This window comes from Coffea arabica, chromosome 10e (assembly GCF_036785885.1).
Source record: "Coffea arabica cultivar ET-39 chromosome 10e, Coffea Arabica ET-39 HiFi, whole genome shotgun sequence".
Taxonomy (NCBI): domain Eukaryota; kingdom Viridiplantae; phylum Streptophyta; class Magnoliopsida; order Gentianales; family Rubiaceae; genus Coffea; species Coffea arabica.
Window position 1 is genome coordinate 26,064,849 of NC_092328.1, and position 288,358 is coordinate 26,353,206.

The 288,358-nt window shown below is 45.9% G+C and overlaps 1 pseudogene; it reads left to right on the forward strand.

Annotated features, from left to right (window-relative positions):
* Nucleotides 1-22,072: 22,072 nt before the first annotated feature.
* LOC140015182 (uncharacterized) lies at nucleotides 22,073-170,325 on the forward strand (annotated as a pseudogene).
* Nucleotides 170,326-288,358: the final 118,033 nt, after the last annotated feature.

Genomic DNA, 288,358 nt, shown 5'->3' on the forward strand with positions numbered 1-288,358 from the left:
CATTTCATCAGAAGACACCAACAACAAAATCCAAACCAATTCCAGTCAAAACAGACGATTACAATCACAGTTCGCACATTCTGATCACCCAGAACAGCAACAGTAAAAACGGCATAACTCACTCTACACTACGCCAAATGCCCTGAAATTTTGCAGGCACTTCATACTCATCAATACCTACAACGTTCATGTTTTGAGTAAAGTCCAATTCGGCCTCTATCTATGACCTAAAATTTCGGACAGATTAGGGGTTCATGAACCCTAACTTTTCACATTTCATTCCAAACCCAAAATTGATTGCATTTATCAACAATTCACACCCACTAGAGTCAAAGCCCCTTATTACCAACCATCAAAAACAACCACACCACCAAGATCATATGAAACCAGAAAATTCTTCAAAAAATAAAAAACTCAACCAAATCACTTCAAACCAAGAAATAAATCACACATACCATCACTCAAGCTACTTCTAAGCATAACATAAACATCATTAGGTGTAGTAGGGTGTTCAAGCATCACTTACCAAGAAATTAAGAGAGAGGAAGTAGTAGGACACCTTAGCTCTCCAAGAAAGCTTCACCAAATCACTCACTATCACTAACTAAAGGGATTTTATGGAGTAATTGCAAGATCAAATGGTTGGATGGTTCACCTTGAGCAAGATTGGAGCTAAAACTTGAAGAGTTTCTTGCTTCCTTTTGGAGAGAGAGAGCCGGCCATATGAGGAGAAGAAATGGTGATTTTTGAGCAATTTTTTTCAAGATATTTACTCAATTTGGTCAAAAGTCAAAAGTGTGAATAGTTGCCAACAAAGTCCAACCAATGGTTGTGTGACACTTGTCACTCCATTAATGCAATCTTATCACTTCTTTTTCTCTCTCACATCAATCATTTCACACACTCTACTTATCTCTTAACACCCGATAAATTTTACACGGTATCCGGAATTTAACCTAATTGGCCGAATTTTTCCGAACTTTTCGCACTAGTGGGTCCCACGTCCGATATACGTTCTTAATTTCTCAAAATCTATTCGATACTAGAAAAATCATCTAAAACTATAATTACTCATAAAATTCACCAGAAAAAAATTCCTAAGCCAGAAATGCAGAAAACAAGCCATTAAAGGGGATAAATCCTAGGAAAATTATTAAGAAGAATATACGGGTTCTCACACTCTCTCCCCCTTAAAAGAATGTCGTCCTCGACATTCTAACTCCTATATAAATCCGGTCAAGATATCGCTCAGAAACCAATCAAGCTGTAGAATTCCATCTACTCCAACTCGTATTCACCAGGTCCAATTTGTTATTCCCAAAGTCAGTCAAATACTAAGCAACATTCTAATCTTACGTATCACAATTCATGATCTTGTAAAGCACTTAGCTAAATATCACGCCAATCCAACTTATCAAATAGTCATGGTCCAGTGGTCCAGTAGGGAGTTAATCGCGTAACCAGATAAAACAGGCAAAAGGCTTGAAATCGGACATAATGTCCCAGATATTTGGAAGACATTCAGGGTATAGCGACACTTCAAATCAAAATTCATCCCTGGTGGTGCTGGACAACACAACAAGCAATGCCCCACCAGAGAGGTTCAGTTCAACCGCTACAGAAAAGTAGTAGCCGGTCTACAACCACATGAGTACGAATAAGTTCCAGAGTAGGGTCAAATATTACAAGTTCAGGGAGCATGAACACAAAGAAGAGTACAAGTTCAAGTTCAAGGATCATGAGTACAGGTAAGAGCACACTGGCCTAACCTCTGTCCAGCAATTCACATTCGTAAATAGTCATAAAATTCAAGTCCACCTACAGGTCACATACCATATATACAATCAGTCGAGTCAAGTACAGGCAAGTCAGAAACAAACATAGACGATCCCCCGAGGAATGGCCTTTCTAGTTCACCAAATCCTTTCTAACCTAGGCCCTCATATCCTTCGTATCCGGGCGCAAGAATCCCATCTAAGATAATTCACAACTCGAGCCGGCCGGTCCCAAGAGTAAACCATCCTTATTAAAGATTCCTACCCGACATACATACCCAGCTTCCTCGAGTCCCATGATAATGATTCGTACACTTATCACATGCCCGGTTCATAACTTACGCTCAAACGAGCACTTAGACATATTCATGAAATTAGGACCACAACACCACTTGGCCCAGTCTCACTCCGCGCAGAGACCACGCGAAGTGGCTCTGATACCACTTGTAACAGCCCCACTTTCCCCTAAGGCGAACCAAAGGGGTTAGCGGACTGCCTGCCCAGCTCTCGCCAGGACTACGGATCCGTTTACGTCAATCTAACACGTTCCGAAACTTACCAACGAGCGTAAGGAAGTCAAAATGGCAACATAACCCAAAATAAGAAAAATGAAATCCGGAGTCGGCCAAGATAGTAACCGACCCGTCAGAACCCAACCGAAAGAGCACGCAAACATTCACATCTGAACTTTAGCGATTACAATCCAAAATGACATACAAAAGTTTTCAAAAGTTAATACATATACACGGTTTGCCAAATCAAAAGAGAAAACGCCCCAAAAGTACACTTAGGGTTTTAATACATGAGCTATACAAAAAATATGTTCAACTAGCTCAATTTGGCGGCCATTTGTCAAATCCAGACCAAAAGGGTTTATTTTCCTGTAAGGAAAACAAAAGGGAACAGAAAGGGGTGAGCTTGCGCTCAATGAGGTACCAAACATATAGCAGAAAAATCATGGCATTTCACATTTAACAAATCAGATACACATTCCAGATGTAAACCAAAGGAACCAATGATTCAAATCAGAAGGATACGGGTGGCTCTCAGGAGCCAAATTTCCAGCGCAGTACTTGATCCAAACCGGTTGACTCTCCGTCAACGTATATAGAACCAAAACGTCCGTAGACCCCTCTTTACACCGAATTCCGTCCACCAAACACCCCTTTACCGGGCCCGCTCACCGTAATCGAACAGAAATGGTAATACTCGAGTATACCCGGAATCAAGGGTCTCAATACCCAAAGATCCCAAAACAGACTACCGTGGTTCGTTATCTAATCGTCCAGGCCCTTGCCGGCCCGACTCGAATAACTTAGCCACAGGATTTGAGCTCATAGGTCACAGAAAGGTCGTTGGACTCAAGCTTCCAAACGACGTCAGAACAGATACAGAACCAGATACAGATAACAGATACAGATACAGATACAGATAGCAGATTCAGATACGCGTTCAAAATTGGCTTATGAACAGACCAGAGAACGAGTGTGATAAAGTACACCCTCGCCTCCATTTTATCAAACAGTATTTGGCTTCAATAATCATAAATCAAGTATTCAGATAGTCAGATATTTCACATAACGGGTAGCAGGTAGTGGAACACTCACCGGCTCAACTTCAAAAGTTTTCACTTCAGATTGGCCTTAATCGCCAAGAAATCCTAAAATAATCAAAATAAACCAATTGAAGGTTTTACTTCCAGAATCGAGTAAACAGAATGCACATGTGAGGCTCGACTACTAGTCGTACGCCTCGCCAAATAGTTACTAATGCAAGGGTGCAAAACATGATGTTCTTAGAAACGAAAAGGTAACATGAAGACTTAGGCGCAAATAACCCAAAAGCCTTTCATTTCCACAAAAAGGCAAATCCAACTTAAAGGAACCAAACGGCCTATAAAATCGGGCAGCACCTCCCCTAAATTTCTTACTTTTCCAGCCATTAAGGCTTCATTATATCCTCAAATCAGTCCCAACAGTTCACACAAAAGTCATCTCATTTACCAAAAGCCGTTCACTAGGCTCAAAGCAGTACAAGTACAAAAGTTAGCTAGGAAATGACCGGAATAAGAATAAGTCTTAAAACATGTAAGCAAGTACAATGAGACTCGATAACGAGTCAAAAAGCCATGCCAATCATAACCCAATAGGGTTTCATATGCATAAACAAGCATAATAGCAAACCAGAAATTCAGCAATGCACCACTTGACCTTAACAAAAAAACAGTTTTCGTCCTCTTTTTGCGGTAATAGCACAAAATGCGCTACGCTTATCGGATGAGGGCGTAAGACCCACCATCTCGAAGCTAAAAGATAGGGCTACAACAATGTAGAAGGCCACTCAGTCCAAATCCTAGCACAACTAGGTCCAAAATGCAGAAAACCAAGCCAGAACCGTAATTGCAGGTTCCCAAATCACACAAAACTGTAATCAGTCCAAGTCAGTCTATACAGGTCCAAATGCATTGATTCCAAAGGAATATGAAAGCTAAGACATCCAGCTACATTTCATCAGAAGACACCAACAACAAAATCCAAACCAATTCCAGTCAAAACAGACGATTACAATCACAGTTCGCACATTCTGATCACCCAGAACAGCAACAGTAAAAACGGCATAACTCACTCTACACTACGCCAAATGCCCTGAAATTTTGCAGGCACTTCATACTCATCAATACCTACAACGTTCATGTTTTGAGTAAAGTCCAATTCGGCCTCTATCTATGACCTAAAATTTCGGACAGATTAGGGGTTCATGAACCCTAACTTTTCACATTTCATTCCAAACCCAAAATTGATTGCATTTATCAACAATTCACACCCACTAGAGTCAAAGCCCCTTATTACCAACCATCAAAAACAACCACACCACCAAGATCATATGAAACCAGAAAATTCTTCAAAAAATAAAAAACTCAACCAAATCACTTCAAACCAAGAAATAAATCACACATACCATCACTCAAGCTACTTCTAAGCATAACATAAACATCATTAGGTGTAGTAGGGTGTTCAAGCATCACTTACCAAGAAATTAAGAGAGAGGAAGTAGTAGGACACCTTAGCTCTCCAAGAAAGCTTCACCAAATCACTCACTATCACTAACTAAAGGGATTTTATGGAGTAATTGCAAGATCAAATGGTTGGATGGTTCACCTTGAGCAAGATTGGAGCTAAAACTTGAAGAGTTTCTTGCTTCCTTTTGGAGAGAGAGAGCCGGCCATATGAGGAGAAGAAATGGTGATTTTTGAGCAATTTTTTTCAAGATATTTACTCAATTTGGTCAAAAGTCAAAAGTGTGAATAGTTGCCAACAAAGTCCAACCAATGGTTGTGTGACACTTGTCACTCCATTAATGCAATCTTATCACTTCTTTTTCTCTCTCACATCAATCATTTCACACACTCTACTTATCTCTTAACACCCGATAAATTTTACACGGTATCCGGAATTTAACCTAATTGGCCGAATTTTTCCGAACTTTTCGCACTAGTGGGTCCCACGTCCGATATACGTTCTTAATTTCTCAAAATCTATTCGATACTAGAAAAATCATCTAAAACTATAATTACTCATAAAATTCACCAGAAAAAAATTCCTAAGCCAGAAATGCAGAAAACAAGCCATTAAAGGGGATAAATCCTAGGAAAATTATTAAGAAGAATATACGGGTTCTCACACTCTCTCCCCCTTAAAAGAATGTCGTCCTCGACATTCTAACTCCTATATAAATCCGGTCAAGATATCGCTCAGAAACCAATCAAGCTGTAGAATTCCATCTACTCCAACTCGTATTCACCAGGTCCAATTTGTTATTCCCAAAGTCAGTCAAATACTAAGCAACATTCTAATCTTACGTATCACAATTCATGATCTTGTAAAGCACTTAGCTAAATATCACGCCAATCCAACTTATCAAATAGTCATGGTCCAGTGGTCCAGTAGGGAGTTAATCGCGTAACCAGATAAAACAGGCAAAAGGCTTGAAATCGGACATAATGTCCCAGATATTTGGAAGACATTCAGGGTATAGCGACACTTCAAATCAAAATTCATCCCTGGTGGTGCTGGACAACACAACAAGCAATGCCCCACCAGAGAGGTTCAGTTCAACCGCTACAGAAAAGTAGTAGCCGGTCTACAACCACATGAGTACGAATAAGTTCCAGAGTAGGGTCAAATATTACAAGTTCAGGGAGCATGAACACAAAGAAGAGTACAAGTTCAAGTTCAAGGATCATGAGTACAGGTAAGAGCACACTGGCCTAACCTCTGTCCAGCAATTCACATTCGTAAATAGTCATAAAATTCAAGTCCACCTACAGGTCACATACCATATATACAATCAGTCGAGTCAAGTACAGGCAAGTCAGAAACAAACATAGACGATCCCCCGAGGAATGGCCTTTCTAGTTCACCAAATCCTTTCTAACCTAGGCCCTCATATCCTTCGTATCCGGGCGCAAGAATCCCATCTAAGATAATTCACAACTCGAGCCGGCCGGTCCCAAGAGTAAACCATCCTTATTAAAGATTCCTACCCGACATACATACCCAGCTTCCTCGAGTCCCATGATAATGATTCGTACACTTATCACATGCCCGGTTCATAACTTACGCTCAAACGAGCACTTAGACATATTCATGAAATTAGGACCACAACACCACTTGGCCCAGTCTCACTCCGCGCAGAGACCACGCGAAGTGGCTCTGATACCACTTGTAACAGCCCCACTTTCCCCTAAGGCGAACCAAAGGGGTTAGCGGACTGCCTGCCCAGCTCTCGCCAGGACTACGGATCCGTTTACGTCAATCTAACACGTTCCGAAACTTACCAACGAGCGTAAGGAAGTCAAAATGGCAACATAACCCAAAATAAGAAAAATGAAATCCGGAGTCGGCCAAGATAGTAACCGACCCGTCAGAACCCAACCGAAAGAGCACGCAAACATTCACATCTGAACTTTAGCGATTACAATCCAAAATGACATACAAAAGTTTTCAAAAGTTAATACATATACACGGTTTGCCAAATCAAAAGAGAAAACGCCCCAAAAGTACACTTAGGGTTTTAATACATGAGCTATACAAAAAATATGTTCAACTAGCTCAATTTGGCGGCCATTTGTCAAATCCAGACCAAAAGGGTTTATTTTCCTGTAAGGAAAACAAAAGGGAACAGAAAGGGGTGAGCTTGCGCTCAATGAGGTACCAAACATATAGCAGAAAAATCATGGCATTTCACATTTAACAAATCAGATACACATTCCAGATGTAAACCAAAGGAACCAATGATTCAAATCAGAAGGATACGGGTGGCTCTCAGGAGCCAAATTTCCAGCGCAGTACTTGATCCAAACCGGTTGACTCTCCGTCAACGTATATAGAACCAAAACGTCCGTAGACCCCTCTTTACACCGAATTCCGTCCACCAAACACCCCTTTACCGGGCCCGCTCACCGTAATCGAACAGAAATGGTAATACTCGAGTATACCCGGAATCAAGGGTCTCAATACCCAAAGATCCCAAAACAGACTACCGTGGTTCGTTATCTAATCGTCCAGGCCCTTGCCGGCCCGACTCGAATAACTTAGCCACAGGATTTGAGCTCATAGGTCACAGAAAGGTCGTTGGACTCAAGCTTCCAAACGACGTCAGAACAGATACAGAACCAGATACAGATAACAGATACAGATACAGATACAGATAGCAGATTCAGATACGCGTTCAAAATTGGCTTATGAACAGACCAGAGAACGAGTGTGATAAAGTACACCCTCGCCTCCATTTTATCAAACAGTATTTGGCTTCAATAATCATAAATCAAGTATTCAGATAGTCAGATATTTCACATAACGGGTAGCAGGTAGTGGAACACTCACCGGCTCAACTTCAAAAGTTTTCACTTCAGATTGGCCTTAATCGCCAAGAAATCCTAAAATAATCAAAATAAACCAATTGAAGGTTTTACTTCCAGAATCGAGTAAACAGAATGCACATGTGAGGCTCGACTACTAGTCGTACGCCTCGCCAAATAGTTACTAATGCAAGGGTGCAAAACATGATGTTCTTAGAAACGAAAAGGTAACATGAAGACTTAGGCGCAAATAACCCAAAAGCCTTTCATTTCCACAAAAAGGCAAATCCAACTTAAAGGAACCAAACGGCCTATAAAATCGGGCAGCACCTCCCCTAAATTTCTTACTTTTCCAGCCATTAAGGCTTCATTATATCCTCAAATCAGTCCCAACAGTTCACACAAAAGTCATCTCATTTACCAAAAGCCGTTCACTAGGCTCAAAGCAGTACAAGTACAAAAGTTAGCTAGGAAATGACCGGAATAAGAATAAGTCTTAAAACATGTAAGCAAGTACAATGAGACTCGATAACGAGTCAAAAAGCCATGCCAATCATAACCCAATAGGGTTTCATATGCATAAACAAGCATAATAGCAAACCAGAAATTCAGCAATGCACCACTTGACCTTAACAAAAAAACAGTTTTCGTCCTCTTTTTGCGGTAATAGCACAAAATGCGCTACGCTTATCGGATGAGGGCGTAAGACCCACCATCTCGAAGCTAAAAGATAGGGCTACAACAATGTAGAAGACCACTCAGTCCAAATCCTAGCACAACTAGGTCCAAAATGCAGAAAACCAAGCCAGAACCGTAATTGCAGGTTCCCAAATCACACAAAACTGTAATCAGTCCAAGTCAGTCTATACAGGTCCAAATGCATTGATTCCAAAGGAATATGAAAGCTAAGACATCCAGCTACATTTCATCAGAAGACACCAACAACAAAATCCAAACCAATTCCAGTCAAAACAGACGATTACAATCACAGTTCGCACATTCTGATCACCCAGAACAGCAACAGTAAAAACGGCATAACTCACTCTACACTACGCCAAATGCCCTGAAATTTTGCAGGCACTTCATACTCATCAATACCTACAACGTTCATGTTTTGAGTAAAGTCCAATTCGGCCTCTATCTATGACCTAAAATTTCGGACAGATTAGGGGTTCATGAACCCTAACTTTTCACATTTCATTCCAAACCCAAAATTGATTGCATTTATCAACAATTCACACCCACTAGAGTCAAAGCCCCTTATTACCAACCATCAAAAACAACCACACCACCAAGATCATATGAAACCAGATTGGACACTTTGTGAGTTTCCATGGAGTTTGTCTTCTAGGAACTAAATCTCTTTGGTATCAATTCATGGAACAACGTCCAATCAAATCTGTCCGCACCATTGGAGGATTCATTCGAGCTCATCTTAAAAGGGAAATTCCAGATTCTACTTCTTGTTCTTTACCTATGGGTCATTCATCACCGTTGCCTTATTTTGAGCATGTTACTAGCATTAACTCTTGTTGCTCTTACGTAGATCGTGATGAGGAAGGACTAGCACTGGACTCTCAAGTTGAATCAATTGGTGGAAGAAATATTGAAGTGTCAAAGGGAGTTCTCACATTTAAATCTTGCTCTAAACCTTCTTACTATTTAGTTAATAACGTTCCCTTATTTCTTTATCCAATTTCTGAATTGTTTCAAGTTGAAGGTTATTTTGTGTTTGTAGGTTGTAAAGCTGGCCAAAATTTCCCAACTATGATTAAAGAGTTGCAACCTGATTTCGTGCTTGTTCTAGATGCATGTGGCGCGAACGCATGTGATTTATATGAAGTGCGTCTCACTTCATTGTTGTCGCTTATGCTGGGTGATGCACACAAGTGTGTCAATCACAATCCGAATGCTACCCTTACCTCCCTGGGTCATGTTTATATGGGTGTACAACACGGGTGGTTCAGTGTCCTAACTCCAGCTTGGAAAGTTGAGCCGATTCAACAATGCCTAGGGCCGAACTGTACCATCTTGCACAACCAGATTCGGGGCTTCCCTAGTCCCAACGAACATCGTTATAAAGTGCACGTGAATGCCCATACTCGAAGACAAATTAGAGAGCTTTGTGTTGCAACCTGGAACGTTCACAAGCCTTACACCTTGGCGAATGTCCTTGTTCGAGAGGCCCTTGAAGCTGACTAAGAGACATGTGCACCGAATTATTTTAATCATAACATATGCAAGTGTTATTCAATCTAAGAGGGCCAATATGTGGAGATTTGAGGTGTCATACTGGCAACTCTTGTTAGTCTCATTCATTCCTATCCAGATTTGAGGACAAATCCTTCTCAAGAGGAGGGGACTGATGTGTGTATGGGCGTCAAAGCCCACGCAATGACTTACATGTTTCGAGTCCCATTGGGGCGAGGCTCGCATGCACGGGCCAAGCTATTCAAAGAATCATTCCAAGTTCTGGTTAGAGTTGTCCAAGACCAACATGGAGTTCACAAAGATATTGAGGGCTTGGAGAGAGATAATCGAGCCATTTACACCATGATCCAAGCCCACGAAGAGTCAAGCGGGCCACCAAGAGAATAAGGCCTTAGGCCCCATCAATTAGTTAGCAATTAGTTAATGATTAAGTGAGAGCATAGGCCGGCTTTTCCCTTTTCTAGTCCCTTTAGGGTTTTAGTAACTTTAGCCTATAAATAGGCTTGCTTTGTAAGGTTTCAAGTCAGAACTTTTATCAATAAAATTGTCTTATTTTCTTTCCTTCTTCTAAGAAGAGTGTTCGAGCCTTTTACTTGCTTTGGCAAGGGTTTCGAGCAATCTTGCATCTCGTCCTAGATTGTTCTACCGACCTATCCCGTGGAGTAGTCACCTTCATTAGAGTCGTCATACTACCGTCTTGAATCCAATCGTGTCGTCCGTTTGGTTCTAGATCTCGCAATTCCAAGCGTTGGACATCCTCGCTAGATCCTTGGGCAAACGTGCTACGTGTCTCGAAACAAGTTGATCGAGGAACGTATCATTGACTCGACAAGATTTTTCAGAAAACATAAACATCCTTCATCTGATGTTTATTGGGGATGTCAAAGAAAGCCGAGAAACCAAGCGAAAAGAATTTTTTCAGATGAAATGTTTATCTTATGATTGAAAAGACATAAATAAGCATTTCAAAAGAATGACTAAACTTTTTTATACTCTTGGTGCAGATATCAATCTCAAACAAGCATTTATTAGTTCTCTGCCAAAGTCACTTGTCGAAGGAGCTGGAATATACATCCATAATAAATATGGATCTATCCTTAATCTCACAACAGGACAAATGAGACAGGCAGTTTTATTAGCTCTTGATGATCTCTGTCACAACAGAAAGGTTATCCGAGAATATCTCAAAGGAGATGTTTGTCTTGATCAAGCTTGCAAGAAGCCCGAGCTTATTATCAAAGGAAAGTGCAAAGCTTGTGGACCTTTTAAGAGAAGGAAAAAGTTTAAAAGATTCAAGACATTCAGCAAAAGCTATAAACAATTTTCAAAAAGACCTTTCAGGAAAAGATGGAGATTTTTTAAGAGAAGAACTAAACAGTTCAGAGGAAATAAAGGATCCAAATGCTTTGTTTGTGGAAAGCCTGGACATTTTGCAAAAAATTGTCCTCAAAACCAAAAGGGAGTACATCTTATTTCAGAAATTCAGAATGAGTTTAATTTACAATTTTCTGATTTAGAATCTGAATTTTCTGAACAAGAAGAACAAACTGATTCTACTCTTTTGGCTTTACAGGTGCCAGAAATCCTCATGGCAAAACCAAAGGAACATGGAAAAAGGCTCATATATCCTCAAGCCCTTGTTCATCTTCTTATGGACAAGTATTCTACGCCTATTCCATTAATTGCCTTCTTCGATACATGAAAAAAGATAGTTTACCAGATTATTTTTGGATCTCCTATGAAAAAGAATTTACAGGAGCTGATGGGAAATCTTTTTATACAAATTTCATTACAAAATATCCCATTACTCTTAAAATCCTTCCAGATTGTATTGTCACTACCCAATTCCTAGGAGCTAATCTTGATTCTGGAAAAGATCTTTTACTTGGCTTTGGATGTTCACAGAGAAGACAAGTTCTTTATTACAGCCAGAGGGATCAGATCAAAAAAGTTTTTCAAATCTTTCATAGAAATCCCTAATCTTTATTTAATAGAGGATGAAACCTCTACTTCCTTAGAAGAAAGACTCAAGAATTTTCGTGAGAGAATTATCAAGGAGTCTTGTGCCTCTAACCATCAGGAGTTTCTACAAAAATGTGATCATCCATTGTGGGAAAATTCTGATTTTTACATCCATCTCCCTTTCAAAAAGAATGAGGATATAGATCCCACAAAAGCAAGTCATTCTGGAATGAATCCTGAGGATACTAAACTTGCTGATCAGGAATGCCAAGAACTCTTCAGATATGGTTTGATTGAAGTCTCTTATTCTCAGTGGGCATGTCAAGCTTTTTATGTCAATAAGAGATCAGAACAGGTAAGAGGGAAAATGAGGTTGGTAATCAATTATCAACCCCTTAACATTTTCCTACTTGATGATAAATTTCCTATTCCAAACAGATTTACACTTTTCTCTCAGATTGCGAAAGCAAAATGTTTTCAAAATTTGATTTGAAATCTGGATTTTGGCAACTAGGAATTTATCTTGAAGATAGGCATAAAACTAGCTTTTGTATTCCAAATCATCATTACCAATGGAAGGTGATGCCTTTTGGTCTCAAAACGGCACCATCACTTTTTCAAAAAGCCATGATAAAGATTTTCCAACCTGTCTTACACACTGCACTCATCTATATTGATGATATTCTTCTTTTCAGTCATTCTCTGGATGAACATATCAGATTGCTTAATCAATTTCATAGTCTTGTAAAGCAATATGGTATAATGATTTCTGAAAAGAAAATGATTTTGCCAACAAAAGAAATTTCATTTCTAGGAATGAGAATTTCAAATAGAACTTGTACACCTGAACAACATGTTGGACAATCTGTTAAAAATTTTCCAGAAGAAAATTTGTCAAAACAACAGGTACAACAATTCCTTGGTGTTGTCAACTATGTGAGGGAATTTATTCCCAAAGCATCAAAGCATATTAGTCCTTTGACTAAAATGCTCAAAAAAGATCCTCCTCCTTGGGGATTGTCTCAAACCAAAGCAGTTCAGAAATTGAAGGAAACCCTCTTGGGTCTTCCTACTCTGTTTATCCCCTCCACGGGGAAAAAGATTCTACAAACAGATGCCAGTGATAAATACTGGGGAGCCATTTTACTTGAACAAGACCTCAATGGACAAAGGCATTGTTGTGGTTTTGCTAGTGGAAGGTTCAAGGCTTCTGAACAACATTATCATTCCACTTTCAAGGAAATACTTGCGGTAAGGAATGGAATAAAGAAATTCTCTTTCTTCTTTATTTCTCAACATTTTTTGGTTGAAATGGATATGGGATCATTTTCTAAAATGCTGCATTTCAAACAAAAGACCATACCACATCCACAACTCCTCCGTTGGGCAGCATGGTTTTCCCAATATTCGTTTGATGTTAAACACATTAAGGGGAAAACTAATATTGTTGCTGATTTCTTCTCAAGAAAAGAACCTTTGCCTCAACAAGTCTTACCACTAGAGGCTTTACCTTGTTTCTTGTTTACCCCAGTCCAAGATCATCCACCAGACATCTATGAAATACCGTACCCATGGGGAAAAAAAATATTGAAAGAATTAGAAACCAATATGAGCTTGAACTTTTTCGCTCATATGGTGGATCAATCCTCAGTCCCTTTGGTACTAATCCTGAATATCCTTTTTGTCAGATCTTCATTGTCAATCCTACTGAATTCCCAAAAGAATTAGTATGGTATTTTTGGTGTTTGTGTCACCAATATCATATTTTGATGGAATTTCAGAGTCCATTTTTCAATAGACCATTGGTTCAGAATCTTAAATAATTTCTTCAATGGTTTAAGCCTTTATCTTATTGGAAAGATCTGTTTGCCACAAATCCAAGTCATCTACTCCTCCATTTTCATCGTCCTTGTCACCTCATAAATAACCAGGTTCAAGCCTTATCCAATGCAGTTATTTATAGGGAATTGTTTCATACTATTTTAGACCAAGAAGTTGAGTATGGAGAAACTCAGAGATATATATTCCAGCAAAACAGATGCATTCCTCCTGAAATCTGGCCAGGAGCTTATGGATCATGGAATTACCAAAATTCTCATCCCTATTGGACCCAGATTCGCAAGGCTAAAAAAGAGTAGACTGATAAAATGAACTCAACAGAATTTCAAGATTCCCAGATACCTGACAATTTCACTCAGAGCCCAGGATCTTCCAGTACACAAAGATCAATACACAAATACCGTCCAGAATGGAAGAGCATTGAAAACAAAAAGAAAAATAAAAGGAGCCATGAAGATTGGATTGAATAAATGAATATCACTGATCCAGATTCTACTCCTTCTGATACCCCTGATGAAGACTAGACAATTTGAAGGCACAAGGACCCACAACGTCCCACAACGTCCCATGTGTTTGCCACTACCCAGACATAGGCCTTATTCTTTATGAAAGGCCAAGTTACTATTCCAAGAGTCAATTAGCTGTTCAAATAATCAAGAGTCTTTTACCCTTTGGAGTCTTGTAAAAGGTTGTCCTTTAAAGCTTTCAAGAGTCAAGTTGTCTTTCCATGTTTCGAAAGGTTGTTTGTTTTTTCAAACATTCTAGAGTCACTTTGTAATCTATAAATAGATGAGCCTGATCAGTTGAAAGGATCATCTATGTTTGTATTGTGAAAACTATTGCTTTACAAGACTATGAAATTGATTAAGCAATCTGATATGTTCATCCAGAGAATGACTGAAAAGAAGAATGTCATCAATATAGATGAGTGCAGTGTGTAAGATAGGTTGGAAAATCTTTATCATGGCTTTTTGAAAAAGTGATGGTGCCGTTTTGAGACCAAAAGGCATCACCTTCCATTGGTAATGATGATTTGGAATACAAAAGCCAGTTTTATGCCTATCTTCAGGATAAATTCCTAGTTGCCAAAATCCAGATTTCAAATCAAATTTTGAAAACATTTTGCTTTCGCAATCTGAGAGAAAAGTGTAAATCTGTTTGGAATAGGAAATTTATCATCAAGTAGGAAAATGTTAAGGGGTTGATAATTGATTACCAACCTCATTTTCCCTCTTACCTGTTCCGATCTCTTATTGACATAAAAAGCTTGACATGCCCACTGAGAATAAGAGACTTCAATCAAACCATATCTCAAGAGTTCTTGGCATTCCTGATCAGCAAGTTTAGTATCCTCAGGATTCATTCCAGAATGACTTGCTTTTGTGGGATCTATATCCTCATTCTTTTTGAAAGGGAGATGGATATAAAAATCAGAATTTTCCCACAATGGATGATCACATTTTTGTAGAAACTCCTGATGGTTAGAGGGACAAGACTCCTTGATAATTCTCTCACGAAATTTCTTGAGTCTTTCTTCTAAGGAAGTAGAGGTTTCATCCTCTATTAAATAAAGATTAGGGATTTCTATGAAAGATTTGAAAAACTTTTTTGATCTGATCCCTCTGGCTGTAATAAAGAACTTGTCTTCTCTGTGAACATCCAAAGCCAAGTAAAAGATCTTTTCCAGAATCAAGATTAGCTCCTAGGAATTGGGTAGTGACAATACAATCTGGAAGGATTTTAAGAGTAATGGGATATTTTGTAATGAAATTTGTATAAAAAGATTTCCCATCAGCTCCTGTAAATTCTTTTTCATAGGAGATCCAAAAATAATCTGGTAAACTATCTTTTTTCATGTATCGAAGAAGGCAATTAATGGAATAGGCGTAGAATACTTGTCCATAAGAAGATGAACAAGGGCTTGAGGATATATGGGCCTTTTCCATGTTCCTTTGGTTTTGCCATGAGGATTTCTGGCACCTGTAAAGCCAAAAGAGTAGAATCAGTTTGTTCTTCTTGGTCAGAAAATTCAGATTCTAAATCAGAAAATTGTAAATTAAAATCATTCTGAATTTCTGAAATAAGATGTACTCTTTTTTGGTTTTGAGGACAATTTTTTGCAAAATGTCCAGACTTTCCACAAACAAAGCATTTGGATCCTTTCTTTCCTCTGAACTGTTTAGTTCTTCTCTTACAAAATCTCCATCTTTTCCTGAAAGGTCTTTTTGAAAATTGTTTATAGCTTTTGCTGAATGTCTTGAATCTTTTAAACTTTTTCCTACTCTTAAAAGGTCCGCAAGCTTTGCACTTTCCTTTGATAATAAGCTCGGGCTTCTTGCAAGCTTGATCAAGACAAACATCTCCTTTGAGATATTCTCGGATAACCTTTCTGTTGTGACAGAGATCATCAAGAGCTAATAAAACGGCCTGTCTCATTTGTCCTGTTGTGAGATTAAGGATAGATCCATATTTATTATGGATGTATATTCCAGCTCCTTCGGCAAGTGACTTTGGCAGAGAACTAATAAATGCTTGTTTGAGATTGATATCTGCACCAAGAGTATAAAAAAGTTTAGTCATTCTTTTGAAATGCTTACTTATGTCTTTTCGATCATAAGATAAACATTTCATCTGAAAAAATTCTTTTCGCTTGGTTTCTCGGCTTTCTTTGACATCCCCAATAAACATCAGATGAAGGATGTTTATGTTTTCTGAAAAATCTTGTCGAGTCAAGAAAGTCATTTTGTCAGCATCACCAAGGCTAGTCCACCAATCTTTTAAAATTCCTGAGAAATGAGCAGTAAAAGCGGATAAGATTTCAAAATGAGATTCTTCATGAAGATTTTAAGCAGTCATCCAAGCATGAAATTCTTGGAATTTTGCTTCCCATTTTCCAGCAGGAATATTATCAATTGAAAATAATTGTACTCCTTTTGCTTTGGAAAAATCTTGTCTTGGAGGAGGCCTGTTGGTTGATGTTTCTTCTTCTGCTTCAGATTCTGGTTCTTCAACAACTTCAGAATTCATAAGCATAAGAGGAACTCTACCTTATCTTCATCAGAGAATTCAATTGAATCTGGAGATTCATATTCTGATTCAGATTCAGAAAATTCTTCTGAAGAATTAATAGTACTTTGTTCCTCTGTGTCAGAAGGTTGAGATTCTGAATTGTCGTCAACTTTGGAGGTAGTAAGGCAGGGAATTGATTCTTGATGAAGATCCTCTAACATAGAAGATAAAGGATTTTTGAGACAAGCAGTTTTATTAGCTCTTGATGATCTCTATCACAACAGAAAGGTTATCCGAGAATATCTCAAAGGAGATGTTTGTCTTGATCAAGCTTCGGCAGTTTTTGCATGAGGCTGGGTTGTATGTCAATAAAACGCTTTCTTAAGCATAATTTTTGCAAGAATCTTGAACCAGAATCCTCCTAACATGTAAAATATCAGATTATAAAAGTTTGGGTAATTTTTGAAAAATGTTTCTTGAGTTTTCTCCAAGTTGGAAGAAGAAAAAAAACTAGTTTCCTAATCTGTCAGGTTTCTAAGCAGATTTGGAAACTTAAGCTCTGATACCACATGAGCTAAAAGCTTAAGCTGGTAGCCGAGGCCCAGCACCGTACTTATAGTGGATGGGAGCAGTCACATGATTTCACCCCTAAACCCGCCTTGGGCGAGGATCGACCCCCAGACCTTTAACACTCACCCCCACCACTTTCTGGCTCTGATACCACATGAGCTAAAAGCTTAAGCTGGTAGCCGAGGCCCAGCACCGTACTTATAGTGGATGGGAGCAGTCACATGATTTCACCCCTAAACCCGCCTTGGGCGAGGATCGACCCCCAGACCTTTAACACTCATAGATTTGAGGTATTACTTGTAAAAGAACATTCTAGATGTTGGGGATATAAAACCCAGTTCTTAAAGATCATTTTTGCAAGGGTTCAGTGGACGAGTTCGAATATGTCAAAAGAATCGGATTGTTAAATCTAATGGGTTATTGCTTTGGAACTTGGAAAGGGCACTAAAACTTTAACTTTTGGGAAAACTAATATCCTGTAAAGGCTAGTTTAAACATCACAAGTAATAAGGTAGAGATTTTAATTGTTTAACTTAAAGATTAGGACTTCTTCCAGGGATAGATTATGAACAGAAAATTTGTCAGGTGGAGTACTTGGAGATGATGAGGGAATTTTGACAAGGCAAATGAGTGAATCTAGGGAAGTAGTCTTACGAAAGTGGTAGGGTTTCGAGTCTAGTTTACGGAGGTGTCTTTAGTTACAATGCGTATACTTGAAGTTGGGACCAAGACACTAGCAACTGGTTGAATCTGGAATTTTTTCGTCAGATGAAGTAGAAGCTATAAGTATCGTGGAATGAGACGAATTCAGTCCACACAAATTAAGAGTGTTTATTTATGGATAGTTTGATGATATTTTTGTATATTATTAGGGTCACACATAAGGGCTAGCTCAAGGGGTGGAAGAGTAAAAGAAGTTAGTCCACACTATCCTTGTAGTTGTAACAACAAACATTTTATGAATTGGAATGTTATTTTACTATATAAAAATTCGGATCATATATGCTATTTTGAATGGAACTTTTATCATGATATGCTCATTATGAAATGTGTTATGAAATAAAATGTACTAATGTAATGGACCCACTTAATTATGATCATGACTACACTCGGCAGGACCAGGCCCAACTACTATGATTATGAATTCGAATTCGAACTATGACCCTTCCCTTGTGAGGGTTAAACGCTGTGTACACAGAGACCGATAAAGGCATGATCCTCTAATTAAGTTAGTATTTGGTGAGTGTTATGAATTCGAATTTGATGCATAACTGTGTTTGCAAATTTGAATACGACCCTATGGTTCTTTTGTAATAGTTGGAGCTATGAATATGAAGTATGAATTGTGTTGTGTGAGTGCTAAATTATATGTATATGTAACGTGTATGATCTAGCAGGGATAGTAGGTACTTGCTGAGCTTGCAAAAGCTCACCCCCCTTTCTCACCCCATTTTGCAGACAACGATGGAGAATACGAGTTAGTGTTCATGGAAAAAGAGGAAAAATAATAGATGGTCAATGGTTGGATGTTGATATAGTGGTCAAGCTTATAAGTTTAGAAGCGGGGATTTATTTATTTATTTATTTTCTAGTCATGTCTGAGGGATTTTAATACGTTGCATTAGTCCACAAGTGGACAAGTTTGGCTTTTGTTTTCATGATACATTTACTCCTTATGCTAGTTGATGTAGAGCGTGGTTCTATTGGATTTTTTTGAAAGCATCTATCCCAGGTGTTGTTTGCAAGGTTGAGCAGTAAAGTAAGATGCTTTGTGAGACTTCAGGGAAGGGTTTACTCCTTGAGTTTCACGACGTGTTGCATTCCAAATCAGGTGGTCGATTTGGGGCGCGACAAAAGGTATCTCAAGTGAAGGGGTGGTGCGCGCCAAAATGCCAACCACCAAGTTGAAAATTGGATGAATTCTTAGCCTAGAAGAGAGGAAGAAGCCACAGGCTCAACCTCACACCTAAGGCTGAGAACTACTACTCCAAAGCTAGTTCCAAAGATAGACACTAAATGATGAGGAGGTCGAGAGAGCTATCCAAGTGGAGCAAGTGAAGGTGCCATTGGGGCCTATGACACGAGCTTGCGCGAAGAGGTTGAATGAAACACTACAAACCTTGGTTCGTGCGGCCCGAGAGTCAAGTAGAGATCCAAAGGCCATTGAGGGCCTCAACGAAGCTAGAGATGTTATCCTACTTTTGGTCATCCATGAGGATTAGTTGTGTCAAATTCGGCCAGGGGCCCATAATCCATTACTAGTTTTAGTAGAGTGTAATAAAGAGGTCCAACTAGCTTGTGGTTTGGATCTTAGTCGTTGTTTAGTCCTTGGGCCAATGGTCTAGGTCATGTGGGCCACATTAGTGAGTAGCTTGGCCCATTAGTCTACATTACTAGTTCGTATTTAATTTAGAATTTCGGTTTGATGATTAATAAAATATACTTGAGAGTTCTCTCAAAGCTTCATTGAAGCACCTTGAATATCTTAGATTCAATTCTTTGGTATTCAATTGACTTATCAATCTAGGACCGCACTAGATTGTGGCGTCTTCTACCAATACCGAGGTTTGTTGACCACGTGATCAACGGGTTTAGGTGATTCTGCTGCGTTCATTTGTCATCAACGTGAGTCCTAACTTTCTAGATCCTAGCCTTTCTGTACGGGTTGCATCACAAGGTTGGTGCCGTTCGTATCAGCTGGTATTGGAGCTAGTTGAAGGTATCACGTATATCCCTTGTTCCTTGTTTCCTTGCGTCGTTTTCTTTGTCTTGTTTTGTGTCAATTCTATCCGTTGTTGTCTCAATCTGCCCACGTAAGTCCGCATCTATTTTGTAGTCAAGTGTTGTGTCGTCCATCATTCGTGTGTTGTTGCGTCGTAATTCTGTCCGTTGTTTGTCAAATCTGTCCAAGTCTTTCCGTGGCTGTTTACATTGTTCATGGGTCAAAAAAAATTCTGTTTGGTACTCGTTGTAGCGTCATTATTCTCACTTTTGTTTCTTGAGTTGTAGTTCTGCCCGTTTTGGTTTTCCATTGCTTGGTTGGTCGTCACGTCTTGCCAACTTGTCGTGCTTGTTGTGTCGCATCCTTGGGGGTTGTCGCACCTTGTGTTAAGCCGTGAGGGTCATTAGGGTTTCATTAGGGTTTCTTGAGTTAAAAAAAAAAAAGAGAAAAAGAAGGAAAAGAAGCGGCTGCCGTGTCTTCCTCTTGCTTGTCCGAATTAGGGTTCTCAATTCTTGAGAGAGACAAAGTGAGGGCTATCCGAACTTACCTTTGTTACCTTGTGCGACTTAGTGACTTGTTTGTTTGGGAGTTGTGCAACCATTTTGATAATCTTGGATTTTGGAAACAACCCAAAAGTGTTTTGAGTAGTTTGGCAAGTGCATGAAATCTGAGTTGGTTTCTTTTTTTTTCGGCCAAACACAAAGTTACTTGCGGCCATCTAGGTCAAACCTAGCAGCCGCACCTTGTGTCTCATTATTCAAAAAAAAAAAAAAAAACAGCAAGCAAAGCATTTGTTTCGGCCAAGCCAAGAAAATTCCAGAATTTTATTGCCAATCATTCGAAATACTACATAGTGTGGCCGAACTACAAAGCCAAAGCAAAAACAACAAAAACAAAATCAAAAGTTTTGGTCCACTACTTCTTGAAATTCTTGAACCCTTTGAGCCTTGGAAGCTTGTTTCACTCTCCTAGTGAAAAGCTTCTTGTATTCTCTTGTGGTGGTGAAGGGTTTCCTTAGTTTTGGAGTGTATTTCTTGGGGACATCTTGGGTAACCCGTTGGGGGGGAGCCTGAGGAGGGTTCTCACCATCTTGATTGTCCATAGCGAGTTGATCTTGTTTTAAGGGAGCCGAATTGCCAAGTTGTTGAGATCATATTTGTCGCACTTAATTATTGCATTGGGGGTAGAATGCCATGGCCATTAGGGTATTAATAACCTAAGGCCAGCCGTGATCCTTGATTGTCTGCCCAAAGCCCAATTGGTATCCTAATCTTGAAAGGTTTCCTAATCTTGCAAGCTTCCAAAATCAACCTACTAAATTTTCTCCCTACTCCTACATTTTAGCCGCCATTCTTACCTAGATTTTAGGGTTTCCTTAGCCATTCATCTTACACATTCCAAACCGCCACCTTGTTCCTAAATTTTTAGGGATTCTTTTCCTACACTTTAGCAACATTTTCTCCTACCTTTTAGCCTCCATTCCAGCCACCACCCTTACCTACTTTTTAGGGATTTCTTTCCCCTACATTTTTGGCACTACTTATTCCTACTTTTTAGGGGTTGCCTTAACCTTTTTCTTACCCTTTTCTATTCGGACACTCTTCCTATATTATACGGAGTTAATCGCCACCATTTCTTTCCATTAGTTGCACATTCGGACCTACTAAACAAGCAAGGCAGCTTGCGTTTCTAAAAAAAAAAAAGAGTAATTTTCCTTTTTTTGGTCGTGTCTTTCCTTCATTTCTATCCGTGCCTTAGTCTTCTTTGTTTCCTTTCATTTGAGTCGTGCCATTTCCATTGTCCCTTGAGTCAGTCATTCTATTATTCTCCATTCCATTGAGGATTGCCACCCTCTCGTGCTCTAAAATTGGAAGTTGATTATTTGCCTGGGAGGAGTTCTAATTTCTTCAAGGTAAGCTATCAGGAGGGCTTGAGAGCATTGGCGAGATTATTAGCGTTCTCTTTGAGTGACATACACGAGAGCTGAGTGTACACATGCGAGGGAGTGATTGAAGCATACATATCTATACTTGCTTTGCTACTAACTTTTTGCAGGTTACCTACATCATGTCGGACGGAAGTGAACCTTCCAAATTTGACCCCAAATTGAACAACCTAGCATTGATGGCGGAGTTTAAACGCATGCTTAGGGAGTCTATGGAGTCCCTACACCAAAGGATGGACCAATTGGAGCTTTCTCAAGCTCGGTCCAACACTGCCCATCGAGATGCTCCGCCTCGCAAGGAGTTGGCTTCTAATAGTGAGGAAGATGACTTCATCCGTCGGCCGAAGCAGGACTATCGGCGAACAAATGACAGATTAAAGGGGGTCAAGATCAAGATTCTCTCATTCCAAGGCAAGTCTAGTCCAGAGGCTTACCTAAAATGGGAACAGCGAATCGAGATGGTATTCGAGTGCCAGGACTACATCGATGAACAAAAAGTCAAACTGGCAACCCTCGAATTCACCGATTACGCTATTGTCTGGTGGTAGCAGGAGCGCACTAGCAGGCGCCGCAATAGAGAACGACCAATTAGTACATGGGAGGAGTTACGAACCACCATGAGAAAACGGTTCGTACCCAGCCATTACTACCGTGATCTATATCAGAGGCTCCAGACATTAGCTCAAGGAAGCCGCAGTGTGGAGGATTACTATAAGGAGATGGAGATCACCATGCTCCGAGCAGACATTGTGAAGGATAGAGAGGCTACCATGGCGAGATTTCTTAACGGTTTGAGACCTGAGATCGCCGAGTTGGTGGAGTTGCAAAACTACGTGGACATGCCTGAGTTAATTGATAAGACATCCAAGATCGAGAGGAGACTTAAGAGGAGGGGTAACCCTCGCAACCCTAGTTTCTCGGCCACGCCTCTTTGGAGGGGCAATTCGACCTTCGAGCGGGAACGGCCTAGTACAGAGGTGTCTAAGTTCACTCCTAAATCCGAGCCAGCAAAGCAGGCACCAAAGGTGACCACCAAGTCTCCATTCGACTCCTCCAAACCACGAAACCGCGACAAGTGCTTCAAATGCCAAGGATTTGGACACATTGTTTCTCAGTGTCCCAATAGGCGTACCATGATTGTCCTACCGAGCGGAGATGTCGTATCTGACGACGAGGATGAATTCGCCGAGATGCCTCCATTACTGGATGAGGGTGAAGATTCCGAGGTGGAGGTTGAGGCCACTAATGAGTAAAAAGTGGGTGTTGCTCTAGTAGCCCGTCGGGCTCTTGGAACCCAAGTTAAGAAAGTGGATGACGCCCAACGTGACAACATCTTCTACACACGATGTCATGTCAAGGGAAGGGTATGTAGTCTCATCATTGACGCGGGTAGTTGTACCAACGTGGCAAGTACTCTCATGGTGGATCATCTTTCTTTGCCCACGTTGAGGCACCCTAGCCCATACCGCTTCCAATGGCTCAATGAGAGTGGCGATATCAAAGTCACCAAGCAAGTGGTGGTGCCTTTCCAGATTGGGAAGTATGTGGATGAGGTCCTTTGCGACGTCGTTCCCATGCAAGCTTCTCACATTTTGTTGGGACGGCCATGGCAATATGACAAGAAGACTACACATGATGGTTTTACCAACAAATATTCCTTCTTGCACCATAACAAGAAGATGACACTTGTTCCTCTCACACCCCAGCAGGTACATGAGGACCAACTGCGATTTCAACAGGAGCATGAACGAGAGTTGGCCAAGAAGTCAATCGACCCTAAAGCAATCATTAAGGCACCGGCCGAGAGGACATCTGCCCCTGGAACATCTGGTCGAGTGGAGAAACGGCCTAGCTTGCTTGCCAAGAACAGGGAAGTTCGCAAATTACTTTCATCCAAGCAAGTTGTTTATGTCTTATATTGCAAAGAAGTGATTTTACTCTATCAAGAAGCACTTAGTGACTTACCTCCTGAAATCTCTTCTTTGTTGCAGGAATTTGAGGACGTTTTTCCAGATGAGATCCCAAGTGGCCTACCACCACTCAGGGGGATCGAGCACCAGATCGACATCCTTGCCAAACAGACCGGCCTACAAGATGGGCCCTGAGAAGACTAAGGAGATCCAACGGCAAGTAGATGAGCTCTTCGAGAGGGGTTGGGCTTGAGAGAGCATGAGCCCATGCGCAGTCCTAGTCATCCTCGTCCCAAAGAAAGAGGGCACCTGGAGGATGTGTGCAGACTGCCGCGCCGTCAACGCTATCACAGTTAAGTATCGTCACCCTATACCTCGTTTAGATGATATGCTTGACGAATTGTATGGTGCAGTCATTTTCACCAAGATTGATCTTAAAAGTAGCTACCATCAAATGCGAATGAAGGAAGAGGACGAGTGGAAGACGGCCTTCAAGACTAAGTATGGTCTGTATGAGTGGTTAGTTATACCTTTTGGGTTGACTAACGCTCCTAGTACATTTATGCGCCTTATGAATCATGTGCTACGCCCGTTCTTAGGTAAATTTGTTTTTGTTTATTTTGACGATATTCTGATATACAGTAAGAGTCCTGAGGAACATGTAGCACATGTACGAGCTGTTCTTGATATTTTGTACAGGGAGAGGTTATTCGCTAACCTTGGCAAATTTACTTTCTGCACTAATGAGCTTATTTTCCTTGGTTATAAGGTTAGTGCACATGGCATTAGAGTGGACGAGAGCAAAGTCCAGGCCATCAATGAGTGGCCCGTGCCCAAGACCATGAGTGAAGTTCGGAGTTTCCATGGCCTTGCGAGTTTCTATCGCCGATTCGTGAGGGATTTCAGTACTATTGATGCCCCTCTAACTGCCATTATCAAGAAGGATGTGAAGTTCGAGTAGGGGGAAGCTCAAGAGAAGGCGTTCCAACTCCTTAGACACAAGCTCACACACGCACCCTTATTGTCCTTACCTAGTTTTGATAAAACTTTTGAGGTTGAGTGTGATGCTTCTGGTGTAGGAATTGGAGCCATGTTGATCCAAGAGGGAAGGCCGATCGCGTACTTTAGCGAGAAGTTGAATGGTGCTGCCTTAAACTACTCCACCTACGATAAGGAGATCTATGTTTTGATTCGTGCACTGGAGACATGGCAACATTACCTGCGGCCTAAGGAATTCGTCATCCACACTGATCACGAGGCACTAAAGCATCTCAAGTCTCAACACAAGTTGAGTAAGAGACACGTACGGTGGGTCAATTTTGTGGAGTCCTTTCCCTATGTGATCAAGTACAAAGCTGGCAAGACCAATGTCATTGCCGATGCACTGTCCAGAAGGTATGCTGTGATTGCTTTACTTGATGCTAAACTCCTTAGATTTGACCTTATCAAAGAACTCTATGATACCGACTCTGATTTTTCTGATATCTACAAGTCTTGTGCTAAGTCGGATCAGGGTAAGTTCTTCATACATGATGGAATTCTGTATTGTAATGACAAATTATGCATTCCATCATGCTCTGTTCGTGAGTTACTAACCCGTGAGGCTCACGGAGGTGGTTTCATGGGACATGATGTGTGCACGAGTCTCGGCCCACGCAATAACCCAGTCCGAGTTCCATTGGGCCCAGTCACACGTGCACGGGCCAAGCTCTTCAAAGAATCACTCCAAGCCCTGGTTCGAGTCGTCCAAGACCAACATGGAGTTCACAAAGATATTGAGGGCTTAGAGAGAGACAATCAAGCCATTTGCACCATGATCCAAGCCCACGAAGACTCAAGTGGGCCTTCAAGAGGACCGGCCCTATAGGGCCTTAGCCTTAGTATTTGATAGATTGGATTAATTTGTCTTCATAGCTCATTGGGCCGGCCCATCTTGGACACCAAGATGGCCGAACTCTTTGCCATTGTTTCCTTAGGTTTTCTTAGTCACTTTGGCCTATAAATAGGCTTGCTTTGTAAGGTTTTAGGGTAGTCGTTTTATCAATAAAATTGGTTTAATTCGTTCCTTCTTCTAAGAAGAGAGTTCGAGCACTTTAACTTGCTTTGGCAAGGGTTATTGAGCAATCTTGCGTCCTGTCCTCGATTGTTCATCCGACCTATTCCCCTGGAGTATTCACCTTCATCGGAGTGTCGTCTACCACATAAATCAAATCGTGTCGTCCGTTTGATTCTAGGTCCCGCGATCCAAGCGTTGGACAACCTTGCTAGATCCTTGGGCAAACGTGCTACGTGTCTCGAAACAAGTTGATCGAGGAACGTATCAGGACACTTTGGTGTCACCAAGACCAAGGAGTTGTACGCTTTAGTGAGGGCTTTGGAGACTTGGCAACACTATCTTCGCCCTCGGGAGTTCGTGATACACACTGATCGCGAGTCATTGAAGTACCTCAAGGGACAACCCAAGTTAAGCAAGCGACATGCCAAATGGGTAAGCTTCATTGACACCTTTTCGTATGTCATTAAGTATAAGACTGGCAAAACCAATGTAGTGGCTGATGCATTATCACGTAGACATTCGTTGCTTGCCCTTCTGGATGCCAAGTTACTAGGGTTCGAAATGGTTAAGGAACTCTACACAAATGATCATGACTTTGGTGATATCTATGTTGCTTGTGTTAAGAACCCGCATGGAAAATACTTCTTGCATGATGGATTTCTATTCCATGTAGATAAACTGTGTGTACCTAATTCTTCCATTCGTGATCTTTTGATTCGAGAGGCACATAGTGGTGGTCTCATGGGCCACTTTGGCATCACCAAGACTCTGGCCATGTTGCAAGAGCACTTTTACTGGCCTCATATGCGTAGAGATGTTGAACGCATGGTTGGTAGATGTGCTACTTGTCACAAGGCAAAGTCTAAGACAAATCCATATGGCTTGTATACCCCATTACCTATCCCTCACCATCCTTGGGTTGATTTGTCTATGGACTTTGTATTAGGATTGCCTAGATCAACAAGGGGTAATGACTCCATCTTTGTTGTGGTTGATAGATTCTCTAAGATGGCTCATTTTATTCCTCGCCACAAAACTGACGATGCATCTCATATTGCTAATATGTTCTTCAAAGAAATTGTCCGTCTGCATGGCCTGCCTAAAACTATTGTCAGTGATAGAGATGTGAAATTCTTGAGTTACTTTTGGAAGACTTTGTGGTCCAAACTAGGCACTAGGTTATTATTCTCCACCACTAGTCATCCACAAAGCGATGGACAAACTGAAGTTGTCAATCGCACACTTGGCACTCTACTTCGGGCCTTGATTAACAAGAATCTTAAGACTTGGGAAGAGTGCCTCCCTCATGTTGAATTCGCCTACAATCGAACTGTGCATAGTGCCACACAATACTCCCCCTTTGAGATTGTTTATGGCTTCAACCCCGTCACCCCCTTGATTTGGTGCCCTTACCTTCCTCTGACCACACAAGCTTAGATGGGAAAAAGAAAGCTGAATCTGTGCGCAGGTTACATGAGGCCGTCCGAGCAAACATTGAGAAGCGTACGCAGCAATACATCCAGCAAGCCAACAAGCACCGTCGCAAGATGATTTTTGAGCCTGGAGATTGGGTTTGGCTACACTTGAGGAACGAGCGATTTCCCAAGCAACGCCAAAGTAAATTGTCCCCAAGAGGTGATGGACCATTTCGGGTACTCCAACGAGTCAATGACAACGCATACAAGTTGGAGCTACCTGGGGAGTACACTGTTAGTGCAACCTTCAACGTCGCGGACCTAAGCCCATTTCTTGACGAGGAGGATCCAGATTTGAGGGCAAATCCTTCTCAAGAGGAGAGGACTGATGTGTGCACGAGTCTCAGCCCACGCAATAACCCAGTCCGAGTTCCATTGGGCCCAGTCACACGTGCACGGGCCAAGCTCTTCAAAGAATCACTCCAAGCCCTGGTTCGAGTCGTCCAAGACCAACATGGAGTTCACAAAGATATTGAGGGCTTAGAGAGAGACAATCAAGCCATTTGCACCATGATCCAAGCCCACGAAGACTCAAGTGGGCCTTCAAGAGGACCGGCCCTATAGGGCCTTAGCCTTAGTATTTGATAGATTGGATTAATTTGTCTTCATAGCTCATTGGGCCGGCCCATCTTGGACACCAAGATGGCCGAACTCTTTGCCATTGTTTCCTTAGGTTTTCTTAGTCACTTTGGCCTATAAATAGGCTTGCTTTGTAAGGTTTTAGGGTAGTCGTTTTATCAATAAAATTGGTTTAATTCGTTCCTTCTTCTAAGAAGAGAGTTCGAGCACTTTAACTTGCTTTGGCAAGGGTTATTGAGCAATCTTGCGTCCTGTCCTCGATTGTTCATCCGACCTATTCCCCTGGAGTATTCACCTTCATCGGAGTGTCGTCTACCACATAAATCAAATCGTGTCGTCCGTTTGATTCTAGGTCCCGCGATCCAAGCGTTGGACAACCTTGCTAGATCCTTGGGCAAACGTGCTACGTGTCTCGAAACAAGTTGATCGAGGAACGTATCAGGACACTTTGGTGTCACCAAGACCTTGTGTGCTTTACAGGAACATTTCTGTTGGCCACGCATGAGGCGGGATGTAGAGCGAGTGGTGTCACGCTGCATCACCTGTCACCGTGCCAAGTCCAAGCTCCAACCTTTCAGTTTGTATACACCTCTACCTATCCCTTCAGCACCATGGGTACACACTTTTGCACGATGGCAAACGTAAGGTCCTTACACCTCTCACACCTGCACAAGTTTATGAGGACCAACTACTATTGCAAAGGGAGTGTGAACGAGACCGTCAAAGGAGGAAACTAAAGGCAGTCGACCCTGGTAAAGGATCCACGTCTACGAGTGAGCCATCAACCAAGGGTCAAGGGAGCACACCTAGGGGTATACATGACAAATCACCTACCGCACCTACCACTAGGAAGCACAACATGATTATTAAGGCTAAAGATGTTAGAAAAGTGGTGAACTCTAATCAGCCTATACTTCTCATGATTTGCAAGCATGTGCTCTTGGATGTTGCTGAGCTCGACAAGGCGTTGCCTGCGAGCATAGTTGCTCTTTTGCAAGAATTTGAGGATGTTTTCCCTGACGAGGTCCCTGATGGCTTACCACCCATTCGGGGAATTGAACACCAAATCGACCTCATTCCTGGAGCACCATTGCCCAACAAACCTGCTTACCGCATGGGCCCTGAGGAGACCAAGGAGCTTCAAAGGCAAGTTGATGGCCTCTTAGGTAAGGGTTGGGTAAAGGAAAGTCTAAGTCCTTGCGCTGTGCCTATGATACTTGTTCCCAAAAAGGACGGTACTTGGCGCATGTGCACTGACTGTCGGGCTGTGAACGCTATCACTGTCAAATATCGTCATCCCATTCCTAGACTTGATGATATGCTTGATGAACTCGATGGTGCCATTATTTTCACCAAAATAGACTTAAGGAGCGGCTATCATCAAATTCGGATGAAAGAGGGCGACGAGTTGAAAACAGCCTTCAAAACCAAACATGGTCTCTATGAGTGGCTAGTCATGCCTTTTGGCTTAACTAATGCCCCTAGCACCTTCATGCGACTAATGAACCATGTGTTGAGACACTTTATTGGCAAGTTTGTCATTGTTTACTTTGATGACATCCTGATCTATAGTCATAGTGAGCATGAGCACCTAGAGCATGTGAGATTAGTTCTTGAGACACTTCGACAGGCGCATCTTTACGCCAACCTCAAGAAGTGCACCTTTTGTACTAACGAGCTTGTGTTTTTAGGCTATGTGGTAAGTTCGCAGGGCATCAAGGTGGACAAATCCAAGATTGAGGCCATCGAGCAATGGCCAACTCCCACATCCGTCCCTGACGTGCGCAGCTTTCTTGGATTGGCGGGCTTTTACCGGCGCTTTGTCAAAGATTTTAGCACCATTGCCGCCCCGTTGACCGCCGTGACAAAGAAGAATGACAAGTTCCACTGGGGAGAATCACAAGAACAAGCATTTCTCGCCCTCAAGGACACACTCACACATGCACCTGTGTTAGCATTACCAAATTTTCACAAGACTTTTGAAATTGAATGTGATGCTTCTGGTGTAGGTATTGGAGCGGTCCTCATGCAAGACAAGAGGCCTTGTGCCTTCTTCAGTGAGAAACTGGGGGGAGCTGCATTAAACTACCCCACGTACGACAAGGAGTTGTACGCTTTAGTGAGGGCTTTGGAGACTTGGCAACACTATCTTCGCCCTCGGGAGTTCGTGATACACACTGATCGCGAGTCATTGAAGTACCTCAAGGGACAACCCAAGTTAAGCAAGCGACATGCCAAATGGGTAAGCTTCATTGACACCTTTTCGTATGTCATTAAGTATAAGACTGGCAAAACGAATGTAGTGGCTGATGCATTATCACGTAGACATTCGTTGCTTGCCCTTCTGGATGCCAAGTTACTAGGGTTCGAAATGGTTAAGGAACTCTACACAAATGATCATGACTTTGGTGATATCTATGTTGCTTGTGTTAAGAACCCGCATGGAAAATACTTCTTGCATGATGGATTTCTATTCCATGTAGATAAACTGTGTGTACCTAATTCTTCCATTCGTGATCTTTTGATTCGAGAGGCACATAGTGGTGGTCTCATGGGCCACTTTGGCATCACCAAGACTCTGGCCATGTTGCAAGAGCACTTTTACTGGCCTCATATGCGTAGAGATGTTGAACGCATGGTTGGTAGATGTGCTACTTGTCACAAGGCAAAGTCTAAGACAAATCCATATGGCTTGTATACCCCATTACCTATCCCTCACCATCCTTGGGTTGATTTGTCTATGGACTTTGTATTAGGATTGCCTAGATCAACAAGGGGTAATGACTCCATCTTTGTTGTGGTTGATAGATTCTCTAAGATGGCTCATTTTATTCCTCGCCACAAAACTGACGATGCATCTCATATTGCTAATATGTTCTTCAAAGAAATTGTCCGTCTACATGGCCTGCCTAAAACTATTGTCAGTGATAGAGATGTGAAATTCTTGAGTTACTTTTGGAAGACTTTGTGGTCCAAACTAGGCACTAGGTTATTATTCTCCACCACTAGTCATCCACAAAGCGATGGACAAACTGAAGTTGTCAATCGCACACTTGGCACTCTACTTCGGGCCTTGATTAACAAGAATCTTAAGACTTGGGAAGAGTGCCTCCCTCATGTTGAATTCGCCTACAATCGAACTGTGCATAGTGCCACACAATACTCCCCCTTTGAGATTGTTTATGGCTTCAACCCCGTCACCCCCCTTGATTTGGTGCCCTTACCTTCCTCTGACCACACAAGCTTAGATGGGAAAAAGAAAGCTGAATCTGTGCGCAGGTTACATGAGGCCGTCCGAGCAAACATTGAGAAGCGTACGCAGCAATACATCCAGCAAGCCAACAAGCACCGTCGCAAGATGATTTTTGAGCCTGGAGATTGGGTTTGGCTACACTTGAGGAACGAGCGATTTCCCAAGCAACGCCAAAGCAAATTGTCCCCAAGAGGTGATGGACCATTTCGGGTACTCCAACGAGTCAATGACAACGCATACAAGTTGGAGCTACCTGGGGAGTACACTGTTAGTGCAACCTTCAACGTCGCGGACCTAAGCCCATTTCTTGACGAGGAGGATCCAGATTTGAGGGCAAATCCTTCTCAAGAGGAGAGGACTGATGTGTGCACGAGTCTCAGCCCACGCAATAACCCAGTCCGAGTTCCATTGGGCCCAGTCACACGTGCACGGGCCAAGCTCTTCAAAGAATCACTCCAAGCCCTGGTTCGAGTCGTCCAAGACCAACATGGAGTTCACAAAGATATTGAGGGCTTAGAGAGAGACAATCAAGCCATTTGCACCATGATCCAAGCCCACGAAGACTCAAGTGGGCCTTCAAGAGGACCGGCCCTATAGGGCCTTAGCCTTAGTATTTGATAGATTGGATTAATTTGTCTTCATAGCTCATTGGGCCGGCCCATCTTGGACACCAAGATGGCCGAACTCTTTGCCATTGTTTCCTTAGGTTTTCTTAGTCACTTTGGCCTATAAATAGGCTTGCTTTGTAAGGTTTTAGGGTAGTCGTTTTATCAATAAAATTGGTTTAATTCGTTCCTTCTTCTAAGAAGAGAGTTCGAGCACTTTAACTTGCTTTGGCAAGGGTTATTGAGCAATCTTGCGTCCTGTCCTCGATTGTTCATCCGACCTATTCCCCTGGAGTATTCACCTTCATCGGAGTGTCGTCTACCACATAAATCAAATCGTGTCGTCCGTTTGATTCTAGGTCCCGCGATCCAAGCGTTGGACAACCTTGCTAGATCCTTGGGCAAACGTGCTACGTGTCTCGAAACAAGTTGATCGAGGAACGTATCAGGACACTTTGGTGTCACCAAGACCTTGTGTGCTTTACAGGAACATTTCTGTTGGCCACGCATGAGGCGGGATGTAGAGCGAGTGGTGTCACGCTGCATCACCTGTCACCGTGCCAAGTCCAAGCTCCAACCTTTCAGTTTGTATACACCTCTACCTATCCCTTCAGCACCATGGGTACACACTTTTGCACGATGGCAAACGTAAGGTCCTTACACCTCTCACACATGCACAAGTTTATGAGGACCAACTACTATTGCAAAGGGAGTGTGAACAAGACCGTCAAAGGAGGAAACTAAAGGCAGTCGACCCTGGTAAAGGATCCACGTCTACGAGTGAGCCATCAACCAAGGGTCAAGGGAGCACACCTAGGGGTATACATGACAAATCACCTACCGCACCTACCACTAGGAAGCACAACATGATTATTAAGGCTAAAGATGTTAGAAAAGTGGTGAACTCTAATCAGCCTATACTTCTCATGATTTGCAAGCATGTGCTCTTGGATGTTGCTGAGCTCGACAAGGCGTTGCCTGCGAGCATAGTTGCTCTTTTGCAAGAATTTGAGGATGTTTTCCCTGACGAGGTCCCTGATGGCTTACCACCCATTCGGGGAATTGAACACCAAATCGACCTCATTCCTGGAGCACCATTGCCCAACAAACCTGCTTACCGCATGGGCCCTGAGGAGACCAAGGAGCTTCAAAGGCAAGTTGATGGCCTCTTAGGTAAGGGTTGGGTAAAGGAAAGTCTAAGTCCTTGCGCTGTGCCTATGATACTTGTTCCCAAAAAGGACGGTACTTGGCGCATGTGCACTGACTGTCGGGCTGTGAACGCTATATCACTGTCAAATATCGTCATCCCATTCCTAGACTTGATGATATGCTTGATGAACTCGATGGTGCCATTATTTTCACCAAAATAGACTTAAGGAGCGGCTATCATCAAATTCGGATGAAAGAGGGCGACGAGTTGAAAACAGCCTTCAAAACCAAACATGGTCTCTATGAGTGGCTAGTCATGCCTTTTGGCTTAACTAATGCCCCTAGCACCTTCATGCGACTAATGAACCATGTGTTGAGACACTTTATTGGCAAGTTTGTCATTGTTTACTTTGATGACATCCTGATCTATAGTCATAGTGAGCATGAGCACCTAGAGCATGTGAGATTAGTTCTTGAGACACTTCGACAGGCGCATCTTTACGCCAACCTCAAGAAGTGCACCTTTTGTACTAACGAGCTTGTGTTTTTAGGCTATGTGGTAAGTTCGCAGGGCATCAAGGTGGACAAATCCAAGATTGAGGCCATCGAGCAATGGCCAACTCCCACATCCGTCCCTGACGTGCGCAGCTTTCTTGGATTGGCGGGCTTTTACCGGCGCTTTGTCAAAGATTTTAGCACCATTGCCGCCCCGTTGACCGCCGTGACAAAGAAGAATGACAAGTTCCACTGGGGAGAATCACAAGAACAAGCATTTCTCGCCCTCAAGGACACACTCACACATGCACCTGTGTTAGCATTACCAAATTTTCACAAGACTTTTGAAATTGAATGTGATGCTTCTGGTGTAGGTATTGGAGCGGTCCTCATGCAAGACAAGAGGCCTTGTGCCTTCTTCAGTGAGAAACTGGGGGGAGCTGCATTAAACTACCCCACGTACGACAAGGAGTTGTACGCTTTAGTGAGGGCTTTGGAGACTTGGCAACACTATCTTCGCCCTCGGGAGTTCGTGATACACACTGATCGCGAGTCATTGAAGTACCTCAAGGGACAACCCAAGTTAAGCAAGCGACATGCCAAATGGGTAAGCTTCATTGACACCTTTTCGTATGTCATTAAGTATAAGACTGGCAAAACGAATGTAGTGGCTGATGCATTATCACGTAGACATTCGTTGCTTGCCCTTCTGGATGCCAAGTTACTAGGGTTCGAAATGGTTAAGGAACTCTACACAAATGATCATGACTTTGGTGATATCTATGTTGCTTGTGTTAAGAACCCGCATGGAAAATACTTCTTGCATGATGGATTTCTATTCCATGTAGATAAACTGTGTGTACCTAATTCTTCCATTCGTGATCTTTTGATTCGAGAGGCACATAGTGGTGGTCTCATGGGCCACTTTGGCATCACCAAGACTCTGGCCATGTTGCAAGAGCACTTTTACTGGCCTCATATGCGTAGAGATGTTGAACGCATGGTTGGTAGATGTGCTACTTGTCACAAGGCAAAGTCTAAGACAAATCCATATGGCTTGTATACCCCATTACCTATCCCTCACCATCCTTGGGTTGATTTGTCTATGGACTTTGTATTAGGATTGCCTAGATCAACAAGGGGTAATGACTCCATCTTTGTTGTGGTTGATAGATTCTCTAAGATGGCTCATTTTATTCCTCGCCACAAAACTGACGATGCATCTCATATTGCTAATATGTTCTTCAAAGAAATTGTCCGTCTGCATGGCCTGCCTAAAACTATTGTCAGTGATAGAGATGTGAAATTCTTGAGTTACTTTTGGAAGACTTTGTGGTCCAAACTAGGCACTAGGTTATTATTCTCCACCACTAGTCATCCACAAAGCGATGGACAAACTGAAGTTGTCAATCGCACACTTGGCACTCTACTTCGGGCCTTGATTAACAAGAATCTTAAGACTTGGGAAGAGTGCCTCCCTCATGTTGAATTCGCCTACAATCGAACTGTGCATAGTGCCACACAATACTCCCCCTTTGAGATTGTTTATGGCTTCAACCCCGTCACCCCCCTTGATTTGGTGCCCTTACCTTCCTCTGACCACACAAGCTTAGATGGGAAAAAGAAAGCTGAATCTGTGCGCAGGTTACATGAGGCCGTCCGAGCAAACATTGAGAAGCGTACGCAGCAATACATCCAGCAAGCCAACAAGCACCGTCGCAAGATGATTTTTGAGCCTGGAGATTGGGTTTGGCTACACTTGAGGAACGAGCGATTTCCCAAGCAACGCCAAAGCAAATTGTCCCCAAGAGGTGATGGACCATTTCGGGTACTCCAACGAGTCAATGACAACGCATACAAGTTGGAGCTACCTGGGGAGTACACTGTTAGTGCAACCTTCAACGTCGCGGACCTAAGCCCATTTCTTGACGAGGAGGATCCAGATTTGAGGGCAAATCCTTCTCAAGAGGAGAGGACTGATGTGTGCACGAGTCTCAGCCCACGCAATAACCCAGTCCGAGTTCCATTGGGCCCAGTCACACGTGCACGGGCCAAGCTCTTCAAAGAATCACTCCAAGCCCTGGTTCGAGTCGTCCAAGACCAACATGGAGTTCACAAAGATATTGAGGGCTTAGAGAGAGACAATCAAGCCATTTGCACCATGATCCAAGCCCACGAAGACTCAAGTGGGCCTTCAAGAGGACCGGCCCTATAGGGCCTTAGCCTTAGTATTTGATAGATTGGATTAATTTGTCATCATAGCTCATTGGGCCGGCCCATCTTGGACACCAAGATGGCCGAACTATTTGCCATTGTTTCCTTAGGTTTTCTTAGTCACGTTGGCCTATAAATAGGCTTGCTTTGTAAGGTTTTAGGGTAGTCGTTTTATCAATAAAATTGGTTTAATTCGTTCCTTCTTCTAAGAAGAGAGTTCGAGCACTTTAACTTGCTTTGGCAAGGGTTATTGAGCAATCTTGCGTCCTGTCCTCGATTGTTCATCCGACCTATTCCCCTGGAGTATTCACCTTCATCGGAGTGTCGTCTACCACATAAATCAAATCGTGTCGTCCGTTTGATTCTAGGTCCCGCGATCCAAGCGTTGGACAACCTTGCTAGATCCTTGGGCAAACGTGCTACGTGTCTCGAAACAAGTTGATCGAGGAACGTATCAGGACACTTTGGTGTCACCAAGACCTTGTGTGCTTTACAGGAACATTTTTGTTGGCCACGCATGAGGCGGGATGTAGAGCGAGTGGTGTCACGCTGCATCACCTGTCACCGTGCCAAGTCCAAGCTCCAACCTTTCAGTTTGTATACACCTCTACCTATCCCTTCAGCACCATGGGTACACACTTTTGCACGATGGCAAACGTAAGGTCCTTACACCTCTCACACCTGCACAAGTTTATGAGGACCAACTACTATTGCAAAGGGAGTGTGTACAAGACCGTCAAAGGAGGAAACTAAAGGCAGTCGACCCTGGTAAAGGCTCCACGTCTACGAGTGAGCCATCAACCAAGGGTCAAGGGAGCACACCTAGGGGTATACATGACAAATCACCTACCGCACCTACCACTAGGAAGCACAACATGATTATTAAGGCTAAAGATGTTAGAAAAGTGGTGAACTCTAATCAGCCTATACTTCTCATGATTTGCAAGCATGTGCTCTTGGATGTTGCTGAGCTCGACAAGGCGTTGCCTGCGAGCATAGTTGCTCTTTTGCAAGAATTTGAGGATGTTTTCCCTGACGAGGTCCCTGATGGCTTACCACCCATTCGGGGAATTGAACACCAAATCGACCTCATTCCTGGAGCACCATTGCCCAACAAACCTGCTTACCGCATGGGCCCTGAGGAGACCAAGGAGCTTCAAAGGCAAGTTGATGGCCTCTTAGGTAAGGGTTGGGTAAAGGAAAGTCTAAGTCCTTGCGCTGTGCCTATGATACTTGTTCCCAAAAAGGACGGTACTTGGCGCATGTGCACTGACTGTCGGGCTGTGAACGCTATATCACTGTCAAATATCGTCATCCCATTCCTAGACTTGATGATATGCTTGATGAACTCGATGGTGCCATTATTTTCACCAAAATAGACTTAAGGAGCGGCTATCATCAAATTCGGATGAAAGAGGGCGACGAGTTGAAAACAGCCTTCAAAACCAAACATGGTCTCTATGAGTGGCTAGTCATGCCTTTTGGCTTAACTAATGCCCCTAGCACCTTCATGCGACTAATGAACCATGTGTTGAGACACTTTATTGGCAAGTTTGTCATTGTTTACTTTGATGACATCCTGATCTATAGTCATAGTGAGCATGAGCACCTAGAGCATGTGAGATTAGTTCTTGAGACACTTCGACAGGCGCATCTTTACGCCAACCTCAAGAAGTGCACCTTTTGTACTAACGAGCTTGTGTTTTTAGGCTATGTGGTAAGTTCGCAGGGCATCAAGGTGGACAAATCCAAGATTGAGGCCATCGAGCAATGGCCAACTCCCACATCCGTCCCTGACGTGCGCAGCTTTCTTGGATTGGCGGGCTTTTACCGGCGCTTTGTCAAAGATTTTAGCACCATTGCCGCCCCGTTGACCGCCGTGACAAAGAAGAATGACAAGTTCCACTGGGGAGAATCACAAGAACAAGCATTTCTCGCCCTCAAGGACACACTCACACATGCACCTGTGTTAACATTACCAAATTTTCACAAGACTTTTGAAATTGAATGTGATGCTTCTGGTGTAGGTATTGGAGCGGTCCTCATGCAAGACAAGAGGCCTTGTGCCTTCTTCAGTGAGAAACTGGGGGGAGCTGCATTAAACTACCCCACGTACGACAAGGAGTTGTACGCTTTAGTGAGGGCTTTGGAGACTTGGCAACACTATCTTCGCCCTCGGGAGTTCGTGATACACACTGATCGCGAGTCATTGAAGTACCTCAAGGGACAACCCAAGTTAAGCAAGCGACATGCCAAATGGGTAAGCTTCATTGACACCTTTTCGTATGTCATTAAGTATAAGACTGGCAAAACCAATGTAGTGGCTGATGCATTATCACGTAGACATTCGTTGCTTGCCCTTCTGGATGCCAAGTTACTAGGGTTCGAAATGGTTAAGGAACTCTACACAAATGATCATGACTTTGGTGATATCTATGTTGCTTGTGTTAAGAACCCGCATGGAAAATACTTCTTGCATGATGGATTTCTATTCCATGTAGATAAACTGTGTGTACCTAATTCTTCCATTCGTGATCTTTTGATTCGAGAGGCACATAGTGGTGGTCTCATGGGCCACTTTGGCATCACCAAGACTCTGGCCATGTTGCAAGAGCACTTTTACTGGCCTCATATGCGTAGAGATGTTGAACGCATGGTTGGTAGATGTGCTACTTGTCACAAGGCAAAGTCTAAGACAAATCCATATGGCTTGTATACCCCATTACCTATCCCTCACCATCCTTGGGTTGATTTGTCTATGGACTTTGTATTAGGATTGCCTAGATCAACAAGGGGTAATGACTCCATCTTTGTTGTGGTTGATAGATTCTCTAAGATGGCTCATTTTATTCCTCGCCACAAAACTGACGATGCATCTCATATTGCTAATATGTTCTTCAAAGAAATTGTCCGTCTGCATGGCCTGCCTAAAACTATTGTCAGTGATAGAGATGTGAAATTCTTGAGTTACTTTTGGAAGACTTTGTGGTCCAAACTAGGCACTAGGTTATTATTCTCCACCACTAGTCATCCACAAAGCGATGGACAAACTGAAGTTGTCAATCGCACACTTGGCACTCTACTTCGGGCCTTGATTAACAAGAATCTTAAGACTTGGGAAGAGTGCCTCCCTCATGTTGAATTCGCCTACAATCGAACTGTGCATAGTGCCACACAATACTCCCCCTTTGAGATTGTTTATGGCTTCAACCCCGTCACCCCCCTTGATTTGGTGCCCTTACCTTCCTCTGACCACACAAGCTTAGATGGGAAAAAGAAAGCTGAATCTGTGCGCAGGTTACATGAGGCCGTCCGAGCGCTTACCGCATGGGCCCTGAGGAGACCAAGGAGCTTCAAAGGCAAGTTGATGGCCTCTTAGGTAAGGGTTGGGTAAAGGAAAGTCTAAGTCCTTGCGCTGTGCCTATGATACTTGTTCCCAAAAAGGACGGTACTTGGCGCATGTGCACTGACTGTCGGGCTGTGAACGCTATATCACTGTCAAATATCGTCATCCCATTCCTAGACTTGATGATATGCTTGATGAACTCGATGGTGCCATTATTTTCACCAAAATAGACTTAAGGAGCGGCTATCATCAAATTCGGATGAAAGAGGGCGACGAGTTGAAAACAGCCTTCAAAACCAAACATGGTCTCTATGAGTGGCTAGTCATGCCTTTTGGCTTAACTAATGCCCCTAGCACCTTCATGCGACTAATGAACCATGTGTTGAGACACTTTATTGACAAGTTTGTCATTGTTTACTTTGATGACATCCTGATCTATAGTCATAGTGAGCATGAGCACCTAGAGCATGTGAGATTAGTTCTTGAGACACTTCGACAGGCGCATCTTTACGCCAACCTCAAGAAGTGCACCTTTTGTACTAACGAGCTTGTCTTTTTAGGCTATGTGGTAAGTTCGCAGGGAATCAAGGTGGACAAATCCAAGATTGAGGCCATCGAGCAATGGCCAACTCCCACATCCGTCCCTGACGTGCGCAGCTTTCTTGGATTGGCGGGCTTTTACCGGCGCTTTGTCAAAGATTTTAGCACCATTGCCGCCCCGTTGACCGCCGTGACAAAGAAGAATGACAAGTTCCACTGGGGAGAATCACAAGAACAAGCATTTCTCGCCCTCAAGGACACACTCACACATGCACCTGTGTTAGCATTACCAAATTTTCACAAGACTTTTGAAATTGAATGTGATGCTTCTGGTGTAGGTATTGGAGCGGTCCTCATGCAAGACAAGAGGCCTTGTGCCTTCTTCAGTGAGAAACTGGGGGGAGCTGCATTAAACTACCCCACGTACGACAAGGAGTTGTACGCTTTAGTGAGGGCTTTGGAGACTTGGCAACACTATCTTCGCCCTCGGGAGTTCGTGATACACACTGATCGCGAGTCATTGAAGTACCTCAAGGGACAACCCAAGTTAAGCAAGCGACATGCCAAATGGGTAAGCTTCATTGACACCTTTTCGTATGTCATTAAGTATAAGACTGGCAAAACCAATGTAGTGGCTGATGCATTATCACGTAGACATTCGTTGCTTGCCCTTCTGGATGCCAAGTTACTAGGGTTCGAAATGGTTAAGGAACTCTACACAAATGATCATGACTTTGGTGATATCTATGTTGCTTGTGTTAATGCAAGAGCACTTTTACTGGCCTCATATGCGTAGAGATGTTGAACGCATGGTTGGTAGATGTGCTACTTGTCACCAGGCAAAGTCTAAGACAAATCCATATGGCTTGTATACCCCGTTACCTGTCCCTCACCATCCTTGGGTTGATTTGTCTATGGACTTTGTATTAGGATTGCCTAGATCAACAAGGGGTAATGACTCCATCTTTGTTGTGGTTGATAGATTCTCTAAGATGGCTCATTTTATTCCTCGCCACAAAACTGACGATGCATCTCATATTGCTAATATGTTCTTCAAAGAAATTGTCCGTCTGCATGGCCTGCCTAAAACTATTGTCAGTGATAGAGATGTGAAATTCTTGAGTTACTTTTGGAAGACTTTGTGGTCCAAACTAGGCACTAGGTTATTATTCTCCACCACTAGTCATCCACAAAGCGATGGACAAACTGAAGTTGTCAATCGCACACTTGGCACTCTACTTCGGGCCTTGATTAACAAGAATCTTAAGACTTGGGAAGAGTGCCTCCCTCATGTTGAATTCGCCTACAATCGAACTGTGCATAGTGCCACACAATACTCCCCCTTTGAGATTGTTTATGGCTTCAACCCCGTCACCCCCCTTGATTTGGTGCCCTTACCTTCCTCTGACCACACAAGCTTAGATGGGAAAAAGAAAGCTGATTCTGTGCGCAGGTTACATGAGGCCGTCCGAGCAAACATTGAGAAGCGTACGCAGCAATACATCCAGCAAGCCAACAACCACCGTCGCAAGATGATTTTTGAGCCTGGAGATTGGGTTTGGCTACACTTGAGGAACGAGCGATTTCCCAAGCAACGCCAAAGCAAATTGTCCCCAAGAGGTGATGGACCATTTCGGGTACTCCAACGAGTCAATGACAACGCATACAAGTTGGAGCTACCAGGGGAGTACACTGTTAGTGCAACCTTCAACGTCGCGGACCTAAGCCCATTTCTTGACGAGGAGGATCCAGATTTGAGGGCAAATCCTTCTCAAGAGGAGAGGACTGATGTGTGCACGAGTCTCAGCCCACGCAATAACCCAGTCCGAGTTCCATTGGGCCCAGTCACACGTGCACGGGCCAAGCTCTTCAAAGAATCACTCCAAGCCCTGGTTCGAGTCGTCCAAGACCAACATGGAGTTCACAAAGATATTGAGGGCTTAGAGAGAGACAATCAAGCCATTTGCACCATGATCCAAGCCCACGAAGACTCAAGTGGGCCTTCAAGAGGACCGGCCCTATAGGGCCTTAGCCTTAGTATTTGATAGATTGGATTAATTTGTCTTCATAGCTCATTGGGCCGGCCCATCTTGGACACCAAGATGGCCGAACTATTTGCCATTGTTTCCTTAGGTTTTCTTAGTCACGTTGGCCTATAAATAGGCTTGCTTTGTAAGGTTTTAGGGTAGTCGTTTTATCAATAAAATTGGTTTAATTCGTTCCTTCTTCTAAGAAGAGAGTTCGAGCACTTTAACTTGCTTTGGCAAGGGTTATTGAGCAATCTTGCGTCCTGTCCTCGATTGTTCATCCGACCTATTCCCCTGGAGTATTCACCTTCATCGGAGTGTCGTCTACCACATAAATCAAATCGTGTCGTCCGTTTGATTCTAGGTCCCGCGATCCAAGCGTTGGACAACCTTGCTAGATCCTTGGGCAAACGTGCTACGTGTCTCGAAACAAGTTGATCGAGGAACGTATCAGGACACTTTGGTGTCACCAAGACCTTGTGTGCTTTACAGGAACATTTCTGTTGGCCACGCATGAGGCGGGATGTAGAGCGAGTGGTGTCACGCTGCATCACCTGTCACCGTGCCAAGTCCAAGCTCCAACCTTTCAGTTTGTATACACCTCTACCTATCCCTTCAGCACCATGGGTACACACTTTTGCACGATGGCAAACGTAAGGTCCTTACACCTCTCACACATGCACAAGTTTATGAGGACCAACTACTATTGCAAAGGGAGTGTGAACAAGACCGTCAAAGGAGGAAACTAAAGGCAGTCGACCCTGGTAAAGGATCCACGTCTACGAGTGAGCCATCAACCAAGGGTCAAGGGAGCACACCTAGGGGTATACATGACAAATCACCTACCGCACCTACCACTAGGAAGCACAACATGATTATTAAGGCTAAAGATGTTAGAAAAGTGGTGAACTCTAATCAGCCTATACTTCTCATGATTTGCAAGCATGTGCTCTTGGATGTTGCTGAGCTCGACAAGGCGTTGCCTGCGAGCATAGTTGCTCTTTTGCAAGAATTTGAGGATGTTTTCCCTGACGAGGTCCCTGATGGCTTACCACCCATTCGGGGAATTGAACACCAAATCGACCTCATTCCTGGAGCACCATTGCCCAACAAACCTGCTTACCGCATGGGCCCTGAGGAGACCAAGGAGCTTCAAAGGCAAGTTGATGGCCTCTTAGGTAAGGGTTGGGTAAAGGAAAGTCTAAGTCCTTGCGCTGTGCCTATGATACTTGTTCCCAAAAAGGACGGTACTTGGCGCATGTGCACTGACTGTCGGGCTGTGAACGCTATATCACTGTCAAATATCGTCATCCCATTCCTAGACTTGATGATATGCTTGATGAACTCGATGGTGCCATTATTTTCACCAAAATAGACTTAAGGAGCGGCTATCATCAAATTCGGATGAAAGAGGGCGACGAGTTGAAAACAGCCTTCAAAACCAAACATGGTCTCTATGAGTGGCTAGTCATGCCTTTTGGCTTAACTAATGCCCCTAGCACCTTCATGCGACTAATGAACCATGTGTTGAGACACTTTATTGGCAAGTTTGTCATTGTTTACTTTGATGACATCCTGATCTATAGTCATAGTGAGCATGAGCACCTAGAGCATGTGAGATTAGTTCTTGAGACACTTCGACAGGCGCATCTTTACGCCAACCTCAAGAAGTGCACCTTTTGTACTAACGAGCTTGTGTTTTTAGGCTATGTGGTAAGTTCGCAGGGCATCAAGGTGGACAAATCCAAGATTGAGGCCATCGAGCAATGGCCAACTCCCACATCCGTCCCTGACGTGCGCAGCTTTCTTGGATTGACGGGCTTTTACCGGCGCTTTGTCAAAGATTTTAGCACCATTGCCGCCCCGTTGACCGCCGTGACAAAGAAGAATGACAAGTTCCACTGGGGAGAATCACAAGAACAAGCATTTCTCGCCCTCAAGGACACACTCACACATGCACCTGTGTTAGCATTACCAAATTTTCACAAGACTTTTGAAATTGAATGTGATGCTTCTGGTGTAGGTATTGGAGCGGTCCTCATGCAAGACAAGAGGCCTTGTGCCTTCTTCAGTGAGAAACTGGGGGGAGCTGCATTAAACTACCCCACGTACGACAAGGAGTTGTACGCTTTAGTGAGGGCTTTGGAGACTTGGCAACACTATCTTCGCCCTCGGGAGTTCGTGATACACACTGATCGCGAGTCATTGAAGTACCTCAAGGGACAACCCAAGTTAAGCAAGCGACATGCCAAATGGGTAAGCTTCATTGACACCTTTTCGTATGTCATTAAGTATAAGACTGGCAAAACGAATGTAGTGGCTGATGCATTATCACGTAGACATTCGTTGCTTGCCCTTCTGGATGCCAAGTTACTAGGGTTCGAAATGGTTAAGGAACTCTACACAAATGATCATGACTTTGGTGATATCTATGTTGCTTGTGTTAAGAACCCGCATGGAAAATACTTCTTGCATGATGGATTTCTATTCCATGTAGATAAACTGTGTGTACCTAATTCTTCCATTCGTGATCTTTTGATTCGAGAGGCACATAGTGGTGGTCTCATGGGCCACTTTGGCATCACCAAGACTCTGGCCATGTTGCAAGAGCACTTTTACTGGCCTCATATGCGTAGAGATGTTGAACGCATGGTTGGTAGATGTGCTACTTGTCACCAGGCAAAGTCTAAGACAAATCCATATGGCTTGTATACCCCGTTACCTGTCCCTCACCATCCTTGGGTTGATTTGTCTATGGACTTTGTATTAGGATTGCCTAGATCAACAAGGGGTAATGACTCCATCTTTGTTGTGGTTGATAGATTCTCTAAGATGGCTCATTTTATTCCTCGCCACAAAACTGACGATGCATCTCATATTGCTAATATGTTCTTCAAAGAAATTGTCCGTCTGCATGGCCTGCCTAAAACTATTGTCAGTGATAGAGATGTGAAATTCTTGAGTTACTTTTGGAAGACTTTGTGGTCCAAACTAGGCACTAGGTTATTATTCTCCACCACTAGTCATCCACAAAGCGATGGACAAACTGAAGTTGTCAATCGCACACTTGGCACTCTACTTCGGGCCTTGATTAACAAGAATCTTAAGACTTGGGAAGAGTGCCTCCCTCATGTTGAATTCGCCTACAATCGAACTGTGCATAGTGCCACACAATACTCCCCCTTTGAGATTGTTTATGGCTTCAACCCCGTCACCCCCCTTGATTTGGTGCCCTTACCTTCCTCTGACCACACAAGCTTAGATGGGAAAAAGAAAGCTGATTCTGTGCGCAGGTTACATGAGGCCGTCCGAGCAAACATTGAGAAGCGTACGCAGCAATACATCCAGCAAGCCAACAACCACCGTCGCAAGATGATTTTTGAGCCTGGAGATTGGGTTTGGCTACACTTGAGGAACGAGCGATTTCCCAAGCAACGCCAAAGCAAATTGTCCCCAAGAGGTGATGGACCATTTCGGGTACTCCAACGAGTCAATGACAACGCATACAAGTTGGAGCTACCAGGGGAGTACACTGTTAGTGCAACCTTCAACGTCGCGGACCTAAGCCCATTTCTTGACGAGGAGGATCCAGATTTGAGGGCAAATCCTTCTCAAGAGGAGAGGACTGATGTGTGCACGAGTCTCAGCCCACGCAATAACCCAGTCCGAGTTCCATTGGGCCCAGTCACACGTGCACGGGCCAAGCTCTTCAAAGAATCACTCCAAGCCCTGGTTCGAGTCGTCCAAGACCAACATGGAGTTCACAAAGATATTGAGGGCTTAGAGAGAGACAATCAAGCCATTTGCACCATGATCCAAGCCCACGAAGACTCAAGTGGGCCTTCAAGAGGACCGGCCCTATAGGGCCTTAGCCTTAGTATTTGATAGATTGGATTAATTTGTCTTCATAGCTCATTGGGCCGGCCCATCTTGGACACCAAGATGGCCGAACTATTTGCCATTGTTTCCTTAGGTTTTCTTAGTCACGTTGGCCTATAAATAGGCTTGCTTTGTAAGGTTTTAGGGTAGTCGTTTTATCAATAAAATTGGTTTAATTCGTTCCTTCTTCTAAGAAGAGAGTTCGAGCACTTTAACTTGCTTTGGCAAGGGTTATTGAGCAATCTTGCGTCCTGTCCTCGATTGTTCATCCGACCTATTCCCCTGGAGTATTCACCTTCATCGGAGTGTCGTCTACCACATAAATCAAATCGTGTCGTCCGTTTGATTCTAGGTCCCGCGATCCAAGCGTTGGACAACCTTGCTAGATCCTTGGGCAAACGTGCTACGTGTCTCGAAACAAGTTGATCGAGGAACGTATCAGGACACTTTGGTGTCACCAAGACCTTGTGTGCTTTACAGGAACATTTCTGTTGGCCACGCATGAGGCGGGATGTAGAGCGAGTGGTGTCACGCTGCATCACCTGTCACCGTGCCAAGTCCAAGCTCCAACCTTTCAGTTTGTATACACCTCTACCTATCCCTTCAGCACCATGGGTACACACTTTTGCACGATGGCAAACGTAAGGTCCTTACACCTCTCACACATGCACAAGTTTATGAGGACCAACTACTATTGCAAAGGGAGTGTGAACAAGACCGTCAAAGGAGGAAACTAAAGGCAGTCGACCCTGGTAAAGGATCCACGTCTACGAGTGAGCCATCAACCAAGGGTCAAGGGAGCACACCTAGGGGTATACATGACAAATCACCTACCGCACCTACCACTAGGAAGCACAACATGATTATTAAGGCTAAAGATGTTAGAAAAGTGGTGAACTCTAATCAGCCTATACTTCTCATGATTTGCAAGCATGTGCTCTTGGATGTTGCTGAGCTCGACAAGGCGTTGCCTGCGAGCATAGTTGCTCTTTTGCAAGAATTTGAGGATGTTTTCCCTGACGAGGTCCCTGATGGCTTACCACCCATTCGGGGAATTGAACACCAAATCGACCTCATTCCTGGAGCACCATTGCCCAACAAACCTGCTTACCGCATGGGCCCTGAGGAGACCAAGGAGCTTCAAAGGCAAGTTGATGGCCTCTTAGGTAAGGGTTGGGTAAAGGAAAGTCTAAGTCCTTGCGCTGTGCCTATGATACTTGTTCCCAAAAAGGACGGTACTTGGCGCATGTGCACTGACTGTCGGGCTGTGAACGCTATATCACTGTCAAATATCGTCATCCCATTCCTAGACTTGATGATATGCTTGATGAACTCGATGGTGCCATTATTTTCACCAAAATAGACTTAAGGAGCGGCTATCATCAAATTCGGATGAAAGAGGGCGACGAGTTGAAAACAGCCTTCAAAACCAAACATGGTCTCTATGAGTGGCTAGTCATGCCTTTTGGCTTAACTAATGCCCCTAGCACCTTCATGCGACTAATGAACCATGTGTTGAGACACTTTATTGGCAAGTTTGTCATTGTTTACTTTGATGACATCCTGATCTATAGTCATAGTGAGCATGAGCACCTAGAGCATGTGAGATTAGTTCTTGAGACACTTCGACAGGCGCATCTTTACGCCAACCTCAAGAAGTGCACCTTTTGTACTAACGAGCTTGTGTTTTTAGGCTATGTGGTAAGTTCGCAGGGCATCAAGGTGGACAAATCCAAGATTGAGGCCATCGAGCAATGGCCAACTCCCACATCCGTCCCTGACGTGCGCAGCTTTCTTGGATTGACGGGCTTTTACCGGCGCTTTGTCAAAGATTTTAGCACCATTGCCGCCCCGTTGACCGCCGTGACAAAGAAGAATGACAAGTTCCACTGGGGAGAATCACAAGAACAAGCATTTCTCGCCCTCAAGGACACACTCACACATGCACCTGTGTTAGCATTACCAAATTTTCACAAGACTTTTGAAATTGAATGTGATGCTTCTGGTGTAGGTATTGGAGCGGTCCTCATGCAAGACAAGAGGCCTTGTGCCTTCTTCAGTGAGAAACTGGGGGGAGCTGCATTAAACTACCCCACGTACGACAAGGAGTTGTACGCTTTAGTGAGGGCTTTGGAGACTTGGCAACACTATCTTCGCCCTCGGGAGTTCGTGATACACACTGATCGCGAGTCATTGAAGTACCTCAAGGGACAACCCAAGTTAAGCAAGCGACATGCCAAATGGGTAAGCTTCATTGACACCTTTTCGTATGTCATTAAGTATAAGACTGGCAAAACGAATGTAGTGGCTGATGCATTATCACGTAGACATTCGTTGCTTGCCCTTCTGGATGCCAAGTTACTAGGGTTCGAAATGGTTAAGGAACTCTACACAAATGATCATGACTTTGGTGATATCTATGTTGCTTGTGTTAAGAACCCGCATGGAAAATACTTCTTGCATGATGGATTTCTATTCCATGTAGATAAACTGTGTGTACCTAATTCTTCCATTCGTGATCTTTTGATTCGAGAGGCACATAGTGGTGGTCTCATGGGCCACTTTGGCATCACCAAGACTCTGGCCATGTTGCAAGAGCACTTTTACTGGCCTCATATGCGTAGAGATGTTGAACGCATGGTTGGTAGATGTGCTACTTGTCACCAGGCAAAGTCTAAGACAAATCCATATGGCTTGTATACCCCGTTACCTGTCCCTCACCATCCTTGGGTTGATTTGTCTATGGACTTTGTATTAGGATTGCCTAGATCAACAAGGGGTAATGACTCCATCTTTGTTGTGGTTGATAGATTCTCTAAGATGGCTCATTTTATTCCTCGCCACAAAACTGACGATGCATCTCATATTGCTAATATGTTCTTCAAAGAAATTGTCCGTCTGCATGGCCTGCCTAAAACTATTGTCAGTGATAGAGATGTGAAATTCTTGAGTTACTTTTGGAAGACTTTGTGGTCCAAACTAGGCACTAGGTTATTATTCTCCACCACTAGTCATCCACAAAGCGATGGACAAACTGAAGTTGTCAATCGCACACTTGGCACTCTACTTCGGGCCTTGATTAACAAGAATCTTAAGACTTGGGAAGAGTGCCTCCCTCATGTTGAATTCGCCTACAATCGAACTGTGCATAGTGCCACACAATACTCCCCCTTTGAGATTGTTTATGGCTTCAACCCCGTCACCCCCCTTGATTTGGTGCCCTTACCTTCCTCTGACCACACAAGCTTAGATGGGAAAAAGAAAGCTGATTCTGTGCGCAGGTTACATGAGGCCGTCCGAGCAAACATTGAGAAGCGTACGCAGCAATACATCCAGCAAGCCAACAACCACCGTCGCAAGATGATTTTTGAGCCTGGAGATTGGGTTTGGCTACACTTGAGGAACGAGCGATTTCCCAAGCAACGCCAAAGCAAATTGTCCCCAAGAGGTGATGGACCATTTCGGGTACTCCAACGAGTCAATGACAACGCATACAAGTTGGAGCTACCAGGGGAGTACACTGTTAGTGCAACCTTCAACGTCGCGGACCTAAGCCCATTTCTTGACGAGGAGGATCCAGATTTGAGGGCAAATCCTTCTCAAGAGGAGAGGACTGATGTGTGCACGAGTCTCAGCCCACGCAATAACCCAGTCCGAGTTCCATTGGGCCCAGTCACACGTGCACGGGCCAAGCTCTTCAAAGAATCACTCCAAGCCCTGGTTCGAGTCGTCCAAGACCAACATGGAGTTCACAAAGATATTGAGGGCTTAGAGAGAGACAATCAAGCCATTTGCACCATGATCCAAGCCCACGAAGACTCAAGTGGGCCTTCAAGAGGACCGGCCCTATAGGGCCTTAGCCTTAGTATTTGATAGATTGGATTAATTTGTCATCATAGCTCATTGGGCCGGCCCATCTTGGACACCAAGATGGCCGAACTATTTGCCATTGTTTCCTTAGGTTTTCTTAGTCACGTTGGCCTATAAATAGGCTTGCTTTGTAAGGTTTTAGGGTAGTCGTTTTATCAATAAAATTGGTTTAATTCGTTCCTTCTTCTAAGAAGAGAGTTCGAGCACTTTAACTTGCTTTGGCAAGGGTTATTGAGCAATCTTGCGTCCTGTCCTCGATTGTTCATCCGACCTATTCCCCTGGAGTATTCACCTTCATCGGAGTGTCGTCTACCACATAAATCAAATCGTGTCGTCCGTTTGATTCTAGGTCCCGCGATCCAAGCGTTGGACAACCTTGCTAGATCCTTGGGCAAACGTGCTACGTGTCTCGAAACAAGTTGATCGAGGAACGTATCAGGACACTTTGGTGTCACCAAGACCTTGTGTGCTTTACAGGAACATTTCTGTTGGCCACGCATGAGGCGGGATGTAGAGCGAGTGGTGTCACGCTGCATCACCTGTCACCGTGCCAAGTCCAAGCTCCAACCTTTCAGTTTGTATACACCTCTACCTATCCCTTCAGCACCATGGGTACACACTTTTGCACGATGGCAAACGTAAGGTCCTTACACCTCTCACACATGCACAAGTTTATGAGGACCAACTACTATTGCAAAGGGAGTGTGAACAAGACCGTCAAAGGAGGAAACTAAAGGCAGTCGACCCTGGTAAAGGATCCACGTCTACGAGTGAGCCATCAACCAAGGGTCAAGGGAGCACACCTAGGGGTATACATGACAAATCACCTACCGCACCTACCACTAGGAAGCACAACATGATTATTAAGGCTAAAGATGTTAGAAAAGTGGTGAACTCTAATCAGCCTATACTTCTCATGATTTGCAAGCATGTGCTCTTGGATGTTGCTGAGCTCGACAAGGCGTTGCCTGCGAGCATAGTTGCTCTTTTGCAAGAATTTGAGGATGTTTTCCCTGACGAGGTCCCTGATGGCTTACCACCCATTCGGGGAATTGAACACCAAATCGACCTCATTCCTGGAGCACCATTGCCCAACAAACCTGCTTACCGCATGGGCCCTGAGGAGACCAAGGAGCTTCAAAGGCAAGTTGATGGCCTCTTAGGTAAGGGTTGGGTAAAGGAAAGTCTAAGTCCTTGCGCTGTGCCTATGATACTTGTTCCCAAAAAGGACGGTACTTGGCGCATGTGCACTGACTGTCGGGCTGTGAACGCTATATCACTGTCAAATATCGTCATCCCATTCCTAGACTTGATGATATGCTTGATGAACTCGATGGTGCCATTATTTTCACCAAAATAGACTTAAGGAGCGGCTATCATCAAATTCGGATGAAAGAGGGCGACGAGTTGAAAACAGCCTTCAAAACCAAACATGGTCTCTATGAGTGGCTAGTCATGCCTTTTGGCTTAACTAATGCCCCTAGCACCTTCATGCGACTAATGAACCATGTGTTGAGACACTTTATTGGCAAGTTTGTCATTGTTTACTTTGATGACATCCTGATCTATAGTCATAGTGAGCATGAGCACCTAGAGCATGTGAGATTAGTTCTTGAGACACTTCGACAGGCGCATCTTTACGCCAACCTCAAGAAGTGCACCTTTTGTACTAACGAGCTTGTGTTTTTAGGCTATGTGGTAAGTTCGCAGGGCATCAAGGTGGACAAATCCAAGATTGAGGCCATCGAGCAATGGCCAACTCCCACATCCGTCCCTGACGTGCGCAGCTTTCTTGGATTGACGGGCTTTTACCGGCGCTTTGTCAAAGATTTTAGCACCATTGCCGCCCCGTTGACCGCCGTGACAAAGAAGAATGACAAGTTCCACTGGGGAGAATCACAAGAACAAGCATTTCTCGCCCTCAAGGACACACTCACACATGCACCTGTGTTAGCATTACCAAATTTTCACAAGACTTTTGAAATTGAATGTGATGCTTCTGGTGTAGGTATTGGAGCGGTCCTCATGCAAGACAAGAGGCCTTGTGCCTTCTTCAGTGAGAAACTGGGGGGAGCTGCATTAAACTACCCCACGTACGACAAGGAGTTGTACGCTTTAGTGAGGGCTTTGGAGACTTGGCAACACTATCTTCGCCCTCGGGAGTTCGTGATACACACTGATCGCGAGTCATTGAAGTACCTCAAGGGACAACCCAAGTTAAGCAAGCGACATGCCAAATGGGTAAGCTTCATTGACACCTTTTCGTATGTCATTAAGTATAAGACTGGCAAAACGAATGTAGTGGCTGATGCATTATCACGTAGACATTCGTTGCTTGCCCTTCTGGATGCCAAGTTACTAGGGTTCGAAATGGTTAAGGAACTCTACACAAATGATCATGACTTTGGTGATATCTATGTTGCTTGTGTTAAGAACCCGCATGGAAAATACTTCTTGCATGATGGATTTCTATTCCATGTAGATAAACTGTGTGTACCTAATTCTTCCATTCGTGATCTTTTGATTCGAGAGGCACATAGTGGTGGTCTCATGGGCCACTTTGGCATCACCAAGACTCTGGCCATGTTGCAAGAGCACTTTTACTGGCCTCATATGCGTAGAGATGTTGAACGCATGGTTGGTAGATGTGCTACTTGTCACCAGGCAAAGTCTAAGACAAATCCATATGGCTTGTATACCCCGTTACCTGTCCCTCACCATCCTTGGGTTGATTTGTCTATGGACTTTGTATTAGGATTGCCTAGATCAACAAGGGGTAATGACTCCATCTTTGTTGTGGTTGATAGATTCTCTAAGATGGCTCATTTTATTCCTCGCCACAAAACTGACGATGCATCTCATATTGCTAATATGTTCTTCAAAGAAATTGTCCGTCTGCATGGCCTGCCTAAAACTATTGTCAGTGATAGAGATGTGAAATTCTTGAGTTACTTTTGGAAGACTTTGTGGTCCAAACTAGGCACTAGGTTATTATTCTCCACCACTAGTCATCCACAAAGCGATGGACAAACTGAAGTTGTCAATCGCACACTTGGCACTCTACTTCGGGCCTTGATTAACAAGAATCTTAAGACTTGGGAAGAGTGCCTCCCTCATGTTGAATTCGCCTACAATCGAACTGTGCATAGTGCCACACAATACTCCCCCTTTGAGATTGTTTATGGCTTCAACCCCGTCACCCCCCTTGATTTGGTGCCCTTACCTTCCTCTGACCACACAAGCTTAGATGGGAAAAAGAAAGCTGATTCTGTGCGCAGGTTACATGAGGCCGTCCGAGCAAACATTGAGAAGCGTACGCAGCAATACATCCAGCAAGCCAACAACCACCGTCGCAAGATGATTTTTGAGCCTGGAGATTGGGTTTGGCTACACTTGAGGAACGAGCGATTTCCCAAGCAACGCCAAAGCAAATTGTCCCCAAGAGGTGATGGACCATTTCGGGTACTCCAACGAGTCAATGACAACGCATACAAGTTGGAGCTACCTGGGGAGTACACTGTTAGTGCAACCTTCAACGTCGCGGACCTAAGCCCATTTCTTGACGAGGAGGATCCAGATTTGAGGGCAAATCCTTCTCAAGAGGAGAGGACTGATGTGTGCACGAGTCTCAGCCCACGCAATAACCCAGTCCGAGTTCCATTGGGCCCAGTCACACGTGCACGGGCCAAGCTCTTCAAAGAATCACTCCAAGCCCTGGTTCGAGTCGTCCAAGACCAACATGGAGTTCACAAAGATATTGAGGGCTTAGAGAGAGACAATCAAGCCATTTGCACCATGATCCAAGCCCACGAAGACTCAAGTGGGCCTTCAAGAGGACCGGCCCTATAGGGCCTTAGCCTTAGTATTTGATAGATTGGATTAATTTGTCATCATAGCTCATTGGGCCGGCCCATCTTGGACACCAAGATGGCCGAACTATTTGCCATTGTTTCCTTAGGTTTTCTTAGTCACGTTGGCCTATAAATAGGCTTGCTTTGTAAGGTTTTAGGGTAGTCGTTTTATCAATAAAATTGGTTTAATTCGTTCCTTCTTCTAAGAAGAGAGTTCGAGCACTTTAACTTGCTTTGGCAAGGGTTATTGAGCAATCTTGCGTCCTGTCCTCGATTGTTCATCCGACCTATTCCCCTGGAGTATTCACCTTCATCGGAGTGTCGTCTACCACATAAATCAAATCGTGTCGTCCGTTTGATTCTAGGTCCCGCGATCCAAGCGTTGGACAACCTTGCTAGATCCTTGGGCAAACGTGCTACGTGTCTCGAAACAAGTTGATCGAGGAACGTATCAGGACACTTTGGTGTCACCAAGACCTTGTGTGCTTTACAGGAACATTTCTGTTGGCCACGCATGAGGCGGGATGTAGAGCGAGTGGTGTCACGCTGCATCACCTGTCACCGTGCCAAGTCCAAGCTCCAACCTTTCAGTTTGTATACACCTCTACCTATCCCTTCAGCACCATGGGTACACACTTTTGCACGATGGCAAACGTAAGGTCCTTACACCTCTCACACATGCACAAGTTTATGAGGACCAACTACTATTGCAAAGGGAGTGTGAACAAGACCGTCAAAGGAGGAAACTAAAGGCAGTCGACCCTGGTAAAGGATCCACGTCTACGAGTGAGCCATCAACCAAGGGTCAAGGGAGCACACCTAGGGGTATACATGACAAATCACCTACCGCACCTACCACTAGGAAGCACAACATGATTATTAAGGCTAAAGATGTTAGAAAAGTGGTGAACTCTAATCAGCCTATACTTCTCATGATTTGCAAGCATGTGCTCTTGGATGTTGCTGAGCTCGACAAGGCGTTGCCTGCGAGCATAGTTGCTCTTTTGCAAGAATTTGAGGATGTTTTCCCTGACGAGGTCCCTGATGGCTTACCACCCATTCGGGGAATTGAACACCAAATCGACCTCATTCCTGGAGCACCATTGCCCAACAAACCTGCTTACCGCATGGGCCCTGAGGAGACCAAGGAGCTTCAAAGGCAAGTTGATGGCCTCTTAGGTAAGGGTTGGGTAAAGGAAAGTCTAAGTCCTTGCGCTGTGCCTATGATACTTGTTCCCAAAAAGGACGGTACTTGGCGCATGTGCACTGACTGTCGGGCTGTGAACGCTATATCACTGTCAAATATCGTCATCCCATTCCTAGACTTGATGATATGCTTGATGAACTCGATGGTGCCATTATTTTCACCAAAATAGACTTAAGGAGCGGCTATCATCAAATTCGGATGAAAGAGGGCGACGAGTTGAAAACAGCCTTCAAAACCAAACATGGTCTCTATGAGTGGCTAGTCATGCCTTTTGGCTTAACTAATGCCCCTAGCACCTTCATGCGACTAATGAACCATGTGTTGAGACACTTTATTGGCAAGTTTGTCATTGTTTACTTTGATGACATCCTGATCTATAGTCATAGTGAGCATGAGCACCTAGAGCATGTGAGATTAGTTCTTGAGACACTTCGACAGGCGCATCTTTACGCCAACCTCAAGAAGTGCACCTTTTGTACTAACGAGCTTGTGTTTTTAGGCTATGTGGTAAGTTCGCAGGGCATCAAGGTGGACAAATCCAAGATTGAGGCCATCGAGCAATGGCCAACTCCCACATCCGTCCCTGACGTGCGCAGCTTTCTTGGATTGACGGGCTTTTACCGGCGCTTTGTCAAAGATTTTAGCACCATTGCCGCCCCGTTGACCGCCGTGACAAAGAAGAATGACAAGTTCCACTGGGGAGAATCACAAGAACAAGCATTTCTCGCCCTCAAGGACACACTCACACATGCACCTGTGTTAGCATTACCAAATTTTCACAAGACTTTTGAAATTGAATGTGATGCTTCTGGTGTAGGTATTGGAGCGGTCCTCATGCAAGACAAGAGGCCTTGTGCCTTCTTCAGTGAGAAACTGGGGGGAGCTGCATTAAACTACCCCACGTACGACAAGGAGTTGTACGCTTTAGTGAGGGCTTTGGAGACTTGGCAACACTATCTTCGCCCTCGGGAGTTCGTGATACACACTGATCGCGAGTCATTGAAGTACCTCAAGGGACAACCCAAGTTAAGCAAGCGACATGCCAAATGGGTAAGCTTCATTGACACCTTTTCGTATGTCATTAAGTATAAGACTGGCAAAACGAATGTAGTGGCTGATGCATTATCACGTAGACATTCGTTGCTTGCCCTTCTGGATGCCAAGTTACTAGGGTTCGAAATGGTTAAGGAACTCTACACAAATGATCATGACTTTGGTGATATCTATGTTGCTTGTGTTAAGAACCCGCATGGAAAATACTTCTTGCATGATGGATTTCTATTCCATGTAGATAAACTGTGTGTACCTAATTCTTCCATTCGTGATCTTTTGATTCGAGAGGCACATAGTGGTGGTCTCATGGGCCACTTTGGCATCACCAAGACTCTGGCCATGTTGCAAGAGCACTTTTACTGGCCTCATATGCGTAGAGATGTTGAACGCATGGTTGGTAGATGTGCTACTTGTCACCAGGCAAAGTCTAAGACAAATCCATATGGCTTGTATACCCCGTTACCTGTCCCTCACCATCCTTGGGTTGATTTGTCTATGGACTTTGTATTAGGATTGCCTAGATCAACAAGGGGTAATGACTCCATCTTTGTTGTGGTTGATAGATTCTCTAAGATGGCTCATTTTATTCCTCGCCACAAAACTGACGATGCATCTCATATTGCTAATATGTTCTTCAAAGAAATTGTCCGTCTGCATGGCCTGCCTAAAACTATTGTCAGTGATAGAGATGTGAAATTCTTGAGTTACTTTTGGAAGACTTTGTGGTCCAAACTAGGCACTAGGTTATTATTCTCCACCACTAGTCATCCACAAAGCGATGGACAAACTGAAGTTGTCAATCGCACACTTGGCACTCTACTTCGGGCCTTGATTAACAAGAATCTTAAGACTTGGGAAGAGTGCCTCCCTCATGTTGAATTCGCCTACAATCGAACTGTGCATAGTGCCACACAATACTCCCCCTTTGAGATTGTTTATGGCTTCAACCCCGTCACCCCCCTTGATTTGGTGCCCTTACCTTCCTCTGACCACACAAGCTTAGATGGGAAAAAGAAAGCTGATTCTGTGCGCAGGTTACATGAGGCCGTCCGAGCAAACATTGAGAAGCGTACGCAGCAATACATCCAGCAAGCCAACAACCACCGTCGCAAGATGATTTTTGAGCCTGGAGATTGGGTTTGGCTACACTTGAGGAACGAGCGATTTCCCAAGCAACGCCAAAGCAAATTGTCCCCAAGAGGTGATGGACCATTTCGGGTACTCCAACGAGTCAATGACAACGCATACAAGTTGGAGCTACCAGGGGAGTACACTGTTAGTGCAACCTTCAACGTCGCGGACCTAAGCCCATTTCTTGACGAGGAGGATCCAGATTTGAGGGCAAATCCTTCTCAAGAGGAGAGGACTGATGTGTGCACGAGTCTCAGCCCACGCAATAACCCAGTCCGAGTTCCATTGGGCCCAGTCACACGTGCACGGGCCAAGCTCTTCAAAGAATCACTCCAAGCCCTGGTTCGAGTCGTCCAAGACCAACATGGAGTTCACAAAGATATTGAGGGCTTAGAGAGAGACAATCAAGCCATTTGCACCATGATCCAAGCCCACGAAGACTCAAGTGGGCCTTCAAGAGGACCGGCCCTATAGGGCCTTAGCCTTAGTATTTGATAGATTGGATTAATTTGTCTTCATAGCTCATTGGGCCGGCCCATCTTGGACACCAAGATGGCCGAACTATTTGCCATTGTTTCCTTAGGTTTTCTTAGTCACGTTGGCCTATAAATAGGCTTGCTTTGTAAGGTTTTAGGGTAGTCGTTTTATCAATAAAATTGGTTTAATTCGTTCCTTCTTCTAAGAAGAGAGTTCGAGCACTTTAACTTGCTTTGGCAAGGGTTATTGAGCAATCTTGCGTCCTGTCCTCGATTGTTCATCCGACCTATTCCCCTGGAGTATTCACCTTCATCGGAGTGTCGTCTACCACATAAATCAAATCGTGTCGTCCGTTTGATTCTAGGTCCCGCGATCCAAGCGTTGGACAACCTTGCTAGATCCTTGGGCAAACGTGCTACGTGTCTCGAAACAAGTTGATCGAGGAACGTATCAGGACACTTTGGTGTCACCAAGACCTTGTGTGCTTTACAGGAACATTTCTGTTGGCCACGCATGAGGCGGGATGTAGAGCGAGTGGTGTCACGCTGCATCACCTGTCACCGTGCCAAGTCCAAGCTCCAACCTTTCAGTTTGTATACACCTCTACCTATCCCTTCAGCACCATGGGTACACACTTTTGCACGATGGCAAACGTAAGGTCCTTACACCTCTCACACATGCACAAGTTTATGAGGACCAACTACTATTGCAAAGGGAGTGTGAACAAGACCGTCAAAGGAGGAAACTAAAGGCAGTCGACCCTGGTAAAGGATCCACGTCTACGAGTGAGCCATCAACCAAGGGTCAAGGGAGCACACCTAGGGGTATACATGACAAATCACCTACCGCACCTACCACTAGGAAGCACAACATGATTATTAAGGCTAAAGATGTTAGAAAAGTGGTGAACTCTAATCAGCCTATACTTCTCATGATTTGCAAGCATGTGCTCTTGGATGTTGCTGAGCTCGACAAGGCGTTGCCTGCGAGCATAGTTGCTCTTTTGCAAGAATTTGAGGATGTTTTCCCTGACGAGGTCCCTGATGGCTTACCACCCATTCGGGGAATTGAACACCAAATCGACCTCATTCCTGGAGCACCATTGCCCAACAAACCTGCTTACCGCATGGGCCCTGAGGAGACCAAGGAGCTTCAAAGGCAAGTTGATGGCCTCTTAGGTAAGGGTTGGGTAAAGGAAAGTCTAAGTCCTTGCGCTGTGCCTATGATACTTGTTCCCAAAAAGGACGGTACTTGGCGCATGTGCACTGACTGTCGGGCTGTGAACGCTATATCACTGTCAAATATCGTCATCCCATTCCTAGACTTGATGATATGCTTGATGAACTCGATGGTGCCATTATTTTCACCAAAATAGACTTAAGGAGCGGCTATCATCAAATTCGGATGAAAGAGGGCGACGAGTTGAAAACAGCCTTCAAAACCAAACATGGTCTCTATGAGTGGCTAGTCATGCCTTTTGGCTTAACTAATGCCCCTAGCACCTTCATGCGACTAATGAACCATGTGTTGAGACACTTTATTGGCAAGTTTGTCATTGTTTACTTTGATGACATCCTGATCTATAGTCATAGTGAGCATGAGCACCTAGAGCATGTGAGATTAGTTCTTGAGACACTTCGACAGGCGCATCTTTACGCCAACCTCAAGAAGTGCACCTTTTGTACTAACGAGCTTGTGTTTTTAGGCTATGTGGTAAGTTCGCAGGGCATCAAGGTGGACAAATCCAAGATTGAGGCCATCGAGCAATGGCCAACTCCCACATCCGTCCCTGACGTGCGCAGCTTTCTTGGATTGACGGGCTTTTACCGGCGCTTTGTCAAAGATTTTAGCACCATTGCCGCCCCGTTGACCGCCGTGACAAAGAAGAATGACAAGTTCCACTGGGGAGAATCACAAGAACAAGCATTTCTCGCCCTCAAGGACACACTCACACATGCACCTGTGTTAGCATTACCAAATTTTCACAAGACTTTTGAAATTGAATGTGATGCTTCTGGTGTAGGTATTGGAGCGGTCCTCATGCAAGACAAGAGGCCTTGTGCCTTCTTCAGTGAGAAACTGGGGGGAGCTGCATTAAACTACCCCACGTACGACAAGGAGTTGTACGCTTTAGTGAGGGCTTTGGAGACTTGGCAACACTATCTTCGCCCTCGGGAGTTCGTGATACACACTGATCGCGAGTCATTGAAGTACCTCAAGGGACAACCCAAGTTAAGCAAGCGACATGCCAAATGGGTAAGCTTCATTGACACCTTTTCGTATGTCATTAAGTATAAGACTGGCAAAACGAATGTAGTGGCTGATGCATTATCACGTAGACATTCGTTGCTTGCCCTTCTGGATGCCAAGTTACTAGGGTTCGAAATGGTTAAGGAACTCTACACAAATGATCATGACTTTGGTGATATCTATGTTGCTTGTGTTAAGAACCCGCATGGAAAATACTTCTTGCATGATGGATTTCTATTCCATGTAGATAAACTGTGTGTACCTAATTCTTCCATTCGTGATCTTTTGATTCGAGAGGCACATAGTGGTGGTCTCATGGGCCACTTTGGCATCACCAAGACTCTGGCCATGTTGCAAGAGCACTTTTACTGGCCTCATATGCGTAGAGATGTTGAACGCATGGTTGGTAGATGTGCTACTTGTCACCAGGCAAAGTCTAAGACAAATCCATATGGCTTGTATACCCCGTTACCTGTCCCTCACCATCCTTGGGTTGATTTGTCTATGGACTTTGTATTAGGATTGCCTAGATCAACAAGGGGTAATGACTCCATCTTTGTTGTGGTTGATAGATTCTCTAAGATGGCTCATTTTATTCCTCGCCACAAAACTGACGATGCATCTCATATTGCTAATATGTTCTTCAAAGAAATTGTCCGTCTGCATGGCCTGCCTAAAACTATTGTCAGTGATAGAGATGTGAAATTCTTGAGTTACTTTTGGAAGACTTTGTGGTCCAAACTAGGCACTAGGTTATTATTCTCCACCACTAGTCATCCACAAAGCGATGGACAAACTGAAGTTGTCAATCGCACACTTGGCACTCTACTTCGGGCCTTGATTAACAAGAATCTTAAGACTTGGGAAGAGTGCCTCCCTCATGTTGAATTCGCCTACAATCGAACTGTGCATAGTGCCACACAATACTCCCCCTTTGAGATTGTTTATGGCTTCAACCCCGTCACCCCCCTTGATTTGGTGCCCTTACCTTCCTCTGACCACACAAGCTTAGATGGGAAAAAGAAAGCTGATTCTGTGCGCAGGTTACATGAGGCCGTCCGAGCAAACATTGAGAAGCGTACGCAGCAATACATCCAGCAAGCCAACAACCACCGTCGCAAGATGATTTTTGAGCCTGGAGATTGGGTTTGGCTACACTTGAGGAACGAGCGATTTCCCAAGCAACGCCAAAGCAAATTGTCCCCAAGAGGTGATGGACCATTTCGGGTACTCCAACGAGTCAATGACAACGCATACAAGTTGGAGCTACCAGGGGAGTACACTGTTAGTGCAACCTTCAACGTCGCGGACCTAAGCCCATTTCTTGACGAGGAGGATCCAGATTTGAGGGCAAATCCTTCTCAAGAGGAGAGGACTGATGTGTGCACGAGTCTCAGCCCACGCAATAACCCAGTCCGAGTTCCATTGGGCCCAGTCACACGTGCACGGGCCAAGCTCTTCAAAGAATCACTCCAAGCCCTGGTTCGAGTCGTCCAAGACCAACATGGAGTTCACAAAGATATTGAGGGCTTAGAGAGAGACAATCAAGCCATTTGCACCATGATCCAAGCCCACGAAGACTCAAGTGGGCCTTCAAGAGGACCGGCCCTATAGGGCCTTAGCCTTAGTATTTGATAGATTGGATTAATTTGTCTTCATAGCTCATTGGGCCGGCCCATCTTGGACACCAAGATGGCCGAACTATTTGCCATTGTTTCCTTAGGTTTTCTTAGTCACGTTGGCCTATAAATAGGCTTGCTTTGTAAGGTTTTAGGGTAGTCGTTTTATCAATAAAATTGGTTTAATTCGTTCCTTCTTCTAAGAAGAGAGTTCGAGCACTTTAACTTGCTTTGGCAAGGGTTATTGAGCAATCTTGCGTCCTGTCCTCGATTGTTCATCCGACCTATTCCCCTGGAGTATTCACCTTCATCGGAGTGTCGTCTACCACATAAATCAAATCGTGTCGTCCGTTTGATTCTAGGTCCCGCGATCCAAGCGTTGGACAACCTTGCTAGATCCTTGGGCAAACGTGCTACGTGTCTCGAAACAAGTTGATCGAGGAACGTATCAGGACACTTTGGTGTCACCAAGACCTTGTGTGCTTTACAGGAACATTTCTGTTGGCCACGCATGAGGCGGGATGTAGAGCGAGTGGTGTCACGCTGCATCACCTGTCACCGTGCCAAGTCCAAGCTCCAACCTTTCAGTTTGTATACACCTCTACCTATCCCTTCAGCACCATGGGTACACACTTTTGCACGATGGCAAACGTAAGGTCCTTACACCTCTCACACATGCACAAGTTTATGAGGACCAACTACTATTGCAAAGGGAGTGTGAACAAGACCGTCAAAGGAGGAAACTAAAGGCAGTCGACCCTGGTAAAGGATCCACGTCTACGAGTGAGCCATCAACCAAGGGTCAAGGGAGCACACCTAGGGGTATACATGACAAATCACCTACCGCACCTACCACTAGGAAGCACAACATGATTATTAAGGCTAAAGATGTTAGAAAAGTGGTGAACTCTAATCAGCCTATACTTCTCATGATTTGCAAGCATGTGCTCTTGGATGTTGCTGAGCTCGACAAGGCGTTGCCTGCGAGCATAGTTGCTCTTTTGCAAGAATTTGAGGATGTTTTCCCTGACGAGGTCCCTGATGGCTTACCACCCATTCGGGGAATTGAACACCAAATCGACCTCATTCCTGGAGCACCATTGCCCAACAAACCTGCTTACCGCATGGGCCCTGAGGAGACCAAGGAGCTTCAAAGGCAAGTTGATGGCCTCTTAGGTAAGGGTTGGGTAAAGGAAAGTCTAAGTCCTTGCGCTGTGCCTATGATACTTGTTCCCAAAAAGGACGGTACTTGGCGCATGTGCACTGACTGTCGGGCTGTGAACGCTATATCACTGTCAAATATCGTCATCCCATTCCTAGACTTGATGATATGCTTGATGAACTCGATGGTGCCATTATTTTCACCAAAATAGACTTAAGGAGCGGCTATCATCAAATTCGGATGAAAGAGGGCGACGAGTTGAAAACAGCCTTCAAAACCAAACATGGTCTCTATGAGTGGCTAGTCATGCCTTTTGGCTTAACTAATGCCCCTAGCACCTTCATGCGACTAATGAACCATGTGTTGAGACACTTTATTGGCAAGTTTGTCATTGTTTACTTTGATGACATCCTGATCTATAGTCATAGTGAGCATGAGCACCTAGAGCATGTGAGATTAGTTCTTGAGACACTTCGACAGGCGCATCTTTACGCCAACCTCAAGAAGTGCACCTTTTGTACTAACGAGCTTGTGTTTTTAGGCTATGTGGTAAGTTCGCAGGGCATCAAGGTGGACAAATCCAAGATTGAGGCCATCGAGCAATGGCCAACTCCCACATCCGTCCCTGACGTGCGCAGCTTTCTTGGATTGACGGGCTTTTACCGGCGCTTTGTCAAAGATTTTAGCACCATTGCCGCCCCGTTGACCGCCGTGACAAAGAAGAATGACAAGTTCCACTGGGGAGAATCACAAGAACAAGCATTTCTCGCCCTCAAGGACACACTCACACATGCACCTGTGTTAGCATTACCAAATTTTCACAAGACTTTTGAAATTGAATGTGATGCTTCTGGTGTAGGTATTGGAGCGGTCCTCATGCAAGACAAGAGGCCTTGTGCCTTCTTCAGTGAGAAACTGGGGGGAGCTGCATTAAACTACCCCACGTACGACAAGGAGTTGTACGCTTTAGTGAGGGCTTTGGAGACTTGGCAACACTATCTTCGCCCTCGGGAGTTCGTGATACACACTGATCGCGAGTCATTGAAGTACCTCAAGGGACAACCCAAGTTAAGCAAGCGACATGCCAAATGGGTAAGCTTCATTGACACCTTTTCGTATGTCATTAAGTATAAGACTGGCAAAACGAATGTAGTGGCTGATGCATTATCACGTAGACATTCGTTGCTTGCCCTTCTGGATGCCAAGTTACTAGGGTTCGAAATGGTTAAGGAACTCTACACAAATGATCATGACTTTGGTGATATCTATGTTGCTTGTGTTAAGAACCCGCATGGAAAATACTTCTTGCATGATGGATTTCTATTCCATGTAGATAAACTGTGTGTACCTAATTCTTCCATTCGTGATCTTTTGATTCGAGAGGCACATAGTGGTGGTCTCATGGGCCACTTTGGCATCACCAAGACTCTGGCCATGTTGCAAGAGCACTTTTACTGGCCTCATATGCGTAGAGATGTTGAACGCATGGTTGGTAGATGTGCTACTTGTCACAAGGCAAAGTCTAAGACAAATCCATATGGCTTGTATACCCCATTACCTATCCCTCACCATCCTTGGGTTGATTTGTCTATGGACTTTGTATTAGGATTGCCTAGATCAACAAGGGGTAATGACTCCATCTTTGTTGTGGTTGATAGATTCTCTAAGATGGCTCATTTTATTCCTCGCCACAAAACTGACGATGCATCTCATATTGCTAATATGTTCTTCAAAGAAATTGTCCGTCTGCATGGCCTGCCTAAAACTATTGTCAGTGATAGAGATGTGAAATTCTTGAGTTACTTTTGGAAGACTTTGTGGTCCAAACTAGGCACTAGGTTATTATTCTCCACCACTAGTCATCCACAAAGCGATGGACAAACTGAAGTTGTCAATCGCACACTTGGCACTCTACTTCGGGCCTTGATTAACAAGAATCTTAAGACTTGGGAAGAGTGCCTCCCTCATGTTGAATTCGCCTACAATCGAACTGTGCATAGTGCCACACAATACTCCCCCTTTGAGATTGTTTATGGCTTCAACCCCGTCACCCCCCTTGATTTGGTGCCCTTACCTTCCTCTGACCACACAAGCTTAGATGGGAAAAAGAAAGCTGATTCTGTGCGCAGGTTACATGAGGCCGTCCGAGCAAACATTGAGAAGCGTACGCAGCAATACATCCAGCAAGCCAACAACCACCGTCGCAAGATGATTTTTGAGCCTGGAGATTGGGTTTGGCTACACTTGAGGAACGAGCGATTTCCCAAGCAACGCCAAAGCAAATTGTCCCCAAGAGGTGATGGACCATTTCGGGTACTCCAACGAGTCAATGACAACGCATACAAGTTGGAGCTACCAGGGGAGTACACTGTTAGTGCAACCTTCAACGTCGCGGACCTAAGCCCATTTCTTGACGAGGAGGATCCAGATTTGAGGGCAAATCCTTCTCAAGAGGAGAGGACTGATGTGTGCACGAGTCTCAGCCCACGCAATAACCCAGTCCGAGTTCCATTGGGCCCAGTCACACGTGCACGGGCCAAGCTCTTCAAAGAATCACTCCAAGCCCTGGTTCGAGTCGTCCAAGACCAACATGGAGTTCACAAAGATATTGAGGGCTTAGAGAGAGACAATCAAGCCATTTGCACCATGATCCAAGCCCACGAAGACTCAAGTGGGCCTTCAAGAGGACCGGCCCTATAGGGCCTTAGCCTTAGTATTTGATAGATTGGATTAATTTGTCTTCATAGCTCATTGGGCCGGCCCATCTTGGACACCAAGATGGCCGAACTATTTGCCATTGTTTCCTTAGGTTTTCTTAGTCACGTTGGCCTATAAATAGGCTTGCTTTGTAAGGTTTTAGGGTAGTCGTTTTATCAATAAAATTGGTTTAATTCGTTCCTTCTTCTAAGAAGAGAGTTCGAGCACTTTAACTTGCTTTGGCAAGGGTTATTGAGCAATCTTGCGTCCTGTCCTCGATTGTTCATCCGACCTATTCCCCTGGAGTATTCACCTTCATCGGAGTGTCGTCTACCACATAAATCAAATCGTGTCGTCCGTTTGATTCTAGGTCCCGCGATCCAAGCGTTGGACAACCTTGCTAGATCCTTGGGCAAACGTGCTACGTGTCTCGAAACAAGTTGATCGAGGAACGTATCAGGACACTTTGGTGTCACCAAGACCTTGTGTGCTTTACAGGAACATTTCTGTTGGCCACGCATGAGGCGGGATGTAGAGCGAGTGGTGTCACGCTGCATCACCTGTCACCGTGCCAAGTCCAAGCTCCAACCTTTCAGTTTGTATACACCTCTACCTATCCCTTCAGCACCATGGGTACACACTTTTGCACGATGGCAAACGTAAGGTCCTTACACCTCTCACACATGCACAAGTTTATGAGGACCAACTACTATTGCAAAGGGAGTGTGAACAAGACCGTCAAAGGAGGAAACTAAAGGCAGTCGACCCTGGTAAAGGATCCACGTCTACGAGTGAGCCATCAACCAAGGGTCAAGGGAGCACACCTAGGGGTATACATGACAAATCACCTACCGCACCTACCACTAGGAAGCACAACATGATTATTAAGGCTAAAGATGTTAGAAAAGTGGTGAACTCTAATCAGCCTATACTTCTCATGATTTGCAAGCATGTGCTCTTGGATGTTGCTGAGCTCGACAAGGCGTTGCCTGCGAGCATAGTTGCTCTTTTGCAAGAATTTGAGGATGTTTTCCCTGACGAGGTCCCTGATGGCTTACCACCCATTCGGGGAATTGAACACCAAATCGACCTCATTCCTGGAGCACCATTGCCCAACAAACCTGCTTACCGCATGGGCCCTGAGGAGACCAAGGAGCTTCAAAGGCAAGTTGATGGCCTCTTAGGTAAGGGTTGGGTAAAGGAAAGTCTAAGTCCTTGCGCTGTGCCTATGATACTTGTTCCCAAAAAGGACGGTACTTGGCGCATGTGCACTGACTGTCGGGCTGTGAACGCTATATCACTGTCAAATATCGTCATCCCATTCCTAGACTTGATGATATGCTTGATGAACTCGATGGTGCCATTATTTTCACCAAAATAGACTTAAGGAGCGGCTATCATCAAATTCGGATGAAAGAGGGCGACGAGTTGAAAACAGCCTTCAAAACCAAACATGGTCTCTATGAGTGGCTAGTCATGCCTTTTGGCTTAACTAATGCCCCTAGCACCTTCATGCGACTAATGAACCATGTGTTGAGACACTTTATTGGCAAGTTTGTCATTGTTTACTTTGATGACATCCTGATCTATAGTCATAGTGAGCATGAGCACCTAGAGCATGTGAGATTAGTTCTTGAGACACTTCGACAGGCGCATCTTTACGCCAACCTCAAGAAGTGCACCTTTTGTACTAACGAGCTTGTGTTTTTAGGCTATGTGGTAAGTTCGCAGGGCATCAAGGTGGACAAATCCAAGATTGAGGCCATCGAGCAATGGCCAACTCCCACATCCGTCCCTGACGTGCGCAGCTTTCTTGGATTGACGGGCTTTTACCGGCGCTTTGTCAAAGATTTTAGCACCATTGCCGCCCCGTTGACCGCCGTGACAAAGAAGAATGACAAGTTCCACTGGGGAGAATCACAAGAACAAGCATTTCTCGCCCTCAAGGACACACTCACACATGCACCTGTGTTAGCATTACCAAATTTTCACAAGACTTTTGAAATTGAATGTGATGCTTCTGGTGTAGGTATTGGAGCGGTCCTCATGCAAGACAAGAGGCCTTGTGCCTTCTTCAGTGAGAAACTGGGGGGAGCTGCATTAAACTACCCCACGTACGACAAGGAGTTGTACGCTTTAGTGAGGGCTTTGGAGACTTGGCAACACTATCTTCGCCCTCGGGAGTTCGTGATACACACTGATCGCGAGTCATTGAAGTACCTCAAGGGACAACCCAAGTTAAGCAAGCGACATGCCAAATGGGTAAGCTTCATTGACACCTTTTCGTATGTCATTAAGTATAAGACTGGCAAAACGAATGTAGTGGCTGATGCATTATCACGTAGACATTCGTTGCTTGCCCTTCTGGATGCCAAGTTACTAGGGTTCGAAATGGTTAAGGAACTCTACACAAATGATCATGACTTTGGTGATATCTATGTTGCTTGTGTTAAGAACCCGCATGGAAAATACTTCTTGCATGATGGATTTCTATTCCATGTAGATAAACTGTGTGTACCTAATTCTTCCATTCGTGATCTTTTGATTCGAGAGGCACATAGTGGTGGTCTCATGGGCCACTTTGGCATCACCAAGACTCTGGCCATGTTGCAAGAGCACTTTTACTGGCCTCATATGCGTAGAGATGTTGAACGCATGGTTGGTAGATGTGCTACTTGTCACCAGGCAAAGTCTAAGACAAATCCATATGGCTTGTATACCCCGTTACCTGTCCCTCACCATCCTTGGGTTGATTTGTCTATGGACTTTGTATTAGGATTGCCTAGATCAACAAGGGGTAATGACTCCATCTTTGTTGTGGTTGATAGATTCTCTAAGATGGCTCATTTTATTCCTCGCCACAAAACTGACGATGCATCTCATATTGCTAATATGTTCTTCAAAGAAATTGTCCGTCTGCATGGCCTGCCTAAAACTATTGTCAGTGATAGAGATGTGAAATTCTTGAGTTACTTTTGGAAGACTTTGTGGTCCAAACTAGGCACTAGGTTATTATTCTCCACCACTAGTCATCCACAAAGCGATGGACAAACTGAAGTTGTCAATCGCACACTTGGCACTCTACTTCGGGCCTTGATTAACAAGAATCTTAAGACTTGGGAAGAGTGCCTCCCTCATGTTGAATTCGCCTACAATCGAACTGTGCATAGTGCCACACAATACTCCCCCTTTGAGATTGTTTATGGCTTCAACCCCGTCACCCCCCTTGATTTGGTGCCCTTACCTTCCTCTGACCACACAAGCTTAGATGGGAAAAAGAAAGCTGATTCTGTGCGCAGGTTACATGAGGCCGTCCGAGCAAACATTGAGAAGCGTACGCAGCAATACATCCAGCAAGCCAACAACCACCGTCGCAAGATGATTTTTGAGCCTGGAGATTGGGTTTGGCTACACTTGAGGAACGAGCGATTTCCCAAGCAACGCCAAAGCAAATTGTCCCCAAGAGGTGATGGACCATTTCGGGTACTCCAACGAGTCAATGACAACGCATACAAGTTGGAGCTACCAGGGGAGTACACTGTTAGTGCAACCTTCAACGTCGCGGACCTAAGCCCATTTCTTGACGAGGAGGATCCAGATTTGAGGGCAAATCCTTCTCAAGAGGAGAGGACTGATGTGTGCACGAGTCTCAGCCCACGCAATAACCCAGTCCGAGTTCCATTGGGCCCAGTCACACGTGCACGGGCCAAGCTCTTCAAAGAATCACTCCAAGCCCTGGTTCGAGTCGTCCAAGACCAACATGGAGTTCACAAAGATATTGAGGGCTTAGAGAGAGACAATCAAGCCATTTGCACCATGATCCAAGCCCACGAAGACTCAAGTGGGCCTTCAAGAGGACCGGCCCTATAGGGCCTTAGCCTTAGTATTTGATAGATTGGATTAATTTGTCTTCATAGCTCATTGGGCCGGCCCATCTTGGACACCAAGATGGCCGAACTATTTGCCATTGTTTCCTTAGGTTTTCTTAGTCACGTTGGCCTATAAATAGGCTTGCTTTGTAAGGTTTTAGGGTAGTCGTTTTATCAATAAAATTGGTTTAATTCGTTCCTTCTTCTAAGAAGAGAGTTCGAGCACTTTAACTTGCTTTGGCAAGGGTTATTGAGCAATCTTGCGTCCTGTCCTCGATTGTTCATCCGACCTATTCCCCTGGAGTATTCACCTTCATCGGAGTGTCGTCTACCACATAAATCAAATCGTGTCGTCCGTTTGATTCTAGGTCCCGCGATCCAAGCGTTGGACAACCTTGCTAGATCCTTGGGCAAACGTGCTACGTGTCTCGAAACAAGTTGATCGAGGAACGTATCAGGACACTTTGGTGTCACCAAGACCTTGTGTGCTTTACAGGAACATTTCTGTTGGCCACGCATGAGGCGGGATGTAGAGCGAGTGGTGTCACGCTGCATCACCTGTCACCGTGCCAAGTCCAAGCTCCAACCTTTCAGTTTGTATACACCTCTACCTATCCCTTCAGCACCATGGGTACACACTTTTGCACGATGGCAAACGTAAGGTCCTTACACCTCTCACACATGCACAAGTTTATGAGGACCAACTACTATTGCAAAGGGAGTGTGAACAAGACCGTCAAAGGAGGAAACTAAAGGCAGTCGACCCTGGTAAAGGATCCACGTCTACGAGTGAGCCATCAACCAAGGGTCAAGGGAGCACACCTAGGGGTATACATGACAAATCACCTACCGCACCTACCACTAGGAAGCACAACATGATTATTAAGGCTAAAGATGTTAGAAAAGTGGTGAACTCTAATCAGCCTATACTTCTCATGATTTGCAAGCATGTGCTCTTGGATGTTGCTGAGCTCGACAAGGCGTTGCCTGCGAGCATAGTTGCTCTTTTGCAAGAATTTGAGGATGTTTTCCCTGACGAGGTCCCTGATGGCTTACCACCCATTCGGGGAATTGAACACCAAATCGACCTCATTCCTGGAGCACCATTGCCCAACAAACCTGCTTACCGCATGGGCCCTGAGGAGACCAAGGAGCTTCAAAGGCAAGTTGATGGCCTCTTAGGTAAGGGTTGGGTAAAGGAAAGTCTAAGTCCTTGCGCTGTGCCTATGATACTTGTTCCCAAAAAGGACGGTACTTGGCGCATGTGCACTGACTGTCGGGCTGTGAACGCTATATCACTGTCAAATATCGTCATCCCATTCCTAGACTTGATGATATGCTTGATGAACTCGATGGTGCCATTATTTTCACCAAAATAGACTTAAGGAGCGGCTATCATCAAATTCGGATGAAAGAGGGCGACGAGTTGAAAACAGCCTTCAAAACCAAACATGGTCTCTATGAGTGGCTAGTCATGCCTTTTGGCTTAACTAATGCCCCTAGCACCTTCATGCGACTAATGAACCATGTGTTGAGACACTTTATTGGCAAGTTTGTCATTGTTTACTTTGATGACATCCTGATCTATAGTCATAGTGAGCATGAGCACCTAGAGCATGTGAGATTAGTTCTTGAGACACTTCGACAGGCGCATCTTTACGCCAACCTCAAGAAGTGCACCTTTTGTACTAACGAGCTTGTGTTTTTAGGCTATGTGGTAAGTTCGCAGGGCATCAAGGTGGACAAATCCAAGATTGAGGCCATCGAGCAATGGCCAACTCCCACATCCGTCCCTGACGTGCGCAGCTTTCTTGGATTGACGGGCTTTTACCGGCGCTTTGTCAAAGATTTTAGCACCATTGCCGCCCCGTTGACCGCCGTGACAAAGAAGAATGACAAGTTCCACTGGGGAGAATCACAAGAACAAGCATTTCTCGCCCTCAAGGACACACTCACACATGCACCTGTGTTAGCATTACCAAATTTTCACAAGACTTTTGAAATTGAATGTGATGCTTCTGGTGTAGGTATTGGAGCGGTCCTCATGCAAGACAAGAGGCCTTGTGCCTTCTTCAGTGAGAAACTGGGGGGAGCTGCATTAAACTACCCCACGTACGACAAGGAGTTGTACGCTTTAGTGAGGGCTTTGGAGACTTGGCAACACTATCTTCGCCCTCGGGAGTTCGTGATACACACTGATCGCGAGTCATTGAAGTACCTCAAGGGACAACCCAAGTTAAGCAAGCGACATGCCAAATGGGTAAGCTTCATTGACACCTTTTCGTATGTCATTAAGTATAAGACTGGCAAAACGAATGTAGTGGCTGATGCATTATCACGTAGACATTCGTTGCTTGCCCTTCTGGATGCCAAGTTACTAGGGTTCGAAATGGTTAAGGAACTCTACACAAATGATCATGACTTTGGTGATATCTATGTTGCTTGTGTTAAGAACCCGCATGGAAAATACTTCTTGCATGATGGATTTCTATTCCATGTAGATAAACTGTGTGTACCTAATTCTTCCATTCGTGATCTTTTGATTCGAGAGGCACATAGTGGTGGTCTCATGGGCCACTTTGGCATCACCAAGACTCTGGCCATGTTGCAAGAGCACTTTTACTGGCCTCATATGCGTAGAGATGTTGAACGCATGGTTGGTAGATGTGCTACTTGTCACCAGGCAAAGTCTAAGACAAATCCATATGGCTTGTATACCCCGTTACCTGTCCCTCACCATCCTTGGGTTGATTTGTCTATGGACTTTGTATTAGGATTGCCTAGATCAACAAGGGGTAATGACTCCATCTTTGTTGTGGTTGATAGATTCTCTAAGATGGCTCATTTTATTCCTCGCCACAAAACTGACGATGCATCTCATATTGCTAATATGTTCTTCAAAGAAATTGTCCGTCTGCATGGCCTGCCTAAAACTATTGTCAGTGATAGAGATGTGAAATTCTTGAGTTACTTTTGGAAGACTTTGTGGTCCAAACTAGGCACTAGGTTATTATTCTCCACCACTAGTCATCCACAAAGCGATGGACAAACTGAAGTTGTCAATCGCACACTTGGCACTCTACTTCGGGCCTTGATTAACAAGAATCTTAAGACTTGGGAAGAGTGCCTCCCTCATGTTGAATTCGCCTACAATCGAACTGTGCATAGTGCCACACAATACTCCCCCTTTGAGATTGTTTATGGCTTCAACCCCGTCACCCCCCTTGATTTGGTGCCCTTACCTTCCTCTGACCACACAAGCTTAGATGGGAAAAAGAAAGCTGATTCTGTGCGCAGGTTACATGAGGCCGTCCGAGCAAACATTGAGAAGCGTACGCAGCAATACATCCAGCAAGCCAACAACCACCGTCGCAAGATGATTTTTGAGCCTGGAGATTGGGTTTGGCTACACTTGAGGAACGAGCGATTTCCCAAGCAACGCCAAAGCAAATTGTCCCCAAGAGGTGATGGACCATTTCGGGTACTCCAACGAGTCAATGACAACGCATACAAGTTGGAGCTACCAGGGGAGTACACTGTTAGTGCAACCTTCAACGTCGCGGACCTAAGCCCATTTCTTGACGAGGAGGATCCAGATTTGAGGGCAAATCCTTCTCAAGAGGAGAGGACTGATGTGTGCACGAGTCTCAGCCCACGCAATAACCCAGTCCGAGTTCCATTGGGCCCAGTCACACGTGCACGGGCCAAGCTCTTCAAAGAATCACTCCAAGCCCTGGTTCGAGTCGTCCAAGACCAACATGGAGTTCACAAAGATATTGAGGGCTTAGAGAGAGACAATCAAGCCATTTGCACCATGATCCAAGCCCACGAAGACTCAAGTGGGCCTTCAAGAGGACCGGCCCTATAGGGCCTTAGCCTTAGTATTTGATAGATTGGATTAATTTGTCTTCATAGCTCATTGGGCCGGCCCATCTTGGACACCAAGATGGCCGAACTATTTGCCATTGTTTCCTTAGGTTTTCTTAGTCACGTTGGCCTATAAATAGGCTTGCTTTGTAAGGTTTTAGGGTAGTCGTTTTATCAATAAAATTGGTTTAATTCGTTCCTTCTTCTAAGAAGAGAGTTCGAGCACTTTAACTTGCTTTGGCAAGGGTTATTGAGCAATCTTGCGTCCTGTCCTCGATTGTTCATCCGACCTATTCCCCTGGAGTATTCACCTTCATCGGAGTGTCGTCTACCACATAAATCAAATCGTGTCGTCCGTTTGATTCTAGGTCCCGCGATCCAAGCGTTGGACAACCTTGCTAGATCCTTGGGCAAACGTGCTACGTGTCTCGAAACAAGTTGATCGAGGAACGTATCAGGACACTTTGGTGTCACCAAGACCTTGTGTGCTTTACAGGAACATTTCTGTTGGCCACGCATGAGGCGGGATGTAGAGCGAGTGGTGTCACGCTGCATCACCTGTCACCGTGCCAAGTCCAAGCTCCAACCTTTCAGTTTGTATACACCTCTACCTATCCCTTCAGCACCATGGGTACACACTTTTGCACGATGGCAAACGTAAGGTCCTTACACCTCTCACACATGCACAAGTTTATGAGGACCAACTACTATTGCAAAGGGAGTGTGAACAAGACCGTCAAAGGAGGAAACTAAAGGCAGTCGACCCTGGTAAAGGATCCACGTCTACGAGTGAGCCATCAACCAAGGGTCAAGGGAGCACACCTAGGGGTATACATGACAAATCACCTACCGCACCTACCACTAGGAAGCACAACATGATTATTAAGGCTAAAGATGTTAGAAAAGTGGTGAACTCTAATCAGCCTATACTTCTCATGATTTGCAAGCATGTGCTCTTGGATGTTGCTGAGCTCGACAAGGCGTTGCCTGCGAGCATAGTTGCTCTTTTGCAAGAATTTGAGGATGTTTTCCCTGACGAGGTCCCTGATGGCTTACCACCCATTCGGGGAATTGAACACCAAATCGACCTCATTCCTGGAGCACCATTGCCCAACAAACCTGCTTACCGCATGGGCCCTGAGGAGACCAAGGAGCTTCAAAGGCAAGTTGATGGCCTCTTAGGTAAGGGTTGGGTAAAGGAAAGTCTAAGTCCTTGCGCTGTGCCTATGATACTTGTTCCCAAAAAGGACGGTACTTGGCGCATGTGCACTGACTGTCGGGCTGTGAACGCTATATCACTGTCAAATATCGTCATCCCATTCCTAGACTTGATGATATGCTTGATGAACTCGATGGTGCCATTATTTTCACCAAAATAGACTTAAGGAGCGGCTATCATCAAATTCGGATGAAAGAGGGCGACGAGTTGAAAACAGCCTTCAAAACCAAACATGGTCTCTATGAGTGGCTAGTCATGCCTTTTGGCTTAACTAATGCCCCTAGCACCTTCATGCGACTAATGAACCATGTGTTGAGACACTTTATTGGCAAGTTTGTCATTGTTTACTTTGATGACATCCTGATCTATAGTCATAGTGAGCATGAGCACCTAGAGCATGTGAGATTAGTTCTTGAGACACTTCGACAGGCGCATCTTTACGCCAACCTCAAGAAGTGCACCTTTTGTACTAACGAGCTTGTGTTTTTAGGCTATGTGGTAAGTTCGCAGGGCATCAAGGTGGACAAATCCAAGATTGAGGCCATCGAGCAATGGCCAACTCCCACATCCGTCCCTGACGTGCGCAGCTTTCTTGGATTGACGGGCTTTTACCGGCGCTTTGTCAAAGATTTTAGCACCATTGCCGCCCCGTTGACCGCCGTGACAAAGAAGAATGACAAGTTCCACTGGGGAGAATCACAAGAACAAGCATTTCTCGCCCTCAAGGACACACTCACACATGCACCTGTGTTAGCATTACCAAATTTTCACAAGACTTTTGAAATTGAATGTGATGCTTCTGGTGTAGGTATTGGAGCGGTCCTCATGCAAGACAAGAGGCCTTGTGCCTTCTTCAGTGAGAAACTGGGGGGAGCTGCATTAAACTACCCCACGTACGACAAGGAGTTGTACGCTTTAGTGAGGGCTTTGGAGACTTGGCAACACTATCTTCGCCCTCGGGAGTTCGTGATACACACTGATCGCGAGTCATTGAAGTACCTCAAGGGACAACCCAAGTTAAGCAAGCGACATGCCAAATGGGTAAGCTTCATTGACACCTTTTCGTATGTCATTAAGTATAAGACTGGCAAAACGAATGTAGTGGCTGATGCATTATCACGTAGACATTCGTTGCTTGCCCTTCTGGATGCCAAGTTACTAGGGTTCGAAATGGTTAAGGAACTCTACACAAATGATCATGACTTTGGTGATATCTATGTTGCTTGTGTTAAGAACCCGCATGGAAAATACTTCTTGCATGATGGATTTCTATTCCATGTAGATAAACTGTGTGTACCTAATTCTTCCATTCGTGATCTTTTGATTCGAGAGGCACATAGTGGTGGTCTCATGGGCCACTTTGGCATCACCAAGACTCTGGCCATGTTGCAAGAGCACTTTTACTGGCCTCATATGCGTAGAGATGTTGAACGCATGGTTGGTAGATGTGCTACTTGTCACAAGGCAAAGTCTAAGACAAATCCATATGGCTTGTATACCCCATTACCTATCCCTCACCATCCTTGGGTTGATTTGTCTATGGACTTTGTATTAGGATTGCCTAGATCAACAAGGGGTAATGACTCCATCTTTGTTGTGGTTGATAGATTCTCTAAGATGGCTCATTTTATTCCTCGCCACAAAACTGACGATGCATCTCATATTGCTAATATGTTCTTCAAAGAAATTGTCCGTCTGCATGGCCTGCCTAAAACTATTGTCAGTGATAGAGATGTGAAATTCTTGAGTTACTTTTGGAAGACTTTGTGGTCCAAACTAGGCACTAGGTTATTATTCTCCACCACTAGTCATCCACAAAGCGATGGACAAACTGAAGTTGTCAATCGCACACTTGGCACTCTACTTCGGGCCTTGATTAACAAGAATCTTAAGACTTGGGAAGAGTGCCTCCCTCATGTTGAATTCGCCTACAATCGAACTGTGCATAGTGCCACACAATACTCCCCCTTTGAGATTGTTTATGGCTTCAACCCCGTCACCCCCCTTGATTTGGTGCCCTTACCTTCCTCTGACCACACAAGCTTAGATGGGAAAAAGAAAGCTGATTCTGTGCGCAGGTTACATGAGGCCGTCCGAGCAAACATTGAGAAGCGTACGCAGCAATACATCCAGCAAGCCAACAAGCACCGTCGCAAGATGATTTTTGAGCCTGGAGATTGGGTTTGGCTACACTTGAGGAACGAGCGATTTCCCAAGCAACGCCAAAGCAAATTGTCCCCAAGAGGTGATGGACCATTTCGGGTACTCCAACGAGTCAATGACAACGCATACAAGTTGGAGCTACCAGGGGAGTACACTGTTAGTGCAACCTTCAACGTCGCGGACCTAAGCCCATTTCTTGACGAGGAGGATCCAGATTTGAGGGCAAATCCTTCTCAAGAGGAGAGGACTGATGTGTGCACGAGTCTCAGCCCACGCAATAACCCAGTCCGAGTTCCATTGGGCCCAGTCACACGTGCACGGGCCAAGCTCTTCAAAGAATCACTCCAAGCCCTGGTTCGAGTCGTCCAAGACCAACATGGAGTTCACAAAGATATTGAGGGCTTAGAGAGAGACAATCAAGCCATTTGCACCATGATCCAAGCCCACGAAGACTCAAGTGGGCCTTCAAGAGGACCGGCCCTATAGGGCCTTAGCCTTAGTATTTGATAGATTGGATTAATTTGTCTTCATAGCTCATTGGGCCGGCCCATCTTGGACACCAAGATGGCCGAACTATTTGCCATTGTTTCCTTAGGTTTTCTTAGTCACGTTGGCCTATAAATAGGCTTGCTTTGTAAGGTTTTAGGGTAGTCGTTTTATCAATAAAATTGGTTTAATTCGTTCCTTCTTCTAAGAAGAGAGTTCGAGCACTTTAACTTGCTTTGGCAAGGGTTATTGAGCAATCTTGCGTCCTGTCCTCGATTGTTCATCCGACCTATTCCCCTGGAGTATTCACCTTCATCGGAGTGTCGTCTACCACATAAATCAAATCGTGTCGTCCGTTTGATTCTAGGTCCCGCGATCCAAGCGTTGGACAACCTTGCTAGATCCTTGGGCAAACGTGCTACGTGTCTCGAAACAAGTTGATCGAGGAACGTATCAGGACACTTTGGTGTCACCAAGACCTTGTGTGCTTTACAGGAACATTTCTGTTGGCCACGCATGAGGCGGGATGTAGAGCGAGTGGTGTCACGCTGCATCACCTGTCACCGTGCCAAGTCCAAGCTCCAACCTTTCAGTTTGTATACACCTCTACCTATCCCTTCAGCACCATGGGTACACACTTTTGCACGATGGCAAACGTAAGGTCCTTACACCTCTCACACATGCACAAGTTTATGAGGACCAACTACTATTGCAAAGGGAGTGTGAACAAGACCGTCAAAGGAGGAAACTAAAGGCAGTCGACCCTGGTAAAGGATCCACGTCTACGAGTGAGCCATCAACCAAGGGTCAAGGGAGCACACCTAGGGGTATACATGACAAATCACCTACCGCACCTACCACTAGGAAGCACAACATGATTATTAAGGCTAAAGATGTTAGAAAAGTGGTGAACTCTAATCAGCCTATACTTCTCATGATTTGCAAGCATGTGCTCTTGGATGTTGCTGAGCTCGACAAGGCGTTGCCTGCGAGCATAGTTGCTCTTTTGCAAGAATTTGAGGATGTTTTCCCTGACGAGGTCCCTGATGGCTTACCACCCATTCGGGGAATTGAACACCAAATCGACCTCATTCCTGGAGCACCATTGCCCAACAAACCTGCTTACCGCATGGGCCCTGAGGAGACCAAGGAGCTTCAAAGGCAAGTTGATGGCCTCTTAGGTAAGGGTTGGGTAAAGGAAAGTCTAAGTCCTTGCGCTGTGCCTATGATACTTGTTCCCAAAAAGGACGGTACTTGGCGCATGTGCACTGACTGTCGGGCTGTGAACGCTATATCACTGTCAAATATCGTCATCCCATTCCTAGACTTGATGATATGCTTGATGAACTCGATGGTGCCATTATTTTCACCAAAATAGACTTAAGGAGCGGCTATCATCAAATTCGGATGAAAGAGGGCGACGAGTTGAAAACAGCCTTCAAAACCAAACATGGTCTCTATGAGTGGCTAGTCATGCCTTTTGGCTTAACTAATGCCCCTAGCACCTTCATGCGACTAATGAACCATGTGTTGAGACACTTTATTGGCAAGTTTGTCATTGTTTACTTTGATGACATCCTGATCTATAGTCATAGTGAGCATGAGCACCTAGAGCATGTGAGATTAGTTCTTGAGACACTTCGACAGGCGCATCTTTACGCCAACCTCAAGAAGTGCACCTTTTGTACTAACGAGCTTGTGTTTTTAGGCTATGTGGTAAGTTCGCAGGGCATCAAGGTGGACAAATCCAAGATTGAGGCCATCGAGCAATGGCCAACTCCCACATCCGTCCCTGACGTGCGCAGCTTTCTTGGATTGACGGGCTTTTACCGGCGCTTTGTCAAAGATTTTAGCACCATTGCCGCCCCGTTGACCGCCGTGACAAAGAAGAATGACAAGTTCCACTGGGGAGAATCACAAGAACAAGCATTTCTCGCCCTCAAGGACACACTCACACATGCACCTGTGTTAGCATTACCAAATTTTCACAAGACTTTTGAAATTGAATGTGATGCTTCTGGTGTAGGTATTGGAGCGGTCCTCATGCAAGACAAGAGGCCTTGTGCCTTCTTCAGTGAGAAACTGGGGGGAGCTGCATTAAACTACCCCACGTACGACAAGGAGTTGTACGCTTTAGTGAGGGCTTTGGAGACTTGGCAACACTATCTTCGCCCTCGGGAGTTCGTGATACACACTGATCGCGAGTCATTGAAGTACCTCAAGGGACAACCCAAGTTAAGCAAGCGACATGCCAAATGGGTAAGCTTCATTGACACCTTTTCGTATGTCATTAAGTATAAGACTGGCAAAACGAATGTAGTGGCTGATGCATTATCACGTAGACATTCGTTGCTTGCCCTTCTGGATGCCAAGTTACTAGGGTTCGAAATGGTTAAGGAACTCTACACAAATGATCATGACTTTGGTGATATCTATGTTGCTTGTGTTAAGAACCCGCATGGAAAATACTTCTTGCATGATGGATTTCTATTCCATGTAGATAAACTGTGTGTACCTAATTCTTCCATTCGTGATCTTTTGATTCGAGAGGCACATAGTGGTGGTCTCATGGGCCACTTTGGCATCACCAAGACTCTGGCCATGTTGCAAGAGCACTTTTACTGGCCTCATATGCGTAGAGATGTTGAACGCATGGTTGGTAGATGTGCTACTTGTCACAAGGCAAAGTCTAAGACAAATCCATATGGCTTGTATACCCCATTACCTATCCCTCACCATCCTTGGGTTGATTTGTCTATGGACTTTGTATTAGGATTGCCTAGATCAACAAGGGGTAATGACTCCATCTTTGTTGTGGTTGATAGATTCTCTAAGATGGCTCATTTTATTCCTCGCCACAAAACTGACGATGCATCTCATATTGCTAATATGTTCTTCAAAGAAATTGTCCGTCTGCATGGCCTGCCTAAAACTATTGTCAGTGATAGAGATGTGAAATTCTTGAGTTACTTTTGGAAGACTTTGTGGTCCAAACTAGGCACTAGGTTATTATTCTCCACCACTAGTCATCCACAAAGCGATGGACAAACTGAAGTTGTCAATCGCACACTTGGCACTCTACTTCGGGCCTTGATTAACAAGAATCTTAAGACTTGGGAAGAGTGCCTCCCTCATGTTGAATTCGCCTACAATCGAACTGTGCATAGTGCCACACAATACTCCCCCTTTGAGATTGTTTATGGCTTCAACCCCGTCACCCCCCTTGATTTGGTGCCCTTACCTTCCTCTGACCACACAAGCTTAGATGGGAAAAAGAAAGCTGATTCTGTGCGCAGGTTACATGAGGCCGTCCGAGCAAACATTGAGAAGCGTACGCAGCAATACATCCAGCAAGCCAACAAGCACCGTCGCAAGATGATTTTTGAGCCTGGAGATTGGGTTTGGCTACACTTGAGGAACGAGCGATTTCCCAAGCAACGCCAAAGCAAATTGTCCCCAAGAGGTGATGGACCATTTCGGGTACTCCAACGAGTCAATGACAACGCATACAAGTTGGAGCTACCAGGGGAGTACACTGTTAGTGCAACCTTCAACGTCGCGGACCTAAGCCCATTTCTTGACGAGGAGGATCCAGATTTGAGGGCAAATCCTTCTCAAGAGGAGAGGACTGATGTGTGCACGAGTCTCAGCCCACGCAATAACCCAGTCCGAGTTCCATTGGGCCCAGTCACACGTGCACGGGCCAAGCTCTTCAAAGAATCACTCCAAGCCCTGGTTCGAGTCGTCCAAGACCAACATGGAGTTCACAAAGATATTGAGGGCTTAGAGAGAGACAATCAAGCCATTTGCACCATGATCCAAGCCCACGAAGACTCAAGTGGGCCTTCAAGAGGACCGGCCCTATAGGGCCTTAGCCTTAGTATTTGATAGATTGGATTAATTTGTCTTCATAGCTCATTGGGCCGGCCCATCTTGGACACCAAGATGGCCGAACTATTTGCCATTGTTTCCTTAGGTTTTCTTAGTCACGTTGGCCTATAAATAGGCTTGCTTTGTAAGGTTTTAGGGTAGTCGTTTTATCAATAAAATTGGTTTAATTCGTTCCTTCTTCTAAGAAGAGAGTTCGAGCACTTTAACTTGCTTTGGCAAGGGTTATTGAGCAATCTTGCGTCCTGTCCTCGATTGTTCATCCGACCTATTCCCCTGGAGTATTCACCTTCATCGGAGTGTCGTCTACCACATAAATCAAATCGTGTCGTCCGTTTGATTCTAGGTCCCGCGATCCAAGCGTTGGACAACCTTGCTAGATCCTTGGGCAAACGTGCTACGTGTCTCGAAACAAGTTGATCGAGGAACGTATCAGGACACTTTGGTGTCACCAAGACCTTGTGTGCTTTACAGGAACATTTCTGTTGGCCACGCATGAGGCGGGATGTAGAGCGAGTGGTGTCACGCTGCATCACCTGTCACCGTGCCAAGTCCAAGCTCCAACCTTTCAGTTTGTATACACCTCTACCTATCCCTTCAGCACCATGGGTACACACTTTTGCACGATGGCAAACGTAAGGTCCTTACACCTCTCACACATGCACAAGTTTATGAGGACCAACTACTATTGCAAAGGGAGTGTGAACAAGACCGTCAAAGGAGGAAACTAAAGGCAGTCGACCCTGGTAAAGGATCCACGTCTACGAGTGAGCCATCAACCAAGGGTCAAGGGAGCACACCTAGGGGTATACATGACAAATCACCTACCGCACCTACCACTAGGAAGCACAACATGATTATTAAGGCTAAAGATGTTAGAAAAGTGGTGAACTCTAATCAGCCTATACTTCTCATGATTTGCAAGCATGTGCTCTTGGATGTTGCTGAGCTCGACAAGGCGTTGCCTGCGAGCATAGTTGCTCTTTTGCAAGAATTTGAGGATGTTTTCCCTGACGAGGTCCCTGATGGCTTACCACCCATTCGGGGAATTGAACACCAAATCGACCTCATTCCTGGAGCACCATTGCCCAACAAACCTGCTTACCGCATGGGCCCTGAGGAGACCAAGGAGCTTCAAAGGCAAGTTGATGGCCTCTTAGGTAAGGGTTGGGTAAAGGAAAGTCTAAGTCCTTGCGCTGTGCCTATGATACTTGTTCCCAAAAAGGACGGTACTTGGCGCATGTGCACTGACTGTCGGGCTGTGAACGCTATATCACTGTCAAATATCGTCATCCCATTCCTAGACTTGATGATATGCTTGATGAACTCGATGGTGCCATTATTTTCACCAAAATAGACTTAAGGAGCGGCTATCATCAAATTCGGATGAAAGAGGGCGACGAGTTGAAAACAGCCTTCAAAACCAAACATGGTCTCTATGAGTGGCTAGTCATGCCTTTTGGCTTAACTAATGCCCCTAGCACCTTCATGCGACTAATGAACCATGTGTTGAGACACTTTATTGGCAAGTTTGTCATTGTTTACTTTGATGACATCCTGATCTATAGTCATAGTGAGCATGAGCACCTAGAGCATGTGAGATTAGTTCTTGAGACACTTCGACAGGCGCATCTTTACGCCAACCTCAAGAAGTGCACCTTTTGTACTAACGAGCTTGTGTTTTTAGGCTATGTGGTAAGTTCGCAGGGCATCAAGGTGGACAAATCCAAGATTGAGGCCATCGAGCAATGGCCAACTCCCACATCCGTCCCTGACGTGCGCAGCTTTCTTGGATTGACGGGCTTTTACCGGCGCTTTGTCAAAGATTTTAGCACCATTGCCGCCCCGTTGACCGCCGTGACAAAGAAGAATGACAAGTTCCACTGGGGAGAATCACAAGAACAAGCATTTCTCGCCCTCAAGGACACACTCACACATGCACCTGTGTTAGCATTACCAAATTTTCACAAGACTTTTGAAATTGAATGTGATGCTTCTGGTGTAGGTATTGGAGCGGTCCTCATGCAAGACAAGAGGCCTTGTGCCTTCTTCAGTGAGAAACTGGGGGGAGCTGCATTAAACTACCCCACGTACGACAAGGAGTTGTACGCTTTAGTGAGGGCTTTGGAGACTTGGCAACACTATCTTCGCCCTCGGGAGTTCGTGATACACACTGATCGCGAGTCATTGAAGTACCTCAAGGGACAACCCAAGTTAAGCAAGCGACATGCCAAATGGGTAAGCTTCATTGACACCTTTTCGTATGTCATTAAGTATAAGACTGGCAAAACGAATGTAGTGGCTGATGCATTATCACGTAGACATTCGTTGCTTGCCCTTCTGGATGCCAAGTTACTAGGGTTCGAAATGGTTAAGGAACTCTACACAAATGATCATGACTTTGGTGATATCTATGTTGCTTGTGTTAAGAACCCGCATGGAAAATACTTCTTGCATGATGGATTTCTATTCCATGTAGATAAACTGTGTGTACCTAATTCTTCCATTCGTGATCTTTTGATTCGAGAGGCACATAGTGGTGGTCTCATGGGCCACTTTGGCATCACCAAGACTCTGGCCATGTTGCAAGAGCACTTTTACTGGCCTCATATGCGTAGAGATGTTGAACGCATGGTTGGTAGATGTGCTACTTGTCACAAGGCAAAGTCTAAGACAAATCCATATGGCTTGTATACCCCATTACCTATCCCTCACCATCCTTGGGTTGATTTGTCTATGGACTTTGTATTAGGATTGCCTAGATCAACAAGGGGTAATGACTCCATCTTTGTTGTGGTTGATAGATTCTCTAAGATGGCTCATTTTATTCCTCGCCACAAAACTGACGATGCATCTCATATTGCTAATATGTTCTTCAAAGAAATTGTCCGTCTGCATGGCCTGCCTAAAACTATTGTCAGTGATAGAGATGTGAAATTCTTGAGTTACTTTTGGAAGACTTTGTGGTCCAAACTAGGCACTAGGTTATTATTCTCCACCACTAGTCATCCACAAAGCGATGGACAAACTGAAGTTGTCAATCGCACACTTGGCACTCTACTTCGGGCCTTGATTAACAAGAATCTTAAGACTTGGGAAGAGTGCCTCCCTCATGTTGAATTCGCCTACAATCGAACTGTGCATAGTGCCACACAATACTCCCCCTTTGAGATTGTTTATGGCTTCAACCCCGTCACCCCCCTTGATTTGGTGCCCTTACCTTCCTCTGACCACACAAGCTTAGATGGGAAAAAGAAAGCTGATTCTGTGCGCAGGTTACATGAGGCCGTCCGAGCAAACATTGAGAAGCGTACGCAGCAATACATCCAGCAAGCCAACAACCACCGTCGCAAGATGATTTTTGAGCCTGGAGATTGGGTTTGGCTACACTTGAGGAACGAGCGATTTCCCAAGCAACGCCAAAGCAAATTGTCCCCAAGAGGTGATGGACCATTTCGGGTACTCCAACGAGTCAATGACAACGCATACAAGTTGGAGCTACCAGGGGAGTACACTGTTAGTGCAACCTTCAACGTCGCGGACCTAAGCCCATTTCTTGACGAGGAGGATCCAGATTTGAGGGCAAATCCTTCTCAAGAGGAGAGGACTGATGTGTGCACGAGTCTCAGCCCACGCAATAACCCAGTCCGAGTTCCATTGGGCCCAGTCACACGTGCACGGGCCAAGCTCTTCAAAGAATCACTCCAAGCCCTGGTTCGAGTCGTCCAAGACCAACATGGAGTTCACAAAGATATTGAGGGCTTAGAGAGAGACAATCAAGCCATTTGCACCATGATCCAAGCCCACGAAGACTCAAGTGGGCCTTCAAGAGGACCGGCCCTATAGGGCCTTAGCCTTAGTATTTGATAGATTGGATTAATTTGTCTTCATAGCTCATTGGGCCGGCCCATCTTGGACACCAAGATGGCCGAACTATTTGCCATTGTTTCCTTAGGTTTTCTTAGTCACGTTGGCCTATAAATAGGCTTGCTTTGTAAGGTTTTAGGGTAGTCGTTTTATCAATAAAATTGGTTTAATTCGTTCCTTCTTCTAAGAAGAGAGTTCGAGCACTTTAACTTGCTTTGGCAAGGGTTATTGAGCAATCTTGCGTCCTGTCCTCGATTGTTCATCCGACCTATTCCCCTGGAGTATTCACCTTCATCGGAGTGTCGTCTACCACATAAATCAAATCGTGTCGTCCGTTTGATTCTAGGTCCCGCGATCCAAGCGTTGGACAACCTTGCTAGATCCTTGGGCAAACGTGCTACGTGTCTCGAAACAAGTTGATCGAGGAACGTATCAGGACACTTTGGTGTCACCAAGACCTTGTGTGCTTTACAGGAACATTTCTGTTGGCCACGCATGAGGCGGGATGTAGAGCGAGTGGTGTCACGCTGCATCACCTGTCACCGTGCCAAGTCCAAGCTCCAACCTTTCAGTTTGTATACACCTCTACCTATCCCTTCAGCACCATGGGTACACACTTTTGCACGATGGCAAACGTAAGGTCCTTACACCTCTCACACATGCACAAGTTTATGAGGACCAACTACTATTGCAAAGGGAGTGTGAACAAGACCGTCAAAGGAGGAAACTAAAGGCAGTCGACCCTGGTAAAGGATCCACGTCTACGAGTGAGCCATCAACCAAGGGTCAAGGGAGCACACCTAGGGGTATACATGACAAATCACCTACCGCACCTACCACTAGGAAGCACAACATGATTATTAAGGCTAAAGATGTTAGAAAAGTGGTGAACTCTAATCAGCCTATACTTCTCATGATTTGCAAGCATGTGCTCTTGGATGTTGCTGAGCTCGACAAGGCGTTGCCTGCGAGCATAGTTGCTCTTTTGCAAGAATTTGAGGATGTTTTCCCTGACGAGGTCCCTGATGGCTTACCACCCATTCGGGGAATTGAACACCAAATCGACCTCATTCCTGGAGCACCATTGCCCAACAAACCTGCTTACCGCATGGGCCCTGAGGAGACCAAGGAGCTTCAAAGGCAAGTTGATGGCCTCTTAGGTAAGGGTTGGGTAAAGGAAAGTCTAAGTCCTTGCGCTGTGCCTATGATACTTGTTCCCAAAAAGGACGGTACTTGGCGCATGTGCACTGACTGTCGGGCTGTGAACGCTATATCACTGTCAAATATCGTCATCCCATTCCTAGACTTGATGATATGCTTGATGAACTCGATGGTGCCATTATTTTCACCAAAATAGACTTAAGGAGCGGCTATCATCAAATTCGGATGAAAGAGGGCGACGAGTTGAAAACAGCCTTCAAAACCAAACATGGTCTCTATGAGTGGCTAGTCATGCCTTTTGGCTTAACTAATGCCCCTAGCACCTTCATGCGACTAATGAACCATGTGTTGAGACACTTTATTGGCAAGTTTGTCATTGTTTACTTTGATGACATCCTGATCTATAGTCATAGTGAGCATGAGCACCTAGAGCATGTGAGATTAGTTCTTGAGACACTTCGACAGGCGCATCTTTACGCCAACCTCAAGAAGTGCACCTTTTGTACTAACGAGCTTGTGTTTTTAGGCTATGTGGTAAGTTCGCAGGGCATCAAGGTGGACAAATCCAAGATTGAGGCCATCGAGCAATGGCCAACTCCCACATCCGTCCCTGACGTGCGCAGCTTTCTTGGATTGACGGGCTTTTACCGGCGCTTTGTCAAAGATTTTAGCACCATTGCCGCCCCGTTGACCGCCGTGACAAAGAAGAATGACAAGTTCCACTGGGGAGAATCACAAGAACAAGCATTTCTCGCCCTCAAGGACACACTCACACATGCACCTGTGTTAGCATTACCAAATTTTCACAAGACTTTTGAAATTGAATGTGATGCTTCTGGTGTAGGTATTGGAGCGGTCCTCATGCAAGACAAGAGGCCTTGTGCCTTCTTCAGTGAGAAACTGGGGGGAGCTGCATTAAACTACCCCACGTACGACAAGGAGTTGTACGCTTTAGTGAGGGCTTTGGAGACTTGGCAACACTATCTTCGCCCTCGGGAGTTCGTGATACACACTGATCGCGAGTCATTGAAGTACCTCAAGGGACAACCCAAGTTAAGCAAGCGACATGCCAAATGGGTAAGCTTCATTGACACCTTTTCGTATGTCATTAAGTATAAGACTGGCAAAACGAATGTAGTGGCTGATGCATTATCACGTAGACATTCGTTGCTTGCCCTTCTGGATGCCAAGTTACTAGGGTTCGAAATGGTTAAGGAACTCTACACAAATGATCATGACTTTGGTGATATCTATGTTGCTTGTGTTAAGAACCCGCATGGAAAATACTTCTTGCATGATGGATTTCTATTCCATGTAGATAAACTGTGTGTACCTAATTCTTCCATTCGTGATCTTTTGATTCGAGAGGCACATAGTGGTGGTCTCATGGGCCACTTTGGCATCACCAAGACTCTGGCCATGTTGCAAGAGCACTTTTACTGGCCTCATATGCGTAGAGATGTTGAACGCATGGTTGGTAGATGTGCTACTTGTCACAAGGCAAAGTCTAAGACAAATCCATATGGCTTGTATACCCCATTACCTATCCCTCACCATCCTTGGGTTGATTTGTCTATGGACTTTGTATTAGGATTGCCTAGATCAACAAGGGGTAATGACTCCATCTTTGTTGTGGTTGATAGATTCTCTAAGATGGCTCATTTTATTCCTCGCCACAAAACTGACGATGCATCTCATATTGCTAATATGTTCTTCAAAGAAATTGTCCGTCTGCATGGCCTGCCTAAAACTATTGTCAGTGATAGAGATGTGAAATTCTTGAGTTACTTTTGGAAGACTTTGTGGTCCAAACTAGGCACTAGGTTATTATTCTCCACCACTAGTCATCCACAAAGCGATGGACAAACTGAAGTTGTCAATCGCACACTTGGCACTCTACTTCGGGCCTTGATTAACAAGAATCTTAAGACTTGGGAAGAGTGCCTCCCTCATGTTGAATTCGCCTACAATCGAACTGTGCATAGTGCCACACAATACTCCCCCTTTGAGATTGTTTATGGCTTCAACCCCGTCACCCCCCTTGATTTGGTGCCCTTACCTTCCTCTGACCACACAAGCTTAGATGGGAAAAAGAAAGCTGATTCTGTGCGCAGGTTACATGAGGCCGTCCGAGCAAACATTGAGAAGCGTACGCAGCAATACATCCAGCAAGCCAACAAGCACCGTCGCAAGATGATTTTTGAGCCTGGAGATTGGGTTTGGCTACACTTGAGGAACGAGCGATTTCCCAAGCAACGCCAAAGCAAATTGTCCCCAAGAGGTGATGGACCATTTCGGGTACTCCAACGAGTCAATGACAACGCATACAAGTTGGAGCTACCAGGGGAGTACACTGTTAGTGCAACCTTCAACGTCGCGGACCTAAGCCCATTTCTTGACGAGGAGGATCCAGATTTGAGGGCAAATCCTTCTCAAGAGGAGAGGACTGATGTGTGCACGAGTCTCAGCCCACGCAATAACCCAGTCCGAGTTCCATTGGGCCCAGTCACACGTGCACGGGCCAAGCTCTTCAAAGAATCACTCCAAGCCCTGGTTCGAGTCGTCCAAGACCAACATGGAGTTCACAAAGATATTGAGGGCTTAGAGAGAGACAATCAAGCCATTTGCACCATGATCCAAGCCCACGAAGACTCAAGTGGGCCTTCAAGAGGACCGGCCCTATAGGGCCTTAGCCTTAGTATTTGATAGATTGGATTAATTTGTCTTCATAGCTCATTGGGCCGGCCCATCTTGGACACCAAGATGGCCGAACTATTTGCCATTGTTTCCTTAGGTTTTCTTAGTCACGTTGGCCTATAAATAGGCTTGCTTTGTAAGGTTTTAGGGTAGTCGTTTTATCAATAAAATTGGTTTAATTCGTTCCTTCTTCTAAGAAGAGAGTTCGAGCACTTTAACTTGCTTTGGCAAGGGTTATTGAGCAATCTTGCGTCCTGTCCTCGATTGTTCATCCGACCTATTCCCCTGGAGTATTCACCTTCATCGGAGTGTCGTCTACCACATAAATCAAATCGTGTCGTCCGTTTGATTCTAGGTCCCGCGATCCAAGCGTTGGACAACCTTGCTAGATCCTTGGGCAAACGTGCTACGTGTCTCGAAACAAGTTGATCGAGGAACGTATCAGGACACTTTGGTGTCACCAAGACCTTGTGTGCTTTACAGGAACATTTCTGTTGGCCACGCATGAGGCGGGATGTAGAGCGAGTGGTGTCACGCTGCATCACCTGTCACCGTGCCAAGTCCAAGCTCCAACCTTTCAGTTTGTATACACCTCTACCTATCCCTTCAGCACCATGGGTACACACTTTTGCACGATGGCAAACGTAAGGTCCTTACACCTCTCACACATGCACAAGTTTATGAGGACCAACTACTATTGCAAAGGGAGTGTGAACAAGACCGTCAAAGGAGGAAACTAAAGGCAGTCGACCCTGGTAAAGGATCCACGTCTACGAGTGAGCCATCAACCAAGGGTCAAGGGAGCACACCTAGGGGTATACATGACAAATCACCTACCGCACCTACCACTAGGAAGCACAACATGATTATTAAGGCTAAAGATGTTAGAAAAGTGGTGAACTCTAATCAGCCTATACTTCTCATGATTTGCAAGCATGTGCTCTTGGATGTTGCTGAGCTCGACAAGGCGTTGCCTGCGAGCATAGTTGCTCTTTTGCAAGAATTTGAGGATGTTTTCCCTGACGAGGTCCCTGATGGCTTACCACCCATTCGGGGAATTGAACACCAAATCGACCTCATTCCTGGAGCACCATTGCCCAACAAACCTGCTTACCGCATGGGCCCTGAGGAGACCAAGGAGCTTCAAAGGCAAGTTGATGGCCTCTTAGGTAAGGGTTGGGTAAAGGAAAGTCTAAGTCCTTGCGCTGTGCCTATGATACTTGTTCCCAAAAAGGACGGTACTTGGCGCATGTGCACTGACTGTCGGGCTGTGAACGCTATATCACTGTCAAATATCGTCATCCCATTCCTAGACTTGATGATATGCTTGATGAACTCGATGGTGCCATTATTTTCACCAAAATAGACTTAAGGAGCGGCTATCATCAAATTCGGATGAAAGAGGGCGACGAGTTGAAAACAGCCTTCAAAACCAAACATGGTCTCTATGAGTGGCTAGTCATGCCTTTTGGCTTAACTAATGCCCCTAGCACCTTCATGCGACTAATGAACCATGTGTTGAGACACTTTATTGGCAAGTTTGTCATTGTTTACTTTGATGACATCCTGATCTATAGTCATAGTGAGCATGAGCACCTAGAGCATGTGAGATTAGTTCTTGAGACACTTCGACAGGCGCATCTTTACGCCAACCTCAAGAAGTGCACCTTTTGTACTAACGAGCTTGTGTTTTTAGGCTATGTGGTAAGTTCGCAGGGCATCAAGGTGGACAAATCCAAGATTGAGGCCATCGAGCAATGGCCAACTCCCACATCCGTCCCTGACGTGCGCAGCTTTCTTGGATTGACGGGCTTTTACCGGCGCTTTGTCAAAGATTTTAGCACCATTGCCGCCCCGTTGACCGCCGTGACAAAGAAGAATGACAAGTTCCACTGGGGAGAATCACAAGAACAAGCATTTCTCGCCCTCAAGGACACACTCACACATGCACCTGTGTTAGCATTACCAAATTTTCACAAGACTTTTGAAATTGAATGTGATGCTTCTGGTGTAGGTATTGGAGCGGTCCTCATGCAAGACAAGAGGCCTTGTGCCTTCTTCAGTGAGAAACTGGGGGGAGCTGCATTAAACTACCCCACGTACGACAAGGAGTTGTACGCTTTAGTGAGGGCTTTGGAGACTTGGCAACACTATCTTCGCCCTCGGGAGTTCGTGATACACACTGATCGCGAGTCATTGAAGTACCTCAAGGGACAACCCAAGTTAAGCAAGCGACATGCCAAATGGGTAAGCTTCATTGACACCTTTTCGTATGTCATTAAGTATAAGACTGGCAAAACGAATGTAGTGGCTGATGCATTATCACGTAGACATTCGTTGCTTGCCCTTCTGGATGCCAAGTTACTAGGGTTCGAAATGGTTAAGGAACTCTACACAAATGATCATGACTTTGGTGATATCTATGTTGCTTGTGTTAAGAACCCGCATGGAAAATACTTCTTGCATGATGGATTTCTATTCCATGTAGATAAACTGTGTGTACCTAATTCTTCCATTCGTGATCTTTTGATTCGAGAGGCACATAGTGGTGGTCTCATGGGCCACTTTGGCATCACCAAGACTCTGGCCATGTTGCAAGAGCACTTTTACTGGCCTCATATGCGTAGAGATGTTGAACGCATGGTTGGTAGATGTGCTACTTGTCACAAGGCAAAGTCTAAGACAAATCCATATGGCTTGTATACCCCATTACCTATCCCTCACCATCCTTGGGTTGATTTGTCTATGGACTTTGTATTAGGATTGCCTAGATCAACAAGGGGTAATGACTCCATCTTTGTTGTGGTTGATAGATTCTCTAAGATGGCTCATTTTATTCCTCGCCACAAAACTGACGATGCATCTCATATTGCTAATATGTTCTTCAAAGAAATTGTCCGTCTGCATGGCCTGCCTAAAACTATTGTCAGTGATAGAGATGTGAAATTCTTGAGTTACTTTTGGAAGACTTTGTGGTCCAAACTAGGCACTAGGTTATTATTCTCCACCACTAGTCATCCACAAAGCGATGGACAAACTGAAGTTGTCAATCGCACACTTGGCACTCTACTTCGGGCCTTGATTAACAAGAATCTTAAGACTTGGGAAGAGTGCCTCCCTCATGTTGAATTCGCCTACAATCGAACTGTGCATAGTGCCACACAATACTCCCCCTTTGAGATTGTTTATGGCTTCAACCCCGTCACCCCCCTTGATTTGGTGCCCTTACCTTCCTCTGACCACACAAGCTTAGATGGGAAAAAGAAAGCTGATTCTGTGCGCAGGTTACATGAGGCCGTCCGAGCAAACATTGAGAAGCGTACGCAGCAATACATCCAGCAAGCCAACAAGCACCGTCGCAAGATGATTTTTGAGCCTGGAGATTGGGTTTGGCTACACTTGAGGAACGAGCGATTTCCCAAGCAACGCCAAAGCAAATTGTCCCCAAGAGGTGATGGACCATTTCGGGTACTCCAACGAGTCAATGACAACGCATACAAGTTGGAGCTACCAGGGGAGTACACTGTTAGTGCAACCTTCAACGTCGCGGACCTAAGCCCATTTCTTGACGAGGAGGATCCAGATTTGAGGGCAAATCCTTCTCAAGAGGAGAGGACTGATGTGTGCACGAGTCTCAGCCCACGCAATAACCCAGTCCGAGTTCCATTGGGCCCAGTCACACGTGCACGGGCCAAGCTCTTCAAAGAATCACTCCAAGCCCTGGTTCGAGTCGTCCAAGACCAACATGGAGTTCACAAAGATATTGAGGGCTTAGAGAGAGACAATCAAGCCATTTGCACCATGATCCAAGCCCACGAAGACTCAAGTGGGCCTTCAAGAGGACCGGCCCTATAGGGCCTTAGCCTTAGTATTTGATAGATTGGATTAATTTGTCTTCATAGCTCATTGGGCCGGCCCATCTTGGACACCAAGATGGCCGAACTATTTGCCATTGTTTCCTTAGGTTTTCTTAGTCACGTTGGCCTATAAATAGGCTTGCTTTGTAAGGTTTTAGGGTAGTCGTTTTATCAATAAAATTGGTTTAATTCGTTCCTTCTTCTAAGAAGAGAGTTCGAGCACTTTAACTTGCTTTGGCAAGGGTTATTGAGCAATCTTGCGTCCTGTCCTCGATTGTTCATCCGACCTATTCCCCTGGAGTATTCACCTTCATCGGAGTGTCGTCTACCACATAAATCAAATCGTGTCGTCCGTTTGATTCTAGGTCCCGCGATCCAAGCGTTGGACAACCTTGCTAGATCCTTGGGCAAACGTGCTACGTGTCTCGAAACAAGTTGATCGAGGAACGTATCAGGACACTTTGGTGTCACCAAGACCTTGTGTGCTTTACAGGAACATTTCTGTTGGCCACGCATGAGGCGGGATGTAGAGCGAGTGGTGTCACGCTGCATCACCTGTCACCGTGCCAAGTCCAAGCTCCAACCTTTCAGTTTGTATACACCTCTACCTATCCCTTCAGCACCATGGGTACACACTTTTGCACGATGGCAAACGTAAGGTCCTTACACCTCTCACACATGCACAAGTTTATGAGGACCAACTACTATTGCAAAGGGAGTGTGAACAAGACCGTCAAAGGAGGAAACTAAAGGCAGTCGACCCTGGTAAAGGATCCACGTCTACGAGTGAGCCATCAACCAAGGGTCAAGGGAGCACACCTAGGGGTATACATGACAAATCACCTACCGCACCTACCACTAGGAAGCACAACATGATTATTAAGGCTAAAGATGTTAGAAAAGTGGTGAACTCTAATCAGCCTATACTTCTCATGATTTGCAAGCATGTGCTCTTGGATGTTGCTGAGCTCGACAAGGCGTTGCCTGCGAGCATAGTTGCTCTTTTGCAAGAATTTGAGGATGTTTTCCCTGACGAGGTCCCTGATGGCTTACCACCCATTCGGGGAATTGAACACCAAATCGACCTCATTCCTGGAGCACCATTGCCCAACAAACCTGCTTACCGCATGGGCCCTGAGGAGACCAAGGAGCTTCAAAGGCAAGTTGATGGCCTCTTAGGTAAGGGTTGGGTAAAGGAAAGTCTAAGTCCTTGCGCTGTGCCTATGATACTTGTTCCCAAAAAGGACGGTACTTGGCGCATGTGCACTGACTGTCGGGCTGTGAACGCTATATCACTGTCAAATATCGTCATCCCATTCCTAGACTTGATGATATGCTTGATGAACTCGATGGTGCCATTATTTTCACCAAAATAGACTTAAGGAGCGGCTATCATCAAATTCGGATGAAAGAGGGCGACGAGTTGAAAACAGCCTTCAAAACCAAACATGGTCTCTATGAGTGGCTAGTCATGCCTTTTGGCTTAACTAATGCCCCTAGCACCTTCATGCGACTAATGAACCATGTGTTGAGACACTTTATTGGCAAGTTTGTCATTGTTTACTTTGATGACATCCTGATCTATAGTCATAGTGAGCATGAGCACCTAGAGCATGTGAGATTAGTTCTTGAGACACTTCGACAGGCGCATCTTTACGCCAACCTCAAGAAGTGCACCTTTTGTACTAACGAGCTTGTGTTTTTAGGCTATGTGGTAAGTTCGCAGGGCATCAAGGTGGACAAATCCAAGATTGAGGCCATCGAGCAATGGCCAACTCCCACATCCGTCCCTGACGTGCGCAGCTTTCTTGGATTGACGGGCTTTTACCGGCGCTTTGTCAAAGATTTTAGCACCATTGCCGCCCCGTTGACCGCCGTGACAAAGAAGAATGACAAGTTCCACTGGGGAGAATCACAAGAACAAGCATTTCTCGCCCTCAAGGACACACTCACACATGCACCTGTGTTAGCATTACCAAATTTTCACAAGACTTTTGAAATTGAATGTGATGCTTCTGGTGTAGGTATTGGAGCGGTCCTCATGCAAGACAAGAGGCCTTGTGCCTTCTTCAGTGAGAAACTGGGGGGAGCTGCATTAAACTACCCCACGTACGACAAGGAGTTGTACGCTTTAGTGAGGGCTTTGGAGACTTGGCAACACTATCTTCGCCCTCGGGAGTTCGTGATACACACTGATCGCGAGTCATTGAAGTACCTCAAGGGACAACCCAAGTTAAGCAAGCGACATGCCAAATGGGTAAGCTTCATTGACACCTTTTCGTATGTCATTAAGTATAAGACTGGCAAAACGAATGTAGTGGCTGATGCATTATCACGTAGACATTCGTTGCTTGCCCTTCTGGATGCCAAGTTACTAGGGTTCGAAATGGTTAAGGAACTCTACACAAATGATCATGACTTTGGTGATATCTATGTTGCTTGTGTTAAGAACCCGCATGGAAAATACTTCTTGCATGATGGATTTCTATTCCATGTAGATAAACTGTGTGTACCTAATTCTTCCATTCGTGATCTTTTGATTCGAGAGGCACATAGTGGTGGTCTCATGGGCCACTTTGGCATCACCAAGACTCTGGCCATGTTGCAAGAGCACTTTTACTGGCCTCATATGCGTAGAGATGTTGAACGCATGGTTGGTAGATGTGCTACTTGTCACAAGGCAAAGTCTAAGACAAATCCATATGGCTTGTATACCCCATTACCTATCCCTCACCATCCTTGGGTTGATTTGTCTATGGACTTTGTATTAGGATTGCCTAGATCAACAAGGGGTAATGACTCCATCTTTGTTGTGGTTGATAGATTCTCTAAGATGGCTCATTTTATTCCTCGCCACAAAACTGACGATGCATCTCATATTGCTAATATGTTCTTCAAAGAAATTGTCCGTCTGCATGGCCTGCCTAAAACTATTGTCAGTGATAGAGATGTGAAATTCTTGAGTTACTTTTGGAAGACTTTGTGGTCCAAACTAGGCACTAGGTTATTATTCTCCACCACTAGTCATCCACAAAGCGATGGACAAACTGAAGTTGTCAATCGCACACTTGGCACTCTACTTCGGGCCTTGATTAACAAGAATCTTAAGACTTGGGAAGAGTGCCTCCCTCATGTTGAATTCGCCTACAATCGAACTGTGCATAGTGCCACACAATACTCCCCCTTTGAGATTGTTTATGGCTTCAACCCCGTCACCCCCCTTGATTTGGTGCCCTTACCTTCCTCTGACCACACAAGCTTAGATGGGAAAAAGAAAGCTGATTCTGTGCGCAGGTTACATGAGGCCGTCCGAGCAAACATTGAGAAGCGTACGCAGCAATACATCCAGCAAGCCAACAAGCACCGTCGCAAGATGATTTTTGAGCCTGGAGATTGGGTTTGGCTACACTTGAGGAACGAGCGATTTCCCAAGCAACGCCAAAGCAAATTGTCCCCAAGAGGTGATGGACCATTTCGGGTACTCCAACGAGTCAATGACAACGCATACAAGTTGGAGCTACCAGGGGAGTACACTGTTAGTGCAACCTTCAACGTCGCGGACCTAAGCCCATTTCTTGACGAGGAGGATCCAGATTTGAGGGCAAATCCTTCTCAAGAGGAGAGGACTGATGTGTGCACGAGTCTCAGCCCACGCAATAACCCAGTCCGAGTTCCATTGGGCCCAGTCACACGTGCACGGGCCAAGCTCTTCAAAGAATCACTCCAAGCCCTGGTTCGAGTCGTCCAAGACCAACATGGAGTTCACAAAGATATTGAGGGCTTAGAGAGAGACAATCAAGCCATTTGCACCATGATCCAAGCCCACGAAGACTCAAGTGGGCCTTCAAGAGGACCGGCCCTATAGGGCCTTAGCCTTAGTATTTGATAGATTGGATTAATTTGTCTTCATAGCTCATTGGGCCGGCCCATCTTGGACACCAAGATGGCCGAACTATTTGCCATTGTTTCCTTAGGTTTTCTTAGTCACGTTGGCCTATAAATAGGCTTGCTTTGTAAGGTTTTAGGGTAGTCGTTTTATCAATAAAATTGGTTTAATTCGTTCCTTCTTCTAAGAAGAGAGTTCGAGCACTTTAACTTGCTTTGGCAAGGGTTATTGAGCAATCTTGCGTCCTGTCCTCGATTGTTCATCCGACCTATTCCCCTGGAGTATTCACCTTCATCGGAGTGTCGTCTACCACATAAATCAAATCGTGTCGTCCGTTTGATTCTAGGTCCCGCGATCCAAGCGTTGGACAACCTTGCTAGATCCTTGGGCAAACGTGCTACGTGTCTCGAAACAAGTTGATCGAGGAACGTATCAGGACACTTTGGTGTCACCAAGACCTTGTGTGCTTTACAGGAACATTTCTGTTGGCCACGCATGAGGCGGGATGTAGAGCGAGTGGTGTCACGCTGCATCACCTGTCACCGTGCCAAGTCCAAGCTCCAACCTTTCAGTTTGTATACACCTCTACCTATCCCTTCAGCACCATGGGTACACACTTTTGCACGATGGCAAACGTAAGGTCCTTACACCTCTCACACATGCACAAGTTTATGAGGACCAACTACTATTGCAAAGGGAGTGTGAACAAGACCGTCAAAGGAGGAAACTAAAGGCAGTCGACCCTGGTAAAGGATCCACGTCTACGAGTGAGCCATCAACCAAGGGTCAAGGGAGCACACCTAGGGGTATACATGACAAATCACCTACCGCACCTACCACTAGGAAGCACAACATGATTATTAAGGCTAAAGATGTTAGAAAAGTGGTGAACTCTAATCAGCCTATACTTCTCATGATTTGCAAGCATGTGCTCTTGGATGTTGCTGAGCTCGACAAGGCGTTGCCTGCGAGCATAGTTGCTCTTTTGCAAGAATTTGAGGATGTTTTCCCTGACGAGGTCCCTGATGGCTTACCACCCATTCGGGGAATTGAACACCAAATCGACCTCATTCCTGGAGCACCATTGCCCAACAAACCTGCTTACCGCATGGGCCCTGAGGAGACCAAGGAGCTTCAAAGGCAAGTTGATGGCCTCTTAGGTAAGGGTTGGGTAAAGGAAAGTCTAAGTCCTTGCGCTGTGCCTATGATACTTGTTCCCAAAAAGGACGGTACTTGGCGCATGTGCACTGACTGTCGGGCTGTGAACGCTATATCACTGTCAAATATCGTCATCCCATTCCTAGACTTGATGATATGCTTGATGAACTCGATGGTGCCATTATTTTCACCAAAATAGACTTAAGGAGCGGCTATCATCAAATTCGGATGAAAGAGGGCGACGAGTTGAAAACAGCCTTCAAAACCAAACATGGTCTCTATGAGTGGCTAGTCATGCCTTTTGGCTTAACTAATGCCCCTAGCACCTTCATGCGACTAATGAACCATGTGTTGAGACACTTTATTGGCAAGTTTGTCATTGTTTACTTTGATGACATCCTGATCTATAGTCATAGTGAGCATGAGCACCTAGAGCATGTGAGATTAGTTCTTGAGACACTTCGACAGGCGCATCTTTACGCCAACCTCAAGAAGTGCACCTTTTGTACTAACGAGCTTGTGTTTTTAGGCTATGTGGTAAGTTCGCAGGGCATCAAGGTGGACAAATCCAAGATTGAGGCCATCGAGCAATGGCCAACTCCCACATCCGTCCCTGACGTGCGCAGCTTTCTTGGATTGACGGGCTTTTACCGGCGCTTTGTCAAAGATTTTAGCACCATTGCCGCCCCGTTGACCGCCGTGACAAAGAAGAATGACAAGTTCCACTGGGGAGAATCACAAGAACAAGCATTTCTCGCCCTCAAGGACACACTCACACATGCACCTGTGTTAGCATTACCAAATTTTCACAAGACTTTTGAAATTGAATGTGATGCTTCTGGTGTAGGTATTGGAGCGGTCCTCATGCAAGACAAGAGGCCTTGTGCCTTCTTCAGTGAGAAACTGGGGGGAGCTGCATTAAACTACCCCACGTACGACAAGGAGTTGTACGCTTTAGTGAGGGCTTTGGAGACTTGGCAACACTATCTTCGCCCTCGGGAGTTCGTGATACACACTGATCGCGAGTCATTGAAGTACCTCAAGGGACAACCCAAGTTAAGCAAGCGACATGCCAAATGGGTAAGCTTCATTGACACCTTTTCGTATGTCATTAAGTATAAGACTGGCAAAACGAATGTAGTGGCTGATGCATTATCACGTAGACATTCGTTGCTTGCCCTTCTGGATGCCAAGTTACTAGGGTTCGAAATGGTTAAGGAACTCTACACAAATGATCATGACTTTGGTGATATCTATGTTGCTTGTGTTAAGAACCCGCATGGAAAATACTTCTTGCATGATGGATTTCTATTCCATGTAGATAAACTGTGTGTACCTAATTCTTCCATTCGTGATCTTTTGATTCGAGAGGCACATAGTGGTGGTCTCATGGGCCACTTTGGCATCACCAAGACTCTGGCCATGTTGCAAGAGCACTTTTACTGGCCTCATATGCGTAGAGATGTTGAACGCATGGTTGGTAGATGTGCTACTTGTCACAAGGCAAAGTCTAAGACAAATCCATATGGCTTGTATACCCCATTACCTATCCCTCACCATCCTTGGGTTGATTTGTCTATGGACTTTGTATTAGGATTGCCTAGATCAACAAGGGGTAATGACTCCATCTTTGTTGTGGTTGATAGATTCTCTAAGATGGCTCATTTTATTCCTCGCCACAAAACTGACGATGCATCTCATATTGCTAATATGTTCTTCAAAGAAATTGTCCGTCTGCATGGCCTGCCTAAAACTATTGTCAGTGATAGAGATGTGAAATTCTTGAGTTACTTTTGGAAGACTTTGTGGTCCAAACTAGGCACTAGGTTATTATTCTCCACCACTAGTCATCCACAAAGCGATGGACAAACTGAAGTTGTCAATCGCACACTTGGCACTCTACTTCGGGCCTTGATTAACAAGAATCTTAAGACTTGGGAAGAGTGCCTCCCTCATGTTGAATTCGCCTACAATCGAACTGTGCATAGTGCCACACAATACTCCCCCTTTGAGATTGTTTATGGCTTCAACCCCGTCACCCCCCTTGATTTGGTGCCCTTACCTTCCTCTGACCACACAAGCTTAGATGGGAAAAAGAAAGCTGATTCTGTGCGCAGGTTACATGAGGCCGTCCGAGCAAACATTGAGAAGCGTACGCAGCAATACATCCAGCAAGCCAACAAGCACCGTCGCAAGATGATTTTTGAGCCTGGAGATTGGGTTTGGCTACACTTGAGGAACGAGCGATTTCCCAAGCAACGCCAAAGCAAATTGTCCCCAAGAGGTGATGGACCATTTCGGGTACTCCAACGAGTCAATGACAACGCATACAAGTTGGAGCTACCAGGGGAGTACACTGTTAGTGCAACCTTCAACGTCGCGGACCTAAGCCCATTTCTTGACGAGGAGGATCCAGATTTGAGGGCAAATCCTTCTCAAGAGGAGAGGACTGATGTGTGCACGAGTCTCAGCCCACGCAATAACCCAGTCCGAGTTCCATTGGGCCCAGTCACACGTGCACGGGCCAAGCTCTTCAAAGAATCACTCCAAGCCCTGGTTCGAGTCGTCCAAGACCAACATGGAGTTCACAAAGATATTGAGGGCTTAGAGAGAGACAATCAAGCCATTTGCACCATGATCCAAGCCCACGAAGACTCAAGTGGGCCTTCAAGAGGACCGGCCCTATAGGGCCTTAGCCTTAGTATTTGATAGATTGGATTAATTTGTCTTCATAGCTCATTGGGCCGGCCCATCTTGGACACCAAGATGGCCGAACTATTTGCCATTGTTTCCTTAGGTTTTCTTAGTCACGTTGGCCTATAAATAGGCTTGCTTTGTAAGGTTTTAGGGTAGTCGTTTTATCAATAAAATTGGTTTAATTCGTTCCTTCTTCTAAGAAGAGAGTTCGAGCACTTTAACTTGCTTTGGCAAGGGTTATTGAGCAATCTTGCGTCCTGTCCTCGATTGTTCATCCGACCTATTCCCCTGGAGTATTCACCTTCATCGGAGTGTCGTCTACCACATAAATCAAATCGTGTCGTCCGTTTGATTCTAGGTCCCGCGATCCAAGCGTTGGACAACCTTGCTAGATCCTTGGGCAAACGTGCTACGTGTCTCGAAACAAGTTGATCGAGGAACGTATCAGGACACTTTGGTGTCACCAAGACCTTGTGTGCTTTACAGGAACATTTCTGTTGGCCACGCATGAGGCGGGATGTAGAGCGAGTGGTGTCACGCTGCATCACCTGTCACCGTGCCAAGTCCAAGCTCCAACCTTTCAGTTTGTATACACCTCTACCTATCCCTTCAGCACCATGGGTACACACTTTTGCACGATGGCAAACGTAAGGTCCTTACACCTCTCACACATGCACAAGTTTATGAGGACCAACTACTATTGCAAAGGGAGTGTGAACAAGACCGTCAAAGGAGGAAACTAAAGGCAGTCGACCCTGGTAAAGGATCCACGTCTACGAGTGAGCCATCAACCAAGGGTCAAGGGAGCACACCTAGGGGTATACATGACAAATCACCTACCGCACCTACCACTAGGAAGCACAACATGATTATTAACGCTAAAGATGTTAGAAAAGTGGTGAACTCTAATCAGCCTATACTTCTCATGATTTGCAAGCATGTGCTCTTGGATGTTGCTGAGCTCGACAAGGCGTTGCCTGCGAGCATAGTTGCTCTTTTGCAAGAATTTGAGGATGTTTTCCCTGACGAGGTCCCTGATGGCTTACCACCCATTCGGGGAATTGAACACCAAATCGACCTCATTCCTGGAGCACCATTGCCCAACAAACCTGCTTACCGCATGGGCCCTGAGGAGACCAAGGAGCTTCAAAGGCAAGTTGATGGCCTCTTAGGTAAGGGTTGGGTAAAGGAAAGTCTAAGTCCTTGCGCTGTGCCTATGATACTTGTTCCCAAAAAGGACGGTACTTGGCGCATGTGCACTGACTGTCGGGCTGTGAACGCTATATCACTGTCAAATATCGTCATCCCATTCCTAGACTTGATGATATGCTTGATGAACTCGATGGTGCCATTATTTTCACCAAAATAGACTTAAGGAGCGGCTATCATCAAATTCGGATGAAAGAGGGCGACGAGTTGAAAACAGCCTTCAAAACCAAACATGGTCTCTATGAGTGGCTAGTCATGCCTTTTGGCTTAACTAATGCCCCTAGCACCTTCATGCGACTAATGAACCATGTGTTGAGACACTTTATTGGCAAGTTTGTCATTGTTTACTTTGATGACATCCTGATCTATAGTCATAGTGAGCATGAGCACCTAGAGCATGTGAGATTAGTTCTTGAGACACTTCGACAGGCGCATCTTTACGCCAACCTCAAGAAGTGCACCTTTTGTACTAACGAGCTTGTGTTTTTAGGCTATGTGGTAAGTTCGCAGGGCATCAAGGTGGACAAATCCAAGATTGAGGCCATCGAGCAATGGCCAACTCCCACATCCGTCCCTGACGTGCGCAGCTTTCTTGGATTGGCGGGCTTTTACCGGCGCTTTGTCAAAGATTTTAGCACCATTGCCGCCCCGTTGACCGCCGTGGCAAAGAAGAATGACAAGTTCCACTGGGGAGAATCACAAGAACAAGCATTTCTCGCCCTCAAGGACACACTCACACATGCACCTGTGTTAGCATTACCAAATTTTCACAAGACTTTTGAAATTGAATGTGATGCTTCTGGTGTAGGTATTGGAGCGGTCCTCATGCAAGACAAGAGGCCTTGTGCCTTCTTCAGTGAGAAACTGGGGGGAGCTGCATTAAACTACCCCACGTACGACAAGGAGTTGTACGCTTTAGTGAGGGCTTTGGAGACTTGGCAACACTATCTTCGCCCTCGGGAGTTCGTGATACACACTGATCGCGAGTCATTGAAGTACCTCAAGGGACAACCCAAGTTAAGCAAGCGACATGCCAAATGGGTAAGCTTCATTGACACCTTTTCGTATGTCATTAAGTATAAGACTGGCAAAACGAATGTAGTGGCTGATGCATTATCACGTAGACATTCGTTGCTTGCCCTTCTGGATGCCAAGTTACTAGGGTTCGAAATGGTTAAGGAACTCTACACAAATGATCATGACTTTGGTGATATCTATGTTGCTTGTGTTAAGAACCCGCATGGAAAATACTTCTTGCATGATGGATTTCTATTCCATGTAGATAAACTGTGTGTACCTAATTCTTCCATTCGTGATCTTTTGATTCGAGAGGCACATAGTGGTGGTCTCATGGGCCACTTTGGCATCACCAAGACTCTGGCCATGTTGCAAGAGCACTTTTACTGGCCTCATATGCGTAGAGATGTTGAACGCATGGTTGGTAGATGTGCTACTTGTCACAAGGCAAAGTCTAAGACAAATCCATATGGCTTGTATACCCCATTACCTATCCCTCACCATCCTTGGGTTGATTTGTCTATGGACTTTGTATTAGGATTGCCTAGATCAACAAGGGGTAATGACTCCATCTTTGTTGTGGTTGATAGATTCTCTAAGATGGCTCATTTTATTCCTCGCCACAAAACTGACGATGCATCTCATATTGCTAATATGTTCTTCAAAGAAATTGTCCGTCTGCATGGCCTGCCTAAAACTATTGTCAGTGATAGAGATGTGAAATTCTTGAGTTACTTTTGGAAGACTTTGTGGTCCAAACTAGGCACTAGGTTATTATTCTCCACCACTAGTCATCCACAAAGCGATGGACAAACTGAAGTTGTCAATCGCACACTTGGCACTCTACTTCGGGCCTTGATTAACAAGAATCTTAAGACTTGGGAAGAGTGCCTCCCTCATGTTGAATTCGCCTACAATCGAACTGTGCATAGTGCCACACAATACTCCCCCTTTGAGATTGTTTATGGCTTCAACCCCGTCACCCCCCTTGATTTGGTGCCCTTACCTTCCTCTGACCACACAAGCTTAGATGGGAAAAAGAAAGCTGATTCTGTGCGCAGGTTACATGAGGCCGTCCGAGCAAACATTGAGAAGCGTACGCAGCAATACATCCAGCAAGCCAACAACCACCGTCGCAAGATGATTTTTGAGCCTGGAGATTGGGTTTGGCTACACTTGAGGAACGAGCGATTTCCCAAGCAACGCCAAAGCAAATTGTCCCCAAGAGGTGATGGACCATTTCGGGTACTCCAACGAGTCAATGACAACGCATACAAGTTGGAGCTACCAGGGGAGTACACTGTTAGTGCAACCTTCAACGTCGCGGACCTAAGCCCATTTCTTGACGAGGAGGATCCAGATTTGAGGGCAAATCCTTCTCAAGAGGAGAGGACTGATGTGTGCACGAGTCTCAGCCCACGCAATAACCCAGTCCGAGTTCCATTGGGCCCAGTCACACGTGCACGGGCCAAGCTCTTCAAAGAATCACTCCAAGCCCTGGTTCGAGTCGTCCAAGACCAACATGGAGTTCACAAAGATATTGAGGGCTTAGAGAGAGACAATCAAGCCATTTGCACCATGATCCAAGCCCACGAAGACTCAAGTGGGCCTTCAAGAGGACCGGCCCTATAGGGCCTTAGCCTTAGTATTTGATAGATTGGATTAATTTGTCTTCATAGCTCATTGGGCCGGCCCATCTTGGACACCAAGATGGCCGAACTATTTGCCATTGTTTCCTTAGGTTTTCTTAGTCACGTTGGCCTATAAATAGGCTTGCTTTGTAAGGTTTTAGGGTAGTCGTTTTATCAATAAAATTGGTTTAATTCGTTCCTTCTTCTAAGAAGAGAGTTCGAGCACTTTAACTTGCTTTGGCAAGGGTTATTGAGCAATCTTGCGTCCTGTCCTCGATTGTTCATCCGACCTATTCCCCTGGAGTATTCACCTTCATCGGAGTGTCGTCTACCACATAAATCAAATCGTGTCGTCCGTTTGATTCTAGGTCCCGCGATCCAAGCGTTGGACAACCTTGCTAGATCCTTGGGCAAACGTGCTACGTGTCTCGAAACAAGTTGATCGAGGAACGTATCAGGACACTTTGGTGTCACCAAGACCTTGTGTGCTTTACAGGAACATTTCTGTTGGCCACGCATGAGGCGGGATGTAGAGCGAGTGGTGTCACGCTGCATCACCTGTCACCGTGCCAAGTCCAAGCTCCAACCTTTCAGTTTGTATACACCTCTACCTATCCCTTCAGCACCATGGGTACACACTTTTGCACGATGGCAAACGTAAGGTCCTTACACCTCTCACACATGCACAAGTTTATGAGGACCAACTACTATTGCAAAGGGAGTGTGAACAAGACCGTCAAAGGAGGAAACTAAAGGCAGTCGACCCTGGTAAAGGATCCACGTCTACGAGTGAGCCATCAACCAAGGGTCAAGGGAGCACACCTAGGGGTATACATGACAAATCACCTACCGCACCTACCACTAGGAAGCACAACATGATTATTAACGCTAAAGATGTTAGAAAAGTGGTGAACTCTAATCAGCCTATACTTCTCATGATTTGCAAGCATGTGCTCTTGGATGTTGCTGAGCTCGACAAGGCGTTGCCTGCGAGCATAGTTGCTCTTTTGCAAGAATTTGAGGATGTTTTCCCTGACGAGGTCCCTGATGGCTTACCACCCATTCGGGGAATTGAACACCAAATCGACCTCATTCCTGGAGCACCATTGCCCAACAAACCTGCTTACCGCATGGGCCCTGAGGAGACCAAGGAGCTTCAAAGGCAAGTTGATGGCCTCTTAGGTAAGGGTTGGGTAAAGGAAAGTCTAAGTCCTTGCGCTGTGCCTATGATACTTGTTCCCAAAAAGGACGGTACTTGGCGCATGTGCACTGACTGTCGGGCTGTGAACGCTATATCACTGTCAAATATCGTCATCCCATTCCTAGACTTGATGATATGCTTGATGAACTCGATGGTGCCATTATTTTCACCAAAATAGACTTAAGGAGCGGCTATCATCAAATTCGGATGAAAGAGGGCGACGAGTTGAAAACAGCCTTCAAAACCAAACATGGTCTCTATGAGTGGCTAGTCATGCCTTTTGGCTTAACTAATGCCCCTAGCACCTTCATGCGACTAATGAACCATGTGTTGAGACACTTTATTGGCAAGTTTGTCATTGTTTACTTTGATGACATCCTGATCTATAGTCATAGTGAGCATGAGCACCTAGAGCATGTGAGATTAGTTCTTGAGACACTTCGACAGGCGCATCTTTACGCCAACCTCAAGAAGTGCACCTTTTGTACTAACGAGCTTGTGTTTTTAGGCTATGTGGTAAGTTCGCAGGGCATCAAGGTGGACAAATCCAAGATTGAGGCCATCGAGCAATGGCCAACTCCCACATCCGTCCCTGACGTGCGCAGCTTTCTTGGATTGGCGGGCTTTTACCGGCGCTTTGTCAAAGATTTTAGCACCATTGCCGCCCCGTTGACCGCCGTGGCAAAGAAGAATGACAAGTTCCACTGGGGAGAATCACAAGAACAAGCATTTCTCGCCCTCAAGGACACACTCACACATGCACCTGTGTTAGCATTACCAAATTTTCACAAGACTTTTGAAATTGAATGTGATGCTTCTGGTGTAGGTATTGGAGCGGTCCTCATGCAAGACAAGAGGCCTTGTGCCTTCTTCAGTGAGAAACTGGGGGGAGCTGCATTAAACTACCCCACGTACGACAAGGAGTTGTACGCTTTAGTGAGGGCTTTGGAGACTTGGCAACACTATCTTCGCCCTCGGGAGTTCGTGATACACACTGATCGCGAGTCATTGAAGTACCTCAAGGGACAACCCAAGTTAAGCAAGCGACATGCCAAATGGGTAAGCTTCATTGACACCTTTTCGTATGTCATTAAGTATAAGACTGGCAAAACGAATGTAGTGGCTGATGCATTATCACGTAGACATTCGTTGCTTGCCCTTCTGGATGCCAAGTTACTAGGGTTCGAAATGGTTAAGGAACTCTACACAAATGATCATGACTTTGGTGATATCTATGTTGCTTGTGTTAAGAACCCGCATGGAAAATACTTCTTGCATGATGGATTTCTATTCCATGTAGATAAACTGTGTGTACCTAATTCTTCCATTCGTGATCTTTTGATTCGAGAGGCACATAGTGGTGGTCTCATGGGCCACTTTGGCATCACCAAGACTCTGGCCATGTTGCAAGAGCACTTTTACTGGCCTCATATGCGTAGAGATGTTGAACGCATGGTTGGTAGATGTGCTACTTGTCACAAGGCAAAGTCTAAGACAAATCCATATGGCTTGTATACCCCATTACCTATCCCTCACCATCCTTGGGTTGATTTGTCTATGGACTTTGTATTAGGATTGCCTAGATCAACAAGGGGTAATGACTCCATCTTTGTTGTGGTTGATAGATTCTCTAAGATGGCTCATTTTATTCCTCGCCACAAAACTGACGATGCATCTCATATTGCTAATATGTTCTTCAAAGAAATTGTCCGTCTGCATGGCCTGCCTAAAACTATTGTCAGTGATAGAGATGTGAAATTCTTGAGTTACTTTTGGAAGACTTTGTGGTCCAAACTAGGCACTAGGTTATTATTCTCCACCACTAGTCATCCACAAAGCGATGGACAAACTGAAGTTGTCAATCGCACACTTGGCACTCTACTTCGGGCCTTGATTAACAAGAATCTTAAGACTTGGGAAGAGTGCCTCCCTCATGTTGAATTCGCCTACAATCGAACTGTGCATAGTGCCACACAATACTCCCCCTTTGAGATTGTTTATGGCTTCAACCCCGTCACCCCCCTTGATTTGGTGCCCTTACCTTCCTCTGACCACACAAGCTTAGATGGGAAAAAGAAAGCTGATTCTGTGCGCAGGTTACATGAGGCCGTCCGAGCAAACATTGAGAAGCGTACGCAGCAATACATCCAGCAAGCCAACAACCACCGTCGCAAGATGATTTTTGAGCCTGGAGATTGGGTTTGGCTACACTTGAGGAACGAGCGATTTCCCAAGCAACGCCAAAGCAAATTGTCCCCAAGAGGTGATGGACCATTTCGGGTACTCCAACGAGTCAATGACAACGCATACAAGTTGGAGCTACCAGGGGAGTACACTGTTAGTGCAACCTTCAACGTCGCGGACCTAAGCCCATTTCTTGACGAGGAGGATCCAGATTTGAGGGCAAATCCTTCTCAAGAGGAGAGGACTGATGTGTGCACGAGTCTCAGCCCACGCAATAACCCAGTCCGAGTTCCATTGGGCCCAGTCACACGTGCACGGGCCAAGCTCTTCAAAGAATCACTCCAAGCCCTGGTTCGAGTCGTCCAAGACCAACATGGAGTTCACAAAGATATTGAGGGCTTAGAGAGAGACAATCAAGCCATTTGCACCATGATCCAAGCCCACGAAGACTCAAGTGGGCCTTCAAGAGGACCGGCCCTATAGGGCCTTAGCCTTAGTATTTGATAGATTGGATTAATTTGTCTTCATAGCTCATTGGGCCGGCCCATCTTGGACACCAAGATGGCCGAACTATTTGCCATTGTTTCCTTAGGTTTTCTTAGTCACGTTGGCCTATAAATAGGCTTGCTTTGTAAGGTTTTAGGGTAGTCGTTTTATCAATAAAATTGGTTTAATTCGTTCCTTCTTCTAAGAAGAGAGTTCGAGCACTTTAACTTGCTTTGGCAAGGGTTATTGAGCAATCTTGCGTCCTGTCCTCGATTGTTCATCCGACCTATTCCCCTGGAGTATTCACCTTCATCGGAGTGTCGTCTACCACATAAATCAAATCGTGTCGTCCGTTTGATTCTAGGTCCCGCGATCCAAGCGTTGGACAACCTTGCTAGATCCTTGGGCAAACGTGCTACGTGTCTCGAAACAAGTTGATCGAGGAACGTATCAGGACACTTTGGTGTCACCAAGACCTTGTGTGCTTTACAGGAACATTTCTGTTGGCCACGCATGAGGCGGGATGTAGAGCGAGTGGTGTCACGCTGCATCACCTGTCACCGTGCCAAGTCCAAGCTCCAACCTTTCAGTTTGTATACACCTCTACCTATCCCTTCAGCACCATGGGTACACACTTTTGCACGATGGCAAACGTAAGGTCCTTACACCTCTCACACATGCACAAGTTTATGAGGACCAACTACTATTGCAAAGGGAGTGTGAACAAGACCGTCAAAGGAGGAAACTAAAGGCAGTCGACCCTGGTAAAGGATCCACGTCTACGAGTGAGCCATCAACCAAGGGTCAAGGGAGCACACCTAGGGGTATACATGACAAATCACCTACCGCACCTACCACTAGGAAGCACAACATGATTATTAAGGCTAAAGATGTTAGAAAAGTGGTGAACTCTAATCAGCCTATACTTCTCATGATTTGCAAGCATGTGCTCTTGGATGTTGCTGAGCTCGACAAGGCGTTGCCTGCGAGCATAGTTGCTCTTTTGCAAGAATTTGAGGATGTTTTCCCTGACGAGGTCCCTGATGGCTTACCACCCATTCGGGGAATTGAACACCAAATCGACCTCATTCCTGGAGCACCATTGCCCAACAAACCTGCTTACCGCATGGGCCCTGAGGAGACCAAGGAGCTTCAAAGGCAAGTTGATGGCCTCTTAGGTAAGGGTTGGGTAAAGGAAAGTCTAAGTCCTTGCGCTGTGCCTATGATACTTGTTCCCAAAAAGGACGGTACTTGGCGCATGTGCACTGACTGTCGGGCTGTGAACGCTATATCACTGTCAAATATCGTCATCCCATTCCTAGACTTGATGATATGCTTGATGAACTCGATGGTGCCATTATTTTCACCAAAATAGACTTAAGGAGCGGCTATCATCAAATTCGGATGAAAGAGGGCGACGAGTTGAAAACAGCCTTCAAAACCAAACATGGTCTCTATGAGTGGCTAGTCATGCCTTTTGGCTTAACTAATGCCCCTAGCACCTTCATGCGACTAATGAACCATGTGTTGAGACACTTTATTGGCAAGTTTGTCATTGTTTACTTTGATGACATCCTGATCTATAGTCATAGTGAGCATGAGCACCTAGAGCATGTGAGATTAGTTCTTGAGACACTTCGACAGGCGCATCTTTACGCCAACCTCAAGAAGTGCACCTTTTGTACTAACGAGCTTGTGTTTTTAGGCTATGTGGTAAGTTCGCAGGGCATCAAGGTGGACAAATCCAAGATTGAGGCCATCGAGCAATGGCCAACTCCCACATCCGTCCCTGACGTGCGCAGCTTTCTTGGATTGACGGGCTTTTACCGGCGCTTTGTCAAAGATTTTAGCACCATTGCCGCCCCGTTGACCGCCGTGACAAAGAAGAATGACAAGTTCCACTGGGGAGAATCACAAGAACAAGCATTTCTCGCCCTCAAGGACACACTCACACATGCACCTGTGTTAGCATTACCAAATTTTCACAAGACTTTTGAAATTGAATGTGATGCTTCTGGTGTAGGTATTGGAGCGGTCCTCATGCAAGACAAGAGGCCTTGTGCCTTCTTCAGTGAGAAACTGGGGGGAGCTGCATTAAACTACCCCACGTACGACAAGGAGTTGTACGCTTTAGTGAGGGCTTTGGAGACTTGGCAACACTATCTTCGCCCTCGGGAGTTCGTGATACACACTGATCGCGAGTCATTGAAGTACCTCAAGGGACAACCCAAGTTAAGCAAGCGACATGCCAAATGGGTAAGCTTCATTGACACCTTTTCGTATGTCATTAAGTATAAGACTGGCAAAACGAATGTAGTGGCTGATGCATTATCACGTAGACATTCGTTGCTTGCCCTTCTGGATGCCAAGTTACTAGGGTTCGAAATGGTTAAGGAACTCTACACAAATGATCATGACTTTGGTGATATCTATGTTGCTTGTGTTAAGAACCCGCATGGAAAATACTTCTTGCATGATGGATTTCTATTCCATGTAGATAAACTGTGTGTACCTAATTCTTCCATTCGTGATCTTTTGATTCGAGAGGCACATAGTGGTGGTCTCATGGGCCACTTTGGCATCACCAAGACTCTGGCCATGTTGCAAGAGCACTTTTACTGGCCTCATATGCGTAGAGATGTTGAACGCATGGTTGGTAGATGTGCTACTTGTCACAAGGCAAAGTCTAAGACAAATCCATATGGCTTGTATACCCCATTACCTATCCCTCACCATCCTTGGGTTGATTTGTCTATGGACTTTGTATTAGGATTGCCTAGATCAACAAGGGGTAATGACTCCATCTTTGTTGTGGTTGATAGATTCTCTAAGATGGCTCATTTTATTCCTCGCCACAAAACTGACGATGCATCTCATATTGCTAATATGTTCTTCAAAGAAATTGTCCGTCTGCATGGCCTGCCTAAAACTATTGTCAGTGATAGAGATGTGAAATTCTTGAGTTACTTTTGGAAGACTTTGTGGTCCAAACTAGGCACTAGGTTATTATTCTCCACCACTAGTCATCCACAAAGCGATGGACAAACTGAAGTTGTCAATCGCACACTTGGCACTCTACTTCGGGCCTTGATTAACAAGAATCTTAAGACTTGGGAAGAGTGCCTCCCTCATGTTGAATTCGCCTACAATCGAACTGTGCATAGTGCCACACAATACTCCCCCTTTGAGATTGTTTATGGCTTCAACCCCGTCACCCCCCTTGATTTGGTGCCCTTACCTTCCTCTGACCACACAAGCTTAGATGGGAAAAAGAAAGCTGATTCTGTGCGCAGGTTACATGAGGCCGTCCGAGCAAACATTGAGAAGCGTACGCAGCAATACATCCAGCAAGCCAACAAGCACCGTCGCAAGATGATTTTTGAGCCTGGAGATTGGGTTTGGCTACACTTGAGGAACGAGCGATTTCCCAAGCAACGCCAAAGCAAATTGTCCCCAAGAGGTGATGGACCATTTCGGGTACTCCAACGAGTCAATGACAACGCATACAAGTTGGAGCTACCAGGGGAGTACACTGTTAGTGCAACCTTCAACGTCGCGGACCTAAGCCCATTTCTTGACGAGGAGGATCCAGATTTGAGGGCAAATCCTTCTCAAGAGGAGAGGACTGATGTGTGCACGAGTCTCAGCCCACGCAATAACCCAGTCCGAGTTCCATTGGGCCCAGTCACACGTGCACGGGCCAAGCTCTTCAAAGAATCACTCCAAGCCCTGGTTCGAGTCGTCCAAGACCAACATGGAGTTCACAAAGATATTGAGGGCTTAGAGAGAGACAATCAAGCCATTTGCACCATGATCCAAGCCCACGAAGACTCAAGTGGGCCTTCAAGAGGACCGGCCCTATAGGGCCTTAGCCTTAGTATTTGATAGATTGGATTAATTTGTCTTCATAGCTCATTGGGCCGGCCCATCTTGGACACCAAGATGGCCGAACTATTTGCCATTGTTTCCTTAGGTTTTCTTAGTCACGTTGGCCTATAAATAGGCTTGCTTTGTAAGGTTTTAGGGTAGTCGTTTTATCAATAAAATTGGTTTAATTCGTTCCTTCTTCTAAGAAGAGAGTTCGAGCACTTTAACTTGCTTTGGCAAGGGTTATTGAGCAATCTTGCGTCCTGTCCTCGATTGTTCATCCGACCTATTCCCCTGGAGTATTCACCTTCATCGGAGTGTCGTCTACCACATAAATCAAATCGTGTCGTCCGTTTGATTCTAGGTCCCGCGATCCAAGCGTTGGACAACCTTGCTAGATCCTTGGGCAAACGTGCTACGTGTCTCGAAACAAGTTGATCGAGGAACGTATCAGGACACTTTGGTGTCACCAAGACCTTGTGTGCTTTACAGGAACATTTCTGTTGGCCACGCATGAGGCGGGATGTAGAGCGAGTGGTGTCACGCTGCATCACCTGTCACCGTGCCAAGTCCAAGCTCCAACCTTTCAGTTTGTATACACCTCTACCTATCCCTTCAGCACCATGGGTACACACTTTTGCACGATGGCAAACGTAAGGTCCTTACACCTCTCACACATGCACAAGTTTATGAGGACCAACTACTATTGCAAAGGGAGTGTGAACAAGACCGTCAAAGGAGGAAACTAAAGGCAGTCGACCCTGGTAAAGGATCCACGTCTACGAGTGAGCCATCAACCAAGGGTCAAGGGAGCACACCTAGGGGTATACATGACAAATCACCTACCGCACCTACCACTAGGAAGCACAACATGATTATTAAGGCTAAAGATGTTAGAAAAGTGGTGAACTCTAATCAGCCTATACTTCTCATGATTTGCAAGCATGTGCTCTTGGATGTTGCTGAGCTCGACAAGGCGTTGCCTGCGAGCATAGTTGCTCTTTTGCAAGAATTTGAGGATGTTTTCCCTGACGAGGTCCCTGATGGCTTACCACCCATTCGGGGAATTGAACACCAAATCGACCTCATTCCTGGAGCACCATTGCCCAACAAACCTGCTTACCGCATGGGCCCTGAGGAGACCAAGGAGCTTCAAAGGCAAGTTGATGGCCTCTTAGGTAAGGGTTGGGTAAAGGAAAGTCTAAGTCCTTGCGCTGTGCCTATGATACTTGTTCCCAAAAAGGACGGTACTTGGCGCATGTGCACTGACTGTCGGGCTGTGAACGCTATATCACTGTCAAATATCGTCATCCCATTCCTAGACTTGATGATATGCTTGATGAACTCGATGGTGCCATTATTTTCACCAAAATAGACTTAAGGAGCGGCTATCATCAAATTCGGATGAAAGAGGGCGACGAGTTGAAAACAGCCTTCAAAACCAAACATGGTCTCTATGAGTGGCTAGTCATGCCTTTTGGCTTAACTAATGCCCCTAGCACCTTCATGCGACTAATGAACCATGTGTTGAGACACTTTATTGGCAAGTTTGTCATTGTTTACTTTGATGACATCCTGATCTATAGTCATAGTGAGCATGAGCACCTAGAGCATGTGAGATTAGTTCTTGAGACACTTCGACAGGCGCATCTTTACGCCAACCTCAAGAAGTGCACCTTTTGTACTAACGAGCTTGTGTTTTTAGGCTATGTGGTAAGTTCGCAGGGCATCAAGGTGGACAAATCCAAGATTGAGGCCATCGAGCAATGGCCAACTCCCACATCCGTCCCTGACGTGCGCAGCTTTCTTGGATTGACGGGCTTTTACCGGCGCTTTGTCAAAGATTTTAGCACCATTGCCGCCCCGTTGACCGCCGTGACAAAGAAGAATGACAAGTTCCACTGGGGAGAATCACAAGAACAAGCATTTCTCGCCCTCAAGGACACACTCACACATGCACCTGTGTTAGCATTACCAAATTTTCACAAGACTTTTGAAATTGAATGTGATGCTTCTGGTGTAGGTATTGGAGCGGTCCTCATGCAAGACAAGAGGCCTTGTGCCTTCTTCAGTGAGAAACTGGGGGGAGCTGCATTAAACTACCCCACGTACGACAAGGAGTTGTACGCTTTAGTGAGGGCTTTGGAGACTTGGCAACACTATCTTCGCCCTCGGGAGTTCGTGATACACACTGATCGCGAGTCATTGAAGTACCTCAAGGGACAACCCAAGTTAAGCAAGCGACATGCCAAATGGGTAAGCTTCATTGACACCTTTTCGTATGTCATTAAGTATAAGACTGGCAAAACGAATGTAGTGGCTGATGCATTATCACGTAGACATTCGTTGCTTGCCCTTCTGGATGCCAAGTTACTAGGGTTCGAAATGGTTAAGGAACTCTACACAAATGATCATGACTTTGGTGATATCTATGTTGCTTGTGTTAAGAACCCGCATGGAAAATACTTCTTGCATGATGGATTTCTATTCCATGTAGATAAACTGTGTGTACCTAATTCTTCCATTCGTGATCTTTTGATTCGAGAGGCACATAGTGGTGGTCTCATGGGCCACTTTGGCATCACCAAGACTCTGGCCATGTTGCAAGAGCACTTTTACTGGCCTCATATGCGTAGAGATGTTGAACGCATGGTTGGTAGATGTGCTACTTGTCACAAGGCAAAGTCTAAGACAAATCCATATGGCTTGTATACCCCATTACCTATCCCTCACCATCCTTGGGTTGATTTGTCTATGGACTTTGTATTAGGATTGCCTAGATCAACAAGGGGTAATGACTCCATCTTTGTTGTGGTTGATAGATTCTCTAAGATGGCTCATTTTATTCCTCGCCACAAAACTGACGATGCATCTCATATTGCTAATATGTTCTTCAAAGAAATTGTCCGTCTGCATGGCCTGCCTAAAACTATTGTCAGTGATAGAGATGTGAAATTCTTGAGTTACTTTTGGAAGACTTTGTGGTCCAAACTAGGCACTAGGTTATTATTCTCCACCACTAGTCATCCACAAAGCGATGGACAAACTGAAGTTGTCAATCGCACACTTGGCACTCTACTTCGGGCCTTGATTAACAAGAATCTTAAGACTTGGGAAGAGTGCCTCCCTCATGTTGAATTCGCCTACAATCGAACTGTGCATAGTGCCACACAATACTCCCCCTTTGAGATTGTTTATGGCTTCAACCCCGTCACCCCCCTTGATTTGGTGCCCTTACCTTCCTCTGACCACACAAGCTTAGATGGGAAAAAGAAAGCTGATTCTGTGCGCAGGTTACATGAGGCCGTCCGAGCAAACATTGAGAAGCGTACGCAGCAATACATCCAGCAAGCCAACAAGCACCGTCGCAAGATGATTTTTGAGCCTGGAGATTGGGTTTGGCTACACTTGAGGAACGAGCGATTTCCCAAGCAACGCCAAAGCAAATTGTCCCCAAGAGGTGATGGACCATTTCGGGTACTCCAACGAGTCAATGACAACGCATACAAGTTGGAGCTACCAGGGGAGTACACTGTTAGTGCAACCTTCAACGTCGCGGACCTAAGCCCATTTCTTGACGAGGAGGATCCAGATTTGAGGGCAAATCCTTCTCAAGAGGAGAGGACTGATGTGTGCACGAGTCTCAGCCCACGCAATAACCCAGTCCGAGTTCCATTGGGCCCAGTCACACGTGCACGGGCCAAGCTCTTCAAAGAATCACTCCAAGCCCTGGTTCGAGTCGTCCAAGACCAACATGGAGTTCACAAAGATATTGAGGGCTTAGAGAGAGACAATCAAGCCATTTGCACCATGATCCAAGCCCACGAAGACTCAAGTGGGCCTTCAAGAGGACCGGCCCTATAGGGCCTTAGCCTTAGTATTTGATAGATTGGATTAATTTGTCTTCATAGCTCATTGGGCCGGCCCATCTTGGACACCAAGATGGCCGAACTATTTGCCATTGTTTCCTTAGGTTTTCTTAGTCACGTTGGCCTATAAATAGGCTTGCTTTGTAAGGTTTTAGGGTAGTCGTTTTATCAATAAAATTGGTTTAATTCGTTCCTTCTTCTAAGAAGAGAGTTCGAGCACTTTAACTTGCTTTGGCAAGGGTTATTGAGCAATCTTGCGTCCTGTCCTCGATTGTTCATCCGACCTATTCCCCTGGAGTATTCACCTTCATCGGAGTGTCGTCTACCACATAAATCAAATCGTGTCGTCCGTTTGATTCTAGGTCCCGCGATCCAAGCGTTGGACAACCTTGCTAGATCCTTGGGCAAACGTGCTACGTGTCTCGAAACAAGTTGATCGAGGAACGTATCAGGACACTTTGGTGTCACCAAGACCTTGTGTGCTTTACAGGAACATTTCTGTTGGCCACGCATGAGGCGGGATGTAGAGCGAGTGGTGTCACGCTGCATCACCTGTCACCGTGCCAAGTCCAAGCTCCAACCTTTCAGTTTGTATACACCTCTACCTATCCCTTCAGCACCATGGGTACACACTTTTGCACGATGGCAAACGTAAGGTCCTTACACCTCTCACACATGCACAAGTTTATGAGGACCAACTACTATTGCAAAGGGAGTGTGAACAAGACCGTCAAAGGAGGAAACTAAAGGCAGTCGACCCTGGTAAAGGATCCACGTCTACGAGTGAGCCATCAACCAAGGGTCAAGGGAGCACACCTAGGGGTATACATGACAAATCACCTACCGCACCTACCACTAGGAAGCACAACATGATTATTAAGGCTAAAGATGTTAGAAAAGTGGTGAACTCTAATCAGCCTATACTTCTCATGATTTGCAAGCATGTGCTCTTGGATGTTGCTGAGCTCGACAAGGCGTTGCCTGCGAGCATAGTTGCTCTTTTGCAAGAATTTGAGGATGTTTTCCCTGACGAGGTCCCTGATGGCTTACCACCCATTCGGGGAATTGAACACCAAATCGACCTCATTCCTGGAGCACCATTGCCCAACAAACCTGCTTACCGCATGGGCCCTGAGGAGACCAAGGAGCTTCAAAGGCAAGTTGATGGCCTCTTAGGTAAGGGTTGGGTAAAGGAAAGTCTAAGTCCTTGCGCTGTGCCTATGATACTTGTTCCCAAAAAGGACGGTACTTGGCGCATGTGCACTGACTGTCGGGCTGTGAACGCTATATCACTGTCAAATATCGTCATCCCATTCCTAGACTTGATGATATGCTTGATGAACTCGATGGTGCCATTATTTTCACCAAAATAGACTTAAGGAGCGGCTATCATCAAATTCGGATGAAAGAGGGCGACGAGTTGAAAACAGCCTTCAAAACCAAACATGGTCTCTATGAGTGGCTAGTCATGCCTTTTGGCTTAACTAATGCCCCTAGCACCTTCATGCGACTAATGAACCATGTGTTGAGACACTTTATTGGCAAGTTTGTCATTGTTTACTTTGATGACATCCTGATCTATAGTCATAGTGAGCATGAGCACCTAGAGCATGTGAGATTAGTTCTTGAGACACTTCGACAGGCGCATCTTTACGCCAACCTCAAGAAGTGCACCTTTTGTACTAACGAGCTTGTGTTTTTAGGCTATGTGGTAAGTTCGCAGGGCATCAAGGTGGACAAATCCAAGATTGAGGCCATCGAGCAATGGCCAACTCCCACATCCGTCCCTGACGTGCGCAGCTTTCTTGGATTGACGGGCTTTTACCGGCGCTTTGTCAAAGATTTTAGCACCATTGCCGCCCCGTTGACCGCCGTGACAAAGAAGAATGACAAGTTCCACTGGGGAGAATCACAAGAACAAGCATTTCTCGCCCTCAAGGACACACTCACACATGCACCTGTGTTAGCATTACCAAATTTTCACAAGACTTTTGAAATTGAATGTGATGCTTCTGGTGTAGGTATTGGAGCGGTCCTCATGCAAGACAAGAGGCCTTGTGCCTTCTTCAGTGAGAAACTGGGGGGAGCTGCATTAAACTACCCCACGTACGACAAGGAGTTGTACGCTTTAGTGAGGGCTTTGGAGACTTGGCAACACTATCTTCGCCCTCGGGAGTTCGTGATACACACTGATCGCGAGTCATTGAAGTACCTCAAGGGACAACCCAAGTTAAGCAAGCGACATGCCAAATGGGTAAGCTTCATTGACACCTTTTCGTATGTCATTAAGTATAAGACTGGCAAAACGAATGTAGTGGCTGATGCATTATCACGTAGACATTCGTTGCTTGCCCTTCTGGATGCCAAGTTACTAGGGTTCGAAATGGTTAAGGAACTCTACACAAATGATCATGACTTTGGTGATATCTATGTTGCTTGTGTTAAGAACCCGCATGGAAAATACTTCTTGCATGATGGATTTCTATTCCATGTAGATAAACTGTGTGTACCTAATTCTTCCATTCGTGATCTTTTGATTCGAGAGGCACATAGTGGTGGTCTCATGGGCCACTTTGGCATCACCAAGACTCTGGCCATGTTGCAAGAGCACTTTTACTGGCCTCATATGCGTAGAGATGTTGAACGCATGGTTGGTAGATGTGCTACTTGTCACAAGGCAAAGTCTAAGACAAATCCATATGGCTTGTATACCCCATTACCTATCCCTCACCATCCTTGGGTTGATTTGTCTATGGACTTTGTATTAGGATTGCCTAGATCAACAAGGGGTAATGACTCCATCTTTGTTGTGGTTGATAGATTCTCTAAGATGGCTCATTTTATTCCTCGCCACAAAACTGACGATGCATCTCATATTGCTAATATGTTCTTCAAAGAAATTGTCCGTCTGCATGGCCTGCCTAAAACTATTGTCAGTGATAGAGATGTGAAATTCTTGAGTTACTTTTGGAAGACTTTGTGGTCCAAACTAGGCACTAGGTTATTATTCTCCACCACTAGTCATCCACAAAGCGATGGACAAACTGAAGTTGTCAATCGCACACTTGGCACTCTACTTCGGGCCTTGATTAACAAGAATCTTAAGACTTGGGAAGAGTGCCTCCCTCATGTTGAATTCGCCTACAATCGAACTGTGCATAGTGCCACACAATACTCCCCCTTTGAGATTGTTTATGGCTTCAACCCCGTCACCCCCCTTGATTTGGTGCCCTTACCTTCCTCTGACCACACAAGCTTAGATGGGAAAAAGAAAGCTGATTCTGTGCGCAGGTTACATGAGGCCGTCCGAGCAAACATTGAGAAGCGTACGCAGCAATACATCCAGCAAGCCAACAACCACCGTCGCAAGATGATTTTTGAGCCTGGAGATTGGGTTTGGCTACACTTGAGGAACGAGCGATTTCCCAAGCAACGCCAAAGCAAATTGTCCCCAAGAGGTGATGGACCATTTCGGGTACTCCAACGAGTCAATGACAACGCATACAAGTTGGAGCTACCAGGGGAGTACACTGTTAGTGCAACCTTCAACGTCGCGGACCTAAGCCCATTTCTTGACGAGGAGGATCCAGATTTGAGGGCAAATCCTTCTCAAGAGGAGAGGACTGATGTGTGCACGAGTCTCAGCCCACGCAATAACCCAGTCCGAGTTCCATTGGGCCCAGTCACACGTGCACGGGCCAAGCTCTTCAAAGAATCACTCCAAGCCCTGGTTCGAGTCGTCCAAGACCAACATGGAGTTCACAAAGATATTGAGGGCTTAGAGAGAGACAATCAAGCCATTTGCACCATGATCCAAGCCCACGAAGACTCAAGTGGGCCTTCAAGAGGACCGGCCCTATAGGGCCTTAGCCTTAGTATTTGATAGATTGGATTAATTTGTCTTCATAGCTCATTGGGCCGGCCCATCTTGGACACCAAGATGGCCGAACTATTTGCCATTGTTTCCTTAGGTTTTCTTAGTCACGTTGGCCTATAAATAGGCTTGCTTTGTAAGGTTTTAGGGTAGTCGTTTTATCAATAAAATTGGTTTAATTCGTTCCTTCTTCTAAGAAGAGAGTTCGAGCACTTTAACTTGCTTTGGCAAGGGTTATTGAGCAATCTTGCGTCCTGTCCTCGATTGTTCATCCGACCTATTCCCCTGGAGTATTCACCTTCATCGGAGTGTCGTCTACCACATAAATCAAATCGTGTCGTCCGTTTGATTCTAGGTCCCGCGATCCAAGCGTTGGACAACCTTGCTAGATCCTTGGGCAAACGTGCTACGTGTCTCGAAACAAGTTGATCGAGGAACGTATCAGGACACTTTGGTGTCACCAAGACCTTGTGTGCTTTACAGGAACATTTCTGTTGGCCACGCATGAGGCGGGATGTAGAGCGAGTGGTGTCACGCTGCATCACCTGTCACCGTGCCAAGTCCAAGCTCCAACCTTTCAGTTTGTATACACCTCTACCTATCCCTTCAGCACCATGGGTACACACTTTTGCACGATGGCAAACGTAAGGTCCTTACACCTCTCACACATGCACAAGTTTATGAGGACCAACTACTATTGCAAAGGGAGTGTGAACAAGACCGTCAAAGGAGGAAACTAAAGGCAGTCGACCCTGGTAAAGGATCCACGTCTACGAGTGAGCCATCAACCAAGGGTCAAGGGAGCACACCTAGGGGTATACATGACAAATCACCTACCGCACCTACCACTAGGAAGCACAACATGATTATTAAGGCTAAAGATGTTAGAAAAGTGGTGAACTCTAATCAGCCTATACTTCTCATGATTTGCAAGCATGTGCTCTTGGATGTTGCTGAGCTCGACAAGGCGTTGCCTGCGAGCATAGTTGCTCTTTTGCAAGAATTTGAGGATGTTTTCCCTGACGAGGTCCCTGATGGCTTACCACCCATTCGGGGAATTGAACACCAAATCGACCTCATTCCTGGAGCACCATTGCCCAACAAACCTGCTTACCGCATGGGCCCTGAGGAGACCAAGGAGCTTCAAAGGCAAGTTGATGGCCTCTTAGGTAAGGGTTGGGTAAAGGAAAGTCTAAGTCCTTGCGCTGTGCCTATGATACTTGTTCCCAAAAAGGACGGTACTTGGCGCATGTGCACTGACTGTCGGGCTGTGAACGCTATATCACTGTCAAATATCGTCATCCCATTCCTAGACTTGATGATATGCTTGATGAACTCGATGGTGCCATTATTTTCACCAAAATAGACTTAAGGAGCGGCTATCATCAAATTCGGATGAAAGAGGGCGACGAGTTGAAAACAGCCTTCAAAACCAAACATGGTCTCTATGAGTGGCTAGTCATGCCTTTTGGCTTAACTAATGCCCCTAGCACCTTCATGCGACTAATGAACCATGTGTTGAGACACTTTATTGGCAAGTTTGTCATTGTTTACTTTGATGACATCCTGATCTATAGTCATAGTGAGCATGAGCACCTAGAGCATGTGAGATTAGTTCTTGAGACACTTCGACAGGCGCATCTTTACGCCAACCTCAAGAAGTGCACCTTTTGTACTAACGAGCTTGTGTTTTTAGGCTATGTGGTAAGTTCGCAGGGCATCAAGGTGGACAAATCCAAGATTGAGGCCATCGAGCAATGGCCAACTCCCACATCCGTCCCTGACGTGCGCAGCTTTCTTGGATTGACGGGCTTTTACCGGCGCTTTGTCAAAGATTTTAGCACCATTGCCGCCCCGTTGACCGCCGTGACAAAGAAGAATGACAAGTTCCACTGGGGAGAATCACAAGAACAAGCATTTCTCGCCCTCAAGGACACACTCACACATGCACCTGTGTTAGCATTACCAAATTTTCACAAGACTTTTGAAATTGAATGTGATGCTTCTGGTGTAGGTATTGGAGCGGTCCTCATGCAAGACAAGAGGCCTTGTGCCTTCTTCAGTGAGAAACTGGGGGGAGCTGCATTAAACTACCCCACGTACGACAAGGAGTTGTACGCTTTAGTGAGGGCTTTGGAGACTTGGCAACACTATCTTCGCCCTCGGGAGTTCGTGATACACACTGATCGCGAGTCATTGAAGTACCTCAAGGGACAACCCAAGTTAAGCAAGCGACATGCCAAATGGGTAAGCTTCATTGACACCTTTTCGTATGTCATTAAGTATAAGACTGGCAAAACGAATGTAGTGGCTGATGCATTATCACGTAGACATTCGTTGCTTGCCCTTCTGGATGCCAAGTTACTAGGGTTCGAAATGGTTAAGGAACTCTACACAAATGATCATGACTTTGGTGATATCTATGTTGCTTGTGTTAAGAACCCGCATGGAAAATACTTCTTGCATGATGGATTTCTATTCCATGTAGATAAACTGTGTGTACCTAATTCTTCCATTCGTGATCTTTTGATTCGAGAGGCACATAGTGGTGGTCTCATGGGCCACTTTGGCATCACCAAGACTCTGGCCATGTTGCAAGAGCACTTTTACTGGCCTCATATGCGTAGAGATGTTGAACGCATGGTTGGTAGATGTGCTACTTGTCACAAGGCAAAGTCTAAGACAAATCCATATGGCTTGTATACCCCATTACCTATCCCTCACCATCCTTGGGTTGATTTGTCTATGGACTTTGTATTAGGATTGCCTAGATCAACAAGGGGTAATGACTCCATCTTTGTTGTGGTTGATAGATTCTCTAAGATGGCTCATTTTATTCCTCGCCACAAAACTGACGATGCATCTCATATTGCTAATATGTTCTTCAAAGAAATTGTCCGTCTGCATGGCCTGCCTAAAACTATTGTCAGTGATAGAGATGTGAAATTCTTGAGTTACTTTTGGAAGACTTTGTGGTCCAAACTAGGCACTAGGTTATTATTCTCCACCACTAGTCATCCACAAAGCGATGGACAAACTGAAGTTGTCAATCGCACACTTGGCACTCTACTTCGGGCCTTGATTAACAAGAATCTTAAGACTTGGGAAGAGTGCCTCCCTCATGTTGAATTCGCCTACAATCGAACTGTGCATAGTGCCACACAATACTCCCCCTTTGAGATTGTTTATGGCTTCAACCCCGTCACCCCCCTTGATTTGGTGCCCTTACCTTCCTCTGACCACACAAGCTTAGATGGGAAAAAGAAAGCTGATTCTGTGCGCAGGTTACATGAGGCCGTCCGAGCAAACATTGAGAAGCGTACGCAGCAATACATCCAGCAAGCCAACAAGCACCGTCGCAAGATGATTTTTGAGCCTGGAGATTGGGTTTGGCTACACTTGAGGAACGAGCGATTTCCCAAGCAACGCCAAAGCAAATTGTCCCCAAGAGGTGATGGACCATTTCGGGTACTCCAACGAGTCAATGACAACGCATACAAGTTGGAGCTACCAGGGGAGTACACTGTTAGTGCAACCTTCAACGTCGCGGACCTAAGCCCATTTCTTGACGAGGAGGATCCAGATTTGAGGGCAAATCCTTCTCAAGAGGAGAGGACTGATGTGTGCACGAGTCTCAGCCCACGCAATAACCCAGTCCGAGTTCCATTGGGCCCAGTCACACGTGCACGGGCCAAGCTCTTCAAAGAATCACTCCAAGCCCTGGTTCGAGTCGTCCAAGACCAACATGGAGTTCACAAAGATATTGAGGGCTTAGAGAGAGACAATCAAGCCATTTGCACCATGATCCAAGCCCACGAAGACTCAAGTGGGCCTTCAAGAGGACCGGCCCTATAGGGCCTTAGCCTTAGTATTTGATAGATTGGATTAATTTGTCTTCATAGCTCATTGGGCCGGCCCATCTTGGACACCAAGATGGCCGAACTATTTGCCATTGTTTCCTTAGGTTTTCTTAGTCACGTTGGCCTATAAATAGGCTTGCTTTGTAAGGTTTTAGGGTAGTCGTTTTATCAATAAAATTGGTTTAATTCGTTCCTTCTTCTAAGAAGAGAGTTCGAGCACTTTAACTTGCTTTGGCAAGGGTTATTGAGCAATCTTGCGTCCTGTCCTCGATTGTTCATCCGACCTATTCCCCTGGAGTATTCACCTTCATCGGAGTGTCGTCTACCACATAAATCAAATCGTGTCGTCCGTTTGATTCTAGGTCCCGCGATCCAAGCGTTGGACAACCTTGCTAGATCCTTGGGCAAACGTGCTACGTGTCTCGAAACAAGTTGATCGAGGAACGTATCAGGACACTTTGGTGTCACCAAGACCTTGTGTGCTTTACAGGAACATTTCTGTTGGCCACGCATGAGGCGGGATGTAGAGCGAGTGGTGTCACGCTGCATCACCTGTCACCGTGCCAAGTCCAAGCTCCAACCTTTCAGTTTGTATACACCTCTACCTATCCCTTCAGCACCATGGGTACACACTTTTGCACGATGGCAAACGTAAGGTCCTTACACCTCTCACACATGCACAAGTTTATGAGGACCAACTACTATTGCAAAGGGAGTGTGAACAAGACCGTCAAAGGAGGAAACTAAAGGCAGTCGACCCTGGTAAAGGATCCACGTCTACGAGTGAGCCATCAACCAAGGGTCAAGGGAGCACACCTAGGGGTATACATGACAAATCACCTACCGCACCTACCACTAGGAAGCACAACATGATTATTAAGGCTAAAGATGTTAGAAAAGTGGTGAACTCTAATCAGCCTATACTTCTCATGATTTGCAAGCATGTGCTCTTGGATGTTGCTGAGCTCGACAAGGCGTTGCCTGCGAGCATAGTTGCTCTTTTGCAAGAATTTGAGGATGTTTTCCCTGACGAGGTCCCTGATGGCTTACCACCCATTCGGGGAATTGAACACCAAATCGACCTCATTCCTGGAGCACCATTGCCCAACAAACCTGCTTACCGCATGGGCCCTGAGGAGACCAAGGAGCTTCAAAGGCAAGTTGATGGCCTCTTAGGTAAGGGTAGACTTAAGGAGCGGCTATCATCAAATTCGGATGAAAGAGGGCGACGAGTTGAAAACAGCCTTCAAAACCAAACATGGTCTCTATGAGTGGCTAGTCATGCCTTTTGGCTTAACTAATGCCCCTAGCACCTTCATGCGACTAATGAACCATGTGTTGAGACACTTTATTGGCAAGTTTGTCATTGTTTACTTTGATGACATCCTGATCTATAGTCATAGTGAGCATGAGCACCTAGAGCATGCGAGATTAGTTCTTGAGACACTTCGACAGGCGCATCTTTACGCCAACCTCAAGAAGTGCACCTTTTGTACTAACGAGCTTGTGTTTTTAGGCTATGTGGTAAGTTCGCAGGGCATCAAGGTGGACAAATCCAAGATTGAGGCCATCGAGCAATGGCCAACTCCCACATCCGTCCCTGACGTGCGCAGCTTTCTTGGATTGACGGGCTTTTACCGGCGCTTTGTCAAAGATTTTAGCACCATTGCCGCCCCGTTGACCGCCGTGACAAAGAAGAATGACAAGTTCCACTGGGGAGAATCACAAGAACAAGCATTTCTCGCCCTCAAGGACACACTCACACATGCACCTGTGTTAGCATTACCAAATTTTCACAAGACTTTTGAAATTGAATGTGATGCTTCTGGTGTAGGTATTGGAGCGGTCCTCATGCAAGACAAGAGGCCTTGTGCCTTCTTCAGTGAGAAACTGGGGGGAGCTGCATTAAACTACCCCACGTACGACAAGGAGTTGTACGCTTTAGTGAGGGCTTTGGAGACTTGGCAACACTATCTTCGCCCTCGGGAGTTCGTGATACACACTGATCGCGAGTCATTGAAGTACCTCAAGGGACAACCCAAGTTAAGCAAGCGACATGCCAAATGGGTAAGCTTCATTGACACCTTTTCGTATGTCATTAAGTATAAGACTGGCAAAACGAATGTAGTGGCTGATGCATTATCACGTAGACATTCGTTGCTTGCCCTTCTGGATGCCAAGTTACTAGGGTTCGAAATGGTTAAGGAACTCTACACAAATGATCATGACTTTGGTGATATCTATGTTGCTTGTGTTAAGAACCCGCATGGAAAATACTTCTTGCATGATGGATTTCTATTCCATGTAGATAAACTGTGTGTACCTAATTCTTCCATTCGTGATCTTTTGATTCGAGAGGCACATAGTGGTGGTCTCATGGGCCACTTTGGCATCACCAAGACTCTGGCCATGTTGCAAGAGCACTTTTACTGGCCTCATATGCGTAGAGATGTTGAACGCATGGTTGGTAGATGTGCTACTTGTCACAAGGCAAAGTCTAAGACAAATCCATATGGCTTGTATACCCCATTACCTATCCCTCACCATCCTTGGGTTGATTTGTCTATGGACTTTGTATTAGGATTGCCTAGATCAACAAGGGGTAATGACTCCATCTTTGTTGTGGTTGATAGATTCTCTAAGATGGCTCATTTTATTCCTCGCCACAAAACTGACGATGCATCTCATATTGCTAATATGTTCTTCAAAGAAATTGTCCGTCTGCATGGCCTGCCTAAAACTATTGTCAGTGATAGAGATGTGAAATTCTTGAGTTACTTTTGGAAGACTTTGTGGTCCAAACTAGGCACTAGGTTATTATTCTCCACCACTAGTCATCCACAAAGCGATGGACAAACTGAAGTTGTCAATCGCACACTTGGCACTCTACTTCGGGCCTTGATTAACAAGAATCTTAAGACTTGGGAAGAGTGCCTCCCTCATGTTGAATTCGCCTACAATCGAACTGTGCATAGTGCCACACAATACTCCCCCTTTGAGATTGTTTATGGCTTCAACCCCGTCACCCCCCTTGATTTGGTGCCCTTACCTTCCTCTGACCACACAAGCTTAGATGGGAAAAAGAAAGCTGATTCTGTGCGCAGGTTACATGAGGCCGTCCGAGCAAACATTGAGAAGCGTACGCAGCAATACATCCAGCAAGCCAACAAGCACCGTCGCAAGATGATTTTTGAGCCTGGAGATTGGGTTTGGCTACACTTGAGGAACGAGCGATTTCCCAAGCAACGCCAAAGCAAATTGTCCCCAAGAGGTGATGGACCATTTCGGGTACTCCAACGAGTCAATGACAACGCATACAGGTTGGAGCTACCATGGGAGTACACTGTTAGTGCAACCTTCAACGTCGCGGACCTAAGCCCATTTCTTGACGAGGAGGATCCAGATTTGAGGGCAAATCCTTCTCAAGAGGAGAGGACTGATGTGTGCACGAGTCTCAGCCCACGCAATAACCCAGTCCGAGTTCCATTGGGCCCAGTCACACGTGCACGGGCCAAGCTCTTCAAAGAATCACTCCAAGCCCTGGTTCGAGTCGTCCAAGACCAACATGGAGTTCACAAAGATATTGAGGGCTTAGAGAGAGACAATCAAGCCATTTGCACCATGATCCAAGCCCACGAAGACTCAAGTGGGCCTTCAAGAGGACCGGCCCTATAGGGCCTTAGCCTTAGTATTTGATAGATTGGATTAATTTGTCTTCATAGCTCATTGGGCCGGCCCATCTTGGACACCAAGATGGCCGAACTATTTGCCATTGTTTCCTTAGGTTTTCTTAGTCACGTTGGCCTATAAATAGGCTTGCTTTGTAAGGTTTTAGGGTAGTCGTTTTATCAATAAAATTGGTTTAATTCGTTCCTTCTTCTAAGAAGAGAGTTCGAGCACTTTAACTTGCTTTGGCAAGGGTTATTGAGCAATCTTGCGTCCTGTCCTCGATTGTTCATCCGACCTATTCCCCTGGAGTATTCACCTTCATCGGAGTGTCGTCTACCACATAAATCAAATCGTGTCGTCCGTTTGATTCTAGGTCCCGCGATCCAAGCGTTGGACAACCTTGCTAGATCCTTGGGCAAACGTGCTACGTGTCTCGAAACAAGTTGATCGAGGAACGTATCAGGACACTTTGGTGTCACCAAGACCTTGTGTGCTTTACAGGAACATTTCTGTTGGCCACGCATGAGGCGGGATGTAGAGCGAGTGGTGTCACGCTGCATCACCTGTCACCGTGCCAAGTCCAAGCTCCAACCTTTCAGTTTGTATACACCTCTACCTATCCCTTCAGCACCATGGGTACACACTTTTGCACGATGGCAAACGTAAGGTCCTTACACCTCTCACACATGCACAAGTTTATGAGGACCAACTACTATTGCAAAGGGAGTGTGAACAAGACCGTCAAAGGAGGAAACTAAAGGCAGTCGACCCTGGTAAAGGATCCACGTCTACGAGTGAGCCATCAACCAAGGGTCAAGGGAGCACACCTAGGGGTATACATGACAAATCACCTACCGCACCTACCACTAGGAAGCACAACATGATTATTAAGGCTAAAGATGTTAGAAAAGTGGTGAACTCTAATCAGCCTATACTTCTCATGATTTGCAAGCATGTGCTCTTGGATGTTGCTGAGCTCGACAAGGCGTTGCCTGCGAGCATAGTTGCTCTTTTGCAAGAATTTGAGGATGTTTTCCCTGACGAGGTCCCTGATGGCTTACCACCCATTCGGGGAATTGAACACCAAATCGACCTCATTCCTGGAGCACCATTGCCCAACAAACCTGCTTACCGCATGGGCCCTGAGGAGACCAAGGAGCTTCAAAGGCAAGTTGATGGCCTCTTAGGTAAGGGTTGGGTAAAGGAAAGTCTAAGTCCTTGCGCTGTGCCTATGATACTTGTTCCCAAAAAGGACGGTACTTGGCGCATGTGCACTGACTGTCGGGCTGTGAACGCTATATCACTGTCAAATATCGTCATCCCATTCCTAGACTTGATGATATGCTTGATGAACTCGATGGTGCCATTATTTTCACCAAAATAGACTTAAGGAGCGGCTATCATCAAATTCGGATGAAAGAGGGCGACGAGTTGAAAACAGCCTTCAAAACCAAACATGGTCTCTATGAGTGGCTAGTCATGCCTTTTGGCTTAACTAATGCCCCTAGCACCTTCATGCGACTAATGAACCATGTGTTGAGACACTTTATTGGCAAGTTTGTCATTGTTTACTTTGATGACATCCTGATCTATAGTCATAGTGAGCATGAGCACCTAGAGCATGTGAGATTAGTTCTTGAGACACTTCGACAGGCGCATCTTTACGCCAACCTCAAGAAGTGCACCTTTTGTACTAACGAGCTTGTGTTTTTAGGCTATGTGGTAAGTTCGCAGGGCATCAAGGTGGACAAATCCAAGATTGAGGCCATCGAGCAATGGCCAACTCCCACATCCGTCCCTGACGTGCGCAGCTTTCTTGGATTGACGGGCTTTTACCGGCGCTTTGTCAAAGATTTTAGCACCATTGCCGCCCCGTTGACCGCCGTGACAAAGAAGAATGACAAGTTCCACTGGGGAGAATCACAAGAACAAGCATTTCTCGCCCTCAAGGACACACTCACACATGCACCTGTGTTAGCATTACCAAATTTTCACAAGACTTTTGAAATTGAATGTGATGCTTCTGGTGTAGGTATTGGAGCGGTCCTCATGCAAGACAAGAGGCCTTGTGCCTTCTTCAGTGAGAAACTGGGGGGAGCTGCATTAAACTACCCCACGTACGACAAGGAGTTGTACGCTTTAGTGAGGGCTTTGGAGACTTGGCAACACTATCTTCGCCCTCGGGAGTTCGTGATACACACTGATCGCGAGTCATTGAAGTACCTCAAGGGACAACCCAAGTTAAGCAAGCGACATGCCAAATGGGTAAGCTTCATTGACACCTTTTCGTATGTCATTAAGTATAAGACTGGCAAAACGAATGTAGTGGCTGATGCATTATCACGTAGACATTCGTTGCTTGCCCTTCTGGATGCCAAGTTACTAGGGTTCGAAATGGTTAAGGAACTCTACACAAATGATCATGACTTTGGTGATATCTATGTTGCTTGTGTTAAGAACCCGCATGGAAAATACTTCTTGCATGATGGATTTCTATTCCATGTAGATAAACTGTGTGTACCTAATTCTTCCATTCGTGATCTTTTGATTCGAGAGGCACATAGTGGTGGTCTCATGGGCCACTTTGGCATCACCAAGACTCTGGCCATGTTGCAAGAGCACTTTTACTGGCCTCATATGCGTAGAGATGTTGAACGCATGGTTGGTAGATGTGCTACTTGTCACAAGGCAAAGTCTAAGACAAATCCATATGGCTTGTATACCCCATTACCTATCCCTCACCATCCTTGGGTTGATTTGTCTATGGACTTTGTATTAGGATTGCCTAGATCAACAAGGGGTAATGACTCCATCTTTGTTGTGGTTGATAGATTCTCTAAGATGGCTCATTTTATTTCTCGCCACAAAACTGACGATGCATCTCATATTGCTAATATGTTCTTCAAAGAAATTGTCCGTCTGCATGGCCTGCCTAAAACTATTGTCAGTGATAGAGATGTGAAATTCTTGAGTTACTTTTGGAAGACTTTGTGGTCCAAACTAGGCACTAGGTTATTATTCTCCACCACTAGTCATCCACAAAGCGATGGACAAACTGAAGTTGTCAATCGCACACTTGGCACTCTACTTCGGGCCTTGATTAACAAGAATCTTAAGACTTGGGAAGAGTGCCTCCCTCATGTTGAATTCGCCTACAATCGAACTGTGCATAGTGCCACACAATACTCCCCCTTTGAGATTGTTTATGGCTTCAACCCCGTCACCCCCCTTGATTTGGTGCCCTTACCTTCCTCTGACCACACAAGCTTAGATGGGAAAAAGAAAGCTGATTCTGTGCGCAGGTTACATGAGGCCGTCCGAGCAAACATTGAGAAGCGTACGCAGCAATACATCCAGCAAGCCAACAAGCACCGTCGCAAGATGATTTTTGAGCCTGGAGATTGGGTTTGGCTACACTTGAGGAACGAGCGATTTCCCAAGCAACGCCAAAGCAAATTGTCCCCAAGAGGTGATGGACCATTTCGGGTACTCCAACGAGTCAATGACAACGCATACAGGTTGGAGCTACCAGGGGAGTACACTGTTAGTGCAACCTTCAACGTCGCGGACCTAAGCCCATTTCTTGACGAGGAGGATCCAGATTTGAGGGCAAATCCTTCTCAAGAGGAGAGGACTGATGTGTGCACGAGTCTCAGCCCACGCAATAACCCAGTCCGAGTTCCATTGGGCCCAGTCACACGTGCACGGGCCAAGCTCTTCAAAGAATCACTCCAAGCCCTGGTTCGAGTCGTCCAAGACCAACATGGAGTTCACAAAGATATTGAGGGCTTAGAGAGAGACAATCAAGCCATTTGCACCATGATCCAAGCCCACGAAGACTCAAGTGGGCCTTCAAGAGGACCGGCCCTATAGGGCCTTAGCCTTAGTATTTGATAGATTGGATTAATTTGTCTTCATAGCTCATTGGGCCGGCCCATCTTGGACACCAAGATGGCCGAACTATTTGCCATTGTTTCCTTAGGTTTTCTTAGTCACGTTGGCCTATAAATAGGCTTGCTTTGTAAGGTTTTAGGGTAGTCGTTTTATCAATAAAATTGGTTTAATTCGTTCCTTCTTCTAAGAAGAGAGTTCGAGCACTTTAACTTGCTTTGGCAAGGGTTATTGAGCAATCTTGCGTCCTGTCCTCGATTGTTCATCCGACCTATTCCCCTGGAGTATTCACCTTCATCGGAGTGTCGTCTACCACATAAATCAAATCGTGTCGTCCGTTTGATTCTAGGTCCCGCGATCCAAGCGTTGGACAACCTTGCTAGATCCTTGGGCAAACGTGCTACGTGTCTCGAAACAAGTTGATCGAGGAACGTATCAGGACACTTTGGTGTCACCAAGACCTTGTGTGCTTTACAGGAACATTTCTGTTGGCCACGCATGAGGCGGGATGTAGAGCGAGTGGTGTCACGCTGCATCACCTGTCACCGTGCCAAGTCCAAGCTCCAACCTTTCAGTTTGTATACACCTCTACCTATCCCTTCAGCACCATGGGTACACACTTTTGCACGATGGCAAACGTAAGGTCCTTACACCTCTCACACATGCACAAGTTTATGAGGACCAACTACTATTGCAAAGGGAGTGTGAACAAGACCGTCAAAGGAGGAAACTAAAGGCAGTCGACCCTGGTAAAGGATCCACGTCTACGAGTGAGCCATCAACCAAGGGTCAAGGGAGCACACCTAGGGGTATACATGACAAATCACCTACCGCACCTACCACTAGGAAGCACAACATGATTATTAAGGCTAAAGATGTTAGAAAAGTGGTGAACTCTAATCAGCCTATACTTCTCATGATTTGCAAGCATGTGCTCTTGGATGTTGCTGAGCTCGACAAGGCGTTGCCTGCGAGCATAGTTGCTCTTTTGCAAGAATTTGAGGATGTTTTCCCTGACGAGGTCCCTGATGGCTTACCACCCATTCGGGGAATTGAACACCAAATCGACCTCATTCCTGGAGCACCATTGCCCAACAAACCTGCTTACCGCATGGGCCCTGAGGAGACCAAGGAGCTTCAAAGGCAAGTTGATGGCCTCTTAGGTAAGGGTTGGGTAAAGGAAAGTCTAAGTCCTTGCGCTGTGCCTATGATACTTGTTCCCAAAAAGGACGGTACTTGGCGCATGTGCACTGACTGTCGGGCTGTGAACGCTATATCACTGTCAAATATCGTCATCCCATTCCTAGACTTGATGATATGCTTGATGAACTCGATGGTGCCATTATTTTCACCAAAATAGACTTAAGGAGCGGCTATCATCAAATTCGGATGAAAGAGGGCGACGAGTTGAAAACAGCCTTCAAAACCAAACATGGTCTCTATGAGTGGCTAGTCATGCCTTTTGGCTTAACTAATGCCCCTAGCACCTTCATGCGACTAATGAACCATGTGTTGAGACACTTTATTGGCAAGTTTGTCATTGTTTACTTTGATGACATCCTGATCTATAGTCATAGTGAGCATGAGCACCTAGAGCATGTGAGATTAGTTCTTGAGACACTTCGACAGGCGCATCTTTACGCCAACCTCAAGAAGTGCACCTTTTGTACTAATGAGCTTGTGTTTTTAGGCTATGTGGTAAGTTCGCAGGGCATCAAGGTGGACAAATCCAAGATTGAGGCCATCGAGCAATGGCCAACTCCCACATCCGTCCCTGACGTGCGCAGCTTTCTTGGATTGACGGGCTTTTACCGGCGCTTTGTCAAAGATTTTAGCACCATTGCCGCCCCGTTGACCGCCGTGACAAAGAAGAATGACAAGTTCCACTGGGGAGAATCACAAGAACAAGCATTTCTCGCCCTCAAGGACACACTCACACATGCACCTGTGTTAGCATTACCAAATTTTCACAAGACTTTTGAAATTGAATGTGATGCTTCTGGTGTAGGTATTGGAGCGGTCCTCATGCAAGACAAGAGGCCTTGTGCCTTCTTCAGTGAGAAACTGGGGGGAGCTGCATTAAACTACCCCACGTACGACAAGGAGTTGTACGCTTTAGTGAGGGCTTTGGAGACTTGGCAACACTATCTTCGCCCTCGGGAGTTCGTGATACACACTGATCGCGAGTCATTGAAGTACCTCAAGGGACAACCCAAGTTAAGCAAGCGACATGCCAAATGGGTAAGCTTCATTGACACCTTTTCGTATGTCATTAAGTATAAGACTGGCAAAACGAATGTAGTGGCTGATGCATTATCACGTAGACATTCGTTGCTTGCCCTTCTGGATGCCAAGTTACTAGGGTTCGAAATGGTTAAGGAACTCTACACAAATGATCATGACTTTGGTGATATCTATGTTGCTTGTGTTAAGAACCCGCATGGAAAATACTTCTTGCATGATGGATTTCTATTCCATGTAGATAAACTGTGTGTACCTAATTCTTCCATTCGTGATCTTTTGATTCGAGAGGCACATAGTGGTGGTCTCATGGGCCACTTTGGCATCACCAAGACTCTGGCCATGTTGCAAGAGCACTTTTACTGGCCTCATATGCGTAGAGATGTTGAACGCATGGTTGGTAGATGTGCTACTTGTCACAAGGCAAAGTCTAAGACAAATCCATATGGCTTGTATACCCCATTACCTATCCCTCACCATCCTTGGGTTGATTTGTCTATGGACTTTGTATTAGGATTGCCTAGATCAACAAGGGGTAATGACTCCATCTTTGTTGTGGTTGATAGATTCTCTAAGATGGCTCATTTTATTCCTCGCCACAAAACTGACGATGCATCTCATATTGCTAATATGTTCTTCAAAGAAATTGTCCGTCTGCATGGCCTGCCTAAAACTATTGTCAGTGATAGAGATGTGAAATTCTTGAGTTACTTTTGGAAGACTTTGTGGTCCAAACTAGGCACTAGGTTATTATTCTCCACCACTAGTCATCCACAAAGCGATGGACAAACTGAAGTTGTCAATCGCACACTTGGCACTCTACTTCGGGCCTTGATTAACAAGAATCTTAAGACTTGGGAAGAGTGCCTCCCTCATGTTGAATTCGCCTACAATCGAACTGTGCATAGTGCCACACAATACTCCCCCTTTGAGATTGTTTATGGCTTCAACCCCGTCACCCCCCTTGATTTGGTGCCCTTACCTTCCTCTGACCACACAAGCTTAGATGGGAAAAAGAAAGCTGATTCTGTGCGCAGGTTACATGAGGCCGTCCGAGCAAACATTGAGAAGCGTACGCAGCAATACATCCAGCAAGCCAACAAGCACCGTTGCAAGATGATTTTTGAGCCTGGAGATTGGGTTTGGCTACACTTGAGGAACGAGCGATTTCCCAAGCAACGCCAAAGCAAATTGTCCCCAAGAGGTGATGGACCATTTCGGGTACTCCAACGAGTCAATGACAACGCATACAAGTTGGAGCTACCAGGGGAGTACACTGTTAGTGCAACCTTCAACGTCGCGGACCTAAGCCCATTTCTTGACGAGGAGGATCCAGATTTGAGGGCAAATCCTTCTCAAGAGGAGAGGACTGATGTGTGCACGAGTCTCAGCCCACGCAATAACCCAGTCCGAGTTCCATTGGGCCCAGTCACACGTGCACGGGCCAAGCTCTTCAAAGAATCACTCCAAGCCCTGGTTCGAGTCGTCCAAGACCAACATGGAGTTCACAAAGATATTGAGGGCTTAGAGAGAGACAATCAAGCCATTTGCACCATGATCCAAGCCCACGAAGACTCAAGTGGGCCTTCAAGAGGACCGGCCCTATAGGGCCTTAGCCTTAGTATTTGATAGATTGGATTAATTTGTCTTCATAGCTCATTGGGCCGGCCCATCTTGGACACCAAGATGGCCGAACTATTTGCCATTGTTTCCTTAGGTTTTCTTAGTCACGTTGGCCTATAAATAGGCTTGCTTTGTAAGGTTTTAGGGTAGTCGTTTTATCAATAAAATTGGTTTAATTCGTTCCTTCTTCTAAGAAGAGAGTTCGAGCACTTTAACTTGCTTTGGCAAGGGTTATTGAGCAATCTTGCGTCCTGTCCTCGATTGTTCATCCGACCTATTCCCCTGGAGTATTCACCTTCATCGGAGTGTCGTCTACCACATAAATCAAATCGTGTCGTCCGTTTGATTCTAGGTCCCGCGATCCAAGCGTTGGACAACCTTGCTAGATCCTTGGGCAAACGTGCTACGTGTCTCGAAACAAGTTGATCGAGGAACGTATCAGGACACTTTGGTGTCACCAAGACCTTGTGTGCTTTACAGGAACATTTCTGTTGGCCACGCATGAGGCGGGATGTAGAGCGAGTGGTGTCACGCTGCATCACCTGTCACCGTGCCAAGTCCAAGCTCCAACCTTTCAGTTTGTATACACCTCTACCTATCCCTTCAGCACCATGGGTACACACTTTTGCACGATGGCAAACGTAAGGTCCTTACACCTCTCACACATGCACAAGTTTATGAGGACCAACTACTATTGCAAAGGGAGTGTGAACAAGACCGTCAAAGGAGGAAACTAAAGGCAGTCGACCCTGGTAAAGGATCCACGTCTACGAGTGAGCCATCAACCAAGGGTCAAGGGAGCACACCTAGGGGTATACATGACAAATCACCTACCGCACCTACCACTAGGAAGCACAACATGATTATTAAGGCTAAAGATGTTAGAAAAGTGGTGAACTCTAATCAGCCTATACTTCTCATGATTTGCAAGCATGTGCTCTTGGATGTTGCTGAGCTCGACAAGGCGTTGCCTGCGAGCATAGTTGCTCTTTTGCAAGAATTTGAGGATGTTTTCCCTGACGAGGTCCCTGATGGCTTACCACCCATTCGGGGAATTGAACACCAAATCGACCTCATTCCTGGAGCACCATTGCCCAACAAACCTGCTTACCGCATGGGCCCTGAGGAGACCAAGGAGCTTCAAAGGCAAGTTGATGGCCTCTTAGGTAAGGGTTGGGTAAAGGAAAGTCTAAGTCCTTGCGCTGTGCCTATGATACTTGTTCCCAAAAAGGACGGTACTTGGCGCATGTGCACTGACTGTCGGGCTGTGAACGCTATATCACTGTCAAATATCGTCATCCCATTCCTAGACTTGATGATATGCTTGATGAACTCGATGGTGCCATTATTTTCACCAAAATAGACTTAAGGAGCGGCTATCATCAAATTCGGATGAAAGAGGGCGACGAGTTGAAAACAGCCTTCAAAACCAAACATGGTCTCTATGAGTGGCTAGTCATGCCTTTTGGCTTAACTAATGCCCCTAGCACCTTCATGCGACTAATGAACCATGTGTTGAGACACTTTATTGGCAAGTTTGTCATTGTTTACTTTGATGACATCCTGATCTATAGTCATAGTGAGCATGAGCACCTAGAGCATGTGAGATTAGTTCTTGAGACACTTCGACAGGCGCATCTTTACGCCAACCTCAAGAAGTGCACCTTTTGTACTAACGAGCTTGTGTTTTTAGGCTATGTGGTAAGTTCGCAGGGCATCAAGGTGGACAAATCCAAGATTGAGGCCATCGAGCAATGGCCAACTCCCACATCCGTCCCTGACGTGCGCAGCTTTCTTGGATTGACGGGCTTTTACCGGCGCTTTGTCAAAGATTTTAGCACCATTGCCGCCCCGTTGACCGCCGTGACAAAGAAGAATGACAAGTTCCACTGGGGAGAATCACAAGAACAAGCATTTCTCGCCCTCAAGGACACACTCACACATGCACCTGTGTTAGCATTACCAAATTTTCACAAGACTTTTGAAATTGAATGTGATGCTTCTGGTGTAGGTATTGGAGCGGTCCTCATGCAAGACAAGAGGCCTTGTGCCTTCTTCAGTGAGAAACTGGGGGGAGCTGCATTAAACTACCCCACGTACGACAAGGAGTTGTACGCTTTAGTGAGGGCTTTGGAGACTTGGCAACACTATCTTCGCCCTCGGGAGTTCGTGATACACACTGATCGCGAGTCATTGAAGTACCTCAAGGGACAACCCAAGTTAAGCAAGCGACATGCCAAATGGGTAAGCTTCATTGACACCTTTTCGTATGTCATTAAGTATAAGACTGGCAAAACGAATGTAGTGGCTGATGCATTATCACGTAGACATTCGTTGCTTGCCCTTCTGGATGCCAAGTTACTAGGGTTCGAAATGGTTAAGGAACTCTACACAAATGATCATGACTTTGGTGATATCTATGTTGCTTGTGTTAAGAACCCGCATGGAAAATACTTCTTGCATGATGGATTTCTATTCCATGTAGATAAACTGTGTGTACCTAATTCTTCCATTCGTGATCTTTTGATTCGAGAGGCACATAGTGGTGGTCTCATGGGCCACTTTGGCATCACCAAGACTCTGGCCATGTTGCAAGAGCACTTTTACTGGCCTCATATGCGTAGAGATGTTGAACGCATGGTTGGTAGATGTGCTACTTGTCACAAGGCAAAGTCTAAGACAAATCCATATGGCTTGTATACCCCATTACCTATCCCTCACCATCCTTGGGTTGATTTGTCTATGGACTTTGTATTAGGATTGCCTAGATCAACAAGGGGTAATGACTCCATCTTTGTTGTGGTTGATAGATTCTCTAAGATGGCTCATTTTATTTCTCGCCACAAAACTGACGATGCATCTCATATTGCTAATATGTTCTTCAAAGAAATTGTCCGTCTGCATGGCCTGCCTAAAACTATTGTCAGTGATAGAGATGTGAAATTCTTGAGTTACTTTTGGAAGACTTTGTGGTCCAAACTAGGCACTAGGTTATTATTCTCCACCACTAGTCATCCACAAAGCGATGGACAAACTGAAGTTGTCAATCGCACACTTGGCACTCTACTTCGGGCCTTGATTAACAAGAATCTTAAGACTTGGGAAGAGTGCCTCCCTCATGTTGAATTCGCCTACAATCGAACTGTGCATAGTGCCACACAATACTCCCCCTTTGAGATTGTTTATGGCTTCAACCCCGTCACCCCCCTTGATTTGGTGCCCTTACCTTCCTCTGACCACACAAGCTTAGATGGGAAAAAGAAAGCTGATTCTGTGCGCAGGTTACATGAGGCCGTCCGAGCAAACATTGAGAAGCGTACGCAGCAATACATCCAGCAAGCCAACAAGCACCGTCGCAAGATGATTTTTGAGCCTGGAGATTGGGTTTGGCTACACTTGAGGAACGAGCGATTTCCCAAGCAACGCCAAAGCAAATTGTCCCCAAGAGGTGATGGACCATTTCGGGTACTCCAACGAGTCAATGACAACGCATACAGGTTGGAGCTACCAGGGGAGTACACTGTTAGTGCAACCTTCAACGTCGCGGACCTAAGCCCATTTCTTGACGAGGAGGATCCAGATTTGAGGGCAAATCCTTCTCAAGAGGAGAGGACTGATGTGTGCACGAGTCTCAGCCCACGCAATAACCCAGTCCGAGTTCCATTGGGCCCAGTCACACGTGCACGGGCCAAGCTCTTCAAAGAATCACTCCAAGCCCTGGTTCGAGTCGTCCAAGACCAACATGGAGTTCACAAAGATATTGAGGGCTTAGAGAGAGACAATCAAGCCATTTGCACCATGATCCAAGCCCACGAAGACTCAAGTGGGCCTTCAAGAGGACCGGCCCTATAGGGCCTTAGCCTTAGTATTTGATAGATTGGATTAATTTGTCTTCATAGCTCATTGGGCCGGCCCATCTTGGACACCAAGATGGCCGAACTATTTGCCATTGTTTCCTTAGGTTTTCTTAGTCACGTTGGCCTATAAATAGGCTTGCTTTGTAAGGTTTTAGGGTAGTCGTTTTATCAATAAAATTGGTTTAATTCGTTCCTTCTTCTAAGAAGAGAGTTCGAGCACTTTAACTTGCTTTGGCAAGGGTTATTGAGCAATCTTGCGTCCTGTCCTCGATTGTTCATCCGACCTATTCCCCTGGAGTATTCACCTTCATCGGAGTGTCGTCTACCACATAAATCAAATCGTGTCGTCCGTTTGATTCTAGGTCCCGCGATCCAAGCGTTGGACAACCTTGCTAGATCCTTGGGCAAACGTGCTACGTGTCTCGAAACAAGTTGATCGAGGAACGTATCAGGACACTTTGGTGTCACCAAGACCTTGTGTGCTTTACAGGAACATTTCTGTTGGCCACGCATGAGGCGGGATGTAGAGCGAGTGGTGTCACGCTGCATCACCTGTCACCGTGCCAAGTCCAAGCTCCAACCTTTCAGTTTGTATACACCTCTACCTATCCCTTCAGCACCATGGGTACACACTTTTGCACGATGGCAAACGTAAGGTCCTTACACCTCTCACACATGCACAAGTTTATGAGGACCAACTACTATTGCAAAGGGAGTGTGAACAAGACCGTCAAAGGAGGAAACTAAAGGCAGTCGACCCTGGTAAAGGATCCACGTCTACGAGTGAGCCATCAACCAAGGGTCAAGGGAGCACACCTAGGGGTATACATGACAAATCACCTACCGCACCTACCACTAGGAAGCACAACATGATTATTAAGGCTAAAGATGTTAGAAAAGTGGTGAACTCTAATCAGCCTATACTTCTCATGATTTGCAAGCATGTGCTCTTGGATGTTGCTGAGCTCGACAAGGCGTTGCCTGCGAGCATAGTTGCTCTTTTGCAAGAATTTGAGGATGTTTTCCCTGACGAGGTCCCTGATGGCTTACCACCCATTCGGGGAATTGAACACCAAATCGACCTCATTCCTGGAGCACCATTGCCCAACAAACCTGCTTACCGCATGGGCCCTGAGGAGACCAAGGAGCTTCAAAGGCAAGTTGATGGCCTCTTAGGTAAGGGTTGGGTAAAGGAAAGTCTAAGTCCTTGCGCTGTGCCTATGATACTTGTTCCCAAAAAGGACGGTACTTGGCGCATGTGCACTGACTGTCGGGCTGTGAACGCTATATCACTGTCAAATATCGTCATCCCATTCCTAGACTTGATGATATGCTTGATGAACTCGATGGTGCCATTATTTTCACCAAAATAGACTTAAGGAGCGGCTATCATCAAATTCGGATGAAAGAGGGCGACGAGTTGAAAACAGCCTTCAAAACCAAACATGGTCTCTATGAGTGGCTAGTCATGCCTTTTGGCTTAACTAATGCCCCTAGCACCTTCATGCGACTAATGAACCATGTGTTGAGACACTTTATTGGCAAGTTTGTCATTGTTTACTTTGATGACATCCTGATCTATAGTCATAGTGAGCATGAGCACCTAGAGCATGTGAGATTAGTTCTTGAGACACTTCGACAGGCGCATCTTTACGCCAACCTCAAGAAGTGCACCTTTTGTACTAATGAGCTTGTGTTTTTAGGCTATGTGGTAAGTTCGCAGGGCATCAAGGTGGACAAATCCAAGATTGAGGCCATCGAGCAATGGCCAACTCCCACATCCGTCCCTGACGTGCGCAGCTTTCTTGGATTGACGGGCTTTTACCGGCGCTTTGTCAAAGATTTTAGCACCATTGCCGCCCCGTTGACCGCCGTGACAAAGAAGAATGACAAGTTCCACTGGGGAGAATCACAAGAACAAGCATTTCTCGCCCTCAAGGACACACTCACACATGCACCTGTGTTAGCATTACCAAATTTTCACAAGACTTTTGAAATTGAATGTGATGCTTCTGGTGTAGGTATTGGAGCGGTCCTCATGCAAGACAAGAGGCCTTGTGCCTTCTTCAGTGAGAAACTGGGGGGAGCTGCATTAAACTACCCCACGTACGACAAGGAGTTGTACGCTTTAGTGAGGGCTTTGGAGACTTGGCAACACTATCTTCGCCCTCGGGAGTTCGTGATACACACTGATCGCGAGTCATTGAAGTACCTCAAGGGACAACCCAAGTTAAGCAAGCGACATGCCAAATGGGTAAGCTTCATTGACACCTTTTCGTATGTCATTAAGTATAAGACTGGCAAAACGAATGTAGTGGCTGATGCATTATCACGTAGACATTCGTTGCTTGCCCTTCTGGATGCCAAGTTACTAGGGTTCGAAATGGTTAAGGAACTCTACACAAATGATCATGACTTTGGTGATATCTATGTTGCTTGTGTTAAGAACCCGCATGGAAAATACTTCTTGCATGATGGATTTCTATTCCATGTAGATAAACTGTGTGTACCTAATTCTTCCATTCGTGATCTTTTGATTCGAGAGGCACATAGTGGTGGTCTCATGGGCCACTTTGGCATCACCAAGACTCTGGCCATGTTGCAAGAGCACTTTTACTGGCCTCATATGCGTAGAGATGTTGAACGCATGGTTGGTAGATGTGCTACTTGTCACAAGGCAAAGTCTAAGACAAATCCATATGGCTTGTATACCCCATTACCTATCCCTCACCATCCTTGGGTTGATTTGTCTATGGACTTTGTATTAGGATTGCCTAGATCAACAAGGGGTAATGACTCCATCTTTGTTGTGGTTGATAGATTCTCTAAGATGGCTCATTTTATTCCTCGCCACAAAACTGACGATGCATCTCATATTGCTAATATGTTCTTCAAAGAAATTGTCCGTCTGCATGGCCTGCCTAAAACTATTGTCAGTGATAGAGATGTGAAATTCTTGAGTTACTTTTGGAAGACTTTGTGGTCCAAACTAGGCACTAGGTTATTATTCTCCACCACTAGTCATCCACAAAGCGATGGACAAACTGAAGTTGTCAATCGCACACTTGGCACTCTACTTCGGGCCTTGATTAACAAGAATCTTAAGACTTGGGAAGAGTGCCTCCCTCATGTTGAATTCGCCTACAATCGAACTGTGCATAGTGCCACACAATACTCCCCCTTTGAGATTGTTTATGGCTTCAACCCCGTCACCCCCCTTGATTTGGTGCCCTTACCTTCCTCTGACCACACAAGCTTAGATGGGAAAAAGAAAGCTGATTCTGTGCGCAGGTTACATGAGGCCGTCCGAGCAAACATTGAGAAGCGTACGCAGCAATACATCCAGCAAGCCAACAAGCACCGTTGCAAGATGATTTTTGAGCCTGGAGATTGGGTTTGGCTACACTTGAGGAACGAGCGATTTCCCAAGCAACGCCAAAGCAAATTGTCCCCAAGAGGTGATGGACCATTTCGGGTACTCCAACGAGTCAATGACAACGCATACAAGTTGGAGCTACCAGGGGAGTACACTGTTAGTGCAACCTTCAACGTCGCGGACCTAAGCCCATTTCTTGACGAGGAGGATCCAGATTTGAGGGCAAATCCTTCTCAAGAGGAGAGGACTGATGTGTGCACGAGTCTCAGCCCACGCAATAACCCAGTCCGAGTTCCATTGGGCCCAGTCACACGTGCACGGGCCAAGCTCTTCAAAGAATCACTCCAAGCCCTGGTTCGAGTCGTCCAAGACCAACATGGAGTTCACAAAGATATTGAGGGCTTAGAGAGAGACAATCAAGCCATTTGCACCATGATCCAAGCCCACGAAGACTCAAGTGGGCCTTCAAGAGGACCGGCCCTATAGGGCCTTAGCCTTAGTATTTGATAGATTGGATTAATTTGTCTTCATAGCTCATTGGGCCGGCCCATCTTGGACACCAAGATGGCCGAACTATTTGCCATTGTTTCCTTAGGTTTTCTTAGTCACGTTGGCCTATAAATAGGCTTGCTTTGTAAGGTTTTAGGGTAGTCGTTTTATCAATAAAATTGGTTTAATTCGTTCCTTCTTCTAAGAAGAGAGTTCGAGCACTTTAACTTGCTTTGGCAAGGGTTATTGAGCAATCTTGCGTCCTGTCCTCGATTGTTCATCCGACCTATTCCCCTGGAGTATTCACCTTCATCGGAGTGTCGTCTACCACATAAATCAAATCGTGTCGTCCGTTTGATTCTAGGTCCCGCGATCCAAGCGTTGGACAACCTTGCTAGATCCTTGGGCAAACGTGCTACGTGTCTCGAAACAAGTTGATCGAGGAACGTATCAGGACACTTTGGTGTCACCAAGACCTTGTGTGCTTTACAGGAACATTTCTGTTGGCCACGCATGAGGCGGGATGTAGAGCGAGTGGTGTCACGCTGCATCACCTGTCACCGTGCCAAGTCCAAGCTCCAACCTTTCAGTTTGTATACACCTCTACCTATCCCTTCAGCACCATGGGTACACACTTTTGCACGATGGCAAACGTAAGGTCCTTACACCTCTCACACATGCACAAGTTTATGAGGACCAACTACTATTGCAAAGGGAGTGTGAACAAGACCGTCAAAGGAGGAAACTAAAGGCAGTCGACCCTGGTAAAGGATCCACGTCTACGAGTGAGCCATCAACCAAGGGTCAAGGGAGCACACCTAGGGGTATACATGACAAATCACCTACCGCACCTACCACTAGGAAGCACAACATGATTATTAAGGCTAAAGATGTTAGAAAAGTGGTGAACTCTAATCAGCCTATACTTCTCATGATTTGCAAGCATGTGCTCTTGGATGTTGCTGAGCTCGACAAGGCGTTGCCTGCGAGCATAGTTGCTCTTTTGCAAGAATTTGAGGATGTTTTCCCTGACGAGGTCCCTGATGGCTTACCACCCATTCGGGGAATTGAACACCAAATCGACCTCATTCCTGGAGCACCATTGCCCAACAAACCTGCTTACCGCATGGGCCCTGAGGAGACCAAGGAGCTTCAAAGGCAAGTTGATGGCCTCTTAGGTAAGGGTTGGGTAAAGGGTAGTCTAAGTCCTTGCGCTGTGCCTATGATACTTGTTCCCAAAAAGGACGGTACTTGGCGCATGTGCACTGACTGTCGGGCTGTGAACGCTATATCACTGTCAAATATCGTCATCCCATTCCTAGACTTGATGATATGCTTGATGAACTCGATGGTGCCATTATTTTCACCAAAATAGACTTAAGGAGCGGCTATCATCAAATTCGGATGAAAGAGGGCGACGAGTTGAAAACAGCCTTCAAAACCAAACATGGTCTCTATGAGTGGCTAGTCATGCCTTTTGGCTTAACTAATGCCCCTAGCACCTTCATGCGACTAATGAACCATGTGTTGAGACACTTTATTGGCAAGTTTGTCATTGTTTACTTTGATGACATCCTGATCTATAGTCATAGTGAGCATGAGCACCTAGAGCATGTGAGATTAGTTCTTGAGACACTTCGACAGGCGCATCTTTACGCCAACCTCAAGAAGTGCACCTTTTGTACTAATGAGCTTGTGTTTTTAGGCTATGTGGTAAGTTCGCAGGGCATCAAGGTGGACAAATCCAAGATTGAGGCCATCGAGCAATGGCCAACTCCCACATCCGTCCCTGACGTGCGCAGCTTTCTTGGATTGACGGGCTTTTACCGGCGCTTTGTCAAAGATTTTAGCACCATTGCCGCCCCGTTGACCGCCGTGACAAAGAAGAATGACAAGTTCCACTGGGGAGAATCACAAGAACAAGCATTTCTCGCCCTCAAGGACACACTCACACATGCACCTGTGTTAGCATTACCAAATTTTCACAAGACTTTTGAAATTGAATGTGATGCTTCTGGTGTAGGTATTGGAGCGGTCCTCATGCAAGACAAGAGGCCTTGTGCCTTCTTCAGTGAGAAACTGGGGGGAGCTGCATTAAACTACCCCACGTACGACAAGGAGTTGTACGCTTTAGTGAGAGCTTTGGAGACTTGGCAACACTATCTTCGCCCTCGGGAGTTCGTGATACACACTGATCGCGAGTCATTGAAGTACCTCAAGGGACAACCCAAGTTAAGCAAGCGACATGCCAAATGGGTAAGCTTCATTGACACCTTTTCGTATGTCATTAAGTATAAGACTGGCAAAACGAATGTAGTGGCTGATGCATTATCACGTAGACATTCGTTGCTTGCCCTTCTGGATGCCAAGTTACTAGGGTTCGAAATGGTTAAGGAACTCTACACAAATGATCATGACTTTGGTGATATCTATGTTGCTTGTGTTAAGAACCCGCATGGAAAATACTTCTTGCATGATGGATTTCTATTCCATGTAGATAAACTGTGTGTACCTAATTCTTCCATTCGTGATCTTTTGATTCGAGAGGCACATAGTGGTGGTCTCATGGGCCACTTTGGCATCACCAAGACTCTGGCCATGTTGCAAGAGCACTTTTACTGGCCTCATATGCGTAGAGATGTTGAACGCATGGTTGGTAGATGTGCTACTTGTCACAAGGCAAAGTCTAAGACAAATCCATATGGCTTGTATACCCCATTACCTATCCCTCACCATCCTTGGGTTGATTTGTCTATGGACTTTGTATTAGGATTGCCTAGATCAACAAGGGGTAATGACTCCATCTTTGTTGTGGTTGATAGATTCTCTAAGATGGCTCATTTTATTCCTCGCCACAAAACTGACGATGCATCTCATATTGCTAATATGTTCTTCAAAGAAATTGTCCGTCTGCATGGCCTGCCTAAAACTATTGTCAGTGATAGAGATGTGAAATTCTTGAGTTACTTTTGGAAGACTTTGTGGTCCAAACTAGGCACTAGGTTATTATTCTCCACCACTAGTCATCCACAAAGCGATGGACAAACTGAAGTTGTCAATCGCACACTTGGCACTCTACTTCGGGCCTTGATTAACAAGAATCTTAAGACTTGGGAAGAGTGCCACCCTCATGTTGAATTCGCCTACAATCGAACTGTGCATAGTGCCACACAATACTCCCCCTTTGAGATTGTTTATGGCTTCAACCCCGTCACCCCCCTTGATTTGGTGCCCTTACCTTCCTCTGACCACACAAGCTTAGATGGGAAAAAGAAAGCTGATTCTGTGCGCAGGTTACATGAGGCCGTCCGAGCAAACATTGAGAAGCGTACGCAGCAATACATCCAGCAAGCCAACAAGCACCGTCGCAAGATGATTTTTGAGCCTGGAGATTGGGTTCGGCTACACTTGAGGAACGAGCGATTTCCCAAGCAACGCCAAAGCAAATTGTCCCCAAGAGGTGATGGACCATTTCGGGTACTCCAACGAGTCAATGACAACGCATACAAGTTGGAGCTACCAGGGGAGTACACTGTTAGTGCAACCTTCAACGTCGCGGACCTAAGCCCATTTCTTGACGAGGAGGATCCAGATTTGAGGGCAAATCCTTCTCAAGAGGAGAGGACTGATGTGTGCACGAGTCTCAGCCCACGCAATAACCCAGTCCGAGTTCCATTGGGCCCAGTCACACGTGCACGGGCCAAGCTCTTCAAAGAATCACTCCAAGCCCTGGTTCGAGTCGTCCAAGACCAACATGGAGTTCACAAAGATATTGAGGGCTTAGAGAGAGACAATCAAGCCATTTGCACCATGATCCAAGCCCACGAAGACTCAAGTGGGCCTTCAAGAGGACCGGCCCTATAGGGCCTTAGCCTTAGTATTTGATAGATTGGATTAATTTGTCTTCATAGCTCATTGGGCCGGCCCATCTTGGACACCAAGATGGCCGAACTATTTGCCATTGTTTCCTTAGGTTTTCTTAGTCACGTTGGCCTATAAATAGGCTTGCTTTGTAAGGTTTTAGGGTAGTCGTTTTATCAATAAAATTGGTTTAATTCGTTCCTTCTTCTAAGAAGAGAGTTCGAGCACTTTAACTTGCTTTGGCAAGGGTTATTGAGCAATCTTGCGTCCTGTCCTCGATTGTTCATCCGACCTATTCCCCTGGAGTATTCACCTTCATCGGAGTGTCGTCTACCACATAAATCAAATCGTGTCGTCCGTTTGATTCTAGGTCCCGCGATCCAAGCGTTGGACAACCTTGCTAGATCCTTGGGCAAACGTGCTACGTGTCTCGAAACAAGTTGATCGAGGAACGTATCAGGACACTTTGGTGTCACCAAGACCTTGTGTGCTTTACAGGAACATTTCTGTTGGCCACGCATGAGGCGGGATGTAGAGCGAGTGGTGTCACGCTGCATCACCTGTCACCGTGCCAAGTCCAAGCTCCAACCTTTCAGTTTGTATACACCTCTACCTATCCCTTCAGCACCATGGGTACACACTTTTGCACGATGGCAAACGTAAGGTCCTTACACCTCTCACACCTGCACAAGTTTATGAGGACCAACTACTATTGCAAAGGGAGTGTGAACAAGACCGTCAAAGGAGGAAACTAAATGATGCGGTTGAGCACGAGGCCCAAAGTGTACAAGTAGACCCTGTGAAGGTGCCCCAAGGCCCAGTGACACGAGCACGAGCTAAGAGATTCAAGGAGTCCCTCCAAGCCTTGGTACGTGCCATCCAAACCCAAGAGAAACCGGGCATTGAAGGAATTGAGTTGGAATATCCTTGCACGACTACTAAAATGCTGCTTACAATTGAAGATGCGAGTGTTCAAGCTCCAAACGGCGGGCTGAGCCACAGTTAAGTACCCTCGCTGAGCCGTACGGGGGTCTCGCTGTCCGGTTAGCGAGTCGGGGGTCCAAGGGGGCGACGCGCCCCTGGCTTGGGGGCCCGGGGGCACAGCGAAGACCCCGGTGGGGGTTCGGGAGCAATGCCCCCGATGCTTATGATCTATAGTTAGTTGGGCTAGCTTTCGGTCAAGTATAGGCCCAAGGGGCTGGCCGAACTTTCCTTGTTATTTTTCCAGTTTATTAGGTCTTAGTTACGGCTATTAATAGCCTCAAGCCGCATGTTACATTCAGTTTTTGAGAGTATTGAATAAAATTTCCAGAATTTCGTCCATTCCTTGTGGCAAATTCCCTTAGCTTGTGAAAGCTAAGTTGAACATCCTAGAGTCGATCCTAGGCTGTTCTTGACTTATCAATCAAGCACACATACTTGATTGTGGCGTCCTCTACCGTTAAATCTGTTCTTGAGTGGTCCAAGTTCGGGTTCAACTCCATCAAATCTTCATCGTGTTCCTCTAGATCCGAAGTAGCTTCCGCGTCTCGTATCAGCTGGCATCAGAGCTAGTTAGAGGTATCACGAATATCCTTTTTTATCGTTTTTAGATCTATTTTAGTCTGTCAAGTCCGAAATCTGTCTTTGTTGTTTCCTTGTCAGAAATCTGTCTTTGTTGTTTAGTTGTTGTCCGAAATTTTCTGTCCAGTTTTGTCTTGTGTTTATGTTCTGTTTAAATCCAGAAAAAAAAAAAAATCTCTTGTGTTGCATACCTTATTGTCATTCCCTTGAGTCGTTGATGGAATTAATTGCTGGGTTGCCGAATCTGTTTGCACTTGTTTCTTGAACCTTTGTGCTGTTGCTTTGCAAAACTCGAACATCAAAACCTTATTGGGGAAGTCTTGAGCTTCTTGGATCAAAGAGGTTAATCTTGGCAGTCTTGAAACCTGAAATAAACCTTCAACCGTGTTCTTGTTTTCATGGAACTTTGATCTTGAAACCAAATCTGTCCAAGTTGTTTACGTTAATTGCTGTGAAATTGTGGTCTAAGCTAGCTGGCTATTGTGTGAAAACACCCCAACAGAAGTCAAAAAAAAATTTCAAGAAAGACGGCTCTAGTTTCCAATTCTTGACCAGCCTTCAAGTTTTACCAAATCTGATTCAAACTTGGACTTTCAAATCTGAACAGCCCTAGTCTTGGTCAGCATTCAAGCCACCAAATCTGATTCAAACTTGGACTTCCAAATCTGAACAACATCCAATTCTTGACAGCCTACAAGTTTACCAAATTTTGTGCAAAATCTGACTTCCAAATCTGACCAGCCCCAAAATTTCGAATTTGGACCACTTGGGACTCCCAAATCTGACCAAACTCCACGGTTTCTAATCTTGGCAACCCCAAGTGTCCAAATCAGATCACGGACCAAAAAGACCACGGACCAGCAGCTCAACACATTCCAGAAATTTGGGTTTCGGGTAGAGTTTTCTAGGATTTTCAAAATTTCAGCATTCAAGTTAATTGTCTTACTTTCTTTTGAGTCGTTAGTTATTGTCCAGCTATATTCTGAGTCTTGAGTCGTGTCTAGGTCTTCAGTCATTCACCTCCATTTATTGCTACTAGCTTGTGTGTCACTTGTTGACTAGTCAAGAACGTACACTGCGATGACGCCTAGTTTGTTCAACTCGAGCAACTAGCAAGCCAAGGAATTGCTTGGTAAGATTATTAGATAGTGATACACTTGAGTGAAACACGAGTGTGAGTGACCTATACATCGTATTAAAAAAAAAAAAAAAAAGAGAGAGGAACTCGTTTTTGTTTATTTGTTTTGCAGGTGAACTAAATATGTCTAGTGGAGTGGGTAGCCAAACCATGGACATCAAACTACAGTTGGAAGCCATGATGGGGGAGTTCAAGCGATTGCTCAAGAATGAAATTGAGCCATTGCATGATCGAATTGATCAGTTGGAGAACTCGAGACCTCCACCTACCCCGAGTAAGGGCAAAGAATCGGCATACTCAAACGATGAAGAGGAAGCGTTTGAGGGAAGGTACCAAAATGATCAAAGGTTCCAACGTCGAGGAGACGACACCATTAAAGGTGTCAAACTCAAGATTCCCTCATTCCAAGGCAAGTCGGACCCCGAGGCGTACTTGGAATGGGAACGGAAAATTGAGTTAGTCTATGAATGCCACACCTATACGGAGGAGCAAAAGGTGAAACTAGCAGCCGTAGAATTCACTGACTACGCCTCCATTTGGTGGGACCAACTTAGACTAAGCCGAAGGAGAAATCGTGAGAGACCTTTCGAAACTTGGGAGGAAATGAGGAGTCTGATGAGAAAAAGGTTCGTTCCGAGCTACTATAGCCGAGATCTACACCGTCGGCTACAAGCTCTCAACCAAGGGTCCATGTCAGTTGAGGATTATTACAAGGAGATGGAAATGGCCATCATGAAGGCGGATTTGCGTGAAGATGGAGAGGCCACTATGGCTCGTTTTCTACATGGATTGAGGCCCGAGATTGCCGAAGTAGTGGAACTCCAACACTACCTCGACATGAATGAAATGCTCGAGAAGGCGGTTACAATTGAACGGCGCCTCAAGAGGAGGGGTACTGCGCGACAAAGCACTACTTATCAAGCTGGAAATTGGCGCACTTCTCAACCAAAAAGGGAGGAGAAAGCCGCAGCTCCTTCTTACCCTCCAAGGCCGAATGGCCTCCCTTCCAAGGCAACGCCCAAGCCTGACTTTGAGGCTAATAATGCAGCTACCAATCCACGTGGTCGAGACACCAAGTGTTTTAAGTGTCAAGGATTTGGCCATATCGCTTCTCAATGCCCCAGCCAAAGGACCATGCTGATGTTGCCAAATGGGGAAATTGTATCAGATGAGGAAGAGGAGTACGAGGGGATACCGCCTCTAGAAGAGGAAGAGAATGAATCGAGTGAGGAGATACCTACGCATGAGGAGATTGGATGCCTAGTGGTTCGAAAGGTCCTCACTACCCGCGCCAAAGAGGAGGAAATGGAGGTACAACGGGACAACCTTTTCTACACAAGGTGTCATATCAAGGATAAGGTGTGTAGTGTTGTTATTGATAGTGGGAGTTGTGCCAATGTCGCTAGTCTACTCATGGTAGAAATGCTAGGGCTCCAAGTTATCAAACATCCAAGACCTTATCGCCTTCAATGGTTGAACAATGAAGGGGAAGTCCGTGTGTTTAGACAAGTAAAAGTGCCATTCCGAATTGGCAAGTATGAAGACGAGGTTACTTGTGATGTCGTGCCAATGCAAGCAAGTCACCTCATTCTTGGACGGCCTTGGCAATATGATCGCGATGCCGAATTCAAGGGAAGAGCTAATAAATATGTCTTTACTCATTGCAATAGAACGGTGACACTTGTACCTCTCACCCCAAAACAAGTGTATGAAGATCAAATGAGGCTCCAAAAGGAGTATGAGCTAGAACTTGAGAGGAAAAAGCGAGAGAAAAGTGAGGAAGAAAAAGGAGAGAGTAGGGCCGAACCCCTAGGGAAGAAAAAGGCAACAAGTGGGTCGGCTATGAGAGAAGAAAATAAGGGGAAGCTAAGCTTGCTAGCAAAAGCCAAAGATGAATTTGAGGACATATTTCCTGAGGATGTACCTGATGGACTACCACCGCTAAGGGGAATCGAGCACCAAATCGATCTCATTCCTGGAGCACCATTGCCTAACAAACCAGCCTATGTCCAACAAGCTAATAAGCACAGGCGCAAGCTTGTCTTTGAACCAGGTGATTGGGTCTGGTTACATTTGCGCAAGGAGAGGTTTCCAAAACAACGGCAAAGCAAGCTGTCACCACGAGGAGATGGGCCTTTTCAAGTTATTGAGCGCATCAACGACAACGCATACCGCTTAGATCTGCCTGGTGAGTATACTGTTAGTGCTACATTCAATGTTGCTGATCTAAGTCCATTTATTGCAGGGGACGAGTACGATTTGAGGGCAAATCCTTTTCAAGAGGAGGGGAATGATGCGGTTGAGCACGAGGCCCAAAGTGTACAAGTAGACCCTGTGAAGGTGCCCCAAGGCCCAGTGACACGAGCACGAGCTAAGAGATTCAAGGAGTCCCTCCAAGCCTTGGTACGTGCCATCCAAACCCAAGAGAAACTGGGCATTGAAGGAATTGAGTTGGAATATCCTTGCACGACTACTAAAATGCTGCTTACAATTGAAGATGCGAGTGTTCAAGCTCCAAACGGCGGGCTGAGCCGCAGTTAAGTACCCTCGCTGAGCCGTACGGGGGTCTCGCTGTCCGGTTAGCGAGTCGGGGGTCCAAGGGGGCGACGCGCCCCTGGCTTGGGGGCCCGGGGGCGCAGCGAAGACCCCGGTGGGGGTTCGGGAGCAATGCCCCCGATGCTTATGATCTATAGTTAGTTGGGCTAGCTTTCGGTCAAGTATAGGCCCAAGGGGCTGGCCGAACTTTCCTTGTTATTTTTCCAGTTTATTAGGTCTTAGTTACGGCTATTAATAGCCTCAAGCCGCATGTTACATTCAGTTTTTGAGAGTATTGAATAAAATTTCCAGAATTTCGTCCATTCCTTGTGGCAAATTCCCTTAGCTTGTGAAAGCTAAGTTGAACATCCTAGAGTCGATCCTAGGCTGTTCTTGACTTATCAATCAAGCACACATACTTGATTGTGGCGTCCTCTACCGTTAAATCTGTTCTTGAGTGGTCCAAGTTCGGGTTCAACTCCATCAAATCTTCATCGTGTTCCTCTAGATCCGAAGTAGCTTCCGCGTCTCGTATCAGCTGGCATCAGAGCTAGTTAGAGGTATCACGAATATCCTTTTTTATCGTTTTTAGATCTATTTTAGTCTTCTAAATTCGTAGCTCAAGTGCTCGGGTTTGTCAAGTCCGAAATCTGTCTTTGTTGTTTCCTTGTCAGAAATCTGTCTTTGTTGTTTAGTTGTTGTCCGAAATTTTCTGTCCAGTTTTGTCTTGTGTTTATGTTCTGTTTAAATCCAGAAAAAAAAAAATCTCTTGTGTTGCATACCTTATTGTCATTCCCTTGAGTCGTTGATGGAATTAATTGCTGGGTTGCCGAATCTGTTTGCACTTGTTTCTTGAACCTTTGTGCTGTTGCTTTGCAAAACTCGAACATCAAAACCTTATTGGGGAAGTCTTGAGCTTCTTGGATCAAAGAGGTTAATCTTGGCAGTCTTGAAACCTGAAATAAACCTTCAACCGTGTTCTTGTTTTCATGGAACTTTGATCTTGAAACCAAATCTGTCCAAGTTGTTTACGTTAATTGCTGTGAAATTGTGGTCTAAGCTAGCTGGCTATTGTGTGAAAACACCCCAACAGAAGTCAAAAAAAATTTCAAGAAAGACGGCTCTAGTTTCCAATTCTTGACCAGCCTTCAAGTTTTACCAAATCTGATTCAAACTTGGACTTTCAAATCTGAACAGCCCTAGTCTTGGTCAGCATTCAAGCCACCAAATCTGATTCAAACTTGGACTTTCAAATCTGAACAGCCCTAGTCTTGGTCAGCATTCAAGCCACCAAATCTGATTCAAACTTGGACTTCCAAATCTGAACAACATCCAATTCTTGACAGCCTACAAGTTTACCAAATTTTGTGCAAAATCTGACTTCCAAATCTGACTAGCCCCAAAATTTCGAATTTGGACCACTTGGGACTCCCAAATCTGACCAAACTCCACGGTTTCTAATCTTGGCAACCCCAAGTGTCCAAATCAGATCACGGACCAAAAAGACCACGGACCAGCAGCTCAACACATTCCAGAAATTTGGGTTTCGGGTAGAGTTTTCTAGGATTTTCAAAATTTCAGCATTCAAGTTAATTGTCTTACTTTCTTTTGAGTCGTTAGTTATTGTCCAGCTATATTCTGAGTCTTGAGTCGTGTCTAGGTCTTCAGTCATTCACCTCCATTTATTGCTACTAGCTTGTGTGTCACTTGTTGACTAGTCAAGAACGTACACTGCGGTGACGCCTAGTTTGTTCAACTCGAGCAACTAGCAAGCCAAGGAATTGCTTGGTAAGATTATTAGAGAGTGATACACTTGAGTGAAACACGAGTGTGAGTGACCTATACATCGTATTAAAAAAAAAAAAAAAAAAGAGAGAGGAACTCGTTTTTGTTTATTTGTTTTGCAGGTGAACTAAATATGTCTAGTGGAGTGGGTAGCCAAACCATGGACATCAAACTACAGTTGGAAGCCATGATGGGGGAGTTCAAGCGATTGCTCAAGAATGAAATTGAGCCATTGCATGATCGAATTGATCAGTTGGAGAACTCGAGACCTCCACCTACCCCGAGTAAGGGCAAAGAATCGGCATACTCAAACGATGAAGAGGAAGCGTTTGAGGGAAGGTACCAAAATGATCAAAGGTTCCAACGTCGAGGAGACGACACCATTAAAGGTGTCAAACTCAAGATTCCCTCATTCCAAGGCAAGTCGGACCCCGAGGCGTACTTGGAATGGGAACGGAAAATTGAGTTAGTCTATGAATGCCACACCTATACGGAGGAGCAAAAGGTGAAACTAGCAGCCGTAGAATTCACTGACTACGCCTCCATTTGGTGGGACCAACTTAGACTAAGCCGAAGGAGAAATCGTGAGAGACCTTTCGAAACTTGGGAGGAAATGAGGAGTCTGATGAGAAAAAGGTTCGTTCCGAGCTACTATAGCCGAGATCTACACCGTCGGCTACAAGCTCTCAACCAAGGGTCCATGTCAGTTGAGGATTATTACAAGGAGATGGAAATGGCCATCATGAAGGCGGATTTGCGTGAAGATGGAGAGGCCACTATGGCTCGTTTTCTACATGGATTGAGGCCCGAGATTGCCGAAGTAGTGGAACTCCAACACTACCTCGACATGAATGAAATGCTCGAGAAGGCGGTTACAATTGAACGGCGCCTCAAGAGGAGGGGTACTGCGCGACAAAGCACTACTTATCAAGCTGGAAATTGGCGCACTTCTCAACCAAAAAGGGAGGAGAAAGCCGCAGCTCCTTCTTACCCTCCAAGGCCGAATGGCCTCCCTTCCAAGGCAACGCCCAAGCCTGACTTTGAGGCTAATAATGCAGCTACCAATCCACGTGGTCGAGACACCAAGTGTTTTAAGTGTCAAGGATTTGGCCATATCGCTTCTCAATGCCCCAGCCAAAGGACCATGCTGATGTTGCCAAATGGGGAAATTGTATCAGATGAGGAAGAGGAGTACGAGGGGATACCGCCTCTAGAAGAGGAAGAGAATGAATCGAGTGAGGAGATACCTACGCATGAGGAGATTGGATGCCTAGTGGTTCGAAAGGTCCTCACTACCCGCGCCAAAGAGGAGGAAATGGAGGTACAACGGGACAACCTTTTCTACACAAGGTGTCATATCAAGGATAAGGTGTGTAGTGTTGTTATTGATAGTGGGAGTTGTGCCAATGTCGCTAGTCTACTCATGGTAGAAATGCTAGGGCTCCAAGTTATCAAACATCCAAGACCTTATCGCCTTCAATGGTTGAACAATGAAGGGGAAGTCCGTGTGTTTAGACAAGTAAAAGTGCCATTCCGAATTGGCAAGTATGAAGACGAGGTTACTTGTGATGTCGTGCCAATGCAAGCAAGTCACCTCATTCTTGGACGGCCTTGGCAATATGATCGCGATGCCGAATTCAAGGGAAGAGCTAATAAATATGTCTTTACTCATTGCAATAGAACGGTGACACTTGTACCTCTCACCCCAAAACAAGTGTATGAAGATCAAATGAGGCTCCAAAAGGAGTATGAGCTAGAACTTGAGAGGAAAAAGCGAGAGAAAAGTGAGGAAGAAAAAGGAGAGAGTAGGGCCGAACCCCTAGGGAAGAAAAAGGCAACAAGTGGGTCGGCTATGAGAGAAGAAAATAAGGGGAAGCTAAGCTTGCTAGCAAAAGCCAAAGATGAATTTGAGGACATATTTCCTGAGGATGTACCTGATGGACTACCACCGCTAAGGGGAATCGAGCACCAAATCGATCTCATTCCTGGAGCACCATTGCCTAACAAACCAGCCTATGTCCAACAAGCTAATAAGCACAGGCGCAAGCTTGTCTTTGAACCAGGTGATTGGGTCTGGTTACATTTGCGCAAGGAGAGGTTTCCAAAACAACGGCAAAGCAAGCTGTCACCACGAGGAGATGGGCCTTTTCAAGTTATTGAGCGCATCAACGACAACGCATACCGCTTAGATCTGCCTGGTGAGTATACTGTTAGTGCTACATTCAATGTTGCTGATCTAAGTCCATTTATTGCAGGGGACGAGTACGATTTGAGGGCAAATCCTTTTCAAGAGGAGGGGAATGATGCGGTTGAGCACGAGGCCCAAAGTGTACAAGTAGACCCTGTGAAGGTGCCCCAAGGCCCAGTGACACGAGCACGAGCTAAGAGATTCAAGGAGTCCCTCCAAGCCTTGGTACGTGCCATCCAAACCCAAGAGAAACTGGGCATTGAAGGAATTGAGTTGGAATATCCTTGCACGACTACTAAAATGCTGCTTACAATTGAAGATGCGAGTGTTCAAGCTCCAAACGGCGGGCTGAGCCGCAGTTAAGTACCCTCGCTGAGCCGTACGGGGGTCTCGCTGTCCGGTTAGCGAGTCGGGGGTCCAAGGGGGCGACGCGCCCCTGGCTTGGGGGCCCGGGGGCGCAGCGAAGACCCCGGTGGGGGTTCGGGAGCAATGCCCCCGATGCTTATGATCTATAGTTAGTTGGGCTAGCTTTCGGTCAAGTATAGGCCCAAGGGGCTGGCCGAACTTTCCTTGTTATTTTTCCAGTTTATTAGGTCTTAGTTACGGCTATTAATAGCCTCAAGCCGCATGTTACATTCAGTTTTTGAGAGTATTGAATAAAATTTCCAGAATTTCGTCCATTCCTTGTGGCAAATTCCCTTAGCTTGTGAAAGCTAAGTTGAACATCCTAGAGTCGATCCTAGGCTGTTCTTGACTTATCAATCAAGCACACATACTTGATTGTGGCGTCCTCTACCGTTAAATCTGTTCTTGAGTGGTCCAAGTTCGGGTTCAACTCCATCAAATCTTCATCGTGTTCCTCTAGATCCGAAGTAGCTTCCGCGTCTCGTATCAGCTGGCATCAGAGCTAGTTAGAGGTATCACGAATATCCTTTTTTATCGTTTTTAGATCTATTTTAGTCTTCTAAATTCGTAGCTCAAGTGCTCGGGTTTGTCAAGTCCGAAATCTGTCTTTGTTGTTTCCTTGTCAGAAATCTGTCTTTGTTGTTTAGTTGTTGTCCGAAATTTTCTGTCCAGTTTTGTCTTGTGTTTATGTTCTGTTTAAATCCAGAAAAAAAAAAATCTCTTGTGTTGCATACCTTATTGTCATTCCCTTGAGTCGTTGATGGAATTAATTGCTGGGTTGCCGAATCTGTTTGCACTTGTTTCTTGAACCTTTGTGCTGTTGCTTTGCAAAACTCGAACATCAAAACCTTATTGGGGAAGTCTTGAGCTTCTTGGATCAAAGAGGTTAATCTTGGCAGTCTTGAAACCTGAAATAAACCTTCAACCGTGTTCTTGTTTTCATGGAACTTTGATCTTGAAACCAAATCTGTCCAAGTTGTTTACGTTAATTGCTGTGAAATTGTGGTCTAAGCTAGCTGGCTATTGTGTGAAAACACCCCAACAGAAGTCAAAAAAAATTTCAAGAAAGACGGCTCTAGTTTCCAATTCTTGACCAGCCTTCAAGTTTTACCAAATCTGATTCAAACTTGGACTTTCAAATCTGAACAGCCCTAGTCTTGGTCAGCATTCAAGCCACCAAATCTGATTCAAACTTGGACTTTCAAATCTGAACAGCCCTAGTCTTGGTCAGCATTCAAGCCACCAAATCTGATTCAAACTTGGACTTCCAAATCTGAACAACATCCAATTCTTGACAGCCTACAAGTTTACCAAATTTTGTGCAAAATCTGACTTCCAAATCTGACCAGCCCCAAAATTTCGAATTTGGACCACTTGGGACTCCCAAATCTGACCAAACTCCACGGTTTCTAATCTTGGCAACCCCAAGTGTCCAAATCAGATCACGGACCAAAAAGACCACGGACCAGCAGCTCAACACATTCCAGAAATTTGGGTTTCGGGTAGAGTTTTCTAGGATTTTCAAAATTTCAGCATTCAAGTTAATTGTCTTACTTTCTTTTGAGTCGTTAGTTATTGTCCAGCTATATTCTGAGTCTTGAGTCGTGTCTAGGTCTTCAGTCATTCACCTCCATTTATTGCTACTAGCTTGTGTGTCACTTGTTGACTAGTCAAGAACGTACACTGCGGTGACGCCTAGTTTGTTCAACTCGAGCAACTAGCAAGCCAAGGAATTGCTTGGTAAGATTATTAGAGAGTGATACACTTGAGTGAAACACGAGTGTGAGTGACCTATACATCGTATTAAAAAAAAAAAAAAAAAAAGAGAGAGGAACTCGTTTTTGTTTATTTGTTTTGCAGGTGAACTAAATATGTCTAGTGGAGTGGGTAGCCAAACCATGGACATCAAACTACAGTTGGAAGCCATGATGGGGGAGTTCAAGCGATTGCTCAAGAATGAAATTGAGCCATTGCATGATCGAATTGATCAGTTGGAGAACTCGAGACCTCCACCTACCCCGAGTAAGGGCAAAGAATCGGCATACTCAAACGATGAAGAGGAAGCGTTTGAGGGAAGGTACCAAAATGATCAAAGGTTCCAACGTCGAGGAGACGACACCATTAAAGGTGTCAAACTCAAGATTCCCTCATTCCAAGGCAAGTCGGACCCCGAGGCGTACTTGGAATGGGAACGGAAAATTGAGTTAGTCTATGAATGCCACACCTATACGGAGGAGCAAAAGGTGAAACTAGCAGCCGTAGAATTCACTGACTACGCCTCCATTTGGTGGGACCAACTTAGACTAAGCCGAAGGAGAAATCGTGAGAGACCTTTCGAAACTTGGGAGGAAATGAGGAGTCTGATGAGAAAAAGGTTCGTTCCGAGCTACTATAGCCGAGATCTACACCGTCGGCTACAAGCTCTCAACCAAGGGTCCATGTCAGTTGAGGATTATTACAAGGAGATGGAAATGGCCATCATGAAGGCGGATTTGCGTGAAGATGGAGAGGCCACTATGGCTCGTTTTCTACATGGATTGAGGCCCGAGATTGCCGAAGTAGTGGAACTCCAACACTACCTCGACATGAATGAAATGCTCGAGAAGGCGGTTACAATTGAACGGCGCCTCAAGAGGAGGGGTACTGCGCGACAAAGCACTACTTATCAAGCTGGAAATTGGCGCACTTCTCAACCAAAAAGGGAGGAGAAAGCCGCAGCTCCTTCTTACCCTCCAAGGCCGAATGGCCTCCCTTCCAAGGCAACGCCCAAGCCTGACTTTGAGGCTAATAATGCAGCTACCAATCCACGTGGTCGAGACACCAAGTGTTTTAAGTGTCAAGGATTTGGCCATATCGCTTCTCAATGCCCCAGCCAAAGGACCATGCTGATGTTGCCAAATGGGGAAATTGTATCAGATGAGGAAGAGGAGTACGAGGGGATACCGCCTCTAGAAGAGGAAGAGAATGAATCGAGTGAGGAGATACCTACGCATGAGGAGATTGGATGCCTAGTGGTTCGAAAGGTCCTCACTACCCGCGCCAAAGAGGAGGAAATGGAGGTACAACGGGACAACCTTTTCTACACAAGGTGTCATATCAAGGATAAGGTGTGTAGTGTTGTTATTGATAGTGGGAGTTGTGCCAATGTCGCTAGTCTACTCATGGTAGAAATGCTAGGGCTCCAAGTTATCAAACATCCAAGACCTTATCGCCTTCAATGGTTGAACAATGAAGGGGAAGTCCGTGTGTTTAGACAAGTAAAAGTGCCATTCCGAATTGGCAAGTATGAAGACGAGGTTACTTGTGATGTCGTGCCAATGCAAGCAAGTCACCTCATTCTTGGACGGCCTTGGCAATATGATCGCGATGCCGAATTCAAGGGAAGAGCTAATAAATATGTCTTTACTCATTGCAATAGAACGGTGACACTTGTACCTCTCACCCCAAAACAAGTGTATGAAGATCAAATGAGGCTCCAAAAGGAGTATGAGCTAGAACTTGAGAGGAAAAAGCGAGAGAAAAGTGAGGAAGAAAAAGGAGAGAGTAGGGCCGAACCCCTAGGGAAGAAAAAGGCAACAAGTGGGTCGGCTATGAGAGAAGAAAATAAGGGGAAGCTAAGCTTGCTAGCAAAAGCCAAAGATGAATTTGAGGACATATTTCCTGAGGATGTACCTGATGGACTACCACCGCTAAGGGGAATCGAGCACCAAATCGATCTCATTCCTGGAGCACCATTGCCTAACAAACCAGCCTATGTCCAACAAGCTAATAAGCACAGGCGCAAGCTTGTCTTTGAACCAGGTGATTGGGTCTGGTTACATTTGCGCAAGGAGAGGTTTCCAAAACAACGGCAAAGCAAGCTGTCACCACGAGGAGATGGGCCTTTTCAAGTTATTGAGCGCATCAACGACAACGCATACCGCTTAGATCTGCCTGGTGAGTATACTGTTAGTGCTACATTCAATGTTGCTGATCTAAGTCCATTTATTGCAGGGGACGAGTACGATTTGAGGGCAAATCCTTTTCAAGAGGAGGGGAATGATGCGGTTGAGCACGAGGCCCAAAGTGTACAAGTAGACCCTGTGAAGGTGCCCCAAGGCCCAGTGACACGAGCACGAGCTAAGAGATTCAAGGAGTCCCTCCAAGCCTTGGTACGTGCCATCCAAACCCAAGAGAAACTGGGCATTGAAGGAATTGAGTTGGAATATCCTTGCACGACTACTAAAATGCTGCTTACAATTGAAGATGCGAGTGTTCAAGCTCCAAACGGCGGGCTGAGCCGCAGTTAAGTACCCTCGCTGAGCCGTACGGGGGTCTCGCTGTCCGGTTAGCGAGTCGGGGGTCCAAGGGGGCGACGCGCCCCTGGCTTGGGGGCCCGGGGGCGCAGCGAAGACCCCGGTGGGGGTTCGGGAGCAATGCCCCCGATGCTTATGATCTATAGTTAGTTGGGCTAGCTTTCGGTCAAGTATAGGCCCAAGGGGCTGGCCGAACTTTCCTTGTTATTTTTCCAGTTTATTAGGTCTTAGTTACGGCTATTAATAGCCTCAAGCCGCATGTTACATTCAGTTTTTGAGAGTATTGAATAAAATTTCCAGAATTTCGTCCATTCCTTGTGGCAAATTCCCTTAGCTTGTGAAAGCTAAGTTGAACATCCTAGAGTCGATCCTAGGCTGTTCTTGACTTATCAATCAAGCACACATACTTGATTGTGGCGTCCTCTACCGTTAAATCTGTTCTTGAGTGGTCCAAGTTCGGGTTCAACTCCATCAAATCTTCATCGTGTTCCTCTAGATCCGAAGTAGCTTCCGCGTCTCGTATCAGCTGGCATCAGAGCTAGTTAGAGGTATCACGAATATCCTTTTTTATCGTTTTTAGATCTATTTTAGTCTTCTAAATTCGTAGCTCAAGTGCTCGGGTTTGTCAAGTCCGAAATCTGTCTTTGTTGTTTCCTTGTCAGAAATCTGTCTTTGTTGTTTAGTTGTTGTCCGAAATTTTCTGTCCAGTTTTGTCTTGTGTTTATGTTCTGTTTAAATCCAGAAAAAAAAAAATCTCTTGTGTTGCATACCTTATTGTCATTCCCTTGAGTCGTTGATGGAATTAATTGCTGGGTTGCCGAATCTGTTTGCACTTGTTTCTTGAACCTTTGTGCTGTTGCTTTGCAAAACTCGAACATCAAAACCTTATTGGGGAAGTCTTGAGCTTCTTGGATCAAAGAGGTTAATCTTGGCAGTCTTGAAACCTGAAATAAACCTTCAACCGTGTTCTTGTTTTCATGGAACTTTGATCTTGAAACCAAATCTGTCCAAGTTGTTTACGTTAATTGCTGTGAAATTGTGGTCTAAGCTAGCTGGCTATTGTGTGAAAACACCCCAACAGAAGTCAAAAAAAATTTCAAGAAAGACGGCTCTAGTTTCCAATTCTTGACCAGCCTTCAAGTTTTACCAAATCTGATTCAAACTTGGACTTTCAAATCTGAACAGCCCTAGTCTTGGTCAGCATTCAAGCCACCAAATCTGATTCAAACTTGGACTTTCAAATCTGAACAGCCCTAGTCTTGGTCAGCATTCAAGCCACCAAATCTGATTCAAACTTGGACTTCCAAATCTGAACAACATCCAATTCTTGACAGCCTACAAGTTTACCAAATTTTGTGCAAAATCTGACTTCCAAATCTGACCAGCCCCAAAATTTCGAATTTGGACCACTTGGGACTCCCAAATCTGACCAAACTCCACGGTTTCTAATCTTGGCAACCCCAAGTGTCCAAATCAGATCACGGACCAAAAAGACCACGGACCAGCAGCTCAACACATTCCAGAAATTTGGGTTTCGGGTAGAGTTTTCTAGGATTTTCAAAATTTCAGCATTCAAGTTAATTGTCTTACTTTCTTTTGAGTCGTTAGTTATTGTCCAGCTATATTCTGAGTCTTGAGTCGTGTCTAGGTCTTCAGTCATTCACCTCCATTTATTGCTACTAGCTTGTGTGTCACTTGTTGACTAGTCAAGAACGTACACTGCGGTGACGCCTAGTTTGTTCAACTCGAGCAACTAGCAAGCCAAGGAATTGCTTGGTAAGATTATTAGAGAGTGATACACTTGAGTGAAACACGAGTGTGAGTGACCTATACATCGTATTAAAAAAAAAAAAAAAAAAAGAGAGAGGAACTCGTTTTTGTTTATTTGTTTTGCAGGTGAACTAAATATGTCTAGTGGAGTGGGTAGCCAAACCATGGACATCAAACTACAGTTGGAAGCCATGATGGGGGAGTTCAAGCGATTGCTCAAGAATGAAATTGAGCCATTGCATGATCGAATTGATCAGTTGGAGAACTCGAGACCTCCACCTACCCCGAGTAAGGGCAAAGAATCGGCATACTCAAACGATGAAGAGGAAGCGTTTGAGGGAAGGTACCAAAATGATCAAAGGTTCCAACGTCGAGGAGACGACACCATTAAAGGTGTCAAACTCAAGATTCCCTCATTCCAAGGCAAGTCGGACCCCGAGGCGTACTTGGAATGGGAACGGAAAATTGAGTTAGTCTATGAATGCCACACCTATACGGAGGAGCAAAAGGTGAAACTAGCAGCCGTAGAATTCACTGACTACGCCTCCATTTGGTGGGACCAACTTAGACTAAGCCGAAGGAGAAATCGTGAGAGACCTTTCGAAACTTGGGAGGAAATGAGGAGTCTGATGAGAAAAAGGTTCGTTCCGAGCTACTATAGCCGAGATCTACACCGTCGGCTACAAGCTCTCAACCAAGGGTCCATGTCAGTTGAGGATTATTACAAGGAGATGGAAATGGCCATCATGAAGGCGGATTTGCGTGAAGATGGAGAGGCCACTATGGCTCGTTTTCTACATGGATTGAGGCCCGAGATTGCCGAAGTAGTGGAACTCCAACACTACCTCGACATGAATGAAATGCTCGAGAAGGCGGTTACAATTGAACGGCGCCTCAAGAGGAGGGGTACTGCGCGACAAAGCACTACTTATCAAGCTGGAAATTGGCGCACTTCTCAACCAAAAAGGGAGGAGAAAGCCGCAGCTCCTTCTTACCCTCCAAGGCCGAATGGCCTCCCTTCCAAGGCAACGCCCAAGCCTGACTTTGAGGCTAATAATGCAGCTACCAATCCACGTGGTCGAGACACCAAGTGTTTTAAGTGTCAAGGATTTGGCCATATCGCTTCTCAATGCCCCAGCCAAAGGACCATGCTGATGTTGCCAAATGGGGAAATTGTATCAGATGAGGAAGAGGAGTACGAGGGGATACCGCCTCTAGAAGAGGAAGAGAATGAATCGAGTGAGGAGATACCTACGCATGAGGAGATTGGATGCCTAGTGGTTCGAAAGGTCCTCACTACCCGCGCCAAAGAGGAGGAAATGGAGGTACAACGGGACAACCTTTTCTACACAAGGTGTCATATCAAGGATAAGGTGTGTAGTGTTGTTATTGATAGTGGGAGTTGTGCCAATGTCGCTAGTCTACTCATGGTAGAAATGCTAGGGCTCCAAGTTATCAAACATCCAAGACCTTATCGCCTTCAATGGTTGAACAATGAAGGGGAAGTCCGTGTGTTTAGACAAGTAAAAGTGCCATTCCGAATTGGCAAGTATGAAGACGAGGTTACTTGTGATGTCGTGCCAATGCAAGCAAGTCACCTCATTCTTGGACGGCCTTGGCAATATGATCGCGATGCCGAATTCAAGGGAAGAGCTAATAAATATGTCTTTACTCATTGCAATAGAACGGTGACACTTGTACCTCTCACCCCAAAACAAGTGTATGAAGATCAAATGAGGCTCCAAAAGGAGTATGAGCTAGAACTTGAGAGGAAAAAGCGAGAGAAAAGTGAGGAAGAAAAAGGAGAGAGTAGGGCCGAACCCCTAGGGAAGAAAAAGGCAACAAGTGGGTCGGCTATGAGAGAAGAAAATAAGGGGAAGCTAAGCTTGCTAGCAAAAGCCAAAGATGAATTTGAGGACATATTTCCTGAGGATGTACCTGATGGACTACCACCGCTAAGGGGAATCGAGCACCAAATCGATCTCATTCCTGGAGCACCATTGCCTAACAAACCAGCCTATGTCCAACAAGCTAATAAGCACAGGCGCAAGCTTGTCTTTGAACCAGGTGATTGGGTCTGGTTACATTTGCGCAAGGAGAGGTTTCCAAAACAACGGCAAAGCAAGCTGTCACCACGAGGAGATGGGCCTTTTCAAGTTATTGAGCGCATCAACGACAACGCATACCGCTTAGATCTGCCTGGTGAGTATACTGTTAGTGCTACATTCAATGTTGCTGATCTAAGTCCATTTATTGCAGGGGACGAGTACGATTTGAGGGCAAATCCTTTTCAAGAGGAGGGGAATGATGCGGTTGAGCACGAGGCCCAAAGTGTACAAGTAGACCCTGTGAAGGTGCCCCAAGGCCCAGTGACACGAGCACGAGCTAAGAGATTCAAGGAGTCCCTCCAAGCCTTGGTACGTGCCATCCAAACCCAAGAGAAACTGGGCATTGAAGGAATTGAGTTGGAATATCCTTGCACGACTACTAAAATGCTGCTTACAATTGAAGATGCGAGTGTTCAAGCTCCAAACGGCGGGCTGAGCCGCAGTTAAGTACCCTCGCTGAGCCGTACGGGGGTCTCGCTGTCCGGTTAGCGAGTCGGGGGTCCAAGGGGGCGACGCGCCCCTGGCTTGGGGGCCCGGGGGCGCAGCGAAGACCCCGGTGGGGGTTCGGGAGCAATGCCCCCGATGCTTATGATCTATAGTTAGTTGGGCTAGCTTTCGGTCAAGTATAGGCCCAAGGGGCTGGCCGAACTTTCCTTGTTATTTTTCCAGTTTATTAGGTCTTAGTTACGGCTATTAATAGCCTCAAGCCGCATGTTACATTCAGTTTTTGAGAGTATTGAATAAAATTTCCAGAATTTCGTCCATTCCTTGTGGCAAATTCCCTTAGCTTGTGAAAGCTAAGTTGAACATCCTAGAGTCGATCCTAGGCTGTTCTTGACTTATCAATCAAGCACACATACTTGATTGTGGCGTCCTCTACCGTTAAATCTGTTCTTGAGTGGTCCAAGTTCGGGTTCAACTCCATCAAATCTTCATCGTGTTCCTCTAGATCCGAAGTAGCTTCCGCGTCTCGTATCAGCTGGCATCAGAGCTAGTTAGAGGTATCACGAATATCCTTTTTTATCGTTTTTAGATCTATTTTAGTCTTCTAAATTCGTAGCTCAAGTGCTCGGGTTTGTCAAGTCCGAAATCTGTCTTTGTTGTTTCCTTGTCAGAAATCTGTCTTTGTTGTTTAGTTGTTGTCCGAAATTTTCTGTCCAGTTTTGTCTTGTGTTTATGTTCTGTTTAAATCCAGAAAAAAAAAAATCTCTTGTGTTGCATACCTTATTGTCATTCCCTTGAGTCGTTGATGGAATTAATTGCTGGGTTGCCGAATCTGTTTGCACTTGTTTCTTGAACCTTTGTGCTGTTGCTTTGCAAAACTCGAACATCAAAACCTTATTGGGGAAGTCTTGAGCTTCTTGGATCAAAGAGGTTAATCTTGGCAGTCTTGAAACCTGAAATAAACCTTCAACCGTGTTCTTGTTTTCATGGAACTTTGATCTTGAAACCAAATCTGTCCAAGTTGTTTACGTTAATTGCTGTGAAATTGTGGTCTAAGCTAGCTGGCTATTGTGTGAAAACACCCCAACAGAAGTCAAAAAAAATTTCAAGAAAGACGGCTCTAGTTTCCAATTCTTGACCAGCCTTCAAGTTTTACCAAATCTGATTCAAACTTGGACTTTCAAATCTGAACAGCCCTAGTCTTGGTCAGCATTCAAGCCACCAAATCTGATTCAAACTTGGACTTTCAAATCTGAACAGCCCTAGTCTTGGTCAGCATTCAAGCCACCAAATCTGATTCAAACTTGGACTTCCAAATCTGAACAACATCCAATTCTTGACAGCCTACAAGTTTACCAAATTTTGTGCAAAATCTGACTTCCAAATCTGACTAGCCCCAAAATTTCGAATTTGGACCACTTGGGACTCCCAAATCTGACCAAACTCCACGGTTTCTAATCTTGGCAACCCCAAGTGTCCAAATCAGATCACGGACCAAAAAGACCACGGACCAGCAGCTCAACACATTCCAGAAATTTGGGTTTCGGGTAGAGTTTTCTAGGATTTTCAAAATTTCAGCATTCAAGTTAATTGTCTTACTTTCTTTTGAGTCGTTAGTTATTGTCCAGCTATATTCTGAGTCTTGAGTCGTGTCTAGGTCTTCAGTCATTCACCTCCATTTATTGCTACTAGCTTGTGTGTCACTTGTTGACTAGTCAAGAACGTACACTGCGGTGACGCCTAGTTTGTTCAACTCGAGCAACTAGCAAGCCAAGGAATTGCTTGGTAAGATTATTAGAGAGTGATACACTTGAGTGAAACACGAGTGTGAGTGACCTATACATCGTATTAAAAAAAAAAAAAAAAAAAGAGAGAGGAACTCGTTTTTGTTTATTTGTTTTGCAGGTGAACTAAATATGTCTAGTGGAGTGGGTAGCCAAACCATGGACATCAAACTACAGTTGGAAGCCATGATGGGGGAGTTCAAGCGATTGCTCAAGAATGAAATTGAGCCATTGCATGATCGAATTGATCAGTTGGAGAACTCGAGACCTCCACCTACCCCGAGTAAGGGCAAAGAATCGGCATACTCAAACGATGAAGAGGAAGCGTTTGAGGGAAGGTACCAAAATGATCAAAGGTTCCAACGTCGAGGAGACGACACCATTAAAGGTGTCAAACTCAAGATTCCCTCATTCCAAGGCAAGTCGGACCCCGAGGCGTACTTGGAATGGGAACGGAAAATTGAGTTAGTCTATGAATGCCACACCTATACGGAGGAGCAAAAGGTGAAACTAGCAGCCGTAGAATTCACTGACTACGCCTCCATTTGGTGGGACCAACTTAGACTAAGCCGAAGGAGAAATCGTGAGAGACCTTTCGAAACTTGGGAGGAAATGAGGAGTCTGATGAGAAAAAGGTTCGTTCCGAGCTACTATAGCCGAGATCTACACCGTCGGCTACAAGCTCTCAACCAAGGGTCCATGTCAGTTGAGGATTATTACAAGGAGATGGAAATGGCCATCATGAAGGCGGATTTGCGTGAAGATGGAGAGGCCACTATGGCTCGTTTTCTACATGGATTGAGGCCCGAGATTGCCGAAGTAGTGGAACTCCAACACTACCTCGACATGAATGAAATGCTCGAGAAGGCGGTTACAATTGAACGGCGCCTCAAGAGGAGGGGTACTGCGCGACAAAGCACTACTTATCAAGCTGGAAATTGGCGCACTTCTCAACCAAAAAGGGAGGAGAAAGCCGCAGCTCCTTCTTACCCTCCAAGGCCGAATGGCCTCCCTTCCAAGGCAACGCCCAAGCCTGACTTTGAGGCTAATAATGCAGCTACCAATCCACGTGGTCGAGACACCAAGTGTTTTAAGTGTCAAGGATTTGGCCATATCGCTTCTCAATGCCCCAGCCAAAGGACCATGCTGATGTTGCCAAATGGGGAAATTGTATCAGATGAGGAAGAGGAGTACGAGGGGATACCGCCTCTAGAAGAGGAAGAGAATGAATCGAGTGAGGAGATACCTACGCATGAGGAGATTGGATGCCTAGTGGTTCGAAAGGTCCTCACTACCCGCGCCAAAGAGGAGGAAATGGAGGTACAACGGGACAACCTTTTCTACACAAGGTGTCATATCAAGGATAAGGTGTGTAGTGTTGTTATTGATAGTGGGAGTTGTGCCAATGTCGCTAGTCTACTCATGGTAGAAATGCTAGGGCTCCAAGTTATCAAACATCCAAGACCTTATCGCCTTCAATGGTTGAACAATGAAGGGGAAGTCCGTGTGTTTAGACAAGTAAAAGTGCCATTCCGAATTGGCAAGTATGAAGACGAGGTTACTTGTGATGTCGTGCCAATGCAAGCAAGTCACCTCATTCTTGGACGGCCTTGGCAATATGATCGCGATGCCGAATTCAAGGGAAGAGCTAATAAATATGTCTTTACTCATTGCAATAGAACGGTGACACTTGTACCTCTCACCCCAAAACAAGTGTATGAAGATCAAATGAGGCTCCAAAAGGAGTATGAGCTAGAACTTGAGAGGAAAAAGCGAGAGAAAAGTGAGGAAGAAAAAGGAGAGAGTAGGGCCGAACCCCTAGGGAAGAAAAAGGCAACAAGTGGGTCGGCTATGAGAGAAGAAAATAAGGGGAAGCTAAGCTTGCTAGCAAAAGCCAAAGATGAATTTGAGGACATATTTCCTGAGGATGTACCTGATGGACTACCACCGCTAAGGGGAATCGAGCACCAAATCGATCTCATTCCTGGAGCACCATTGCCTAACAAACCAGCCTATGTCCAACAAGCTAATAAGCACAGGCGCAAGCTTGTCTTTGAACCAGGTGATTGGGTCTGGTTACATTTGCGCAAGGAGAGGTTTCCAAAACAACGGCAAAGCAAGCTGTCACCACGAGGAGATGGGCCTTTTCAAGTTATTGAGCGCATCAACGACAACGCATACCGCTTAGATCTGCCTGGTGAGTATACTGTTAGTGCTACATTCAATGTTGCTGATCTAAGTCCATTTATTGCAGGGGACGAGTACGATTTGAGGGCAAATCCTTTTCAAGAGGAGGGGAATGATGCGGTTGAGCACGAGGCCCAAAGTGTACAAGTAGACCCTGTGAAGGTGCCCCAAGGCCCAGTGACACGAGCACGAGCTAAGAGATTCAAGGAGTCCCTCCAAGCCTTGGTACGTGCCATCCAAACCCAAGAGAAACTGGGCATTGAAGGAATTGAGTTGGAATATCCTTGCACGACTACTAAAATGCTGCTTACAATTGAAGATGCGAGTGTTCAAGCTCCAAACGGCGGGCTGAGCCGCAGTTAAGTACCCTCGCTGAGCCGTACGGGGGTCTCGCTGTCCGGTTAGCGAGTCGGGGGTCCAAGGGGGCGACGCGCCCCTGGCTTGGGGGCCCGGGGGCGCAGCGAAGACCCCGGTGGGGGTTCGGGAGCAATGCCCCCGATGCTTATGATCTATAGTTAGTTGGGCTAGCTTTCGGTCAAGTATAGGCCCAAGGGGCTGGCCGAACTTTCCTTGTTATTTTTCCAGTTTATTAGGTCTTAGTTACGGCTATTAATAGCCTCAAGCCGCATGTTACATTCAGTTTTTGAGAGTATTGAATAAAATTTCCAGAATTTCGTCCATTCCTTGTGGCAAATTCCCTTAGCTTGTGAAAGCTAAGTTGAACATCCTAGAGTCGATCCTAGGCTGTTCTTGACTTATCAATCAAGCACACATACTTGATTGTGGCGTCCTCTACCGTTAAATCTGTTCTTGAGTGGTCCAAGTTCGGGTTCAACTCCATCAAATCTTCATCGTGTTCCTCTAGATCCGAAGTAGCTTCCGCGTCTCGTATCAGCTGGCATCAGAGCTAGTTAGAGGTATCACGAATATCCTTTTTTATCGTTTTTAGATCTATTTTAGTCTTCTAAATTCGTAGCTCAAGTGCTCGGGTTTGTCAAGTCCGAAATCTGTCTTTGTTGTTTCCTTGTCAGAAATCTGTCTTTGTTGTTTAGTTGTTGTCCGAAATTTTCTGTCCAGTTTTGTCTTGTGTTTATGTTCTGTTTAAATCCAGAAAAAAAAAAATCTCTTGTGTTGCATACCTTATTGTCATTCCCTTGAGTCGTTGATGGAATTAATTGCTGGGTTGCCGAATCTGTTTGCACTTGTTTCTTGAACCTTTGTGCTGTTGCTTTGCAAAACTCGAACATCAAAACCTTATTGGGGAAGTCTTGAGCTTCTTGGATCAAAGAGGTTAATCTTGGCAGTCTTGAAACCTGAAATAAACCTTCAACCGTGTTCTTGTTTTCATGGAACTTTGATCTTGAAACCAAATCTGTCCAAGTTGTTTACGTTAATTGCTGTGAAATTGTGGTCTAAGCTAGCTGGCTATTGTGTGAAAACACCCCAACAGAAGTCAAAAAAAATTTCAAGAAAGACGGCTCTAGTTTCCAATTCTTGACCAGCCTTCAAGTTTTACCAAATCTGATTCAAACTTGGACTTTCAAATCTGAACAGCCCTAGTCTTGGTCAGCATTCAAGCCACCAAATCTGATTCAAACTTGGACTTTCAAATCTGAACAGCCCTAGTCTTGGTCAGCATTCAAGCCACCAAATCTGATTCAAACTTGGACTTCCAAATCTGAACAACATCCAATTCTTGACAGCCTACAAGTTTACCAAATTTTGTGCAAAATCTGACTTCCAAATCTGACTAGCCCCAAAATTTCGAATTTGGACCACTTGGGACTCCCAAATCTGACCAAACTCCACGGTTTCTAATCTTGGCAACCCCAAGTGTCCAAATCAGATCACGGACCAAAAAGACCACGGACCAGCAGCTCAACACATTCCAGAAATTTGGGTTTCGGGTAGAGTTTTCTAGGATTTTCAAAATTTCAGCATTCAAGTTAATTGTCTTACTTTCTTTTGAGTCGTTAGTTATTGTCCAGCTATATTCTGAGTCTTGAGTCGTGTCTAGGTCTTCAGTCATTCACCTCCATTTATTGCTACTAGCTTGTGTGTCACTTGTTGACTAGTCAAGAACGTACACTGCGGTGACGCCTAGTTTGTTCAACTCGAGCAACTAGCAAGCCAAGGAATTGCTTGGTAAGATTATTAGAGAGTGATACACTTGAGTGAAACACGAGTGTGAGTGACCTATACATCGTATTAAAAAAAAAAAAAAAAAAAGAGAGAGGAACTCGTTTTTGTTTATTTGTTTTGCAGGTGAACTAAATATGTCTAGTGGAGTGGGTAGCCAAACCATGGACATCAAACTACAGTTGGAAGCCATGATGGGGGAGTTCAAGCGATTGCTCAAGAATGAAATTGAGCCATTGCATGATCGAATTGATCAGTTGGAGAACTCGAGACCTCCACCTACCCCGAGTAAGGGCAAAGAATCGGCATACTCAAACGATGAAGAGGAAGCGTTTGAGGGAAGGTACCAAAATGATCAAAGGTTCCAACGTCGAGGAGACGACACCATTAAAGGTGTCAAACTCAAGATTCCCTCATTCCAAGGCAAGTCGGACCCCGAGGCGTACTTGGAATGGGAACGGAAAATTGAGTTAGTCTATGAATGCCACACCTATACGGAGGAGCAAAAGGTGAAACTAGCAGCCGTAGAATTCACTGACTACGCCTCCATTTGGTGGGACCAACTTAGACTAAGCCGAAGGAGAAATCGTGAGAGACCTTTCGAAACTTGGGAGGAAATGAGGAGTCTGATGAGAAAAAGGTTCGTTCCGAGCTACTATAGCCGAGATCTACACCGTCGGCTACAAGCTCTCAACCAAGGGTCCATGTCAGTTGAGGATTATTACAAGGAGATGGAAATGGCCATCATGAAGGCGGATTTGCGTGAAGATGGAGAGGCCACTATGGCTCGTTTTCTACATGGATTGAGGCCCGAGATTGCCGAAGTAGTGGAACTCCAACACTACCTCGACATGAATGAAATGCTCGAGAAGGCGGTTACAATTGAACGGCGCCTCAAGAGGAGGGGTACTGCGCGACAAAGCACTACTTATCAAGCTGGAAATTGGCGCACTTCTCAACCAAAAAGGGAGGAGAAAGCCGCAGCTCCTTCTTACCCTCCAAGGCCGAATGGCCTCCCTTCCAAGGCAACGCCCAAGCCTGACTTTGAGGCTAATAATGCAGCTACCAATCCACGTGGTCGAGACACCAAGTGTTTTAAGTGTCAAGGATTTGGCCATATCGCTTCTCAATGCCCCAGCCAAAGGACCATGCTGATGTTGCCAAATGGGGAAATTGTATCAGATGAGGAAGAGGAGTACGAGGGGATACCGCCTCTAGAAGAGGAAGAGAATGAATCGAGTGAGGAGATACCTACGCATGAGGAGATTGGATGCCTAGTGGTTCGAAAGGTCCTCACTACCCGCGCCAAAGAGGAGGAAATGGAGGTACAACGGGACAACCTTTTCTACACAAGGTGTCATATCAAGGATAAGGTGTGTAGTGTTGTTATTGATAGTGGGAGTTGTGCCAATGTCGCTAGTCTACTCATGGTAGAAATGCTAGGGCTCCAAGTTATCAAACATCCAAGACCTTATCGCCTTCAATGGTTGAACAATGAAGGGGAAGTCCGTGTGTTTAGACAAGTAAAAGTGCCATTCCGAATTGGCAAGTATGAAGACGAGGTTACTTGTGATGTCGTGCCAATGCAAGCAAGTCACCTCATTCTTGGACGGCCTTGGCAATATGATCGCGATGCCGAATTCAAGGGAAGAGCTAATAAATATGTCTTTACTCATTGCAATAGAACGGTGACACTTGTACCTCTCACCCCAAAACAAGTGTATGAAGATCAAATGAGGCTCCAAAAGGAGTATGAGCTAGAACTTGAGAGGAAAAAGCGAGAGAAAAGTGAGGAAGAAAAATGAGAGAGTAGGGCCGAACCCCTAGGGAAGAAAAAGGCAACAAGTGGGTCGGCTATGAGAGAAGAAAATAAGGGAAAGCTAAGCTTGCTAGCAAAAGCCAAAGATGAATTTGAGGACATATTTCCTGAGGATGTACCTGATGGACTACCACCGCTAAGGGGAATCGAGCACCAAATCGATCTCATTCCTGGAGCACCATTGCCTAACAAACCAGCCTATGTCCAACAAGCTAATAAGCACAGGCGCAAGCTTGTCTTTGAACCAGGTGATTGGGTCTGGTTACATTTGCGCAAGGAGAGGTTTCCAAAACAACGGCAAAGCAAGCTGTCACCACGAGGAGATGGGCCTTTTCAAGTTATTGAGCGCATCAACGACAACGCATACCGCTTAGATCTGCCTGGTGAGTATACTGTTAGTGCTACATTCAATGTTGCTGATCTAAGTCCATTTATTGCAGGGGACGAGTACGATTTGAGGGCAAATCCTTTTCAAGAGGAGGGGAATGATGCGGTTGAGCACGAGGCCCAAAGTGTACAAGTAGACCCTGTGAAGGTGCCCCAAGGCCCAGTGACACGAGCACGAGCTAAGAGATTCAAGGAGTCCCTCCAAGCCTTGGTACGTGCCATCCAAACCCAAGAGAAACTGGGCATTGAAGGAATTGAGTTGGAATATCCTTGCACGACTACTAAAATGCTGCTTACAATTGAAGATGCGAGTGTTCAAGCTCCAAACGGCGGGCTGAGCCGCAGTTAAGTACCCTCGCTGAGCCGTACGGGGGTCTCGCTGTCCGGTTAGCGAGTCGGGGGTCCAAGGGGGCGACGCGCCCCTGGCTTGGGGGCCCGGGGGCGCAGCGAAGACCCCGGTGGGGGTTCGGGAGCAATGCCCCCGATGCTTATGATCTATAGTTAGTTGGGCTAGCTTTCGGTCAAGTATAGGCCCAAGGGGCTGGCCGAACTTTCCTTGTTATTTTTCCAGTTTATTAGGTCTTAGTTACGGCTATTAATAGCCTCAAGCCGCATGTTACATTCAGTTTTTGAGAGTATTGAATAAAATTTCCAGAATTTCGTCCATTCCTTGTGGCAAATTCCCTTAGCTTGTGAAAGCTAAGTTGAACATCCTAGAGTCGATCCTAGGCTGTTCTTGACTTATCAATCAAGCACAAATACTTGATTGTGGCGTCCTCTACCGTTAAATCTGTTCTTGAGTGGTCCAAGTTCGGGTTCAACTCCATCAAATCTTCATCGTGTTCCTCTAGATCCGAAGTAGCTTCCGCGTCTCGTATCACATCCTTGGGTTGATTTGTCTATGGACTTTGTATTAGGATTGCCTAGATCAACAAGGGGTAATGACTCCATCTTTGTTGTGGTTGATAGATTCTCTAAGATGGCTCATTTTATTCCTCGCCACAAAACTGACGATGCATCTCATATTGCTAATATGTTCTTCAAAGAAATTGTCCGTCTGCATGGCCTGCCTAAAACTATTGTCAGTGATAGAGATGTGAAATTCTTGAGTTACTTTTGGAAGACTTTGTGGTCCAAACTAGGCACTAGGTTATTATTCTCCACCACTAGTCATCCACAAAGCGATGGACAAACTGAAGTTGTCAATCGCACACTTGGCACTCTACTTCGGGCCTTGATTAACAAGAATCTTAAGACTTGGGAAGAGTGCCTCCCTCATGTTGAATTCGCCTACAATCGAACTGTGCATAGTGCCACACAATACTCCCCCTTTGAGATTGTTTATGGCTTCAACCCCGTCACCCCCCTTGATTTGGTGCCCTTACCTTCCTCTGACCACACAAGCTTAGATGGGAAAAAGAAAGCTGATTCTGTGCGCAGGTTACATGAGGCCGTCCGAGCAAACATTGAGAAGCGTACGCAGCAATACATCCAGCAAGCCAACAAGCACCGTCGCAAGATGATTTTTGAGCCTGGAGATTGGGTTTGGCTACACTTGAGGAACGAGCGATTTCCCAAGCAACGCCAAAGCAAATTGTCCCCAAGAGGTGATGGACCATTTCGGGTACTCCAACGAGTCAATGACAACGCATACAAGTTGGAGCTACCTGGGGAGTACACTGTTAGTGCAACCTTCAACGTCGCGGACCTAAGCCCATTTCTTGACGAGGAGGATCCAGATTTGAGGGCAAATCCTTCTCAAGAGGAGAGGACTGATGTGTGCACGAGTCTCAGCCCACGCAATAACCCAGTTCGAGTTCCATTGGGCCCAGTCACACGTGCACGGGCCAAGCTCTTCAAAGAATCACTCCAAGCCCTGGTTCGAGTCGTCCAAGACCAACATGGAGTTCACAAAGATATTGAGGGCTTAGAGAGAGACAATCAAGCCATTTGCACCATGATCCAAGCCCACGAAGACTCAAGTGGGCCTTCAAGAGGACCGGCCCTATAGGGCCTTAGCCTTAGTATTTGATAGATTGGATTAATTTGTCTTCATAGCTCATTGGGCCGGCCCATCTTGGACACCAAGATGGCCGAACTCTTTGCCATTGTTTCCTTAGGTTTTCTTAGTCACGTTGGCCTATAAATAGGCTTGCTTTGTAAGGTTTTAGGGTAGTCGTTTTATCAATAAAATTGGTTTAATTCGTTCCTTCTTCTAAGAAGAGAGTTCGAGCACTTTAACTTGCTTTGGCAAGGGTTATTGAGCAATCTTGCGTCCTGTCCTCAATTGTTCATCCGACCTATTCCCCTGGAGTATTCACCTTCATCGGAGTGTCGTCTACCACATAAATCAAATCGTGTCGTCCGTTTGATTCTAGGTCCCGCGATCCAAGCGTTGGACAACCTTGCTAGATCCTTGGGCAAACGTGCTACGTGTCTCGAAACAAGTTGATCGAGGAACGTATCAGGACACTTTGGTGTCACCAAGACCTTGTGTGCTTTACAGGAACATTTCTGTTGGCCACGCATGAGGCGGGATGTAGAGCGAGTGGTGTCACGCTGCATCACCTGTCACCGTGCCAAGTCCAAGCTCCAACCTTTCAGTTTGTATACACCTCTACCTATCGCTTCAGCACCATGGGTACACACTTTTGCACGATGGCAAACGTAAGGTCCTTACACCTCTCACACCTGCACAAGTTTATGAGGACCAACTACTATTGCAAAGGGAGTGTGAACAAGACCGTCAAAGGAGGAAACTAAAGGCAGTCGACCCTGGTAAAGGATCCACGTCTACGAGTGAGCCATCAACCAAGGGTCAAGGGAGCACACCTAGGGGTATACATGACAAATCACCTACCGCACCTACCACTAGGAAGCACAACATGATTATTAAGGCTAAAGATGTTAGAAAAGTGGTGAACTCTAATCAGCCTATACTTCTCATGATTTGCAAGCATGTGCTCTTGGATGTTGCTGAGCTCGACAAGGCGTTGCCTGCGAGCATAGTTGCTCTTTTGCAAGAATTTGAGGATGTTTTCCCTGACGAGGTCCCTGATGGCTTACCACCCATTCGGGGAATTGAACACCAAATCGACCTCATTCCTGGAGCACCATTGCCCAACAAACCTGCTTACCGCATGGGCCCTGAGGAGACCAAGGAGCTTCAAAGGCAAGTTGATGGCCTCTTAGGTAAGGGTTGGGTAAAGGAAAGTCTAAGTCCTTGCGCTGTGCCTATGATACTTGTTCCCAAAAAGGACGGTACTCGGCGCATGTGCACTGACTGTCGGGCTGTGAACGCTATCACTGTCAAATATCGTCATCCCATTCCTAGACTTGATGATATGCTTGATGAACTCGATGGTGCCATTATTTTCACCAAAATAGACTTAAGGAGCGGCCATCATCAAATTCGGATGAAAGAGGGCGACGAGTTGAAAACAGCCTTCAAAACCAAACATGGTCTCTATGAGTGGCTAGTCATGCCTTTTGGCTTAACTAATGCCCCTAGCACCTTCATGCGACAAATGAACCATGTGTTGAGACACTTTATTGGCAAGTTTGTCATTGTTTACTTTGATGACATCCTGATCTATAGTCATAGTGAGCATGAGCACCTAGAGCATGTGAGATTAGTTCTTGAGACACTTCGACAGGCGCATCTTTACGCCAACCTCAAGAAGTGCACCTTTTGTACTAACGAGCTTGTGTTTTTAGGCTATGTGGTAAGTTCGCAGGGCATCAAGGTGGACAAATCCAAGATTGAGGCCATCGAGCAATGGCCAACTCCCACATCCGTCCCTGACGTGCGCAGCTTTCTTGGATTGGCGGGCTTTTACCGGCGCTTTGTCAAAGATTTTAGCACCATTGCCGCCCCCGTTGACCGCCGTGACAAAGAAGAATGACAAGTTCCACTGGGGAGAATCACAAGAACAAGCATTTCTCGCCCTCAAGGACACACTCACACATGCACCTGTGTTAGCATTACCAAATTTTCACAAGACTTTTGAAATTGAATGTGATGCTTCTGGTGTAGGTATTGGAGCGGTCCTCATGCAAGACAAGAGGCCTTGTGCCTTCTTCAGTGAGAAACTGGGGGGAGCTGCATTAAACTACCCCACGTACGACAAGGAGTTGTACGCTTTAGTGAGGGCTTTGGAGACTTGGCAACACTATCTTCGCCCTCGGGAGTTCGTGATACACACTGATCACGAGTCATTGAAGTACCTCAAGGGACAACCCAAGTTAAGCAAGCGACATGCCAAATGGGTAAGCTTCATTGACACCTTTTCGTATGTCATTAAGTATAAGACTGGCAAAACGAATGTAGTGGCTGATGCATTATCACGTAGACATTCGTTGCTTGCCCTTCTGGATGCCAAGTTACTAGGGTTCGAAATGGTTAAGGAACTCTACACAAATGATCATGACTTTGGTGATATCTATGTTGCTTGTGTTAAGAACCCGCATGGAAAATACTTCTTGCATGATGGATTTCTATTCCATGTAGATAAACTGTGTGTACCTAATTCTTCCATTCGTGATCTTTTGATTCGAGAGGCACATAGTGGTGGTCTCATGGGCCACTTTGGCATCACCAAGACTCTGGCCATGTTGCAAGAGCACTTTTACTGGCCTCATATGCGTAGAGATGTTGAACGCATGGTTGGTAGATGTGCTACTTGTCACCAGGCAAAGTCTAAGACAAATCCATATGGCTTGTATACCCCATTACCTATCCCTCACCATCCTTGGGTTGATTTGTCTATGGACTTTGTATTAGGATTGCCTAGATCAACAAGGGGTAATGACTCCATCTTTGTTGTGGTTGATAGATTCTCTAAGATGGCTCATTTTATTCCTCGCCACAAAACTGACGATGCATCTCATATTGCTAATATGTTCTTCAAAGAAATTGTCCGTCTGCATGGCCTGCCTAAAACTATTGTCAGTGATAGAGATGTGAAATTCTTGAGTTACTTTTGGAAGACTTTGTGGTCCAAACTAGGCACTAGGTTATTATTCTCCACCACTAGTCATCCACAAAGCGATGGACAAACTGAAGTTGTCAATCGCACACTTGGCACTCTACTTCGGGCCTTGATTAACAAGAATCTTAAGACTTGGGAAGAGTGCCTCCCTCATGTTGAATTCGCCTACAATCGAACTGTGCATAGTGCCACACAATACTCCCCCTTTGAGATTGTTTATGGCTTCAACCCCGTCACCCCCCTTGATTTGGTGCCCTTACCTTCCTCTGACCACACAAGCTTAGATGGGAAAAAGAAAGCTGATTCTGTGCGCAGGTTACATGAGGCCGTCCGAGCAAACATTGAGAAGCGTACGCAGCAATACATCCAGCAAGCCAACAAGCACCGTCGCAAGATGATTTTTGAGCCTGGAGATTGGGTTTGGCTACACTTGAGGAACGAGCGATTTCCCAAGCAACGCCAAAGCAAATTGTCCCCAAGAGGTGATGGACCATTTCGGGTACTCCAACGAGTCAATGACAACGCATACAAGTTGGAGCTACCTGGGGAGTACACTGTTAGTGCAACCTTCAACGTCGCGGACCTAAGCCCATTTCTTGACGAGGAGGATCCAGATTTGAGGGCAAATCCTTCTCAAGAGGAGAGGACTGATGTGTGCACGAGTCTCAGCCCACGCAATAACCCAGTCCGAGTTCCATTGGGCCCAGTCACACGTGCACGGGCCAAGCTCTTCAAAGAATCACTCCAAGCCCTGGTTCGAGTCGTCCAAGACCAACATGGAGTTCACAAAGATATTGAGGGCTTAGAGAGAGACAATCAAGCCATTTGCACCATGATCCAAGCCCACGAAGACTCAAGTGGGCCTTCAAGAGGACCGGCCCTATAGGGCCTTAGCCTTAGTATTTGATAGATTGGATTAATTTGTCTTCATAGCTCATTGGGCCGGCCCATCTTGGACACCAAGATGGCCGAACTCTTTGCCATTGTTTCCTTAGGTTTTCTTAGTCACGTTGGCCTATAAATAGGCTTGCTTTGTAAGGTTTTAGGGTAGTCGTTTTATCAATAAAATTGGTTTAATTCGTTCCTTCTTCTAAGAAGAGAGTTCGAGCACTTTAACTTGCTTTGGCAAGGGTTATTGAGCAATCTTGCGTCCTGTCCTCGATTGTTCATCCGACCTATTCCCCTGGAGTATTCACCTTCATCGGAGTGTCGTCTACCACATAAATCAAATCGTGTCGTCCGTTTGATTCTAGGTCCCGCGATCCAAGCGTTGGACAACCTTGCTAGATCCTTGGGCAAACGTGCTACGTGTCTCGAAACAAGTTGATCGAGGAACGTATCAGGACACTTTGGTGTCACCAAGACCTTGTGTGCTTTACAGGAACATTTCTGTTGGCCACGCATGGGCGGGATGTAGAGCGAGTGGTGTCACGCTGCATCACCTGTCACCGTGCCAAGTCCAAGCTCCAACCTTTCAGTTTGTATACACCTCTACCTATCGCTTCAGCACCATGGGTACACACTTTTGCACGATGGCAAACGTAAGGTCCTTACACCTCTCACACCTGCACAAGTTTATGAGGACCAACTACTATTGCAAAGGGAGTGTGAACAAGACCGTCAAAGGAGGAAACTAAAGGCAGTCGACCCTGGTAAAGGATCCACGTCTACGAGTGAGCCATCAACCAAGGGTCAAGGGAGCACACCTAGGGGTATACATGACAAATCACCTACCGCACCTACCACTAGGAAGCACAACATGATTATTAAGGCTAAAGATGTTAGAAAAGTGGTGAACTCTAATCAGCCTATACTTCTCATGATTTGCAAGCATGTGCTCTTGGATGTTGCTGAGCTCGACAAGGCGTTGCCTGCGAGCATAGTTGCTCTTTTGCAAGAATTTGAGGATGTTTTCCCTGACGAGGTCCCTGATGGCTTACCACCCATTCGGGGAATTGAACACCAAATCGACCTCATTCCTGGAGCACCATTGCCCAACAAACCTGCTTACCGCATGGGCCCTGAGGAGACCAAGGAGCTTCAAAGGCAAGTTGATGGCCTCTTAGGTAAGGGTTGGGTAAAGGAAAGTCTAAGTCCTTGCGCTGTGCCTATGATACTTGTTCCCAAAAAGGACGGTACTCGGCGCATGTGCACTGACTGTCGGGCTGTGAACGCTATCACTGTCAAATATCGTCATCCCATTCCTAGACTTGATGATATGCTTGATGAACTCGATGGTGCCATTATTTTCACCAAAATAGACTTAAGGAGCGGCCATCATCAAATTCGGATGAAAGAGGGCGACGAGTTGAAAACAGCCTTCAAAACCAAACATGGTCTCTATGAGTGGCTAGTCATGCCTTTTGGCTTAACTAATGCCCCTAGCACCTTCATGCGACAAATGAACCATGTGTTGAGACACTTTATTGGCAAGTTTGTCATTGTTTACTTTGATGACATCCTGATCTATAGTCATAGTGAGCATGAGCACCTAGAGCATGTGAGATTAGTTCTTGAGACACTTCGACAGGCGCATCTTTACGCCAACCTCAAGAAGTGCACCTTTTGTACTAACGAGCTTGTGTTTTTAGGCTATGTGGTAAGTTCGCAGGGCATCAAGGTGGACAAATCCAAGATTGAGGCCATCGAGCAATGGCCAACTCCCACATCCGTCCCTGACGTGCGCAGCTTTCTTGGATTGGCGGGCTTTTACCGGCGCTTTGTCAAAGATTTTAGCACCATTGCCGCCCCGTTGACCGCCGTGACAAAGAAGAATGACAAGTTCCACTGGGGAGAATCACAAGAACAAGCATTTCTCGCCCTCAAGGACACACTCACACATGCACCTGTGTTAGCATTACCAAATTTTCACAAGACTTTTGAAATTGAATGTGATGCTTCTGGTGTAGGTATTGGAGCGGTCCTCATGCAAGACAAGAGGCCTTGTGCCTTCTTCAGTGAGAAACTGGGGGGAGCTGCATTAAACTACCCCACGTACGACAAGGAGTTGTACGCTTTAGTGAGGGCTTTGGAGACTTGGCAACACTATCTTCGCCCTCGGGAGTTCGTGATACACACTGATCACGAGTCATTGAAGTACCTCAAGGGACAACCCAAGTTAAGCAAGCGACATGCCAAATGGGTAAGCTTCATTGACACCTTTTCGTATGTCATTAAGTATAAGACTGGCAAAACGAATGTAGTGGCTGATGCATTATCACGTAGACATTCGTTGCTTGCCCTTCTGGATGCCAAGTTACTAGGGTTCGAAATGGTTAAGGAACTCTACACAAATGATCATGACTTTGGTGATATCTATGTTGCTTGTGTTAAGAACCCGCATGGAAAATACTTCTTGCATGATGGATTTCTATTCCATGTAGATAAACTGTGTGTACCTAATTCTTCCATTCGTGATCTTTTGATTCGAGAGGCACATAGTGGTGGTCTCATGGGCCACTTTGGCATCACCAAGACTCTGGCCATGTTGCAAGAGCACTTTTACTGGCCTCATATGCGTAGAGATGTTGAACGCATGGTTGGTAGATGTGCTACTTGTCACCAGGCAAAGTCTAAGACAAATCCATATGGCTTGTATACCCCATTACCTATCCCTCACCATCCTTGGGTTGATTTGTCTATGGACTTTGTATTAGGATTGCCTAGATCAACAAGGGGTAATGACTCCATCTTTGTTGTGGTTGATAGATTCTCTAAGATGGCTCATTTTATTCCTCGCCACAAAACTGACGATGCATCTCATATTGCTAATATGTTCTTCAAAGAAATTGTCCGTCTGCATGGCCTGCCTAAAACTATTGTCAGTGATAGAGATGTGAAATTCTTGAGTTACTTTTGGAAGACTTTGTGGTCCAAACTAGGCACTAGGTTATTATTCTCCACCACTAGTCATCCACAAAGCGATGGACAAACTGAAGTTGTCAATCGCACACTTGGCACTCTACTTCGGGCCTTGATTAACAAGAATCTTAAGACTTGGGAAGAGTGCCTCCCTCATGTTGAATTCGCCTACAATCGAACTGTGCATAGTGCCACACAATACTCCCCCTTTGAGATTGTTTATGGCTTCAACCCCGTCACCCCCCTTGATTTGGTGCCCTTACCTTCCTCTGACCACACAAGCTTAGATGGGAAAAAGAAAGCTGATTCTGTGCGCAGGTTACATGAGGCCGTCCGAGCAAACATTGAGAAGCGTACGCAGCAATACATCCAGCAAGCCAACAAGCACCGTCGCAAGATGATTTTTGAGCCTGGAGATTGGGTTTGGCTACACTTGAGGAACGAGCGATTTCCCAAGCAACGCCAAAGCAAATTGTCCCCAAGAGGTGATGGACCATTTCGGGTACTCCAACGAGTCAATGACAACGCATACAAGTTGGAGCTACCTGGGGAGTACACTGTTAGTGCAACCTTCAACGTCGCGGACCTAAGCCCATTTCTTGACGAGGAGGATCCAGATTTGAGGGCAAATCCTTCTCAAGAGGAGAGGACTGATGTGTGCACGAGTCTCAGCCCACGCAATAACCCAGTCCGAGTTCCATTGGGCCCAGTCACACGTGCACGGGCCAAGCTCTTCAAAGAATCACTCCAAGCCCTGGTTCGAGTCGTCCAAGACCAACATGGAGTTCACAAAGATATTGAGGGCTTAGAGAGAGACAATCAAGCCATTTGCACCATGATCCAAGCCCACGAAGACTCAAGTGGGCCTTCAAGAGGACCGGCCCTATAGGGCCTTAGCCTTAGTATTTGATAGATTGGATTAATTTGTCTTCATAGCTCATTGGGCCGGCCCATCTTGGACACCAAGATGGCCGAACTCTTTGCCATTGTTTCCTTAGGTTTTCTTAGTCACGTTGGCCTATAAATAGCAGAAATGTTCCTGTAAAGCACACAAGGTCTTGGTGACACCAAAGCGTCCTGATACGTTCCTCGATCAACTTGTTTCGAGACACGTAGCACGTTTGCCCAAGGATCTAGCAAGGTTGTCCAACGCTTGGATCGCGGGACCTAGAATCAAACGGACGACACGATTTGATTTAGGTGGTAGACGACACTCCGATGAAGGTGAATACTCCAGGGGAATAGGTCGGATGAACAATCGAGGACAGGACGCAAGATTGCTCAATAACCCTTGCCAAAGCAAGTTAAAGTGCTCGAACTCTCTTCTTAGAAGAAGGAACGAATTAAACCAATTTTATTGATAAAACGACTACCCTAAAACCTTACAAAAAGCCTATTTATAGGCCAAAGTGACTAAGAAAACCTAAGGAAACAATGGCAAAGAGTTCGGCCATCTTGGTGTCCAAGATGGGCCGGCCCAATGAGCTATGAAGACAAATTAATCCAATCTATCAAATACTAAGGCTAAGGCCCTATAGGGCCGGTCCTCTTGAAGGCCCACTTGAGTCTTCGTGGGCTTGGATCATGGTGCAAATGGCTTGATTGTCTCTCTCTAAGCCCTCAATATCTTTGTGAACTCCATGTTGGTCTTGGACGACTCGAACCAGGGCTTGGAGTGATTCTTTGAAGAGCTTGGCCCGTGCACGTGTGACTGGGCCCAATGGAACTCGGACTGGGTTATTGCGTGGGCCGAGACTCGTGCACACATCAGTCCTCTCCTCTTGAGAAGGATTTGCCCTCAAATCTGGATCCTCCTCGTCAAGAAATGGGCTTAGGTCCGCGACGTTGAAGGTTGCACTAACAGTGTACTCCCCAGGTAGCTCCAACTTGTATGCGTTGTCATTGACTCGTTGGAGTACCCGAAATGGTCCATCACCTCTTGGGGACAATTTGCTTTGGCGTTGCTTGGGAAATCGCTCGTTCCTCAAGTGTAGCCAAACCCAATCTCCAGGCTCAAAAATCATCTTGCGACGGTGCTTGTTCGCTTGCTGGATGTATTGCTGCGTACGCTTCTCAATGTTTGCTCGGACGGCCTCATGTAACCTGCGCACAGAATCAGCTTTCTTTTTCCCATCTAAGCTTGTGTGGTCAGAGGAAGGTAAGGGCACCAAATCAAGGGGGGTGACGGGGTTGAAGCCATAAACAATCTCAAAGGGGGAGTATTGTGTGGCACTATGCACAGTTCGATTGTAGGCGAATTCAACATGAGGGAGGCACTCTTCCCAAGTCTTAAGATTCTTGTTAATCAAGGCCCGAAGTAGAGTGCCAAGTGTGCGATTGACAACTTCAGTTTGTCCATCGCTTTGTGGATGACTAGTGGTGGAGAATAATAACCTAGTGCCTAGTTTGGACCACAAAGTCTTCCAAAAGTAACTCAAGAATTTCACATCTCTATCACTGACAATAGTTTTAGGCAGGCCATGCAGACGGACAATTTCTTTGAAGAACAGATTAGCAACATGAGATGCATCGTCAGTTTTGTGGCAAGGAATAAAATGAGCCATCTTAGAGAATCTATCAACCACAACAAAGATGGAGTCATTACCCCTTGTTGATCTAGGCAATCCTAATACAAAGTCCATAGACAAATCAACCCAAGGATGGTGAGGGATAGGTAATGGGGTATACAAGCCATATGGATTTGTCTTAGACTTTGCCTTGTGACAAGTAGCACATCTACCAACCATGCGTTCAACATCTCTACGCATATGAGGCCAGTAAAAGTGCTCTTGCAACATGGCCAGAGTCTTGGTGATGCCAAAGTGGCCCATGAGACCACCACTATGTGCCTCTCGAATCAAAAGATCACGAATGGAAGAATTCGGTACACACAGTTTATCTACATGGAATAGAAATCCATCATGCAAGAAGTATTTTCCATGCGGGTTCTTAACACAAGCAACATAGATATCACCAAAGTCATGATCATTTGTGTAGAGTTCCTTAACCATTTCGAACCCTAGTAACTTGGCATCCAGAAGGGCAAGCAACGAATGTCTACGTGATAATGCATCAGCCACTACATTCGTTTTGCCAGTCTTATACTTAATGACATACGAAAAGGTGTCAATGAAGCTTACCCATTTGGCATGTCGCTTGCTTAACTTGGGTTGTCCCTTGAGGTACTTCAATGACTCGTGATCAGTGTGTATCACGAACTCCCGAGGGCGAAGATAGTGTTGCCAAGTCTCCAAAGCCCTCACTAAAGCGTACAACTCCTTGTCGTACGTGGGGTAGTTTAATGCAGCTCCCCCCAGTTTCTCACTGAAGAAGGCACAAGGCCTCTTGTCTTGCATGAGGACCGCTCCAATACCTACACCAGAAGCATCACATTCAATTTCAAAAGTCTTGTGAAAATTTGGTAATGCTAACACAGGTGCATGTGTGAGTGTGTCCTTGAGGGCGAGAAATGCTTGTTCTTGTGATTCTCCCCAGTGGAACTTGTCATTCTTCTTTGTCACGGCGGTCAACGGGGCGGCAATGGTGCTAAAATCTTTGACAAAGCGCCGGTAAAAGCCCGCCAATCCAAGAAAGCTGCGCACGTCAGGGACGGATGTGGGAGTTGGCCATTGCTCGATGGCCTCAATCTTGGATTTGTCCACCTTGATGCCCTGCGAACTTACCACATAGCCTAAAAACACAAGCTCGTTAGTACAAAAGGTGCACTTCTTGAGGTTGGCGTAAAGATGCGCCTGTCGAAGTGTCTCAAGAACTAATCTCACATGCTCTAGGTGCTCATGCTCACTATGACTATAGATCAGGATGTCATCAAAGTAAACAATGACAAACTTGCCAATAAAGTGTCTCAACACATGGTTCATTAGTCGCATGAAGGTGCTAGGGGCATTAGTTAAGCCAAAAGGCATGACTAGCCACTCATAGAGACCATGTTTGGTTTTGAAGGCTGTTTTCCACTCGTCGCCCTCTTTCATCCGAATTTGATGATAGCCGCTCCTTAAGTCTATTTTGGTGAAAATAATGGCACCATCGAGTTCATCAAGCATATCATCAAGTCTAGGAATGGGATGACGATATTTGACAGTGATAGCGTTCACAGCCCGACAGTCAGTGCACATGCGCCAAGTACCGTCCTTTTTGGGAACAAGTATCATAGGCACAGCGCAAGGACTTAGACTTTCCTTTACCCAACCCTTACCTAAGAGGCCATCAACTTGCCTTTGAAGCTCCTTGGTCTCCTCAGGGCCCATGCGGTAAGCAGGTTTGTTGGGCAATGGTGCAACAGGAATGAGGTCGATTTGGTGTTCAATTCCCCGAATGGGTGGTAAGCCATCAGGGACCTCGTCAGGAAAAACCTCCTCAAATTCTTGCAAAAGAGCAACTATGCTCGCAGGCAACGCCTTGTCGAGCTCAGCAACATCCAAGAGCACATGCTTGCAAATGATGAGAAGTATAGGCTGATTAGAGTTCACCACTTTTCTAACATCTTTAGCCTTAATAATCATGTTGTGCTTCCTAGTGGTAGGTGCGGTAGGTGATTTGTCATGTATACCCCTAGGTGTGCTCCCTTGACCCTTGGTTGATGGCTCACTCGTAGACGTGGAGCCTTTACCAGGGTCGACTGCCTTTAGTTTCCTCCTTTGACGGTCTTGTTCACACTCCCTTTGCAATAGTAGTTGGTCCTCATAAACTTGTGCAGGTGTGAGAGGTGTAAGGACCTTACGTTTGCCATCGTGCAAAAGTGTGTACCCATGGTGCTGAAGGGATAGGTAGAGGTGTATACAAACTGAAAGGTTGGAGCTTGGACTTGGCACGGTGACAGGTGATGCAGCGTGACACCACTCGCTCTACATCCCGCCTCATGCGTGGCCAACAGAAATGTTCCTGTAAAGCACACAAGGTCTTGGTGACACCAAAGTGTCCTGATACGTTCCTCGATCAACTTGTTTCGAGACACGTAGCACGTTTGCCCAAGGATCTAGCAAGGTTGTCCAACGCTTGGATCGCGGGACCTAGAATCAAACGGACGACACGATTTGATTTAGGTGGTAGACGACACTCCGATGAAGGTGAATACTCCAGGGGAATAGGTCGGATGAACAATCGAGGACAGGACGCAAGATTGCTCAATAACCCTTGCCAAAGCAAGTTAAAGTGCTCGAACTCTCTTCTTAGAAGAAGGAACGAATTAAACCAATTTTATTGATAAAACGACTACCCTAAAACCTTACAAAGCAAGCCTATTTATAGGCCAAAGTGACTAAGAAAACCTAAGGAAACAATGGCAAAGAGTTCGGCCATCTTGGTGTCCAAGATGGGCCGGCCCAATGAGCTATGAAGACAAATTAATCCAATCTATCAAATACTAAGGCTAAGGCCCTATAGGGCCGGTCCTCTTGAAGGCCCACTTGAGTCTTCGTGGGCTTGGATCATGGTGCAAATGGCTTGATTGTCTCTCTCTAAGCCCTCAATATCTTTGTGAACTCCATGTTGGTCTTGGACGACTCGAACCAGGGCTTGGAGTGATTCTTTGAAGAGCTTGGCCCGTGCACGTGTGACTGGGCCCAATGGAACTCGGACTGGGTTATTGCGTGGGCCGAGACTCGTGCACACATCAGTCCTCTCCTCTTGAGAAGGATTTGCCCTCAAATCTGGATCCTCCTCGTCAAGAAATGGGCTTAGGTCCGCGACGTTGAAGGTTGCACTAACAGTGTACTCCCCAGGTAGCTCCAACTTGTATGCGTTGTCATTGACTCGTTGGAGTACCCGAAATGGTCCATCACCTCTTGGGGACAATTTGCTTTGGCGTTGCTTGGGAAATCGCTCGTTCCTCAAGTGTAGCCAAACCCAATCTCCAGGCTCAAAAATCATCTTGCGACGGTGCTTGTTGGCTTGCTGGATGTATTGCTGCGTACGCTTCTCAATGTTTGCTCGGACGGCCTCATGTAACCTGCGCACAGAATCAGCTTTCTTTTTCCCATCTAAGCTTGTGTGGTCAGAGGAAGGTAAGGGCACCAAATCAAGGGGGGTGACGGGGTTGAAGCCATAAACAATCTCAAAGGGGGAGTATTGTGTGGCACTATGCACAGTTCGATTGTAGGCGAATTCAACATGAGGGAGGCACTCTTCCCAAGTCTTAAGATTCTTGTTAATCAAGGCCCGAAGTAGAGTGCCAAGTGTGCGATTGACAACTTCAGTTTGTCCATCGCTTTGTGGATGACTAGTGGTGGAGAATAATAACCTAGTGCCTAGTTTGGACCACAAAGTCTTCCAAAAGTAACTCAAGAATTTCACATCTCTATCACTGACAATAGTTTTAGGCAGGCCATGCAGACGGACAATTTCTTTGAAGAACAGATTAGCAACATGAGATGCATCGTCAGTTTTGTGGCAAGGAATAAAATGAGCCATCTTAGAGAATCTATCAACCACAACAAAGATGGAGTCATTACCCCTTGTTGATCTAGGCAATCCTAATACAAAGTCCATAGACAAATCAACCCAAGGATGGTGAGGGATAGGTAATGGGGTATACAAGCCATATGGATTTGTCTTAGACTTTGCCTTGTGACAAGTAGCACATCTACCAACCATGCGTTCAACATCTCTACGCATATGAGGCCAGTAAAAGTGCTCTTGCAACATGGCCAGAGTCTTGGTGATGCCAAAGTGGCCCATGAGACCACCACTATGTGCCTCTCGAATCAAAAGATCACGAATGGAAGAATTCGGTACACACAGTTTATCTACATGGAATAGAAATCCATCATGCAAGAAGTATTTTCCATGCGGGTTCTTAACACAAGCAACATAGATATCACCAAAGTCATGATCATTTGTGTAGAGTTCCTTAACCATTTCGAACCCTAGTAACTTGGCATCCAGAAGGGCAAGCAACGAATGTCTACGTGATAATGCATCAGCCACTACATTCGTTTTGCCAGTCTTATACTTAATGACATACGAAAAGGTGTCAATGAAGCTTACCCATTTGGCATGTCGCTTGCTTAACTTGGGTTGTCCCTTGAGGTACTTCAATGACTCGTGATCAGTGTGTATCACGAACTCCCGAGGGCGAAGATAGTGTTGCCAAGTCTCCAAAGCCCTCACTAAAGCGTACAACTCCTTGTCGTACGTGGGGTAGTTTAATGCAGCTCCCCCCAGTTTCTCACTGAAGAAGGCACAAGGCCTCTTGTCTTGCATGAGGACCGCTCCAATACCTACACCAGAAGCATCACATTCAATTTCAAAAGTCTTGTGAAAATTTGGTAATGCTAACACAGGTGCATGTGTGAGTGTGTCCTTGAGGGCGAGAAATGCTTGTTCTTGTGATTCTCCCCAGTGGAACTTGTCATTCTTCTTTGTCACGGCGGTCAACGGGGCGGCAATGGTGCTAAAATCTTTGACAAAGCGCCGGTAAAAGCCCGCCAATCCAAGAAAGCTGCGCACGTCAGGGACGGATGTGGGAGTTGGCCATTGCTCGATGGCCTCAATCTTGGATTTGTCCACCTTGATGCCCTGCGAACTTACCACATAGCCTAAAAACACAAGCTCGTTAGTACAAAAGGTGCACTTCTTGAGGTTGGCGTAAAGATGCGCCTGTCGAAGTGTCTCAAGAACTAATCTCACATGCTCTAGGTGCTCATGCTCACTATGACTATAGATCAGGATGTCATCAAAGTAAACAATGACAAACTTGCCAATAAAGTGTCTCAACACATGGTTCATTAGTCGCATGAAGGTGCTAGGGGCATTAGTTAAGCCAAAAGGCATGACTAGCCACTCATAGAGACCATGTTTGGTTTTGAAGGCTGTTTTCCACTCGTCGCCCTCTTTCATCCGAATTTGATGATAGCCGCTCCTTAAGTCTATTTTGGTGAAAATAATGGCACCATCGAGTTCATCAAGCATATCATCAAGTCTAGGAATGGGATGACGATATTTGACAGTGATAGCGTTCACAGCCCGACAGTCAGTGCACATGCGCCAAGTACCGTCCTTTTTGGGAACAAGTATCATAGGCACAGCGCAAGGACTTAGACTTTCCTTTACCCAACCCTTACCTAAGAGGCCATCAACTTGCCTTTGAAGCTCCTTGGTCTCCTCAGGGCCCATGCGGTAAGCAGGTTTGTTGGGCAATGGTGCAACAGGAATGAGGTCGATTTGGTGTTCAATTCCCCGAATGGGTGGTAAGCCATCAGGGACCTCGTCAGGAAAAACCTCCTCAAATTCTTGCAAAAGAGCAACTATGCTCGCAGGCAACGCCTTGTCGAGCTCAGCAACATCCAAGAGCACATGCTTGCAAATGATGAGAAGTATAGGCTGATTAGAGTTCACCACTTTTCTAACATCTTTAGCCTTAATAATCATGTTGTGCTTCCTAGTGGTAGGTGCGGTAGGTGATTTGTCATGTATACCCCTAGGTGTGCTCCCTTGACCCTTGGTTGATGGCTCACTCGTAGACGTGGAGCCTTTACCAGGGTCGACTGCCTTTAGTTTCCTCCTTTGACGGTCTTGTTCACACTCCCTTTGCAATAGTAGTTGGTCCTCATAAACTTGTGCAGGTGTGAGAGGTGTAAGGACCTTACGTTTGCCATCGTGCAAAAGTGTGTACCCATGGTGCTGAAGGGATAGGTAGAGGTGTATACAAACTGAAAGGTTGGAGCTTGGACTTGGCACGGTGACAGGTGATGCAGCGTGACACCACTCGCTCTACATCCCGCCTCATGCGTGGCCAACAGAAATGTTCCTGTAAAGCACACAAGGTCTTGGTGACACCAAAGTGTCCTGATACGTTCCTCGATCAACTTGTTTCGAGACACGTAGCACGTTTGCCCAAGGATCTAGCAAGGTTGTCCAACGCTTGGATCGCGGGACCTAGAATCAAACGGACGACACGATTTGATTTAGGTGGTAGACGACACTCCGATGAAGGTGAATACTCCAGGGGAATAGGTCGGATGAACAATCGAGGACAGGACGCAAGATTGCTCAATAACCCTTGCCAAAGCAAGTTAAAGTGCTCGAACTCTCTTCTTAGAAGAAGGAACGAATTAAACCAATTTTATTGATAAAACGACTACCCTAAAACCTTACAAAGCAAGCCTATTTATAGGCCAAAGTGACTAAGAAAACCTAAGGAAACAATGGCAAAGAGTTCGGCCATCTTGGTGTCCAAGATGGGCCGGCCCAATGAGCTATGAAGACAAATTAATCCAATCTATCAAATACTAAGGCTAAGGCCCTATAGGGCCGGTCCTCTTGAAGGCCCACTTGAGTCTTCGTGGGCTTGGATCATGGTGCAAATGGCTTGATTGTCTCTCTCTAAGCCCTCAATATCTTTGTGAACTCCATGTTGGTCTTGGACGACTCGAACCAGGGCTTGGAGTGATTCTTTGAAGAGCTTGGCCCGTGCACGTGTGACTGGGCCCAATGGAACTCGGACTGGGTTATTGCGTGGGCCGAGACTCGTGCACACATCAGTCCTCTCCTCTTGAGAAGGATTTGCCCTCAAATCTGGATCCTCCTCGTCAAGAAATGGGCTTAGGTCCGCGACGTTGAAGGTTGCACTAACAGTGTACTCCCCAGGTAGCTCCAACTTGTATGCGTTGTCATTGACTCGTTGGAGTACCCGAAATGGTCCATCACCTCTTGGGGACAATTTGCTTTGGCGTTGCTTGGGAAATCGCTCGTTCCTCAAGTGTAGCCAAACCCAATCTCCAGGCTCAAAAATCATCTTGCGACGGTGCTTGTTGGCTTGCTGGATGTATTGCTGCGTACGCTTCTCAATGTTTGCTCGGACGGCCTCATGTAACCTGCGCACAGAATCAGCTTTCTTTTTCCCATCTAAGCTTGTGTGGTCAGAGGAAGGTAAGGGCACCAAATCAAGGGGGGTGACGGGGTTGAAGCCATAAACAATCTCAAAGGGGGAGTATTGTGTGGCACTATGCACAGTTCGATTGTAGGCGAATTCAACATGAGGGAGGCACTCTTCCCAAGTCTTAAGATTCTTGTTAATCAAGGCCCGAAGTAGAGTGCCAAGTGTGCGATTGACAACTTCAGTTTGTCCATCGCTTTGTGGATGACTAGTGGTGGAGAATAATAACCTAGTGCCTAGTTTGGACCACAAAGTCTTCCAAAAGTAACTCAAGAATTTCACATCTCTATCACTGACAATAGTTTTAGGCAGGCCATGCAGACGGACAATTTCTTTGAAGAACAGATTAGCAACATGAGATGCATCGTCAGTTTTGTGGCAAGGAATAAAATGAGCCATCTTAGAGAATCTATCAACCACAACAAAGATGGAGTCATTACCCCTTGTTGATCTAGGCAATCCTAATACAAAGTCCATAGACAAATCAACCCAAGGATGGTGAGGGATAGGTAATGGGGTATACAAGCCATATGGATTTGTCTTAGACTTTGCCTTGTGACAAGTAGCACATCTACCAACCATGCGTTCAACATCTCTACGCATATGAGGCCAGTAAAAGTGCTCTTGCAACATGGCCAGAGTCTTGGTGATGCCAAAGTGGCCCATGAGACCACCACTATGTGCCTCTCGAATCAAAAGATCACGAATGGAAGAATTCGGTACACACAGTTTATCTACATGGAATAGAAATCCATCATGCAAGAAGTATTTTCCATGCGGGTTCTTAACACAAGCAACATAGATATCACCAAAGTCATGATCATTTGTGTAGAGTTCCTTAACCATTTCGAACCCTAGTAACTTGGCATCCAGAAGGGCAAGCAACGAATGTCTACGTGATAATGCATCAGCCACTACATTCGTTTTGCCAGTCTTATACTTAATGACATACGAAAAGGTGTCAATGAAGCTTACCCATTTGGCATGTCGCTTGCTTAACTTGGGTTGTCCCTTGAGGTACTTCAATGACTCGTGATCAGTGTGTATCACGAACTCCCGAGGGCGAAGATAGTGTTGCCAAGTCTCCAAAGCCCTCACTAAAGCGTACAACTCCTTGTCGTACGTGGGGTAGTTTAATGCAGCTCCCCCCAGTTTCTCACTGAAGAAGGCACAAGGCCTCTTGTCTTGCATGAGGACCGCTCCAATACCTACACCAGAAGCATCACATTCAATTTCAAAAGTCTTGTGAAAATTTGGTAATGCTAACACAGGTGCATGTGTGAGTGTGTCCTTGAGGGCGAGAAATGCTTGTTCTTGTGATTCTCCCCAGTGGAACTTGTCATTCTTCTTTGTCACGGCGGTCAACGGGGCGGCAATGGTGCTAAAATCTTTGACAAAGCGCCGGTAAAAGCCCGCCAATCCAAGAAAGCTGCGCACGTCAGGGACGGATGTGGGAGTTGGCCATTGCTCGATGGCCTCAATCTTGGATTTGTCCACCTTGATGCCCTGCGAACTTACCACATAGCCTAAAAACACAAGCTCGTTAGTACAAAAGGTGCACTTCTTGAGGTTGGCGTAAAGATGCGCCTGTCGAAGTGTCTCAAGAACTAATCTCACATGCTCTAGGTGCTCATGCTCACTATGACTATAGATCAGGATGTCATCAAAGTAAACAATGACAAACTTGCCAATAAAGTGTCTCAACACATGGTTCATTAGTCGCATGAAGGTGCTAGGGGCATTAGTTAAGCCAAAAGGCATGACTAGCCACTCATAGAGACCATGTTTGGTTTTGAAGGCTGTTTTCCACTCGTCGCCCTCTTTCATCCGAATTTGATGATAGCCGCTCCTTAAGTCTATTTTGGTGAAAATAATGGCACCATCGAGTTCATCAAGCATATCATCAAGTCTAGGAATGGGATGACGATATTTGACAGTGATAGCGTTCACAGCCCGACAGTCAGTGCACATGCGCCAAGTACCGTCCTTTTTGGGAACAAGTATCATAGGCACAGCGCAAGGACTTAGACTTTCCTTTACCCAACCCTTACCTAAGAGGCCATCAACTTGCCTTTGAAGCTCCTTGGTCTCCTCAGGGCCCATGCGGTAAGCAGGTTTGTTGGGCAATGGTGCAACAGGAATGAGGTCGATTTGGTGTTCAATTCCCCGAATGGGTGGTAAGCCATCAGGGACCTCGTCAGGAAAAACCTCCTCAAATTCTTGCAAAAGAGCAACTATGCTCGCAGGCAACGCCTTGTCGAGCTCAGCAACATCCAAGAGCACATGCTTGCAAATGATGAGAAGTATAGGCTGATTAGAGTTCACCACTTTTCTAACATCTTTAGCCTTAATAATCATGTTGTGCTTCCTAGTGGTAGGTGCGGTAGGTGATTTGTCATGTATACCCCTAGGTGTGCTCCCTTGACCCTTGGTTGATGGCTCACTCGTAGACGTGGAGCCTTTACCAGGGTCGACTGCCTTTAGTTTCCTCCTTTGACGGTCTTGTTCACACTCCCTTTGCAATAGTAGTTGGTCCTCATAAACTTGTGCAGGTGTGAGAGGTGTAAGGACCTTACGTTTGCCATCGTGCAAAAGTGTGTACCCATGGTGCTGAAGGGATAGGTAGAGGTGTATACAAACTGAAAGGTTGGAGCTTGGACTTGGCACGGTGACAGGTGATGCAGCGTGACACCACTCGCTCTACATCCCGCCTCATGCGTGGCCAACAGAAATGTTCCTGTAAAGCACACAAGGTCTTGGTGACACCAAAGTGTCCTGATACGTTCCTCGATCAACTTGTTTCGAGACACGTAGCACGTTTGCCCAAGGATCTAGCAAGGTTGTCCAACGCTTGGATCGCGGGACCTAGAATCAAACGGACGACACGATTTGATTTAGGTGGTAGACGACACTCCGATGAAGGTGAATACTCCAGGGGAATAGGTCGGATGAACAATCGAGGACAGGACGCAAGATTGCTCAATAACCCTTGCCAAAGCAAGTTAAAGTGCTCGAACTCTCTTCTTAGAAGAAGGAACGAATTAAACCAATTTTATTGATAAAACGACTACCCTAAAACCTTACAAAGCAAGCCTATTTATAGGCCAAAGTGACTAAGAAAACCTAAGGAAACAATGGCAAAGAGTTCGGCCATCTTGGTGTCCAAGATGGGCCGGCCCAATGAGCTATGAAGACAAATTAATCCAATCTATCAAATACTAAGGCTAAGGCCCTATAGGGCCGGTCCTCTTGAAGGCCCACTTGAGTCTTCGTGGGCTTGGATCATGGTGCAAATGGCTTGATTGTCTCTCTCTAAGCCCTCAATATCTTTGTGAACTCCATGTTGGTCTTGGACGACTCGAACCAGGGCTTGGAGTGATTCTTTGAAGAGCTTGGCCCGTGCACGTGTGACTGGGCCCAATGGAACTCGGACTGGGTTATTGCGTGGGCCGAGACTCGTGCACACATCAGTCCTCTCCTCTTGAGAAGGATTTGCCCTCAAATCTGGATCCTCCTCGTCAAGAAATGGGCTTAGGTCCGCGACGTTGAAGGTTGCACTAACAGTGTACTCCCCAGGTAGCTCCAACTTGTATGCGTTGTCATTGACTCGTTGGAGTACCCGAAATGGTCCATCACCTCTTGGGGACAATTTGCTTTGGCGTTGCTTGGGAAATCGCTCGTTCCTCAAGTGTAGCCAAACCCAATCTCCAGGCTCAAAAATCATCTTGCGACGGTGCTTGTTGGCTTGCTGGATGTATTGCTGCGTACGCTTCTCAATGTTTGCTCGGACGGCCTCATGTAACCTGCGCACAGAATCAGCTTTCTTTTTCCCATCTAAGCTTGTGTGGTCAGAGGAAGGTAAGGGCACCAAATCAAGGGGGGTGACGGGGTTGAAGCCATAAACAATCTCAAAGGGGGAGTATTGTGTGGCACTATGCACAGTTCGATTGTAGGCGAATTCAACATGAGGGAGGCACTCTTCCCAAGTCTTAAGATTCTTGTTAATCAAGGCCCGAAGTAGAGTGCCAAGTGTGCGATTGACAACTTCAGTTTGTCCATCGCTTTGTGGATGACTAGTGGTGGAGAATAATAACCTAGTGCCTAGTTTGGACCACAAAGTCTTCCAAAAGTAACTCAAGAATTTCACATCTCTATCACTGACAATAGTTTTAGGCAGGCCATGCAGACGGACAATTTCTTTGAAGAACAGATTAGCAACATGAGATGCATCGTCAGTTTTGTGGCAAGGAATAAAATGAGCCATCTTAGAGAATCTATCAACCACAACAAAGATGGAGTCATTACCCCTTGTTGATCTAGGCAATCCTAATACAAAGTCCATAGACAAATCAACCCAAGGATGGTGAGGGATAGGTAATGGGGTATACAAGCCATATGGATTTGTCTTAGACTTTGCCTTGTGACAAGTAGCACATCTACCAACCATGCGTTCAACATCTCTACGCATATGAGGCCAGTAAAAGTGCTCTTGCAACATGGCCAGAGTCTTGGTGATGCCAAAGTGGCCCATGAGACCACCACTATGTGCCTCTCGAATCAAAAGATCACGAATGGAAGAATTCGGTACACACAGTTTATCTACATGGAATAGAAATCCATCATGCAAGAAGTATTTTCCATGCGGGTTCTTAACACAAGCAACATAGATATCACCAAAGTCATGATCATTTGTGTAGAGTTCCTTAACCATTTCGAACCCTAGTAACTTGGCATCCAGAAGGGCAAGCAACGAATGTCTACGTGATAATGCATCAGCCACTACATTCGTTTTGCCAGTCTTATACTTAATGACATACGAAAAGGTGTCAATGAAGCTTACCCATTTGGCATGTCGCTTGCTTAACTTGGGTTGTCCCTTGAGGTACTTCAATGACTCGTGATCAGTGTGTATCACGAACTCCCGAGGGCGAAGATAGTGTTGCCAAGTCTCCAAAGCCCTCACTAAAGCGTACAACTCCTTGTCGTACGTGGGGTAGTTTAATGCAGCTCCCCCCAGTTTCTCACTGAAGAAGGCACAAGGCCTCTTGTCTTGCATGAGGACCGCTCCAATACCTACACCAGAAGCATCACATTCAATTTCAAAAGTCTTGTGAAAATTTGGTAATGCTAACACAGGTGCATGTGTGAGTGTGTCCTTGAGGGCGAGAAATGCTTGTTCTTGTGATTCTCCCCAGTGGAACTTGTCATTCTTCTTTGTCACGGCGGTCAACGGGGCGGCAATGGTGCTAAAATCTTTGACAAAGCGCCGGTAAAAGCCCGCCAATCCAAGAAAGCTGCGCACGTCAGGGACGGATGTGGGAGTTGGCCATTGCTCGATGGCCTCAATCTTGGATTTGTCCACCTTGATGCCCTGCGAACTTACCACATAGCCTAAAAACACAAGCTCGTTAGTACAAAAGGTGCACTTCTTGAGGTTGGCGTAAAGATGCGCCTGTCGAAGTGTCTCAAGAACTAATCTCACATGCTCTAGGTGCTCATGCTCACTATGACTATAGATCAGGATGTCATCAAAGTAAACAATGACAAACTTGCCAATAAAGTGTCTCAACACATGGTTCATTAGTCGCATGAAGGTGCTAGGGGCATTAGTTAAGCCAAAAGGCATGACTAGCCACTCATAGAGACCATGTTTGGTTTTGAAGGCTGTTTTCCACTCGTCGCCCTCTTTCATCCGAATTTGATGATAGCCGCTCCTTAAGTCTATTTTGGTGAAAATAATGGCACCATCGAGTTCATCAAGCATATCATCAAGTCTAGGAATGGGATGACGATATTTGACAGTGATAGCGTTCACAGCCCGACAGTCAGTGCACATGCGCCAAGTACCGTCCTTTTTGGGAACAAGTATCATAGGCACAGCGCAAGGACTTAGACTTTCCTTTACCCAACCCTTACCTAAGAGGCCATCAACTTGCCTTTGAAGCTCCTTGGTCTCCTCAGGGCCCATGCGGTAAGCAGGTTTGTTGGGCAATGGTGCAACAGGAATGAGGTCGATTTGGTGTTCAATTCCCCGAATGGGTGGTAAGCCATCAGGGACCTCGTCAGGAAAAACCTCCTCAAATTCTTGCAAAAGAGCAACTATGCTCGCAGGCAACGCCTTGTCGAGCTCAGCAACATCCAAGAGCACATGCTTGCAAATGATGAGAAGTATAGGCTGATTAGAGTTCACCACTTTTCTAACATCTTTAGCCTTAATAATCATGTTGTGCTTCCTAGTGGTAGGTGCGGTAGGTGATTTGTCATGTATACCCCTAGGTGTGCTCCCTTGACCCTTGGTTGATGGCTCACTCGTAGACGTGGAGCCTTTACCAGGGTCGACTGCCTTTAGTTTCCTCCTTTGACGGTCTTGTTCACACTCCCTTTGCAATAGTAGTTGGTCCTCATAAACTTGTGCAGGTGTGAGAGGTGTAAGGACCTTACGTTTGCCATCGTGCAAAAGTGTGTACCCATGGTGCTGAAGGGATAGGTAGAGGTGTATACAAACTGAAAGGTTGGAGCTTGGACTTGGCACGGTGACAGGTGATGCAGCGTGACACCACTCGCTCTACATCCCGCCTCATGCGTGGCCAACAGAAATGTTCCTGTAAAGCACACAAGGTCTTGGTGACACCAAAGCGTCCTGATACGTTCCTCGATCAACTTGTTTCGAGACACGTAGCACGTTTGCCCAAGGATCTAGCAAGGTTGTCCAACGCTTGGATCGCGGGACCTAGAATCAAACGGACGACACGATTTGATTTAGGTGGTAGACGACACTCCGATGAAGGTGAATACTCCAGGGGAATAGGTCGGATGAACAATCGAGGACAGGACGCAAGATTGCTCAATAACCCTTGCCAAAGCAAGTTAAAGTGCTCGAACTCTCTTCTTAGAAGAAGGAACGAATTAAACCAATTTTATTGATAAAACGACTACCCTAAAACCTTACAAAGCAAGCCTATTTATAGGCCAAAGTGACTAAGAAAACCTAAGGAAACAATGGCAAAGAGTTCGGCCATCTTGGTGTCCAAGATGGGCCGGCCCAATGAGCTATGAAGACAAATTAATCCAATCTATCAAATACTAAGGCTAAGGCCCTATAGGGCCGGTCCTCTTGAAGGCCCACTTGAGTCTTCGTGGGCTTGGATCATGGTGCAAATGGCTTGATTGTCTCTCTCTAAGCCCTCAATATCTTTGTGAACTCCATGTTGGTCTTGGACGACTCGAACCAGGGCTTGGAGTGATTCTTTGAAGAGCTTGGCCCGTGCACGTGTGACTGGGCCCAATGGAACTCGGACTGGGTTATTGCGTGGGCCGAGACTCGTGCACACATCAGTCCTCTCCTCTTGAGAAGGATTTGCCCTCAAATCTGGATCCTCCTCGTCAAGAAATGGGCTTAGGTCCGCGACGTTGAAGGTTGCACTAACAGTGTACTCCCCAGGTAGCTCCAACTTGTATGCGTTGTCATTGACTCGTTGGAGTACCCGAAATGGTCCATCACCTCTTGGGGACAATTTGCTTTGGCGTTGCTTGGGAAATCGCTCGTTCCTCAAGTGTAGCCAAACCCAATCTCCAGGCTCAAAAATCATCTTGCGACGGTGCTTGTTGGCTTGCTGGATGTATTGCTGCGTACGCTTCTCAATGTTTGCTCGGACGGCCTCATGTAACCTGCGCACAGAATCAGCTTTCTTTTTCCCATCTAAGCTTGTGTGGTCAGAGGAAGGTAAGGGCACCAAATCAAGGGGGGTGACGGGGTTGAAGCCATAAACAATCTCAAAGGGGGAGTATTGTGTGGCACTATGCACAGTTCGATTGTAGGCGAATTCAACATGAGGGAGGCACTCTTCCCAAGTCTTAAGATTCTTGTTAATCAAGGCCCGAAGTAGAGTGCCAAGTGTGCGATTGACAACTTCAGTTTGTCCATCGCTTTGTGGATGACTAGTGGTGGAGAATAATAACCTAGTGCCTAGTTTGGACCACAAAGTCTTCCAAAAGTAACTCAAGAATTTCACATCTCTATCACTGACAATAGTTTTAGGCAGGCCATGCAGACGGACAATTTCTTTGAAGAACAGATTAGCAACATGAGATGCATCGTCAGTTTTGTGGCAAGGAATAAAATGAGCCATCTTAGAGAATCTATCAACCACAACAAAGATGGAGTCATTACCCCTTGTTGATCTAGGCAATCCTAATACAAAGTCCATAGACAAATCAACCCAAGGATGGTGAGGGATAGGTAATGGGGTATACAAGCCATATGGATTTGTCTTAGACTTTGCCTTGTGACAAGTAGCACATCTACCAACCATGCGTTCAACATCTCTACGCATATGAGGCCAGTAAAAGTGCTCTTGCAACATGGCCAGAGTCTTGGTGATGCCAAAGTGGCCCATGAGACCACCACTATGTGCCTCTCGAATCAAAAGATCACGAATGGAAGAATTCGGTACACACAGTTTATCTACATGGAATAGAAATCCATCATGCAAGAAGTATTTTCCATGCGGGTTCTTAACACAAGCAACATAGATATCACCAAAGTCATGATCATTTGTGTAGAGTTCCTTAACCATTTCGAACCCTAGTAACTTGGCATCCAGAAGGGCAAGCAACGAATGTCTACGTGATAATGCATCAGCCACTACATTCGTTTTGCCAGTCTTATACTTAATGACATACGAAAAGGTGTCAATGAAGCTTACCCATTTGGCATGTCGCTTGCTTAACTTGGGTTGTCCCTTGAGGTACTTCAATGACTCGTGATCAGTGTGTATCACGAACTCCCGAGGGCGAAGATAGTGTTGCCAAGTCTCCAAAGCCCTCACTAAAGCGTACAACTCCTTGTCGTACGTGGGGTAGTTTAATGCAGCTCCCCCCAGTTTCTCACTGAAGAAGGCACAAGGCCTCTTGTCTTGCATGAGGACCGCTCCAATACCTACACCAGAAGCATCACATTCAATTTCAAAAGTCTTGTGAAAATTTGGTAATGCTAACACAGGTGCATGTGTGAGTGTGTCCTTGAGGGCGAGAAATGCTTGTTCTTGTGATTCTCCCCAGTGGAACTTGTCATTCTTCTTTGTCACGGCGGTCAACGGGGCGGCAATGGTGCTAAAATCTTTGACAAAGCGCCGGTAAAAGCCCGCCAATCCAAGAAAGCTGCGCACGTCAGGGACGGATGTGGGAGTTGGCCATTGCTCGATGGCCTCAATCTTGGATTTGTCCACCTTGATGCCCTGCGAACTTACCACATAGCCTAAAAACACAAGCTCGTTAGTACAAAAGGTGCACTTCTTGAGGTTGGCGTAAAGATGCGCCTGTCGAAGTGTCTCAAGAACTAATCTCACATGCTCTAGGTGCTCATGCTCACTATGACTATAGATCAGGATGTCATCAAAGTAAACAATGACAAACTTGCCAATAAAGTGTCTCAACACATGGTTCATTAGTCGCATGAAGGTGCTAGGGGCATTAGTTAAGCCAAAAGGCATGACTAGCCACTCATAGAGACCATGTTTGGTTTTGAAGGCTGTTTTCCACTCGTCGCCCTCTTTCATCCGAATTTGATGATAGCCGCTCCTTAAGTCTATTTTGGTGAAAATAATGGCACCATCGAGTTCATCAAGCATATCATCAAGTCTAGGAATGGGATGACGATATTTGACAGTGATAGCGTTCACAGCCCGACAGTCAGTGCACATGCGCCAAGTACCGTCCTTTTTGGGAACAAGTATCATAGGCACAGCGCAAGGACTTAGACTTTCCTTTACCCAACCCTTACCTAAGAGGCCATCAACTTGCCTTTGAAGCTCCTTGGTCTCCTCAGGGCCCATGCGGTAAGCAGGTTTGTTGGGCAATGGTGCAACAGGAATGAGGTCGATTTGGTGTTCAATTCCCCGAATGGGTGGTAAGCCATCAGGGACCTCGTCAGGAAAAACATCCTCAAATTCTTGCAAAAGAGCAACTATGCTCGCAGGCAACGCCTTGTCGAGCTCAGCAACATCCAAGAGCACATGCTTGCAAATGATGAGAAGTATAGGCTGATTAGAGTTCACCACTTTTCTAACATCTTTAGCCTTAATAATCATGTTGTGCTTCCTAGTGGTAGGTGCGGTAGGTGATTTGTCATGTATACCCCTAGGTGTGCTCCCTTGACCCTTGGTTGATGGCTCACTCGTAGACGTGGAGCCTTTACAGGGTCGACTGCCTTTAGTTTCCTCCTTTGACGGTCTTGTTCACACTCCCTTTGCAATAGTAGTTGGTCCTCATAAACTTGTGCAGGTGTGAGAGGTGTAAGGACCTTACGTTTGCCATCGTGCAAAAGTGTGTACCCATGGTGCTGAAGGGATAGGTAGAGGTGTATACAAACTGAAAGGTTGGAGCTTGGACTTGGCACGGTGACAGGTGATGCAGCGTGACACCACTCGCTCTACATCCCGCCTCATGCGTGGCCAACAGAAATGTTCCTGTAAAGCACACAAGGTCTTGGTGACACCAAAGCGTCCTGATACGTTCCTCGATCAACTTGTTTCGAGACACGTAGCACGTTTGCCCAAGGATCTAGCAAGGTTGTCCAACGCTTGGATCGCGGGACCTAGAATCAAACGGACGACACGATTTGATTTAGGTGGTAGACGACACTCCGATGAAGGTGAATACTCCAGGGGAATAGGTCGGATGAACAATCGAGGACAGGACGCAAGATTGCTCAATAACCCTTGCCAAAGCAAGTTAAAGTGCTCGAACTCTCTTCTTAGAAGAAGGAACGAATTAAACCAATTTTATTGATAAAACGACTACCCTAAAACCTTACAAAGCAAGCCTATTTATAGGCCAAAGTGACTAAGAAAACCTAAGGAAACAATGGCAAAGAGTTCGGCCATCTTGGTGTCCAAGATGGGCCGGCCCAATGAGCTATGAAGACAAATTAATCCAATCTATCAAATACTAAGGCTAAGGCCCTATAGGGCCGGTCCTCTTGAAGGCCCACTTGAGTCTTCGTGGGCTTGGATCATGGTGCAAATGGCTTGATTGTCTCTCTCTAAGCCCTCAATATCTTTGTGAACTCCATGTTGGTCTTGGACGACTCGAACCAGGGCTTGGAGTGATTCTTTGAAGAGCTTGGCCCGTGCACGTGTGACTGGGCCCAATGGAACTCGGACTGGGTTATTGCGTGGGCCGAGACTCGTGCACACATCAGTCCTCTCCTCTTGAGAAGGATTTGCCCTCAAATCTGGATCCTCCTCGTCAAGAAATGGGCTTAGGTCCGCGACGTTGAAGGTTGCACTAACAGTGTACTCCCCAGGTAGCTCCAACTTGTATGCGTTGTCATTGACTCGTTGGAGTACCCGAAATGGTCCATCACCTCTTGGGGACAATTTGCTTTGGCGTTGCTTGGGAAATCGCTCGTTCCTCAAGTGTAGCCAAACCCAATCTCCAGGCTCAAAAATCATCTTGCGACGGTGCTTGTTGGCTTGCTGGATGTATTGCTGCGTACGCTTCTCAATGTTTGCTCGGACGGCCTCATGTAACCTGCGCACAGAATCAGCTTTCTTTTTCCCATCTAAGCTTGTGTGGTCAGAGGAAGGTAAGGGCACCAAATCAAGGGGGGTGACGGGGTTGAAGCCATAAACAATCTCAAAGGGGGAGTATTGTGTGGCACTATGCACAGTTCGATTGTAGGCGAATTCAACATGAGGGAGGCACTCTTCCCAAGTCTTAAGATTCTTGTTAATCAAGGCCCGAAGTAGAGTGCCAAGTGTGCGATTGACAACTTCAGTTTGTCCATCGCTTTGTGGATGACTAGTGGTGGAGAATAATAACCTAGTGCCTAGTTTGGACCACAAAGTCTTCCAAAAGTAACTCAAGAATTTCACATCTCTATCACTGACAATAGTTTTAGGCAGGCCATGCAGACGGACAATTTCTTTGAAGAACAGATTAGCAACATGAGATGCATCGTCAGTTTTGTGGCAAGGAATAAAATGAGCCATCTTAGAGAATCTATCAACCACAACAAAGATGGAGTCATTACCCCTTGTTGATCTAGGCAATCCTAATACAAAGTCCATAGACAAATCAACCCAAGGATGGTGAGGGATAGGTAATGGGGTATACAAGCCATATGGATTTGTCTTAGACTTTGCCTTGTGACAAGTAGCACATCTACCAACCATGCGTTCAACATCTCTACGCATATGAGGCCAGTAAAAGTGCTCTTGCAACATGGCCAGAGTCTTGGTGATGCCAAAGTGGCCCATGAGACCACCACTATGTGCCTCTCGAATCAAAAGATCACGAATGGAAGAATTCGGTACACACAGTTTATCTACATGGAATAGAAATCCATCATGCAAGAAGTATTTTCCATGCGGGTTCTTAACACAAGCAACATAGATATCACCAAAGTCATGATCATTTGTGTAGAGTTCCTTAACCATTTCGAACCCTAGTAACTTGGCATCCAGAAGGGCAAGCAACGAATGTCTACGTGATAATGCATCAGCCACTACATTCGTTTTGCCAGTCTTATACTTAATGACATACGAAAAGGTGTCAATGAAGCTTACCCATTTGGCATGTCGCTTGCTTAACTTGGGTTGTCCCTTGAGGTACTTCAATGACTCGTGATCAGTGTGTATCACGAACTCCCGAGGGCGAAGATAGTGTTGCCAAGTCTCCAAAGCCCTCACTAAAGCGTACAACTCCTTGTCGTACGTGGGGTAGTTTAATGCAGCTCCCCCCAGTTTCTCACTGAAGAAGGCACAAGGCCTCTTGTCTTGCATGAGGACCGCTCCAATACCTACACCAGAAGCATCACATTCAATTTCAAAAGTCTTGTGAAAATTTGGTAATGCTAACACAGGTGCATGTGTGAGTGTGTCCTTGAGGGCGAGAAATGCTTGTTCTTGTGATTCTCCCCAGTGGAACTTGTCATTCTTCTTTGTCACGGCGGTCAACGGGGCGGCAATGGTGCTAAAATCTTTGACAAAGCGCCGGTAAAAGCCCGCCAATCCAAGAAAGCTGCGCACGTCAGGGACGGATGTGGGAGTTGGCCATTGCTCGATGGCCTCAATCTTGGATTTGTCCACCTTGATGCCCTGCGAACTTACCACATAGCCTAAAAACACAAGCTCGTTAGTACAAAAGGTGCACTTCTTGAGGTTGGCGTAAAGATGCGCCTGTCGAAGTGTCTCAAGAACTAATCTCACATGCTCTAGGTGCTCATGCTCACTATGACTATAGATCAGGATGTCATCAAAGTAAACAATGACAAACTTGCCAATAAAGTGTCTCAACACATGGTTCATTAGTCGCATGAAGGTGCTAGGGGCATTAGTTAAGCCAAAAGGCATGACTAGCCACTCATAGAGACCATGTTTGGTTTTGAAGGCTGTTTTCCACTCGTCGCCCTCTTTCATCCGAATTTGATGATAGCCGCTCCTTAAGTCTATTTTGGTGAAAATAATGGCACCATCGAGTTCATCAAGCATATCATCAAGTCTAGGAATGGGATGACGATATTTGACAGTGATAGCGTTCACAGCCCGACAGTCAGTGCACATGCGCCAAGTACCGTCCTTTTTGGGAACAAGTATCATAGGCACAGCGCAAGGACTTAGACTTTCCTTTACCCAACCCTTACCTAAGAGGCCATCAACTTGCCTTTGAAGCTCCTTGGTCTCCTCAGGGCCCATGCGGTAAGCAGGTTTGTTGGGCAATGGTGCAACAGGAATGAGGTCGATTTGGTGTTCAATTCCCCGAATGGGTGGTAAGCCATCAGGGACCTCGTCAGGAAAAACATCCTCAAATTCTTGCAAAAGAGCAACTATGCTCGCAGGCAACGCCTTGTCGAGCTCAGCAACATCCAAGAGCACATGCTTGCAAATGATGAGAAGTATAGGCTGATTAGAGTTCACCACTTTTCTAACATCTTTAGCCTTAATAATCATGTTGTGCTTCCTAGTGGTAGGTGCGGTAGGTGATTTGTCATGTATACCCCTAGGTGTGCTCCCTTGACCCTTGGTTGATGGCTCACTCGTAGACGTGGAGCCTTTACCAGGGTCGACTGCCTTTAGTTTCCTCCTTTGACGGTCTTGTTCACACTCCCTTTGCAATAGTAGTTGGTCCTCATAAACTTGTGCAGGTGTGAGAGGTGTAAGGACCTTACGTTTGCCATCGTGCAAAAGTGTGTACCCATGGTGCTGAAGGGATAGGTAGAGGTGTATACAAACTGAAAGGTTGGAGCTTGGACTTGGCACGGTGACAGGTGATGCAGCGTGACACCACTCGCTCTACATCCCGCCTCATGCGTGGCCAACAGAAATGTTCCTGTAAAGCACACAAGGTCTTGGTGACACCAAAGCGTCCTGATACGTTCCTCGATCAACTTGTTTCGAGACACGTAGCACGTTTGCCCAAGGATCTAGCAAGGTTGTCCAACGCTTGGATCGCGGGACCTAGAATCAAACGGACGACACGATTTGATTTAGGTGGTAGACGACACTCCGATGAAGGTGAATACTCCAGGGGAATAGGTCGGATGAACAATCGAGGACAGGACGCAAGATTGCTCAATAACCCTTGCCAAAGCAAGTTAAAGTGCTCGAACTCTCTTCTTAGAAGAAGGAACGAATTAAACCAATTTTATTGATAAAACGACTACCCTAAAACCTTACAAAGCAAGCCTATTTATAGGCCAAAGTGACTAAGAAAACCTAAGGAAACAATGGCAAAGAGTTCGGCCATCTTGGTGTCCAAGATGGGCCGGCCCAATGAGCTATGAAGACAAATTAATCCAATCTATCAAATACTAAGGCTAAGGCCCTATAGGGCCGGTCCTCTTGAAGGCCCACTTGAGTCTTCGTGGGCTTGGATCATGGTGCAAATGGCTTGATTGTCTCTCTCTAAGCCCTCAATATCTTTGTGAACTCCATGTTGGTCTTGGACGACTCGAACCAGGGCTTGGAGTGATTCTTTGAAGAGCTTGGCCCGTGCACGTGTGACTGGGCCCAATGGAACTCGGACTGGGTTATTGCGTGGGCCGAGACTCGTGCACACATCAGTCCTCTCCTCTTGAGAAGGATTTGCCCTCAAATCTGGATCCTCCTCGTCAAGAAATGGGCTTAGGTCCGCGACGTTGAAGGTTGCACTAACAGTGTACTCCCCAGGTAGCTCCAACTTGTATGCGTTGTCATTGACTCGTTGGAGTACCCGAAATGGTCCATCACCTCTTGGGGACAATTTGCTTTGGCGTTGCTTGGGAAATCGCTCGTTCCTCAAGTGTAGCCAAACCCAATCTCCAGGCTCAAAAATCATCTTGCGACGGTGCTTGTTCGCTTGCTGGATGTATTGCTGCGTACGCTTCTCAATGTTTGCTCGGACGGCCTCATGTAACCTGCGCACAGAATCAGCTTTCTTTTTCCCATCTAAGCTTGTGTGGTCAGAGGAAGGTAAGGGCACCAAATCAAGGGGGGTGACGGGGTTGAAGCCATAAACAATCTCAAAGGGGGAGTATTGTGTGGCACTATGCACAGTTCGATTGTAGGCGAATTCAACATGAGGGAGGCACTCTTCCCAAGTCTTAAGATTCTTGTTAATCAAGGCCCGAAGTAGAGTGCCAAGTGTGCGATTGACAACTTCAGTTTGTCCATCGCTTTGTGGATGACTAGTGGTGGAGAATAATAACCTAGTGCCTAGTTTGGACCACAAAGTCTTCCAAAAGTAACTCAAGAATTTCACATCTCTATCACTGACAATAGTTTTAGGCAGGCCATGCAGACGGACAATTTCTTTGAAGAACAGATTAGCAACATGAGATGCATCGTCAGTTTTGTGGCAAGGAATAAAATGAGCCATCTTAGAGAATCTATCAACCACAACAAAGATGGAGTCATTACCCCTTGTTGATCTAGGCAATCCTAATACAAAGTCCATAGACAAATCAACCCAAGGATGGTGAGGGATAGGTAATGGGGTATACAAGCCATATGGATTTGTCTTAGACTTTGCCTTGTGACAAGTAGCACATCTACCAACCATGCGTTCAACATCTCTACGCATATGAGGCCAGTAAAAGTGCTCTTGCAACATGGCCAGAGTCTTGGTGATGCCAAAGTGGCCCATGAGACCACCACTATGTGCCTCTCGAATCAAAAGATCACGAATGGAAGAATTCGGTACACACAGTTTATCTACATGGAATAGAAATCCATCATGCAAGAAGTATTTTCCATGCGGGTTCTTAACACAAGCAACATAGATATCACCAAAGTCATGATCATTTGTGTAGAGTTCCTTAACCATTTCGAACCCTAGTAACTTGGCATCCAGAAGGGCAAGCAACGAATGTCTACGTGATAATGCATCAGCCACTACATTCGTTTTGCCAGTCTTATACTTAATGACATACGAAAAGGTGTCAATGAAGCTTACCCATTTGGCATGTCGCTTGCTTAACTTGGGTTGTCCCTTGAGGTACTTCAATGACTCGTGATCAGTGTGTATCACGAACTCCCGAGGGCGAAGATAGTGTTGCCAAGTCTCCAAAGCCCTCACTAAAGCGTACAACTCCTTGTCGTACGTGGGGTAGTTTAATGCAGCTCCCCCCAGTTTCTCACTGAAGAAGGCACAAGGCCTCTTGTCTTGCATGAGGACCGCTCCAATACCTACACCAGAAGCATCACATTCAATTTCAAAAGTCTTGTGAAAATTTGGTAATGCTAACACAGGTGCATGTGTGAGTGTGTCCTTGAGGGCGAGAAATGCTTGTTCTTGTGATTCTCCCCAGTGGAACTTGTCATTCTTCTTTGTCACGGCGGTCAACGGGGCGGCAATGGTGCTAAAATCTTTGACAAAGCGCCGGTAAAAGCCCGCCAATCCAAGAAAGCTGCGCACGTCAGGGACGGATGTGGGAGTTGGCCATTGCTCGATGGCCTCAATCTTGGATTTGTCCACCTTGATGCCCTGCGAACTTACCACATAGCCTAAAAACACAAGCTCGTTAGTACAAAAGGTGCACTTCTTGAGGTTGGCGTAAAGATGCGCCTGTCGAAGTGTCTCAAGAACTAATCTCACATGCTCTAGGTGCTCATGCTCACTATGACTATAGATCAGGATGTCATCAAAGTAAACAATGACAAACTTGCCAATAAAGTGTCTCAACACATGGTTCATTAGTCGCATGAAGGTGCTAGGGGCATTAGTTAAGCCAAAAGGCATGACTAGCCACTCATAGAGACCATGTTTGGTTTTGAAGGCTGTTTTCCACTCGTCGCCCTCTTTCATCCGAATTTGATGATAGCCGCTCCTTAAGTCTATTTTGGTGAAAATAATGGCACCATCGAGTTCATCAAGCATATCATCAAGTCTAGGAATGGGATGACGATATTTGACAGTGATAGCGTTCACAGCCCGACAGTCAGTGCACATGCGCCAAGTACCGTCCTTTTTGGGAACAAGTATCATAGGCACAGCGCAAGGACTTAGACTTTCCTTTACCCAACCCTTACCTAAGAGGCCATCAACTTGCCTTTGAAGCTCCTTGGTCTCCTCAGGGCCCATGCGGTAAGCAGGTTTGTTGGGCAATGGTGCTCCAGGAATGAGGTCGATTTGGTGTTCAATTCCCCGAATGGGTGGTAAGCCATCAGGGACCTCGTCAGGGAAAACATCCTCAAATTCTTGCAAAAGAGCAACTATGCTCGCAGGCAACGCCTTGTCGAGCTCAGCAACATCCAAGAGCACATGCTTGCAAATCATGAGAAGTATAGGCTGATTAGAGTTCACCACTTTTCTAACATCTTTAGCCTTAATAATCATGTTGTGCTTCCTAGTGGTAGGTGCGGTAGGTGATTTGTCATGTATACCCCTAGGTGTGCTCCCTTGACCCTTGGTTGATGGCTCACTCGTAGACGTGGAGCCTTTACCAGGGTCGACTGCCTTTAGTTTCCTCCTTTGACGGTCTTGTTCACACTCCCTTTGCAATAGTAGTTGGTCCTCATAAACTTGTGCAGGTGTGAGAGGTGTAAGGACCTTACGTTTGCCATCGTGCAAAAGTGTGTACCCATGGTGCTGAAGGGATAGGTAGAGGTGTATACAAACTGAAAGGTTGGAGCTTGGACTTGGCACGGTGACAGGTGATGCAGCGTGACACCACTCGCTCTACATCCCGCCTCATGCGTGGCCAACAGAAATGTTCCTGTAAAGCACACAAGGTCTTGGTGACACCAAAGTGTCCTGATACGTTCCTCGATCAACTTGTTTCGAGACACGTAGCACGTTTGCCCAATGATCTAGCAAGGTTGTCCAACGCTTGGATCGCGGGACCTAGAATCAAACGGACGACACGATTTGATTTAGGTGGTAGACGACACTCCGATGAAGGTGAATACTCCAGGGGAATAGGTCGGATGAACAATCGAGGACAGGACGCAAGATTGCTCAATAACCCTTGCCAAAGCAAGTTAAAGTGCTCGAACTCTCTTCTTAGAAGAAGGAACGAATTAAACCAATTTTATTGATAAAACGACTACCCTAAAACCTTACAAAGCAAGCCTATTTATAGGCCAAAGTGACTAAGAAAACCTAAGGAAACAATGGCAAAGAGTTCGGCCATCTTGGTGTCCAAGATGGGCCGGCCCAATGAGCTATGAAGACAAATTAATCCAATCTATCAAATACTAAGGCTAAGGCCCTATAGGGCCGGTCCTCTTGAAGGCCCACTTGAGTCTTCGTGGGCTTGGATCATGGTGCAAATGGCTTGATTGTCTCTCTCTAAGCCCTCAATATCTTTGTGAACTCCATGTTGGTCTTGGACGACTCGAACCAGGGCTTGGAGTGATTCTTTGAAGAGCTTGGCCCGTGCACGTGTGACTGGGCCCAATGGAACTCGGACTGGGTTATTGCGTGGGCCGAGACTCGTGCACACATCAGTCCTCTCCTCTTGAGAAGGATTTGCCCTCAAATCTGGATCCTCCTCGTCAAGAAATGGGCTTAGGTCCGCGACGTTGAAGGTTGCACTAACAGTGTACTCCCCAGGTAGCTCCAACTTGTATGCGTTGTCATTGACTCGTTGGAGTACCCGAAATGGTCCATCACCTCTTGGGGACAATTTGCTTTGGCGTTGCTTGGGAAATCGCTCGTTCCTCAAGTGTAGCCAAACCCAATCTCCAGGCTCAAAAATCATCCTGCGACGGTGCTTGTTGGCTTGCTGGATGTATTGCTGCGTACGCTTCTCAATGTTTGCTCGGACGGCCTCATGTAACCTGCGCACAGAATCAGCTTTCTTTTTCCCATCTAAGCTTGTGTGGTCAGAGGAAGGTAAGGGCACCAAATCAAGGGGGGTGACGGGGTTGAAGCCATAAACAATCTCAAAGGGGGAGTATTGTGTGGCACTATGCACAGTTCGATTGTAGGCGAATTCAACATGAGGGAGGCACTCTTCCCAAGTCTTAAGATTCTTGTTAATCAAGGCCCGAAGTAGAGTGCCAAGTGTGCGATTGACAACTTCAGTTTGTCCATCGCTTTGTGGATGACTAGTGGTGGAGAATAATAACCTAGTGCCTAGTTTGGACCACAAAGTCTTCCAAAAGTAACTCAAGAATTTCACATCTCTATCACTGACAATAGTTTTAGGCAGGCCATGCAGACGGACAATTTCTTTGAAGAACATATTAGCAATATGAGATGCATCGTCAGTTTTGTGGCAAGGAATAAAATGAGCCATCTTAGAGAATCTATCAACCACAACAAAGATGGAGTCATTACCCCTTGTTGATCTAGGCAATCCTAATACAAAGTCCATAGACAAATCAACCCAAGGATGGTGAGGGATAGGTAATGGGGTATACAAGCCATATGGATTTGTCTTAGACTTTGCCTTGTGACAAGTAGCACATCTACCAACCATGCGTTCAACATCTCTACGCATATGAGGCCAGTAAAAGTGCTCTTGCAACATGGCCAGAGTCTTGGTGATGCCAAAGTGGCCCATGAGACCACCACTATGTGCCTCTCGAATCAAAAGATCACGAATGGAAGAATTCGGTACACACAGTTTATCTACATGGAATAGAAATCCATCATGCAAGAAGTATTTTCCATGCGGGTTCTTAACACAAGCAACATAGATATCACCAAAGTCATGATCATTTGTGTAGAGTTCCTTAACCATTTCGAACCCTAGTAACTTGGCATCCAGAAGGGCAAGCAACGAATGTCTACGTGATAATGCATCAGCCACTACATTCGTTTTGCCAGTCTTATACTTAATGACATACGAAAAGGTGTCAATGAAGCTTACCCATTTGGCATGTCGCTTGCTTAACTTGGGTTGTCCCTTGAGGTACTTCAATGACTCGTGATCAGTGTGTATCACGAACTCCCGAGGGCGAAGATAGTGTTGCCAAGTCTCCAAAGCCCTCACTAAAGCGTACAACTCCTTGTCGTACGTGGGGTAGTTTAATGCAGCTCCCCCCAGTTTCTCACTGAAGAAGGCACAAGGCCTCTTGTCTTGCATGAGGACCGCTCCAATACCTACACCAGAAGCATCACATTCAATTTCAAAAGTCTTGTGAAAATTTGGTAATGCTAACACAGGTGCATGTGTGAGTGTGTCCTTGAGGGCGAGAAATGCTTGTTCTTGTGATTCTCCCCAGTGGAACTTGTCATTCTTCTTTGTCACGGCGGTCAACGGGGCGGCAATGGTGCTAAAATCTTTGACAAAGCGCCGGTAAAAGCCCGCCAATCCAAGAAAGCTGCGCACGTCAGGGACGGATGTGGGAGTTGGCCATTGCTCGATGGCCTCAATCTTGGATTTGTCCACCTTGATGCCCTGCGAACTTACCACATAGCCTAAAAACACAAGCTCGTTAGTACAAAAGGTGCACTTCTTGAGGTTGGCGTAAAGATGCGCCTGTCGAAGTGTCTCAAGAACTAATCTCACATGCTCTAGGTGCTCATGCTCACTATGACTATAGATCAGGATGTCATCAAAGTAAACAATGACAAACTTGCCAATAAAGTGTCTCAACACATGGTTCATTAGTCGCATGAAGGTGCTAGGGGCATTAGTTAAGCCAAAAGGCATGACTAGCCACTCATAGAGACCATGTTTGGTTTTGAAGGCTGTTTTCCACTCGTCGCCCTCTTTCATCCGAATTTGATGATAGCCGCTCCTTAAGTCTATTTTGGTGAAAATAATGGCACCATCGAGTTCATCAAGCATATCATCAAGTCTAGGAATGGGATGACGATATTTGACAGTGATAGCGTTCACAGCCCGACAGTCAGTGCACATGCGCCAAGTACCGTCCTTTTTGGGAACAAGTATCATAGGCACAGCGCAAGGACTTAGACTTTCCTTTACCCAACCCTTACCTAAGAGGCCATCAACTTGCCTTTGAAGCTCCTTGGTCTCCTCAGGGCCCATGCGGTAAGCAGGTTTGTTGGGCAATGGTGCTCCAGGAATGAGGTCGATTTGGTGTTCAATTCCCCGAATGGGTGGTAAGCCATCAGGGACCTCGTCAGGGAAAACATCCTCAAATTCTTGCAAAAGAGCAACTATGCTCGCAGGCAACGCCTTGTCGAGCTCAGCAACATCCAAGAGCACATGCTTGCAAATCATGAGAAGTATAGGCTGATTAGAGTTCACCACTTTTCTAACATCTTTAGCCTTAATAATCATGTTGTGCTTCCTAGTGGTAGGTGCGGTAGGTGATTTGTCATGTATACCCCTAGGTGTGCTCCCTTGACCCTTGGTTGATGGCTCACTCGTAGACGTGGAGCCTTTACCAGGGTCGACTGCCTTTAGTTTCCTCCTTTGACGGTCTTGTTCACACTCCCTTTGCAATAGTAGTTGGTCCTCATAAACTTGTGCAGGTGTGAGAGGTGTAAGGACCTTACGTTTGCCATCGTGCAAAAGTGTGTACCCATGGTGCTGAAGGGATAGGTAGAGGTGTATACAAACTGAAAGGTTGGAGCTTGGACTTGGCACGGTGACAGGTGATGCAGCGTGACACCACTCGCTCTACATCCCGCCTCATGCGTGGCCAACAGAAATGTTCCTGTAAAGCACACAAGGTCTTGGTGACACCAAAGTGTCCTGATACGTTCCTCGATCAACTTGTTTCGAGACACGTAGCACGTTTGCCCAATGATCTAGCAAGGTTGTCCAACGCTTGGATCGCGGGACCTAGAATCAAACGGACGACACGATTTGATTTAGGTGGTAGACGACACTCCGATGAAGGTGAATACTCCAGGGGAATAGGTCGGATGAACAATCGAGGACAGGACGCAAGATTGCTCAATAACCCTTGCCAAAGCAAGTTAAAGTGCTCGAACTCTCTTCTTAGAAGAAGGAACGAATTAAACCAATTTTATTGATAAAACGACTACCCTAAAACCTTACAAAGCAAGCCTATTTATAGGCCAAAGTGACTAAGAAAACCTAAGGAAACAATGGCAAAGAGTTCGGCCATCTTGGTGTCCAAGATGGGCCGGCCCAATGAGCTATGAAGACAAATTAATCCAATCTATCAAATACTAAGGCTAAGGCCCTATAGGGCCGGTCCTCTTGAAGGCCCACTTGAGTCTTCGTGGGCTTGGATCATGGTGCAAATGGCTTGATTGTCTCTCTCTAAGCCCTCAATATCTTTGTGAACTCCATGTTGGTCTTGGACGACTCGAACCAGGGCTTGGAGTGATTCTTTGAAGAGCTTGGCCCGTGCACGTGTGACTGGGCCCAATGGAACTCGGACTGGGTTATTGCGTGGGCCGAGACTCGTGCACACATCAGTCCTCTCCTCTTGAGAAGGATTTGCCCTCAAATCTGGATCCTCCTCGTCAAGAAATGGGCTTAGGTCCGCGACGTTGAAGGTTGCACTAACAGTGTACTCCCCAGGTAGCTCCAACTTGTATGCGTTGTCATTGACTCGTTGGAGTACCCGAAATGGTCCATCACCTCTTGGGGACAATTTGCTTTGGCGTTGCTTGGGAAATCGCTCGTTCCTCAAGTGTAGCCAAACCCAATCTCCAGGCTCAAAAATCATCCTGCGACGGTGCTTGTTGGCTTGCTGGATGTATTGCTGCGTACGCTTCTCAATGTTTGCTCGGACGGCCTCATGTAACCTGCGCACAGAATCAGCTTTCTTTTTCCCATCTAAGCTTGTGTGGTCAGAGGAAGGTAAGGGCACCAAATCAAGGGGGGTGACGGGGTTGAAGCCATAAACAATCTCAAAGGGGGAGTATTGTGTGGCACTATGCACAGTTCGATTGTAGGCGAATTCAACATGAGGGAGGCACTCTTCCCAAGTCTTAAGATTCTTGTTAATCAAGGCCCGAAGTAGAGTGCCAAGTGTGCGATTGACAACTTCAGTTTGTCCATCGCTTTGTGGATGACTAGTGGTGGAGAATAATAACCTAGTGCCTAGTTTGGACCACAAAGTCTTCCAAAAGTAACTCAAGAATTTCACATCTCTATCACTGACAATAGTTTTAGGCAGGCCATGCAGACGGACAATTTCTTTGAAGAACATATTAGCAATATGAGATGCATCGTCAGTTTTGTGGCAAGGAATAAAATGAGCCATCTTAGAGAATCTATCAACCACAACAAAGATGGAGTCATTACCCCTTGTTGATCTAGGCAATCCTAATACAAAGTCCATAGACAAATCAACCCAAGGATGGTGAGGGATAGGTAATGGGGTATACAAGCCATATGGATTTGTCTTAGACTTTGCCTTGTGACAAGTAGCACATCTACCAACCATGCGTTCAACATCTCTACGCATATGAGGCCAGTAAAAGTGCTCTTGCAACATGGCCAGAGTCTTGGTGATGCCAAAGTGGCCCATGAGACCACCACTATGTGCCTCTCGAATCAAAAGATCACGAATGGAAGAATTAGGTACACACAGTTTATCTACATGGAATAGAAATCCATCATGCAAGAAGTATTTTCCATGCGGGTTCTTAACACAAGCAACATAGATATCACCAAAGTCATGATCATTTGTGTAGAGTTCCTTAACCATTTCGAACCCTAGTAACTTGGCATCCAGAAGGGCAAGCAACGAATGTCTACGTGATAATGCATCAGCCACTACATTCGTTTTGCCAGTCTTATACTTAATGACATACGAAAAGGTGTCAATGAAGCTTACCCATTTGGCATGTCGCTTGCTTAACTTGGGTTGTCCCTTGAGGTACTTCAATGACTCGTGATCAGTGTGTATCACGAACTCCCGAGGGCGAAGATAGTGTTGCCAAGTCTCCAAAGCCCTCACTAAAGCGTACAACTCCTTGTCGTACGTGGGGTAGTTTAATGCAGCTCCCCCCAGTTTCTCACTGAAGAAGGCACAAGGCCTCTTGTCTTGCATGAGGACCGCTCCAATACCTACACCAGAAGCATCACATTCAATTTCAAAAGTCTTGTGAAAATTTGGTAATGCTAACACAGGTGCATGTGTGAGTGTGTCCTTGAGGGCGAGAAATGCTTGTTCTTGTGATTCTCCCCAGTGGAACTTGTCATTCTTCTTTTTCACGGCGGTCAACGGGGCGGCAATGGTGCTAAAATCTTTGACAAAGCGCCGGTAAAAGCCCGCCAATCCAAGAAAGCTGCGCACGTCAGGGACGGATGTGGGAGTTGGCCATTGCTCGATGGCCTCAATCTTGGATTTGTCCACCTTGATGCCCTGCGAACTTACCACATAGCCTAAAAACACAAGCTCGTTAGTACAAAAGGTGCACTTCTTGAGGTTGGCGTAAAGATGCGCCTGTCGAAGTGTCTCAAGAACTAATCTCACGTGCTCTAGGTGCTCATGCTCACTATGACTATAGATCAGGATGTCATCAAAGTAAACAATGACAAACTTGCCAATAAAGTGTCTCAACACATGGTTCATTAGTCGCATGAAGGTGCTAGGGGCATTAGTTAAGCCAAAAGGCATGACTAGCCACTCATAGAGACCATGTTTGGTTTTGAAGGCTGTTTTCCACTCGTCGCCCTCTTTCATCCGAATTTGATGATAGCCGCTCCTTAAGTCTATTTTGGTGAAAATAATGGCACCATCGAGTTCATCAAGCATATCATCAAGTCTAGGAATGGGATGACGATATTTGACAGTGATAGCGTTCACAGCCCGACAGTCAGTGCACATGCGCCAAGTACCGTCCTTTTTGGGAACAAGTATCATAGGCACAGCGCAAGGACTTAGACTTTCCTTTACCCAACCCTTACCTAAGAGGCCATCAACTTGCCTTTGAAGCTCCTTGGTCTCCTCAGGGCCCATGCGGTAAGCAGGTTTGTTGGGCAATGGTGCTCCAGGAATGAGGTCGATTTGGTGTTCAATTCCCCGAATGGGTGGTAAGCCATCAGGGACCTCGTCAGGGAAAACATCCTCAAATTCTTGCAAAAGAGCAACTATGCTCGCAGGCAACGCCTTGTCGAGCTCAGCAACATCCAAGAGCACATGCTTGCAAATCATGAGAAGTATAGGCTGATTAGAGTTCACCACTTTTCTAACATCTTTAGCCTTAATAATCATGTTGTGCTTCCTAGTGGTAGGTGCGGTAGGTGATTTGTCATGTATACCCCTAGGTGTGCTCCCTTGACCCTTGGTTGATGGCTCACTCGTAGACGTGGAGCCTTTACCAGGGTCGACTGCCTTTAGTTTCCTCCTTTGACGGTCTTGTTCACACTCCCTTTGCAATAGTAGTTGGTCCTCATAAACTTGTGCAGGTGTGAGAGGTGTAAGGACCTTACGTTTGCCATCGTGCAAAAGTGTGTACCCATGGTGCTGAAGGGATAGGTAGAGGTGTATACAAACTGAAAGGTTGGAGCTTGGACTTGGCACGGTGACAGGTGATGCAGCGTGACACCACTCGCTCTACATCCCGCCTCATGCGTGGCCAACAGAAATGTTCCTGTAAAGCACACAAGGTCTTGGTGACACCAAAGTGTCCTGATACGTTCCTCGATCAACTTGTTTCGAGACACGTAGCACGTTTGCCCAATGATCTAGCAAGGTTGTCCAACGCTTGGATCGCGGGACCTAGAATCAAACGGACGACACGATTTGATTTAGGTGGTAGACGACACTCCGATGAAGGTGAATACTCCAGGGGAATAGGTCGGATGAACAATCGAGGACAGGACGCAAGATTGCTCAATAACCCTTGCCAAAGCAAGTTAAAGTGCTCGAACTCTCTTCTTAGAAGAAGGAACGAATTAAACCAATTTTATTGATAAAACGACTACCCTAAAACCTTACAAAGCAAGCCTATTTATAGGCCAAAGTGACTAAGAAAACCTAAGGAAACAATGGCAAAGAGTTCGGCCATCTTGGTGTCCAAGATGGGCCGGCCCAATGAGCTATGAAGACAAATTAATCCAATCTATCAAATACTAAGGCTAAGGCCCTATAGGGCCGGTCCTCTTGAAGGCCCACTTGAGTCTTCGTGGGCTTGGATCATGGTGCAAATGGCTTGATTGTCTCTCTCTAAGCCCTCAATATCTTTGTGAACTCCATGTTGGTCTTGGACGACTCGAACCAGGGCTTGGAGTGATTCTTTGAAGAGCTTGGCCCGTGCACGTGTGACTGGGCCCAATGGAACTCGGACTGGGTTATTGCGTGGGCCGAGACTCGTGCACACATCAGTCCTCTCCTCTTGAGAAGGATTTGCCCTCAAATCTGGATCCTCCTCGTCAAGAAATGGGCTTAGGTCCGCGACGTTGAAGGTTGCACTAACAGTGTACTCCCCAGGTAGCTCCAACTTGTATGCGTTGTCATTGACTCGTTGGAGTACCCGAAATGGTCCATCACCTCTTGGGGACAATTTGCTTTGGCGTTGCTTGGGAAATCGCTCGTTCCTCAAGTGTAGCCAAACCCAATCTCCAGGCTCAAAAATCATCCTGCGACGGTGCTTGTTGGCTTGCTGGATGTATTGCTGCGTACGCTTCTCAATGTTTGCTCGGACGGCCTCATGTAACCTGCGCACAGAATCAGCTTTCTTTTTCCCATCTAAGCTTGTGTGGTCAGAGGAAGGTAAGGGCACCAAATCAAGGGGGGTGACGGGGTTGAAGCCATAAACAATCTCAAAGGGGGAGTATTGTGTGGCACTATGCACAGTTCGATTGTAGGCGAATTCAACATGAGGGAGGCACTCTTCCCAAGTCTTAAGATTCTTGTTAATCAAGGCCCGAAGTAGAGTGCCAAGTGTGCGATTGACAACTTCAGTTTGTCCATCGCTTTGTGGATGACTAGTGGTGGAGAATAATAACCTAGTGCCTAGTTTGGACCACAAAGTCTTCCAAAAGTAACTCAAGAATTTCACATCTCTATCACTGACAATAGTTTTAGGCAGGCCATGCAGACGGACAATTTCTTTGAAGAACATATTAGCAATATGAGATGCATCGTCAGTTTTGTGGCAAGGAATAAAATGAGCCATCTTAGAGAATCTATCAACCACAACAAAGATGGAGTCATTACCCCTTGTTGATCTAGGCAATCCTAATACAAAGTCCATAGACAAATCAACCCAAGGATGGTGAGGGATAGGTAATGGGGTATACAAGCCATATGGATTTGTCTTAGACTTTGCCTTGTGACAAGTAGCACATCTACCAACCATGCGTTCAACATCTCTACGCATATGAGGCCAGTAAAAGTGCTCTTGCAACATGGCCAGAGTCTTGGTGATGCCAAAGTGGCCCATGAGACCACCACTATGTGCCTCTCGAATCAAAAGATCACGAATGGAAGAATTAGGTACACACAGTTTATCTACATGGAATAGAAATCCATCATGCAAGAAGTATTTTCCATGCGGGTTCTTAACACAAGCAACATAGATATCACCAAAGTCATGATCATTTGTGTAGAGTTCCTTAACCATTTCGAACCCTAGTAACTTGGCATCCAGAAGGGCAAGCAACGAATGTCTACGTGATAATGCATCAGCCACTACATTCGTTTTGCCAGTCTTATACTTAATGACATACGAAAAGGTGTCAATGAAGCTTACCCATTTGGCATGTCGCTTGCTTAACTTGGGTTGTCCCTTGAGGTACTTCAATGACTCGTGATCAGTGTGTATCACGAACTCCCGAGGGCGAAGATAGTGTTGCCAAGTCTCCAAAGCCCTCACTAAAGCGTACAACTCCTTGTCGTACGTGGGGTAGTTTAATGCAGCTCCCCCCAGTTTCTCACTGAAGAAGGCACAAGGCCTCTTGTCTTGCATGAGGACCGCTCCAATACCTACACCAGAAGCATCACATTCAATTTCAAAAGTCTTGTGAAAATTTGGTAATGCTAACACAGGTGCATGTGTGAGTGTGTCCTTGAGGGCGAGAAATGCTTGTTCTTGTGATTCTCCCCAGTGGAACTTGTCATTCTTCTTTTTCACGGCGGTCAACGGGGCGGCAATGGTGCTAAAATCTTTGACAAAGCGCCGGTAAAAGCCCGCCAATCCAAGAAAGCTGCGCACGTCAGGGACGGATGTGGGAGTTGGCCATTGCTCGATGGCCTCAATCTTGGATTTGTCCACCTTGATGCCCTGCGAACTTACCACATAGCCTAAAAACACAAGCTCGTTAGTACAAAAGGTGCACTTCTTGAGGTTGGCGTAAAGATGCGCCTGTCGAAGTGTCTCAAGAACTAATCTCACGTGCTCTAGGTGCTCATGCTCACTATGACTATAGATCAGGATGTCATCAAAGTAAACAATGACAAACTTGCCAATAAAGTGTCTCAACACATGGTTCATTAGTCGCATGAAGGTGCTAGGGGCATTAGTTAAGCCAAAAGGCATGACTAGCCACTCATAGAGACCATGTTTGGTTTTGAAGGCTGTTTTCCACTCGTCGCCCTCTTTCATCCGAATTTGATGATAGCCGCTCCTTAAGTCTATTTTGGTGAAAATAATGGCACCATCGAGTTCATCAAGCATATCATCAAGTCTAGGAATGGGATGACGATATTTGACAGTGATAGCGTTCACAGCCCGACAGTCAGTGCACATGCGCCAAGTACCGTCCTTTTTGGGAACAAGTATCATAGGCACAGCGCAAGGACTTAGACTTTCCTTTACCCAACCCTTACCTAAGAGGCCATCAACTTGCCTTTGAAGCTCCTTGGTCTCCTCAGGGCCCATGCGGTAAGCAGGTTTGTTGGGCAATGGTGCTCCAGGAATGAGGTCGATTTGGTGTTCAATTCCCCGAATGGGTGGTAAGCCATCAGGGACCTCGTCAGGGAAAACATCCTCAAATTCTTGCAAAAGAGCAACTATGCTCGCAGGCAACGCCTTGTCGAGCTCAGCAACATCCAAGAGCACATGCTTGCAAATCATGAGAAGTATAGGCTGATTAGAGTTCACCACTTTTCTAACATCTTTAGCCTTAATAATCATGTTGTGCTTCCTAGTGGTAGGTGCGGTAGGTGATTTGTCATGTATACCCCTAGGTGTGCTCCCTTGACCCTTGGTTGATGGCTCACTCGTAGACGTGGAGCCTTTACCAGGGTCGACTGCCTTTAGTTTCCTCCTTTGACGGTCTTGTTCACACTCCCTTTGCAATAGTAGTTGGTCCTCATAAACTTGTGCAGGTGTGAGAGGTGTAAGGACCTTACGTTTGCCATCGTGCAAAAGTGTGTACCCATGGTGCTGAAGGGATAGGTAGAGGTGTATACAAACTGAAAGGTTGGAGCTTGGACTTGGCACGGTGACAGGTGATGCAGCGTGACACCACTCGCTCTACATCCCGCCTCATGCGTGGCCAACAGAAATGTTCCTGTAAAGCACACAAGGTCTTGGTGACACCAAAGTGTCCTGATACGTTCCTCGATCAACTTGTTTCGAGACACGTAGCACGTTTGCCCAATGATCTAGCAAGGTTGTCCAACGCTTGGATCGCGGGACCTAGAATCAAACGGACGACACGATTTGATTTAGGTGGTAGACGACACTCCGATGAAGGTGAATACTCCAGGGGAATAGGTCGGATGAACAATCGAGGACAGGACGCAAGATTGCTCAATAACCCTTGCCAAAGCAAGTTAAAGTGCTCGAACTCTCTTCTTAGAAGAAGGAACGAATTAAACCAATTTTATTGATAAAACGACTACCCTAAAACCTTACAAAGCAAGCCTATTTATAGGCCAAAGTGACTAAGAAAACCTAAGGAAACAATGGCAAAGAGTTCGGCCATCTTGGTGTCCAAGATGGGCCGGCCCAATGAGCTATGAAGACAAATTAATCCAATCTATCAAATACTAAGGCTAAGGCCCTATAGGGCCGGTCCTCTTGAAGGCCCACTTGAGTCTTCGTGGGCTTGGATCATGGTGCAAATGGCTTGATTGTCTCTCTCTAAGCCCTCAATATCTTTGTGAACTCCATGTTGGTCTTGGACGACTCGAACCAGGGCTTGGAGTGATTCTTTGAAGAGCTTGGCCCGTGCACGTGTGACTGGGCCCAATGGAACTCGGACTGGGTTATTGCGTGGGCCGAGACTCGTGCACACATCAGTCCTCTCCTCTTGAGAAGGATTTGCCCTCAAATCTGGATCCTCCTCGTCAAGAAATGGGCTTAGGTCCGCGACGTTGAAGGTTGCACTAACAGTGTACTCCCCAGGTAGCTCCAACTTGTATGCGTTGTCATTGACTCGTTGGAGTACCCGAAATGGTCCATCACCTCTTGGGGACAATTTGCTTTGGCGTTGCTTGGGAAATCGCTCGTTCCTCAAGTGTAGCCAAACCCAATCTCCAGGCTCAAAAATCATCCTGCGACGGTGCTTGTTGGCTTGCTGGATGTATTGCTGCGTACGCTTCTCAATGTTTGCTCGGACGGCCTCATGTAACCTGCGCACAGAATCAGCTTTCTTTTTCCCATCTAAGCTTGTGTGGTCAGAGGAAGGTAAGGGCACCAAATCAAGGGGGGTGACGGGGTTGAAGCCATAAACAATCTCAAAGGGGGAGTATTGTGTGGCACTATGCACAGTTCGATTGTAGGCGAATTCAACATGAGGGAGGCACTCTTCCCAAGTCTTAAGATTCTTGTTAATCAAGGCCCGAAGTAGAGTGCCAAGTGTGCGATTGACAACTTCAGTTTGTCCATCGCTTTGTGGATGACTAGTGGTGGAGAATAATAACCTAGTGCCTAGTTTGGACCACAAAGTCTTCCAAAAGTAACTCAAGAATTTCACATCTCTATCACTGACAATAGTTTTAGGCAGGCCATGCAGACGGACAATTTCTTTGAAGAACAGATTAGCAACATGAGATGCATCGTCAGTTTTGTGGCAAGGAATAAAATGAGCCATCTTAGAGAATCTATCAACCACAACAAAGATGGAGTCATTACCCCTTGTTGATCTAGGCAATCCTAATACAAAGTCCATAGACAAATCAACCCAAGGATGGTGAGGGATAGGTAATGGGGTATACAAGCCATATGGATTTGTCTTAGACTTTGCCTTGTGACAAGTAGCACATCTACCAACCATGCGTTCAACATCTCTACGCATATGAGGCCAGTAAAAGTGCTCTTGCAACATGGCCAGAGTCTTGGTGATGCCAAAGTGGCCCATGAGACCACCACTATGTGCCTCTCGAATCAAAAGATCACGAATGGAAGAATTCGGTACACACAGTTTATCTACATGGAATAGAAATCCATCATGCAAGAAGTATTTTCCATGCGGGTTCTTAACACAAGCAACATAGATATCACCAAAGTCATGATCATTTGTGTAGAGTTCCTTAACCATTTCGAACCCTAGTAACTTGGCATCCAGAAGGGCAAGCAACGAATGTCTACGTGATAATGCATCAGCCACTACATTCGTTTTGCCAGTCTTATACTTAATGACATACGAAAAGGTGTCAATGAAGCTTACCCATTTGGCATGTCGCTTGCTTAACTTGGGTTGTCCCTTGAGGTACTTCAATGACTCGTGATCAGTGTGTATCACGAACTCCCGAGGGCGAAGATAGTGTTGCCAAGTCTCCAAAGCCCTCACTAAAGCGTACAACTCCTTGTCGTACGTGGGGTAGTTTAATGCAGCTCCCCCCAGTTTCTCACTGAAGAAGGCACAAGGCCTCTTGTCTTGCATGAGGACCGCTCCAATACCTACACCAGAAGCATCACATTCAATTTCAAAAGTCTTGTGAAAATTTGGTAATGCTAACACAGGTGCATGTGTGAGTGTGTCCTTGAGGGCGAGAAATGCTTGTTCTTGTGATTCTCCCCAGTGGAACTTGTCATTCTTCTTTTTCACGGCGGTCAACGGGGCGGCAATGGTGCTAAAATCTTTGACAAAGCGCCGGTAAAAGCCCGCCAATCCAAGAAAGCTGCGCACGTCAGGGACGGATGTGGGAGTTGGCCATTGCTCGATGGCCTCAATCTTGGATTTGTCCACCTTGATGCCCTGCGAACTTACCACATAGCCTAAAAACACAAGCTCGTTAGTACAAAAGGTGCACTTCTTGAGGTTGGCGTAAAGATGCGCCTGTCGAAGTGTCTCAAGAACTAATCTCACGTGCTCTAGGTGCTCATGCTCACTATGACTATAGATCAGGATGTCATCAAAGTAAACAATGACAAACTTGCCAATAAAGTGTCTCAACACATGGTTCATTAGTCGCATGAAGGTGCTAGGGGCATTAGTTAAGCCAAAAGGCATGACTAGCCACTCATAGAGACCATGTTTGGTTTTGAAGGCTGTTTTCCACTCGTCGCCCTCTTTCATCCGAATTTGATGATAGCCGCTCCTTAAGTCTATTTTGGTGAAAATAATGGCACCATCGAGTTCATCAAGCATATCATCAAGTCTAGGAATGGGATGACGATATTTGACAGTGATAGCGTTCACAGCCCGACAGTCAGTGCACATGCGCCAAGTACCGTCCTTTTTGGGAACAAGTATCATAGGCACAGCGCAAGGACTTAGACTTTCCTTTACCCAACCCTTACCTAAGAGGCCATCAACTTGCCTTTGAAGCTCCTTGGTCTCCTCAGGGCCCATGCGGTAAGCAGGTTTGTTGGGCAATGGTGCTCCAGGAATGAGGTCGATTTGGTGTTCAATTCCCCGAATGGGTGGTAAGCCATCAGGGACCTCGTCAGGGAAAACATCCTCAAATTCTTGCAAAAGAGCAACTATGCTCGCAGGCAACGCCTTGTCGAGCTCAGCAACATCCAAGAGCACATGCTTGCAAATCATGAGAAGTATAGGCTGATTAGAGTTCACCACTTTTCTAACATCTTTAGCCTTAATAATCATGTTGTGCTTCCTAGTGGTAGGTGCGGTAGGTGATTTGTCATGTATACCCCTAGGTGTGCTCCCTTGACCCTTGGTTGATGGCTCACTCGTAGACGTGGAGCCTTTACCAGGGTCGACTGCCTTTAGTTTCCTCCTTTGACGGTCTTGTTCACACTCCCTTTGCAATAGTAGTTGGTCCTCATAAACTTGTGCAGGTGTGAGAGGTGTAAGGACCTTACGTTTGCCATCGTGCAAAAGTGTGTACCCATGGTGCTGAAGGGATAGGTAGAGGTGTATACAAACTGAAAGGTTGGAGCTTGGACTTGGCACGGTGACAGGTGATGCAGCGTGACACCACTCGCTCTACATCCCGCCTCATGCGTGGCCAACAGAAATGTTCCTGTAAAGCACACAAGGTCTTGGTGACACCAAAGCGTCCTGATACGTTCCTCGATCAACTTGTTTCGAGACACGTAGCACGTTTGCCCAAGGATCTAGCAAGGTTGTCCAACGCTTGGATCGCGGGACCTAGAATCAAACGGACGACACGATTTGATTTAGGTGGTAGACGACACTCCGATGAAGGTGAATACTCCAGGGGAATAGGTCGGATGAACAATCGAGGACAGGACGCAAGATTGCTCAATAACCCTTGCCAAAGCAAGTTAAAGTGCTCGAACTCTCTTCTTAGAAGAAGGAACGAATTAAACCAATTTTATTGATAAAACGACTACCCTAAAACCTTACAAAGCAAGCCTATTTATAGGCCAAAGTGACTAAGAAAACCTAAGGAAACAATGGCAAAGAGTTCGGCCATCTTGGTGTCCAAGATGGGCCGGCCCAATGAGCTATGAAGACAAATTAATCCAATCTATCAAATACTAAGGCTAAGGCCCTATAGGGCCGGTCCTCTTGAAGGCCCACTTGAGTCTTCGTGGGCTTGGATCATGGTGCAAATGGCTTGATTGTCTCTCTCTAAGCCCTCAATATCTTTGTGAACTCCATGTTGGTCTTGGACGACTCGAACCAGGGCTTGGAGTGATTCTTTGAAGAGCTTGGCCCGTGCACGTGTGACTGGGCCCAATGGAACTCGGACTGGGTTATTGCGTGGGCCGAGACTCGTGCACACATCAGTCCTCTCCTCTTGAGAAGGATTTGCCCTCAAATCTGGATCCTCCTCGTCAAGAAATGGGCTTAGGTCCGCGACGTTGAAGGTTGCACTAACAGTGTACTCCCCAGGTAGCTCCAACTTGTATGCGTTGTCATTGACTCGTTGGAGTACCCGAAATGGTCCATCACCTCTTGGGGACAATTTGCTTTGGCGTTGCTTGGGAAATCGCTCGTTCCTCAAGTGTAGCCAAACCCAATCTCCAGGCTCAAAAATCATCCTGCGACGGTGCTTGTTGGCTTGCTGGATGTATTGCTGCGTACGCTTCTCAATGTTTGCTCGGACGGCCTCATGTAACCTGCGCACAGAATCAGCTTTCTTTTTCCCATCTAAGCTTGTGTGGTCAGAGGAAGGTAAGGGCACCAAATCAAGGGGGGTGACGGGGTTGAAGCCATAAACAATCTCAAAGGGGGAGTATTGTGTGGCACTATGCACAGTTCGATTGTAGGCGAATTCAACATGAGGGAGGCACTCTTCCCAAGTCTTAAGATTCTTGTTAATCAAGGCCCGAAGTAGAGTGCCAAGTGTGCGATTGACAACTTCAGTTTGTCCATCGCTTTGTGGATGACTAGTGGTGGAGAATAATAACCTAGTGCCTAGTTTGGACCACAAAGTCTTCCAAAAGTAACTCAAGAATTTCACATCTCTATCACTGACAATAGTTTTAGGCAGGCCATGCAGACGGACAATTTCTTTGAAGAACAGATTAGCAACATGAGATGCATCGTCAGTTTTGTGGCAAGGAATAAAATGAGCCATCTTAGAGAATCTATCAACCACAACAAAGATGGAGTCATTACCCCTTGTTGATCTAGGCAATCCTAATACAAAGTCCATAGACAAATCAACCCAAGGATGGTGAGGGATAGGTAATGGGGTATACAAGCCATATGGATTTGTCTTAGACTTTGCCTTGTGACAAGTAGCACATCTACCAACCATGCGTTCAACATCTCTACGCATATGAGGCCAGTAAAAGTGCTCTTGCAACATGGCCAGAGTCTTGGTGATGCCAAAGTGGCCCATGAGACCACCACTATGTGCCTCTCGAATCAAAAGATCACGAATGGAAGAATTCGGTACACACAGTTTATCTACATGGAATAGAAATCCATCATGCAAGAAGTATTTTCCATGCGGGTTCTTAACACAAGCAACATAGATATCACCAAAGTCATGATCATTTGTGTAGAGTTCCTTAACCATTTCGAACCCTAGTAACTTGGCATCCAGAAGGGCAAGCAACGAATGTCTACGTGATAATGCATCAGCCACTACATTCGTTTTGCCAGTCTTATACTTAATGACATACGAAAAGGTGTCAATGAAGCTTACCCATTTGGCATGTCGCTTGCTTAACTTGGGTTGTCCCTTGAGGTACTTCAATGACTCGTGATCAGTGTGTATCACGAACTCCCGAGGGCGAAGATAGTGTTGCCAAGTCTCCAAAGCCCTCACTAAAGCGTACAACTCCTTGTCGTACGTGGGGTAGTTTAATGCAGCTCCCCCCAGTTTCTCACTGAAGAAGGCACAAGGCCTCTTGTCTTGCATGAGGACCGCTCCAATACCTACACCAGAAGCATCACATTCAATTTCAAAAGTCTTGTGAAAATTTGGTAATGCTAACACAGGTGCATGTGTGAGTGTGTCCTTGAGGGCGAGAAATGCTTGTTCTTGTGATTCTCCCCAGTGGAACTTGTCATTCTTCTTTTTCACGGCGGTCAACGGGGCGGCAATGGTGCTAAAATCTTTGACAAAGCGCCGGTAAAAGCCCGCCAATCCAAGAAAGCTGCGCACGTCAGGGACGGATGTGGGAGTTGGCCATTGCTCGATGGCCTCAATCTTGGATTTGTCCACCTTGATGCCCTGCGAACTTACCACATAGCCTAAAAACACAAGCTCGTTAGTACAAAAGGTGCACTTCTTGAGGTTGGCGTAAAGATGCGCCTGTCGAAGTGTCTCAAGAACTAATCTCACGTGCTCTAGGTGCTCATGCTCACTATGACTATAGATCAGGATGTCATCAAAGTAAACAATGACAAACTTGCCAATAAAGTGTCTCAACACATGGTTCATTAGTCGCATGAAGGTGCTAGGGGCATTAGTTAAGCCAAAAGGCATGACTAGCCACTCATAGAGACCATGTTTGGTTTTGAAGGCTGTTTTCCACTCGTCGCCCTCTTTCATCCGAATTTGATGATAGCCGCTCCTTAAGTCTATTTTGGTGAAAATAATGGCACCATCGAGTTCATCAAGCATATCATCAAGTCTAGGAATGGGATGACGATATTTGACAGTGATAGCGTTCACAGCCCGACAGTCAGTGCACATGCGCCAAGTACCGTCCTTTTTGGGAACAAGTATCATAGGCACAGCGCAAGGACTTAGACTTTCCTTTACCCAACCCTTACCTAAGAGGCCATCAACTTGCCTTTGAAGCTCCTTGGTCTCCTCAGGGCCCATGCGGTAAGCAGGTTTGTTGGGCAATGGTGCTCCAGGAATGAGGTCGATTTGGTGTTCAATTCCCCGAATGGGTGGTAAGCCATCAGGGACCTCGTCAGGGAAAACATCCTCAAATTCTTGCAAAAGAGCAACTATGCTCGCAGGCAACGCCTTGTCGAGCTCAGCAACATCCAAGAGCACATGCTTGCAAATCATGAGAAGTATAGGCTGATTAGAGTTCACCACTTTTCTAACATCTTTAGCCTTAATAATCATGTTGTGCTTCCTAGTGGTAGGTGCGGTAGGTGATTTGTCATGTATACCCCTAGGTGTGCTCCCTTGACCCTTGGTTGATGGCTCACTCGTAGACGTGGAGCCTTTACCAGGGTCGACTGCCTTTAGTTTCCTCCTTTGACGGTCTTGTTCACACTCCCTTTGCAATAGTAGTTGGTCCTCATAAACTTGTGCAGGTGTGAGAGGTGTAAGGACCTTACGTTTGCCATCGTGCAAAAGTGTGTACCCATGGTGCTGAAGGGATAGGTAGAGGTGTATACAAACTGAAAGGTTGGAGCTTGGACTTGGCACGGTGACAGGTGATGCAGCGTGACACCACTCGCTCTACATCCCGCCTCATGCGTGGCCAACAGAAATGTTCCTGTAAAGCACACAAGGTCTTGGTGACACCAAAGCGTCCTGATACGTTCCTCGATCAACTTGTTTCGAGACACGTAGCACGTTTGCCCAAGGATCTAGCAAGGTTGTCCAACGCTTGGATCGCGGGACCTAGAATCAAACGGACGACACGATTTGATTTAGGTGGTAGACGACACTCCGATGAAGGTGAATACTCCAGGGGAATAGGTCGGATGAACAATCGAGGACAGGACGCAAGATTGCTCAATAACCCTTGCCAAAGCAAGTTAAAGTGCTCGAACTCTCTTCTTAGAAGAAGGAACGAATTAAACCAATTTTATTGATAAAACGACTACCCTAAAACCTTACAAAGCAAGCCTATTTATAGGCCAAAGTGACTAAGAAAACCTAAGGAAACAATGGCAAAGAGTTCGGCCATCTTGGTGTCCAAGATGGGCCGGCCCAATGAGCTATGAAGACAAATTAATCCAATCTATCAAATACTAAGGCTAAGGCCCTATAGGGCCGGTCCTCTTGAAGGCCCACTTGAGTCTTCGTGGGCTTGGATCATGGTGCAAATGGCTTGATTGTCTCTCTCTAAGCCCTCAATATCTTTGTGAACTCCATGTTGGTCTTGGACGACTCGAACCAGGGCTTGGAGTGATTCTTTGAAGAGCTTGGCCCGTGCACGTGTGACTGGGCCCAATGGAACTCGGACTGGGTTATTGCGTGGGCCGAGACTCGTGCACACATCAGTCCTCTCCTCTTGAGAAGGATTTGCCCTCAAATCTGGATCCTCCTCGTCAAGAAATGGGCTTAGGTCCGCGACGTTGAAGGTTGCACTAACAGTGTACTCCCCAGGTAGCTCCAACTTGTATGCGTTGTCATTGACTCGTTGGAGTACCCGAAATGGTCCATCACCTCTTGGGGACAATTTGCTTTGGCGTTGCTTGGGAAATCGCTCGTTCCTCAAGTGTAGCCAAACCCAATCTCCAGGCTCAAAAATCATCCTGCGACGGTGCTTGTTGGCTTGCTGGATGTATTGCTGCGTACGCTTCTCAATGTTTGCTCGGACGGCCTCATGTAACCTGCGCACAGAATCAGCTTTCTTTTTCCCATCTAAGCTTGTGTGGTCAGAGGAAGGTAAGGGCACCAAATCAAGGGGGGTGACGGGGTTGAAGCCATAAACAATCTCAAAGGGGGAGTATTGTGTGGCACTATGCACAGTTCGATTGTAGGCGAATTCAACATGAGGGAGGCACTCTTCCCAAGTCTTAAGATTCTTGTTAATCAAGGCCCGAAGTAGAGTGCCAAGTGTGCGATTGACAACTTCAGTTTGTCCATCGCTTTGTGGATGACTAGTGGTGGAGAATAATAACCTAGTGCCTAGTTTGGACCACAAAGTCTTCCAAAAGTAACTCAAGAATTTCACATCTCTATCACTGACAATAGTTTTAGGCAGGCCATGCAGACGGACAATTTCTTTGAAGAACAGATTAGCAACATGAGATGCATCGTCAGTTTTGTGGCAAGGAATAAAATGAGCCATCTTAGAGAATCTATCAACCACAACAAAGATGGAGTCATTACCCCTTGTTGATCTAGGCAATCCTAATACAAAGTCCATAGACAAATCAACCCAAGGATGGTGAGGGATAGGTAATGGGGTATACAAGCCATATGGATTTGTCTTAGACTTTGCCTTGTGACAAGTAGCACATCTACCAACCATGCGTTCAACATCTCTACGCATATGAGGCCAGTAAAAGTGCTCTTGCAACATGGCCAGAGTCTTGGTGATGCCAAAGTGGCCCATGAGACCACCACTATGTGCCTCTCGAATCAAAAGATCACGAATGGAAGAATTCGGTACACACAGTTTATCTACATGGAATAGAAATCCATCATGCAAGAAGTATTTTCCATGCGGGTTCTTAACACAAGCAACATAGATATCACCAAAGTCATGATCATTTGTGTAGAGTTCCTTAACCATTTCGAACCCTAGTAACTTGGCATCCAGAAGGGCAAGCAACGAATGTCTACGTGATAATGCATCAGCCACTACATTCGTTTTGCCAGTCTTATACTTAATGACATACGAAAAGGTGTCAATGAAGCTTACCCATTTGGCATGTCGCTTGCTTAACTTGGGTTGTCCCTTGAGGTACTTCAATGACTCGTGATCAGTGTGTATCACGAACTCCCGAGGGCGAAGATAGTGTTGCCAAGTCTCCAAAGCCCTCACTAAAGCGTACAACTCCTTGTCGTACGTGGGGTAGTTTAATGCAGCTCCCCCCAGTTTCTCACTGAAGAAGGCACAAGGCCTCTTGTCTTGCATGAGGACCGCTCCAATACCTACACCAGAAGCATCACATTCAATTTCAAAAGTCTTGTGAAAATTTGGTAATGCTAACACAGGTGCATGTGTGAGTGTGTCCTTGAGGGCGAGAAATGCTTGTTCTTGTGATTCTCCCCAGTGGAACTTGTCATTCTTCTTTTTCACGGCGGTCAACGGGGCGGCAATGGTGCTAAAATCTTTGACAAAGCGCCGGTAAAAGCCCGCCAATCCAAGAAAGCTGCGCACGTCAGGGACGGATGTGGGAGTTGGCCATTGCTCGATGGCCTCAATCTTGGATTTGTCCACCTTGATGCCCTGCGAACTTACCACATAGCCTAAAAACACAAGCTCGTTAGTACAAAAGGTGCACTTCTTGAGGTTGGCGTAAAGATGCGCCTGTCGAAGTGTCTCAAGAACTAATCTCACGTGCTCTAGGTGCTCATGCTCACTATGACTATAGATCAGGATGTCATCAAAGTAAACAATGACAAACTTGCCAATAAAGTGTCTCAACACATGGTTCATTAGTCGCATGAAGGTGCTAGGGGCATTAGTTAAGCCAAAAGGCATGACTAGCCACTCATAGAGACCATGTTTGGTTTTGAAGGCTGTTTTCCACTCGTCGCCCTCTTTCATCCGAATTTGATGATAGCCGCTCCTTAAGTCTATTTTGGTGAAAATAATGGCACCATCGAGTTCATCAAGCATATCATCAAGTCTAGGAATGGGATGACGATATTTGACAGTGATAGCGTTCACAGCCCGACAGTCAGTGCACATGCGCCAAGTACCGTCCTTTTTGGGAACAAGTATCATAGGCACAGCGCAAGGACTTAGACTTTCCTTTACCCAACCCTTACCTAAGAGGCCATCAACTTGCCTTTGAAGCTCCTTGGTCTCCTCAGGGCCCATGCGGTAAGCAGGTTTGTTGGGCAATGGTGCTCCAGGAATGAGGTCGATTTGGTGTTCAATTCCCCGAATGGGTGGTAAGCCATCAGGGACCTCGTCAGGGAAAACATCCTCAAATTCTTGCAAAAGAGCAACTATGCTCGCAGGCAACGCCTTGTCGAGCTCAGCAACATCCAAGAGCACATGCTTGCAAATCATGAGAAGTATAGGCTGATTAGAGTTCACCACTTTTCTAACATCTTTAGCCTTAATAATCATGTTGTGCTTCCTAGTGGTAGGTGCGGTAGGTGATTTGTCATGTATACCCCTAGGTGTGCTCCCTTGACCCTTGGTTGATGGCTCACTCGTAGACGTGGAGCCTTTACCAGGGTCGACTGCCTTTAGTTTCCTCCTTTGACGGTCTTGTTCACACTCCCTTTGCAATAGTAGTTGGTCCTCATAAACTTGTGCAGGTGTGAGAGGTGTAAGGACCTTACGTTTGCCATCGTGCAAAAGTGTGTACCCATGGTGCTGAAGGGATAGGTAGAGGTGTATACAAACTGAAAGGTTGGAGCTCGGACTTGGCACGGTGACAGGTGATGCAGCGTGACACCACTCGCTCTACATCCCGCCTCATGCGTGGCCAACAGAAATGTTCCTGTAAAGCACACAAGGTCTTGGTGACACCAAAGCGTCCTGATACGTTCCTCGATCAACTTGTTTCGAGACACGTAGCACGTTTGCCCAAGGATCTAGCAAGGTTGTCCAACGCTTGGATCGCGGGACCTAGAATCAAACGGACGACACGATTTGATTTAGGTGGTAGACGACACTCCGATGAAGGTGAATACTCCAGGGGAATAGGTCGGATGAACAATCGAGGACAGGACGCAAGATTGCTCAATAACCCTTGCCAAAGCAAGTTAAAGTGCTCGAACTCTCTTCTTAGAAGAAGGAACGAATTAAACCAATTTTATTGATAAAACGACTACCCTAAAACCTTACAAAGCAAGCCTATTTATAGGCCAAAGTGACTAAGAAAACCTAAGGAAACAATGGCAAAGAGTTCGGCCATCTTGGTGTCCAAGATGGGCCGGCCCAATGAGCTATGAAGACAAATTAATCCAATCTATCAAATACTAAGGCTAAGGCCCTATAGGGCCGGTCCTCTTGAAGGCCCACTTGAGTCTTCGTGGGCTTGGATCATGGTGCAAATGGCTTGATTGTCTCTCTCTAAGCCCTCAATATCTTTGTGAACTCCATGTTGGTCTTGGACGACTCGAACCAGGGCTTGGAGTGATTCTTTGAAGAGCTTGGCCCGTGCACGTGTGACTGGGCCCAATGGAACTCGGACTGGGTTATTGCGTGGGCCGAGACTCGTGCACACATCAGTCCTCTCCTCTTGAGAAGGATTTGCCCTCAAATCTGGATCCTCCTCGTCAAGAAATGGGCTTAGGTCCGCGACGTTGAAGGTTGCACTAACAGTGTACTCCCCAGGTAGCTCCAACTTGTATGCGTTGTCATTGACTCGTTGGAGTACCCGAAATGGTCCATCACCTCTTGGGGACAATTTGCTTTGGCGTTGCTTGGGAAATCGCTCGTTCCTCAAGTGTAGCCAAACCCAATCTCCAGGCTCAAAAATCATCCTGCGACGGTGCTTGTTGGCTTGCTGGATGTATTGCTGCGTACGCTTCTCAATGTTTGCTCGGACGGCCTCATGTAACCTGCGCACAGAATCAGCTTTCTTTTTCCCATCTAAGCTTGTGTGGTCAGAGGAAGGTAAGGGCACCAAATCAAGGGGGGTGACGGGGTTGAAGCCATAAACAATCTCAAAGGGGGAGTATTGTGTGGCACTATGCACAGTTCGATTGTAGGCGAATTCAACATGAGGGAGGCACTCTTCCCAAGTCTTAAGATTCTTGTTAATCAAGGCCCGAAGTAGAGTGCCAAGTGTGCGATTGACAACTTCAGTTTGTCCATCGCTTTGTGGATGACTAGTGGTGGAGAATAATAACCTAGTGCCTAGTTTGGACCACAAAGTCTTCCAAAAGTAACTCAAGAATTTCACATCTCTATCACTGACAATAGTTTTAGGCAGGCCATGCAGACGGACAATTTCTTTGAAGAACAGATTAGCAACATGAGATGCATCGTCAGTTTTGTGGCAAGGAATAAAATGAGCCATCTTAGAGAATCTATCAACCACAACAAAGATGGAGTCATTACCCCTTGTTGATCTAGGCAATCCTAATACAAAGTCCATAGACAAATCAACCCAAGGATGGTGAGGGATAGGTAATGGGGTATACAAGCCATATGGATTTGTCTTAGACTTTGCCTTGTGACAAGTAGCACATCTACCAACCATGCGTTCAACATCTCTACGCATATGAGGCCAGTAAAAGTGCTCTTGCAACATGGCCAGAGTCTTGGTGATGCCAAAGTGGCCCATGAGACCACCACTATGTGCCTCTCGAATCAAAAGATCACGAATGGAAGAATTAGGTACACACAGTTTATCTACATGGAATAGAAATCCATCATGCAAGAAGTATTTTCCATGCGGGTTCTTAACACAAGCAACATAGATATCACCAAAGTCATGATCATTTGTGTAGAGTTCCTTAACCATTTCGAACCCTAGTAACTTGGCATCCAGAAGGGCAAGCAACGAATGTCTACGTGATAATGCATCAGCCACTACATTCGTTTTGCCAGTCTTATACTTAATGACATACGAAAAGGTGTCAATGAAGCTTACCCATTTGGCATGTCGCTTGCTTAACTTGGGTTGTCCCTTGAGGTACTTCAATGACTCGTGATCAGTGTGTATCACGAACTCCCGAGGGCGAAGATAGTGTTGCCAAGTCTCCAAAGCCCTCACTAAAGCGTACAACTCCTTGTCGTACGTGGGGTAGTTTAATGCAGCTCCCCCCCAGTTTCTCACTGAAGAAGGCACAAGGCCTCTTGTCTTGCATGAGGACCGCTCCAATACCTACACCAGAAGCATCACATTCAATTTCAAAAGTCTTGTGAAAATTTGGTAATGCTAACACAGGTGCATGTGTGAGTGTGTCCTTGAGGGCGAGAAATGCTTGTTCTTGTGATTCTCCCCAGTGGAACTTGTCATTCTTCTTTTTCACGGCGGTCAACGGGGCGGCAATGGTGCTAAAATCTTTGACAAAGCGCCGGTAAAAGCCCGCCAATCCAAGAAAGCTGCGCACGTCAGGGACGGATGTGGGAGTTGGCCATTGCTCGATGGCCTCAATCTTGGATTTGTCCACCTTGATGCCCTGCGAACTTACCACATAGCCTAAAAACACAAGCTCGTTAGTACAAAAGGTGCACTTCTTGAGGTTGGCGTAAAGATGCGCCTGTCGAAGTGTCTCAAGAACTAATCTCACGTGCTCTAGGTGCTCATGCTCACTATGACTATAGATCAGGATGTCATCAAAGTAAACAATGACAAACTTGCCAATAAAGTGTCTCAACACATGGTTCATTAGTCGCATGAAGGTGCTAGGGGCATTAGTTAAGCCAAAAGGCATGACTAGCCACTCATAGAGACCATGTTTGGTTTTGAAGGCTGTTTTCCACTCGTCGCCCTCTTTCATCCGAATTTGATGATAGCCGCTCCTTAAGTCTATTTTGGTGAAAATAATGGCACCATCGAGTTCATCAAGCATATCATCAAGTCTAGGAATGGGATGACGATATTTGACAGTGATAGCGTTCACAGCCCGACAGTCAGTGCACATGCGCCAAGTACCGTCCTTTTTGGGAACAAGTATCATAGGCACAGCGCAAGGACTTAGACTTTCCTTTACCCAACCCTTACCTAAGAGGCCATCAACTTGCCTTTGAAGCTCCTTGGTCTCCTCAGGGCCCATGCGGTAAGCAGGTTTGTTGGGCAATGGTGCTCCAGGAATGAGGTCGATTTGGTGTTCAATTCCCCGAATGGGTGGTAAGCCATCAGGGACCTCGTCAGGGAAAACATCCTCAAATTCTTGCAAAAGAGCAACTATGCTCGCAGGCAACGCCTTGTCGAGCTCAGCAACATCCAAGAGCACATGCTTGCAAATCATGAGAAGTATAGGCTGATTAGAGTTCACCACTTTTCTAACATCTTTAGCCTTAATAATCATGTTGTGCTTCCTAGTGGTAGGTGCGGTAGGTGATTTGTCATGTATACCCCTAGGTGTGCTCCCTTGACCCTTGGTTGATGGCTCACTCGTAGACGTGGAGCCTTTACCAGGGTCGACTGCCTTTAGTTTCCTCCTTTGACGGTCTTGTTCACACTCCCTTTGCAATAGTAGTTGGTCCTCATAAACTTGTGCAGGTGTGAGAGGTGTAAGGACCTTACGTTTGCCATCGTGCAAAAGTGTGTACCCATGGTGCTGAAGGGATAGGTAGAGGTGTATACAAACTGAAAGGTTGGAGCTCGGACTTGGCACGGTGACAGGTGATGCAGCGTGACACCACTCGCTCTACATCCCGCCTCATGCGTGGCCAACAGAAATGTTCCTGTAAAGCACACAAGGTCTTGGTGACACCAAAGTGTCCTGATACGTTCCTCGATCAACTTGTTTCGAGACACGTAGCACGTTTGCCCAATGATCTAGCAAGGTTGTCCAACGCTTGGATCGCGGGACCTAGAATCAAACGGACGACACGATTTGATTTAGGTGGTAGACGACACTCCGATGAAGGTGAATACTCCAGGGGAATAGGTCGGATGAACAATCGAGGACAGGACGCAAGATTGCTCAATAACCCTTGCCAAAGCAAGTTAAAGTGCTCGAACTCTCTTCTTAGAAGAAGGAACGAATTAAACCAATTTTATTGATAAAACGACTACCCTAAAACCTTACAAAGCAAGCCTATTTATAGGCCAAAGTGACTAAGAAAACCTAAGGAAACAATGGCAAAGAGTTCGGCCATCTTGGTGTCCAAGATGGGCCGGCCCAATGAGCTATGAAGACAAATTAATCCAATCTATCAAATACTAAGGCTAAGGCCCTATAGGGCCGGTCCTCTTGAAGGCCCACTTGAGTCTTCGTGGGCTTGGATCATGGTGCAAATGGCTTGATTGTCTCTCTCTAAGCCCTCAATATCTTTGTGAACTCCATGTTGGTCTTGGACGACTCGAACCAGGGCTTGGAGTGATTCTTTGAAGAGCTTGGCCCGTGCACGTGTGACTGGGCCCAATGGAACTCGGACTGGGTTATTGCGTGGGCCGAGACTCGTGCACACATCAGTCCTCTCCTCTTGAGAAGGATTTGCCCTCAAATCTGGATCCTCCTCGTCAAGAAATGGGCTTAGGTCCGCGACGTTGAAGGTTGCACTAACAGTGTACTCCCCAGGTAGCTCCAACTTGTATGCGTTGTCATTGACTCGTTGGAGTACCCGAAATGGTCCATCACCTCTTGGGGACAATTTGCTTTGGCGTTGCTTGGGAAATCGCTCGTTCCTCAAGTGTAGCCAAACCCAATCTCCAGGCTCAAAAATCATCCTGCGACGGTGCTTGTTGGCTTGCTGGATGTATTGCTGCGTACGCTTCTCAATGTTTGCTCGGACGGCCTCATGTAACCTGCGCACAGAATCAGCTTTCTTTTTCCCATCTAAGCTTGTGTGGTCAGAGGAAGGTAAGGGCACCAAATCAAGGGGGGTGACGGGGTTGAAGCCATAAACAATCTCAAAGGGGGAGTATTGTGTGGCACTATGCACAGTTCGATTGTAGGCGAATTCAACATGAGGGAGGCACTCTTCCCAAGTCTTAAGATTCTTGTTAATCAAGGCCCGAAGTAGAGTGCCAAGTGTGCGATTGACAACTTCAGTTTGTCCATCGCTTTGTGGATGACTAGTGGTGGAGAATAATAACCTAGTGCCTAGTTTGGACCACAAAGTCTTCCAAAAGTAACTCAAGAATTTCACATCTCTATCACTGACAATAGTTTTAGGCAGGCCATGCAGACGGACAATTTCTTTGAAGAACAGATTAGCAACATGAGATGCATCGTCAGTTTTGTGGCAAGGAATAAAATGAGCCATCTTAGAGAATCTATCAACCACAACAAAGATGGAGTCATTACCCCTTGTTGATCTAGGCAATCCTAATACAAAGTCCATAGACAAATCAACCCAAGGATGGTGAGGGATAGGTAATGGGGTATACAAGCCATATGGATTTGTCTTAGACTTTGCCTTGTGACAAGTAGCACATCTACCAACCATGCGTTCAACATCTGGTTTGTTGGGCAATGGTGCTCCAGGAATGAGGTCGATTTGGTGTTCAATTCCCCGAATGGGTGGTAAGCCATCAGGGACCTCGTCAGGGAAAACATCCTCAAATTCTTGCAAAAGAGCAACTATGCTCGCAGGCAACGCCTTGTCGAGCTCAGCAACATCCAAGAGCACATGCTTGCAAATCATGAGAAGTATAGGCTGATTAGAGTTCACCACTTTTCTAACATCTTTAGCCTTAATAATCATGTTGTGCTTCCTAGTGGTAGGTGCGGTAGGTGATTTGTCATGTATACCCCTAGGTGTGCTCCCTTGACCCTTGGTTGATGGCTCACTCGTAGACGTGGAGCCTTTACCAGGGTCGACTGCCTTTAGTTTCCTCCTTTGACGGTCTTGTTCACACTCCCTTTGCAATAGTAGTTGGTCCTCATAAACTTGTGCAGGTGTGAGAGGTGTAAGGACCTTACGTTTGCCATCGTGCAAAAGTGTGTACCCATGGTGCTGAAGGGATAGGTAGAGGTGTATACAAACTGAAAGGTTGGAGCTTGGACTTGGCACGGTGACAGGTGATGCAGCGTGACACCACTCGCTCTACATCCCGCCTCATGCGTGGCCAACAGAAATGTTCCTGTAAAGCACAGAAGGTCTTGGTGACACCAAAGTGTCCTGATACGTTCCTCGATCAACTTGTTTCGAGACACGTAGCACGTTTGCCCAAGGATCTAGCAAGGTTGTCCAACGCTTGGATCGCGGGACCTAGAATCAAACGGACGACACGATTTGATTTAGGTGGTAGACGACACTCCGATGAAGGTGAATACTCCAGGGGAATAGGTCGGATGAACAATCGAGGACAGGACGCAAGATTGCTCAATAACCCTTGCCAAAGCAAGTTAAAGTGCTCGAACTCTCTTCTTAGAAGAAGGAACGAATTAAACCAATTTTATTGATAAAACGACTACCCTAAAACCTTACAAAGCAAGCCTATTTATAGGCCAAAGTGACTAAGAAAACCTAAGGAAACAATGGCAAAGAGTTCGGCCATCTTGGTGTCCAAGATGGGCCGGCCCAATGAGCTATGAAGACAAATTAATCCAATCTATCAAATACTAAGGCTAAGGCCCTATAGGGCCGGTCCTCTTGAAGGCCCACTTGAGTCTTCGTGGGCTTGGATCATGGTGCAAATGGCTTGATTGTCTCTCTCTAAGCCCTCAATATCTTTGTGAACTCCATGTTGGTCTTGGACGACTCGAACCAGGGCTTGGAGTGATTCTTTGAAGAGCTTGGCCCGTGCACGTGTGACTGGGCCCAATGGAACTCGGACTGGGTTATTGCGTGGGGCGAGACTCGTGCACACGTCAGTCCTCTCCTCTTGAGAAGGATTTGCCCTCAAATCTGGATCCTCCTCGTCAAGAAATGGGCTTAGGTCCGCGACGTTGAAGGTTGCACTAACAGTGTACTCCCCAGGTAGCTCCAACTTGTATGCGTTGTCATTGACTCGTTGGAGTGCCCGAAATGGTCCATCACCTCTTGGGGACAATTTGCTTTGGCGTTGCTTGGGAAATCGTTCGTTCCTCAAGTGTAGCCAAACCCAATCTCCCGGCTCAAAAATCATCTTGCGACGGTGCTTGTTGGCTTGCTGGATGTATTGCTGCGTACGCTTCTCAATGTTTGCTCGGACGGCCTCATGTAACCTGCGCACAGAATCAGCTTTCTTTTTCCCATCTAAGCTTGTGTGGTCAGAGGAAGGTAAGGGCACCAAATCAAGGGGGGTGACGGGGTTGAAGCCATAAACAATCTCAAAGGGGGAGTATTGTGTGGCACTATGCACAGTTCGATTGTAGGCGAATTCAACATGAGGGAGGCACTCTTCCCAAGTCTTAAGATTCTTGTTAATCAAGGCCCGAAGTAGAGTGCCAAGTGTGCGATTGACAACTTCAGTTTGTCCATCGCTTTGTGGATGACTAGTGGTGGAGAATAATAACCTAGTGCCTAGTTTGGACCACAAAGTCTTCCAAAAGTAACTCAAGAATTTCACATCTCTATCACTGACAATAGTTTTAGGCAGGCCATGCAGACGGACAATTTCTTTGAAGAACATATTAGCAACATGAGATGCATCGTCAGTTTTGTGGCAAGGAATAAAATGAGCCATCTTAGAGAATCTATCAACCACAACAAAGATGGAGTCATTACCCCTTGTTGATCTAGGCAATCCTAATACAAAGTCCATAGACAAATCAACCCAAGGATGGTGAGGGATAGGTAATGGGGTATACAAGCCATATGGATTTGTCTTAGACTTTGCCTTGTGACAAGTAGCACATCTACCAACCATGCGTTCAACATCTCTACGCATATGAGGCCAGTAAAAGTGCTCTTGCAACATGGCCAGAGTCTTGGTGATGCCAAAGTGGCCCATGAGACCACCACTATGTGCCTCTCGAATCAAAAGATCACGAATGGAAGAATTAGGTACACACAGTTTATCTACATGGAATAGAAATCCATCATGCAAGAAGTATTTTCCATGCGGGTTCTTAACACAAGCAACATAGATATCACCAAAGTCATGATCATTTGTGTAGAGTTCCTTAACCATTTCGAACCCTAGTAACTTGGCATCCAGAAGGGCAAGCAACGAATGTCTACGTGATAATGCATCAGCCACTACATTCGTTTTGCCAGTCTTATACTTAATGACATACGAAAAGGTGTCAATGAAGCTTACCCATTTGGCATGTCGCTTGCTTAACTTGGGTTGTCCCTTGAGGTACTTCAATGACTCGTGATCAGTGTGTATCACGAACTCCCGAGGGCGAAGATAGTGTTGCCAAGTCTCCAAAGCCCTCACTAAAGCGTACAACTCCTTGTCGTACGTGGGGTAGTTTAATGCAGCTCCCCCCAGTTTCTCACTGAAGAAGGCACAAGGCCTCTTGTCTTGCATGAGGACCGCTCCAATACCTACACCAGAAGCATCACATTCAATTTCAAAAGTCTTGTGGTTTTGAAGGCTGTTTTCCACTCGTCGCCCTCTTTCATCCGAATTTGATGATAGCCGCTCCTTAAGTCTATTTTGGTGAAAATAATGGCACCATCGAGTTCATCAAGCATATCATCAAGTCTAGGAATGGGATGACGATATTTGACAGTGATAGCGTTCACAGCCCGACAGTCAGTGCACATGCGCCAAGTACCGTCCTTTTTGGGAACAAGTATCATAGGCACAGCGCAAGGACTTAGACTTTCCTTTACCCAACCCATACCTAAGAGGCCATCAACTTGCCTTTGAAGCTCCTTGGTCTCCTCAGGGCCCATGCGGTAAGCAGGTTTGTTGGGCAATGGTGCTCCAGGAATGAGGTCGATTTGGTGTTCAATTCCCCGAATGGGTGGTAAGCCATCAGGGACCTCGTCAGGGAAAACATCCTCAAATTCTTGCAAAAGAGCAACTATGCTCGCAGGCAACGCCTTGTCGAGCTCAGCAACATCCAAGAGCACATGCTTGCAAATCATGAGAAGTATAGGCTGATTAGAGTTCACCACTTTTCTAACATCTTTAGCCTTAATAATCATGTTGTGCTTCCTAGTGGTAGGTGCGGTAGGTGATTTGTCATGTATACCCCTAGGTGTGCTCCCTTGACCCTTGGTTGATGGCTCACTCGTAGACGTGGAGCCTTTACCAGGGTCGACTGCCTTTAGTTTCCTCCTTTGACGGTCTTGTTCACACTCCCTTTGCAATAGTAGTTGGTCCTCATAAACTTGTGCAGGTGTGAGAGGTGTAAGGACCTTACGTTTGCCATCGTGCAAAAGTGTGTACCCATGGTGCTGAAGGGATAGGTAGAGGTGTATACAAACTGAAAGGTTGGAGCTTGGACTTGGCACGGTGACAGGTGATGCAGCGTGACACCACTCGCTCTACATCCCGCCTCATGCGTGGCCAACAGAAATGTTCCTGTAAAGCACAGAAGGTCTTGGTGACACCAAAGTGTCCTGATACGTTCCTCGATCAACTTGTTTCGAGACACGTAGCACGTTTGCCCAAGGATCTAGCAAGGTTGTCCAACGCTTGGATCGCGGGACCTAGAATCAAACGGACGACACGATTTGATTTAGGTGGTAGACGACACTCCGATGAAGGTGAATACTCCAGGGGAATAGGTCGGATGAACAATCGAGGACAGGACGCAAGATTGCTCAATAACCCTTGCCAAAGCAAGTTAAAGTGCTCGAACTCTCTTCTTAGAAGAAGGAACGAATTAAACCAATTTTATTGATAAAACGACTACCCTAAAACCTTACAAAGCAAGCCTATTTATAGGCCAAAGTGACTAAGAAAACCTAAGGAAACAATGGCAAAGAGTTCGGCCATCTTGGTGTCCAAGATGGGCCGGCCCAATGAGCTATGAAGACAAATTAATCCAATCTATCAAATACTAAGGCTAAGGCCCTATAGGGCCGGTCCTCTTGAAGGCCCACTTGAGTCTTCGTGGGCTTGGATCATGGTGCAAATGGCTTGATTGTCTCTCTCTAAGCCCTCAATATCTTTGTGAACTCCATGTTGGTCTTGGACGACTCGAACCAGGGCTTGGAGTGATTCTTTGAAGAGCTTGGCCCGTGCACGTGTGACTGGGCCCAATGGAACTCGGACTGGGTTATTGCGTGGGGCGAGACTCGTGCACACGTCAGTCCTCTCCTCTTGAGAAGGATTTGCCCTCAAATCTGGATCCTCCTCGTCAAGAAATGGGCTTAGGTCCGCGACGTTGAAGGTTGCACTAACAGTGTACTCCCCAGGTAGCTCCAACTTGTATGCGTTGTCATTGACTCGTTGGAGTGCCCGAAATGGTCCATCACCTCTTGGGGACAATTTGCTTTGGCGTTGCTTGGGAAATCGTTCGTTCCTCAAGTGTAGCCAAACCCAATCTCCCGGCTCAAAAATCATCTTGCGACGGTGCTTGTTGGCTTGCTGGATGTATTGCTGCGTACGCTTCTCAATGTTTGCTCGGACGGCCTCATGTAACCTGCGCACAGAATCAGCTTTCTTTTTCCCATCTAAGCTTGTGTGGTCAGAGGAAGGTAAGGGCACCAAATCAAGGGGGGTGACGGGGTTGAAGCCATAAACAATCTCAAAGGGGGAGTATTGTGTGGCACTATGCACAGTTCGATTGTAGGCGAATTCAACATGAGGGAGGCACTCTTCCCAAGTCTTAAGATTCTTGTTAATCAAGGCCCGAAGTAGAGTGCCAAGTGTGCGATTGACAACTTCAGTTTGTCCATCGCTTTGTGGATGACTAGTGGTGGAGAATAATAACCTAGTGCCTAGTTTGGACCACAAAGTCTTCCAAAAGTAACTCAAGAATTTCACATCTCTATCACTGACAATAGTTTTAGGCAGGCCATGCAGACGGACAATTTCTTTGAAGAACATATTAGCAACATGAGATGCATCGTCAGTTTTGTGGCAAGGAATAAAATGAGCCATCTTAGAGAATCTATCAACCACAACAAAGATGGAGTCATTACCCCTTGTTGATCTAGGCAATCCTAATACAAAGTCCATAGACAAATCAACCCAAGGATGGTGAGGGATAGGTAATGGGGTATACAAGCCATATGGATTTGTCTTAGACTTTGCCTTGTGACAAGTAGCACATCTACCAACCATGCGTTCAACATCTCTACGCATATGAGGCCAGTAAAAGTGCTCTTGCAACATGGCCAGAGTCTTGGTGATGCCAAAGTGGCCCATGAGACCACCACTATGTGCCTCTCGAATCAAAAGATCACGAATGGAAGAATTCGGTACACACAGTTTATCTACATGGAATAGAAATCCATCATGCAAGAAGTATTTTCCATGCGGGTTCTTAACACAAGCAACATAGATATCACCAAAGTCATGATCATTTGTGTAGAGTTCCTTAACCATTTCGAACCCTAGTAACTTGGCATCCAGAAGGGCAAGCAACGAATGTCTACGTGATAATGCATCAGCCACTACATTCGTTTTGCCAGTCTTATACTTAATGACATACGAAAAGGTGTCAATGAAGCTTACCCATTTGGCATGTCGCTTGCTTAACTTGGGTTGTCCCTTGAGGTACTTCAATGACTCGTGATCAGTGTGTATCACGAACTCCCGAGGGCGAAGATAGTGTTGCCAAGTCTCCAAAGCCCTCACTAAAGCGTACAACTCCTTGTCGTACGTGGGGTAGTTTAATGCAGCTCCCCCCAGTTTCTCACTGAAGAAGGCACAAGGCCTCTTGTCTTGCATGAGGACCGCTCCAATACCTACACCAGAAGCATCACATTCAATTTCAAAAGTCTTGTGAAAATTTGGTAATGCTAACACAGGTGCATGTGTGAGTGTGTCCTTGAGGGCGAGAAATGCTTGTTCTTGTGATTCTCCCCAGTGGAACTTGTCATTCTTCTTTGTCACGGCGGTCAACGGGGCGGCAATGGTGCTAAAATCTTTGACAAAGCGCCGGTAAAAGCCCGCCAATCCAAGAAAGCTGCGCACGTCAGGGACGGATGTGGGAGTTGGCCATTGCTCGATGGCCTCAATCTTGGATTTGTCCACCTTGATGCCCTGCGAACTTACCACATAGCCTAAAAACACAAGCTCGTTAGTACAAAAGGTGCACTTCTTGAGGTTGGCGTAAAGATGCGCCTGTCGAAGTGTCTCAAGAACTAATCTCACATGCTCTAGGTGCTCATGCTCACTATGACTATAGATCAGGATGTCATCAAAGTAAACAATGACAAACTTGCCAATAAAGTGTCTCAACACATGGTTCATTAGTCGCATGAAGGTGCTAGGGGCATTAGTTAAGCCAAAAGGCATGACTAGCCACTCATAGAGACCATGTTTGGTTTTGAAGGCTGTTTTCCACTCGTCGCCCTCTTTCATCCGAATTTGATGATAGCCGCTCCTTAAGTCTATTTTGGTGAAAATAATGGCACCATCGAGTTCATCAAGCATATCATCAAGTCTAGGAATGGGATGACGATATTTGACAGTGATAGCGTTCACAGCCCGACAGTCAGTGCACATGCGCCAAGTACCGTCCTTTTTGGGAACAAGTATCATAGGCACAGCGCAAGGACTTAGACTTTCCTTTACCCAACCCATACCTAAGAGGCCATCAACTTGCCTTTGAAGCTCCTTGGTCTCCTCAGGGCCCATGCGGTAAGCAGGTTTGTTGGGCAATGGTGCTCCAGGAATGAGGTCGATTTGGTGTTCAATTCCCCGAATGGGTGGTAAGCCATCAGGGACCTCGTCAGGGAAAACATCCTCAAATTCTTGCAAAAGAGCAACTATGCTCGCAGGCAACGCCTTGTCGAGCTCAGCAACATCCAAGAGCACATGCTTGCAAATCATGAGAAGTATAGGCTGATTAGAGTTCACCACTTTTCTAACATCTTTAGCCTTAATAATCATGTTGTGCTTCCTAGTGGTAGGTGCGGTAGGTGATTTGTCATGTATACCCCTAGGTGTGCTCCCTTGACCCTTGGTTGATGGCTCACTCGTAGACGTGGAGCCTTTACCAGGGTCGACTGCCTTTAGTTTCCTCCTTTGACGGTCTTGTTCACACTCCCTTTGCAATAGTAGTTGGTCCTCATAAACTTGTGCAGGTGTGAGAGGTGTAAGGACCTTACGTTTGCCATCGTGCAAAAGTGTGTACCCATGGTGCTGAAGGGATAGGTAGAGGTGTATACAAACTGAAAGGTTGGAGCTTGGACTTGGCACGGTGACAGGTGATGCAGCGTGACACCACTCGCTCTACATCCCGCCTCATGCGTGGCCAACAGAAATGTTCCTGTAAAGCACAGAAGGTCTTGGTGACACCAAAGTGTCCTGATACGTTCCTCGATCAACTTGTTTCGAGACACGTAGCACGTTTGCCCAAGGATCTAGCAAGGTTGTCCAACGCTTGGATCGCGGGACCTAGAATCAAACGGACGACACGATTTGATTTAGGTGGTAGACGACACTCCGATGAAGGTGAATACTCCAGGGGAATAGGTCGGATGAACAATCGAGGACAGGACGCAAGATTGCTCAATAACCCTTGCCAAAGCAAGTTAAAGTGCTCGAACTCTCTTCTTAGAAGAAGGAACGAATTAAACCAATTTTATTGATAAAACGACTACCCTAAAACCTTACAAAGCAAGCCTATTTATAGGCCAAAGTGACTAAGAAAACCTAAGGAAACAATGGCAAAGAGTTCGGCCATCTTGGTGTCCAAGATGGGCCGGCCCAATGAGCTATGAAGACAAATTAATCCAATCTATCAAATACTAAGGCTAAGGCCCTATAGGGCCGGTCCTCTTGAAGGCCCACTTGAGTCTTCGTGGGCTTGGATCATGGTGCAAATGGCTTGATTGTCTCTCTCTAAGCCCTCAATATCTTTGTGAACTCCATGTTGGTCTTGGACGACTCGAACCAGGGCTTGGAGTGATTCTTTGAAGAGCTTGGCCCGTGCACGTGTGACTGGGCCCAATGGAACTCGGACTGGGTTATTGCGTGGGGCGAGACTCGTGCACACGTCAGTCCTCTCCTCTTGAGAAGGATTTGCCCTCAAATCTGGATCCTCCTCGTCAAGAAATGGGCTTAGGTCCGCGACGTTGAAGGTTGCACTAACAGTGTACTCCCCAGGTAGCTCCAACTTGTATGCGTTGTCATTGACTCGTTGGAGTGCCCGAAATGGTCCATCACCTCTTGGGGACAATTTGCTTTGGCGTTGCTTGGGAAATCGTTCGTTCCTCAAGTGTAGCCAAACCCAATCTCCCGGCTCAAAAATCATCTTGCGACGGTGCTTGTTGGCTTGCTGGATGTATTGCTGCGTACGCTTCTCAATGTTTGCTCGGACGGCCTCATGTAACCTGCGCACAGAATCAGCTTTCTTTTTCCCATCTAAGCTTGTGTGGTCAGAGGAAGGTAAGGGCACCAAATCAAGGGGGGTGACGGGGTTGAAGCCATAAACAATCTCAAAGGGGGAGTATTGTGTGGCACTATGCACAGTTCGATTGTAGGCGAATTCAACATGAGGGAGGCACTCTTCCCAAGTCTTAAGATTCTTGTTAATCAAGGCCCGAAGTAGAGTGCCAAGTGTGCGATTGACAACTTCAGTTTGTCCATCGCTTTGTGGATGACTAGTGGTGGAGAATAATAACCTAGTGCCTAGTTTGGACCACAAAGTCTTCCAAAAGTAACTCAAGAATTTCACATCTCTATCACTGACAATAGTTTTAGGCAGGCCATGCAGACGGACAATTTCTTTGAAGAACAGATTAGCAACATGAGATGCATCGTCAGTTTTGTGGCAAGGAATAAAATGAGCCATCTTAGAGAATCTATCAACCACAACAAAGATGGAGTCATTACCCCTTGTTGATCTAGGCAATCCTAATACAAAGTCCATAGACAAATCAACCCAAGGATGGTGAGGGATAGGTAATGGGGTATACAAGCCATATGGATTTGTCTTAGACTTTGCCTTGTGACAAGTAGCACATCTACCAACCATGCGTTCAACATCTCTACGCATATGAGGCCAGTAAAAGTGCTCTTGCAACATGGCCAGAGTCTTGGTGATGCCAAAGTGGCCCATGAGACCACCACTATGTGCCTCTCGAATCAAAAGATCACGAATGGAAGAATTCGGTACACACAGTTTATCTACATGGAATAGAAATCCATCATGCAAGAAGTATTTTCCATGCGGGTTCTTAACACAAGCAACATAGATATCACCAAAGTCATGATCATTTGTGTAGAGTTCCTTAACCATTTCGAACCCTAGTAACTTGGCATCCAGAAGGGCAAGCAACGAATGTCTACGTGATAATGCATCAGCCACTACATTCGTTTTGCCAGTCTTATACTTAATGACATACGAAAAGGTGTCAATGAAGCTTACCCATTTGGCATGTCGCTTGCTTAACTTGGGTTGTCCCTTGAGGTACTTCAATGACTCGTGATCAGTGTGTATCACGAACTCCCGAGGGCGAAGATAGTGTTGCCAAGTCTCCAAAGCCCTCACTAAAGCGTACAACTCCTTGTCGTACGTGGGGTAGTTTAATGCAGCTCCCCCCAGTTTCTCACTGAAGAAGGCACAAGGCCTCTTGTCTTGCATGAGGACCGCTCCAATACCTACACCAGAAGCATCACATTCAATTTCAAAAGTCTTGTGAAAATTTGGTAATGCTAACACAGGTGCATGTGTGAGTGTGTCCTTGAGGGCGAGAAATGCTTGTTCTTGTGATTCTCCCCAGTGGAACTTGTCATTCTTCTTTGTCACGGCGGTCAACGGGGCGGCAATGGTGCTAAAATCTTTGACAAAGCGCCGGTAAAAGCCCGCCAATCCAAGAAAGCTGCGCACGTCAGGGACGGATGTGGGAGTTGGCCATTGCTCGATGGCCTCAATCTTGGATTTGTCCACCTTGATGCCCTGCGAACTTACCACATAGCCTAAAAACACAAGCTCGTTAGTACAAAAGGTGCACTTCTTGAGGTTGGCGTAAAGATGCGCCTGTCGAAGTGTCTCAAGAACTAATCTCACATGCTCTAGGTGCTCATGCTCACTATGACTATAGATCAGGATGTCATCAAAGTAAACAATGACAAACTTGCCAATAAAGTGTCTCAACACATGGTTCATTAGTCGCATGAAGGTGCTAGGGGCATTAGTTAAGCCAAAAGGCATGACTAGCCACTCATAGAGACCATGTTTGGTTTTGAAGGCTGTTTTCCACTCGTCGCCCTCTTTCATCCGAATTTGATGATAGCCGCTCCTTAAGTCTATTTTGGTGAAAATAATGGCACCATCGAGTTCATCAAGCATATCATCAAGTCTAGGAATGGGATGACGATATTTGACAGTGATAGCGTTCACAGCCCGACAGTCAGTGCACATGCGCCAAGTACCGTCCTTTTTGGGAACAAGTATCATAGGCACAGCGCAAGGACTTAGACTTTCCTTTACCCAACCCATACCTAAGAGGCCATCAACTTGCCTTTGAAGCTCCTTGGTCTCCTCAGGGCCCATGCGGTAAGCAGGTTTGTTGGGCAATGGTGCTCCAGGAATGAGGTCGATTTGGTGTTCAATTCCCCGAATGGGTGGTAAGCCATCAGGGACCTCGTCAGGGAAAACATCCTCAAATTCTTGCAAAAGAGCAACTATGCTCGCAGGCAACGCCTTGTCGAGCTCAGCAACATCCAAGAGCACATGCTTGCAAATCATGAGAAGTATAGGCTGATTAGAGTTCACCACTTTTCTAACATCTTTAGCCTTAATAATCATGTTGTGCTTCCTAGTGGTAGGTGCGGTAGGTGATTTGTCATGTATACCCCTAGGTGTGCTCCCTTGACCCTTGGTTGATGGCTCACTCGTAGACGTGGAGCCTTTACCAGGGTCGACTGCCTTTAGTTTCCTCCTTTGACGGTCTTGTTCACACTCCCTTTGCAATAGTAGTTGGTCCTCATAAACTTGTGCAGGTGTGAGAGGTGTAAGGACCTTACGTTTGCCATCGTGCAAAAGTGTGTACCCATGGTGCTGAAGGGATAGGTAGAGGTGTATACAAACTGAAAGGTTGGAGCTTGGACTTGGCACGGTGACAGGTGATGCAGCGTGACACCACTCGCTCTACATCCCGCCTCATGCGTGGCCAACAGAAATGTTCCTGTAAAGCACAGAAGGTCTTGGTGACACCAAAGTGTCCTGATACGTTCCTCGATCAACTTGTTTCGAGACACGTAGCACGTTTGCCCAAGGATCTAGCAAGGTTGTCCAACGCTTGGATCGCGGGACCTAGAATCAAACGGACGACACGATTTGATTTAGGTGGTAGACGACACTCCGATGAAGGTGAATACTCCAGGGGAATAGGTCGGATGAACAATCGAGGACAGGACGCAAGATTGCTCAATAACCCTTGCCAAAGCAAGTTAAAGTGCTCGAACTCTCTTCTTAGAAGAAGGAACGAATTAAACCAATTTTATTGATAAAACGACTACCCTAAAACCTTACAAAGCAAGCCTATTTATAGGCCAAAGTGACTAAGAAAACCTAAGGAAACAATGGCAAAGAGTTCGGCCATCTTGGTGTCCAAGATGGGCCGGCCCAATGAGCTATGAAGACAAATTAATCCAATCTATCAAATACTAAGGCTAAGGCCCTATAGGGCCGGTCCTCTTGAAGGCCCACTTGAGTCTTCGTGGGCTTGGATCATGGTGCAAATGGCTTGATTGTCTCTCTCTAAGCCCTCAATATCTTTGTGAACTCCATGTTGGTCTTGGACGACTCGAACCAGGGCTTGGAGTGATTCTTTGAAGAGCTTGGCCCGTGCACGTGTGACTGGGCCCAATGGAACTCGGACTGGGTTATTGCGTGGGGCGAGACTCGTGCACACGTCAGTCCTCTCCTCTTGAGAAGGATTTGCCCTCAAATCTGGATCCTCCTCGTCAAGAAATGGGCTTAGGTCCGCGACGTTGAAGGTTGCACTAACAGTGTACTCCCCAGGTAGCTCCAACTTGTATGCGTTGTCATTGACTCGTTGGAGTGCCCGAAATGGTCCATCACCTCTTGGGGACAATTTGCTTTGGCGTTGCTTGGGAAATCGTTCGTTCCTCAAGTGTAGCCAAACCCAATCTCCCGGCTCAAAAATCATCTTGCGACGGTGCTTGTTGGCTTGCTGGATGTATTGCTGCGTACGCTTCTCAATGTTTGCTCGGACGGCCTCATGTAACCTGCGCACAGAATCAGCTTTCTTTTTCCCATCTAAGCTTGTGTGGTCAGAGGAAGGTAAGGGCACCAAATCAAGGGGGGTGACGGGGTTGAAGCCATAAACAATCTCAAAGGGGGAGTATTGTGTGGCACTATGCACAGTTCGATTGTAGGCGAATTCAACATGAGGGAGGCACTCTTCCCAAGTCTTAAGATTCTTGTTAATCAAGGCCCGAAGTAGAGTGCCAAGTGTGCGATTGACAACTTCAGTTTGTCCATCGCTTTGTGGATGACTAGTGGTGGAGAATAATAACCTAGTGCCTAGTTTGGACCACAAAGTCTTCCAAAAGTAACTCAAGAATTTCACATCTCTATCACTGACAATAGTTTTAGGCAGGCCATGCAGACGGACAATTTCTTTGAAGAACAGATTAGCAACATGAGATGCATCGTCAGTTTTGTGGCAAGGAATAAAATGAGCCATCTTAGAGAATCTATCAACCACAACAAAGATGGAGTCATTACCCCTTGTTGATCTAGGCAATCCTAATACAAAGTCCATAGACAAATCAACCCAAGGATGGTGAGGGATAGGTAATGGGGTATACAAGCCATATGGATTTGTCTTAGACTTTGCCTTGTGACAAGTAGCACATCTACCAACCATGCGTTCAACATCTCTACGCATATGAGGCCAGTAAAAGTGCTCTTGCAACATGGCCAGAGTCTTGGTGATGCCAAAGTGGCCCATGAGACCACCACTATGTGCCTCTCGAATCAAAAGATCACGAATGGAAGAATTCGGTACACACAGTTTATCTACATGGAATAGAAATCCATCATGCAAGAAGTATTTTCCATGCGGGTTCTTAACACAAGCAACATAGATATCACCAAAGTCATGATCATTTGTGTAGAGTTCCTTAACCATTTCGAACCCTAGTAACTTGGCATCCAGAAGGGCAAGCAACGAATGTCTACGTGATAATGCATCAGCCACTACATTCGTTTTGCCAGTCTTATACTTAATGACATACGAAAAGGTGTCAATGAAGCTTACCCATTTGGCATGTCGCTTGCTTAACTTGGGTTGTCCCTTGAGGTACTTCAATGACTCGTGATCAGTGTGTATCACGAACTCCCGAGGGCGAAGATAGTGTTGCCAAGTCTCCAAAGCCCTCACTAAAGCGTACAACTCCTTGTCGTACGTGGGGTAGTTTAATGCAGCTCCCCCCAGTTTCTCACTGAAGAAGGCACAAGGCCTCTTGTCTTGCATGAGGACCGCTCCAATACCTACACCAGAAGCATCACATTCAATTTCAAAAGTCTTGTGAAAATTTGGTAATGCTAACACAGGTGCATGTGTGAGTGTGTCCTTGAGGGCGAGAAATGCTTGTTCTTGTGATTCTCCCCAGTGGAACTTGTCATTCTTCTTTGTCACGGCGGTCAACGGGGCGGCAATGGTGCTAAAATCTTTGACAAAGCGCCGGTAAAAGCCCGCCAATCCAAGAAAGCTGCGCACGTCAGGGACGGATGTGGGAGTTGGCCATTGCTCGATGGCCTCAATCTTGGATTTGTCCACCTTGATGCCCTGCGAACTTACCACATAGCCTAAAAACACAAGATCGTTAGTACAAAAGGTGCACTTCTTGAGGTTGGCGTAAAGATGCGCCTGTCGAAGTGTCTCAAGAACTAATCTCACATGCGCTAGGTGCTCATGCTCACTATGACTATAGATCAGGATGTCATCAAAGTAAACAATGACAAACTTGCCAATAAAGTGTCTCAACACATGGTTCATTAGTCGCATGAAGGTGCTAGGGGCATTAGTTAAGCCAAAAGGCATGACTAGCCACTCATAGAGACCATGTTTGGTTTTGAAGGCTGTTTTCCACTCGTCGCCCTCTTTCATCCGAATTTGATGATAGCCGCTCCTTAAGTCTATTTTGGTGAAAATAATGGCACCATCGAGTTCATCAAGCATATCATCAAGTCTAGGAATGGGATGACGATATTTGACAGTGATAGCGTTCACAGCCCGACAGTCAGTGCACATGCGCCAAGTACCGTCCTTTTTGGGAACAAGTATCATAGGCACAGCGCAAGGACTTAGACTTTCCTTTACCCAACCCATACCTAAGAGGCCATCAACTTGCCTTTGAAGCTCCTTGGTCTCCTCAGGGCCCATGCGGTAAGCAGGTTTGTTGGGCAATGGTGCTCCAGGAATGAGGTCGATTTGGTGTTCAATTCCCCGAATGGGTGGTAAGCCATCAGGGACCTCGTCAGGGAAAACATCCTCAAATTCTTGCAAAAGAGCAACTATGCTCGCAGGCAACGCCTTGTCGAGCTCAGCAACATCCAAGAGCACATGCTTGCAAATCATGAGAAGTATTGGCTGATTAGAGTTCACCACTTTTCTAACATCTTTAGCCTTAATAATCATGTTGTGCTTCCTAGTGGTAGGTGCGGTAGGTGATTTGTCATGTATACCCCTAGGTGTGCTCCCTTGACCCTTGGTTGATGGCTCACTCGTAGACGTGGAGCCTTTACCAGGGTCGACTGCCTTTAGTTTCCTCCTTTGACGGTCTTGTTCACACTCCCTTTGCAATAGTAGTTGGTCCTCATAAACTTGTGCAGGTGTGAGAGGTGTAAGGACCTTACGTTTGCCATCGTGCAAAAGTGTGTACCCATGGTGCTGAAGGGATAGGTAGAGGTGTATACAAACTGAAAGGTTGGAGCTTGGACTTGGCACGGTGACAGGTGATGCAGCGTGACACCACTCGCTCTACATCCCGCCTCATGCGTGGCCAACAGAAATGTTCCTGTAAAGCACAGAAGGTCTTGGTGACACCAAAGTGTCCTGATACGTTCCTCGATCAACTTGTTTCGAGACACGTAGCACGTTTGCCCAAGGATCTAGCAAGGTTGTCCAACGCTTGGATCGCGGGACCTAGAATCAAACGGACGACACGATTTGATTTAGGTGGTAGACGACACTCCGATGAAGGTGAATACTCCAGGGGAATAGGTCGGATGAACAATCGAGGACAGGACGCAAGATTGCTCAATAACCCTTGCCAAAGCAAGTTAAAGTGCTCGAACTCTCTTCTTAGAAGAAGGAACGAATTAAACCAATTTTATTGATAAAACGACTACCCTAAAACCTTACAAAGCAAGCCTATTTATAGGCCAAAGTGACTAAGAAAACCTAAGGAAACAATGGCAAAGAGTTCGGCCATCTTGGTGTCCAAGATGGGCCGGCCCAATGAGCTATGAAGACAAATTAATCCAATCTATCAAATACTAAGGCTAAGGCCCTATAGGGCCGGTCCTCTTGAAGGCCCACTTGAGTCTTCGTGGGCTTGGATCATGGTGCAAATGGCTTGATTGTCTCTCTCTAAGCCCTCAATATCTTTGTGAACTCCATGTTGGTCTTGGACGACTCGAACCAGGGCTTGGAGTGATTCTTTGAAGAGCTTGGCCCGTGCACGTGTGACTGGGCCCAATGGAACTCGGACTGGGTTATTGCGTGGGGCGAGACTCGTGCACACGTCAGTCCTCTCCTCTTGAGAAGGATTTGCCCTCAAATCTGGATCCTCCTCGTCAAGAAATGGGCTTAGGTCCGCGACGTTGAAGGTTGCACTAACAGTGTACTCCCCAGGTAGCTCCAACTTGTATGCGTTGTCATTGACTCGTTGGAGTGCCCGAAATGGTCCATCACCTCTTGGGGACAATTTGCTTTGGCGTTGCTTGGGAAATCGTTCGTTCCTCAAGTGTAGCCAAACCCAATCTCCCGGCTCAAAAATCATCTTGCGACGGTGCTTGTTGGCTTGCTGGATGTATTGCTGCGTACGCTTCTCAATGTTTGCTCGGACGGCCTCATGTAACCTGCGCACAGAATCAGCTTTCTTTTTCCCATCTAAGCTTGTGTGGTCAGAGGAAGGTAAGGGCACCAAATCAAGGGGGGTGACGGGGTTGAAGCCATAAACAATCTCAAAGGGGGAGTATTGTGTGGCACTATGCACAGTTCGATTGTAGGCGAATTCAACATGAGGGAGGCACTCTTCCCAAGTCTTAAGATTCTTGTTAATCAAGGCCCGAAGTAGAGTGCCAAGTGTGCGATTGACAACTTCAGTTTGTCCATCGCTTTGTGGATGACTAGTGGTGGAGAATAATAACCTAGTGCCTAGTTTGGACCACAAAGTCTTCCAAAAGTAACTCAAGAATTTCACATCTCTATCACTGACAATAGTTTTAGGCAGGCCATGCAGACGGACAATTTCTTTGAAGAACAGATTAGCAACATGAGATGCATCGTCAGTTTTGTGGCAAGGAATAAAATGAGCCATCTTAGAGAATCTATCAACCACAACAAAGATGGAGTCATTACCCCTTGTTGATCTAGGCAATCCTAATACAAAGTCCATAGACAAATCAACCCAAGGATGGTGAGGGATAGGTAATGGGGTATACAAGCCATATGGATTTGTCTTAGACTTTGCCTTGTGACAAGTAGCACATCTACCAACCATGCGTTCAACATCTCTACGCATATGAGGCCAGTAAAAGTGCTCTTGCAACATGGCCAGAGTCTTGGTGATGCCAAAGTGGCCCATGAGACCACCACTATGTGCCTCTCGAATCAAAAGATCACGAATGGAAGAATTCGGTACACACAGTTTATCTACATGGAATAGAAATCCATCATGCAAGAAGTATTTTCCATGCGGGTTCTTAACACAAGCAACATAGATATCACCAAAGTCATGATCATTTGTGTAGAGTTCCTTAACCATTTCGAACCCTAGTAACTTGGCATCCAGAAGGGCAAGCAACGAATGTCTACGTGATAATGCATCAGCCACTACATTCGTTTTGCCAGTCTTATACTTAATGACATACGAAAAGGTGTCAATGAAGCTTACCCATTTGGCATGTCGCTTGCTTAACTTGGGTTGTCCCTTGAGGTACTTCAATGACTCGTGATCAGTGTGTATCACGAACTCCCGAGGGCGAAGATAGTGTTGCCAAGTCTCCAAAGCCCTCACTAAAGCGTACAACTCCTTGTCGTACGTGGGGTAGTTTAATGCAGCTCCCCCCAGTTTCTCACTGAAGAAGGCACAAGGCCTCTTGTCTTGCATGAGGACCGCTCCAATACCTACACCAGAAGCATCACATTCAATTTCAAAAGTCTTGTGAAAATTTGGTAATGCTAACACAGGTGCATGTGTGAGTGTGTCCTTGAGGGCGAGAAATGCTTGTTCTTGTGATTCTCCCCAGTGGAACTTGTCATTCTTCTTTGTCACGGCGGTCAACGGGGCGGCAATGGTGCTAAAATCTTTGACAAAGCGCCGGTAAAAGCCCGCCAATCCAAGAAAGCTGCGCACGTCAGGGACGGATGTGGGAGTTGGCCATTGCTCGATGGCCTCAATCTTGGATTTGTCCACCTTGATGCCCTGCGAACTTACCACATAGCCTAAAAACACAAGCTCGTTAGTACAAAAGGTGCACTTCTTGAGGTTGGCGTAAAGATGCGCCTGTCGAAGTGTCTCAAGAACTAATCTCACATGCTCTAGGTGCTCATGCTCACTATGACTATAGATCAGGATGTCATCAAAGTAAACAATGACAAACTTGCCAATAAAGTGTCTCAACACATGGTTCATTAGTCGCATGAAGGTGCTAGGGGCATTAGTTAAGCCAAAAGGCATGACTAGCCACTCATAGAGACCATGTTTGGTTTTGAAGGCTGTTTTCCACTCGTCGCCCTCTTTCATCCGAATTTGATGATAGCCGCTCCTTAAGTCTATTTTGGTGAAAATAATGGCACCATCGAGTTCATCAAGCATATCATCAAGTCTAGGAATGGGATGACGATATTTGACAGTGATAGCGTTCACAGCCCGACAGTCAGTGCACATGCGCCAAGTACCGTCCTTTTTGGGAACAAGTATCATAGGCACAGCGCAAGGACTTAGACTTTCCTTTACCCAACCCATACCTAAGAGGCCATCAACTTGCCTTTGAAGCTCCTTGGTCTCCTCAGGGCCCATGCGGTAAGCAGGTTTGTTGGGCAATGGTGCTCCAGGAATGAGGTCGATTTGGTGTTCAATTCCCCGAATGGGTGGTAAGCCATCAGGGACCTCGTCAGGGAAAACATCCTCAAATTCTTGCAAAAGAGCAACTATGCTCGCAGGCAACGCCTTGTCGAGCTCAGCAACATCCAAGAGCACATGCTTGCAAATCATGAGAAGTATAGGCTGATTAGAGTTCACCACTTTTCTAACATCTTTAGCCTTAATAATCATGTTGTGCTTCCTAGTGGTAGGTGCGGTAGGTGATTTGTCATGTATACCCCTAGGTGTGCTCCCTTGACCCTTGGTTGATGGCTCACTCGTAGACGTGGAGCCTTTACCAGGGTCGACTGCCTTTAGTTTCCTCCTTTGACGGTCTTGTTCACACTCCCTTTGCAATAGTAGTTGGTCCTCATAAACTTGTGCAGGTGTGAGAGGTGTAAGGACCTTACGTTTGCCATCGTGCAAAAGTGTGTACCCATGGTGCTGAAGGGATAGGTAGAGGTGTATACAAACTGAAAGGTTGGAGCTTGGACTTGGCACGGTGACAGGTGATGCAGCGTGACACCACTCGCTCTACATCCCGCCTCATGCGTGGCCAACAGAAATGTTCCTGTAAAGCACAGAAGGTCTTGGTGACACCAAAGTGTCCTGATACGTTCCTCGATCAACTTGTTTCGAGACACGTAGCACGTTTGCCCAAGGATCTAGCAAGGTTGTCCAACGCTTGGATCGCGGGACCTAGAATCAAACGGACGACACGATTTGATTTAGGTGGTAGACGACACTCCGATGAAGGTGAATACTCCAGGGGAATAGGTCGGATGAACAATCGAGGACAGGACGCAAGATTGCTCAATAACCCTTGCCAAAGCAAGTTAAAGTGCTCGAACTCTCTTCTTAGAAGAAGGAACGAATTAAACCAATTTTATTGATAAAACGACTACCCTAAAACCTTACAAAGCAAGCCTATTTATAGGCCAAAGTGACTAAGAAAACCTAAGGAAACAATGGCAAAGAGTTCGGCCATCTTGGTGTCCAAGATGGGCCGGCCCAATGAGCTATGAAGACAAATTAATCCAATCTATCAAATACTAAGGCTAAGGCCCTATAGGGCCGGTCCTCTTGAAGGCCCACTTGAGTCTTCGTGGGCTTGGATCATGGTGCAAATGGCTTGATTGTCTCTCTCTAAGCCCTCAATATCTTTGTGAACTCCATGTTGGTCTTGGACGACTCGAACCAGGGCTTGGAGTGATTCTTTGAAGAGCTTGGCCCGTGCACGTGTGACTGGGCCCAATGGAACTCGGACTGGGTTATTGCGTGGGGCGAGACTCGTGCACACGTCAGTCCTCTCCTCTTGAGAAGGATTTGCCCTCAAATCTGGATCCTCCTCGTCAAGAAATGGGCTTAGGTCCGCGACGTTGAAGGTTGCACTAACAGTGTACTCCCCAGGTAGCTCCAACTTGTATGCGTTGTCATTGACTCGTTGGAGTGCCCGAAATGGTCCATCACCTCTTGGGGACAATTTGCTTTGGCGTTGCTTGGGAAATCGTTCGTTCCTCAAGTGTAGCCAAACCCAATCTCCCGGCTCAAAAATCATCTTGCGACGGTGCTTGTTGGCTTGCTGGATGTATTGCTGCGTACGCTTCTCAATGTTTGCTCGGACGGCCTCATGTAACCTGCGCACAGAATCAGCTTTCTTTTTCCCATCTAAGCTTGTGTGGTCAGAGGAAGGTAAGGGCACCAAATCAAGGGGGGTGACGGGGTTGAAGCCATAAACAATCTCAAAGGGGGAGTATTGTGTGGCACTATGCACAGTTCGATTGTAGGCGAATTCAACATGAGGGAGGCACTCTTCCCAAGTCTTAAGATTCTTGTTAATCAAGGCCCGAAGTAGAGTGCCAAGTGTGCGATTGACAACTTCAGTTTGTCCATCGCTTTGTGGATGACTAGTGGTGGAGAATAATAACCTAGTGCCTAGTTTGGACCACAAAGTCTTCCAAAAGTAACTCAAGAATTTCACATCTCTATCACTGACAATAGTTTTAGGCAGGCCATGCAGACGGACAATTTCTTTGAAGAACAGATTAGCAACATGAGATGCATCGTCAGTTTTGTGGCAAGGAATAAAATGAGCCATCTTAGAGAATCTATCAACCACAACAAAGATGGAGTCATTACCCCTTGTTGATCTAGGCAATCCTAATACAAAGTCCATAGACAAATCAACCCAAGGATGGTGAGGGATAGGTAATGGGGTATACAAGCCATATGGATTTGTCTTAGACTTTGCCTTGTGACAAGTAGCACATCTACCAACCATGCGTTCAACATCTCTACGCATATGAGGCCAGTAAAAGTGCTCTTGCAACATGGCCAGAGTCTTGGTGATGCCAAAGTGGCCCATGAGACCACCACTATGTGCCTCTCGAATCAAAAGATCACGAATGGAAGAATTCGGTACACACAGTTTATCTACATGGAATAGAAATCCATCATGCAAGAAGTATTTTCCATGCGGGTTCTTAACACAAGCAACATAGATATCACCAAAGTCATGATCATTTGTGTAGAGTTCCTTAACCATTTCGAACCCTAGTAACTTGGCATCCAGAAGGGCAAGCAACGAATGTCTACGTGATAATGCATCAGCCACTACATTCGTTTTGCCAGTCTTATACTTAATGACATACGAAAAGGTGTCAATGAAGCTTACCCATTTGGCATGTCGCTTGCTTAACTTGGGTTGTCCCTTGAGGTACTTCAATGACTCGTGATCAGTGTGTATCACGAACTCCCGAGGGCGAAGATAGTGTTGCCAAGTCTCCAAAGCCCTCACTAAAGCGTACAACTCCTTGTCGTACGTGGGGTAGTTTAATGCAGCTCCCCCCAGTTTCTCACTGAAGAAGGCACAAGGCCTCTTGTCTTGCATGAGGACCGCTCCAATACCTACACCAGAAGCATCACATTCAATTTCAAAAGTCTTGTGAAAATTTGGTAATGCTAACACAGGTGCATGTGTGAGTGTGTCCTTGAGGGCGAGAAATGCTTGTTCTTGTGATTCTCCCCAGTGGAACTTGTCATTCTTCTTTGTCACGGCGGTCAACGGGGCGGCAATGGTGCTAAAATCTTTGACAAAGCGCCGGTAAAAGCCCGCCAATCCAAGAAAGCTGCGCACGTCAGGGACGGATGTGGGAGTTGGCCATTGCTCGATGGCCTCAATCTTGGATTTGTCCACCTTGATGCCCTGCGAACTTACCACATAGCCTAAAAACACAAGCTCGTTAGTACAAAAGGTGCACTTCTTGAGGTTGGCGTAAAGATGCGCCTGTCGAAGTGTCTCAAGAACTAATCTCACATGCTCTAGGTGCTCATGCTCACTATGACTATAGATCAGGATGTCATCAAAGTAAACAATGACAAACTTGCCAATAAAGTGTCTCAACACATGGTTCATTAGTCGCATGAAGGTGCTAGGGGCATTAGTTAAGCCAAAAGGCATGACTAGCCACTCATAGAGACCATGTTTGGTTTTGAAGGCTGTTTTCCACTCGTCGCCCTCTTTCATCCGAATTTGATGATAGCCGCTCCTTAAGTCTATTTTGGTGAAAATAATGGCACCATCGAGTTCATCAAGCATATCATCAAGTCTAGGAATGGGATGACGATATTTGACAGTGATAGCGTTCACAGCCCGACAGTCAGTGCACATGCGCCAAGTACCGTCCTTTTTGGGAACAAGTATCATAGGCACAGCGCAAGGACTTAGACTTTCCTTTACCCAACCCATACCTAAGAGGCCATCAACTTGCCTTTGAAGCTCCTTGGTCTCCTCAGGGCCCATGCGGTAAGCAGGTTTGTTGGGCAATGGTGCTCCAGGAATGAGGTCGATTTGGTGTTCAATTCCCCGAATGGGTGGTAAGCCATCAGGGACCTCGTCAGGGAAAACATCCTCAAATTCTTGCAAAAGAGCAACTATGCTCGCAGGCAACGCCTTGTCGAGCTCAGCAACATCCAAGAGCACATGCTTGCAAATCATGAGAAGTATAGGCTGATTAGAGTTCACCACTTTTCTAACATCTTTAGCCTTAATAATCATGTTGTGCTTCCTAGTGGTAGGTGCGGTAGGTGATTTGTCATGTATACCCCTAGGTGTGCTCCCTTGACCCTTGGTTGATGGCTCACTCGTAGACGTGGAGCCTTTACCAGGGTCGACTGCCTTTAGTTTCCTCCTTTGACGGTCTTGTTCACACTCCCTTTGCAATAGTAGTTGGTCCTCATAAACTTGTGCAGGTGTGAGAGGTGTAAGGACCTTACGTTTGCCATCGTGCAAAAGTGTGTACCCATGGTGCTGAAGGGATAGGTAGAGGTGTATACAAACTGAAAGGTTGGAGCTTGGACTTGGCACGGTGACAGGTGATGCAGCGTGACACCACTCGCTCTACATCCCGCCTCATGCGTGGCCAACAGAAATGTTCCTGTAAAGCACAGAAGGTCTTGGTGACACCAAAGTGTCCTGATACGTTCCTCGATCAACTTGTTTCGAGACACGTAGCACGTTTGCCCAAGGATCTAGCAAGGTTGTCCAACGCTTGGATCGCGGGACCTAGAATCAAACGGACGACACGATTTGATTTAGGTGGTAGACGACACTCCGATGAAGGTGAATACTCCAGGGGAATAGGTCGGATGAACAATCGAGGACAGGACGCAAGATTGCTCAATAACCCTTGCCAAAGCAAGTTAAAGTGCTCGAACTCTCTTCTTAGAAGAAGGAACGAATTAAACCAATTTTATTGATAAAACGACTACCCTAAAACCTTACAAAGCAAGCCTATTTATAGGCCAAAGTGACTAAGAAAACCTAAGGAAACAATGGCAAAGAGTTCGGCCATCTTGGTGTCCAAGATGGGCCGGCCCAATGAGCTATGAAGACAAATTAATCCAATCTATCAAATACTAAGGCTAAGGCCCTATAGGGCCGGTCCTCTTGAAGGCCCACTTGAGTCTTCGTGGGCTTGGATCATGGTGCAAATGGCTTGATTGTCTCTCTCTAAGCCCTCAATATCTTTGTGAACTCCATGTTGGTCTTGGACGACTCGAACCAGGGCTTGGAGTGATTCTTTGAAGAGCTTGGCCCGTGCACGTGTGACTGGGCCCAATGGAACTCGGACTGGGTTATTGCGTGGGGCGAGACTCGTGCACACGTCAGTCCTCTCCTCTTGAGAAGGATTTGCCCTCAAATCTGGATCCTCCTCGTCAAGAAATGGGCTTAGGTCCGCGACGTTGAAGGTTGCACTAACAGTGTACTCCCCAGGTAGCTCCAACTTGTATGCGTTGTCATTGACTCGTTGGAGTGCCCGAAATGGTCCATCACCTCTTGGGGACAATTTGCTTTGGCGTTGCTTGGGAAATCGTTCGTTCCTCAAGTGTAGCCAAACCCAATCTCCCGGCTCAAAAATCATCTTGCGACGGTGCTTGTTGGCTTGCTGGATGTATTGCTGCGTACGCTTCTCAATGTTTGCTCGGACGGCCTCATGTAACCTGCGCACAGAATCAGCTTTCTTTTTCCCATCTAAGCTTGTGTGGTCAGAGGAAGGTAAGGGCACCAAATCAAGGGGGGTGACGGGGTTGAAGCCATAAACAATCTCAAAGGGGGAGTATTGTGTGGCACTATGCACAGTTCGATTGTAGGCGAATTCAACATGAGGGAGGCACTCTTCCCAAGTCTTAAGATTCTTGTTAATCAAGGCCCGAAGTAGAGTGCCAAGTGTGCGATTGACAACTTCAGTTTGTCCATCGCTTTGTGGATGACTAGTGGTGGAGAATAATAACCTAGTGCCTAGTTTGGACCACAAAGTCTTCCAAAAGTAACTCAAGAATTTCACATCTCTATCACTGACAATAGTTTTAGGCAGGCCATGCAGACGGACAATTTCTTTGAAGAACAGATTAGCAACATGAGATGCATCGTCAGTTTTGTGGCAAGGAATAAAATGAGCCATCTTAGAGAATCTATCAACCACAACAAAGATGGAGTCATTACCCCTTGTTGATCTAGGCAATCCTAATACAAAGTCCATAGACAAATCAACCCAAGGATGGTGAGGGATAGGTAATGGGGTATACAAGCCATATGGATTTGTCTTAGACTTTGCCTTGTGACAAGTAGCACATCTACCAACCATGCGTTCAACATCTCTACGCATATGAGGCCAGTAAAAGTGCTCTTGCAACATGGCCAGAGTCTTGGTGATGCCAAAGTGGCCCATGAGACCACCACTATGTGCCTCTCGAATCAAAAGATCACGAATGGAAGAATTCGGTACACACAGTTTATCTACATGGAATAGAAATCCATCATGCAAGAAGTATTTTCCATGCGGGTTCTTAACACAAGCAACATAGATATCACCAAAGTCATGATCATTTGTGTAGAGTTCCTTAACCATTTCGAACCCTAGTAACTTGGCATCCAGAAGGGCAAGCAACGAATGTCTACGTGATAATGCATCAGCCACTACATTCGTTTTGCCAGTCTTATACTTAATGACATACGAAAAGGTGTCAATGAAGCTTACCCATTTGGCATGTCGCTTGCTTAACTTGGGTTGTCCCTTGAGGTACTTCAATGACTCGTGATCAGTGTGTATCACGAACTCCCGAGGGCGAAGATAGTGTTGCCAAGTCTCCAAAGCCCTCACTAAAGCGTACAACTCCTTGTCGTACGTGGGGTAGTTTAATGCAGCTCCCCCCAGTTTCTCACTGAAGAAGGCACAAGGCCTCTTGTCTTGCATGAGGACCGCTCCAATACCTACACCAGAAGCATCACATTCAATTTCAAAAGTCTTGTGAAAATTTGGTAATGCTAACACAGGTGCATGTGTGAGTGTGTCCTTGAGGGCGAGAAATGCTTGTTCTTGTGATTCTCCCCAGTGGAACTTGTCATTCTTCTTTGTCACGGCGGTCAACGGGGCGGCAATGGTGCTAAAATCTTTGACAAAGCGCCGGTAAAAGCCCGCCAATCCAAGAAAGCTGCGCACGTCAGGGACGGATGTGGGAGTTGGCCATTGCTCGATGGCCTCAATCTTGGATTTGTCCACCTTGATGCCCTGCGAACTTACCACATAGCCTAAAAACACAAGATCGTTAGTACAAAAGGTGCACTTCTTGAGGTTGGCGTAAAGATGCGCCTGTCGAAGTGTCTCAAGAACTAATCTCACATGCGCTAGGTGCTCATGCTCACTATGACTATAGATCAGGATGTCATCAAAGTAAACAATGACAAACTTGCCAATAAAGTGTCTCAACACATGGTTCATTAGTCGCATGAAGGTGCTAGGGGCATTAGTTAAGCCAAAAGGCATGACTAGCCACTCATAGAGACCATGTTTGGTTTTGAAGGCTGTTTTCCACTCGTCGCCCTCTTTCATCCGAATTTGATGATAGCCGCTCCTTAAGTCTATTTTGGTGAAAATAATGGCACCATCGAGTTCATCAAGCATATCATCAAGTCTAGGAATGGGATGACGATATTTGACAGTGATAGCGTTCACAGCCCGACAGTCAGTGCACATGCGCCAAGTACCGTCCTTTTTGGGAACAAGTATCATAGGCACAGCGCAAGGACTTAGACTTTCCTTTACCCAACCCATACCTAAGAGGCCATCAACTTGCCTTTGAAGCTCCTTGGTCTCCTCAGGGCCCATGCGGTAAGCAGGTTTGTTGGGCAATGGTGCTCCAGGAATGAGGTCGATTTGGTGTTCAATTCCCCGAATGGGTGGTAAGCCATCAGGGACCTCGTCAGGGAAAACATCCTCAAATTCTTGCAAAAGAGCAACTATGCTCGCAGGCAACGCCTTGTCGAGCTCAGCAACATCCAAGAGCACATGCTTGCAAATCATGAGAAGTATTGGCTGATTAGAGTTCACCACTTTTCTAACATCTTTAGCCTTAATAATCATGTTGTGCTTCCTAGTGGTAGGTGCGGTAGGTGATTTGTCATGTATACCCCTAGGTGTGCTCCCTTGACCCTTGGTTGATGGCTCACTCGTAGACGTGGAGCCTTTACCAGGGTCGACTGCCTTTAGTTTCCTCCTTTGACGGTCTTGTTCACACTCCCTTTGCAATAGTAGTTGGTCCTCATAAACTTGTGCAGGTGTGAGAGGTGTAAGGACCTTACGTTTGCCATCGTGCAAAAGTGTGTACCCATGGTGCTGAAGGGATAGGTAGAGGTGTATACAAACTGAAAGGTTGGAGCTTGGACTTGGCACGGTGACAGGTGATGCAGCGTGACACCACTCGCTCTACATCCCGCCTCATGCGTGGCCAACAGAAATGTTCCTGTAAAGCACAGAAGGTCTTGGTGACACCAAAGTGTCCTGATACGTTCCTCGATCAACTTGTTTCGAGACACGTAGCACGTTTGCCCAAGGATCTAGCAAGGTTGTCCAACGCTTGGATCGCGGGACCTAGAATCAAACGGACGACACGATTTGATTTAGGTGGTAGACGACACTCCGATGAAGGTGAATACTCCAGGGGAATAGGTCGGATGAACAATCGAGGACAGGACGCAAGATTGCTCAATAACCCTTGCCAAAGCAAGTTAAAGTGCTCGAACTCTCTTCTTAGAAGAAGGAACGAATTAAACCAATTTTATTGATAAAACGACTACCCTAAAACCTTACAAAGCAAGCCTATTTATAGGCCAAAGTGACTAAGAAAACCTAAGGAAACAATGGCAAAGAGTTCGGCCATCTTGGTGTCCAAGATGGGCCGGCCCAATGAGCTATGAAGACAAATTAATCCAATCTATCAAATACTAAGGCTAAGGCCCTATAGGGCCGGTCCTCTTGAAGGCCCACTTGAGTCTTCGTGGGCTTGGATCATGGTGCAAATGGCTTGATTGTCTCTCTCTAAGCCCTCAATATCTTTGTGAACTCCATGTTGGTCTTGGACGACTCGAACCAGGGCTTGGAGTGATTCTTTGAAGAGCTTGGCCCGTGCACGTGTGACTGGGCCCAATGGAACTCGGACTGGGTTATTGCGTGGGGCGAGACTCGTGCACACGTCAGTCCTCTCCTCTTGAGAAGGATTTGCCCTCAAATCTGGATCCTCCTCGTCAAGAAATGGGCTTAGGTCCGCGACGTTGAAGGTTGCACTAACAGTGTACTCCCCAGGTAGCTCCAACTTGTATGCGTTGTCATTGACTCGTTGGAGTGCCCGAAATGGTCCATCACCTCTTGGGGACAATTTGCTTTGGCGTTGCTTGGGAAATCGTTCGTTCCTCAAGTGTAGCCAAACCCAATCTCCCGGCTCAAAAATCATCTTGCGACGGTGCTTGTTGGCTTGCTGGATGTATTGCTGCGTACGCTTCTCAATGTTTGCTCGGACGGCCTCATGTAACCTGCGCACAGAATCAGCTTTCTTTTTCCCATCTAAGCTTGTGTGGTCAGAGGAAGGTAAGGGCACCAAATCAAGGGGGGTGACGGGGTTGAAGCCATAAACAATCTCAAAGGGGGAGTATTGTGTGGCACTATGCACAGTTCGATTGTAGGCGAATTCAACATGAGGGAGGCACTCTTCCCAAGTCTTAAGATTCTTGTTAATCAAGGCCCGAAGTAGAGTGCCAAGTGTGCGATTGACAACTTCAGTTTGTCCATCGCTTTGTGGATGACTAGTGGTGGAGAATAATAACCTAGTGCCTAGTTTGGACCACAAAGTCTTCCAAAAGTAACTCAAGAATTTCACATCTCTATCACTGACAATAGTTTTAGGCAGGCCATGCAGACGGACAATTTCTTTGAAGAACAGATTAGCAACATGAGATGCATCGTCAGTTTTGTGGCAAGGAATAAAATGAGCCATCTTAGAGAATCTATCAACCACAACAAAGATGGAGTCATTACCCCTTGTTGATCTAGGCAATCCTAATACAAAGTCCATAGACAAATCAACCCAAGGATGGTGAGGGATAGGTAATGGGGTATACAAGCCATATGGATTTGTCTTAGACTTTGCCTTGTGACAAGTAGCACATCTACCAACCATGCGTTCAACATCTCTACGCATATGAGGCCAGTAAAAGTGCTCTTGCAACATGGCCAGAGTCTTGGTGATGCCAAAGTGGCCCATGAGACCACCACTATGTGCCTCTCGAATCAAAAGATCACGAATGGAAGAATTCGGTACACACAGTTTATCTACATGGAATAGAAATCCATCATGCAAGAAGTATTTTCCATGCGGGTTCTTAACACAAGCAACATAGATATCACCAAAGTCATGATCATTTGTGTAGAGTTCCTTAACCATTTCGAACCCTAGTAACTTGGCATCCAGAAGGGCAAGCAACGAATGTCTACGTGATAATGCATCAGCCACTACATTCGTTTTGCCAGTCTTATACTTAATGACATACGAAAAGGTGTCAATGAAGCTTACCCATTTGGCATGTCGCTTGCTTAACTTGGGTTGTCCCTTGAGGTACTTCAATGACTCGTGATCAGTGTGTATCACGAACTCCCGAGGGCGAAGATAGTGTTGCCAAGTCTCCAAAGCCCTCACTAAAGCGTACAACTCCTTGTCGTACGTGGGGTAGTTTAATGCAGCTCCCCCCAGTTTCTCACTGAAGAAGGCACAAGGCCTCTTGTCTTGCATGAGGACCGCTCCAATACCTACACCAGAAGCATCACATTCAATTTCAAAAGTCTTGTGAAAATTTGGTAATGCTAACACAGGTGCATGTGTGAGTGTGTCCTTGAGGGCGAGAAATGCTTGTTCTTGTGATTCTCCCCAGTGGAACTTGTCATTCTTCTTTGTCACGGCGGTCAACGGGGCGGCAATGGTGCTAAAATCTTTGACAAAGCGCCGGTAAAAGCCCGCCAATCCAAGAAAGCTGCGCACGTCAGGGACGGATGTGGGAGTTGGCCATTGCTCGATGGCCTCAATCTTGGATTTGTCCACCTTGATGCCCTGCGAACTTACCACATAGCCTAAAAACACAAGCTCGTTAGTACAAAAGGTGCACTTCTTGAGGTTGGCGTAAAGATGCGCCTGTCGAAGTGTCTCAAGAACTAATCTCACATGCTCTAGGTGCTCATGCTCACTATGACTATAGATCAGGATGTCATCAAAGTAAACAATGACAAACTTGCCAATAAAGTGTCTCAACACATGGTTCATTAGTCGCATGAAGGTGCTAGGGGCATTAGTTAAGCCAAAAGGCATGACTAGCCACTCATAGAGACCATGTTTGGTTTTGAAGGCTGTTTTCCACTCGTCGCCCTCTTTCATCCGAATTTGATGATAGCCGCTCCTTAAGTCTATTTTGGTGAAAATAATGGCACCATCGAGTTCATCAAGCATATCATCAAGTCTAGGAATGGGATGACGATATTTGACAGTGATAGCGTTCACAGCCCGACAGTCAGTGCACATGCGCCAAGTACCGTCCTTTTTGGGAACAAGTATCATAGGCACAGCGCAAGGACTTAGACTTTCCTTTACCCAACCCATACCTAAGAGGCCATCAACTTGCCTTTGAAGCTCCTTGGTCTCCTCAGGGCCCATGCGGTAAGCAGGTTTGTTGGGCAATGGTGCTCCAGGAATGAGGTCGATTTGGTGTTCAATTCCCCGAATGGGTGGTAAGCCATCAGGGACCTCGTCAGGGAAAACATCCTCAAATTCTTGCAAAAGAGCAACTATGCTCGCAGGCAACGCCTTGTCGAGCTCAGCAACATCCAAGAGCACATGCTTGCAAATCATGAGAAGTATAGGCTGATTAGAGTTCACCACTTTTCTAACATCTTTAGCCTTAATAATCATGTTGTGCTTCCTAGTGGTAGGTGCGGTAGGTGATTTGTCATGTATACCCCTAGGTGTGCTCCCTTGACCCTTGGTTGATGGCTCACTCGTAGACGTGGAGCCTTTACCAGGGTCGACTGCCTTTAGTTTCCTCCTTTGACGGTCTTGTTCACACTCCCTTTGCAATAGTAGTTGGTCCTCATAAACTTGTGCAGGTGTGAGAGGTGTAAGGACCTTACGTTTGCCATCGTGCAAAAGTGTGTACCCATGGTGCTGAAGGGATAGGTAGAGGTGTATACAAACTGAAAGGTTGGAGCTTGGACTTGGCACGGTGACAGGTGATGCAGCGTGACACCACTCGCTCTACATCCCGCCTCATGCGTGGCCAACAGAAATGTTCCTGTAAAGCACAGAAGGTCTTGGTGACACCAAAGTGTCCTGATACGTTCCTCGATCAACTTGTTTCGAGACACGTAGCACGTTTGCCCAAGGATCTAGCAAGGTTGTCCAACGCTTGGATCGCGGGACCTAGAATCAAACGGACGACACGATTTGATTTAGGTGGTAGACGACACTCCGATGAAGGTGAATACTCCAGGGGAATAGGTCGGATGAACAATCGAGGACAGGACGCAAGATTGCTCAATAACCCTTGCCAAAGCAAGTTAAAGTGCTCGAACTCTCTTCTTAGAAGAAGGAACGAATTAAACCAATTTTATTGATAAAACGACTACCCTAAAACCTTACAAAGCAAGCCTATTTATAGGCCAAAGTGACTAAGAAAACCTAAGGAAACAATGGCAAAGAGTTCGGCCATCTTGGTGTCCAAGATGGGCCGGCCCAATGAGCTATGAAGACAAATTAATCCAATCTATCAAATACTAAGGCTAAGGCCCTATAGGGCCGGTCCTCTTGAAGGCCCACTTGAGTCTTCGTGGGCTTGGATCATGGTGCAAATGGCTTGATTGTCTCTCTCTAAGCCCTCAATATCTTTGTGAACTCCATGTTGGTCTTGGACGACTCGAACCAGGGCTTGGAGTGATTCTTTGAAGAGCTTGGCCCGTGCACGTGTGACTGGGCCCAATGGAACTCGGACTGGGTTATTGCGTGGGGCGAGACTCGTGCACACGTCAGTCCTCTCCTCTTGAGAAGGATTTGCCCTCAAATCTGGATCCTCCTCGTCAAGAAATGGGCTTAGGTCCGCGACGTTGAAGGTTGCACTAACAGTGTACTCCCCAGGTAGCTCCAACTTGTATGCGTTGTCATTGACTCGTTGGAGTGCCCGAAATGGTCCATCACCTCTTGGGGACAATTTGCTTTGGCGTTGCTTGGGAAATCGTTCGTTCCTCAAGTGTAGCCAAACCCAATCTCCCGGCTCAAAAATCATCTTGCGACGGTGCTTGTTGGCTTGCTGGATGTATTGCTGCGTACGCTTCTCAATGTTTGCTCGGACGGCCTCATGTAACCTGCGCACAGAATCAGCTTTCTTTTTCCCATCTAAGCTTGTGTGGTCAGAGGAAGGTAAGGGCACCAAATCAAGGGGGGTGACGGGGTTGAAGCCATAAACAATCTCAAAGGGGGAGTATTGTGTGGCACTATGCACAGTTCGATTGTAGGCGAATTCAACATGAGGGAGGCACTCTTCCCAAGTCTTAAGATTCTTGTTAATCAAGGCCCGAAGTAGAGTGCCAAGTGTGCGATTGACAACTTCAGTTTGTCCATCGCTTTGTGGATGACTAGTGGTGGAGAATAATAACCTAGTGCCTAGTTTGGACCACAAAGTCTTCCAAAAGTAACTCAAGAATTTCACATCTCTATCACTGACAATAGTTTTAGGCAGGCCATGCAGACGGACAATTTCTTTGAAGAACAGATTAGCAACATGAGATGCATCGTCAGTTTTGTGGCAAGGAATAAAATGAGCCATCTTAGAGAATCTATCAACCACAACAAAGATGGAGTCATTACCCCTTGTTGATCTAGGCAATCCTAATACAAAGTCCATAGACAAATCAACCCAAGGATGGTGAGGGATAGGTAATGGGGTATACAAGCCATATGGATTTGTCTTAGACTTTGCCTTGTGACAAGTAGCACATCTACCAACCATGCGTTCAACATCTCTACGCATATGAGGCCAGTAAAAGTGCTCTTGCAACATGGCCAGAGTCTTGGTGATGCCAAAGTGGCCCATGAGACCACCACTATGTGCCTCTCGAATCAAAAGATCACGAATGGAAGAATTCGGTACACACAGTTTATCTACATGGAATAGAAATCCATCATGCAAGAAGTATTTTCCATGCGGGTTCTTAACACAAGCAACATAGATATCACCAAAGTCATGATCATTTGTGTAGAGTTCCTTAACCATTTCGAACCCTAGTAACTTGGCATCCAGAAGGGCAAGCAACGAATGTCTACGTGATAATGCATCAGCCACTACATTCGTTTTGCCAGTCTTATACTTAATGACATACGAAAAGGTGTCAATGAAGCTTACCCATTTGGCATGTCGCTTGCTTAACTTGGGTTGTCCCTTGAGGTACTTCAATGACTCGTGATCAGTGTGTATCACGAACTCCCGAGGGCGAAGATAGTGTTGCCAAGTCTCCAAAGCCCTCACTAAAGCGTACAACTCCTTGTCGTACGTGGGGTAGTTTAATGCAGCTCCCCCCAGTTTCTCACTGAAGAAGGCACAAGGCCTCTTGTCTTGCATGAGGACCGCTCCAATACCTACACCAGAAGCATCACATTCAATTTCAAAAGTCTTGTGAAAATTTGGTAATGCTAACACAGGTGCATGTGTGAGTGTGTCCTTGAGGGCGAGAAATGCTTGTTCTTGTGATTCTCCCCAGTGGAACTTGTCATTCTTCTTTGTCACGGCGGTCAACGGGGCGGCAATGGTGCTAAAATCTTTGACAAAGCGCCGGTAAAAGCCCGCCAATCCAAGAAAGCTGCGCACGTCAGGGACGGATGTGGGAGTTGGCCATTGCTCGATGGCCTCAATCTTGGATTTGTCCACCTTGATGCCCTGCGAACTTACCACATAGCCTAAAAACACAAGCTCGTTAGTACAAAAGGTGCACTTCTTGAGGTTGGCGTAAAGATGCGCCTGTCGAAGTGTCTCAAGAACTAATCTCACATGCTCTAGGTGCTCATGCTCACTATGACTATAGATCAGGATGTCATCAAAGTAAACAATGACAAACTTGCCAATAAAGTGTCTCAACACATGGTTCATTAGTCGCATGAAGGTGCTAGGGGCATTAGTTAAGCCAAAAGGCATGACTAGCCACTCATAGAGACCATGTTTGGTTTTGAAGGCTGTTTTCCACTCGTCGCCCTCTTTCATCCGAATTTGATGATAGCCGCTCCTTAAGTCTATTTTGGTGAAAATAATGGCACCATCGAGTTCATCAAGCATATCATCAAGTCTAGGAATGGGATGACGATATTTGACAGTGATAGCGTTCACAGCCCGACAGTCAGTGCACATGCGCCAAGTACCGTCCTTTTTGGGAACAAGTATCATAGGCACAGCGCAAGGACTTAGACTTTCCTTTACCCAACCCATACCTAAGAGGCCATCAACTTGCCTTTGAAGCTCCTTGGTCTCCTCAGGGCCCATGCGGTAAGCAGGTTTGTTGGGCAATGGTGCTCCAGGAATGAGGTCGATTTGGTGTTCAATTCCCCGAATGGGTGGTAAGCCATCAGGGACCTCGTCAGGGAAAACATCCTCAAATTCTTGCAAAAGAGCAACTATGCTCGCAGGCAACGCCTTGTCGAGCTCAGCAACATCCAAGAGCACATGCTTGCAAATCATGAGAAGTATAGGCTGATTAGAGTTCACCACTTTTCTAACATCTTTAGCCTTAATAATCATGTTGTGCTTCCTAGTGGTAGGTGCGGTAGGTGATTTGTCATGTATACCCCTAGGTGTGCTCCCTTGACCCTTGGTTGATGGCTCACTCGTAGACGTGGAGCCTTTACCAGGGTCGACTGCCTTTAGTTTCCTCCTTTGACGGTCTTGTTCACACTCCCTTTGCAATAGTAGTTGGTCCTCATAAACTTGTGCAGGTGTGAGAGGTGTAAGGACCTTACGTTTGCCATCGTGCAAAAGTGTGTACCCATGGTGCTGAAGGGATAGGTAGAGGTGTATACAAACTGAAAGGTTGGAGCTTGGACTTGGCACGGTGACAGGTGATGCAGCGTGACACCACTCGCTCTACATCCCGCCTCATGCGTGGCCAACAGAAATGTTCCTGTAAAGCACAGAAGGTCTTGGTGACACCAAAGTGTCCTGATACGTTCCTCGATCAACTTGTTTCGAGACACGTAGCACGTTTGCCCAAGGATCTAGCAAGGTTGTCCAACGCTTGGATCGCGGGACCTAGAATCAAACGGACGACACGATTTGATTTAGGTGGTAGACGACACTCCGATGAAGGTGAATACTCCAGGGGAATAGGTCGGATGAACAATCGAGGACAGGACGCAAGATTGCTCAATAACCCTTGCCAAAGCAAGTTAAAGTGCTCGAACTCTCTTCTTAGAAGAAGGAACGAATTAAACCAATTTTATTGATAAAACGACTACCCTAAAACCTTACAAAGCAAGCCTATTTATAGGCCAAAGTGACTAAGAAAACCTAAGGAAACAATGGCAAAGAGTTCGGCCATCTTGGTGTCCAAGATGGGCCGGCCCAATGAGCTATGAAGACAAATTAATCCAATCTATCAAATACTAAGGCTAAGGCCCTATAGGGCCGGTCCTCTTGAAGGCCCACTTGAGTCTTCGTGGGCTTGGATCATGGTGCAAATGGCTTGATTGTCTCTCTCTAAGCCCTCAATATCTTTGTGAACTCCATGTTGGTCTTGGACGACTCGAACCAGGGCTTGGAGTGATTCTTTGAAGAGCTTGGCCCGTGCACGTGTGACTGGGCCCAATGGAACTCGGACTGGGTTATTGCGTGGGGCGAGACTCGTGCACACGTCAGTCCTCTCCTCTTGAGAAGGATTTGCCCTCAAATCTGGATCCTCCTCGTCAAGAAATGGGCTTAGGTCCGCGACGTTGAAGGTTGCACTAACAGTGTACTCCCCAGGTAGCTCCAACTTGTATGCGTTGTCATTGACTCGTTGGAGTGCCCGAAATGGTCCATCACCTCTTGGGGACAATTTGCTTTGGCGTTGCTTGGGAAATCGTTCGTTCCTCAAGTGTAGCCAAACCCAATCTCCCGGCTCAAAAATCATCTTGCGACGGTGCTTGTTGGCTTGCTGGATGTATTGCTGCGTACGCTTCTCAATGTTTGCTCGGACGGCCTCATGTAACCTGCGCACAGAATCAGCTTTCTTTTTCCCATCTAAGCTTGTGTGGTCAGAGGAAGGTAAGGGCACCAAATCAAGGGGGGTGACGGGGTTGAAGCCATAAACAATCTCAAAGGGGGAGTATTGTGTGGCACTATGCACAGTTCGATTGTAGGCGAATTCAACATGAGGGAGGCACTCTTCCCAAGTCTTAAGATTCTTGTTAATCAAGGCCCGAAGTAGAGTGCCAAGTGTGCGATTGACAACTTCAGTTTGTCCATCGCTTTGTGGATGACTAGTGGTGGAGAATAATAACCTAGTGCCTAGTTTGGACCACAAAGTCTTCCAAAAGTAACTCAAGAATTTCACATCTCTATCACTGACAATAGTTTTAGGCAGGCCATGCAGACGGACAATTTCTTTGAAGAACAGATTAGCAACATGAGATGCATCGTCAGTTTTGTGGCAAGGAATAAAATGAGCCATCTTAGAGAATCTATCAACCACAACAAAGATGGAGTCATTACCCCTTGTTGATCTAGGCAATCCTAATACAAAGTCCATAGACAAATCAACCCAAGGATGGTGAGGGATAGGTAATGGGGTATACAAGCCATATGGATTTGTCTTAGACTTTGCCTTGTGACAAGTAGCACATCTACCAACCATGCGTTCAACATCTCTACGCATATGAGGCCAGTAAAAGTGCTCTTGCAACATGGCCAGAGTCTTGGTGATGCCAAAGTGGCCCATGAGACCACCACTATGTGCCTCTCGAATCAAAAGATCACGAATGGAAGAATTCGGTACACACAGTTTATCTACATGGAATAGAAATCCATCATGCAAGAAGTATTTTCCATGCGGGTTCTTAACACAAGCAACATAGATATCACCAAAGTCATGATCATTTGTGTAGAGTTCCTTAACCATTTCGAACCCTAGTAACTTGGCATCCAGAAGGGCAAGCAACGAATGTCTACGTGATAATGCATCAGCCACTACATTCGTTTTGCCAGTCTTATACTTAATGACATACGAAAAGGTGTCAATGAAGCTTACCCATTTGGCATGTCGCTTGCTTAACTTGGGTTGTCCCTTGAGGTACTTCAATGACTCGTGATCAGTGTGTATCACGAACTCCCGAGGGCGAAGATAGTGTTGCCAAGTCTCCAAAGCCCTCACTAAAGCGTACAACTCCTTGTCGTACGTGGGGTAGTTTAATGCAGCTCCCCCCAGTTTCTCACTGAAGAAGGCACAAGGCCTCTTGTCTTGCATGAGGACCGCTCCAATACCTACACCAGAAGCATCACATTCAATTTCAAAAGTCTTGTGAAAATTTGGTAATGCTAACACAGGTGCATGTGTGAGTGTGTCCTTGAGGGCGAGAAATGCTTGTTCTTGTGATTCTCCCCAGTGGAACTTGTCATTCTTCTTTGTCACGGCGGTCAACGGGGCGGCAATGGTGCTAAAATCTTTGACAAAGCGCCGGTAAAAGCCCGCCAATCCAAGAAAGCTGCGCACGTCAGGGACGGATGTGGGAGTTGGCCATTGCTCGATGGCCTCAATCTTGGATTTGTCCACCTTGATGCCCTGCGAACTTACCACATAGCCTAAAAACACAAGCTCGTTAGTACAAAAGGTGCACTTCTTGAGGTTGGCGTAAAGATGCGCCTGTCGAAGTGTCTCAAGAACTAATCTCACATGCGCTAGGTGCTCATGCTCACTATGACTATAGATCAGGATGTCATCAAAGTAAACAATGACAAACTTGCCAATAAAGTGTCTCAACACATGGTTCATTAGTCGCATGAAGGTGCTAGGGGCATTAGTTAAGCCAAAAGGCATGACTAGCCACTCATAGAGACCATGTTTGGTTTTGAAGGCTGTTTTCCACTCGTCGCCCTCTTTCATCCGAATTTGATGATAGCCGCTCCTTAAGTCTATTTTGGTGAAAATAATGGCACCATCGAGTTCATCAAGCATATCATCAAGTCTAGGAATGGGATGACGATATTTGACAGTGATAGCGTTCACAGCCCGACAGTCAGTGCACATGCGCCAAGTACCGTCCTTTTTGGGAACAAGTATCATAGGCACAGCGCAAGGACTTAGACTTTCCTTTACCCAACCCATACCTAAGAGGCCATCAACTTGCCTTTGAAGCTCCTTGGTCTCCTCAGGGCCCATGCGGTAAGCAGGTTTGTTGGGCAATGGTGCTCCAGGAATGAGGTCGATTTGGTGTTCAATTCCCCGAATGGGTGGTAAGCCATCAGGGACCTCGTCAGGGAAAACATCCTCAAATTCTTGCAAAAGAGCAACTATGCTCGCAGGCAACGCCTTGTCGAGCTCAGCAACATCCAAGAGCACATGCTTGCAAATCATGAGAAGTATAGGCTGATTAGAGTTCACCACTTTTCTAACATCTTTAGCCTTAATAATCATGTTGTGCTTCCTAGTGGTAGGTGCGGTAGGTGATTTGTCATGTATACCCCTAGGTGTGCTCCCTTGACCCTTGGTTGATGGCTCACTCGTAGACGTGGAGCCTTTACCAGGGTCGACTGCCTTTAGTTTCCTCCTTTGACGGTCTTGTTCACACTCCCTTTGCAATAGTAGTTGGTCCTCATAAACTTGTGCAGGTGTGAGAGGTGTAAGGACCTTACGTTTGCCATCGTGCAAAAGTGTGTACCCATGGTGCTGAAGGGATAGGTAGAGGTGTATACAAACTGAAAGGTTGGAGCTTGGACTTGGCACGGTGACAGGTGATGCAGCGTGACACCACTCGCTCTACATCCCGCCTCATGCGTGGCCAACAGAAATGTTCCTGTAAAGCACAGAAGGTCTTGGTGACACCAAAGTGTCCTGATACGTTCCTCGATCAACTTGTTTCGAGACACGTAGCACGTTTGCCCAAGGATCTAGCAAGGTTGTCCAACGCTTGGATCGCGGGACCTAGAATCAAACGGACGACACGATTTGATTTAGGTGGTAGACGACACTCCGATGAAGGTGAATACTCCAGGGGAATAGGTCGGATGAACAATCGAGGACAGGACGCAAGATTGCTCAATAACCCTTGCCAAAGCAAGTTAAAGTGCTCGAACTCTCTTCTTAGAAGAAGGAACGAATTAAACCAATTTTATTGATAAAACGACTACCCTAAAACCTTACAAAGCAAGCCTATTTATAGGCCAAAGTGACTAAGAAAACCTAAGGAAACAATGGCAAAGAGTTCGGCCATCTTGGTGTCCAAGATGGGCCGGCCCAATGAGCTATGAAGACAAATTAATCCAATCTATCAAATACTAAGGCTAAGGCCCTATAGGGCCGGTCCTCTTGAAGGCCCACTTGAGTCTTCGTGGGCTTGGATCATGGTGCAAATGGCTTGATTGTCTCTCTCTAAGCCCTCAATATCTTTGTGAACTCCATGTTGGTCTTGGACGACTCGAACCAGGGCTTGGAGTGATTCTTTGAAGAGCTTGGCCCGTGCACGTGTGACTGGGCCCAATGGAACTCGGACTGGGTTATTGCGTGGGGCGAGACTCGTGCACACGTCAGTCCTCTCCTCTTGAGAAGGATTTGCCCTCAAATCTGGATCCTCCTCGTCAAGAAATGGGCTTAGGTCCGCGACGTTGAAGGTTGCACTAACAGTGTACTCCCCAGGTAGCTCCAACTTGTATGCGTTGTCATTGACTCGTTGGAGTGCCCGAAATGGTCCATCACCTCTTGGGGACAATTTGCTTTGGCGTTGCTTGGGAAATCGTTCGTTCCTCAAGTGTAGCCAAACCCAATCTCCCGGCTCAAAAATCATCTTGCGACGGTGCTTGTTGGCTTGCTGGATGTATTGCTGCGTACGCTTCTCAATGTTTGCTCGGACGGCCTCATGTAACCTGCGCACAGAATCAGCTTTCTTTTTCCCATCTAAGCTTGTGTGGTCAGAGGAAGGTAAGGGCACCAAATCAAGGGGGGTGACGGGGTTGAAGCCATAAACAATCTCAAAGGGGGAGTATTGTGTGGCACTATGCACAGTTCGATTGTAGGCGAATTCAACATGAGGGAGGCACTCTTCCCAAGTCTTAAGATTCTTGTTAATCAAGGCCCGAAGTAGAGTGCCAAGTGTGCGATTGACAACTTCAGTTTGTCCATCGCTTTGTGGATGACTAGTGGTGGAGAATAATAACCTAGTGCCTAGTTTGGACCACAAAGTCTTCCAAAAGTAACTCAAGAATTTCACATCTCTATCACTGACAATAGTTTTAGGCAGGCCATGCAGACGGACAATTTCTTTGAAGAACAGATTAGCAACATGAGATGCATCGTCAGTTTTGTGGCAAGGAATAAAATGAGCCATCTTAGAGAATCTATCAACCACAACAAAGATGGAGTCATTACCCCTTGTTGATCTAGGCAATCCTAATACAAAGTCCATAGACAAATCAACCCAAGGATGGTGAGGGATAGGTAATGGGGTATACAAGCCATATGGATTTGTCTTAGACTTTGCCTTGTGACAAGTAGCACATCTACCAACCATGCGTTCAACATCTCTACGCATATGAGGCCAGTAAAAGTGCTCTTGCAACATGGCCAGAGTCTTGGTGATGCCAAAGTGGCCCATGAGACCACCACTATGTGCCTCTCGAATCAAAAGATCACGAATGGAAGAATTCGGTACACACAGTTTATCTACATGGAATAGAAATCCATCATGCAAGAAGTATTTTCCATGCGGGTTCTTAACACAAGCAACATAGATATCACCAAAGTCATGATCATTTGTGTAGAGTTCCTTAACCATTTCGAACCCTAGTAACTTGGCATCCAGAAGGGCAAGCAACGAATGTCTACGTGATAATGCATCAGCCACTACATTCGTTTTGCCAGTCTTATACTTAATGACATACGAAAAGGTGTCAATGAAGCTTACCCATTTGGCATGTCGCTTGCTTAACTTGGGTTGTCCCTTGAGGTACTTCAATGACTCGTGATCAGTGTGTATCACGAACTCCCGAGGGCGAAGATAGTGTTGCCAAGTCTCCAAAGCCCTCACTAAAGCGTACAACTCCTTGTCGTACGTGGGGTAGTTTAATGCAGCTCCCCCCAGTTTCTCACTGAAGAAGGCACAAGGCCTCTTGTCTTGCATGAGGACCGCTCCAATACCTACACCAGAAGCATCACATTCAATTTCAAAAGTCTTGTGAAAATTTGGTAATGCTAACACAGGTGCATGTGTGAGTGTGTCCTTGAGGGCGAGAAATGCTTGTTCTTGTGATTCTCCCCAGTGGAACTTGTCATTCTTCTTTGTCACGGCGGTCAACGGGGCGGCAATGGTGCTAAAATCTTTGACAAAGCGCCGGTAAAAGCCCGCCAATCCAAGAAAGCTGCGCACGTCAGGGACGGATGTGGGAGTTGGCCATTGCTCGATGGCCTCAATCTTGGATTTGTCCACCTTGATGCCCTGCGAACTTACCACATAGCCTAAAAACACAAGCTCGTTAGTACAAAAGGTGCACTTCTTGAGGTTGGCGTAAAGATGCGCCTGTCGAAGTGTCTCAAGAACTAATCTCACATGCTCTAGGTGCTCATGCTCACTATGACTATAGATCAGGATGTCATCAAAGTAAACAATGACAAACTTGCCAATAAAGTGTCTCAACACATGGTTCATTAGTCGCATGAAGGTGCTAGGGGCATTAGTTAAGCCAAAAGGCATGACTAGCCACTCATAGAGACCATGTTTGGTTTTGAAGGCTGTTTTCCACTCGTCGCCCTCTTTCATCCGAATTTGATGATAGCCGCTCCTTAAGTCTATTTTGGTGAAAATAATGGCACCATCGAGTTCATCAAGCATATCATCAAGTCTAGGAATGGGATGACGATATTTGACAGTGATAGCGTTCACAGCCCGACAGTCAGTGCACATGCGCCAAGTACCGTCCTTTTTGGGAACAAGTATCATAGGCACAGCGCAAGGACTTAGACTTTCCTTTACCCAACCCATACCTAAGAGGCCATCAACTTGCCTTTGAAGCTCCTTGGTCTCCTCAGGGCCCATGCGGTAAGCAGGTTTGTTGGGCAATGGTGCTCCAGGAATGAGGTCGATTTGGTGTTCAATTCCCCGAATGGGTGGTAAGCCATCAGGGACCTCGTCAGGGAAAACATCCTCAAATTCTTGCAAAAGAGCAACTATGCTCGCAGGCAACGCCTTGTCGAGCTCAGCAACATCCAAGAGCACATGCTTGCAAATCATGAGAAGTATTGGCTGATTAGAGTTCACCACTTTTCTAACATCTTTAGCCTTAATAATCATGTTGTGCTTCCTAGTGGTAGGTGCGGTAGGTGATTTGTCATGTATACCCCTAGGTGTGCTCCCTTGACCCTTGGTTGATGGCTCACTCGTAGACGTGGAGCCTTTACCAGGGTCGACTGCCTTTAGTTTCCTCCTTTGACGGTCTTGTTCACACTCCCTTTGCAATAGTAGTTGGTCCTCATAAACTTGTGCAGGTGTGAGAGGTGTAAGGACCTTACGTTTGCCATCGTGCAAAAGTGTGTACCCATGGTGCTGAAGGGATAGGTAGAGGTGTATACAAACTGAAAGGTTGGAGCTTGGACTTGGCACGGTGACAGGTGATGCAGCGTGACACCACTCGCTCTACATCCCGCCTCATGCGTGGCCAACAGAAATGTTCCTGTAAAGCACAGAAGGTCTTGGTGACACCAAAGTGTCCTGATACGTTCCTCGATCAACTTGTTTCGAGACACGTAGCACGTTTGCCCAAGGATCTAGCAAGGTTGTCCAACGCTTGGATCGCGGGACCTAGAATCAAACGGACGACACGATTTGATTTAGGTGGTAGACGACACTCCGATGAAGGTGAATACTCCAGGGGAATAGGTCGGATGAACAATCGAGGACAGGACGCAAGATTGCTCAATAACCCTTGCCAAAGCAAGTTAAAGTGCTCGAACTCTCTTCTTAGAAGAAGGAACGAATTAAACCAATTTTATTGATAAAACGACTACCCTAAAACCTTACAAAGCAAGCCTATTTATAGGCCAAAGTGACTAAGAAAACCTAAGGAAACAATGGCAAAGAGTTCGGCCATCTTGGTGTCCAAGATGGGCCGGCCCAATGAGCTATGAAGACAAATTAATCCAATCTATCAAATACTAAGGCTAAGGCCCTATAGGGCCGGTCCTCTTGAAGGCCCACTTGAGTCTTCGTGGGCTTGGATCATGGTGCAAATGGCTTGATTGTCTCTCTCTAAGCCCTCAATATCTTTGTGAACTCCATGTTGGTCTTGGACGACTCGAACCAGGGCTTGGAGTGATTCTTTGAAGAGCTTGGCCCGTGCACGTGTGACTGGGCCCAATGGAACTCGGACTGGGTTATTGCGTGGGGCGAGACTCGTGCACACGTCAGTCCTCTCCTCTTGAGAAGGATTTGCCCTCAAATCTGGATCCTCCTCGTCAAGAAATGGGCTTAGGTCCGCGACGTTGAAGGTTGCACTAACAGTGTACTCCCCAGGTAGCTCCAACTTGTATGCGTTGTCATTGACTCGTTGGAGTGCCCGAAATGGTCCATCACCTCTTGGGGACAATTTGCTTTGGCGTTGCTTGGGAAATCGTTCGTTCCTCAAGTGTAGCCAAACCCAATCTCCCGGCTCAAAAATCATCTTGCGACGGTGCTTGTTGGCTTGCTGGATGTATTGCTGCGTACGCTTCTCAATGTTTGCTCGGACGGCCTCATGTAACCTGCGCACAGAATCAGCTTTCTTTTTCCCATCTAAGATTGTGTGGTCAGAGGAAGGTAAGGGCACCAAATCAAGGGGGGTGACGGGGTTGAAGCCATAAACAATCTCAAAGGGGGAGTATTGTGTGGCACTATGCACAGTTCGATTGTAGGCGAATTCAACATGAGGGAGGCACTCTTCCCAAGTCTTAAGATTCTTGTTAATCAAGGCCCGAAGTAGAGTGCCAAGTGTGCGATTGACAACTTCAGTTTGTCCATCGCTTTGTGGATGACTAGTGGTGGAGAATAATAACCTAGTGCCTAGTTTGGACCACAAAGTCTTCCAAAAGTAACTCAAGAATTTCACATCTCTATCACTGACAATAGTTTTAGGCAGGCCATGCAGACGGACAATTTCTTTGAAGAACAGATTAGCAACATGAGATGCATCGTCAGTTTTGTGGCAAGGAATAAAATGAGCCATCTTAGAGAATCTATCAACCACAACAAAGATGGAGTCATTACCCCTTGTTGATCTAGGCAATCCTAATACAAAGTCCATAGACAAATCAACCCAAGGATGGTGAGGGATAGGTAATGGGGTATACAAGCCATATGGATTTGTCTTAGACTTTGCCTTGTGACAAGTAGCACATCTACCAACCATGCGTTCAACATCTCTACGCATATGAGGCCAGTAAAAGTGCTCTTGCAACATGGCCAGAGTCTTGGTGATGCCAAAGTGGCCCATGAGACCACCACTATGTGCCTCTCGAATCAAAAGATCACGAATGGAAGAATTAGGTACACACAGTTTATCTACATGGAATAGAAATCCATCATGCAAGAAGTATTTTCCATGCGGGTTCTTAACACAAGCAACATAGATATCACCAAAGTCATGATCATTTGTGTAGAGTTCCTTAACCATTTCGAACCCTAGTAACTTGGCATCCAGAAGGGCAAGCAACGAATGTCTACGTGATAATGCATCAGCCACTACATTCGTTTTGCCAGTCTTATACTTAATGACATACGAAAAGGTGTCAATGAAGCTTACCCATTTGGCATGTCGCTTGCTTAACTTGGGTTGTCCCTTGAGGTACTTCAATGACTCGTGATCAGTGTGTATCACGAACTCCCGAGGGCGAAGATAGTGTTGCCAAGTCTCCAAAGCCCTCACTAAAGCGTACAACTCCTTGTCGTACGTGGGGTAGTTTAATGCAGCTCCCCCCAGTTTCTCACTGAAGAAGGCACAAGGCCTCTTGTCTTGCATGAGGACCGCTCCAATACCTACACCAGAAGCATCACATTCAATTTCAAAAGTCTTGTGAAAATTTGGTAATGCTAACACAGGTGCATGTGTGAGTGTGTCCTTGAGGGCGAGAAATGCTTGTTCTTGTGATTCTCCCCAGTGGAACTTGTCATTCTTCTTTGTCACGGCGGTCAACGGGGCGGCAATGGTGCTAAAATCTTTGACAAAGCGCCGGTAAAAGCCCGCCAATCCAAGAAAGCTGCGCACGTCAGGGACGGATGTGGGAGTTGGCCATTGCTCGATGGCCTCAATCTTGGATTTGTCCACCTTGATGCCCTGCGAACTTACCACATAGCCTAAAAACACAAGCTCGTTAGTACAAAAGGTGCACTTCTTGAGGTTGGCGTAAAGATGCGCCTGTCGAAGTGTCTCAAGAACTAATCTCACATGCTCTAGGTGCTCATGCTCACTATGACTATAGATCAGGATGTCATCAAAGTAAACAATGACAAACTTGCCAATAAAGTGTCTCAACACATGGTTCATTAGTCGCATGAAGGTGCTAGGGGCATTAGTTAAGCCAAAAGGCATGACTAGCCACTCATAGAGACCATGTTTGGTTTTGAAGGCTGTTTTCCACTCGTCGCCCTCTTTCATCCGAATTTGATGATAGCCGCTCCTTAAGTCTATTTTGGTGAAAATAATGGCACCATCGAGTTCATCAAGCATATCATCAAGTCTAGGAATGGGATGACGATATTTGACAGTGATAGCGTTCACAGCCCGACAGTCAGTGCACATGCGCCAAGTACCGTCCTTTTTGGGAACAAGTATCATAGGCACAGCGCAAGGACTTAGACTTTCCTTTACCCAACCCATACCTAAGAGGCCATCAACTTGCCTTTGAAGCTCCTTGGTCTCCTCAGGGCCCATGCGGTAAGCAGGTTTGTTGGGCAATGGTGCTCCAGGAATGAGGTCGATTTGGTGTTCAATTCCCCGAATGGGTGGTAAGCCATCAGGGACCTCGTCAGGGAAAACATCCTCAAATTCTTGCAAAAGAGCAACTATGCTCGCAGGCAACGCCTTGTCGAGCTCAGCAACATCCAAGAGCACATGCTTGCAAATCATGAGAAGTATAGGCTGATTAGAGTTCACCACTTTTCTAACATCTTTAGCCTTAATAATCATGTTGTGCTTCCTAGTGGTAGGTGCGGTAGGTGATTTGTCATGTATACCCCTAGGTGTGCTCCCTTGACCCTTGGTTGATGGCTCACTCGTAGACGTGGAGCCTTTACCAGGGTCGACTGCCTTTAGTTTCCTCCTTTGACGGTCTTGTTCACACTCCCTTTGCAATAGTAGTTGGTCCTCATAAACTTGTGCAGGTGTGAGAGGTGTAAGGACCTTACGTTTGCCATCGTGCAAAAGTGTGTACCCATGGTGCTGAAGGGATAGGTAGAGGTGTATACAAACTGAAAGGTTGGAGCTTGGACTTGGCACGGTGACAGGTGATGCAGCGTGACACCACTCGCTCTACATCCCGCCTCATGCGTGGCCAACAGAAATGTTCCTGTAAAGCACAGAAGGTCTTGGTGACACCAAAGTGTCCTGATACGTTCCTCGATCAACTTGTTTCGAGACACGTAGCACGTTTGCCCAAGGATCTAGCAAGGTTGTCCAACGCTTGGATCGCGGGACCTAGAATCAAACGGACGACACGATTTGATTTAGGTGGTAGACGACACTCCGATGAAGGTGAATACTCCAGGGGAATAGGTCGGATGAACAATCGAGGACAGGACGCAAGATTGCTCAATAACCCTTGCCAAAGCAAGTTAAAGTGCTCGAACTCTCTTCTTAGAAGAAGGAACGAATTAAACCAATTTTATTGATAAAACGACTACCCTAAAACCTTACAAAGCAAGCCTATTTATAGGCCAAAGTGACTAAGAAAACCTAAGGAAACAATGGCAAAGAGTTCGGCCATCTTGGTGTCCAAGATGGGCCGGCCCAATGAGCTATGAAGACAAATTAATCCAATCTATCAAATACTAAGGCTAAGGCCCTATAGGGCCGGTCCTCTTGAAGGCCCACTTGAGTCTTCGTGGGCTTGGATCATGGTGCAAATGGCTTGATTGTCTCTCTCTAAGCCCTCAATATCTTTGTGAACTCCATGTTGGTCTTGGACGACTCGAACCAGGGCTTGGAGTGATTCTTTGAAGAGCTTGGCCCGTGCACGTGTGACTGGGCCCAATGGAACTCGGACTGGGTTATTGCGTGGGGCGAGACTCGTGCACACGTCAGTCCTCTCCTCTTGAGAAGGATTTGCCCTCAAATCTGGATCCTCCTCGTCAAGAAATGGGCTTAGGTCCGCGACGTTGAAGGTTGCACTAACAGTGTACTCCCCAGGTAGCTCCAACTTGTATGCGTTGTCATTGACTCGTTGGAGTGCCCGAAATGGTCCATCACCTCTTGGGGACAATTTGCTTTGGCGTTGCTTGGGAAATCGTTCGTTCCTCAAGTGTAGCCAAACCCAATCTCCCGGCTCAAAAATCATCTTGCGACGGTGCTTGTTGGCTTGCTGGATGTATTGCTGCGTACGCTTCTCAATGTTTGCTCGGACGGCCTCATGTAACCTGCGCACAGAATCAGCTTTCTTTTTCCCATCTAAGCTTGTGTGGTCAGAGGAAGGTAAGGGCACCAAATCAAGGGGGGTGACGGGGTTGAAGCCATAAACAATCTCAAAGGGGGAGTATTGTGTGGCACTATGCACAGTTCGATTGTAGGCGAATTCAACATGAGGGAGGCACTCTTCCCAAGTCTTAAGATTCTTGTTAATCAAGGCCCGAAGTAGAGTGCCAAGTGTGCGATTGACAACTTCAGTTTGTCCATCGCTTTGTGGATGACTAGTGGTGGAGAATAATAACCTAGTGCCTAGTTTGGACCACAAAGTCTTCCAAAAGTAACTCAAGAATTTCACATCTCTATCACTGACAATAGTTTTAGGCAGGCCATGCAGACGGACAATTTCTTTGAAGAACAGATTAGCAACATGAGATGCATCGTCAGTTTTGTGGCAAGGAATAAAATGAGCCATCTTAGAGAATCTATCAACCACAACAAAGATGGAGTCATTACCCCTTGTTGATCTAGGCAATCCTAATACAAAGTCCATAGACAAATCAACCCAAGGATGGTGAGGGATAGGTAATGGGGTATACAAGCCATATGGATTTGTCTTAGACTTTGCCTTGTGACAAGTAGCACATCTACCAACCATGCGTTCAACATCTCTACGCATATGAGGCCAGTAAAAGTGCTCTTGCAACATGGCCAGAGTCTTGGTGATGCCAAAGTGGCCCATGAGACCACCACTATGTGCCTCTCGAATCAAAAGATCACGAATGGAAGAATTCGGTACACACAGTTTATCTACATGGAATAGAAATCCATCATGCAAGAAGTATTTTCCATGCGGGTTCTTAACACAAGCAACATAGATATCACCAAAGTCATGATCATTTGTGTAGAGTTCCTTAACCATTTCGAACCCTAGTAACTTGGCATCCAGAAGGGCAAGCAACGAATGTCTACGTGATAATGCATCAGCCACTACATTCGTTTTGCCAGTCTTATACTTAATGACATACGAAAAGGTGTCAATGAAGCTTACCCATTTGGCATGTCGCTTGCTTAACTTGGGTTGTCCCTTGAGGTACTTCAATGACTCGTGATCAGTGTGTATCACGAACTCCCGAGGGCGAAGATAGTGTTGCCAAGTCTCCAAAGCCCTCACTAAAGCGTACAACTCCTTGTCGTACGTGGGGTAGTTTAATGCAGCTCCCCCCAGTTTCTCACTGAAGAAGGCACAAGGCCTCTTGTCTTGCATGAGGACCGCTCCAATACCTACACCAGAAGCATCACATTCAATTTCAAAAGTCTTGTGAAAATTTGGTAATGCTAACACAGGTGCATGTGTGAGTGTGTCCTTGAGGGCGAGAAATGCTTGTTCTTGTGATTCTCCCCAGTGGAACTTGTCATTCTTCTTTGTCACGGCGGTCAACGGGGCGGCAATGGTGCTAAAATCTTTGACAAAGCGCCGGTAAAAGCCCGCCAATCCAAGAAAGCTGCGCACGTCAGGGACGGATGTGGGAGTTGGCCATTGCTCGATGGCCTCAATCTTGGATTTGTCCACCTTGATGCCCTGCGAACTTACCACATAGCCTAAAAACACAAGCTCGTTAGTACAAAAGGTGCACTTCTTGAGGTTGGCGTAAAGATGCGCCTGTCGAAGTGTCTCAAGAACTAATCTCACATGCTCTAGGTGCTCATGCTCACTATGACTATAGATCAGGATGTCATCAAAGTAAACAATGACAAACTTGCCAATAAAGTGTCTCAACACATGGTTCATTAGTCGCATGAAGGTGCTAGGGGCATTAGTTAAGCCAAAAGGCATGACTAGCCACTCATAGAGACCATGTTTGGTTTTGAAGGCTGTTTTCCACTCGTCGCCCTCTTTCATCCGAATTTGATGATAGCCGCTCCTTAAGTCTATTTTGGTGAAAATAATGGCACCATCGAGTTCATCAAGCATATCATCAAGTCTAGGAATGGGATGACGATATTTGACAGTGATAGCGTTCACAGCCCGACAGTCAGTGCACATGCGCCAAGTACCGTCCTTTTTGGGAACAAGTATCATAGGCACAGCGCAAGGACTTAGACTTTCCTTTACCCAACCCATACCTAAGAGGCCATCAACTTGCCTTTGAAGCTCCTTGGTCTCCTCAGGGCCCATGCGGTAAGCAGGTTTGTTGGGCAATGGTGCTCCAGGAATGAGGTCGATTTGGTGTTCAATTCCCCGAATGGGTGGTAAGCCATCAGGGACCTCGTCAGGGAAAACATCCTCAAATTCTTGCAAAAGAGCAACTATGCTCGCAGGCAACGCCTTGTCGAGCTCAGCAACATCCAAGAGCACATGCTTGCAAATCATGAGAAGTATAGGCTGATTAGAGTTCACCACTTTTCTAACATCTTTAGCCTTAATAATCATGTTGTGCTTCCTAGTGGTAGGTGCGGTAGGTGATTTGTCATGTATACCCCTAGGTGTGCTCCCTTGACCCTTGGTTGATGGCTCACTCGTAGACGTGGAGCCTTTACCAGGGTCGACTGCCTTTAGTTTCCTCCTTTGACGGTCTTGTTCACACTCCCTTTGCAATAGTAGTTGGTCCTCATAAACTTGTGCAGGTGTGAGAGGTGTAAGGACCTTACGTTTGCCATCGTGCAAAAGTGTGTACCCATGGTGCTGAAGGGATAGGTAGAGGTGTATACAAACTGAAAGGTTGGAGCTTGGACTTGGCACGGTGACAGGTGATGCAGCGTGACACCACTCGCTCTACATCCCGCCTCATGCGTGGCCAACAGAAATGTTCCTG